At 39.1% G+C, this 250,813-nt stretch overlaps 1 protein-coding gene across 3 annotated transcripts; it reads left to right on the forward strand.

The window, feature by feature from the left end:
• The first annotated feature begins 1,605 nt into the window (after positions 1-1,605).
• LMBRD1 (LMBR1 domain containing 1) lies at positions 1,606-123,741 on the forward strand. Of its 3 annotated transcripts, XM_004270130.4 has the most exons (16): positions 1,608-1,867; positions 9,177-9,353; positions 17,167-17,227; positions 40,729-40,826; positions 42,873-42,940; positions 52,820-52,908; positions 55,351-55,424; positions 64,574-64,699; positions 69,450-69,602; positions 85,134-85,198; positions 85,555-85,657; positions 86,429-86,533; positions 88,183-88,332; positions 89,687-89,765; positions 117,383-117,474; positions 117,613-123,741. In XM_004270130.4, exons 1-16 carry the CDS (start codon positions 1,796-1,798, stop codon positions 117,718-117,720), a joined length of 1,620 nt encoding a protein of 539 aa, XP_004270178.1. In that variant the 5' UTR covers positions 1,608-1,795; the 3' UTR covers positions 117,721-123,741. The 3 variants fall into 3 exon arrangements, with proteins under 3 accessions (XP_033284610.1, XP_033284609.1, XP_004270178.1); XM_033428719.2 differs by lacking the exon at positions 117,383-117,474 and having other exon boundaries at positions 1,606-1,867; XM_033428718.2 differs by lacking the exons at positions 117,383-117,474; positions 117,613-123,741 and adding an exon at positions 113,238-117,376 and having other exon boundaries at positions 1,606-1,867.
• The last annotated feature ends 127,072 nt before the right edge of the window (positions 123,742-250,813 follow it).

Raw genomic sequence — 250,813 nt, forward strand, 5'->3', positions numbered from 1 at the left:
TTCACATAAAATTTAAAGTGGTAGGGAGATTATGATCTTTAATTCTTGAACTCCCCTCCTAACCATAAATTCTCCTTCACATACAGAGTTAAAAAGGGATGTAAGAGGAGTTTAAATTCTTGGCCCTTCAGCCAAATAAAATAGTAATAAATGGACTGGAGGGGGAGAAGAGAAATTGAAGAGATTTCTCCTCTGAGAATTGGTGCTGGTCTATGAATTCCCACTTCTAACTCCAAGAAGTGATATGTGTGTGGAAGGCTGAGGTGACATGTTGCCATTTAATCCCTAGCCTAGTAAGGGAGGCCTCGAGGGAGCTACTTGGGAAATCTGACATATGGTCCTTGCATCTGAGAGAGGGCTGGTACCCAACTTAGGCATGGGAGAACTTCAGCCGACTCTGGAGTTCAGCTGACTCCCTTTGGGATATCCAAGAAGGGCTGATAGCTTTAATATTAGAACTAGGACAAGGCAGCTACATTGGGAACGGCCTGCGCTCTCAAAGGTTATTGGTGCAAGCCATACGGATCATGTGGTGTACAGGGGATTTGGGCAGTGTGTGAGAAGGGGCAAAACTGGCCTGCCGTTGTCTTAAATTTCTCCTCCAAGCCAGCGGGCCTTCAGGAGAGGATTAGGAGACCTTAGCAGGAAGAGGCAGAAGTTTAAGTGACCACAGTATGCCCTGCAGCAGGTGCGGGAATTTTAAGTGGCTAGCTGGAGTAGAGATGTCTCTATTCACTTTGAGGAAACTATAGGAGAGAGGCCTCCCCAGAAGTGAATGGCCCACAGGAGGAAAAGTCACATTCAAACACTCGCAAGTTCAGAGAGCAGGAAACCACCTTGGATGGTACAATTCACAGTAAAACTCTTCTCGATTTTCTTCTTCCCTCCTCATTTTGCCCTTCCCTTCAGCAGGATTCCAGCCTGAAACAGGTCGGGGGTAACATAACCACATAATGCATTGTCAAGAGATGTGGGCTTCATCCATAAAGTTGTGTTGTGACTACAAATACGTTTGCTCAATTCAGTGGTTAACGATGTACCCACGCTCCATGGACCCAGGCAAGCCACCCCGGAACCATTCCGTGGGCTTCACTATGGGCCTATGGCGGTACCTTGCTCACTTATTTATGAACATCACGAGTAGCTGCGATTTCATTCTGATATGTTCACAGAGTCAAGTACGTTTAGGGTATAAAGTCATCATGGAAATTTACAGGAATGTAGAGATCTAAATATAAAGGCCATAACATCACATGATAAGGCAGCGTCCAGCCCAGCAGCTACTCAGGCTGGGCCCCGGTGCCAGCAAATCAGAAGGTCATTTGGGCAGCTGGGAAACGTTCCCTTCATAGTCCGCCATGCCTGCAACCTGGGGAGGACTTCTGCCTTGGACACTAGGGAGCTTCCTCCTTTACAGCGGCAGGGGAAGCCCCCAAGGCGGCCAGGCTCTGCAGAAACAACACCTGCGCCGCGCGTGGGCTCCTCGCTTTTCCGGTTCAGCAGCCAGGACCTAATTAAGTATTCCACAGAGGTGACGTGGCCGGGAGACCACGCCTCCTCAGAAACCCCGCCCCGCCCCGCAGCCGGCAGCGCGTGATGTCACGGCGTCCCGGGCGCGCCCCGCCCCCGGCCGCTTGTCGCCAGGGGCCGCTCGCGGGTCCGGTCTCCTAGGCAACCAGGCGCTCCGCCCCTCCGCCCCTTTAACCTTTAGGGTCTGCTGGGCCGAGTCCTGCGCTCGCTCCCTTCTCCCCTCCGTTTCCACTCTTCGCCGGGGCTGTCCCGGCCGGAAGCGAAGATGGCGGCGGCGGCGGGTGCGGCGTCAGCCGAGCTGGTGATCGGCTGGTGCATCTTCGGCCTCCTGCTCCTGGTAGGGGAGACGCTTGGAGTTCCCCAGGGCCTGGACGGGGGAGGGGCAGCCCCGCCGTTGGTCTCCGGGGCCGGGACCCTCCTTGCCCCGCCCCGCCCGCTCCTGCGGGGTCTGCGGGGGCCCCCGGGCTGGGCCGCGGTGAGGGGCGCGCCGGCCCCTCGTTGCCCGCGCGGGGTGGTCCCCCCGGCTGGTGGCTGCGTCCTGACCCGGACTCCGCGCTGGCGCACCTGGGTATGGGGTCCCGGGGAGAGGAGGGGCCCTGGGAGCCGGGAGCGCCCGCCTGCTCGAGTCCCGTGGGCGCCGCGTCGTCGCCCCGGGAGGAGGGTGTCTCTGCCCCTCTGAGTGGTCCACCTTGTCCCTTCTCTTAGGATGGGGGGTCTTCGGCCTTCTCTCCCCATTGTGAGACCCTGCCTTGGTGACGTGCGGTGTTCGTTCTGACGCTGGGTTTCGCGTTCCTTCCTGGTTTCTGATGGGCGAAAACCTGTGCAGGGCGGAGCTGGGCCCCTGGTCACTGCCAGTGTCAGGGTCTGTGTACCCACCTGTCTGACTGCAGGTGCCTCCTTCCCAGCCCCCTGGTTCCTGCTTCTCCAGTGAGCAAAACGTGGGCCTTAATGGGCCAAATGGCCTAGGCTGTACTTCCCTAACCTATATCAAAAGCCTTTTATTTGGGAATTCAGTTTATTTCTCTTCGTACCCTTCCCCAGTCTCACTCTTCCCTCGTGGTCTCCAGCCCATCCTGTTGTTGCTTCAACAGGACAACTATCTGCCCCAAAGTATTTTGCCACTTTGCATTAGGAAAACAACAAAATCGAACCAAAAAACTGTTTACTTCACTTGTTGAAATCAAGACTTGTCTTATTTTACTTCACTTTCTTGATTCCACTACCGTGTCTGCAACCTCTGTGTTTTTCCAGTGTGTCTGTTTTTCCAGTAGGTGTTGCAGCGGAAACTACTGTCCCCTCCAAAGTGCGAAAACTTGAAAAGGCTTCTCTTGTTGCTTTTACCCCTCGCCCGGAAAGTAATAATGCCTTTACCCCGGAGCACACTTTATTCTGCTTGGAGAAAAGTGGAAACCGTGAAGGTTGGCTGTGGTTTCCAAAGCCTGTACTTGGAGAGTTCGCTGGCTTTTCCATACCCTCGTATTCACTTGACTTTGTAGGGGAGCAAAATTTGGCGCCCCAGAATGGCTCTCTGGCTTGATGGTTAGTTCAGGCTGATTATATGTAAGAAACAGAAGACTCGGGAAATCTGTCTTTTTTATCTCTGTCTTAGCTGCTGGGAGAATTTTAGGTAAGGGGCTTGTTCCCAAAATAGAGTCGTCACCTGAGATATCTGCAGAGGATGTGGGCTAGGCGTGATGGTGGTGGTTCTCCGCTGGGCCTAGAGATCCGAGTCCCTCTGTCCTCTTGTGTCTGCCTGGCCCAGCAAATGTGTATTTGCCAACCTTTTGCTTTCTGTCTGCCTGTGAATTGCCTTCCTCCCTGTTGAAGTCCCAAACCACCCCCCGCCAGGATCCTCTGTCTATAGCTGAAAGTGGTATTTAAGGTGAGGGCTTTGGCCATTTTGGCGAGTTTTCTTGGGTCTCTCCCCTGTATACATGTTCTCAAGCGTTTGTTTGATTTTCTCCTGTTGATCTATCTCATGTCAATTTAGTTGTTAGACCAGTCAGAAGAACTGAAGAATGAAAGGTACATTTCCTCCTCCCTGACAGAGGAAAACAAAGGAGCAGGTAACCTGTATCAAAGTTCAGGGGGGAGTCTCTTGGCAGTTATCAGTCAAAAACATGTAAGGTACAGCAGTTGTGCTGTAAATTGTAGGAGGATGCAAACAAAGCAAAATGTGGCCTTTAGGAGGGCCTGAAGATAGGTGGGAAAACAAAAATTCTTGTAACAGGTTATTTTAAGTACTGAAAACCAAAGTATGGTTTTATGAATTAAATAGGACTTCAGAGAATAGAGAACAATATTGGGAGAAAGTGGAATTGAGGCAAACTTTGGGTAGATAATGAAGGGAAGCCATTTAAGTTGGTGATATTACAGTGGGAACAAGATAAAATGAGAAGGGAATTAAAGGTCTGAAATTAGATGTTGGAGTAGAAAGAAATTAGTAATGAGGGCCATTGTTTAATTTTCTGCAAGTCTCTTTAGTTCCTGGATTATTAGAAGAGAGCTGAATTCTCATGTCTGCTTCTGCATTCAGCCTTTTCAGAGATTATTTTGGTTGAAGTATATGAAGTTTTAGTGATATGCAGTTGGAAGCAGAGTATCTTTTAGGTCATTGTGGACCTTGTTCTATAATACGACACCAAAACTCAGTAAGTAGAAGCTTCTTAATATGAAATATGGTTTCTGAAACCCTATCAATGAACTTTTGTTCAGTTGTATTAAAGTCCACGTTGTACTTTGAATGGCTCTTTCCCCGTGTGTGGTTTTATAATGTGATGCATTTGATCATTTAGAAAATACTGGTTCACTGAGTTATGCAGATCTTCCAAATATGGATACCTTTCATTATATAAATCAAAACATCACATTCATCAGTATCACTACTGATCTTGTCAGAAGAAATGTCTCAGAAATGAATTGTCAAGCGCACAGTCGTGGATACAGGTTTTCCAAAAGTCTGGTTTTCATTTGAAAGCTTGAATTTTATCACCTGTAACAAATACTGTCAGTTGTTTTTCTTGAACTGATCGGCTTCCTTTGTTCATTTAGACAAAATCTGCCAAATATCCAAGTCTGAATAACCATAGTTAGTCACCTGTGCTTTCAAGTGAAAATGATGTTTCTTGGAAATAGTGCCTAGTTTGGCTTTTGACTCTTAAATACTGAGGTGCTTTTCCTGGGGGCAGCCAGCCATCGCAGGTTGAGTACATACTTCCAGTATGCATTTCCCCACAGAGTATTAAAAGAGTCAAGTGTTGAAGTTTAATAAAGGTAACATTTACTGCTTTGTCAATTATAGTTTTAAGTTAAATAGTCTTTAAAAAAATTTTTTTTTCCCCCTTATGTGAGTGTGGTGTGATGGTAAAGAGTAAGATTACTACCGGCACGTTTGGTGCCACTGTCTGGATTCCTGCTTCAATCGCCAGCAGTTTTCCCCACCGAGGCTTTTGCACCATCATGTATCAACATAGTGACAGAGGCGGATGACGTCTTAGTATTATTATGGGGTTAGTTTCAATTTGCAAATCCCCAGAAAGGGTTGTGGGACTGCCAGGGGTCTGGGGACTTAACACTTTGAGAACTGCTGCCAGTCATCTTCTAAAGAATCAGAACACTGAGACTGACTACTTTTGTAACCTTGGGCAAACAGGATGGACTTCATTTTCTTCTGCTGCATAAGGCAAGGTGAGACTTGGCCCCTTCAAAGCCTATAGTCTAACTGTCCGTGTTTACTCTGTCAATCTGAGCTCCTCTACCTAAGCCTCCCCCTGCAGGATGCTCAGTAATTTGGTTTACACCATCTCTCCAGTTGCACTTCCCGTTACTGTACAAGATTGAGTCTCCGTTTCTGTAAAGCAAGTTTACTCTTGTTACTCAAAGTGAGGGCATCATCTGGGAACTTGTGAGAAATACAAAATGTAAGACCCCAGCCCCACCGAATCAGAATCTGCAGTTCGACAGGATCCCAGGCAGTAGGTGTGTGCGTTCATTTAACAAAAGTTTATCTGTTCTCATGTCTGCCTCTGCCCAGGTGCTTCTCCACCTTGACTGCTCATTAAAGCCACCTGGGGAGTGTTAAAAGCCCTAATGCCCAGACAGGTGAAATCACAATCTCTTGGGAGGCGTTGGGGACTGCTCTAAACATTTCCTTTTAGTTGTTAGCAAAATTATGCATTGGTTTCTTTTATGAAATCCTCTAAGATGTTATTTCATATGACATTTAATAATAATTGCTGCTGTTTGTGGCGCTGTGCTAAACCCTTTATTCAGTTTTTATAACCTGCTATGAAAGAAGTATTCTTATTTCTATCTTACAGTTGAGGACATCTGGTTTATTTTATAACGTAGTAACTATTGATAGATTTGTTACCGAGTCCAAGCTCGCTCTGCTCGCAGCATGACAGGCCAATGAACCCGAGACGAGGTGTCGGGGCAAGGAATACGACTTTACTCGCAGACCGAGAAGATGGTGGACTAGTGTCTCTGAAAAACCATCTTATGGGGTCTGGATGCCAGTTTCTTTTGCAGAATCAGAGAGGGAGAGGCCTTGAGGAAGTAAAGTAAAAGGGCCATCAGTCTTGCAAAACACTTCCTGGAATGACCAGCCTGGGAGAGGGGATGTGTTAGTTTCTTTTTCCTTGCAGCCATTCACAGGCAGGCGGGTTCCCTGAGGCAGGCCATTAGGTATGGTTATAATAACAAAAGCAACGAAAAGCAAAGGTTAAAGTCAAAGAAACAGATCCAACTTGGAGTCCGATTTAGCTCTTCCCTGTTACAGATTTAACCTGTAAACAACTGTTTGGGGTTCTGTTTTAAGACTGTAAAGGGACCTTGAGACCAAAAAGTTTGGGAACCTCTGGCTTAACTATTTTGCCTGCATTGCCCTTTCCCTGCCTGTTATTGGCAAACTCCTTCCTTTGCAGTAATACCTGTCACTCTGAACTTTGTAAAAGTGCAGATCTCCTTGAAGTCGAACAAAAAATTTATTGAGCACGTTGTGTCAGGATAGAAAGAAAAGGTTCATCTTCCAGTGGCTTCCAAAATAATTGGGGAATATTTTAAATATCTGTCAATTAATTTAGAAACAAACCCATTAAATATTAATATAAGTAACATTTTATGAAGGAATATTTTCCAGAACAAAAAGAAATTAGTAAGTTGTTAAGCCGGAATTTGAATGAAGGTCTTCTTTCTCTCTCCCCCTCCTTCCCTTCCTTCCTTTCTTTCTTTTTCTTTCTTTCTCTCTCTCTCTCTTCCCCCTTTCTTCCTCCCTCCCTCCCTCTCTCTCCTTTCTTTCTTTCTCCCTTCGAAGCTTTCTTTCTCTCTCCCTCCCTTCCTTCCTTCCATTTCTTTTTCTTTCTTTCTCTCTCTCTCCCCCTCCCTCTCTCCCTTCCTCCCTCCCTCCCTCCCTCTCTGTCTTTCTTTCTCTCCCTTCCTTCCTTCTTCCTCCCTCCCTCCCTTCCTTCCTCGCTCCCTCCCTCCCTCCCTCCCCTCCTTTGTTTCTTTCTCTCCAACAACCAGGTTCCCAGGAGCACATTTTCCTTTTCACCTTATTTTTTCCTGCTATTCTGACACCAACTGAAATGTTAATAATGTAAAGGAATTACATGCAACAACTTGGATGGATTTCAGATTCATTATGCTAAGTGAAAGAAGCCAGACTCAAAAGACATGCTATATAAGGACATGATGACATTCTAGAAACAGCAGAAGGTATGGGGACAGATAACAGATAGTGGTTGTCGAGGGCTGGGGAGTAGAGAGACGGGTTAACTCTGGAGGGGCAAAGGGGATTTTTCTGCAGTGATGGAACTGTCCTTATATCTTGACTGTGGTTGAAGAATTTGGAAACTGAAACTAGTTAGGTGGTGCTTAGGTTAGTTAGGCGGTGCTTAGTTCAGTTCTGGCTCCTGAACTAGAAGGGAAGTAACGTTACATGAAAAACTGGGTTTGCCTGTTGATGGGTGTTGAACCAAAAGACACAACCAAGCCGAAGAGCAGGAGTAGGGAGAACACTGGGGATCCTTCCCAAAGCAGTGTCTCCTCAACAGCAAGATTGGGGGAGTTTTAAGCTAAGGGTGTATGCATATTATTAAGGGGCTTGAGCAGAGGAATAGAATTGGGCAGAGGTCCACAGAGTCCAAGCTTTAATTGATTCAAGTCACTAGGGTCAGAAAAGGTCAACATCATCACCCCTTAGGTTCCAGTTGATCTAGTGGTTGAGCACCCCAGGCGGGGTGAAATTCTGCAAAACAGCTCAAGAAAGTGCTTCAGGCTAATCTTTACCACCTGTTGAAACAGAATTGGGAGTTTACAACTGATTTATTATCTTTACTGTTGTTACTTCTCTCACCTGATAAGTCTTTTGTTCCTTTAAGATCTTTAGTTACCGAGACCCATTCAAGCAAGTGCGCTGTAGCCAGGCTTAGATGGCTTGGGCCAAAAGGGGCTTCTCTTAAGTCAAGAAGGCCATGCCTGGTTCTCCTTCTCTAGGGAATCCCTGCCCTGTCTGCTTACAGTGAAAGTTAAATCTGTTGAAAAGCATGAAATGCCAAAACTAAGCTTGTGTCCCAGGGCTTTGATAGAGCTTGGATAAAACCCTGGTTCGCCTCAGATTGGAATCCTCAGGCATTTGAAGTGCTGCCTGGAGGAGCCTCACTCTCTGATTGAAGTGGTTTGCGGGTGGGTGTACAGGTAGGAATTTAAGTTTTTACCCAGGGGATTCTAACCCAGCCAAGGTTGAGAATCACTGATTCAGGATCTGTCTGCTTCCCCTAGGATTAGGGCGGAGGTTCTCGAAGTGTAGTCCTTGGACCAGCATCAGCCTCACCTGGGAACTTGTGACAAATGCAGGTTTTCTGGACCTTCTCCAGACCTGTTGGATCTGGAACTCTGTGCTTTAGCAGCCCTCCAGGGGATTCTGATGCTGGAATCTGAAGTTAGAGGATTGCGAGAGTACAGTCCTATACCCTCTGTTAGTTTCTAGGAAGATGGAGATGAGACGTCAACCTCAGTACCTCTGAGTGTACTTTTTCCCTGAAAAGTTCCTTGCAGTGCACGTGCATCCATTTTCAGTGTTCACTTTTCTTCGTTTAATGCCCTTTGAAATATGAATTATAATATAATGTGTCAGTTGCATGGTGATTATTGGCAGTTAATCTTTAGTTGAATGGTACTCTTGAACTGTCATAATGGGACAGAAGTTAATTTTAATTCAAGTGGTATTCTGTGATGCTTCAGCAGTAAGAATACGATAGAATAACTACTTGTTATGTCTTCTTTAGGTTGGGGAGATCTATAGGGAAAAGTATTCAGAGCTAGTTAGAACTGTAATGTGTGAAACCATGAATGGTTATACTGTGTTCAGTGAGGAAATATGTAACGGAGCACTGTTATTGATAACTTTTGCTTGTTTTTTTTTGGTGTCTTGGCACCCAAGTGAAGTTGTACTGCTTTCATGAACTCGGCTTTGAAAGTTATAAATCTTGAATAAATTTATAAGGGGTAGTGGATGTTGCTTGCACATCTGGAAGAATCGCTACTTGACATAATGTTTCCCATTGGGAACTTACAAACACAGACTAAAATCAGTTTTAGAGAATACATAGGGCAGTAACAAAACATTTCTTTCTGTTCTATTTCAGGCTATTTTGGCATTCTGCTGGGTTTATGTTCGTAAATATCAAAGTCAGCGGGAAAGTGAAGTTGTCTCCACCATAACAGCGATCTTTTCTCTGGCGATTGCTCTCATCACATCAGCACTTCTACCAGTGGATATATTTTTGGTTTCCTACATGAAAAACCAAAATGGTACATTTAAGGTAATTATCATCATACTATGGGAATTTTTCCCTTTCATATTCTTGGCAATTAAGTATTTACTGAAATGTTTAGCAGTGCAGTGTATGTTGTGTTTTATTGTCGTCTCTGGGAATAAGCGAGAATGGAAATGCACATAGAGGCCGAGCATGTGACAACTACGTGGAACAGACTGCTCGCTGACTTACACCCATCCAAGTGTGAAGAATACCTTTGTTAATTGGAAAATGTGCTAAGTAATCATAATAGGGTTATTTTTGTGCCTCTTGCAGCTCCCTTGAAGCCTGTTTGACTTGATCTGCATCCATGCAGTACGTAGATAATTCAGAAGGGATTTTGTTAGTGGCAGATAAGGGTCTTCATCTCTATGTCACATTGAGTACTCTGAGTCACTGTGATGTGGGCTGCGGGTTATCAGACCTGAGTTCTAATCGTGATTCGCACTAACTTGTGTCTTTGGCCAAACTGAACTTTTCTGGACTTCAAGTTCCTCATTTTTAAAATGCATGGTGTTGGACTGGAAAATTTCTGAGTTCCTTTTCAATTATGCAGGTTACTTTTACATTTCTTATTAGTGTAGCCTTCTGTGAGGCAGGAACTGTATCTTGTTTGTTTCTGTATGCCCAGTGTCTGACAAGCAGTAGGTACTTAAATATTTGAATGAAATATTATTTCAGTTATCTCAATAATGCATGGTTCCAAAATAAGTTCCTGAATTGGGCCAACTGGGCTGAAATGATTTGGTAATTTTTGGTAGTTAGGTTTGGATAGATTCTGATTGCTGTGAAAACTACGGTTATTTTCTGTAGGTCAGTCATTCATTTAGCGAGTATCAGTTGACCACTTCGTGTGTGCCAAACACTGTACAGAGATAGTAACTAACATTTGTTGAGTATTTACTATGTGTCAGACCCTTTCCTAAATGGTTTACATGTCTTCACGCCATTAATGTCCCAACAGCCCTAGGAGGTAGATAGTGTTATCCGTTGTTATGGGCAGGAAGCCAGGGTTCAGAGAGGTGACGTGACCCATCTCAGGTCTTGGGGTTTGTAAGTGCTGTTGCTGGGATTTGAAGTTCTGCAGTCTGGCTCCAAGGCTCTTTGCTCACTGGGATCTGGATCTGTACCTCTATCTATATCTATCCATCTGATACAGTGGAAGTAGTGTTATCCCTTGTATAATTGTTGTTTGAGTAGGAGATTTTTTTAGTTTTAAATTTAGAATATTTGATTTGTTTAGATTTTGTGGGATTATGTTTTCATCTTGAAATTTCTAAAGTAAGTATTTTCATGAAATTATGAACTTGCCCTTAGAGTATGTAGTTGTTCTGGGACCATGCTTAATTTAGTAGTCACTTTCTGGGTACTCGTTTTTTGTTTTACTTTTGTTTTTTTTATCCCGTGAGATTGCATTTATACTTGTTTAAACAAGACTTAGGAATTCACCCACCTAAAGAAGCAAAAGTATTACCCATAAAAACTTGGGGCATTTATTTTATTAATAATATGCCCCAAAAGAGAAGAAAATATATAACTGTAGTTAATGTGCTTATTTTATGGTTGTTAAATCTGAATGTGCACCAATAATTAGAAGGGAAAAATTCCATGTTAGTGTTTTTTCCCCCAATTAAAAAAAAAATGTTTTCTTTCATTATTGAGGGATTATTTATTCAGCAATTGTATGTTTTTTTTTTCCTGCTGTTCATTTACTTAGTTGTCTCTGTTTAGTTCTGTTTGTTTTTAGATAACTCAGCTTAATGTACCAGTTGTTTTCCCAATACTTTGATGCCTTTCTTGATATTTTAAACATTCTTTGTTTCCCTTTCTGTCTTTTTCTGGGAGGGCTGGATGGGGGACTAGTGAAATTCATAAGAGTTGTCATTTGAAGCTGGCATGTGCTAACACTCAAAGGAGAACTGAAAAGACTTTCAAAGGACACTTCCCCAGTAAACCGTAGCCAGTATTTTCTCCAAAATGTTATTAATGAATTCCCTTGGGGTGCTTAGTGAAAGACAAGAGTAGGTATTTAAGAATTAGTTTTCAGACTTCATGCGGCAGCTGTAAATTTAGCTGTCTTCAGGTAGAAGTGCCCACAGTGTCTTTAATCTCTTCTGTCCTTATTAGTCAGGATGAATGTGCAAGTTGACGTTATTTTCCATGATGAATTATGTTGTACCCTAAGTATAACAGTGTGCATTTCTTATTCCTAAATGAATATAAGTATCGTCTAACTTTCTCCATTTCCACCTCAAATATTGAAGCCTCTAAACCGATTAGAGACCTGCTTATAAGGTATAATTGTTTGGAAACTCGAGATGTCGAGGACTGCTAACATTTGGCGTAGGAACTGAGGGTGCCAGGCAGGCAGTCTACATACTTTCCCTGTTTTGTCTTATTTGCCTTCCTAGCTGTTTCTGCCTTCTTTTGGCCAAGGGTATATTGTAATAACGTCTGAACTGTTTTCCATTCACCTTTTTTTTTTTTTTTTTGCGGTACGCCAGCCTCTCACTGCTGTGGCCTCTCCTGTTGCGGAGCACAGGCTCTGGACGCGCAGGCCCAGCGGCCATGGCTCACGGGCCCAGCCGCTCCACGGCATGTGGGATCTTCCCGGACCGGGGCATGAACCCGTGTCCCCTACATCGGCAGGCGGATTCTCAACCACTGCTCCACCAGGGAAGCCCCCATTCACCTTTTTTGAAACACATGGCACTATGAATAATTTCAGCCAGATAATTTCTTTGTTTCTAGTTTTTGTGAAATAATTAACTTTATAGATTAAAAAGGAAAAAAAAACCTTAAAGTATAGCCAGAAGTGTTCTATTATAGTGTCTAGTTGACCAATAACTTTAGCTAGTGATATACACAAAGTATACCAATCAAAAAAATCAGAAATGGCCACTAATGTGAACAAATATTCTTTATTTTATACAGTGTGTAAAATTAAAATAAAATCAGTAGTTAAGATACGGCATCACAACATTTGTTTTGGTAGCTAAAATGTTCACCTCCTCCTTCCCTCCATCAATGGTTAGTCTCTGTATGGCCCATAATTAGGAGATGTCTGGGTTGAACTCTACTGCTGCCTCATTCCTACTCTCAGATGCTGGTAATTTTATCTTAGAACTCTGTACTCTTTGCTACACCTTAGGTATATTCATGCACTTAATATTGACTAAGTATGAAATGTGTACCTGACAGAGGCGTGGATGCTAGAGATTAACGATTACAACCAACGAGGCCGCTGCTCTCAGGGAGCTCACATTCTGTGAGAGCAGACCAACAGTCAACAAACAAAACAAGCTAGCTTCCTAGCGCTCACTCCTGTGAGGATGCAGAACAGAGCGATGTGAGGCTCAGCTGGGTTGTGGGTGTTGAGGCAGGACAACGGGCTGAGGAGGGCCAGGCTGCCGGGTCCTGGAGGTGGGAACTGAGTGAAGGCCTGGAGGTGGGAACTGAGTGAAGGCTGCCTCAGGGAGAAGCAGCAGCAGGTACAGAGGCCCTCAGGCAGACGTGCTTTTGGCCGGTTGGCTGAGGTGTGGCATTGGGGGCCGAGCTTTGCTACGAGCTGAGATGAAGAAGAAGGTGGGGACAGATTGTGACTTAGGCCATGTTAATGGGTTTAGATTTTCTTCCAAGGGCAATGGGAAGTTAGTGAAGGTAAAAAATAAAGGTGATGTGGGTTAGAGGGGTACTAGTGGAGAAAAGCGATTAAAAGCGGTATGGATTTTGGAGCTGGAACTGTTTGGATTGGCTGATGGATTAGATATGGGGTTGGAAGGAAAATGAAAACTAGAGATTGACGAAGCACTAAAGCCTAGTACACCTTAGAGAAATAGGGCAGCCTGGGGGAGTAATTAGACCTGTGTGTGCACACGGGCACGTGAGGGATGTAGAAAAAAGAGCCGTATTTTATTTTGGACAAGTTACCTTCAAGGTGCCTATCGTACGTATTCAAGTGCGGCGTCGAGCAGGGAGTTGAAGCTCCAGGGAAACCTTAGGGTTGGAGAGAAGTATCTGGAAGTCATCAGCATGTGCGCGGTATTCAGAGCTATGCACTGTCCAGCAGCTGGGGAGACTGAGTGGTCAGACAAGGCTTGGCATGGGCCGTGGATTCGAGAGCCGCGCCAGTTACCTGGAGCTGGCCCAAGGGGAGGGGCTGCAGCCTGGGAGGTGGGAAGGAAAACGAAAGAGGGGCTTCTCAGGAGAAGAATGTGTTTCAGGAAGAGTGATGCTGAGAGGTGGAGGGAGAGAGGGAGGGGAGTGACTGCACTCCCCATGGAGCCGCGGGGCAGTTGGTGGGAGTGGCTGAGTGCAGGCGGAAGGTGAGGGAGCAGTGACAGGGGATGCTGACAGCTTTTCAGGAAGCTCTGTCCTCCAGGGGAGTAGGAGGTGGGGTGGGGTGTGTTTATCTATGGTGGTGGTATGTCCTTTCATGGAAACTACTAGAGCGTGTGTACTTCAGGGTTCAGTAGAGTGGGAGAGGTGTCTGGGAGGAGAGAAAGGGTATCGCTGCAGGTGCAGTGTCCCTGTGAAGGCAGAGGGGTGGGGACCCAAAGGGAAAGGGTTGGCTGTAAATAGCGCGGGTGCTCGGCGGAAGGAAGGGCTAGCATTCGAGTACAGATGGCGGTCGGTTCTAGACTGGGGAGTGAATTGAGTAGCTCTCTTTTGTCCTCAGATTTTTTGAGAGACCTTTAAGTCAGTGTTTGTCAACCATCGGCTTCTGTGCTGGGTGACCCTTGTGAGGGCTATCCTGTGCATTGCAGGTGTTTAGCAGGTCCTGGCCTCTGCCACTCGATGCCGGTAGCCTACAGAGCCTGCCGCCACCCTCCAGCATCTCCAGGACATTGCCAGGTGTCCATGGGGGATGGAGTCACCCCTGCATGAGAACCATTGGTCTAAGGTGAGGTTATCTGGTAAAATTAAGGAGAGTCAAGTGTGGTTTGGGGCTGGACGGAGCATTTCAGAAAGTCATCTTGAAGAATGGGAGAGGGAGTTTTACATACACGAACCGCTTACCTCTTTGTTCTGTGGACTCTATATCCTTTTCCTTTCTTCCAAAATGTTCTTCTTTCGTATTCTTTACTTAGTATTAGTTCTTGTTTGTCTCACATTCCTGTGGGGCTGCTGGAGTTCCTTTCGGTCTCTACTTTGGGAGGCAGTAGCTTGTGAAATGTATCAAGGGCACAGCATTTCTCAAAATGTAGAAGAAGGAAGTTTCAGAAACTGAGCTCTTTTGACAGTACATCAGATACCTTGGAGGCAAGACTGTATATAAAAGCCAAATACACAAATAGTACTTCAGTGATGTTGTATATTTTACACATATTTTTGCTTTAAAATAGTAACAGTAATGCTCTCTAACTGCCACAAGATTTGGTTAAACTGAAGAACGTTGGAGGGTAAAAGATACTAAATTGCAGTGAACCTTTGGCTTTAATTACCTTCAGACTTTCTACATTTAATCTTTCTGAGGTTGGGGTCTTCTTCAGTTTTGAAGTTTAACTGTTATGTGATTCTCAGTGGGTACGTTAATACCTCGTGGGGTTGTCTTGGAAATTGGTAGGGAGCTTGTGTGAGGATAGATGTAATTATCCTCTGTTTCAAAAACTCTTCAAGTTTGAAAAATCTTTTAAAATGTTTTGATGTATAAACAACAACTAAAGAAACAGAGCTTTTGGGAGTAGAAGCTTTGGTTGTGTGTATATTCATTTGGATACTTGCGTCGTTGATGAAGAAATTTCCAGTCATTGGCTAGAATTCTCCCCAGTGCTTTTCCAGTCCTGTGTGGTAAGCACTGCTTAACGTTCTTTCCATTTTTCTGTAGTATATGTACAGTGTTTCTTTCATTACGTTTTTTAGACAAAGATTGTGTATGTCGTTAAAACTGTTGGTTGCAACTTGTTCTGTTTACCCGCACTCAGAACACCTGTATGTTTTTCAGATGACTTTTAGAATCAGCATGACAAAACACTGTACCCACTATTGGGATTTTGATAGACAATATATAGTGTTTATAGATTAATTTGGGGGGGTTTGGTATTTACAGTCTTTTCATGTGGGAAAGTGTGACTTTTCATAATTTGGATCTTTTTTATATTCTGTAATTATTTGTTTCTTTAAATAGTTAACATAATTTTAAAATTTAGGCCATTAAGTTTTTCTTTTTTTTAAAAAATTATTTGGGGCTTCCCTGGTGGTGCAGTGGTTGAGAGTCCGCCTGCCGATGCAGGGGACACGGGTTCGTGCCCCGGTCCGGGAAGATCCCACATGCTGCGGAGCGGCTGGGCCCGTGAGCCATGGCCGCTGAGCCTGCGCGTCCGGAGCCTGTGCTCTGCAACGGGAGAGGCCACAACAGTGAGAGGCCCACGTACCGGAAAAAAAAACAATTTTTATTTGTTTTTTATTTATTTATTTTTGGCTGTGTTGGGTCTTTGTTGCTGCACGGGCTTTCTCTAGTTGTGGCGAGCGGGGGCCACTCTTCGTTGCGGTGTGTGGGCTTCTCATTGCGGTGGCTTCTCGTTGCGGAGCACAGGCTCTAGGCGCGTGGGCTTCAGTAGTTGTGGCGCGTGGGCTCAGTAGTTGTGGCTCACGGGCTCTAGAGTGCAGGCTCAGTAATTATGGTGCTCCACGGCATGTGGGATCTTCCTGGACCAGAGATCAAACCCTTGTCCCCTGCATTGGCAGGCGGACTCTTAACCACTGCACCACCAGGGAAGTCCTCTTAAGTTTTTCATAGTCTTAATTGCTATTGGAAAAATACTATTTTCATTGTGTGCTGTGTGTCAAGGTTTGCATTTGTAGTGCTAAATTTGGGGTTTCCACATTTTCGTTCTTTTAGGCATTTGTCAATTAGAAGTTCATAGATATTCATTGCTAGAGGTGTTTGTAGGTGAAAAAGGAAAAAAAAGAGAAACGAATTATTTTAGGAGAGTTAAATGTTTCTACTCTTCCTTAAGAGACCTTGTAAGTGGGATGTTGATACTGACTTGAGCTCTTAAAGTATTGATAGAACAAAATTGACCTGGATACTAATTTGAGCCTTGGTACTTAATCGCAGTGACCAGTCACATTGACGCTCCAGGCTTAATTTTTTATATGCATACAATTAGGATAGTCAAAAAGGCTTGCTATTATACCCCAGTTCTATTTCATTAATGTATAGTTTTTTTATTTGAAAAGATTAATTAGAATTAATTTTCTAAGTTAAAGTACTAAATTTGAATGACTAATTTAAAGAAAATGTGGGTTGAATGCTATGAAGTTTATATTGACTGTTCTTTTAGGTATTTTAAAATATCTTGTTTCTAAAATACAAATCATACCTGTCACTCTGCACAAAACTGCATCACTGTTTTCCATTGTCTTTAGGACAGAGGCCAGAATACTTGGCGTGATTCACAGTCCCTCAAACCTAATGCCTTTCCCTCCCTCACTCCACCTGCTTTCTCTTCCCTTTCCAAAAGCTCTAGTGAATCTATATTTTGCTTCCTGCAGGTTTTTCAAAGTCTCCATGTATGTTCCTTTATTCTCTTCCCTCCTTCCCACTGTGTTATTCCGGCCCCGGTTTAGTGGCCCTGGCCCGTAGCTGCCTCTCCTTCATGTGCTTCCCCAGAACCATGTCGTCACGTTAGCTCAGCATTCACCTGCTGAAATTGCCTGTTTACTTGTCTGTCTGTCACTTCTTGAGGGCACAGACCATACCTGTCAGAGTCGATGGTACATTTATAAGTGATATTCATTCATATTAAAATTTAAGTATAATTGTTAAGCAAATGGCTGTTTCATTAATATTTCTATTGTTTCCTTTTGATCCTAGGACTGGGCCAATGCTAATGTCAGCAGACGGATCGAGGACACCGTATTGTATGGTTACTACAGTAAGTATATTTCTATTTCATTGCCTGTCTGGGCTGCTCGCCAAAATATAGAATAAAGCTACATATAGACTTTTTTTTTTAAATTGGAGTATAGTTGCTTTACAATGTTGTGTTAGTTTCTGCTGTACAGCAAAGTGAATCAGCTATATGTATACATATGTCCCCTCTTTTTTGGATTTCCTTTCCATTTAGGTCACCACAGAGTACTGAGTAGAGTTCCCTGTGCTATACAGTAGGTTCTCATTAGTTATCTGTTTTATACATTTTATTGTATATGTGTCAATCCCATTCTCCCAATTCATCCCAAACCCCCTTTCCTGCCTTGGAGTCCATACGTTTGTTCTCTACTTCTGTGTCTCTATTTCTGCTTTGCAAATAGGTTCATCTGTACCATTTTTCTAGATTCCACATATATGCGTTAATATATGATATTTGTTTTTCTCTTTCTGACTTACTTCACTCTGTGTGACAGTCTCTAGGTCCATCCACGTCTCTACAAATGACCCAGTTTCGTTCCTTTTTATGGCTGAGTAATATTCCATTGTATATATGTACCACATCTTCTTTATCCATTCATCTGTCGATGGGCGTTTAGGTTGCTTCCATGGCTATTGTAAATAGTGCTGCAGTGAACATTGGGGTGCATGTATCTTTCGGAATTATGGCTTTCTCAGGGTATATGCCCAGTAGTGGGATTGCTGGGTCATAATATAGTTCTATTTTTAGTTTTTTAAGGAACCTCCATACTGTTCTCCATAGTGGCTGTACCAGTTTATGTTCCCACAGTGTAGGAGGGTTCCCTTTTCTCCACAACCTCTCCAGCATTTATTGTTTGTAGAGTTTTTGATGATGGCCATTCTGACTGGTGTGCAGTGGTATGTTGTTGTAGTTTTGATTTGCATTTCTCTAATAATTAGTGAAGTTGAGCATCTTTTCATGTGCCTCTTGGCCGTTTGTATGTCTTCTTTGGAGAAATGTCTATTTAGGTCTTCTGCCCATTTTTGGATTGGGTTGTTTTGTTTTTTGTTATTGAGCTGCATGAGCTGTCTGTATATTTGGGAGGTTAATCCCTTGTCAGTTGCTTCGTTTGCAAATATTTTCTCCCATTCTGAGGGTTGCCTTTTTGTCTTGTTTATGGTTTCCTTTTAATTCTGAAACCACATTTGAGATGACTGTTTCAACACCATGAATAAGTAGTATAGAACTCATCTGGTCGTCCTGAAACTTCTGTTACATACTTTGTTTTACTTAGGTTCACTTTCTGCCCTTCTTTGTGGAGGTTCAGTCAAGTTCCCTTAAATCTCTGCGCTCTTCCTCTGATACCATTGTTTGATAACTTTTGTTACCACTTTCCCATTTGCACTCTTGATTTTGAAAATCTCAGTTTTCTAGAAATTTCTTCTATGTATTGGCAGTAGTAGAGTGTACTGTCTGGGAGTTTGCAGCATCAGCCAGTTTAACCTGGGGGTCATGATGGATTGGTGTGTTTTGTACCGTACAGAACCGATTAATCTGGGGGTGGTGGTGGATTGGCCCCTCCTTCCCTCCTTTCCTCTCTCTTCCTTCCCTAGTGTTGGATTAGAGACGCTATTTATAATAACCACCTAAATGTTTTCGAAATTGTCTCTTTGAATAAATATGACTCGTGCTTTTATAAAAATGTGTAAGTGCTGAGTTAGGAAAGGGCTGTCTTTTTTTTTTTTTTTTCCAGCAATGAATCAAGAGGTTGAATAAAATTTCAGTAGGACACTGAAAAAAAAAATCTATAGAAGTTTCTGTTGATGGGGTAAGTTTTTCAGGGGTTTCATTGGATTTTTTTTTTAATTAATTAATTTATTTATTTTTGCTGTGTTGGGTCCTCGTTTCTGCACGAGGGCCTTCTGCAGTTGGGGCAAGCGGGGGCCACTCTAAATCGCGGTGCACGGGCCTCTCACTATCGCGACTTCTCTTGTTGCAGAGCACGGGCTGCAGATGCGCAGGCTCAGTAGTTGTGGATAACAGGCTTAGTTGCTCCGCGGCATGTGGGATCTTCCAAGACCAGGGCTTGAACCCGTGTCCCCTGCATTGGCAGGCAGATTCTCAACCACTGCGCCACTGGATTTTAACTTAGCTGCTTTGGCTCTAACTTTTGTCTCCTGATCTAAAATCTACAGGATCTATGAAATTCCATTTCTTTGGTATAGATTTCAGAAATTTTACGGTATTTTAATATAGAATTTATTATTTCTAATGAATAAATTAAATGTATATCGTAAAATCTAGATTTGACCTGTTAAGAGAAAACTTTTGAAATGGTGGTATATTAAGCAGAATACAAACTTATTGGCAGGATATAAATCACTTCTTCAAAAACAGTTTTGTGGGATTGGGCCTGTCTCCTGTGTAACACTACAGTGTATTTATGCTGTGGAACATGTGACAAGATAAGCCAGCTTTTATCTTAGTGCAGTCCAGGTTTATGAACCGTATCTTATCAGTGAACCTAGAGGCTAGTGGATTGATCCATTGTAACCAAGGTTACAGAGACTTCTGCGCTGGAATGTTAATTCAGCGTCTTTCCAGTTGGTTTCATAGAATTAAGCCTACAGGAAATGATCTGTGATTATTTTTCTTAATCCTCCCAAGGATAGTGTGTTTCTAGTATCATTTTAAATGCATGAGAGAAAATTAATCATTATAAACAAGATGACTTAGGGATTTAGGGTTTGATCCTCTGTATAACTTGGGTTGTAGTGAGAAATAATAACTGCCTTGGGATAGGATAGTTGAGTCACTGATCTAGGGAAGAAATCTGCATGAGAAGCCAAATTATGAATAGAAGATTTCTTGATGACTATGGAATTGAAGCAAGAAGATTTAATTCAATAATATTAATGGTTGTTGTCATAAAGTTAGTTATATCCATTTTAGCTATGGCTGGTAGGCCTTTGACTTTGGCTCAGATGATGCCCTACAGCTAGGAACCATAGCTTCTGAGATGGCTATTGTCCACAAGCCCAGCCCTTTCCCAGCAATGCTGGATATTATCTAATTACATACTACATCTCTGATTCTGCATGCTGAGGACTAAGCAGACTCCAGAGAATCCGAAGCACTATTTTTATCCATTCCCTTCTGTGAGATTCTGTAGTTCATCTAGTCTCCCCTAACATATCAACACATTTTCGTTGTCTGATCTTCCCAGGCACTGTGCAGGGCTTTCATATTCAACACTTTCTTTGATCTTCATGAACGTCATTTTGTGGAGGTATCTTCTACATTTTACAGGTGAAGAAAGTTTTACCCAGAGATGTTAAAGATCACCTTGTTAGTGAGTGATGGAGCCCAGGGTGGATATTATTTCCTAAGCTGGAGCTGCTTACTGTTAAGTGAGCTGCCTTTTAATAAATTGTTCTGGGGATGTTTGTTACCTCTGGGAATGTTTGTTACCTCTGGGAATGCTTAGCCAGCCCTGAACCCCTGGGGCCGCTTCAGACATCATCCGAGACCTTTTAAATAGTATGAAATGTAGATTACATCCGCAGAGATTCTGATTTACTTTGTCATTCAGTTAACATCACCACTATTCTTATCAGAGAAGTGTTTATGTATTGGAAGGATGTAAGACTTAAGGTGCTGGATTCAAGTTTTCCAAAAATTCTGGTTTTCTCTTGACACCTCAATTTTTATCATTAGTAACAAATACTGTTACTTATTTTCTTCAAAGTGACAGACTCACTTTATTCATTTTTGAGAGAATCTGCCTAATACTCCAGTCTGGATAGCTATAGTTTTTCTGTCCATTGTTCTTTCAAGTAAAAATGATATTCTTTGGAAAAAAGTGCCTAGTGTAGCTCACAACTGAAATAGCACAGGTGCTTCTCACAAGTACACTGTATGTGTACTTCCCCAAACACAGAACACTGAAAAGATGTGCACCCAAGGGTGGACATCTCAGAATTATTTCTGCTTAGAGGGACTTTGCTGAATAAAAGTGCCCCCCGCTGGTGAGCGCTTGGAGGGTGAAGAGTATAGTAACTACTAGTGGAAAGGGAAACAGCATCTTAACGTTGTCATGAAAATAATTTCACATTGCGGATACCCTGCAAGGACCTTGCTGATCCTAAGGTCTCAAAACGACATTTTTAAGAAACTTCTGTTACGTTAATGGAACTTTGGGTGTTTTTTCTGGAAAGTTTGTGGAAGTGAGGCCTGCTGCTTCTACCCACTGGATACCCCCAGCTGTTGATCGGTTATTACCAGTCTTCATTAACTGAAGCTGCCTGCAAAGGTACAGTTTCCTGGAGCTCGTGGAAGGCTGAGAGGGTAGAGTTTGTTTCTGCCCCTTTGCACTGTACTCATGGGGACCCTGCACACAGGAGGAGACTTCCTCATCTGAGGATGTTGTGCCCACCCCAGAAACATTAAGGACTTGTTTTTTTTTTCTCGTTCTGAAAGTTTTTGTTTATTTCTTCATCTGTGTCTTCAAATTTCTTTGATATTTTCTTTGAAAAAGCGTCTCTTGTCTGACGTCTTGGCTCTCAGTTGTGTTTTAATCTCATATTTGGACCTCTTATGAAATCTTTTATCTCTTCTGTATATGTTTAGCCTTTTATCTGAGCTCTATTTTTGGTTTCGAATTTATTTTTATCTTTAAATTCTTTCCTTTTATTTATTGTTATCTACTGTAAATGTTTATTCTGTTTTCTCTGACTATACTTGAAATTTTTAATTTTAATTCTTTCACCATCTACTTTCCTTTCATTTTCTTTTAAGTGAATTTTCCTTTTATTTAATCATTTTTCCTAACCCTTGTTTTGATTTTGTAGTGAGTGCAGGGGTTGTAGAGATGGGGAGAGCCCAAACCAAGAGCAGGGATTGTTCAAGGCTGTCGTGCTGGCTTGTCTGTAGTTGTCCTGTCACTTTCTTCAGAGACCCTTTCTCCTCTTGATGCTGATTTTTCAGGCTGTCATTTTTTTGTCTACATATAAATTGAGTCATATACTATGTATTGTTTTCTCTTTGGCCTCTTCAGTGCTCAGCATTACATTTGAGACTTATCTGTATTGTTCTGGGTAACAGTACTTTGTTGATTCTCATTACTGTATAATATTCCATTGTAACAGCATACCATAGTTTATCCATCCTCGTACTGATGATCAGTTGGGTTGTTCAGCTTTTGGCTATTTCAAATACTGCTGCTGTGAGGCTCTTGTATATATGTGTGTGGTGTGTGTATGTGTCTACGTATACATACAGACAGACACATATACGTATATATATAGATATATACACTGCATTGTTTTCCACTGTATGGATACTCCTTTTCAAATAATCCCAGATAATTATTTAGTACGTTCTTACTTTTTGCTGTTAAGCAATTCTATAGTGAAAATAGGAGACTTCGCCGAAGCGTGTGCATATTTAGATGAGTTACATTGTGGAACCGAGGAAGAATAAGCTGGACCAAGAAGGTGTCAAACTCCTGTTTCTATGCAGGCATTTCAGAGCACCTGAGAGTTTTTAGGAAGTTTCTCCTCACTCTCTATTGGTTAACTGCTGAAAGATTGTACAGTCATTTTGAAGTTAGTATCTAATTTGTGAAGAGGGCCATGGGACCTGGAGGTCAGCTTAACTTCTCTCTGACTTCTCCACCTGTGAGATGATGCTGGAGTAGTGCCTCTTCGTCGTAGCAGGAGTGTGAGAAGTGTTAGTGTTGAGTAGGTGTTAATGCCGGGCAGACTTCTCTCGAACTTCATATCCCTGTGTCCAGTGGTCCATCTGTCAGTTTCTACCAAGAAGTTAACATCTCTAACTTAACATTTCTAGAACAGCTGATCCTCAATCTGTTATACTCTATTCAGTGAACAGCAACTGCAAGAATAGAGTTGCTCAGGCCAGAAACCTTGGAGTCATCCTTGACGCTATTTTTTCACAGTGTATCACGTATGGCAGTACATTCTCTTGTGTTTGACTTTCAGAATTTATCCATAATCTGGGAGTTCTCTGGTGGTCTAGTGGTTAGGATTTTGGGCTTTCACTGCTGTGGCCCCGGGTTCAATCCCCGGTTGGGGAACTGAGATCCTGCAAGCCATGCAGCACGGCAAAACAAAAACAAAATTCATCCAGAATCTGACCACTTCTCACTGCTGTCTTAGTCAGTTGGGGCTGCTGTAACAAAAGCATTGTAGACTAGGTGGTTTAAGCAGCAAACATTTATTTCTCTGAGTTCTGGAGGCTGAGAAGTCCAAGATCAAGGTGCTGACGATCTGGTGTCTGGTGAGGACCTGCTTCCTGGTTTGCAGATGGCTGTCTTCTTGTTGTGTCCTGGCATGGCAGAGAGAGAGAGAGAACAAGCTCTCGTGTCCCTTCTTACAAGCACTAATCCTGTTCATGAGGGCTCCACTCTCATGACCTGATTACCTCCCACCTTGAAACCCCGGCTCATTGGAGATTAGACTTCAGTGTATGAATTTTGGGGAGACACAGTCCATAATGGTGTGTAAATGCGAAGGGATAATGGGTGCTTCCATGTTGTTAAGGTTACATGATCTGGGGTGTGACTTCACACATGGCCAGGTAAGAAGGTTGGCAGAGCCTCTCCCCAATAAGCAATACAGGACCGACAGAAGAATAACTTCAGTGCTTTGGAAATCAACCAAATACAAGACTCTTTATACTTGCAAACTGGTAAGGACAGTGGTCGTGTGTAATGTTTTAGACTGGGTCTGTTGCCTCGTTTCTAACCAGCTCTCCTCTCTTCAGCCTGGTTATGTTCTGAACTGAATGAAGATAAAAATACAACATATCAAAATTTATGAAGTATGGCTAAAGAAGTGCTCAGGGGATGACTTGCAGCTTTAAATTTCTCTTGAGAAAAGAAGTCTCAGTTGGGACTTCCCTGATGGCGCAGTGGATAAGACTTCACGCTCCCAATGCAGGGGGCCCAGGTTCGATCCCTGGTCAGGGAACTAGATCCTACATGCCGTGGAGCAGCTAAGAGTTTGCATGCTGCAACTAAGGATCCTGCCTGCCGCAACTAAGACCTGATGCAACCAAATAAAAAACAAAAAAAAAAGTCATCTCAGTTGCCTAAACTGCTGCCTTATGAACTAGAAAAAGAAAAGCCAACTGAACTTTAAGCGAGCACAAGAAAGGAAATAAAGGTTAGAGGGAAATCAGTGAAATAGAAATCACATATTATACACCATGACAAAGTGGGATTCATCCCAAGAATGCGAGCAGAGTTGGTTTAATATCCCAAAATCAAGTCATGTAACATACCATTATTAATGGAATAAAGGACAAAACCCACAATAGATACAAAATCTCAATAGATACGAAAAAAAGCATGAATTTTACAAAATCCAGTATCCATTGCTGATAGAAACTCTCCGCTGTCTGGTTACAGAAGGGAGCTTCCTCAACCTGGTAAAGGGCATCTATGGATAATCTACTCCTGACAGGTGAAAGACTGAATGCTTTTCCTCTAAGATTAGGGACAGGGCAAGAATGTGTGCTCTCACCAGTGCCGCTCATGGGGATTCTAGCTAGTGCAATAAGTCTGTATATAAATAGATAAGTAAAGGCATCCAAACTGGAGAGGAAGAATTAAGACTCTTATTTTCTCAGCTGACATGAGACCCGATAGGTACAAAATCTCAAGGAATTATATAAAGTCAAATAGAACCAATAAACAAGTTTAACAGGGCTACAGTATGCAAGATTAATATGAAAACTAGAAATCTACAATTCAGATGAAATGAAGAAAACGATTCCATTCACAAAGCATGAGAAGGAAAAAAAAAACAAACACCTGAGAACACATTTAACAAAAGAAGTGTAAGACTTACACACTGAAAACTACAAAAAATTGTTGATAGAAATTAAAGATCTAAATAGACATTTGCTATTAATGGATTTGAAAACATAATATTGTAAGGATGGCAGTTATAGCAATTTTCCCTCAAATTGACAATGTTTTTCTTTCTTTCTTTTTTTTTTTTTTAGAAATTGACAAATGGTTCCTGAAATTTATGTGGAAATGCAGAGGATCTAGAGCAGCCAAAAACAATTTTGAAAAAGAATAACGTTAGAGAATTATACTATTAGATTTCAAAGCTTACCGTAAAACACAATGAACAAGACAGTGTGATATTGAAGAGGGATAGGTACGTAGAGCCATAGAATTCAGAGACCAGAGAAAAACCCTTACATTCATGATCAATTGATTTTAAACAGCTGTGGCAATTCAGTTTAATTCTTTTCAGTTTCAATAATTGTCGGGTAAATCGGATAACCACATGCCACAATAACAACAACAACATTGAGCCTTACCTGACATATACAAAAATTAACTCAAAAGTCAGAGACCTAAACTATAAAAGTTTAAAATTTCTAGAAGAAATTCAAGGACATACGTTCATGATGGGTTAGAGAGTTCTTAGCTATGACACAAAAGCTTTATTCATAAGAGAAACCTTGATAAATTCTACTTTATCAAAATTAAAAACTTTGTCCTTCAAAAGACATAATTTAAAAAATGAAGGTAAGCCACAGACAAGGAGAAGATATTTGCAAATCATGTATCTCATAAAGGGCTTGTATTCAGAATGTATAAAGTTATTACCAGTCACTAAGTATACAGTTAAAAAATGAGCAAAATATTTGAGCATACCTTCATCAATAACAATCTCTAGGGACTTCCCTGGTGGCACGGTGGTTAAGAATCCGCCTGCCAATGCAGGGGACATGGGTTCGAGCCCTGGTCTGGGAAGATCCCACATGCCACGGAGCAACTAAGCCCGTGTGCTGCAACTACTGAGCCTGCACTCTAGAGCCCGCCAGTCACAACTACTGAGCCCATGTGCCACAACTACTGAAGCCTGCGAGCCTAGAGCCTGTGCTCTGCAGCAGGAGAAGCCACACAATGAGAAGCACGCGCACCGCAACTAGAGAAAGCCCACGTGCAGCAACAAAGACCCAGTGCAGCCAAAAATAAATAAATAAATTTATTTAAAAAAATCAGTGATCTCTAAATTGCTTGTAAGCACATAAAAAGATGTACAACATTGTTAATCATTAGGGAAATGTAGATTAAATCCCCAGTGAGATGCTGCTACACAGCCACCAGAATGTGTCAGCTTAGGCTGCTATTACAGAATACCGCAGGCTGGGTGACTTCAACAACAGACACGTATGTCTCATGGTTGTAGAGACTGGGAAGTGTAAGATCAAGGTGCCAGCAGATTCAGTTCCTCTCTTCGCTTGCAGAGGGCTGCCCTCTTGCTGTGTCCTCACGTGGCAGAGGGACGGGGAGAGAGAGAGATCTGGCTTCTCTTCCCTTTATCCTGAGGACCCGAATCATGTCATGGGGGTCCCACTCATGACTTCATCTAAACCTAATTACCTACCAGAGGTCCCACCTCCAAACACCATCACACTGGAGGTTAGGGCTCTAACCTGTACATTTTGGGGTGAACAAACATTCAGTCCATAATGACTGTAATAAAAACCAGACACTATCCAAGTATTGACAGATCGGAGAGACTGGAGAGTTCAAACGCTGCTGTTGGGAATGTAAGATGGTGCATTACGTTGGAAAGCAGTCTTCAGCTTTGCTAAAAAGTTAAACTTACTGTATGATCGGGCTGAACATAATGTCCACATGAAGATGTATGCAAATTCCGCAGCAGCTTTTTTCGTAATAGCACAGAACTGGAAAGAATCCACGTGTTTGACAGCTGATGAATATTTAAGTGAAATGTGTTCTGTCCATACAATGGGATGCGTGTTCAGCAATCTGAGTCAGAGATCAGCAACTTGTGGCTTGGCCCACGGGCCCCTAAATCTAGATGCCAATTTGTTTACCTGTTGTCTGTGGCTACTTTCATGCTCTAACATCAGAGTTGAGTGGTTGTGACAGGGATGTATAGGCTGCAAAGCTGAAAATATGATCTGACCGTTTACAGAAAAAAATCTCCCAACCCCTGTGCTTAGTGAAAGAAGCCGGAGACGAAAGACTGCATCTTGTGTAATTACATCTGTATGAAATGTCCAGAAAAGGCAGATCTCTAGAGACAGAAAGCAGATCAGGGGTTGCCTCAAACTGGGGGTTGGAGTGGGATTATTTGCAAACTGGCACAGAGCAGCCTGTCTGAGGTAATGGAAATGTTCTCAGAATGAATCGTGGTGATAGTTACCCAACAGTATACATTTACTAAAAATCATTGAATTGTAGACCTACAATTCGTGCATCTTGTGATATGTAAATTGTATTACAAAGTTGTTGGGGAAAATATTTAATGGGCAAACATAAGTCAAGAGTAGCACAGAGCTGGATATATGACAGGCTGTCAGCACAGGATAGCTGCTAGTATTATGACTTAAAACTTGAGGGGACTTGCATTATTATGATTTCTTTTTATTTTCTAGAGTTGGAATCTTATCTTAATTTATAGGTGGACAAAAATGAGGCTGAAAAGCTATGAAGTACTAAGGTTTATAAATTGGAATGTGATTCTTTGTATATCACACAGCATGGCTTTCAAGAATAGTCAGGTAGTAATGCTAATTTGCATTATGTCTTTTTTATGTACTGTTATTTCAGCTAGTATTTCTATGTATAGCTTTGGAGTCAACAGTTAATGATAACAGTCTAGTTATCATTAATTGCCACGCAACTGTGAGTTACACTATAAATTGCTCAGCCTTTCCTCTGACCATGTAGTTTAACAATTTCTTGTTATAAAACTGGCATTGCAGCGTAAACCTTGAAATAAATACCATAGAGAGAGGAAACAACCAACGAAAATAGTCCTTAAGGTAAAACGACTGTTCTTCAGATGACATATTCTAAATTAAAAGCTGTAAACGATTTTATCCTCCAAGTTCTGTACTGTCAGATCATGCACCAGAATGTTTTAATCACTTTGCTCTACTGTCAGCAGTGGTACTAGTTATCTATTGTCACGTAACAAATTACCCCCAAATTTAGCAGTTGAAAACAACAAACATTGTGTCACCATTTCTGTGGGTCAGGAGTCCAGAAGCAGTGTCTCAAGGCTCCGCTAGGGGGGACCTGGCTCCCGAGCTCCCCCTCGTGGGCATGGGCGGCCTCAGGTCTTGTCTGTGTGTCCTCAGCAGTGTCAGTTCCTGGCCACGTGCACCTTCCATAGAGCAGTTCACAACAGGCCTGCGAGCAAGCTGGAAACCAGTCTTTCAGTAACTTGTTGCCCCCTTTTGTCATACTATCTTATCAGCAGTGATTTACTGGTCCAGCCCACACTGAAAGGCAGGGCATGAATATTGGAAGTGCTGGCCTCATCAGGAGCATTTTAGAGGCTGCCCACCACAGCTGTCTTGTAAATGTTGACAGTCTTGATATTTACTCAACACAAAGTACTTTTATACTTGCAAAGTATTTATTAAGCATGCAAAGTTTGAGGTTTGAAGTCAGCATTTTGAAGTTCCCTGTGTGCCTTTCCCTGACACCATCTCCTCCCCAACCCCCTTAGAAATTACCACTACTTAAATTGTCTGTGTTAATTCCTTGCCTGCCTTATAGTGTTACCATCCTGTGTCCTTAGTTTTACATTTTTTGAACTTTATATGAAATTACTTGCTTGTTTTCAATTCAACCACATGTTCGGGGAATTCAAACATGTTATTGCATAAAGGGTAGTTTATTTTCATTGTGTATGACTGTATACTGCATGTTGGTCAGTCTGGACATTTGGATTTTTGCTATTAAAAATTGTGCAATGAACATGTTTGTACACATTTCTTATTGCATGTGTGCAAAATATATACATATAATGGAGTCGATGGGTCATAAGTTATGTTCATCTTCAACATTCTAAATAATGACAGATCATTTTTCTAAATGTACCAGTTTAAAGTCTTGTTAGGAGGATATAGCCTTCTAGTTGCTATACCCTGAACTTTGACATCACCATGTATTTTTAGTTTTTGCTAGTCTGGCGAGTGTGAAATGATCATTCACTAATTTGCATTTCACTTATTTGGAAATGAAGTTGCATGTCTTTTAAGATTTATTGGCTTTTTCAGTTTTCTGCTTCAAGTGCCTTTTTGCAGTTGGGTCGTATTTTTCTTACTGATACAAGAAATTTTTTAACATACTCTGAGTAGTTCATACAGTGATTCTAAATATTCTCTCTTTTTCCCAGTAGAATTAAGCGATGTGAGAGTAGGGAACTCTGAGTTTTGATTTAACCATGTCTGTGACCCCCTAGAATGATGCCTGGAAAGTACTCAGTAGATGTTTGTTGAATTGAATACATTTGTCAGGGGAGATAATCATATGAAGTTTTTTGGTTTTAGTTCCTCCAAGTGATGCGTTACATGGATAAATTGCTCTTAAACCAACTTTGCATTCCTAGGATAAACCCAGGTTGGTCATAATGGTGGCTTTTTGGGTTTGTTTTTAAATCTTCTGCTGGATTTGATTGCTGCTGTCTTGTTTAGGATTCTTTTAAAAATTGATTCAGAGGTGAATCTGGTCTGTAATTTTCCTTTATCTTATTCTCGTCAGGTTTGAGTATCAAGACTCTGCTAGCTTCCCAAAATGAATTGAGAAGTGCTCTTTCTGTGTGTTAGAGAATGCTGTGAACCACTGAGCACTTACCATATGGTTCTTTTCTCCCATAATCTGTTTACATGTGACTGGTGACTAAGGGGTAGAAGTTAGCATGGCACTTTGTACTAATATTCCTAATGAACCATTCACAAAATTTTTGCTTTTCACCTTGCAGCTGAGCTCCTCTGATTTAGAATTCTTACCAGCCATATGGGAGTACATCCAGCAGGGATGAAACAATGATTTCATTGAATTAGGAGGTGTGATTTCTACCTGACCATTTTGGTCTCCTTATTCCACTGAGTGAACAGGCCGTAATAGTTACTGTATCAGCTGGAGGGACTGGAGTTGATTATTAGGGGAAGGAGGGAAGGAGAAATATATCTTGAACCCAGGGGACTCTGTGGCACCTCATGATGCTGCCATGTTCAGTGGCAAAAACAAATTGAGATCTATTCCATTCACCCCTCACAGCACCACCAGGGACTCAGGATGGCTCAGGAGTGAATGTTTGGGGTCCCCCATTTCTCCTACAAAATTCTCTCTCAGGAATTACGCCTGGCTGCTGTGAACAGATTGGAAATGCATAGCTTAAATAGTGTAGTGGTTTTTCGGTCTTACATACAATAAGTCTGGAGAGAGGCTATCCCAGGCTGGTAAGGCATCATCAGGAGGAGCCTAAGCTAGCTCCTTTCCTCTCTGCTCTCCATCCTTAGTACCTGATTTCTACTTTAAGTTCACCACAAAGTCCAAGAGAGTAGCTGGAGTTAAGCTGTGATGTGTCCATTTTAGGCAGAACGTCAAAGTAAGGGAGAAAGACAAAAAAGGCAAAGGGAAATGAGTATTGTGTATGCAGCTAGCGGCCTTGACCCCAGATTGTTTCAGCTGGGACAATGGGATAATTCTAGAAGGCTTTTAGAGTTCCCAGAATATCTTTATGCTTTGACCCTCTAGAACAAAATGCTTTGTAATGATTAACTATACTATTACAATATTGACTAAGTTATTCTTTGTTTTAGTGTTTTCACTGGTAGTTGGGAGGGATAAAGAATGTCTAAAAATTCAGAAGTCTAATTTATCCAAGTTAATTCTTATGTGAGTTATAATTATGCAGTTTTGAAAAGGTAGATTGTTTGCTTTGCATATATTTCAAAAATCATAAGAATTATCATGTATTCTTTGCTACAGTTTTTGTCTGTGGCATTTTGAGAGTTGTTGGCTTTCTGTGCACTTGTTTTTTTGTTAGTTTCGTTTTTAAAAAAACTTGTTTTATGAGTTTAATTTTTGCCAGTTTCTCTGGTCATGAGGTTTTTTTAAACTTATTTATTTTTCTTTGTTTTTTTTGTGTGTGTTTCTTTTTTCTTTTTTTTCCCTTTCTTTTGGACGTGAGGTTTAAAATTTTTTTCTTAGTCTGTTTTCTTGATGTTAGTGGGACTATTAAACGAAGTAGTCTGTTTATCTTTAACGTGCTGGTAGCAGTCTTTTAACAAAAACATTTACAAGTAAATATAAAGACATCAGGATATAAGAGTGTCATCCCTGTTGGAGTTAACGATAATTTTACTTTGAAAATAGCTATCAGTTTGAAGTAGAATTTTATTATTTGTATTTTTTTTTTGCATGGAACAGTGTTTTTCTTTTTTTAACATCTTTATTGGAGTATAATTGCTTTACGTTGTTGTGTTAGTTTCTGCTGTATAACAAAGTGAATCAGCTACCAGTATACATATATCTCCATATCCCCTCTCTCTTGTGTCTCCCTCCCACCATCCCTATCCCACCCCTCTAGGTGGTCACAAAGCACCAAGCTGATCTCCCTGTGCTATGTGGCTGCTTCCCACTAGCTACCTGTTTTACATTTCGTAGTGTATGTTAAGTCCATGCCACTCTCTCACTTTCTCCCAGCTTACCCTTCCCCCTCCCCATGTCCTCAAGTCCATTCTCTACTTGTGCGTCTTTATTTCTGTCCTGCCCCTAGGTTCTTCAGAGCCATTTTCCTTTTTTTAGATTCCATATGTATGTGTTAGCATATGGTATTCGTTTTTCTCTTTCTGACCTACTTCACTCTGTATGACGGACTCTAGGTCCATCCACCTCACTACAAATAACTCAATTTCATTTCTTTTTATGGCTGAGTAATATTCCATTGTATATATGTGCCACATCTTCTTTATCCATTCATCTGTCGATGGACATTTAGGTTGCTTCCATGTCCTGGCTATTGTAAATAGTGCTGCAGTGAACATTGTGATACATGTCTCTTTGTGAATTATGGTTTTCTCAGGGTATATGCCCAGTAATGGGATTGCTGGGTCATATGGTAGTTCTATTTTCAGTTTTTTAAGGAACCTCCATACTGTTCTCCATAGTGGCTGTATCAATTTACATTCCCACCAACAGTGCAAGAGGGTTCCCTTTTCTCCACACCCTCTCCAGTATTTATTTTTTGTGGTTTTTTTGATGATGGCCATTCTGACCGGTGTGAGGTGATACCTCATAGTTTTGATTTGCATTTCTCTAATAGTTAGCGATGTTGAGCAGATTTTTTTTTTTTTCTTTGCGGTACGCGGGCCTCTCACTGTTGTGGCCTCTCCCGTTGCGGAGCACAGGCTCCGGATGCGCAGGCTCAGCGGCCATGGCTCACGGGCCCAGCCACTCCGCGGCATGTGGGATCTTCCCGGACCGGGGCACAAACCCGCGTCCCCTGCATCGGCAGGTGGACCCTCAACCACTGTGCCACCAGGGAAGCCCTGTTGAGCAGCTTTTCATGTGCGTCTTGGCCATCTGTATGTCTTTGGTGAAATGTCTATTTAGGTCTTCCGCCCATTGTTTAATTGGGTTGTTTGTGTTTTTGTTATTGAGCTCTGTGAGCTCTTTGTATATTTTGGAGATTAATCCTTTGTCCGTTGCTTCGTTTGCAAATATCCTCTCCCATTCTGAGGGTTGTCTTTTGGTCTTGTTTATGGTTTCCTTTGCTTTGCAAAAGCTTTGAAGTTTCATTAGGTCCCATTTGTTTATTTTTGTTTTTATTTCCATTTCTCTAGAAGCTGGGTTAAAAAGGATCTTGCTGTGATTTATGTCATAGAGTGTTCTGCCTATGTTTTCCTCGAAGAGTTTTATAGTGTCTGGTCTTACATTTAGGTCTTTAATCCATTTTGTGTTTATTTTTGTGTATGGTGTTAGGGAGTGTTCTAATTTCATTCTTTCACATGTAGCTGTCTGGTTTTCCCAGCACCACTTATTGAAGAGGCTGTCTTTTCTCCATTGTATATTCTTGCCTCCTTTATCAAAGGTAAAGTGACCATATGTGCTTGGGTGTATCTCCAGGCTTTCTGTCCTGTTCCACTGATCTATATTTCTGTTTTTGTGCCAGTACCATACTCTCTTGCTTATTGTAGCTTTGTAGTATAGTCTGAAGTCAGGGAGCCTGATTCCTCCAGCTCTGCTTTTCTTTCTCAAGATGGCTTTGACTCTTCAGGGTCTTTTGTGTTTCCATACAAATTGTGAAATTTTTTGCTCTAGTTCTGTGAAAAATGCCATTGGTAGTTTGATAGGGATTGCATGGAATCTGTAGATTGTTTTGGGTAGTATAGTCATTTTCACAATGTTGATTCTTCCAATTCAAGAGCATGGTATATCTCTCCATCATGTTGGTATCATGTTTAATTTCTTTCATCAGTGTCTTATAGTTTTTTGCATACAGGTCTTTTGTCTCCTTAGGTAGGTTTATTCCTAGGTATTTTATTCTTTTTGTTGCAGTGGTAACTGGGAGTGTTTCCTTAATTTCTCTTTAAGATTTTTCATCATTAGTGTGTAGGAATGCCAGAGATTTCTGTGCATTAATTTTGTATCCTGCTACTTTACCTAATTCATTGATTAGTCCTAGTAGTTTTCTGGTAGCATCTTTAGGATTCTCTATGTATAGTATCATGTCATCTGCAAACAGTGACAGCTTTACTTCTTCTTTTCCCATGTGGATTCCTTTTATTTCTTTTTCTTCTCTGAGTGCTTTGGCTAAAACTTCCAAAACTGTGTTCAGTCATAATGGTGAGAGTGGGCAGCCTTGTCTTGTTCCTGATCTTAGTGGAAATGGTTTCAGTGTTTCACCATTGAAACGATGTTGGCTGTGGGTTTGTCATATGTGGCCTTCATTATGTTGAGGTAAGTTCCCTCTGTGCCTACTTTCTGGAGGATTTTTATCATCAGTGGGTGTTGAATTTTGTCGAAAGCTTTTTCTGCATCTATTGAGATTACCATATGGTTTTTATCCTTTATTTCGTTAATACGGTGTTTCACATTGATTGATTTGAGTATATTGAAGAATCTTTGCATTCCTGGGATAAACCCCACTTGATCATGGTGTATGATCCTTTAATGTGCTGTTGGATTCTGTTTGCTAGTATTTTGTTGAGGATTTTTGGCATCTATGTTCATCGGTGGTATTGGACTGGAGTTTTCTTTTTTTGTGACATATTTGTCTGGCTTTGGTATCAGTGTGATGGTGGCCTCATAGAATGAGCTTGGGAGTGTTCCTCCCTCTGCTATATTTTGGAAGAGTTTGAGAAGGATAAGTGTTAGCTCTCCTTTAAATGTTTGATAGAATTAGCCTGTGAAGCCATCTGGTCCTGGGCTTTTGTTTGCTGGAAGATTTTTAATCACAGTTTCAATTTCAGTGCTTGTGATTGGTCTGTTTATATTTTCTGTTTCTTCCTGGTTCAGTCTCAGAAGGTTGTGCTTTTCTGAGAATTTGTCCATTTCTTCCGGGTTGTCCATTGTATTGGCATATAGTTGCTTGTAATAATCTCTCATGATCTTTTGTATTTCTGCAGTGTCAGTTGTTACTTTTCCTTTTGCCTTTCTAATTCTGTTGATTTGAGTCTTCCTTTTTTTCTTGATGAGTCTGGCTAATGGTTTAGCAATTTTGTTTATCTTCTCAGAGAACCAGCTTTTAGTTTTATTGATCTTTGCTATTGTTTCCTTATTTCTTTTTCATTTATTTCTGATCTGATCTTTATGATTTCTTTCCTTCTGCTAACTTTGGGGTTTTTTTGTTCTTTCTCTAGTTGCTTTAGGTCTAAGGTTAGGTTGTTTATTTGAGATGTTTCTTGTTTCTTGAGGTAGGATTGTATTGCTATAAACTTCCCTCTTAGAACTGCTTTTGCTACATCCCATAGGTTTTTGGTTTTCGTGTTTTCATTGTCATTTGTTTCTCGGTAGTTTTTAATTTCCTCTTTGATTTCTTCAGTGATCTCTTGGTTATGTAGTAGAGTATTGTTTAGCCTCCATGTGTTTGTATTTTTTACAGATTTCCTATAATTGATATCTATTCTCAAAACGTTGTTGGTCAGAAAAGATACTTGATATGATTTGAATTTTGTTAAATTTTCCAAGGCTTGATCTATCCTGGAGAAATGTTCCATGAGCACCTGAGCAGAAAGTGTGTTTTGTTGTTTTTGGATGGAATGTCCTATAAATATCAACTATGTCCATCTTGTTTAATGTGTCATTTAAAGCTTGTGTTTCATTATTTATTTTCATTTTTGTTGATCTGTCCTTTGGTGAATGTGGGGTGTTAAAGTCCCCTACGATGAATGTGTTACTGTCGATTTCCCCTTTTATGGCTGTTAGCATTTGCCTTATGTATTGAGGTGCTCCTCTGTTGGGTTCAAGTATTTACAATTGTTATATCTTCTTCTTGGATTGATCCCTTGATCATTATGTAGTGTCCTTTTTTGTCTCTTGTAATAGTCTTTGTTTTAAAGTCTATTTTGTCTGATATGAGAATTGCTACTCCAGCTTTCTTTTGATTTCCATTTCCATGGAATATCTTTTTCTATCTCTTCACTTTCAGTCTCTGTGTGTCCCTAGGTCTGAAGTGGGTCTCTTGTAGACAGCATATATATGGGTCTTGTTTTTGTATCCATTTAGCCAGTCTGTGTCTTTTGGTTGGATCATTTTATCCACTTAAATTTAAGGTAATTATCGATATGTATGTTCCCATTACCATTTTCCTAATTGTTTTGGGTTTGTTTTTGTAGGTCTTTCCCTTCTCTTGTGTTTTTTGTCTAGAGAAGTTCCTTTAGCATTTGTTGTAAAGCTGGTTTGGTGGTGCTGAATTCTCTTAGCTTTTGCTTGTCTGTAAAGGTTTTAATTTTTCTGTCAAATCTGAATGAGATCATTGCTGGGTCGAGTAATCTTGGTTGTAGGTTTTTCCCTTTCATCACTTTAAATATGTCCTGCTAGTCCCTTCTGGCCTGCAGAGTTTCTGCTGAAAGATCAGCTGTTAAACTTATGGGTTATGTTATTCGGGTTTTTTCCCTTGCTGCTTTTAATATTTTTTCTTTGTATTTTATGCTTGATAGTTTGATTAATATGTCTTGGCGTGTTTTTCCTTGGATTTATCCTGTGTGGGACTCTGTGCGCTTCCTGGGCTTGATTGACTGTTTCCTTTCCCATATTAGGGAAGTCTTCCAGTATAATCTCTTCAAATATTTTCTCAGTCCCTTTCTTTTCCTCTTCTTGTTCTGGGACCCCTGTAATTCAAATGTTGGTGCGTTTAATGTTGTCCCGGAGGTCTCTGAGACTCTACTTAATTCTTTTCATTCTTTTTTCTTTATTCTCCTCTGCAGTAGTTATTTCCACCATTTTTTCTTCCAGGTCACTTATCCGCTGTTTTGCCTCAGTTATTTTGCTATTGATTTCTTTGTAGGGAATTTTAAATTTCATTTATTGTGCTGTTCATCATTGTTTGCTCTAGGTTTTCTAGGTCCTTGTTCAACGTTTCTTGTATTTTCTCCATTCTCTTTCCAAGATTTTGGATTATCCTTTTTTTTTTTTTTTTTTTTTTTTTGCGGTACACGAGCCTCTCACTGTTGTGGCCTCTCCCATTGCGGAGTACAGGCTCTGGACGCGCAGGCTCAGTGGCCATGGCTCACGGGCCCAGCCACTCCGCGGCATGTGGGATCCTCCTGGACCGGGGCACGAACCCGCGTCCCCTGCATCGGCAGGTGAACTCTCAACCACTGGGCCACCAGGGAAGCCCTGGATCATCTTTATTATCATTACTCTGAATTCTTTTTCAGGTAGGCTACCAATTTCCTCTTCATTGTTTGGTCTGGTGGGTTTTTACCTTGCTCCTTCATCTGCTGTGTGCTTCTCTGTGTTCTCATTTTGCTTAAGTTACTGTGTTTGGGGTCTCTTTTTCGCAGGCTGCAGGTTCGTAGTTCCTGTTTTTGGTGTCTGTCCCCAGTGGTTTAGGTTGGTTCAGTGGGTTGTGTAGGCTTCCTGGTGGAGGGGACTGGTGCCTGTGTTCTGATGGATGAGGCTGGATCTTGTCTTTCTGGTGGGCAGGACCGTGTCTGGTGGTGTGTTTGGGGTGTCTGTGAACTTAATATGATTTTAGGCAGCCTCTCTGCTAATGGGTGGGGTTGTGTTCCTGTCTTGCTAGCTGTTTGGCAGGGCGTATGCAGTACTGGAGCTTGCTGGTCGTTGAGTTGAGCTGGGTCTTAGCGTTGAGATGGAGATCTCTGGGAGAGCTCTCACCGATTGATATCACTTGGGGCTGGGAGGTCTCCAGTGGTCCAATATCCTGGACTCGCCTGTCCCACTTCGGAGGCTCGGACCTGACACCCAGCCGGAGCACCGAGGCCCTGTCAGCCACACAGTAGTTCTGTGATCTTGGACCAGGCAGTGTAGCTCTCTGTGCCTCAGATTTCCTTTCGTGTAGCACCTCCTTACCCCAGAGGCCCAGTCAGGTGCGAGGGGAGGGCTGTCGCTCCCAGGCTCTGCAGGGAGGAAGCCCGTGAGGCTGAAGTAGAGCTTTAAACGAAGCAATTTCTCTGTTTGATGATAGTGGTAGCAGCATTTTTTTTTCCCATTTACAGATATATTGATATAAGTCCAACTTGGCATTAGAACTGATCCGAAACACATAAAAATGTTAATTTAATTCCTTCTTTACAATTTAACATTTACAGGCTAAAGGAAGAAATCTTTCTGAAGGACACTGAGAAAGAACAGTCAGATAAGCAGAAGGTAGCTTAGAATGTGGTGTCAGGGAAACAGAGACTTAGAGCAGTGCCAGGCTGAGGGGATGTTAAGCGTCTCTTCAGAATTGTGTCTTCCCCACTTCCTTCCTCCAGGTGTTGGTTCCTAGGAATTGGCTTTTCTGGATTTTCCTACCAGCAACATAGGAGATTTTTGGTTGCTCTACATCCTCGTGTCTCTTTATAGTCAGGAGCTGCCCCAACCACTTTTTTGATTTTGCTAGTTCTCGAACTTCCGTAAGTTCAGCCGTAGAAGATGTATTCTTGTGTCTGTGCTGCTGTTATTCAGTTTAAGGTCTGAGGTTCATCCTTATCACATGCGTTCATAGCTTATTCTTTCTTATTGCCGTACAGTAGTCATTTGTGTGACTGTACCACTCAGTGTATCCGTTCACCTGTTGGTGGACATTTGGATCGATTCCAGTTTTTGATCACTGTTAGTAATGTTGCTGTCAACTTTCTTGTTGTGAATCAGACCCGATATTGTTTAATTCTCACATATCTTTAGGAGGACCTGCTTGTGTGGCTGACACTTGACCAATACCTGGCCCTTGGATGTTCCCTAATGTTACTAATTGCTAAATGGTTCTGTACAGCTGAATACGGCATGGAACCACACAGTCCAACTTGTTTAGCTTGTTTGTGTGCGTGATTTATGGTGAATACTTGCTTTCCTTCTCTGGGTCTGTATATGGTCATCATAGCTGGTCACTCAGGCAAATGTGCCTATATTCTAAGTCCCCAATAAGAGCCCTGGACTCTGCAACTCAGGCAGGCTTCTCTGGTCAGAAGGACTTTGCATATGTCGCTGCACTTCATTGCTGGGGGAATAGAATTGTTCAGTCATATGGTAGGTATATGTTTAACTTGGTAAGAAACTACTGAACAGTTTTCTACAGTGTTATGCTGTTTTACACTCCCTCTAGCAAAGTAAGGGAACGTCTGTTGTTCTGCATTCTTGGCAACACTTGGTATTGTCAGTTTAATTTTAGCCATCCTAGTGGGTCTGTAGTATCTCATTACAGGTTTAATTTGCATCTTCCTGATGACTAATGATGATGAGCACCTGTTAAAAGTGCTTATTGGCCATTTTGTATATCTTCTGTGATGAAGTATTTGTCTTTTGTCTACTTTTAAAAGTGGGTTATTTGTATTTTATTTATAGGAGTTAATTTTATACCTTGTTCTGCTAAATGAGTATCATGGTAATTTAGGCATTTACAAGGTCATTGATCACACAAGTTCAGGAATACCAGGAATGCTTATGAAATAGTCATTAGGCTCTTTGGCTGTGTGAAGGCCTAGGCCACCAAGTAGTAGACACAAATGATGTACTGAGGCTGAAGCCAAACCTTACTGCATCTGTCAGTTTATCAAAGTTTTTGGCATGTGGTTGTCAGCCCACTGTACTCTGTTGTCCTAATTTAGGGTTTTTCCTCTTCTGTACAGATTATTTGATTATTTCAATCATAATATTGGTACAGTGTTTAGGGTGATTTATAGTACTTTCCCTTTATGTTTAATTTTTTGAAGCTTTTAGAATACTTACTTTGGTTACTTCTTTCAGTACTTGTTTATTTCCACCAGCTCTTTGATTTGTAATAGAAATGTTAATACTGACTACTCTCTGGTTTGTAGTAGAAACACCAATATTCATTACCCTTAAAGATTTACTGTCATTATTAATTTTTTATAATATTAAAAGATTGCATAAATTTCACTGAATATCTGTAGTGCCAAAATTCAGTATGCTGACAGTCATTTTGTGATTGGTCAGTATAAATTAACTCTGATTTTCCTGTCAGTTATTTAGGGCCCTGTTCTGAGGGTTTTTTTTTAACTGTGTTGCAGCTAGTGGGGGCTGTTTCGTAAGTGGCCTCCAGATAGATGGTGCTAGCAAGTATTTAGATCATGTTTAAAAACAATGTAACTCATACAGTCGTTCCTTCCAAGAGAGTAAGTAATTTGGGGTTTATTATACATTACTAACAAATACTTTTTTTTAAATAAAGGAGTATAATGATTATCATCCTGTGGTTGCTTTATATAATTATGTTGTCACTATTTCCCTTGAACTTATGTATATGCAAATAAATGTAAATACACAGAAGGTTTTAAGGCCAGGTTTCTTAGGTAGGTTTCTTAAGTCTCAAAAAGTTGTTTATGTTGTTTTTATTTTAAATACTGTATCGTTTGCTGTTCAAATTTTAAGTTCTGTATTGAATTAAAAGAAATATTTTGATTGACTACTGGTTGAAAGTATCTCAAATCTAACGTTATTTTAAAGCAGATAAATAGAAATTCATTTTAGTTAACTTTGAATCTGGTTTTACTGTTCTTACTTTTTCTCTATCTTGATTTCTTATAAGATCAGTTTCATAACACTGCATATTTTAAACTTAGATTAGGGAAATTATTTGTGTCAAAAATTTAGCATCAATTATAGTTGTTTCTTTAACTTGAGTGACTGGCAAATGTGTCAGCTGTACTCAGTATTAAGGTGGAAGGAAGACAAAAGTTAAAGTTTATTTAAATGAGATGGTTCACAGAAAGTTCTTAGCACTGGTGAGTACATAGTGAGACCTGAGATGTTAGCTGCCACAATTTATCGGCACAATTACCATCATGATTATTGCTAAAAATTGCCCCATAGTTAACTTGAATTATGATTTGTTATGTTAATAGTGGTGTTGATTTCTTGGAATGGGGGTCAGAAAAGGCTGATTTTGGATATTACATATACGTATAGAGTTACGGTTCTAGGGATCAGATGGGGGGAGTGTGTGTGTGTGTGTGTGTGTGTGTGTGTGTGTGTACATGTATGAAACAGTTATTAAGCTCACGTGTTTTATTTTAACTCAGCTTCTTTCTTTCCACAGCCTTATATTCTGTTATATTATTCTGTGTGTTCTTCTGGATCCCTTTTGTCTACTTCTACTATGAAGAAAAGGATGATGATGATACTGGTAAATGCACTGTGAGTAGCTTTAATTTAGAGATCTCAGTTTAGGGGGGAAAGATTATTTCCTTCTTTTTCAGAGAGTGATGTGACTTTGAATTTATTCTAGAGCAGTGTTGTCTAATAGAAATATAATGTAATCCACGTGTGAAATTTTAAATTTTCTGGTAGCCACATGAAAATAAGTAGAAAGAGCAGTTGAAATTATTTCTCATGACACATTGTATTTAATGTAATATGTTGCAAGCATTATTATTGCAAATAGTCAAAAACTTGTTAGTAATGAGACATTACATTTTGTCACACTGTCTTTGAAATTTAGAGTGCATTTTACACTTACAGCACATGCCAGTTCCAGCCAGCCATATTCCAGGTGCTCAGGAACCACATGGGACTTGTGACTGTTGTTTTAGAGCAGTTCTAGAGCAGGGTTCAGCAGGCTTGTTTCTGTAAAAGGTCAGGTTGTAAATATCTTAGGCTTTGTAGGCCGTACAGACTCTATCTCAGCCACTCAGCTCTGTGGTCATAGTGTGAAAGTAGCCAGAGGCAGGACTCAGCGAATGTGATGTGAAGTAGGAGGGGGCTGCGTGTGACCCACAGGATGTAGTGTGCTGACCCCAGTTCTAGGGCATAAAGGAGGAACATTTGCAGACTGGTCTTACCAGTCCATGGTAACACCGATACAGGAACCTGATTAGTAGAGCACACGTGCACGCCCAAAACTGCAGATCAAGGTCACTTAAGTCTTGGTAGAAAAATCTTCACTAAAACATTAGCAGATAGAATTCAGGAGCATCTTAAAAGTACATTAATGCAGTATAACTGAGTTGGGCCTATCTCTAGATTGCAGTGGTGGTTTAGAATCGGCACATCTGTTAGTAAACAGTAATTTAATAGGTCCTCGAAGAAATTGTATGTTGAAGCGTATTTGCGAAAATCGAACACTTTATTTCTGATTTCAGGGGAAGAAAGCAGCAGAAAAGGAATAAATTTCTTTTGTCTTTTTATTGAGTTATAGGAGTTTGTTTTATACCTTGTTTTTTTTTTTTGTATTTAAATACACAAATATATTCACTCAAAAGCCAGCATTATGCATAGCCCTGTTTATTAAAACCTTAAAGCATTTGCATTAAGATCATGAGCAAAGTACTTCAACAGTATTTTAAATGATTCCCAGAGTGGTAATCAGTGCAATTTGTTAGAGTGAAAAAATACTATGCTGAAATATTTATAAAGAAAGTCGAATTATTGTTTGCAGATACTATGTAACTCTACATTTGAAAACCCAAGGTATGTAAGGTAAAGTGGCTGGTCACCAGTTTACTGTTGAAAACTGAATGAGATAAATGCTTTCTCTTCTCTTCTCTTCACTTCTTCTAAAGCACATCTTCCCCATCCCTTTTGGTTGACCCTCCTTACCTTTACTTTAGGTATTTGTGAATAAGAATTCATCATTTAAGCATAAAGTTAATTTCCTTTTTTTTTTTAATGATACCATCATCCCTCTCGTGACATTTATTTGTTTATTTATTTATTTATTATTTTTTGGCCATGCCTTGTGGCATGTGGGATCTTATATAATAAGTATACATAAGTATATGTTTGTTTTATATATGATATATACATACAAACATATGTAAATTAAATATGTATTGTAATTATTACTTAACCCATTTTGGTGAATTGGGGTAGGGGCATTGTGGATTCTGAATGCTCCCTGTTTTGAGAAATATTTTATTAAATATTGTGGTAATTTTACTAAAGTAAATTAATTACTATTAATTCTCCCACTGGAGAGTTAATTATGCTTTAGGTGTTCTGCTTTTCACAAGGTCTAACCATTGAAAAGATTTAAAAAATCTAGTGTAGTTTGATAGATACTTAAGATGTGGTATATACATTGTTTTTCTTTAAATTTTAAGATTTATTTTTCAACAAGGGGAGCTTTACACAGTTGAATATAAATGTGCATAGGATATGAAAGTGCTGTTACACTATAGCCGAGAATATTTTATATTTTAAAAGTCTTACTAAATGGAATATTTTTTCTCCCTTGACATCTAGCAAATTAAAACGGCATTCAAGTATACTTTTGGATTTGCTGTGATTTGTGCACTACTTCTTTTAGTTGGGTAAGTCTTGATTTTTGTTTTCCTGAAAATGGAAATAGCATTATTTTAACAATAATAATAATAATAGGGACTCATTCATAAAAGTCTAGGAAAGAAGATTAAGAGAATTTAAAAAAAAACAAACTACCTTTTATATCACCAACAAACAGTAACCATAATTAACCCTTTTTTCTACAATGTTCTGTCTAGACATTTTTTATGTGCTCAAATATGTGCGGAAAGCCCCTTCTCCCACATAACCTTCCATGTTGTAATTTTACACAAATGTGATTATATTTTATGGGATTCTTGGTAATCCACTGGTTGACATCTCTTCAATATAGTGAATGTATATCCATCAGTGTTGTCTGTATTGTACTTCCTTCTTAGGATACAACAATTTATTTGATCTTCTAGTGATGACTACTTTGATTCTTATGATGTTAGCAGTTTTTCCATTTTTATAAACAACACTTTGATGAAAAATCCTTGTCTGGATATCTTTTCAGGTTTGATGCATCCGTCTTTAAATCTTTGAATTAAACTTTGTCAATGAGTTCGTTCTTAATTCTTCTTCCTTAAGTTTTTATAAAGTAATGGCAATAAAATTTTGCACATTTTTTATACATTTAAAGTTTTCTTTTTGGAAAACATTTGTCCCTGTTAATGGAAGACATTTATCTTTGTTAAAATAGATCTTGATAATTTTATTTTTTATGTTAGGAAATATATGAGGTGCTAATAAGTTTTTTAAAGTTTCTGCTTGTAATTTGGTCTCAGAATTTTCAATAAGTAAAAAAAAATTGTCAAATAAAATTGGTCAGTAACTTTTTGTAGTTCCAGGAGTTCTTAGAATGCACATGTTCTATAGTCAAAGTATATTTTTAGGTCCCTTTCTTGCCTTGATATGTCATGAAAAAGCGTACTTGCTGAAAGGACACATTTTAGTGGTTTTGCTATTTATTTTAGCTCTTAAATATATTTTTTAAAGTCTTTTTTGGCTTTTTAAATTAAGCCAGATATAGTTAGGTGAATTTGCTTTGTCAGTGTTCAGTTCCCTTATCTGTAAATCTAAATAGAGATCAGCAAACTTTTCTTAAAGGGTAGATAGTAAATATTTCAGGTTAGGGGTCCATGTGGCACTGCGCAACTCTCTTCCTGTAGCTCTCTAATCACAGACAATACATAAACCAAAGGACGTGACTGAGTGCCAGTAAAACTTTACAAACACAGTTAGTCAATAGTTGGCCAGCTCCTGACTTGGAACATGACTGAGAACCGCCAGTAAAACCACAGATCTTTACAACAGCCAGAATATCTTTCCCAGACAAAAGGGTACCTGAAGTTTCTTCTGAAATTTTTTGGTTCTTTGCGTGGAAAATCATCTTCAGTCCTAGAGAGTTTACATTTTGTATGATTTTAATAAGCTTTAACTGATTGTCTACATGATATTTATTTATTTAGAAGCAGTATATTAAAAGTGAAGCAAACAGCTCCTTGCGAATCCACTAATAACGAGAAGTGACGGTTTGACCAGATATTTTGAACAATAAAATATTCACTTATTTTCCAAATACTTACTGTGTCCCAGATACTGTACAAGGCGCTGGGGAAACAGCGATTAATAGAAAAGACAGTTCCTTCTTCTCACGGGCCGTGCGCTCAGTAGGGGTTAGGGGAGCGGACGAAGGAAATAGCCTGTGTTGGGGGCGTGACATTTTCGGGGAAGGCGCTGCTGAGAAGGTGGGGCGAGAAGACGCTTGAAGGAGGTGCAGGAGCCGTGAACACATGTGGAGGGAAGAGCGTTGCAGTCAGAGCAAAAGCAGCTAGAAAGCCCCGAGGCAGGAGAGCGTCTGGCACGTTCGAGACAAAGTGAGGAAAGCAGGGTGGATGGAGTGGAGGGGCGGAGGTGGGAGTAGCTGAAGGTGCGGGTAGAGGGGCCGGAGCTGCTGAGCTGAGCGGGGCATCAGGGGCCGTTGCCGGGACTCTGGCCTTGCTTCTCGAGGAGTGGGAAGCTGTTCTGGGGCTCTGGTCGTGGAGTGACATGATCGACATTTTGCAGAGATCTCCGGGTGGTGTTTTGAGGGTTGACTTTGTGGGGGGTAAGGCAGGAGACATGAGGTCTGCTCAGTAACCCAGGCAAGACAGGATGGCAGCAGCAGTGATTGGCTCCTGCCTGTCTTCTGGAGAGAGAGCGGGCAGGATCTTCTGGTAGGTCAGGTACGGGGCGGGGGTACGAGAGAGAAGGGGATGGAGGATGCACCTGGAGTTAGCCCAGCTGCAGAGTCCGAGAGGCACTTCTCTCACTTTTGAAACCACCCACAAGCTTTGGGGAGTTCCTAAAACCACCCTCAGCTTTGATAATTCTCTGGAAGGACTCACAGAACTCACCAAAAGCAGTTATATTCATGGTTACCATCTATTACAGGTAAAGAATACAGACTAAAATCAACCTTTTAAGACATGCATAGGACAGAGTCTGGGAAGATTCCAGATGTGAAGCGTGTGTTGTCCTCGGGACACATTCCCCTTCTGGCTTCCATGTATGACGACGTGCGTGGAGTACAGGTTTCCCCTGCCATCCAAAAGTAGACGGTTCCTTTGAAACCTTTCCTGACCTGAGAAGGCGTAAAGGGAAGAAGCAATTACCTTAGGACACATCTGGCTCACGGACACACAAGATAAATCGGGTAAAGCACAGATGCCCACAGACAAAGGTCAGAGCTGTGGTGGCCGATGCTGAGATGCTGAGTGTGGCCCCCGGGAAGGAGCTTGGCGGGGCCGCGCTCTCTGCTCTGGGCGCACTGCACACCGCGTCTGGAGCAGCTCACTCCAGAACCAGCACTGACGTTGTCTTTGCTTTTGGCCTTTTTCAAAAAAGTGACGATCCTTCGGATTTCTTTTGGTTAGTGAAAATAGGTGCTAATGTAGGTCTTTAGTAAAAGTGAAGTGGTATAAAGTGGACTTTCAAAAAGCTGGAGGAATACTTGTATTGACAGCCAGGGAGGCTCACGTGAGCCTTGGTGCTTGGCGTTTTTACTGAGACCCTCTCACGCAGGTGACAGGTTTTTACTGAGTGACTGATCGCCCGCCTGGTTATATCAGCCCCCACTGATGCCACTGACCCAAAGCCCCACCCTAAACCACATGTTGGTCTTTCTGGCCACCACCTAAGGTTGAGTGTGGCCATCCCCTGTCCTAAACATAGACACTCCCATCACGTATGACACGGATGACATCCCAGAATCATGGGCAAAAGTCAGACCTCGTTTTGGGGCAAGGCCGAATTCTTGACTACACAGGAAGGGTGACGTTATCATCACAGGCAAATCTGAAGGAGGAGCCGGTTGGGAGAGGGAACATCAGCTTGGTTCGTGGCTGAGTCTTAGGCATGTTCAGGAGGAGATTCGGAGTCAGCCGCCGGGTCAGGCATTAGGAAACTCAAGTTTTAGTCTCTGCTCTTTTCCAGTAGCAACATCCAATGAAGAAAATGAGCTTTGTCCTGTGGCAGTAAGCTAAATGACTGCTGTGCGGTGCTCCCTGTGTCGCCTCCTGCCTTTCTTAGTACCGGGACCCTGTTTTGGTGGAGTTGATGGCGTTGGCTGTCAGGGGGTAACGAGAGCAGGAAGGGCGTCCAAAGCGCTCAGGCAGTGGGAGGCTCCGGTCAGGGGGGAAGGACGTTTCCTCTGTGGTTCTGAGAGTGATAAGAATGGAAAGAGTTCCAGGCAGGTGCAGAGGTTTGGCGGGCAAATGAAGGACTTCTTCTCTGATCGCCTTTATTTTCTTCTCCGTATTTGAGGTGAAGGCATCTGCCCAGGACACTGACGTAGGGGAGAGTGTGTGGACTCCTCTATTTCACAAGCCAGAAGTTTGCGACTAAAAGACAAGTAGTGTTTGGTTACCGTGTGTGAGTATTTGAATGAGATGCAGTTAGGTTAACTGATTGACTGCATTTCCTGAAACTTTCTTGAAGGTGACACACTTCTAGTTTTTGTTAAGTGATGTATTTTTTTCTGATAAAACAGATAATTTTATGGCAAAAACGTGGTCTAGGTTTAACTAATTCATGCAGCTAACACCTGGAACTCCTGTGGGTTGGGTAGTCTTGGGAATAAGGTTGGAGGGTCGTGATGTTTGTCCTCAAGGTTCACATGGGGAGAGATGCAAATAGATAACCTGAGTTACAATATTTAAGGGCTCTAATAAGAGATAGACGCCAGGTGTTGATGGTGGAGTAGCAGGTTCTGCCTTGCAGAATCAGGTAAGACATAAGAGGAAGTAATCTTGGAATCAAAATTTGATGGCGTGGAAGTTGGTCAGCACACTAGAATAAAGATGCACGGCAGGTGTAATGTATGCTTCACCCCTGAACAGCATGGGTTTGAACTGTGCAGGCCCACTTATACGTGGGTGTTTTTCAGCAGTGAACACTACAGTACGACATGATTGGTGGGGTGTGTGGGTGCTGAGGAACTGTGGACGTGGTGGGACCATGTCTGGGGGGCCGAGTATAAGTCCATGCTCAGAGTTATGACTGCGTGGAGGGTTGTTGCCACTAACCCCCGTATTATTCAAGGGAGGGTTGGTGCCACTAACCCCCGTATTGTTCACGGGTCACCTGTATTAGTCTGCTCACACTGCTGTGAACAGCAGGTGTTTATCTTCTCACAGTTGTAGAGGCTTGAAGTCCTGATTAGGGTGTGGGCAAGTTTGCTTTCTGGTGAGGACTCCCCTCCTGGCTCAGGGACGGTGTCATTCTCACTGTGTCCTCACCTGGTCTTTCCTCTGTGCTTCACGGTGGAGAGAGTATCTCCAGGGTCTCCTCTTCTTCTTGTAGGGTCACCAATCCTGTTGGGCTAGGGTCCCACCGTTATGACCTCATTTAACTTTAATTACCTCCCTGAAGGCCCTGTATCCAAATACCATCCCGTTGGGGGTTCAGGCTTCAGCATTAATTTTGTGAGGGCAAGTTCAGTCTACACTCTGTTCTCTGGCCCCCCAGAATTCATGTTCTTCTCACAGAAAAAATGCATTTACTTCATCCCAGCAAGCCCCCAAAGTCTTAACCCAGCATCCAGTCGGAGTCCTAAGTCTCATCTAAACATCATCTAGATCAGGTATGGGTGAGACTGATTCCTCCTGAGTCAGAATTCTTCCCCAGCAGTGACCCTGTGCAACTGGACAAGTTATGTGCTTCCAAGATACAAGGTGGGACAGGCATAGGATAGGCATTTCCATTCTAAAAGGGAGAAATCGGAAAGAAAAAGCGATGGGAGCCAAGCAGGTTCAAAACCTAGCAAGGCAAATTCCCTCCGACCTTAAGGCTCAAGACTAAGCATCTTGGATGGGTGCTCTGCCCTGCAGGCCCCTGAGGGGCAGGTCACTGCCATGGCCCTAGGCAGCAGCCCCGCCCGCCCCCTTGATTCTGGGTGTGGGTCCTGCCCTCTTGACTCTGCAGCAGCTCCCTGGCAGCTAAAGCTGAGTGGAGGGCGGGGGTACCCTGTCCTCTGAAGTTGAGGAGGAAACAGCCTTGCCCCCTTGGGGCAGTAGAAGTGGCAGCCCTGGTGATAACTGAATTGCCTTTGGGGTCATTCTTGGGTTTTCTTGAAGGATAAAGCACGTTCTCAGCTAAATAACTATCACCCTGTCCTGTCGAATCCCCAGAGTCTCATAGCCTTCCTTTATTTTGTCTCATCTCTGTTCCCTTAGTTTAAGTTGGCCATGTCTCTGCTAGTGTCACCCTGTCTGTCTTCCTGTCTTCTGCTGAGATAGCTGATTAAATCCCTGGTTTCCACCTGTACTAATCTCCTTGTCAAATGGTTGTTTAGCCACACTCTTAGAACATCCTTTCTCATTGTTTGCAATATGGATAGGCTGCTTCCTTTTTGCTCAACCTACCTCTGTGCTCTCTCTCTTCACTATAAATGGTAAGGAGAAACCAATCAGCTTCTTCCAGCACTTTGCTTAGAATTCTCCTCAGCTAAATATCCCATTTTATCTCTTACAGGTTCTGCCTTCCACAAAACACTACAAAACAATTCAACCAAGCTCTCAGTCGCTTTCTAATAAGGATCTCCTTTCTTTCAGTTTCCATGAACATGTTCCTCATTTCCAGCTGAGAGCTCCCCAGAATGACCGTTAGTGTCCATATTTCTACCAGCATTGCATTCGTGGTGATGTACGTCTTCTCCAAGATGCTAGACGTGTTCTCTGTAGCGCTCCTCTTTTCCTTCTGAGTCCTCAGCAGAATTGCCTTTAACATTCACGTTTTTATCAAGAGCCCCTTCAGGGCAGCTTAGGCTTTTTCTGGCACGCAACCTCAAAACTCTTTAGGCCTCTCCCTATCGCTGAGTACCGAAGTCACATGCACATTTTTTAGGTATTTGTTACAAAGTAGCAACCCGCTTCATGGTACCAAAATCTGTATTAGTCTACTTGTGCTACCTTAACAAAATACCACAGGCTGGCTAGCTTAAACAGTGGACCCTAGTTTTCTTAGAGTTCTGGAGGCTAGAAGTCTACCATCAAGGTGTCAGTGAGTTTGGTTTCTGGTGGGAGCTCTCTCCTTGGCTTGTGGATGGCCACCTTCTCACCGTGTCCTCACACGGTCTTTCCTCTCTGCTGGCAGCAGGGAGAGAGAGCCCTGGTGTCTCTTCCTCTTTTTACAAGGACACCAATCTTATCGGATCAGAGCCTCACCCTTAGGGCCTTATTTAACCTTAATTACCTTACGAAAGGCCCTGTATCCAAGTACCGTTCCCATTGGGGGTTAGCGCTTCAACATAGCAGTTTTGGGGGAAGGGGACACAGTTGAGTCTGTAACATATGGTAACTGAGAGACTGAAGTTAGCATGGAATAGTTAAAGAATGATATGAAAAGTACAATGTAAATTTAAATCCTCCCTCCCTCGGTACAAAAAAAAAAATGTTAAGATGTGACATTTCAGGTGTTTGCGGTGGCAAGTGACAGACCGTGACCTTAGCCACATAGGTGGACTCTGGGTCTTACAGTGTTTAAGACGTTGCGTTTTATCCTGCTGAGCAACTGAAAGGCAGGGCAGAGGTGTATGTGTTGGTGTGTGAACGCGGGAAAGCAAATACGTGTGAATTGGTTCTAACACTGAAGGACGCGTCAAAAGGGGCATTTGGGAGTTGGTCAGGGAGTGAAATATAAATGGTAGCTGGGAAGGCCACTTAGTGACCACTGTCATAGTTCAGGTGAGAGGTGAGGGCCTGAACCAGAGTAGTCACGGAGAGCAGAGGGGAAGAAACAGGCTATTTGGAAGATAAATAGGACTTGGCATTTGAGTGTAGGAGGTGAAAATCTTATTTTCAGTTCTGCTGAATTCATCATTTCAGTTCCATATCCACTGAAATTCATTAGCCTTTCCTTTGTCTCTTCCTGAAGAGATAATCTGTATTAAGCTAATTCACTCAGTCAGATGGGATGTAAAATATTTTTTCTAAGCAGTTTTACTATTGTTAAGAGCCTAAGGGAAATTTATAATCTCACGAGATTCTGGTTCTTATCTTGGTCTAGCATTGTGTGTCTTTGAAAGCTGAGGTTCTCTGTATCCAGTTTTTTGAGAGGGACTGAGATGAAGAAAGTATCTGTACCTTTCTACCACACAAATCGCATTACACTCTCGGTTACTTGAGGACCGTCACCATTTGGTAAAGGCCTGAGAATCTTACAACTGCTGCCTCCCCTTCAAAATGACTCTGGCTGTGGTCCGTCTGGCTGAAGCGGCCTCCGCATCTGTTAGGAGGTGCTCCCGGCAGGTCTTTGTGGGGCTGGTATTTGGCCGTGAACACTGCTTGGGCCCTTCTGGTTGTTAAAAGGTTGAAATGCTCCGCCTTCCTGAGTCTCTTACCTCACCCTCAGCCCAGTCAAAGGGTAAAGCCCGGTTTCGCAGGGTCTTCAGGACCAAGGCCAGTGTTGGTTGATTGGTTAGTGCCTTTGCCATATTGGTTGTTAAATGTTTTGAGTATTATTGCCCAGGACATGTAGACATATTTAGTTGTGACTCATTTGAATTCTGCTGCTGGATGTTACTCTTAGCTTATGAGAAGATACTTTATGTCTGTTTCTTGGATTACACAGCACTGGTGGCCAGGTGGCTGAGGAGCCTGCTCTGGGTTTGTGCTTTTGCTCCTCCCTGTAGTTGTACCTAAAATAGTAGTGCTGAGATGTCAGTGCTCTGGTGGATTGCTTCAGAATAAGTATTTTCCTGAAGTCGTTCTGACCGTCGTTTGGGCCATTTAACATTTTATTATTCTTATTTTTAATTTTTTGGTCATGTCAAGTTTCCTCTGGTGTTATTCTTCATTAAATATTTGAACTGCTCAGGAGCCCTGCTCAGCCGCTAGAACATGAAGGTGTCAAGATGGAGAGAGCTAATTGCTTTTCTTCTACCACTGGACAGAACGTGTGATTACCTAAAACTGACATAGCTACTGAATGTTCTAAGTAGGAATGCTATTTTTAGGTATTTGTGACATGTATTTCTATTTCAATAGACTTTAGGTGATATTTTATACAACATAGAAGTTTTTCCCCATATTCACAGAAGTGGTTATTCCAACTAACAAGTTCAAAATATACTTTTCAAAAAAACAAAAATATATATATATATATGTCTCTGGAAAAAACTGTTCAAATAAAATAGAGGGATATTACATAGGTAGTTTTTTCTTGCTTGATTTATATTTTTGTTTAAATGCTGATATATAAGTCAATATCCTTGTAGAAGTATAATATGCAAAAGTTTGTTTTTTGATTCCACCCTCTGCTTTTATTTAATTGTTTTTGATTTTATAACCAGGGCAGCAAATAATGAGCTCTTTACATTTATTGCTCTATCCCTGTGAGTAATCACTTTTCTTTCTAAAAGTAGTGAGAAGTAAATCTCCAAGATTGAGAAGAGTGTAGTAAACTGATGTCAGTGCAAATAGTTAGAAATTTAAATAACCTCATGACATGTCTGATGATTCATCTTTTTATAAGAATAAAAAGTATCGGTAGTACCAAGGAGTAAAGGTTTTTGAAATTTTTAAAAATTAGAATACTTTGTTTTACTTGCTTACATTATCAGGGCAGGTACTTAACTATATTGGTGAACTCATGCAGTATTTCTTCATCGCAAAAAAGGATAGATGTTACTGCTTTGCTTACAATGAAAATTAGGTTGGAAAGGAGGCAGTATTAGAGTTACTTCTTACATTCCTGTTTGATTCTCCATATATACAATCTAAGGGATACTGAGCCCTCTACTTTAGTCTCTTGCTTCTGAGCTAGATAATAAAGCACCTGTCTGTCTGTCTGTCTCTCTCTTTCTCTCAGCTGTCGATTGAAAAATAAATAGACTTTCATTATGTATATTAGGTAGAATCTTGAAGGATACAGAAAAATACTAAGAAGAAAGTAAAAAGCACCCCTGATTCTACAATGAGATATTTACTGCTAATTCTGGTGTGTTTCCCTTCTGTTCTTTTTTATGCATATAAATATACTGAAATCATTACTTAATATTTACATTCTGTGCTCCTGATTTAACAAAGGAATTCTTAACCTGTTTTGTGCTGTGGACCTTTTTGACCATCTTGAGCCTATGGCTCCTTCTCAAAATAGTTTTAAATGCAAAAGATAAAATAAGCAGGATTACAAAGGAAACTATGCTGAATACAGTAATCAAGCCATTAAAACAAATTTGTGATATGGTAAACACATAGATAAGCAACTTCTCAACACCTCTCTGTACTTGGTGCCGATTTGATTTGCTAATTCTTTTGGGGGGAAAGTTGATCTTGGTTTAAAAACTTACTAAAAATTGAGTTTCAGGTCATTTTATTTGACCTTTTGTCCTTAAGACCATTAAAGAGTTATTTTCTCCTTCATAGTGCTTTTGTTCCATTGAATCTTCCCGATAACAAAAATTCTACAGAGTGGGAGAAGGTGAAGTTCCTGTTTGAAGAACTTGGAAGTAGTCGTAAGTATTCTTTTAAAAAATAAAATCCATAATAATTCATATTTCATGACTCTTTAAACTTTTTTCATAGTCTATTTTTACACTGTTAAAAATTTAACTTCATGATTCTTTTAACCTGTGGTTAAAAGGATGTTAAACAAATTAGGAACTTTGTGTTGCTGAGACTTCTAGCCATCTAGCTAGAAGTCTCTTGACTTCTTCATAAAATTACCATGTTGAAAATACAATGTAATCTTCAAAGTATTTTAGCGGTAAAGGTCTTATAATTTCTATGTGGTCTTTAATTCACTTAGGATAGTATAGAATAATATGTTAAAGAAATATGCTAGATATACTGGTGTTTATTTTTAATTTTTAACTGAGAGAACCCTATATTGCTATTTGATCGTGATTAAGTAATCTTTTTGTGGAATATAAATTACAGAGGTTTTATGTGGATGAAATAATAGTTTATTATAAATTTACCTCACCAAAAGATCTAAGTTTTCCTTCTCTTAATCAACATGACCTTGGTTTTTAGAGAGAAACAAAAAAGCAGGTTTAGGAAGTTAGCTTAAGAAAGTTGCTTAATCATTGAAAAATATAGTTGGTGTTAGAAACTAATATCAAATAAGAGTGTGTATTTTATTACTGAGAATTTCATGTGCCTTTGAACTATTTTCAAAGAAAGCTAGAGAACTTATTTTGTAAACATTATGCTGAAAATTCGTATTGCTTTTGTATTTATTTTTATTAGGTACTCTACGTTCTTTGATCAGCACTTTGTCTTTACCCAGATACAATATTAAATGATGGTTAAATTAGGTCTTGGAGTCTTTGCTGTACAACTTCTTAATTTTCTTGCCTTCCACTTAAGATTTCATCTTGTAAATTGTGGTCCATTAATATCTTGCTGATACCAGCAAGAATACGGATAGCGGGTCTGGCATATACTGATACTGCATGTCAGGATTTATGTACCTGAGCCTGTTGCTGAGAAATAAATTGCTTCTTTTCCTGCAGTTAACTCCTTCAGGTCTCTTTAGTAGCTACTCTTCTGCCCTAAACATTATCCTATAAGTTTTGCTAGTCTTTGAGTGTTAGCATAACTTGAATCAATGATTATAATAGGTAGCATTACTGTACTTGCTGTAATCTCCTTAGTCTTAACATTTAAAAAACCTCACATCTTAAACACCATATTTTATAGTACATTTTGCTTATCACTTTTAGTAACAGCAACTTTTAGATTAGCCAGATATCTTAGCAGAACACTCCACTTTATCAGTTCTAAGATGCATATTTGTATACATTTTCATATCTCTGATTCTGTGATGTATTTTATAAGTGGAGGTACCTTAAAATGGCTATCAGCCAAGTGCCAGACCTCTCCTAGTTGTATGAATACTTTCTGTTGATACTTCTAGTAAGATCAAGAAAGTAACAGCACCAATGGTCTTTGATTTAATAAAATGTATTACAGTTAAAAAAATTAAGGCTTAAAAATTTGTCTCTGACAAAAAAATTTGTCTCAAGTTTCTGAACTTGTTAATAATATGCTCTCTCTAAGTGTTATATTTTAAAACTGAGACGTGAGTTTTAATAGGATGGGTCATTCTATTATTATTTAGTATTGATATATTAAATTAATTAAAAAATTATGTTTGGTTCCACAGTACCTGCATTTAAACTAGATCAATACAGGTCCAATAGAACCTGTATTAAAACTAGAACAATTAGTATTACTCCAATTTAAGAATATTCAAATTTGCATATGTCATTGTATTATCTGGTATGTTTATTTGGAAGTGTCACTCTCACTACTCACTCATTGGCCTTCCTTTAAAAAGTTTCCTAAATCTAACTTGTTAGCATAGTATTCCTGTTTTGGTATTATGTTTGAATTTATTTTCTGTTTGTTTGCCTCTCCCCCCCTCACTAAGGGAGCATGCTAGCTCCTTTCAAGTTAAAGAGGGAAGTAAACTCTTTACGATTTTAGTTCTAGGCTAAGTTTTAAAAACTTACTTGAAATTTAAGAACAGAGGAACTAGGAGTTTGAGTGGAGAGGGAAGATAGGGCCAAGGTCAGTGGCATCCCTATCATGTTATTTCTCGAGAGCTGCCTTTGAGAAAGGCCAGGGCATTTTTTTGGCCAACTTTTGAGCATCTAGTATTTTGCTGATTTCTTTCTAGGCTCAATAATTAGGCAGTAGTTTCCCTCTTTAATTTTAAGAGGTGAAAGAAAGAAAGTCTTAGTCTGAAAGATCTTTAACAAATCCATTTATGAAGAGCTATTTAAAAGCTCCTTTCCACTTGGAGTTAGCACTTCAAGAATGGGGTAATGCATATTGGGTTTATTCCTTTGGAATGTGTAAGAAACCCAATTTTTATATTTCTGTTGATTTGTTGAATATAAACATTAGAATAGCTGTACATTTTTAACAATGTTTTTCCTCTTTTGCAGATGGTTTAGCTGCCTTGTCATTTTCCATTAGTTCTCTGACCCTGATTGGAATGTTGGCAGCTATAATCTACACAGTAAGTATAATGGTAATAATTGAGTTAAAATTAAAGAACCACTTTATGATGCAGTTTTTGTTACCTTATTGGTATGTTCAATTTAGCTCTGTTTTCCTGTTTAATATCTAGTACTTTCTTCATTTTTCTTGAGAGGAGGGTAGATTTTTAACTACTTGGTCATAATCATTTTATCTGTATTTGTGAAATTTAACATTCAGAACCAAACTTTATAACTTGTGAACCTTGAAGTGGTTATGTACTATGCAATAATAGATTTAGTGATTTATAAGCATATTAGAACTCTGAACCATAGATCAGTACCTGTTATGGATTCAGTAGATTTATCCTATATGGGGATATAGGGCTTTTAAAATCAGATATTTTACATCACTTGATATTTCTCTAGTATAAAGAACCTAATCTTATACTCTCAGAGACTTTGATTTTTTTTGTTCCGGTCTCTCTGGGAATGGTACGATATGACTTATAATAGCCTGACAAACTTGCGTGCAGAGTGCTTTTTGAGTTTTTTGCTCAAATTATAGAGGAAAAGCAAGTAAAAATGCTTCTTACTTGCCTCCCAAAAGAGAGTTGTGCAGGAAGCTTTAAATTATATGGAACCTTTTTCAGATTAATGGAGTTTATGTTTAGAGCATTCTTGATTGATACAAAGATGAAAAGTGCTGGTTATAAAGAAAACATTTTGGGTATTGTTCCAGTGTCTCCCTTTAAACATAAAAGAAATGGGCTGTTAGTGTGATAGCAGAATCTGGTTTTGTTGCATAATCATTCAAGTGTCATAATGTATAATAAAAGAAGTCTAAACTCATGCATTTTAGTATCTTTCAGGTGCTTGAGTATTCAGTTTTATTATTCATTGCCATTTTTGCTTTTTTCATGTAACTATCTTCCAATCTCAAAGAATATATATACTACCTGTGAACGGTCTTTTAGGAAACATTCACGGGTTAATAACACACGAGGAGTTAGACCTGGACTCTAATTGCTATTCTGTGACTGATATGTATGCTGATCTTGGGTTTGTCTTTTACCCTTCGTGGGTCAGTGTTTTCCCCATTAGATGGGAATAAAAAAATGCCTCTTAGGGATTTTTGAAGGTCAAACGATACTTTTTGTAAAAGTGCTTCGAGAAGTATAGGGAGATGAGGATATAACAGTCAGTGAAAGATGAGTCAGGAGAAAGGAACAGAAAAAGAGGAAACCAACATGTAAGGTCATCCTCAGGAACCATAAAGGGTCTGCGATTTTGCCCTGCTTGTAGCTTGTAGTCTGCTGCAGTGCCCTGGATGTTGATCAGAGACTTCTGGTCAGAGAAGAACTTTCTGTTGTACAGCAATGGCAGCAGCCACGGGAGCGCGTTGTCTTGCGCCCGTCTCCTGAGTCCCGACTCCCATGGGGCGACATGAAGAGCGCCCATCGAGACTGTCACCAAGCTGAGGACCGTTGAGTGCAGGGAGGCCGAGTCTTCATTGACGGACAGGAAGCGTGCCTGCTCTCGCTCCAGAGGAGCGCTGTCTTGGTCTTCCCAGGCTGTTTGCTGCACAAGCATTCTTGGAAAGACAGCCCAGAAGAGAAAAGGGCAGTTAGTGCCTGGCTTGCAAGATGCGCAGAAATGAGAGGCCCGTGGAGCATTGTCTTCGGACGGCCGAGGGGTGGGCGCTGTGAGCATGCTCACACAGCGCAGTGTAGGGCACAGGCAGTAGTCACAGGTCGGGAGTAGTTCCTCTGACCTTTGAGCAGAGACCTGAGTGAGGGGGAAGGACAGCCACCCACGAGGGGAGGTGAGTGCAGAAGTCCTGGGGTGAGCACCCTGTGCTGTGCTCAGTTAGCAGGAGGCAAAGCTGGCGTGTGGGAGCTCAGGTAACTGGGGAGGGTGGTGAGCGTGGATGAGGGCATGTTTTGTAGCGCCTCGTGGACCGTGGTTAGGGTTTTGGATTTCATTCCAACTGAGATTAGAAGCTACTGGAAGGTTCTAAATGGAAGGTAATAGGATCTGACTAACATTTTAACAGTATTACTCCAGTGGGTCTGAATTCAGTAAGCTCTGGGGCCGATGAGTGGGAGTGGGGAAAATGTGTGAAATTATTAAAACTCTTTGAAAGAGAGCTTCCCTGTAGGAACGATATTGTAAAGATAAATATTTCAAGCTAATATAGTTTATATTCAAATGGAAACTGTGAAAATTATCATTTATGCAATGAAACCAAATATAATAATCATACTGACTTAGTTAAGATAGCCTTAGAAGAGCTTTACTTTTTCTGGAATGCAGAGGGCTGGGCTGAAGGCCATTGATAAAACAATCAGAGGACCTGATGGCGGGAACCAGAAAGACACGATGCTGAGTAGGTAGGAGGGGTCACCAAAGGCCTGAGCCCAAGGGGGAGGGTCCAGTGTTATAGGCACCAGGTGAGACTGCCTAGGGGTTACCTACCTAGGAGTTACCGTGTGTGTTTTCTTTAAGTAGCATAAGCAGTACCGTTATGATCCTTGGGGGAGAGGCTTAAATGTGGGTCCCTTTTAAGTCAATGGGTCTCTTGAACTACTTTCCCATCTTAAGTGGGAGTAATATTTAATAAGGTTGTGAGGACTTAATTAAACAATTCATCAAGTCTTGGAATCTGTTGGCCACTCAATCAGTAATCACTAGGAGCTCAAACTGTTGAATATTCAGTTTCATGTGGTTCAAGCTACAGATTCCACCGCTTTCCTCTCACAGTGAAAGTAAGCCAGGTGTTAACAGCAGTTGTGTCATGGTCAGTGAGAATGTGGATTATGAAAAGGTGAGTAAGTCAAAGAGTTACTCTTGGGTGTGTGGATAGACAGATAAACATCATTTAAATAGCACTGCAGAATGTGCTCAGAACTGGGTGGAAGAATGGTTTGCTACCAAACCACAATCTCTCCAGTTTTACTACCTATGTGGGGTAGAGAAGACCCTGGTTAAGGGGGAGCGTGGTATGCATAGCTGAAGACGAGCCGTGAGTGTGAGTCTTCATGTAAAATGTAATTTCTGAGTCCTAGCTTCCCCATCTGAAAAATGGGCCAATAATACTTATTCAGACTTTATTAAAAACTAATTGAGGGCTTCCCTGGTGGCACAGCGGTTGAGAGTCCGCCTGCCGATGCGGGGGACGTGGGTTCATGCCCCGGTCTGGGAAGATCCCACATGCCGCGGAGCGGCTGGGCCCGTGAGCCATGGCCGCTGAGCCTGCGCGTCCGGAGCCTGTGCTCCGCAACGGGAGAGGCCACAGCAGTGAGAGGCCCGCGTACCGCAAAAGACAAACAAACAAAACAACAAAAATACTAGTTGAAAACTGTTTATTGATAAGTGGTTTTATTATTGGTAGGTGGCTAATGGTTCTAATTATCATATTTGCTTGTGAAAGCAAAGTTTTCTCCTAAGTAGTTAGGGAAAACTCAAGAATTGGAGCAGAACGTGAATGAGGGTATAATAGATATGCATGGGGAATAGAAGAGGTTTAGTTTTAATATGTACCGAAAGTGGGAAGTTAATGCTTAGAGAACTTTGACCCTGAGTACAAGGAATTAATTACTAAAGGTAAGATTATGTTTGTTATTGAATCTGTAGCTATCAGTATTGAGACTACAGAAGTTTTTGTAATGTATGTGTCAGTTGAATGTGAATTTCTTAGGTATGCGTTGTTTAGTTTAGAAACTAGTTGATAATTTAAATTTTACCAAGATTATATCCACTGTACCACATCTCAAGGAATAGCCAAATAATTGGGCACTCAATTTTAGGAGAAGAATGTCAAATGACATGTTATCTTGCCTGTTGTTTTCAGCTTAATTGAAAGGGAATCTGCTACTTTTTAAATTAAAAACAAACAAACAAACAAAAACCTCTAGACACAAATATTTATGCAGATATTTTAATTTTTTGGTGCCACCAAGTGGGGAAGTGTTGAATGGTGCTATTTTCATACAAAATGTGTCATGTGGACCACTGAAGTGCCTATAAAGACAGCGGCTACTGAACTTTTTATTATGTACACTTACCAGTAAAAAAAATTGAACGTGTCTTCCAGGAGTTTATGAATTATATATATATATTTATGCTAATAAATATATTTACTATAAATGTAGACTAATGTATTAAAGAAAACTAGAGTGCTAAATTAAGGATTTGAAAATAGAAATAAATAGAGCAGTGGTTCTCAATACTCTTTGAAGACAGAACTCCACTTTAAAAATTAAATTTCTCAGCCTTCTATGTGATAGTATGCTTCGTTGAGTCTGTGACCTGATTTGTAAGATGCACCTTATGTACCACTGTAAGGAAAAGGCCCTGCCCATGCTCTCTAGTCATTTATAGTTTTTGTTTTATATTAATGAGAGAAGTGTTTTAGCCTTACCTACGTAAAAAAAAAAAAAAAAAAAAAGTCATATCAATCTTCTGCATACAAGATAAGGAAAATATAAGTGAAATAAGTTGTAAAGGTATTTCTAAAACTTCGCATTTGGAATGTGAGTCTTCTGAATCACTTTTTTGAATTGGCTGTTCATGTCCATGTTTCACTCCACAGGGTTGTTTTAGGCTATCAAGAGAATTGATGCTAACAGCTTTTCTTGGGTGCTCCATTCTTGTCTCTGGGATGTTCTTTGAAGCTACTAACACACCTGTTTAAGCTGTTTTTGTTGTTGTTTCTTCTTTTGCTACCTAAGTAGCAAAGTACAAAATGTCTTCTGCTTTGGTCATCTTCCTTTCTTAAGCTTATAAAGCCTTTGATTATTGCTTTGCAAAAAAATATAGAATCATGCTCATTGTTCCAGTTAATTTTTGCTTCACTGCTTGCTCCTTTGTTCTGTCTTTCCTTACACATTAACTTTTTGCTTCGATGTCAAATCGTAGCACTATCTTATAAGACGTGGTAAGTGGCAGTTAAACTCAAGAGTTGTACTAAGAATGCAGGTAACTCCACTGGAGAAGTAACTATAATGTAACCAGCTATGACCAAATTTGTGAATGTGCAGGTAATGACAACTACGTCATGACTTCTGCCTAGCCAGTGTTTGTAAGATGCATCCAAATTTCACTGATGATAAATGTGAAAAAATACATGTATATTTTAGAATCAATGAATATTTAAAAGGGAAATCTTCATTGAATACACATTAAGTGAGTTGTTTCCTTAGTCATGACAGCATCCGTGTCCTTGAATAATAGGTGTTATAAGTATATGCAGGACATATATTCAGTTTACAGGCAGTGCTTGGCGCTGACCTTTCTAATCCAAGGCTAATAGGTTGGAAACTCATCCTTCACAGAAGAGAGAGGTGCAGGGAAAAGTGCTGTTCTTATAGGGGCAAGAAGGTATTAGAAATGTTTGTAGTTTGTATATATTCTTTCAAAACATTTGGCTTTTAAAATACAGGTGGTGATTTATTCTTGGAAGTTGAAACAAATAAAATTGGAAGCAATTATGGCTGACCTGGAAGCATTTTAAATGATATGATCTCTTTAGCCTTGTTGATTTTCTGGTAATTCACTAGAGGGCAGTAGTAAGCAATAAAAGTTTTGTGTTTCTGAAAAATGATAGCCTTCATACGTTTTTTTCAAAGAAATCTGAGGTTAAATTCAAAAGATTCTTGTTTAAAGATCTTAAAGTTGTAATGATTAAATATTTTGTGTACTGTGTTATGTCAAGTTTATATTAATCTAAATACTATACTTAAAATTCCTGATAATCATTGAAATTTAAGCATGTAATCCAAAAATAAGCTAAAAGCTAGGTAACCAAAACAATGATTACTTTCTTGTTCTCTTCAGACAATTAATAATTCACAAAAAGATGTTGTATTCTGGTCCCATGTTACCACAAGGTGTTACCAAGGACGTGTTTTTATTTTCTAAAATTTTTACTTTAAACTGTTTATTTAAGCTATAGGAATGCAGTTTAACTCTTCGAATAAATGTGTAAATTCCATGTAAGGAAATAAGTTCATGTGAATAAAGGGCACTGAAAAAATTTTTTTTGTTTGAATATTATTTTCTTAGAGAAGTTATTTTATTAATTGAACACGTTTGTTCTTAGAATAAAGGTAGGTAAAAGAAGAATTGAGACCTAGTCCTTACATACAAAACAGTCTACTGCAGTTATTACTAGTCTGGCTGAGAAATCTATATTGTTAACGAACTTTCCACATGGTTCTGATTAGCTAAGTTTGGCAGATCTAGTGATAAAACAGACATGCAGACAAATAATGTCCAGTGTTCTGTACTGTAATTGAGTTATAAGCAAGGCACATTTACAAATCAAGGAAGGTTTCTCAGATGCGGTGTAATTAAGCTGAGACCTGAAGGGCACTGGGCTGGGCTAATGAGGTAGGGTGAGATGGGTGTTCCAGATGAGGCACTGCATGTACACAGGTGTGGATGCGGAAACTGCAGTGACTGAGGAGCAGTGAACCATTTAGAGGCATGAGGTTGGGTGGTAGGGATCAGGTCACGAAGGGCTTCGTAGGCCAGGATTAGATAGTGGCGTCTATTCACAGGACTAGTAATTGTACCTCTCATTGGAAAAAAAAAAATTGTAAAGTGACATTTTCAAACAGTCGTTCATGAAATTCTGATACATACAGAAGGAGGTGAACAGAGTAGTGTGGCTCTGGCTGAAGCAGCAGCAGCAGACCGACGCTCCCTGCTTCTTGTCTCCTGTGTGGTCTTGATGGCCCCGATGCAGAATCCTGGGGACTGCCGCCAGAGCACGTGGTCCTGGGGAATCGCAGTGGATGCTAATCAGAGGAATGACATAATCTGACATGAGGGTTAGAGCAAGATCACTTTGGAAACAGTGTAAAGGATGGATTTGTAGGAAGTGAGACCAGCAGACCAGTGAGGAGAATTTAGATGACCTTGTCTTTGACAGTAACCTCTTAAGTAGTGGCCACGTTTTTCGTGCTGACTGGAGTACAGATTCCTTGGGAAATAATTGGGCTGTCCAAAAAGTTTGTTCAGGTTTTCCCATAACATCGTATGGAAAAACCCAAACGAACTTTTTGGCCAACCCAATAGTATTGAGTTCTGAGGTTAGTATATTTAGAGACCCAGATCCATCAAGCAGAATAGCAAGATTTGGGATAAAATAAGCCTAGTTCGGAGGTGGTTGGAAGGACAGGAAAATATACTTGGGCGTAAACTGGGTTTAGCAAAATCATGTTGCCCTGGCAGTTGGTTGTAAAAAGCAACGTGGACTTGTGGCAAAATGATATGTGCGTGTGGAGAGTCGGTGAATAATCATCATGTAATACTGTATGCTCGTCAGCGTCTTAAAGTGCTATGTTACTTTTTTTCATTACCATTTAAAAGGTGTGGAACTACTAGAACAACAGATAGGTCAGAGTGGTAATAGGGTTAGGACACTCCTACAAGGGAAGGGTAACCACCTCTGGGACACCTTGGCTTCCATACGCTTTTTTCTTTACATTTTCAGTAGTTTGAGGATATAAAATTTACTGTTAAAAAAATAAAACTGATTATGTTTTTCCTTTTTATATTTTACCAAGGTCATTAGGAGTATAAGTTAGATAAGAATTTAGTTAGAAGAAAATTATTCTACTCTGTCCAAATTATATTTTCTTCTAATACAAATGGAACCTTTCCCCAACCTCTCCTTGTTGTATTTGTTTTCGGATGATGGGGAAATCATGAGAACATTAACTTATGTTTTAACAATATTTAAAATGCAAGATTTTAAGTATCTCTCCTTTAGAAAATGCAAGGATTTGCATATTAGGTAATAATTTCAGCTAGTTAATTATCTAAATACAACATGCTGTATAGAGTTGATACTACCTGATAGAACTGGTTGATTTCTGGGATTTCCTTTTAATCATGTTCTTTGTTCCTATTCTCCCTTAATTTAAAAACAACCCTGATGTGTCAGAATTTATGCTTCCCTATATGAATTGTGGTTTAATCAATGTCTAAAGGAGACTCAGTGAGAATATTGAAGTGATTAAAATCGACACTAAACATATTTGAGATCATCCTGGGAGTTGACAGCCAGGTAGCAGAGAGCATGAGAGAAAATATGCAGGATTACTCAGGATACTTTAGAGTTCAGGGTTAAGCCTAAGAGGTAGCGTTTATCACTTCTGCCCACGTTCATTGCTTGAGCTCAGTCTCATGGCCCCGCCTAACTTCAGGGAGGCTGGCTGAAGTGGTTTGGCTGTGTTCTCAGGAAGAAAGTGGAAGGATCTAAATACATGGTGTGTCTACTTTAGAGCCCGTTGCTGCAACCAAGAGGTGGTAGTTGTCAGTTTTGCTTCTAAGGATTTAAGGTCAGTAACGATTTTGAATAATGGCCACATGGCAGTTGCCATTGAGTGTTTTTAATAGTTACAATAAAATTTCACATTTGGGACTGGCTAATATAGAATTGGGTAATAGAAAATAATATGTTTATTTTTAATGCCCATTAATATTTTAGAATTTCTTGTAAGAATTATATTTAAAATACTTAGTGAAAAGACTGTAAATATTTAGAACTTACAAATAAACTACATACAGATCATTGGTATGCTAATCAAATAACATGTATGTTAAAATACTTACATTTTACTACGGGTTTACTATATACACTTGGATAAAATTGGGTTTTTCCATAGAAAATAATTTTATAAATTGTTTCTACTGATTCATACTATCTTAACCCCTGATTAGCCTGAAATTGTGAGTTATTACTTTGATAAAGTATTATATTTCCATTAATTTTATAACTTGTCCTTTGAAAAATAGATATTACCTATTCTAGGAATAGTATTACAGACGTAACTCTATGTAACTAAATATGAAATAAACAAAATTATGAGGCAATATAATCATGATTCACTCCCATATCCTCTGTTCTTCAATGACTGTCCCCTTCACAACTGCTTACTCATTTTGTTATTACTTAAAAGGACATTTTTTACCTGAAAATTCTGTATAATATGTTTAAAATAGTATGACTAGGGAATTCCGTGGTGGTTCAGTGGATAGGACTTGGCGCTCTCACTGCCAGGGGACCAGGTTTGATCCCTGGTTGGGGAACTAAGACCCCGCAAGCCTCGTGGCGCAGCCAAAAAATATATGAAATAAAACAGTATTACCAGAACGTGTTTTCCTTTTGTTCTTTCAGGCCTATGGCATGTCGGCTTTGCCTCTAAATCTGATCAAAGGCACTAGAAGCGCTGCTTACGAACGTCTAGAAAACACTGAAGACATTGAGGAAGTGGAGCAGCACATCCAAACGATTAAATCGAAGGTGACTTGATGTTTTATCGTAACCGGGGAGCGTAAAAGTACTTTGTCTTCGAGCTGCTCTGTGTTGTGACTTAGACATTGCTAAGCCCATATTTTGACATTGTTTGAGTTTTTGTTCAACGTATCCTTGAAGAACCCTATTTTTAAAAAATTGTCTTCTGCGAAATGTAGGACACTGACAGTGTGAGAATTTCTATCAGTGTTCTAACAACTGAAACACAAAAGTTCTACTTGCATATGATGAAGACCTTGCTAGTTCCCAGGTATGCTGATTCCATGTGTAATATCAGATTTCACTGTATCACTTACGTTAAAGTTTTATGTACTGGTTGAATAAGATAAGATTACGTGTAACCACTTGCCAATTAAATGTACTTCTAAAAACACAATCAAGTTTTTCTTCCTCTGTCACCTTCAAGTAACAGATAAATCTTATTTATAGAACATAGGAAAAAATGGAAAGTTTTCTTAATTATTCTATTAAACTATTTTAATCCTGAGACAGAAACCAGATGGTAATAGCACACCAAAAAGAAAACTGTTTACTGAGCTCTCTTACGAAAGTACAGGCAAATAATTTAATATAAATAAAAATGTTAGCAATTCAAAAACTATGCTGTAATAAGAGAATATTTCATAATTATAAGATTAGGTTTACCCCAGGATGGCGAGGATGATATGTTAGAAAATAAAGTAGTTTAATATATTGAGAATAGATGAGAAACATAAACATCTTAATAGATGCCAAAGAGTATTTGGTAAGAGTCAATTTGTAGTTAACGATGTTTAGAGAAAATTCTTACCAAATTGGAAGAAAAGAAGTTGTTTAGCAAAGGAAGCCTACCATGAGCATCGTACCTAAAGAAAGAAACATTCTCACTAAAGGCACGTATACGACAGGGATGTTCGTATCCTATTCCTAGTCAGATAGAAAAGAACGTAGGGGTAACTGTGGAAGGGAGAGGAGAGAAGAGGGGAAGTAACTTCTGTTATTTGCAGATAGCCTCTACCAAGAAAATCTAAAAGAACCAACTGGCAAATTAATAGACCTAACAAGAGTTCATCAAGGTGTCCAGATACAAATGTACAGGATCATTCACCAGGTGGAGGATGTAATAGAAAATGACCTCATTTCCAATACCTGTGAACTATAGAATAATAAGAAATGTCAGAATCTTCCTGGTGGAAATTACAAACTTTATTGAAATACATAATAGAAGACTGAAATAAATGGAGAACTTCATCTGTTCCTACTTGGGAAGATTCAATATTGTAGAGACGACAGTTTTTATACGTTTAGGTGGAAATTCAATACAGTCTATAAAAGATAAAAAATGAAATCTTTATAAACCTCCTACCATATACTAAACAAACTCAGAATTTAAATCCAGTATAACATTTACAAGACATTAGGAGAAAGTGAAAATCAAATTTTATTTTGGTATGTAGAAGACCTTTCTAAATAAGACTCAGAACTCGAGTGCAAATTGAGCAACTGGTGAGCTTTAAATTTTTATGTTTTTAAATTTATGTACCAAAAAAAGTGGCACCAAAAAGGAATTTAAAGAACCAACAATAATTTGAGAGGAAATAATCTGCAATATAGCTGATATATGCTGAGCATCTTTAAGTCAAGAAGAAAAAAAGACAAGAAATACATAGAAATAATGAACAAAAGACCTAAATAGACAGTTTACTGAAGGAGAAATTAAACTCTTCAGTGAAAATACGAAGTGATACTTCAGCTCATTAGTAATGAGTAGGTTGAGTAAGATCCCAGTTTGTGTGGGACCTGAGGAGTTTTCCAGAACATGAGGGGACTTTTATTGCTAAAACCAGGATGGCTGGTAATTTGAGCAACTCAGTATTTTTTTATCCTGTAGAAGTCTTTAAATTTTTTACCTTCGTCAGGGGTTGATAAGAATTTGGGGATAGGAATACTGTTTGAGGGAATATAAAATATACAGCTTTTAAAAGAACACTGAATGTTGTCACATGCGCCTGTACACATAAATGCACAAACAACGTACCTTTTAATAATTAAATTTTAATCCAGCAGATGTCTAGGAGCCTATCTCACTGGATTGTATGTATGCGCTTGTACCCAGGTGAATAAGGATATTCATGTCCCTGCCCCCTCAAAAAAGAAAGTAATCTAAATGTTCAAAAATAAGGTATTTGTTAAATTAAAATATCATGGTATAATGTGCTGTGCAATGATGAAAAGGAATGAGGTAGATTTATATAGCTTAGAGAATGTATCTTATGAAATTAAGTTACACTTTCTCAGTTTAAATTCTGGCTCTCCTGATTATGTAGGTAATATCTGTGGGCCTTATTTTCCTCATCTAATAAATGAATAAAATGCTGTTATCGGGCTTTCCCTGGTGGCGCAGTGGTTGGGAGTCCACCTGCCGATGCAGGGGACGCGGGTTCGTGCCCCGGGCCGGGAGGATCCCACATGCCGCAGAGCGGCTGGGTCCGAGCCATGGCCGCTGAGCCTGTGCGTCTGGAGCCTGTGCTCCGCAAGGGGAGAGGCCACAGCAATGAGAGGCCCGCGTACCGCAAAAAAAAAAAAAAAAAAAAAAAGCTGTTATCAACCTCAGAGTTTTATTTGGAAGATTTAAGGAGAATAAGGCACAGGAAATGTTACCTATTATGTAAAACAAAAAACATAAGTATGTTTACACAGAGGGACACATGTAGACACATAGATATGCATGGTCTCTGCGACAGCGATAACCACAGAAGAGGGGGTGGTCATTGGGGACCGTGGGATGGGCAGCTTTCACGTTTTACTGTTTTTCCAACAAAGGATATTGTTTATATGCTGTGTAACTTCCTTTTTTTTTTTTCAAATGAAATAATTGGTTGATTGCTGGGTGTCTCTCCTGGTGTCTGTCTGACCACAGTTCTTCTTACTTTGGTTTAGACAGTTGGTACAGCAGAGCGGGCCTCCATTCATCCCACTGATGCTTCGGCAAATGGGCAGATAATTTGAGTGTGTTTTCAGTGGACCCTTAAATCAGCTTACTAAAAAATTATTTTCCTGAAATAGGGAACGCCAGCAGTGAAATAAATCTACCTTGTTGGTATCCTTTTGATATTAGAATGGCAGTTTTGAGAAAAATTGTGTAGTTAAGATACAAAGTACCACACGCTTGAAGTATCGTGGCCTGGATCTGTCTTCTGGAGGGAGATGTCTTATTCCTCTGGTCTTCAGAAAATACCCTTCTGTAAGGGATACAATTTGATAATAACCAGTGTACCTAAAGCAGTGAAGATAGTTAAATAATAATAATAGCCCCATGTATGCAAAGTATGGTCTCTGGACCAGTAGCATCAGCATCTCCTGGGAATTTGGCAGAAATGCAAATTCCGGGCCCCACCCGGGACCTAACTAAGTCGTGTTCTCTCGGGGTAGGGTCTAGAAACCTGCGTTGAATGGACCCTCCTGTTGATTGTTATGCATGTGACGTTTGGGAAGCAACACGATCAGGAACAGAGCATTGCAGTGCCCTCTTGTGGAGAGGTCGCTGTGACCCTGACATCCCCTTATGAAAGGGTATCTGGGCTGTCTGCCCGGACAAGAAATACATAGAAATAATGAACAATGCGTGTGTCCCTTATTCCACATTGATGCTGCTCTGGACTGTGCTGCAGAGCACTGGCCGGCGTGTCCCCCAGCATCCTATTTAAACCTTGATAGGGATTTTAACACTCTAATTATTAACGCTTTTGCAGTTTAAAAACGTCCCGGGAATTTCCTGGCAGTCCAGTAGTTAGGACTCAACTCTGTCACTGCTGAGGGCCTGGGGGTTCAATCCCTGGTTGGGAAACTAAGATCCCACAAGCCGCATGGCCTGGCCAAAAACTTAAAAAAAAAAAGAAAGAAAGAAAAATGTTGTCCCCTGTAAATATTTTCTTGGTCCTTCAATAAAAGCAAACAAATTTATATTTCACCTTTTTAGTATTTAGCAGTTGTCTTGTTATTGTGGTTTATTATTGTACCGAGTTGAAGACACTTATGGGCAGACACTTATGGGAGTTCGAGTGGGAAAGTGTCACTTGGACGCCACAGAAAGGTACTGCTCATGGTTACGGTAAATATCATATGAAAATAGATGAGAATTATCTGTCAGGTAGGCCAGCCAAAGAAAACATAACTCATTTGCAAATGTAAATAGAGAATAAGAAAGCGCTAGCTCTTAGCGATTGTTATAAAAACCTGTGCACACCGCATACGAGTACTGCATCACTCTGCTGGTGTTTGAGTCAGGGGCTGAGAAGCCTCAGCTCAGATACACTGTAACACAGTCGCTCGACCAAAAGGAGAGAGAACGTAGGACCGGATATGTTAAGACAAGGGATAGGATGAGGAATTTGGAGATGAAGGAGAATAACTGAGCAAAGAACATAAAGTGCCTCATAAAAAGGATGTTTTTAAAAATATTTATCTGTCTCCACATGACTTTACCATATACGGTATTTGGAAAAAGGGGATCAAGAGGACGTTCAGCATTAAATGTACACACATTCACATCGCATTCTGACACTGATCTGGGTTCAGAGATGTGTATTGTCACATAGAAGTTGTTGGGTTCTTTTTTTTTTTTTCCAATTTGTAAATTTGCCACAGGAGTCAAATCGAGCCAAAAAAATTTGTGTTACCTGATCTGCTAAATCTGGTGGGTACTTTATAAAGACCTTAATGGTAAAAAAAAACTTTTATTTTGTTCTGTTATTTGCAGAGCAAAGATGGTCGACCTTTGCCAGCAAGGGATAAACGCGCCTTAAAACAACTTGAAGAAAGGTTACGAACACTTAGGAAAAGAGAGAGGCACTTAGAATTCATAGAAAATAGCTGGTGGACTAAATTCTGTGGTGCCCTGCGTCCCCTGAAGGTAAGTGGGGTTTTACAAAATTATGCTGTCACTCTTCCAAGTTTCTGTAGTACCTCTCAGAGAGGCTGAGTTCTCCTTGTGAGGCATTGCAGCGTGGAACTTAAGAGCGTGGGTTTCGCAGTTGAAATAATCTGGTTTTAAATCACAGCTCTGATATTTGGTAGTTTGGGCAAGGTACGTAACCTCTCTGAGCTTCATTTACTCGTGTGTCATGTAAGTATTATAACAGAGGTTTGGGGGGATTTAAATTAAAATGTAGGTAAGTAATGTGGTATTCTCCTGGTTTTACAAGGTTGTACTTTTCTGTAGGAGATCTGGGACCCATATTAGACCTTTCTCAGATAAGCAGATTTCAATATTCAGATTGAAAATTTCAGTAGAATTTGCTTCACTGTGAGGTGGCATGTTTCTGAAAGTATGTAAAAGTATTATTTAAGATGGAAAACCATTAATTTCCCTTTTTTTTTTAAACCATCATTAGCTAGCCTTGAATTCTTCAGACTGTGGTCTTCCTCTTATAATTCAAAAGGAAATGAGGAAATGCACTGACTGCTTACCCTAAAAAGCTTCTCTTTTGAAAGACTTCTTCAAAAACATACCATAATCAGTTAGATCTACTGTGTATCACTTTTAAACCTTTCTTAAGACTCACCTCGGTCCCTTTTGCCAAGGTGATTGTCTTCATAGCACCAAAGGTATGAAGAAACCCTGCTCACCCCTTAACTTAATTCTAAATTGTTTATATAGATTCTTTATAAATATTTATAACTTGGTCACTAACATTAGCTGCCTTGTTTCAAAAGTGCTTTGTGCCATTTCACTGTACCTGTGTTTAGAGGGACTTTCAAATCAACTTTATTAAGTGTGCAGATTGATTTCGCCAAATGTAGGCATGCAGGTATAGAAGATCTACATCACTACAGAAAGCTACTTTATGTCTTCCCCTGTGCCACTGAGCTCAGACTCCAGCCACCCACTGATGGCCTTCTGTCATTGAGGTTTACTTCTATGTGTTCTGGGGAGTCATGGCATATATAGGCTTTTGTCTGGCTTCTTTGCTCAGCACAGTGCTTTTGAGATACCATGCATGTTACTGCATTTCTTTTCAGTGGTTCATTTTGTTTTCTTGCTGAGTAGTATTCCAGTGTGTCTGTATCACAATTTGTTTATCCACTCACCTGTTAGTGGGGATTCGAGTTGTTTCCAGTTTGAGGCTATTATGATTAATGCTGATGTGAACATTGTGTACAAATCTTTGTGTAGACATCTACACATTCATTCATTTTTCTTGAGTAAATGCCTAGGAGTAGAATTGCTGGGTCTAATGTTTAATATACATTTCACTTTATAATAAGTGAAATATTTTTCAAAGTGGTTGCACCATTCTGCATTCCCACAGCAGCATGAGATTTCCAGTTGCTTCACATCCTTGTCAACTCATATTATAACTGTGTTGTGATAGTTGTTCTAATGGGTGTATGATCTTACCTCATGGTTTTGATTTGCATTTCCCTGGTGACTAATGATATTAAGCATCTTTTTGTATTCTTATTGGCCATTTGTTTATCTTTTCTCAAAGGCCTGTTTAAATCTTTGGCCACTTTGAAAGTTAGGTTTTTGTTTTATGAGCGAGTAATGAGACTTCTTTGTATATTCTGAATCAAGTACTTTGTCAAATTTGTGTATTCTTAATGTTGACCCCTAGTTTATGCCTTGCTTTTATGTTGTCTCAACACTGTCATTCAAAGAGATGTTTCTTAAGTTTTTATAGAGAGCATTTTCTCCTGAGTTTCTTCTAGATGATAGTTTTAGTTCTTATATTTTAGGTTTGTGGTCCATTTTAAGTTAATTTTGTGGAATGATGTGACTTAGGGGTCAAAGTTTATTTTATTTTCCATATGGATAGCTAGTTGTTTCAGCACCTTTTTTTTTTCTTTTGACAAGACTATCCTTCGCTCATTGAATTTCCTTGGTACTTTTGTCAAATCGATTGTATATATGTGTGGCTCTGTTTGTGGACTCTCTTCTGTTCCGTTGATCTACATGTTCTTATGCTAAAACTTGATTACTAGAGCTTTATAATCAGTCATGAAATCAAGCATGTCAGTTCTTCAGTTTCGTTTTCCTTTTTCAATATTGTTTCGGCTCTGCTAGATCCTTTGCATTTCCATATAAATTTAGAATTGACTCGTAACTCCGCAAAACACCCAGTGGAATTTCTATTGGGATTACTTTGAATCAGTAGGTGAATTTGGGGAGAATTGTTACCTTAATATTGACTCTTCTAATCCATGAACGTGATATCTTTCCGTTTATTTATGTTATCGTAATTTTCTCTCAGCAGTGTTTTGTAGTTCTCAGTATAGAGGTCTTGCAGGTATTTTGATAAATTTATCTATATCTTCATTTATAATATTACACATTATTTTGTTTAATTTCAATTCTCAATTACTTGTTGCTAGTATGTAGAAATTCGTTTCTGTACATTGGCCTTGTATCATGCAGCCTGGCTAAATTATTAGTTCTAGTAGCTTTATTATAGATTCCCAAGGAATTTTTATATACATGATTATGTCAGTGCTAGAAGACAGTTTTACTTCTTCCTTTCAAATATAAGATTTCCGATTTTTTTTCTCCTTACTGCACGGGCTAAAACTTCCAGTACCGTCAGTTTACCATTTATTCCTTCTGTTATATAAATAAATCAGTATTCTCGAATACTGATTGGAATTCTTACCTATTATCTGGTTTTAAGTTAGGAATAATAGGAAACACTTAGGATTAGTTAGTAGTAGTCATGCCTGATGGAAAAATCTGAGGATGCAAACTTACTGTTATGTAATTGAGGCTTTAACATGAGTTTTTCTCACATGAAGTATGAAAATGATTTATTATACAGATGTAACTCAGAAAATGGGAAGCTGTGCTGTTCGTGCTTCTCATACATTAGCATCCCGGTGGTCCCAGTGGGAGCAGGCAGACAGGGCCGCTCCCCGCTCTGCACTGCTCAGCCATGCTGGAGGTCGTTTGACACCTCTGAGAAGCTCCTGGTGCAGAATTTCTTTAAAGTTATGTCTGTCTCAAAATTTGGTGGTAGTGTTCGGTGCTGTATGTAATCCATGTTTGCTTTATTATAAAGTGTATTAAATTACACCACAATTTGCCATTTTTTATAAGAAAATGTTATAATTATTTTTCATAAGAGTAGCTCCCCCCTCCCCAAGATGCAACTGATCTTGTGATTTCACACTTCCATGATTGCCTAGCATATGTGTGTCTCATGTCAGAGGCACAGGGGTTCAGAGCATGGCTTTTCTGTCACATACATGTAGTGCTGAGTCCTTGCTCTGCTCCTCACCAGCCGTATAAATTCTTGTTACTTCACCTTGCTACACGTCATCTTTCTCATTCATGTAATGGAGTTATGTACTTACTTTTGTTATGGGAATTAAATGAAATAATGTATGCTGTGCCTTTTGATGTAAGCAGCTCAGAAAATTGCAGCTGCTATTGTTACAGTTCTATATATAGATTTTTCAACTTCTTGAATACTGCCATGGAACTCGAGGAAGAAAATTAGTTTTGAGTTGAAGGCACTTATAAAAATAAGCATCTAATTAGAATAAGTTAATGGGTCCTTAAAAGAGCATTTATATATAATACCGAGCACACTTCTAAGCATACAGTCTAATCTTCATTAGACACTTGATTAAACTTGCCCCTGACAGATGGGCATTCTTCGAGTGTGTACAGCTAAATTGGCCTGGGTAACCTACAGATCCATTAGGTTTTAAATAAAACTTGAGATTTTACTATATGTACACCTATTATTGTATATTTATACCTCTTATATTTGTAAGGAGATATTATAAATTCATGTCCATAATTTTATCACTTATTTTTTCAGACTTTTTTTTTATTGTGGTAAAACATACATAACATACAATTTACCATTTAAACTATTTGTTGGTGTGGCATTACTTACATTCACAGTCTTGTGCAACTGTCACCACTCTCTATTTCCAGAACCTTTCATCGTCCCAAACAGAACATTCAAAAAGAACTCTCCATTCTGCACCTCCACCCCCCATACCCGTGAAACCACCTGACTCAGACTGGGACTTGAACTCACTGTCTTTTAGTTGAGATCACATACCTGGTCTCAGGACTTAATGAAGCTCAGGTTCTTGATGTCTCGTCGCAGAAAGAATTCAGTGAGCGACAAAGTGATAGGTAAGAAGTGCATTTATTTAGAGAGATACACGGTCCATAGACAGAATGCAGTCCATCTTAAAAGGCAAGCATGGTCCTGGGAGAAACACACTCCACAGACAGAGTGTGGGCCATCTCAGAAGGTGAGAGGCCCTGAAATATGGCATGGTTAGTTTTTATGGGCTGGGTAATTTCATAAGGAAAGGAGTGGGGGTATTATTCCAACTATCTTGGAGGAGGGGCGGAGTTTCCAGGAATTGGGCCCCGCCCACTTGTTGACATTTTTTTGGTCAGCCTCAGAACCATCATGGCACCTGTGGATATGTCATTTAGCTAATGTATTATGTTGAGCGTATAATGAGGCTCAGTGTCACTGGAATTTGAATCTTCCGCCATCTTGAACCTAGTTGGTTCTAACCAGGTTATGTCATATCCAACAGCTCTGTCATTCTTTTAAAGGTTGTGCCCTGCCCCGTTCCCTCCTGTTTCACCCCTGCCCAGCTTATATTCCCTAATGACCTTTATTCTCTTTTCCGTCTCTCTGAATTTTCCTATTCTAGTTACCTCATATAAGTGAATTATATGTCCTTTTGTGTCTGGCTTATTTGACTTCACATAATGTCTTCAAAGATCATCCGTTGTTTTTTTTTTGCGGTACTCGGGCCTCTCACTGTTGTGGCCTCTCCCGTTGTGGAACACAGGCTCCGGACGCACAGGCTCAGCGGCCATGGCTCATGGGCCCAGCTGCTCCACGGCATGTGGGATCTTCCCGGACCGGGGCACGAACCCGCGTCCCCTGCATCGGCAGGCGGACTCTCAACCACTGCACCACCAGGGAAGCCCCATCCATATTTTTGATGTATCAAAATTTCATTCCTTTTTAAGGCTGAATAATATCAATTTTGTTTTTCCATTCATCTTTTTGTTTATTCATCCATCTGTTGGTGGACATTTGGGTTATTTCCAACTTTTGGCTATTGTGAATAATGCTTCCAAGGTAATTGGTATACAAGTATCTGTTTGAGTCCCTGCTTTCAGTTCTTTTGATATATACCTAGAAATGGAATTGAGAGATCTTGTGTCAGTCCTGGTATAACTTTTTGAAGAACGTACAAATTGTTTTCCACAGTGGCTGCACCATTTTACACGCCCACCAGTAAGGCACAGGGTTCCAGTTTATCCATATCATTGTCAACACTTATTTTCCTTTGTTTTGATAATAGCCAACCTTATTGTTGTGAAGTGATATCTCATTGTGGTTTTCATTTTCATTTCCTTAACGATTAGTGACATTGAGCATCTTTTTCACTTGATTGTTGGCTTTGTATCTTTACTTTGGAGAAATGTTTATTTGGGTTTTTTTGTTTGTTTGTTTTTAATATTCTTGTTGCCAAAATATTGGCCCTCTGTGCTCTGGTGCTGACTAGAAATTCAGAGACAGAGTTTTGGAGGAAAGAGAAAGAGTAGCTTTATCTCTTTGACAGGCAAAGAGGGAATACAGCAGCCTAGCGCTAGTGCCCCCCTCCCTGGGGAATAGGGAGAGGTCTTATAGTCAGGGCTCCTGCTTTCGGGTAGGTGATAAGGATCAAGGCAGTGATGGGCTTGCATTCTTCTGATGGGTTGGCGGTGAGGTAAGCCCGAGTCAGCATCATCAGCCTTCAGGTTCCAACTGGTCTGGGGTCTGCATGCTTGTGGGCAGCATACCATCATTAATCATTAACTTCTCCAACTTGGAGGGGGTTTCAGTATCTACAGAACAGCTCAAAGATACGTTTGTGTGTATGCATTGATTGGGACACCAGGACCTTGCCCCAAGGCTGCACTATTGTTTCTCTTGACTGTTTGTTTCTCCCTTGTCTCCCATCCCCTCCCTTCCCTAATTACCAACTGCTTGAATCTGCCCATTGGAAGTCGGGGAAGGTCATGGAGGCTGAATGAAGCCTATTTCCTATAATCAGAGAAATGGGGGGCACAGAAAGGCTTTGTTCCCTGGAGACCCACAGGGCCTTGCTCAGTATCATTCTGAATGTTACTCCTTATCAGATACATGATTTGTAAATAATCTCCTATTCTTGGCTTGCCTTTTCATTCTGTTGATAATGTCCTTTGATACACAAAGTTTTTTTAATTTTGATGATGTCCAGTTCATTTTTGCTTTTGTTACCTATGTTTTTGTGTCATATACAAAAAATAATTGCCAAATACAATGCCATGAAGGTTTTTTCCCTAGGAGTTTAATAGTTTTAGCCCTTACATTTAGATCTTTGATCTATTTTGAGTTAATTTTTATATATAGTGAAGGACAAGGGTCTGTTTTCATTCTTTATGTCTGTCTTTAGGCCAGTACCATACTGTTTTTTTTATATATATATATTTATTTATTTATTTATTTATTTATTTATTAATTTTTGGCTGCGTTGGATCTTTGTTGCTGCGCGTGGGCTTTCTCTAGTTGCAGCGAGCGGGGGCTACTCTTCGTTGCAGTGTGAGGGCTTCTTGTTGCGGTGGCTTCTCTTGTTGCAGAGCATGGGCTCTAGGTGCGTGGGCTTCAGTAGTTGTGGCACACAGGCTTAGTTGCTCTGTGGCGTGTGGGATCTTCCTGGACCAGGGCTCAAACCCGTGTCCCCTGCATTGACAGGTGGATTCTTAACCACTGTGCCACCAGGGAAGCCCACCATACTGTTTTGATCGCTGTGGCTTTGTAGTAAATTTTGAAATAAGGGAGTGTGGGTCCTGTAACTTTGTTCTTCTTTTTCAATATTGTTTTGGCTATTCAGGGTTCCTTGAAATTCCACATGAATTTCATGATGGATTTTCTTGTTTCTGCAAAGAACATCATTGTGATTTTCATAGGGATTGCGTTGAATCTGTAGATCATTTTCAGTAGTATTGTCATTTTTAACGTATTAAGTCTTTCAAACCGTATTAAGTATTAATGTATTAAGTCTTTCAAAAATATGGGATGTCTTTCCATTTATTTATGTCTCCTTTAATTTCTGTCAGCAGTGTCTTATAGTTTTCAGCTGTAGGGGAGGAAGAAATTTTCTTCTTCCCTTCTGGGTTCTTCTGTCTCCTCTAAGAATTAAATTGACATGAGACAGATGAACAGGAGAAATTCAAACAAAAGTTTGATAACATGTACACATGGGAGAGACCCAGGAGAACTGAATAACTCACCAAAACAGCCGAAACCGTCTCCTTAAATACCACCTTCGGTGAAAGACAAAGGAGGATGTTGGGGGTAGTGGTTTGAGACTTCAACGGGGAGGAAGGCAACTCACATGGAGATGGAAAAGCCAATGTTTGGTAGACAAGTGTTTGCTAGACCAGGAGAGACAAAGGAACAGAGTGGACTCAGAGCTCCGGGCCCTGCCAAGTTTCCTGCCACGCCTGGCCCTTATTCCTTGCAGACACGTCTGGTGACAACTCTATTCTGGGAACAGGCCCTTTATCTAAATTCTTTAGGCAGCTGCGGGGTGGGGTGGGCGTGGTGGTAATAAGAAAGACTCTGAGTCTTCTGTTTCCTAAAAATAATCAGCCGAGATTAATTCTCATGCCAGAGGGACACATTTTCTGGTGGCAAAATCCACCCCCCCCCCCCCCCCCCCCCCCCGCCCCAGTACTGTATGTAAGTAGAGTATATCAGTCATTTGCCTCCTTGTTTAAATTTCTCCCTAGGTGTTTTATTCTTCTAGATACTTGTTTACAGGACGAGCTTTAAGTAGTTGCCTTCTGCATTGATAAGAGTTTCTGAAAATTTGGTCATCACCCTCTTCCACCTTTACAAATGGAGATTTCCCTTATAAATGTAAATATCTCTTAAAAAGGGTAACTGTCAGTGTCAGTTTTCAGAGCTTCTGTTTCTACTGTTTCTTAAAAATAGCTTAAAATAATCTTTATGCCAAAGAGGCATATTTTAGGGTGGAGCATTCTGCTCCTCTTTACCAGTAACATTATGGTATGGATACTGAAGGGTAATGACCTATCCCATCTTTACACTGGCGTAGCAGTAAGCCTCAAGTGCGTAGAAACGCTTGGACTGGGTCTTGGATATCAGTGACTGATCAATACATAACCTTGTTTGTTATGTGTTTGTGTTTAAGAACAACTGACATAATGTCGATTCATTAACATTGAACTTAGGACCAACAGCAGTATAACTCATGCCTGAACAAAACTAACACATGTGTTTTCTCAGTAAGCATAGCCTTCTTAGTCTTAGGAACCAAAGGGCACTTCAGCACTATGCTTGGGGGCCATTTTAAACAACAAAGTTACCAACAAAGAGCACACAAAATGCAAAGAATGTAGCACTCAGTAGACCACCTACAGGGTGCTTGTTTACGGTGTGAGAGCTGAAACAAGAAAGCAGAGCGTGGCCTGGTGCAGCCTCAGCTAGGAACTTGAGCATCCGGTGACTTAGAATTTTTACCTCTCTGCATGTATCTGCAAAAGACTGCCAAGAGCCACATGTATTGATTTAAGGTCATAAATAAATTTTAGTGAGCAGTGGGCTTGCAAATGGCAAATCTGCAAACGAGAATCAACTGTACTTATAAGTAAAAACAACAACAAAAATCCCCAAGTCCAGCAAGTTTTCTCTCCAGCTCTTACTGCAAAACTTTGTGTTAAGCAAAGACAATCTGGGAAAAATTGCATGGTAGAGAGAAGATTTGGAGGTGGGCCTAAGATTGATCTTAAACCCCCCAAAATTAGGTGAGATAAGCCAGTCACAAAAAGACAAATACTGTATATGAGGTACCTAGAGCAATCAGATTCATAGAGACAGGAAGTAGAGTGGTTGTCTCCAGGGGTTGGGGGCAGGAGGTACGGGGAGTTGTTGTTTAATGGGTACAGAGTTTCAGTTTTGCAAGATGAAAATAATTCTGGAGATTGGTTGCACAACAGCATGAATGTATTTAACACAGCTAAACTGTACACTTAAAAATGGTTAAGATGGTAATTTTATGTTATTTGTATTTTACCACTATTTAAAAAACCAAAAACAGAAGTGGCCAAAAAGCAGGTAGAAATGAAGAGAGTTGAACTCAGAGGGGAAAATAGGAGGAAAATACACTTAATTTCAAAAATGAAAACAAAATTCCAAGGTGTCCAAAGGAGAATAGAATCAAATAAAATTTAGTAAGGGGAGGCTTTGAAGAAAGCCAGAAAGATAACCAAGAGAAGGAAAACAAGATGAAGTAAAAAGGATCAGAAAAGGAGTGTTGAAATGAAAGAGAAAGAAAAACTACCTGTGTGTAGTGGTTTCCATGCAGTAGCAAAACAAAACAAATTAGCAGAATATTGAAATGCATAATCTCCTGCAAAACACTGAAAAATAAATAGACCTGAATCCACGTGTCATGAATATTCTGTTGTGGTCCGAACGCTGGTTGGAAAAGAATTTCCAGACACAAGGCAGAATGTAAAGGCAGGATTTAGTAGACGGAAGGGTCGTGCCAGAACAGCGAGCCAAATTCCTAGTAGTCTGGGAGAGTCGAGCCCGAACTTGTGCTGTTGATCAGTTTTTATAGCCAGAAAACAAAGGGATGGTCCGAGGTAAAAATTTCATTTACTGATTGGTCAAGGCACATATACCTTCCTTCTGTAGGGTGGGAGTGGGGCAGGGCAGATGCCTTTCCTTATTTGGGACAGGTCCCGTTGCTCAGGTGGGTGTCACCCAGGTGGGCTCAGGAATTTCATAACCATGGCAACATGGGGGGGAGGGCGAGTAAGAGTCCGGTAGGGGGTATAACACTGACACTTTTTCAAGCAGTGTCGTCCTTTGTCCTTGAGGCACCATTGTCCTTGGAGCACCACATATTCTATTTCATGAATAGACATGAAATAGACACTTTGTACCTGGGAAAGTTTATGTGCAATTTTCCTAGTAAAATTAAAGAAAAATCCTCAGGATTTCTAAGAAAAAAAAATCAACTCACAAGGGCAACATTGTTAGACTTTTTAAAAAACATACAAAGCAAGGCAGGAATGGAGGAACATTAAAAACAAACAAACAAACAAACTCAATGAAAATGTATGAACTGTCCACTGAAAAAAAAAAACACACACACAACGTGAGAGTTGTGAGTTAAGTTTTATTTGGGGCAAAATGCGGACTATAGCCCTGGAGACAGCCTCTCGGGTAGCTCTGAGGAACCGCTCGCAGGAGCTGGGGGGAAGGGCGGTATTCTATACGATGTCAGTGAAGGGGGCACGTGCAGTCAAGCACACGTTGAGGCAGAGGCTGGCTGCTGGTCCTGAGGAGCAGACGTCACCAGTGATGATGTTAGTGCTTTTCTAGATACGAGGAGATGCAGGAATCGGGCTCATCACATTGTCTCCTGAAAACATCTGAAGACCTGTTCTGCCCGTTTTTCCCAGGGCACAGAGGGCCTCACTCCTGATCTCCACCCTGAGCTCCTTTCAGGGGGTTGAAGGTCAGCGGCTGCAGCGGTTTGTGACCTAGTCCTTATAGAGGCAGGTGGCAAGTGCCAGTTTGTAGTTGGCAGAACCAAGGAATTTATATTTAGCCAAAATAGCCTTTAGAAAAACAGTTACAGAATCTGTACCCTGAGCTCTTTTGAGAAATCCACTCGTTGCCAAGCTTTGACCAATTAAGAGGTGAGAACGTAAACATCAGTGAAGGGAAAAATGGTGAACATGTAATATTGTAGGTCTGTGGAGAGAAAGTGTGGGCTAGGGCAGAGAATAAGGCACAAACGTGCTGATGAATAGAAATAATGTAATTAAGAAGGGAGAGAAAGAAAAGTAGAATTTCTCATAGATTACTGCGTAGGCAATAGGTTGGACACGTAAAAACTAATAAATTGTTTAGTAAAGGAATGAATAAGGAAATGGGGGCTAAGGGCACTTGAAAATTTAAGTACACTAGAACAAAAATATAAACCCTCCTAACAAAAGAACTAAAAATCAAAGAGCAAGGAATTCACATTAACTGGAGAAAGAAACACGGGAAATATACACACAGTTATCAAACAACAAGATATTTTTGAGACAAAACGTGTTAATCATATCAATAAATGTGAATGGATCTAACTCACTATTAAAAGGAAAAATTTTAATTTTCCTCAGAAAGCAGGATATAACTATATCCTAAAACAGTGATTCACAAAGGCTAACAATGTGTATTGAAAGATATACTGAGCAAATGGAAACAATAAAAAAGTAGATAATGATCGTGCTATTAGACAAAGTAGGATTCGTGCCAGAAAACATTAAATCCAACAAAGAATCACTATCACTTTTTGTGATAGACAGAATGCCTCTGTCTTCCCCCAGTGATGTCCACGCCCTAATCCCTGGAACCTGTGAGTGTAATATACACGAAATGTCAAAAGGGACTTTGCAGATGCAATTAATGTTACAGACTTTAAAATATGGAGCTGACCCTGGATTATCTTGATGGGCCCAATCTAGTAGCACAAGTCCTTAAAAGCAGAGAACTTCCATGGCTAGAGTCAGAGAGATGTGCTAAAGTAAAGTGTAAGAAAGAGACATTCAGAATGTAAGACTTGAGCTGCCATTACTGATTTGAGGATGGAGGGGATGTGAAAAGGAATGCAGGAAAGGAATGCCCTCAAGGAACTGAGAGGCTCCCAGCTGATAGCCAGCAAAGAGATGAAGGCCTCAGTCCTGTGACCTCAAGGAGCCGTATTCTGTTCTCAGCCTTGATCATCTCAATCGATTTATCTTCAGGTTTAATGATTCTTTTCTCCTGACTGATCAAATCCGCTGAACTTTTCACTTTGTTTTCTAGTGAGCTTTTTGTTTCAGTTTTTATATTTTTCATCTTGAGAATTTCAATTCACTTCCTTTTTTAAAATTTCCATTTCTTTGTTGATATTCTGTATTTGGTGAGAAATTGTTCTCATAATTTGTTTTAGTTCTTAAGACATGCTTTTCATTAGCTCCTTGAACATATTTAAAATAGTGGCTTTAAAGTTTTTGTCGAGTAAGTTCAGCGTCCTCAAGGACTTCCTCAAGGACAGTGCCTATTGATTTTTTTCTTCTATTAGTCATACTTTCTTGCTGCTTTGCATGTCTCTTTAATTTTTTTTTTTTTTTTTTTGCTTAAAACCTGGGAAGTTTTAAATAATATAATGTGGTAACTCTGGAGATCAGAGTCTCCCCTGGATTTGCTGTTATTACTCTTTGTTGTTGTTTATTTAGTGACTTTTGTGAATTATTCTATGGAGTCTGTATTCTTTGTTGTGTGTAGTCACCCAAGTTTCTGCTTGGTTACTTTAGTTAATAACTGGACGACGATTTTCTTAAACACCTAGAACCAGCAAGTCTCCCAGTCTTTGCTGAGGGGCTGTGTGTGAGTGGAGACATGAGTTCAGCACCCAGGCTGGCACTGCAGTGCTGCCTTCTCCTGCACTTACTGCTCATGCAGACAGAGCTTCAGGGTCAACCACAAGTGGACATTTAGGCCTCTCCTGTCTTTCCTGAGCATGCACAGGGCCTTCTTCATTCCCAGGAATATGTGGGAACTTTTCAGAGCACCTGTGGACATCTCATTCCCTAGGTTTCCGTTTTAATCTTTTTAGTTAGTTTATTTCTTGCCTGATATTGACTAGCTCTTGTGGCCATGAAGTTCATTGGTTGCCTGTAATTTTTTGACAGACACTCCTGTGGAAAAGGTATTTTTGCACTGTGTGAACTCCAGTTCAGGCCGAACACAGACAGTCTTGCAAATGGGCTCTTCCATGCCATTACCAGGCGGGTCAAGTAATGGCAGTTCTCTGGGAAGGAGACTCTGAAAGAACTTCAGCCCCTTTCTGCTTTCGCAGGTGCTACCAGGCTTATGACTTTTACAGGCCATCTACCATGCACGAGAGAGGAGGGATTGGTACTAGAGCAAGTCGGAATGCCACAGTGCTCTGTGCTCTTACTGAGATTCAGCCGTTTTTCCTGAATAAATGCTCCTAGATTGTTGCATGCCTCTGGTTAATTTCCAGAGTGTTGAAAAAGTTGATTCTGACCATTTATGCCAGTTTTCTCGTTGCTTTTAGGGGGGAAAGGATTTTCAGAGGTTCTTATTCTGTTACCTTTACTGATGTCATCTCTTTGGCTTAATTTTTATTTTAAAACTGACACTATAGCTAGTGTGGAATATGTAGCATTTAGGTCAGCCCAGGGTGGTCACCACTGACATGATTCTGGAAGTACTAACTTAAGTTCTTATATATAAATATATACAGTTTCCTTGGTCTTTATAAACCATTTATCTTTTTAATATTTTTTCTTTGTTTTGTAAGTAGCTGTGATTAAATAGTCTAACTCTGGGTCATGCATCTCAACGGAGTGGGAAAGTGGTTAAGGATTTTCTTTTCTTTTCCTCCCCCAAAATGGGGATCAGGGGAGGGGAATGTTAATTTCTCCTGCTGTCTCTGGGTCATGTTCCTCTACTGCTCATTGGTAGTTGGCAGCTGTACTACCTCATGCTACAAGCTATTTCTTATCAACAGGCTACTGGGAAGTAATATGTTTCCTCAGTGTAAGGATATTGTCTCCAGTTCACTTAGGCATCAAGTACCATGCTCAAACCTAGTAGAAAAAGATTGTGTACGCTCCTTTACCTGCTACTAATAAACTTCTGTTACTATGAAGGAGTCACTTCAAACTTATTTAGCAATGAAACTTTTTTTAAATAAATGAATGCTCATGTGAAACCCCGTATGTAAAATGGATACATGCAGGGGTTTTTATTTCAAATGATGCCTATAGTCGTTTTTTGTGTTTTTTTAAAAATAAGTTTATTTATTTATTTGTTTGTTTTTGGCTGCATTGGGTCTTTGTTGCTGCATCCAGGCTTTCTCTAGTTGCAGCGAGCAGGGGCTACTCTTTGTTGCGGCTTGCGGTCTCTAGAAAACAGGTTCAGTAGTTGTGGTGCACGGGCTTAGTTGCTCCGCGGCATGTGGGATCTTCCTGGACCAGGGCTCGAGCCCGTGTCCCCTGCATTGGCCGGCGGATTCTTAACCACTGCGCCACCAGGAAGCCTATAGTCTTTTTGGTCCTCTCTTGCCAAGCTGCTTCTTCCAGTGAGCTCTAAAGGCACTCTTTCAGAACTGAAGAGTTCCCTAGAACACAGTCCTAAAGTTTATTTCCAGATTCATCTTTATATGCTGGGTAGGATAATGGGTTGTTATTCTACTTTTTTTATCCTGTCAGAATTCTAAAATATACTCAACGATCATGTGAAATAAGATGAAAAATCTCCTTAACATTCATGATGTTTCCCATCTATTCCTATCAATTCCAGGCAAAGGACAAACTGAAACACTTAACTGTACTTAATAGGAATCTTCCTTTTGGCTCTCGCCAAACATAGATTTCATCCCTTTTTTTATTCTGAAATTTTATTCCTTAGAGACCCAGTTCCAATCATTGTTTTCCTTGTTTTCTGTGGTCCTACTATAAAGTTCATATGCTATCCTTTCATATTTCACACATATCCTTTCATACTATAAAGTTCATACTTGAGTACAAGGAAGTGTACGATGTTTATTACCACATCCTTCCACAGAGAGAGTTCTATATGACAGTTTCTTCAGTGCTGTTAGTACTCTATTTCAAGAATATTATCAGTTATATAGACTTTTCTAGGCTGTGGTATAATCTATTTATAAGATATACACAGCTGACCTGTGAACAGTATGGTGTGAACTGCTCAGGTCCACCTACACATGGCTAATTTTCAGTAGCACATATTACAGCACCATGCCATCCGCAGTAGGTTGAATCTGGATATCGCAATGGGCCGACTGTAAGTTCTATGCAGATTTTTGGCTGGGCAGAGGGTCAGTGCCTCTAACCCCTGCGTTGTCCAAGGGTCAGCTATATAGTATCTCATTACTTCTGTGAGAAAATGTTCCAAGTTCTCTGTTTTAACAACAGGTTAACATAACCTGATGAGTTTCTTGGTTTTGGTTTTTGTGTATGTATATTAGTCTTAATGTAGTTTTCAGTTAACTTTTTATATTTGAGTATAACTGAATATAAACCTTTTATTGGACCTAGCAAAGAGTCTCATTTGTTTACTTACCAATGAAAACTTTCAAATGCATTGTCTATTTTGTGTTTTTGTTCTCAAATAGTCTCATAATGAAAATTTAGATGATGTGTGCCTAGGATTATATACTGTATGATTACATATTAAATTAAAATTTATTTTAGGTCATTTTTTTTAGATCATTGTCATACACTAGTAACCCATTGAGCATAATGGTTCTGTGCTTTTAATATCAACTTCAGAAGTATATTTTAACGATTTATTTTTATTTTTGCTTTTAGATCATTTGGGGAATATTTTTCATCGTAGTTGCATTGCTGTTTATAATTTCTCTCTTCCTGTCCAAGTAAGTACAGTAGACACATTTTCTAAAGCACTAACACACATCCTATGATCTTATACATTTTCCACGCTGAATTCCATTAGTGTAGCCTATTCATCTTAAGTAGCTATTTTACTTGAAGTGTTCTATAGCATTAACTCAAAGAATGACTAAAAAGCCCCAATAATAGACAGTATTTCTTTATTCTGTATCAATTGAACAATATCTGTAAGATATTTAAGTGAGGTTTAATTTGTTATCTGTGGTTTTCTTTGACTCCATTGAGTCTGCATGCTTAAGTTATGATGATATTCTTTCTAAAGTAACTGAAAATGTGGTGCAATATATAAATTCACTCTTTATACATTTTTTTGTTATAGTTTGGATAAAGCTCTTCATTCAGCTGGAATAGATTCTGGTTTCATAATTTTTGGAGCTAACCTGAGTAATCCACTGAATATGCTTTTGCCTTTACTACAAACAGTAAGTAAAAAAATCATCCATTTTATACTCTAGCAAACATTGTCACACTCTGTCAGATTATTATGTTGACAAACCTACTAGTACTTGGAAGTATATGCTTGTGCCCTCTGCTGATTTGGCTTTTTATTTACATATAAATTCTATGTTGATATGTTGCTTTAAAAATTATTGTGTTGATGTATTACTGAACTCTCATGTTATACATAACTTGATTTGGGGATACGTGATAAGACTTAGGGGTGAACTTTTCCAAGCACTTCCCGTTTTTACTTTTTAACGAAGTCTTTTATTCCATATATAAATGTAATTTTTTTTTTTTTTTTGCGGTACATGGGCATCTCACTGTTGTGGCCTCTCCCGTTGCGGAGCACAGGCTCCGGATGCGCAGGCTCAGCGGCCATGGCTCACGGGCCCAGCCGCTCCACGGCACGTGGGATCTTCCTGGACTGGGGCATGAACCCGTGTCCCCTGCATTGGCAGGCGGACTCTCAACCACTGCGCCACCAGGGAAGCCCTAAATGTAATTTTTAGTTTAATTTGTTATAGGATTTTTCTTAGGATAATGATACTGAGCAATTTGGTAATAGTTTGGTAGTTTGGTAATTGTTTCTTGGAGGTTTTTTTTTTTTTTTTTTTGCATTATCATAGTAACCTGATCAGGGTTGATATTTTAAACATTGCCAAATATGAACAATGAATTTTCAGTTAATTTTACATGACTTCTAAAGCCCTTATTGTTTGTGTATTAAGTTTAATTTTATCTTTTTTCAGGTGTTTCCTCTTGATTATATTCTTATAACAACTATTATTATGTACTTTATTTTTACTTCAATGGCGGGGATTCGAAATATTGGCATATGGTTCTTTTGGATTAGAGTGAGTATATGTTACAATATCATTTTGATTTTTTTCATCATTTTGTGCATAATCTCCATTATTGCAAATTACCTTAGATTTATAATGTAGAAGTTGTAAATATCTTGATACCAAAAATGGAAATACTAGCTTTTTCACTTCAGGTTAACATAAAAGTGCTCTTCGTCTACAGGGACGATTTTGCCCTCCCGGATACATTTGGCAAAGTCTGGAGATGTTTTCAGTTGTTATAACTAGGAGGCGCTACTGGCATCTGTTGGTTAGAGTACAGGGATTCAGTTAAACATCTTGCATTGCACAGGGCAGCCTCCCACAGCAAAGACTTATCCAGCCGAAAACATCAGTAGTACCGAGGTGGAGAAGTCCTGGGCTAGAAGTTCTATTATTTTCCTTAGTGTTCGGCTGCATGGGAACACACTGAAGCACAACTGGACTCATGGTTGCTCAAAAGATGGCCCTTACTACTGGGAGTGAAAGATTACTGTATGTTTGGAGAAAGGGTCATTTTCCTCTTAGAGTCATCTTGATATAAATTAAGAATTTTAAAACGAGATACATCATCATACTTCCAGCTGTGGGTAAAATTCAGTTAAATAGTGGCTTGAACTAATGGAAGACTTCTTGCTGTGGAACATTTTTAAAATCTAGCATTGCTTCATTAGCTCAAAAATCAAGTCTAATATCTCTGGATTCCTCTTGGCTTCTCCCTCATGATTGTGATATGGCTGCTTCAACCCCATTTATTCTGTCCGTGTTCCGTAAGGAAAAGGTAGCTGGGAGAAGTGGTGATACCTATATCAAAAAGCAAGACTTTCCCAGAAGTCCCCAACAGACTGCTTTCCTTTTGACATTTAATGTTTTATCACTACCAGCCACTACTAGGAGTAGGGAAGCTGGGAAACGTACATTTTTACGTGATCATATCCCGTCCAATATTGGAGTCCTATTACTCTATACTGTACTACAATCTAGTAATAAAACAGGGAGGTGCTATTTTAGTTGCTAGAATAAAAGTGTGCTCTGCCGTTGAAATGAAGCCCGTCACCAGGCTCCTTCTATCTGTTACCACATGTTTTAGTTTCCCTCCTGTATGGATACATGTGAAAATAGCTGTAGTCAGATGAACATAAATTACCATAAACTGTATTATAGTTTTATAGTAGAGTATAATATGAGGATATCATATTTCATAGAAATGAGTATTTAAAACATGTGGCATGTCTATCCTTGGGGAGTAATATTATATAAAACTCAAATATATTACTAATACTTACAGTTGAAGCTCCTCTAATCTTTAGATAGAAGTAGTTCTCAGTTCCTCTTAGCTCTAGGAACTTCTAACAGATGCTATTGCATAATAAGTTTAGAAGATTTTTCTGAAACAGACCGTGTGAGTACAAATATATTCTCTAGGTCTTGAGTTTTTAAAATAAACATGAATCTAAACCTAAAAGCTTTTCAGGGAAAGCGTTGTTATTCTTTGTTATTCTTATAATTATCTGGAAAGATTAAGAATTCTTAGCATTTATTTTGGGAAAAAGAAACGGTGGATTGAACTGTGTTCATTACCCCCTAACAAAGGAGTGGGACTCAGTCCCTTCACATGAAACGTGTTGCTGGAATATCATCCCTGTGTTCTTTCGTTCCAGTTGTATAAAATCAGAAGGGGGAGAACCAGGCCCCAGGCGCTCTTATTTCTCTGCATGATACTTCTGCTTATTGTGCTTCACACTAGCTACATGATTTACAGCCTCGCCCCCCAGTATGTTATGTACGGAAGCCAAAACTACCTGATAGAGGTAAGTGCAAACTTTAAAAAGTCAGTATTTTGATATTTTAAACATAGTGAAATCTAAAATCAAATTCTCATTTGTGAAAGCTAACACAAAATATTAGCTCATCAGTTTAAACTTAATATTGCTAAAACTAGTTTTTCATTCCATTTTTCAGCATGTTTATATTTGTTTCAAACAAGTTCTTTTTAAAAATAACACTGAATTTCGTTACAGTAGTTCCTTAAATGGATCCCATGGTGCCAAGCTACTGAGCTGTGTCTCAGCACTTTGCTAAAACTCATAATATTTACTCTAAAATAATATTTTAAGTAAGTTTATTAATATGGCTCCCCAAAAAGTTTTGGTGTGCAGAAAGTTATGTCTGCTCATTGGTACCATGAATCCCAGAGGAGAGACTTTATTTTATTTGTACGTAACTATGCTTTCTCTTAACATGACAGGGATCCTCTTACCTGTTACAGTGATTCCTTGGTGTTGATCTTTCAAAAGCCAGCTGTGATTCCTAGTTGTACCTGGAGAGCTAGTTTGAATATTTTGACAGCTTAACATATTTTGACCATATCTAATTCAGCCTTTGTTTAGTTTCCTTTTCCTAAAATATCTCTTGCTCTACCTTCTAACAAGTCAAATCAAATCCATGTTTCAGGGCCCAGTTCAAGCCTTACTTTAATGGAGTTTTTCATTATTAATCCAGTCTCCCCGGGTCACTCCTTTATCCTGTACTTCTTCCTCCATTCTTTCTTTAATATGTAATTAGGAACAAACAAACAAGATCTAGTAAGCACATCAGACCTTTAATACCATCCATAATATTGCTAAGGATTGAAAAGTTAGTTCATTGAAAAATATTAAGTAACAATGCCATTGGATCAAAGATAAGGCAGGATCATAATGGAGGTAACGAATGACACAAGTTTGGGAAACAATGCTAGAAGGTCACCTTAGTCACTTTTTTCATTTCTTATACCTTTTATTCTCTTCTTGCCTTATCTCCTGCACCTGGTTCACTAGGTCATGCTTATAAAACATTCTTCTATGAATGAATGAAATAACGTCATGCTTTTGCATGGATGAATGATATTCTTTTCTTGTTCCACAGTGGAAAAATAAGTAGGCCATTTCTCTGGGCAGAAGCTCTGTTGTTCAACACAGGGCCTAATGATTGTTATAGGAAAGCCCTAATGTTAAATTTACCCTAAATCTTTTTCTTCTAGTTGCAATTTTATGTAATTTACCTTTTAGAATATTAGCTAGATGTAGTTTAATAGAAAACAGTATAAAGTTCATAAAGTGATTACTTTTTAATCGAAATATATTAATATACTATTTATATTTTAATTATATTTTCATCTTTCAGAGCAATATAACTTATGATGCCCATAAAGGCAATTCGACCCTTTCTGTGCCAAAGAGATGTGATGCAGATGCCCCTGAAGGTAAAGTAGCTTTTATCACCCATCGTAGAATTTATAGCTCTGTAAGAAAAGATGTGTCTTGCATTTTGGTGTCTTAATCATTTGATGCATTTGTTTTAATATGTGGTGACAAAGGAAATTCTAGCAAGAAGACCTTGGTGTCTTCAGTAGAATATCTTGGTAATTTACTGATTTCCATTAGGGAAAGTATCATTATAAAGTGTTTACTTTTGAAGAACAAAACGTAGTTATAATTTATCACGTGTACTAGTATAATGAGAAACATTCTAAATGTCTTTTTTCATTGTTCTTAAAAATTTCAGGAGAGTTTTGGTGGTATCTGCAATTTTTAGGACTGAGACCTAAAGTACCTATGACCTAGAACAACTTTTGAACCATCCAACTCTAGTTACTTTAGTTAATAATAATAATGTTAATGATGACAGCGATTAACTATTAAGAACATGTAATTGTGTTTCAGACACTGTGCTAAGTACTTTGTGTGTATTCTGACAAAAGCTCTGAGATCCTCTGCTCTTAACCTCTGTGAATTTTGAGACAATCTTTTTTTTTCTGTTTTCTGTGTGCTAAGATGAGGTTTTTTTCCCCTTTGAATATTATAGTATGCTTTTATTTCAGGGTAAAATAATATGTCAAATATAGTATATTTCTTGATAAATCATTCAGGGGTACCGTTATGGAAAAGATAAATTTGGAGTTTTTTACCAGGGTCAACTCTGGAATGTGGTAGAGTAACAGGAATAGGTACAGAGTCCAGGGTAGCCCAGTGGAAGAAGTACAGAGCTCTACGTGGAGAGCACTGTGCGGTGGTGGTCTTCAGAAAGCAGGGCTTCAGAAAAGGGAGGGCAGAGCTGCCTCTCAAGGTGAATGAAGAATTTACCTGGTATGTGCATCAAGGGGAGGCTGTTCTAGGCAGAGGAACAAAATTCTCAAACGTAATTCGCTTAAACTGTAGTTTTATGTTCCAGCGAATGTAAAGCACTGTTACTGTTTTGTTTTAATTCTGGAGGGGTGTGGGTTAGAGGGAGGGAGAAAGTGGGATTGCAGAGTTAGGAGTCAAGCCCCGGAAGGCCTTGGAAGAGTTCTAAGCAAGGAAGTTGAAACTGTGGTCTGCTTTGTTTTCAGTAACTTTATTATAACAGAGAGAACGGGTTGGAGAAGTTGAGAGCTGAGCGTAGAAATCGGCTGGGAGAGGCTGCCGGCAGGGGCTGTGTGCAGTCATGCAGGAGAGATGGTGAGAGCCTGGAGTAAACAGTGGTCTGGAGGGTGTGAGATGAAGAGAGAAGCAAGAGGATTTCTGCTTGCTTGGGTCTGAAGCAGTGGCAAGGCAACAGAATATTCTAGAATGGCCCTCCAGTTACTGAGTAATGGGGTAAATTCTGGTATCAGCAAGCTGAGTTAAAAATGGATACTAAGATTAGAGAAGAAATGTAAGAAATGCTTAGTTGACTTGAGATGTCTCACAGACCTTGAGGCGGAGATTTCGTGGGCACTTGGATATTTGCATAATGAACTCAGAAGGTGGAGAGAGAGGAGCGTGGAGACCAGGGCTCGGAGGAGGACGGCTACCCAGGGGCAGGCAGGTGAAGCAGGTGTGGGGAAGGGGACTGCACAGAGGCGGTGGAGGCGAAAGCTAAGTGCAGTGACTAAAAAGCGATATGAAGCTGTGACTGAGTTTATATTCTTCACAGAAATTGTTTGTGGAGATTGAGAGGGATTGGATGGAAACTAGAGCAGGCGTGCAGGGTCGGGGGGAATCTTTGTTTTTTTCTTTTTAAATGAGGAGAGACTTCAGGGAAGATGGAATGGAATTAATGGAGCAGGAAAAGTTGAAGAAAAATATCACAAAGGTTAAATGATGGGCCAGTACCATCCAGTTCTGGAGGAGATGGTATTTAGAACATCAAAGACTGAATGCTTTAGCTAGAAGGAGGGATGCCTCTTTCTCTAGAGCAAGGAAGGAAGCAACAATATGGACTCAGATAGTAATTTCTTAGGGTGAACAGGAAGTTCTGTATGATTGTCTCATTTTGCTGTGAAGTTTAAGTTCAGTCATCTGCTGAGAATTGTGTGGGCCATTGGGCACAGAACCTAAGAAAGTGGCAAAAGTTTTGATCGGTGAACAGAAGAAGGATCTGACTGAAGATAAGTTAGTGATAGATAAATATGTCAAGGACCAGAGATGGAATTATCTATCTGTATTTTTGCTGAACAAATCTGTATAGCTGGTACCATTCTCCATCATTGCCTAGGCTGTCTGGGAAGGTGGGTTGAAGGACTGAAGTAGAATGGTAAGCCAAGGACAAGCTAAGAGTGAGAGAATGAGACCTACCGCAGAGTCCAGGGTGTAAGGGAAAGAAGGGAAGCGACTAAAGCTGGGAGAAAAGAATAAATCAAGAGAGGAGATGGGGAAACAGACATGAAGAAGAAATAATAGTAAAAGGTTTCTTTTTGTTTTTTTAACATCTTTATTGGAGTATAATTGCTTTACAATTGTTTGTTAGTTTCCGCTCTACAACAAAGTGAATCAGCTGTACATATACATACATCCCCATATCTATCTCCTCCCTCTTGCGTCTCCCTCCCACCCTCCCTATCCCACCCCTCTAGGTGGTCACAAAGCACTGAGTTGATCTCCCTGTGCTATGCGGCTGCTTCCCACTAGCTATCTATTCTACATTTGGTAGTGTATATATGTCCATGCCACTCTCTCGCTTTGTCCCAGCTTACCCTTCCCCCTCCCCATGTCCTCAAGTCCATTCTCTATGTCTGCATCTTTCTTCCTGTCCTGCCCCTAGGTTCATCAGAACCATTTTTTCTTTAGATTCTATTATAGGTTTCTATTATAAATAAGTGTGACTTGATTTTCCAGCTCTACTTTTGTAATGAGTTTAGTCCCAGGTTTTTTACTTTGAAATGTACATACACATGTCACACTAGGGTTGATAGTTGAAATGCTTTGGGTTGTCATTTTTAGCTCAGTGAAAGTAGAATGAAAAATTACTGTTGAGTTGATTTTAATTTTTTTTTAAGAGGGCACTGATCTTGAAGATCTAAAATAGGTTCTGTTTCTTAAATTCTTATAGTAGTATTGAAACCTTAGCAGAAAAACATCAAAATTTCAAAATTAAGTTGCACTGGTAAAGGTGTTTAAAATGCCCTTATATTGCTGAACTGAGTGAATTTTTATGTTATAGATCAGTAAGTTTAGTTAAATCATACCCTTGGCCATAACTCTTTTATGAATCACATTCAGTATTTTTGTTTATCAGTCTAATCTAATTTATAGTGGCTTAAATCAGGGGTCCGTAGCCCCCAGGCCACGGACTGGTATCGGTTCGTAGCCTGTTAGTAACCAGGCACACATCAGGAGGTGAGCGGCAGGCAAGCAGAGCGAAGCTTCGTCTGTATTTACAGCTGCTCCCCATGGCTTGCATTACCACCTGAGCTCCGCCTCCTATCAGACCGGCGGTGGCATTAGATTCTCATAGGAGCGCGAACCCTACTGTGAACTGCACATTCGGGCGATCTAGGTCGCACGCTCCTTGTGAGAATCTAATGCCTGATGATCTGAGGTGGAGCTGAGGCGGTGATGCTAGCACTGGGGAGCGGCTGCAAATACAGATTATCATGAGCAGAGAGGTTTGACTGCACAGAGACCCTAATAAATCAACTGCTTGCAGACTCATATCAAAACCTTACCAGTGAGTGGCAAGTGACAATTAAGCTGCATCTGGTGGCAGGCTTTAAGTTGGAATCCAACACTTACTTTAGTCTGTGCCTGGCCTGCCCATTATTTTATTTACCACTTCCATCCATGCCTCTTTCCTGCACTGTGTCCTTGTCTCATTCACAGTTTTTGGTAAGCCCACAAGATAACCCTAGGCAAAATGAGTAAAAAACAAACGTCGCTGGGGAGCTTCTTTGAAAAGGGAGAAAGAAAGACCCAATGATGAGACAGAAGACTCTTAAGACTGCCAACAAAAAGAAAGTTGCATTTAAAAGAAAATACCAAGAGTCCTACTTAAGTTACCGGTTCATTGCAGCAGGTGATTCATATTCTCCAAGCCCACTTTGTATAATATGTGGTGACTGGCTATCCAACAAAGCCATGAAACTTTCAAAACTGCTTTGCCACATGGAGACCAAGCACCCTGCATTGAAAGACAAGGCTTTGGAGTTTTTCAAAAGGAAATATCATGAACATGAAGAAAAGCAATTATTGAAGGCCACCACTTCATCAAACGTGTCTGCACTGAGAGCATCCTTCTTAGTGGCTAACCGCATTGCTAAAGCTAAGAAGCCCTTTATATTGGGTGAAGATTCGATCCTGCCAGCTGCTAAGGACATTTGTCATGAACTTTTAGGAGAAGCTGCAGTTCAAAAGGTGGCACGTGTTCCTCTTTCGGCTAGCACCATAACTAGACGAATTGATGAAATAGCAGAGGCTATTGAGGCGCAATTGCCAGGATTAATGAGTCACTGTGGTACGCAGTCCAGGTTGACGAGTCTACTGCTGTTGACAACAAGGCAACAATGCTTATTTTTGTGTGATATATTTTTCAGTAGGGTGTGCATGAGAATATGTTATGGCACTTTTGTTACCAACCAACACCACAGCTGCAGAGCTCTTCAAGTCTTTGAATGATTACATATCAGGAAAACTGAATTGGTCATTTTGTATCGGTATATGCACAGACAGCGGCTGCCATGACTGGACGGCTTTCTGGTTTCGCTACTCGGGTCAAAGAGGTCGCTTCTGAATGTGAGTCCACACACTGTGTCATCCATAGAGAAGTGCTGGCTAGCCGAAAAATGTCACCTGAACTTAACGTTTTGCAGGATGTGATTAAAATTATCAACCACATTAAAGTACATGCCCTTAACTCACGTCTGTTTGTGCAGCTCTGTGAGGAGACGGACCCAGAGCACACACGTCTTCTCTTATACACAGAAGTGAGATGGCTTTCCAAAGGGAGATCACTGGCCAGAGTTCATAAGTTACAAGAGCCTCTCCAGAGATTTCTTTTAGAAAAACAGTCACCAGTGGCAGCACATTTCAGTGACACAGAATGGGTCGCAAAACTTGCTTACTTGTGTGACATATTCAACCTGCTCAACGAACTCAATATGTCACTTCAGGGGAGAACAACATCTGTGTTCAAGTCTGCAAGTAAAGTGGCTGCATTCAAAGCCAAACTGGAATTATGGGGGCGACGAGCGAACATTGGGATTTTTGACATGTTTCAAACATTAGCAGAGATTTTGAAAGACTGAGCCAGGGCCTTCTTTCTCCCAGCTGGTGCATGGTCACCTAACTCAGCTTTCAGAAGAGTTTGAGCATTACTTCCCAACCACAAAAGACCCCTGAACTGGGAAGGAATGGATCCACGACCACCCATTTGTGAATAAGCCAGGTGAACTGACTTTGTACTGGAAGAGGATCAACTGCTCGAGATCGCAAGTGACGGTGCCCTCAAAAGTGTGTTTGAGACAACTTCAGATCTCCATACACTCTGGAGTAAAGCCAGGGCGCAATATCCTGAGATCGCCACGAAAGCACTGAGAAGCCTGCCTCCATTTCCAACATCCCATCTTTGTGAAGCAGGGTTTTCTGCAGTGACAGCAACCAAAACGAGATCACAGACTAGACTGGACCTAGCTACACATGTCGGGGGTCACTGTCTCCCATCAGTCCCAGATGGGACCATCTAGTTGCAGGAAAACAAGCTCAGGGCTCCCACTGATTCTGCATTATGGTGTGTTGTATAATTATTTCATTATATATTACAATGTAATAATAATAGAAACAAAGTGCACAACAAATGTAATGCGCTTGAATCATCCCCAAACCATCCCCTCTCCCCCACTAGTCCATGGAAAAATTGTCTTCCACGAAACCGGTCCTTGGTGCCAAAAAGGTTGGGGACCACTGGTTAAAATGACCTCCTTTGAACTGCCGAATAGTTTTGTAAAACATTTTAGTTGACTTATTCTTTGAAATGTTGCTTTGCAGTACAAAAACATACCCTTTAGGTTTATGGCTTTATTTTTCCCAGTATTTTTTTGGTTCTCCAGCTAATCTCTGAATGTCAAATTTGCCTGTGCATACTTGGAAGAGGATGGTAGAAATATGACCATTGAATTTGGGGTGGCAGGGTAGATTTTTTTAAGAGAATACTTTAAATAAAAATGATGAGGGGCTCTAAGAGAACTCTTCTCCGCCAGATTCAAAATTAAGATGGCTTTGGGGACTGCTGCTCATAAAGAAAATATTAATCCTTCTAATTCATATATAAGGAGATGAAAATTATTGAGTTTTAAATGTTAAAAATTTTTTGAAATGATGGAGAAAGATGAAGGAGCAGGTTAGAACGTGAGATTTGATGCATACGGGTGGGGATGGGGTGTTAAGTGTGGTGACAGAGTCCAGTTACTGCACACTAGGAAATGTCAGCATGAAGAGGAGAAACGCAACACTATTACTTGTGACATTTTAGTGGGCACTTTGACTAGAGTAGATAATACTGTAATATAAATACCCCATAAGGTACTTGATGTCACCTTCGTTATGTACCTTTTGCAAGTAACAGAATTTTGGAGAATGATTTTTAGATTATGAAACAAAAATTATAATTTAGAGTGTTATACTTAAAATTATTTTTGAGGAAAGGTAATCTCCCTAGAAAGATGTTAAAGCAGTGATTTCTAAAAATACATATATTGACCTCTTACCATTATTAAGTGCATTTCATAGACTTGTTTTTCTTAAGTAATATTGCATTCATACATGAGGTGGTCTGGCATTTATTAAATGTTATAATGTTTGAGAGTCATCTAAAAATAGTTAAGGTTTTTTTGTGTTTAAAATGATCCCTTAAAGAATAGGGTGATTTAACAGATTTATAAAGAATGCCTATCATACTATGTTCACAAAGTTACCTTAAAACAACAGTATTACTTAATTTACCCTTACAGGTAATGCATTGTTTATCAGTTCAAAATGAGTCAGCTGAGCAAATTAGAAATCAAGTTTTAAATTTTATATGCTAATATGACAAAAGGACTTTTATTTACATTCTTAGTTTCACGTTCCTTTGCTGCTTAATCTAATAAGCATTAATACACAGACAACGTATATGTTAGTGTGAATAAAATAGTTAAAATGGACACAGAATTATGAAGAGTAACATAAATATACAGAAATATTTGAGCCCAAAGAGGAAGGTGGGTGATCAGTTTCCCTTTGTGGACAAACAGAATAGAGTACTGGGGTAGATTCTGGGAAGGAGAGAAAGCATCAGAGGAGACACATATACCACAGTCCCTGCCTTTGGAAAGCAAACAGCCTAATGGATTTGGATATGAAAATGAATAATTGTAATAGAAAAGTAAATGGCAAGCTATAATGAAGTTACAGGCAAAATACTATGGGAAGGCAAAAGGGGCTAATGGTTTTCTCTGCAGTGTAACTTTTGAACTGGGCCCCAAAGCATAAGTTAAATCCAAATGAACAAACCAAAAAAAAACTGGAGGCTATTCCAAGCAGAGAAGGAACCTGCATTAACAAGGCATAAAAACAAATCTACTTGGCATCTTACAGAAAAAATAGATTGTGGCAGGAGCATTGAATATTTGGGGAGTACAGTGAGGGATGAAGCAAGAAAATATATTTCCAAATGATCATTTTTAAAAATCTATGAACCCAAAGTCTTATTTCTGTCATCCTATTTAATTACTTTATCTTTCCTTGGAGTAAACTTGTGTTGTCTTATTTGGACATTAAAGCAACTGGAAATGCGATGATCTGTATAAATCAAACTGGATTTTTGTGAATTATTCTGGTTAAGTATATTTGTTAATATATATAGCCAGCCTTAAAAAAATCATCGAACGATCTATGGCTTTAGATTTTAGCTTTAGGATATAATTTTACTAGGACAAATGGTTAAGATGACTCAAGTTAGCTGATGATGCTAAAATAGAAACTGATGTGTTAAACTTTAAACTACATGAATTAAAAAAACTGACTTGAACTTAAAGAGCTAAAGCAGGGTTAAAATTATATATATTAAGTACAGAGGGAAAAGTAAGAATTATTTTGAATAACTAAAGATAATGTTAGAGGAAAATTAATAAAGTAAAATGTGCATTGATATCTTACTTTAGAAAGTAGTTGAACACTAAGTTCTGGAGTAAACAAGCCCATTATCAAGGAGTGGCTCAAAATACATTCTCTATAAATAAAATGTGTTTACCAAGCTGTTTTGCTTTTGTCAGTGATAAAAGCAGGTTGACTTGTTTTCTCAGAACCTCAAGTACCTATCCTTCTGCAAACTTTTATCTAAGATATTATGTCAGAGATAGAGAATCTTTTCCCCCTCATTTTCTGTATAACAAGTATAGAAATGGAAATACAGGCTACAAAGAGACACTTAAGTTGTAAACAATTTTTAAAATATAAACTAGAATGTTAAAGCAAAAAAAGGGGACTTCAATGAGGCCATCCATCTAACTGGTTTAATACCCCTTTTTTGCAGATACAGATACTAAGGCCCTAAGAGATAAGTTAAAAGTTGATAGTATGAGACTTGGGACTATACTGCAAGTGTCTGGATTACAAGTCTCTTTTTTTTCTACATTTCACATTTTTGTGTTTTGTTTGCATCATCTGCCCTTTAATTTTAAAAACAAAAGCGTGTTACTGCTTTTTTAGTATAATGGAGACAGTCATTTGAAGTCACGAGGAAATCAAAGTCACAGACGATATAAAAGAAAATCAGAGGTCAAAGAGCTTAAACCTAGGTTATGTGAGAAGGAAACATGAGTCTGGACGGTGAGAGATGAACAGAATACTAAAGCATTACAGGATCCAAGGTACCGCTGTGTGCAGAGATCATTCGTGTGGATGCTTCAGAGAGATATTTACCAACTAGCCAATCTTAAACCTTTGAGAGTGCAATTTCAGTTAGGGTAGTATGGGCTGAAGTATTAGAGAATTAAGTGAAAAGATTTAACTATGAAGAAAATTCCTTTCTGCATTTGTTTTTGGTTTGGGATTTTTACCATGCTTTCTAAACAGCCTTAAAAATCCCACATATAAGTGGCACGTGGACTGAAAGCATGAGGATATTGCTGAAAGTTGTATATGAATCTAATTCTTAGTATGATACCATACAGAAGTGCATTCAGGAGCTTGCTGTTTGGCTAATGCCTCTTGACTCTTTTTGCAAAGTGAGTATATTCTTAATTCCACAGATCTGTTTCCCTCATTCATGCAGTGAGGGAGAACATGGGGTTCTGGTTTGATTATTTTGGGTTGAGTCCTTTGTTGAACATCCAAGTACAGATCTTGAGTTGGCAGTTGAGTTGGGTCTGGAGATCTGGAGAAGTTTGTGCCGGGTTGGCTGGGGCAGGTGGGAAGGAAAGCTGTGAGGTTGGATGTGAGATCACCTAGAGGGTGAACTCAAACAGAGAAGAGGTGCGAGGGTGGAGCTCTGTGGCCGTCCCGTTGCAAGAAGGGCAACCAGCAACGGAGAACTAAGAAGGAAGATTAGGTGACGGTAGTTTCCTGTAAGCCAAGGGAAGAGTGGTCCACCATTTCAAGCAGTCAAAAGGAGAGACATATTTAAACAGATTATTACAGTAGGAAGAGGGGGTGCCACAAAAAGAGGAGCTGACCGTGAGCTATTTGCAGGTGTTTCAGACGCCAGCCAGGAGAGGGCTTTTCTTTTCTAGGGAGGAGTAAGCAAGGCTAGAAGGAACCAGCTGTAAGAGTGGGATGATCATGGGATGTTTTTCCTGAGGTCAGCCAGGAGGGCTTGCTTAGGAAGGGCTGTCTGCTGGCTCAGGCTGAGGGTAGGGCAGAAGGAGCCCCTTTGAGGGCCTGGAGAAGGAGGGAAATCTAACTAAAGGTTACTCAGGTCAAATCAACAAGCCTCTTGTTCTGATTGATCAGTGGGGACAAACAGCTTAGCAGATCTTTCATGAAGGAGAGACAGAGTATAGAGGGCTGCTGTCTGGCTTCGTCCCAGGTAAACAAGGGAGGTGTCCAAGAGCCTTCTCTGTGTCACACATTATATCCTTTTTCATACTAAGTTCTCAAAACCTGGTGTGTATTTTATACTTAAGGAACATCTTAATTCAAACACTAAATTTTCATTATCTAAATGAGAACATTTATTGGTTAAAGTGAAGTATAGTTCTACCAAAGCACTAAAGTTGTTTAATGAAAAAATATTTTACACTGCTTCAGTTTTTAGTTTAAGTTAATTAAAATTAAATACAATTAGAAATTCAGTTCCCTAGTTTCAGTCTCGGCCACGTTACCAGTGGCTGTTATATTCGACAACGCAGGTCTAGAGGCCACATGAGTGGTTGGCATCTCATAGGAAATGCAGCCTCTTACAAAGCTAAGCCCCTCCATCTCCCAAGGATGGCACCATCGTGTGAGGGCGAACCACAAGTAAAGTTAAACATATTACTTGCAGAAAATCGAAAGCAAAGTTGGCCTTAGTGTCAAGAACAGGAAGGAAGGAATCACATTCCTAAGAAATTGTAGCCGCAGACTAGCTCTTTGCAGATTTGCAGGCCAAATGCACATCGCCAGAGTGAATTTGTTTCATTGAAATTTCTGGCAGTGTGGTAGGCACATGGTGCAAGTAAATTTAATCCTCCCTAGAGGAAAGTACCATAATTCTTGGCTTCACGGAATTCCCACAGAGGAGTGCAAGTGAAGACATCGGAGTCAAATATACAAGCACACAAGGAATCAAAACAGCATGTAAGAGAGCTAGAAGAAATAGCAGACAGCAGAAAGAGACTTGCAAAGCCCTGATATTGGAATTACCAACGCGGATTATGGAACAGCTAACTGTGATGAAAGGAATAAGACCAGATCAAAATATCGGCAAGGAACAACAAAGTATTAAAAAAAGAAAGAATGAAACCCTAGCAGATTTGTAAATGAACCAAATACAATGTTTAAAAATGAAGATACAGTAATTGAAATTAAACTCAGTTTAGAAAACTGCAGATTAAAACCACAATGAGGCGTCTCCACTTACCGTTTGTTAGCTGTAAGAGGAAAGGTAGTAGATGTCATAGCACATCTCAGAGGAAAATGGGCACACGCCGTACCGGGTGAACAAAATTAACATCATCCAGGGGCAGCGTGGCCTGTGCCTCAGGATGTGACACCCTGGGAAGAACGGGGAACAAGAATCAGATCCCGAGGAAACAGGAGACAAACCCAGACTGACGACTGACAAACACGGTATAAAGGAACTGGCTGTGTGCTTCAGAACTGTCATTGTCGTCAAAGACCAGAGGCTCAGGAGCTCACAGATTCAGGGTAGTCAAGGAACAGCAGAACACAATGTAATACGTGGTCCTGGATTGGATTTTGCGCTAGAGGGTAAATGCACTGTGAAAACTACACTGGGATAAATGACATGTTAAAGAATGGACTGTAGAGCACATTTAAAAAAATAGAATCATTATTAAAATTCCTAAATTGAATAGCTGTTCTCTGGTTATGTAAGAGAACATCCAGCTATTAAAAGGTGCTCTGTTGTTAAGAGGTTAAATCACATGATATGTGGTTCAGAAAACATAAGTGTATATATTTTGAGAAAATGATAAAAGGGAGGGAAAAAGAACACATGAGAACTACTGTACACCACCAGATGGCTACTATTTTAATAACTGACAGTACCAAGTGCAGGCCACGATATGGAATTACTAAAGATAACCACTTCTAATTACCATTTTGGGGGTATTATAATTACATTATTTATATAATTATACATTATTTATATCCTTTTAAAAATTTACACTTCTATGTATTATTTTTCTTAAATTCCAAAAAATTTAAATTGATCTGCCCAGTGGTTCAACATGATAAATTTTGCCCCACAAAATGACAGAACATATTTTGAACATAAGAATTAGTAAATACAGTGTATGCTATGCTAATTCCCTAAGCAATTTAGATTAAAAAGTATACCTTCTTGTGCAAGTGAGTTGATCTTTTGTGTTTACTTTTAGTTTTGAATCTGCTACAAAATAAGTTGTCTCTCACATTTTCCTGTCATTTCTGGTATAAATTTCTAGCATCAAATATACCTTGGTTTAATTATAGGAATATTAAGCTGTGGAAAATGAGTCATTCTTTGACTAGGTTTACAGAATGTATTCCTTTTGAGGCTCTGCAAAAGGACAGTTTAAATCCACAAAGAGGGTAAATGCACTGTGAAAAATACACTGGGATAAATGGCATTTTGAAGAATGAGGCTTTAGAGGCTCTGCAAAAGGACAGTTTAAATCCACAAAGAACATAATGAAAACTCTTCAGAAATTAAACCTCTGAGGACACATAATACTTGAAAACTTGTTGAAGAATTTTTTCATATATTTAAATAACCCACCAATTTAAATGCAAAGATGGTATTCTATGTTTGGTTATGTAATCCAACTTACTTAAACAATTTAAGATATTTCTATAAATTTCTCACCTATTTTTAAAGATAGAGCAATTTTTACACTTTCTTATGTTAAGCATTTGCTCAGAAAGCTGTGAGTGAAACAGGAGGATTTTCTATTCAAAGTCACTTCTTAGGATAGTGTCAGAAACCTAGTGCCTTCTTTCTGGATTTTTTCCATACGTACTCCAACTCTAGCATCTTATCCATTCCAGGGCACTCTCTTGTTAACAATTCATAGTAGACTAAAGTCTAAACCATTCCCAAATGCTGCTCTGTAAGTTTTAAAAGCATCTTAATCCCATAAGATGTGGGGAACTGACACCAACATTGTGTTGCTAATGATCAACAGTTCTGGGCACTGACGCATTTCCCTGCCCCTGCGTTAAGTACCGCCGAGAACAAACACAAACGGTTGACAACTCCTACTGTGAAACAACTCCAATAGCTTACTTACCAAGATGAATTGCCCAAGAAGACTTGCTTCGGGATTTCTCATTTCACTGCATCCACCAACCCAAAACCTATGTCATAAACGTAGCCCAATTCTAGCCTGTTCCCCACAGTGTCTAAGACCTTGATAAAAGTGGTCCAACCCAGCCCCTTAAACCTTATAAATACCCTTTGCCTTTGCCCTCCTTGATCTCCCTCACTGCAGTTAGTCCAATAAATGTAGCTTTACTAGATCAATGAGGTTTTCTAAGTCATGTTTTGGAGACTTGACAGTTGACAATAAATAAACCTAGTTATTCTGGATAATTTAAGGGGTATTAATAATTTAATCAATAAATTCAGAATCTTAGATTTCCATTCCTATCTTCTAACCACTATCTGGTTTATCTATACCAAAATGCATGTCCTGCCAACCCCTCAAACCTCAATTCCAAGGTTGAACTCCTTTCCTTCCCTCTTCCACTTAGTTTCCACCTGTCACCCTCATCTCATAGGGTAGCAGGAGTTGTCCTCTGCCTTTTGTGTGCCCTAAGCTGTTTACTCAGAGGGAAATCTTGAAATCATGTTTGCATTTTCTTGCTCCTCCAATACTAACCAGTTTCCACTTCCCACCGAGGTTAGATAAGAAATAGCAAACAAAAAGAAACAACTTGGGTATTTACCCATCAATGAGGATACTTGAAATAACGTTACATACAATGTAATGATACAGCTTTATATGTTTTGACAGAAAAATATTCACCGTATTTTTGATGATAGATGGAAGAATGTATATATTATCTCATGCTTTATGCTTTTGTGCATAAACAGTGTAGAAGTCAGGCTGCAAGTTCACAAGGATAGTTCAGCATACTTACATCAATCAATGTGATACACCACATAAACAAAAGATGAAACTACATGAACATCTCAGTAGATGCCGGAAAAGAAATTCAACGTCCATTCATGATAAAAACTCTTACCAAAGTGGGTATAGAGGGAACATATCTCAACCTAATAAAAACCATTTATGACAAACTCACAGCCAAAATAATGCTCAACAGTGAAAAGCTGGAAGCCTTCCCACTAAAATCTGGCACAAGACCGGTATGCCCACTCTCACCTCTTCTGTTCAACATAGTATTGGAAATCCTAGCCACAGCAATCAGACAAGAAAAAGAAATAAAAGTTATCCACATTGGTAGGTAAGAGGTAAAGTTGTCATTATATGCAGATGACGCGATACTATATTTAGAAAACCTAGAGACTCCACACAAAAACAACTAGAACTGACAAATGAATTTAGCAAGGTAGCAGGATACAATATTAACATACAGAAATAGGTTGCATTTCTTTACACTAACAATGAAATATCAGAAAGGGAATGTAAAAAAACAATACCTTAAAAATCACATCCAAAAAAATAAAATACTTAGGAAGACCTGACCAAGGAGGTGAAAGACTTATGTGCTGAAAACCATAAAACATTAATAAAGGAAACTGAAGATGATTCAAAGAAATGGAAAAATACCCCATGCTCTTCGATTGGCAGAATTAATAATGTTAAAATGGGCATACTACCCAAAGAAATCTACAGATTTAATGCAATCCCTATCAAATTACCCATGACATTTTTCACATAACTAAAACAAATAATCCTAAAATTTACATGGAACCATAAAAGACCCAGAATTGCCAAAGCAATCCTGAAGAGAAAGAACAAAGCAGGAGGTGTAACCCTCCCAGACTTCAGACAGTACTACAAAGTTACAATAATCAAAATGGCGTGGTATTGGCACAAAAACAGAATAGAGATCAATGGAGCAGAATAGAGAGCCCAGAAATAAACCCACCACACCTACAATCAGTTAATCTTCATCAGGAACATAGAGTGGAGAAAAGACGGTCTGTTCAGCAAGTGGTGTTGGGAAAGCTGGACAGCTGCATGTAAATCAGTGAAGTTAGAACATTCCCTCACATCACACAAAAACTCAAAATGGCTTAAACACTTGAACGAAAGACGTGACACCATATAACTCCTAAAAGAGATCATAGGCAAAACATCCTCTGGCATAAATTGTACCAGTGTTTTCTTAGGTCAGTCTCCTAAGGCAGTAGAAGTAAAAATAAACAAATGGGGCCTAATCAAACTTACAAGCTTTTGCTCAGCAAAGGAAACTGTAGACAAAACGAAAAGACAGCCTACAGAATGGGAGAAAATATTTGCAAATGATGCGACCAACAAGGGATTATTTTCCAACATATACAAACAGCTCATACAATTCAACAACAACAAAAAACAACCCAATTGAAAAATGGGCAGAAGACCTTAACAGACATTTCTCCAAAGAAGACATACAGACCATAAAAAGATGCTCAATGTTGCTAATTACTAGAGAAATGCAAGTCAAAACTACAAGGAAGTTCCACCTCACACAGGTCAGAATGACCATCATTAAAAAGTCTACGAATAACAAATGTTGGAGGGCATGTGGAGGAAAGGGAACCCTCCTACACTGTTGGTGGAAATGTAAACTGGTACAGCCACTATGGAGAACAGTATGGAGGTTCCTCAGAAAACTAAAAATAGAATTACCATATGATCTAGCAATCCCACTCCTGGGCATATATTCAGATAAAACTATAATTTAGAAAGATACATGCACCCCTATGTTCATAGCAGCACTGTACAATAGCCAAGACATGGGAACAATCTAAATGTCCATCGACAGATGAATGGATAAAGATATGGTACATATATACAATGGAATACTACTCAGCCATAAAGGAGAATGAAATAATGCCATTTGCACCAGCATGGATGGACCTAGAGATTATCACGCTATGTGAAGATAAGTCAGAAATAGCAAGACAAATACCATATGATATCACTTACATGTGGAATCTAAAATATGACACAAGTGAACTTATCTATGAAACAGAAACAGACTCACAGACTAGAGAACAGACCTGTGGTTGCCAAGGGGAGGGGGATGGGGGAGGGATGGAGTGGGAGTTTGGGATGAGCAGATGTAAACTATTAGACACAGGATGGCTAAACAACAAGGTCCTACTGTACAGCACAGGGAACTACATTCAATATCCTGTGATAAACCATAATGGAAAAGAATGTAAGAAAAGAATGTTTATATATGCATAACTGAATTACTTTGCTGTACAGCAGTAATTAACACAACTTTGTAAATCAACTCTACTTCAATAAGAAAAAAATGTGTGGGGCTTCCCTGGTGGTGCAGTGGTTGAGAGTCCGCCTGCCAATGCAGGGGACACGGGTTCGTTCCCCGGTCCGGGAAGATCCCACATGCCGCCGAGCGGCTAGGCTCGTGAGCCATGGCCGCTGAGCCTGTGCGTCCGGAGCCTGTGCTCCGCAACGGGAGAGGCCACAACAGTGAGAGGCCCGCGTACAGCAAAAAGAAAAAAAAAAAAAAAATGTGTGTGTGTGTGTGTGTATATATATATATATATATATATATATATATATATATATAAAATATACATATGTATATAATATATATATAATATATATTTAAAAAGTCGGGCTGTATCTCCAGGAAACAAGATGTGGAATAAGGAAATAAATATTCATTGTTTTTTGTTGTTGATAAATAGCTTTTATTCTGTAACTAAAGAAAAAGCACCGTTAAGCCTTTTAAAGGATGAAAACAGTGAGAGACCAGATAGTGGCATGCGTCTGCCCAGTAGCTATTGATTATAGAGAAGACTTTTTTCCTTCCAGTTTGTTGAAAGGTAGCAGTGGGGGGAGGGTAGTTACTGAGACTTTGAAAAAATGTATTTCCTTTTTTTTTTCTTTCGGCCATGCCGCATGGCTTTGTGGGATCTTAGTTCCCCAACCAGGGAGTGAACCCACACTCTCAGCAGCGAAAGCGCGGCGTCCTAACCACTAGACCGCCAAGGAATTCCCTGAGAAAATGTAATTCTCGAATTCTTGGTAACATCTTTTTCCCAGAATATGAAATATTTCTTTCTACTTGAACTTCTGAGTTTCCAGGAGATTTTATAAGTCAAGGTAACTAAGCAGTAGTGCTCAAGTACTTACATAATCACTAACAATGGATTCAGGTGATTTTTTTTTTTTACCTACCAATACTTTCGCCTGTAAGCAAAATTAAAAAATAAAAATAAAAAAAAATTTTTTTAATTGAAAAATGTATTTTGCAGGAGAGACTACTGTTTAAAACTAGTTTTATTAAAGGCTACTCCACTAGTTTACATTTGATGTTTGGTATACAGTTATAAATAAAAAGCTCATTTTAAGGAAAGCCAATTTTAAGAGGCTGAAAATGAAGCTGGTCAAGGGATTTCATTAGAAACTTAGCTGTATGGCCTGAGGTTAAAAAGGAACACTGATGCTTTGTGATGACAGTATTTGTTAATGTCTCCTGTGGTGCTGTGTGCCCAAGTGGGTGGTCCATAAATGTAATTTGAAATGAAAATGGTACCAGACTTTTTCTGTGTGGATTTAAAAGACAGGTTTGAATATGGACTTCAAATTTAATACTTCCTACCCCATGTTAAGTGAAGCTAATTAATTTTAGCTTTCTGGAATTTTGTAGCAAGAAGATCCACTTCAGGAGAATATATGTAATCCTTTCCCTCAGACTCAAGCACATGGGGCCTTTAAAAAAAACACTATATGGTCTTTTTGTCTTATAGTCTGTAAATTTGGAGGTGGGGATGGGAAAGTTAAGGACAGTTAGATTTAGTCTAAAGATGAGGAGAAGTCAGGTCACCTAGAATTGTGATAATTTTGATAGCCTTATTTAGAAAGTTATCCTGTTTATTTGAGGGATACAACAATAATAACAGCCTTTGCAATTTGAACACCTTTGGAAGATATTGACATAATCATTTTTTCTAATACTGAGAATCAAAGCCTGTGTGTCTTGAAATTCTAAAATAAATTTATAAACGTCTTAATTTCCAGGATTCCATATGATCATTTAGTTTTTCTTATCTATTCTTCCTTGCTTTTTCATGTAATAAATGTTTATATTGATATCTAGTATGTGCCAGGCACTCTTCCAGGTACTACACTAGTGACACAACAGTGAACAAACCTCAAATATTCCTGTCCCCATGGAGCTTACTTAGTAGAAGGAGACAAATAAGTATGTCAGGCGGTAAGCATTATGGAGAAAAATAAAGTGCCAAGGGAAAAGCCCTGCAGACCAAGGTGACAGCAGGTGCAGAGTGGGCTGGGGGAGGGGGACTGGAAGTGGAAGAGGAAGGGCACGTCATCAAGGTTAAGGACTTCAGGTTTTATGCTCAGATGCAAAGTCTAGAAGGTTGCGAGCAGATGACTTGATGTGATATGTAGACCAGGGCCTGGCAACCTTTTTCTCTAAAGGACTGGATAGTCAGTATTTTAGGCTCCGTGAGACCTACAGTAGGGTCCACACTGCTCAGCTCTGCCTCTGCAGCACAGAAGCTGCAGTACACGGTACGTTACAGATGCCGTGGCCGTGTTCCAGCAAAACTTACAAAAACAAGGAACGGTCTAAATGTATCCTTTTGGGGTAAAGTTTACCAGCCCCTGAGATAGACCATAATAAACCAAGGGCAAAGGCAAGTTGAGAGAACTTTTGCAGGAATCCAAGGCAGAGCTTATGGTGGTGGTGGAAATGGCAGGAAGTGGTCAGATTCTGGATAGATTTTGAAGGTAGAGCCAGTGGGATTTGCTGAGGAGTCGAGTATAGCATATGAGAAAGGGGTTATGTGTGTGTTTTTAGAGTTTTAATTAGAAAACAGTGCTTAATATTTCATATTCTATATTTGATAATATCTAGAATAATTGTCTTTTAAAATATATTTGCAACTTTCAAGGCTGTCCTTTTTTTTCCTTTGAACCTGTTTGACTTTGTTCTTGGTATTCCATCATAAACTGAGAACTAATAAGAAACCTAATAACTTCTCAGTCTACCGTTGTTTACCGCACATTTTTTCATTAGGTTTCCCTTATGGCTGAAAGCACGTGTGTATTTGTGGTGTGGTGTGCAGGGTCAAGGGAGAAAGCGAAATTAAGATGTTAGCATTTTAGCTTAATCTATTTGTAGTCCTAAGTGAGACTTACCAACCATATGAAAATAATATACAGAGCCTTCTTATTTTGGTAATGTGCTTTTATAAAAATGTTTAAAATGAATAATTATTGGGGAAGTACAAACTATTAGATAAGGACTTGGACCGTATGTCCTGACTTCACTATTTCTTTTACTACCATCATTCTTCAATGATGGCACAGTTATCTTCTCTCACTTTCTCTTCAGCTAATCAGTTGCTAAGGGATGCAGAGTCTGTTGCCATAGTGACCCTCACGTCTCACCTAAATGACATGTCAGATGAATTGCTGAGCCTTTTATTTAACTAGTGGTCCACTCTGATCCACACTACACAGTGCTGTTAGCCTAATTGTTCTGAAGCAGTGGTTATCGAAGTTTCGTGTGCATCAGAATCACTTGGAACGCTTGCGAAATACATCGCAAAATTTTTGATTCAGTGGATCTGAGGAGGGGCCCTAGAATTTTCTGACGGTTTTGGTCTGCAAACCACACTGTGGAAACCGCTGTTCTCAAGTCCTCTGACAATGGCATTCCTCCACCAGGAACCTTAAGTGCTGCCCTGTACCATCTGATAACTTCAGCCGAGGACTGAAGGATTCCACCCTCTAACCCGTCCTGCATGTTTCCAGCCTTTTTTCATACACTTCCTGAACGTGGCCATCTTTTCCGTCTTTGCTTTTCAACTGTTTGTTCTTGGAATGTCACAGCCAATTTCTACCCATCTCCTCCCATCTTTGTCAGTCAGAATCCTGGCCATTTTACAAGGCTTCTTTCAAACCTGACTTTCTTTTTTGAATCTCCAAACATGTGTGCCGTTTCTCTTTTTTTCATTTGAATCCCCATAGCATTTATACTTCTGATGACATGACCTTACTCTGTCTTAATCTATCTTCATCTATGTATCTTATTTCTGTCCTACCCTTTTATAGGAACGTGTAAGCTCCTTGAGGATAAGAAAACATATAGATATATATGAGTATATTTTTCTGCCTTGTTCAACCAGCATTTGTAGAATTGAACCACCTTTAAAATTTGTTCCTTTTTTTCTTTCTCTTGTTAAAAAATGTTCTTAAAGTAACATAAGATTGATATCTACCTAGTGTCTTGTCGCTTCCTGCTCACTTTATCTGTTGGAGGAAACCCATCATATTTACTTCCTTCTAAGTACATACTGACCCCTTTTCTTTGGATTAATTGCTTTCTAATTGTGCTGTTCAGCTCTAATGTTATAATTTCTGTTCATTGGACTTCTGATGCATTAGAAACCATATCTTCTTTCTTGATTTCCTTCCCAAAGCTCTTAGTTTACCTAGAGTTAAAGAAAAGAAATGCTCTGCGTAAAATGTATATCTGAAAAGTATTATATCCTCCCAATTGATAGAATTGATGGGTTTGTGCTTAGAATTCTACGGAAGGCTTCATTTCTTTTAGAACTTTAAAGGCATTACACCATCTGTGTTTCATTTTTGACTGGTGAGAAATCCAGCGCCAGTCTATTTCTTCTCTTGAAGTTAACTTGATAGTTTCTGTTTTCCCCATGTTCCCCTTGGGGAGCTCTTGTTCACTAGTTGCTGGATATCTTCAGTTCGTCATCTGTCTCCTCTCATATCTGGTATTTTCAGCCTACCATTTTGCTCTAGATTCTTGGATATGTATTCAGCTTTATCTTCAAATTATACCCTGAATTCTTTATTTCATGTAACAGATTTGTACTTTCCTTGAGGTACTTTATGTGTCTCATTTTTCTTTTTCAAGCATCTTTGTTTTATGGATGTAATATCCTCGTCAGTATGTGAAGATACTAAACATTTTTCTTAATCGTTTCCTTGTTTCCTTTAAGTAAATTACATTTCAGTTCATCGTGGAGCATTTCTGTTTATCTTGTTCTTTCCCCTCATGCTGATCGTTTTCTGTATATATCTGATGATTCATTCATATTTATGCTAGTTTGTATTTAAGTATCAGGAACCTGGGAACCCTCATCACTGGGGACTTTATGACTGGGGTTTCTTGATCTTTAAGTTATATTTTAAAGTAAATGAGAAGGAAACCAGCTGTTTTACTGGAGACCTTTTAAATGTGGCGTTCCATCATCCAGAATATTGCTGAGGTCTCCCATCACTGGGTGGCCTTCCTCCCATTCTCTTTGCTGTTAAAAGTTTGCTCCTGGGGCTCCCCTGGTGGCGCAGTGGTTGAGAATCTGCCTGCCAATGCAGGGGACACGGGTTCGAGCCCTAGTCTGGGAGGATCCCACATGCCGCGGAGCAACTAAGCCCGTGTGCCACAACTAGTGAGCCTGCGTGTCTGGAGCGTGTGCTCCGCAACAAGAGAGGCCGCGATGGTGAGAGGCCTGCGCACCACGGTGAAGAGTGGCCCCCGCTCGCCACAACTAGAGAAAGCCCTCGCACAGAAACGAAGACGCAACACACCAAAAATAAATAAATTTAAAAAAAAAAAAGTTTGCTCCTGGCTTTATTCCTGCTCCGTAAATTTAATGAGGTCCTGGGAAACAGGACAGGAAACAAATGACTGTGCTCAGTCTACTCTCTTGAACCAGAAGGCTTTGTGTTCAACAAGTTAAAGTAGTCCTTCATGGTTAAGTACTGTGAACTTACAATCTTTCACTTGACAAATAATAACTGTGTTGATAGCCTCATTCCACTTAATTCTACCCGTCAAATGGGCAGAACAATATTGAAGTTAGAGTGATGAGATAGAATTATTATTTAAGAATCCTGCTTGATCTCCAGCATGTGTATTTGACTCCAGATACGTGGAGAGGAAACTAAACTTTTAGCCAGATGGAAGTTTATTAATTTACCGTAGGAAGTATAACCATTAAAGAAACTAGAGGCTCGGGGCTAGTGAATTCTCCATGGAGGAAGGAATCTGGAAAACCAGATTTATAGTCACGTAGTTTCTAGGTGGGCCTGGAGTCAGAAGAGGGCCTCACTGACATTGGCTGGTATCATCCAGCTGAGAAAGCCTTATGTATTGTGTCCGTTGTCAAGTGAGGTTGCCGTGCAGACCAGAAAATTAAGTATTGATCAGAGCATATTTTTCTTGGGTTTTGCTTGAGATCCAGAAAGTCTCTTACTGTCGAAGTTCTTTTTCTAGGTGACATTTTGATTGTGTTGATGACAGTTCATCTAGGACAGTACACTGAAGTGAACTAGGTGTAAGGTTTCTCAGTTCTTCGGAGACCACTCTGAAGACAGCCCAGGTGATTTTGTAAAACTTCTCAGCCACTTTTTATAGATCCTTGCTTAAGGATGCTGTCTCCTAAAACATCAAACTTTTTTTTTTTAAGCACATGTAGAATTCTCTCTAATTTAATTCTCAGAAGTTCAGTTTATCTTATCACTATCCATCAGAAGTAGATATTATCTCAATGACACTTAGAAAGAAACTGATACTTAGAAGTTAAATGATTCTAGAATCTCACAGTAAATATAAGTGCCAGACTCAAGAACCAAATCTCAATTTTCTATCTCTAATATTTTCTGCTATACCCCTTAAATTACTATCATTTTATGAAAAAGATAAAGTAATAGAAAGCAGTTGTTTTATATTTTACTATCTTGGACAATTAAGAGTGATAGTAGGGCTTCCCTGGTGGCACAGTGGTTGAGAGTCCGCCTGCCGATGCAGGGGACACGGGTTCGTGCCCCGGTCTGGGAAGATCCAACATGCTGCCGAGCGGCTGGGCCCGTGAGCCATGGCCGCTGAGCCTGCGCGTCCGGAGCCTGTGCTCCGCAACGGGAGAGGCCACAACAGTGAGAGGCCCGCGTACCGGAAAACAAAAACAAACAAAAACTAAAAAAAAAAGAGTAATAGTAAATGTAATTAATTTAGAGTTTACTAATACAGTTTTAAGATTGTGTCTACGTGTTATGCTAATGCTTACCTTTGTAACTCTCTTTTATAAGTTGGGTATAGCCAATTATTTTTATATGTTCAAGACAAATGAAATTAGGTGCATTCTTTCTTAAAGGAGCAGTACATATTTTAGCATCTTTGAAATACATTAAACTTACTTAAATGTAATCAGAGCTCAACACAGATGATACTGGTTCTTAAAATAGTCACTATAAAACGTTACTCTTTAGTACAAAACATGTGGCAAGTGCTATCTTTATTAGCCCAGTGCAATTTATATATCCATAAAATATAATAAATCAATTTCATTAGAATTTCTGTGATTTTTGATGTTCACCAATTCTTTCTTTCCCTTTTACCCAGCTCCTGCAGTGAGATTTAACAAAACATTATTAAACTGTATGCCATTTGTTAAGTTTCAGATGAGGATACAATTTTGGTTTTTATTACATATTTAAATTTTTTCTGCCCTCCCTTATTTGGGTATATGTTGCTGGTTGCTCAGATCTTTTTGTGCGTATATATTTCACATGCTGTAAATCCATTTGACAGTAATTCACTGGCATTTTACTCCCCAGAAGCTCAGATCCAGCCTTCCTTTCATCCCGACAGCTCGTGTTTTCACTTGGATTGTTTCCTGGTTTGATGAACCTCTTCCTAAGCTCAGTTCCCTCTGCCAGCCTGCAGTGCACTCATGTTATCCCCTTTGTTAAAACCATTTGGTAAATAATTCCTAATCATATCACAATAAAGCCTGAGATCCTTAGCCTGTTTCCAGTTAAGATTTGTATGTCTATTGTATTCAATAGTAGCAAGACCCTAATCAGAAACCAAAGTTAGCACGATCACGGGCAACCATGAGAAAGGAAGTGGTGTTCCAAGTAGTCCAATCTTCTCTGAGTTTTTTTGTCACTAGTCAAACAAAGAAATTGCTTTAAAATTCTCTGTGGTACATGAATTTTCCCAAATGCCCTCTCTCTGTATGCACATGTAACATAAGGATTTGTTTTATAAGTAAAGAACAAATATGGAGTTAATTAATTCTAAGCTGATTTCAAGTGAAGGTGTAACATGGTGATGACACAATGGTGGCTTAAATCAGCGCTAAGTATTGTTTTTCAAAATATATTTAAAGTAGAAGGTGCTATTTATTATAGTTAATGAGCAAAGTTATGTTAGTGGCAGTCAGCATACATTAACAATGACATAACCAGTGGTCTAAAAAGAAACAAGAAATAAGTAGTATAAAATCTATCAGGTATATTTATAAAGGCGGCTGTTACATGAGAAACAAGTTTAATTGCACTTTCTGTTAGTTACGCATCTAGTTTGATGATGCGTGAGAACAGATGGGGGGAGGATGGTAGAAGCGGGATTTTGATTCTATTCATACGCTCCAGGTGCTTTCTTGGCTCTTTTAATCCTGATCTTTACTGTATGGCCACTTTGTCTGAAGAAAAAATTTTGTCTGAACCCCTATTTTTAGCTTTTCATTGTAAGCATGCACTCTTTGGTGTAATTGGAAGTTTATGTGTCCCTGTGAGGAATAACAGCCAGCAGTCTCCTGAACAATTCCGGATTTAGAATGTACTCCCTAAATTGAGGAATTCACATTTACTCTGAAGACTGAACCAAGTTCGAAATACTTACTGTAGTTTTTTAGATAGTAGTAGAAACACCTCTCTAGATCTCCTAGATATCTATGATTCAGGTGGGCAGCTGGGAGGTGGCAGATGGTGTATTCAGTGTGGCGTTAACACTCAAACATAAAATATATGCATGGGGATTATTAACTAAAATTCCTCTGTGGACATATGCCCCTTTATACACATATAAATATAATGACACATATACATATAAAGATAACTATAAAAGCTGTTACATAGTTTTTCAACAACAAAGCAGAACACTAACGATGTACATTTTTTTCTTATTTTAGAAGGCTTGCATCAAATCTCCAGCCTTTGAAAGTGGTAAACATGTAAAATAACGTGATAGGAAAAACATTTAAGATATGTTTTTTTGTGGTGGGGAAAATAATCAGCAGGTATAGCCAATTTGAAATGTCACTGAGTGGATTATTAGACCCCCTGGGAAAAGTGATTTGATTCTACCTGCTTTTGCCAGCTCAGCCTTTGTCTTGTAATCCCTGTTCTGGCCTTGAAATTTCTGGTTCGCTCAAGTTCTGACCCCCCAAATACCTTTAGGTATGGAAATGGGTAATAGAACTTTTTATTTTTTAAGTTTAGAGCATTAGCAATGTTGAGAAGGTTGAATAACTTTTTAAAAACAGGTTTGTGGGCTTCCCTGGTGGCGCAGTGGTTAAGAATCCGCCTGCCAATGCAGGGGACGCGGGTTCAAGCCCTGGTCTGGGAAGATCCTACGTGCCGCGGAGCAGCTAAGCCCGTGCGCCACAACTACTGAGCCTGTGCTCTAGAGCCCGCGAGCCACAACTACTGAGCCCACACACGCCACAACTACTGAAGCCCACGCGCCTAGAGGCCGTGGTCCGCATCAAGAGAAGCCACTGCAATGAGAAGCCCGCACATCGCAACAAAGAGTACCCCCCTCTCGCTGCAACTAGAGAAAGCCCTTGGTGCAGCAACAAAGACCCAACTCAGCCAAAAAAAATAAATAAATGAATAAGTAAATTTATTTTAAAAAAACAGGTTTGTACTTGTACAGTAGAGCTCATGTAATGCTTAAGCCGTGAAAGATACTGTTGATGTTTTTAAAATAACTGTGAACAGGCATTTTTTATAGCCCATTCCGTTCTTCATTTCAAATTGGTTATTTTTATTTAAAGGTATATGGCTGTGCAGCAGGTATCCTTTTACTGAATTATACACATTTAAATTTCACCAGATTCATTTGTATCTGTTTTGACTGTAGAGACAGAAGAATAATGAACACGTACAGAGTGGTTGTGATGCTAATACCTAAGCGAGTATTTTCCTCACTACTGGTGTGCACATAATCTTCTAAAATCTTAGGATGAGTTTTTATTGGCACCATTTGAGCAGGCCTTGAAAGTTTTATTCTTTATCGTGGTCTTAGTATATCTTGAAGAAGAAAATGGACATTAACTGCCACTCTGCAACCCTCGCTTGGTCTTCAGGATGAGCCTATCAGGAAGTGTGATGACAAGCAGAGTCTCGTGGTTCAGACTTGCCCGTTCACATGGCAGAGAAGTGACCAAATGATACCTGACGTCAAGTCTGTCAGGACCAGGGCCTGGACTTGCTTTGTCTTGCTGGACGTTTAAGTTATACTTTAAATTTCGAGGCATATTCAGAGCATCTTGTTTTGACATCCTTGGAATCGTCTCAGATTTTAGTCAAACGAAATTAGAAACTGTATTATTTAGCAATATGATTTTAAAGTAAAATATCCCCTTTTTAGAAAGCTTAGTTTTTCAGCAGTCACACTGAATATGAATGCCAGGTATTCTGATGGGTACTGTGGAATATTCAGGCCAATCCAGTGGAAAAAGTGGCAAATTGAGTGCGTTGTATTACTGTGAAGCACCTTCTGTGATCGAGGGGAGAATTTGCTCTGGGGCAGAGTGGCTGACCAGTGGCTTTCCTGCAGGGAGGCGTCTCTGCTGCCTGAGCTCTGGCGCCTGGTGTGAGGCCATGATCTGGGGGGCAGGGACTGTAGGACAGGAGAGAAACATTTGTCCCTCCCCTGCTGCTTGATACCTTTTTGGTTTTTCTTAGGAAGCTTGGAATATTCCTCTTAGACTTTTGTGTTGAGAAAGAGAACGAGGAATACGAAGGGGGCCCTTGGGGATCAGAGGATCCACATTAAATTGCTGTCCTGCTCGTGAGAGGAAGGTGCTTCTCTGTTAAATGGCATGTTTTCCTGCCAGAAGCAGAGGCTGTCTGTCCAGCTGGGCATTGAGCCATCCGGAGGGACATGCTGAACTGTAGGGGAAGGGAGGGGAGGGTTGGGATAAAATAGAACCTAATGCTACTTTTCAGAAATCCATGGGACAAGTGGTTTTCATAAAAAAGTATTTCCTTAGACTTCCTTTACTAGATATATGTATAAAGGACTTCGTAAACTAATGGAAACAATGTATTTGGATAAAATAGTATGGAGTCTCACACAAGTAACCAGTCTGCTGATTTCTCTTTAAAAGTTACTTTTTTTGTTTTTTTGAAGGAGAAAAGTAAGTGATTTCTTTTTAAATTCAAGCTATAATGCTGTCTAAAATTCAGACAGTAAGCAAATCAGTAAATAATGATTTTTCTGTATTTCTTTATAAGCAGCGGCCATTTTTTCAATAGCATTCTTAAAAAGAAAAAAAAGCTCAAAAAAATCTCTCAGTTGGATTCTTAGAAAAGAATGCTAACCACACCTGATTACTTTCTTCATTCTTCATCATGAAAACTTTGTCTGTTTTGTTTTAGGCTGTGTCTGGCATTCCAGGTTAGAATGCTTTTTCTATTTCAATTAAACTGAACTAGACAATATAATTTTTTACACCCAAGAGCTGGGGTTACATTGGTGGCATTCACTTTTAAAAATATGTCATATTAGTTGATAATTTAAACTATATTAAGGTGATTGCAAGAGTGGGCTTTGGAGATAGGCCTAGATTTCAATCTTGTCTCTAACACTGATAATTAGTCTTGGTTAATAACCTTTTAGGTCAAGTATTAATAGTCTATTTCAAGAGAGAAACTACCTCACCCTAGTCCTTTATTTGCTTTTATAGATCAATGTACTGTCACCCGGACCTACCTGTTCCTTCACAAGTTCTGGTTCTTTAGTGCCGCCTACTACTTTGGTAACTGGGCCTTTCTTGGGGTAAGTACAGGTGTCCCAGGGATGCTGTGACCATTAGTGGCCTGTTTTGGTCACAGCAATGCTATTGGGTTTTAAATTTGGTGCTTTCTGGATGACTTCAGGTTTGAGAAATAACATACAGCTCGTTTACATTTGCAGGTGTTCGTGATTGGGTTGATTGTCTCCTGCTGTAAAGGGAAGAAGTCGGTCATTGAGGGGGTAGATGAGGCTGACTCAGACCTGAGTGATGAGGAACCCTCTGTCTGACGGCTTCTGTTGCACAGGTTTACTAAGCTGACTCTGCATCTCTTGTGCATTTGTAAAGTGTCAAGCTAATCTTAGGATGTGAACTGACTAGCTTTCATCAAAAATGGGAGCATGGCTATTAAAAAACAAACTATATTTTTTATGTTTTCTGAAGTAACATTATTGTATCATAGATTAACATTTTAAATTGCTATAATAATACTATGTAAACATAAAAGTACCAGCCTTGTGAGGGAATGTTTGTGGAAATTTTTTTTTCCTCTAGTGTATGATAGTGTTGAATTGATTAAAAATCTTCCAGAATTAATATTCCCTTTGGTCACTTTTTTAAAACATAATAAATCACTTGTATCTGTGCCTTTGGGTCTCTAGAGTACTGTGGAATTTTCAAGTGTCTATATCTGATTGTTGAAAAATAATATTCACAGTATAGCTGATAAATAAATGTTATTCCACTATGCAGCTTGTTTTCTATTTTCTACATTAAATCACTAGCGCCATTGAAGTAGATTTCATGAACAGATTTCAGGCTGCTTGGTGTGCCAAGGTGTATTATATTGTTCAGACATTAGTCCATTAGATATCTTATCACCTCTACAGTATTTAAGGCATATACATTGTTATAGATAACCTCAAAAGTTGTATTCCAACATAAATGGGAATATTGTCAAGAATAAGTAATCCTGAAAAAAATCAGTGTACTGATCAGTTTAAGATATATGACATCATATTTTAGCTTTAAAGATACTTTCTCATTCTAAAGATTTAGAATTTGCAAAAGATATAGGGAAAGCTATGTACTATCAATAGGGTATTTTGAAGGCGTTCTGGATACTGAGATCCTAGTTTACTAACACAGGCAAATTAGAACTCATGAAAAGCATATATTTTGATCCTTGAAGTAGAATACCATTAAGTTTCTGAAAAAGACTTAGGAGTTAACAACCATCTCCCATTCAGTTCATCTCTCTCTTAATTTTTGTGTCACTTTGCTCTCATTCTTTGTCTCTGGATAGACCTCCACACCCTTCATGTTTGGCACCTTTGATGTTATTCACCAAGATTCCATTCCCTTCTGTTCTTATTTCACATTTTCTTTTCGGACAATCTCATACACCCTCAGTTTCCAAACTTTTACTTACCTGTTAACTAGAAATTACTACTTCAATTACAGCATGTTGATAATTGAACTCCTCGTTTTTCTGGTCATACCAAACCTCCTTCTTTATTCATTTTTTTGACAGATGGCACTGGCACATACCTGGTTGCCAAAACCAAAACTCAAGCAGACCTCCTTATCTCCTGTGTGTACCTGGCCCATCACTAATCAGGCCATGTTGATCTCTGCTTAACTGTCCTTCCATTTTCCCTCTTCTCCATTCTTACTGTGTTACAGACTGAGTTGTGTTCCCCTCTGCCGCCACAGAAAAACTTCCCTATTGAAGTCCTAACCCCTAGTAACTGAGACTCTGACTGTATCTGGAGATTGGGTCTTTAAAGAGGTAATTAGGTGGCGCCCTGATCCAGTATGACGGGTGCCCTTATAAGAAGAGGAGGAGACATCGGGGATGTGTGTGCATAGAGAAAAGGCCACGTGAGGACCTGCAGGCCAAGGGGAGAGGCCTCTGGAGAACGCGACCCTGCCGGCACCTTGATCGTGGACTTCCAGCCACCAGAACTGTGAGAAAATAGGTTTCAGTTGTTTATGCCCCCCAGTCTGTGGTATTTTGTTATAGCAGCCCAAGCCTTCTAACGCACACTGCTTCTTAATTTCCTCACTGGGCTTTCTGCTGAGTCCCAACTCCTTTCAGTCTTTCCTCGACAGTGAAAACACAAATCAGATGATGATATTTCTTTGCTGTGAAAAGCTTTCCGTTATTTCAGAATGAAATTCATAGCTTTCATGTGACATCTAAGGCTGTTCTGGTGTGTGTCCTACCTACCTATCCAGTTTTCACTGCCATCCCCACAGATGTCTCACCATTATCCAAACGGCTCTGATTTCTCACATCCCCACTCTGCTGAACTGTCCCTTCTGCCTATGACACACTTCCCCTCCTCTTGTCTCCTAAGAGAATCCTTACTCTTCAGATCTCAGCCGTGACGTTATCTGGTCAGTTACCCGCCCTAGTCTCCTAGGCACAGTTAGGTGCTGTCTTTTCCCTGCTCACAGGGCTCCCTGTACAGTGTGTTGTGACTGTTACCTTCAGGGCTGCTTCCTCTGGGCTGCAAGTCCTTGAACACATATCTCATCGTTCAACTTTGACCCTGGTGTCAGAGCAGCTCCCTGCACTTGGAAAGCACTCCGTTGGCAGGCGAATTTGCTAATTCAAAGCTTTATGGGAAAAGAATCAAGATGCCGGAATAGAAGGACGTGGAGTTCACCTCCTCCCACAAACACATCAAAAATACTCATACATGTGGACAGTTCTCACAGAATACCTACTGAACGGTGGCAGAATATCAGGCACCCAAAATTGCAAGAAAGATCTCCACATAACTGGGTAGGACGAAAAACAAAAGAAATTGGGATGGGACCTGCGCCCCTAGGTGGGAGCTGTGAAAGAGCAGAAGTTCCCACATCCTGGGAAGCCCCTTCACTGGCAGAGAGATCAGCCAGGACAGAAAGGGAGCTTCAGAGGCGTGGAGGAGAGCGCAACAGCAAGTTGACAGCAGGCAGAACAGAAAGAGAGCTGCATAGATGGTCCATGCCATTGCCCTGCACATTCCAGCCTGAGACTTGTTAGCTGTTGCGTGTGGGTCCGAGTGCTAAACTCGGACTTTAGAGGACAGAGCCAGGGAGAGGGCTGGTGTTGGCTGTGCAGAGACAGCTTGAAGGGGCTGGCGTGTGGTATGGCTGCAACCAGGGGTGTACATGGAAGAAGCTTGGGCCTGCCATAGAAGTGAAGTGCTTTCATTAAGTGGTGCATGAAGGGAGGGGCCATACAGGCTACAAAGGGATGTTCCCTCATAAAAACAACCCTCCAAGAACACAGTTTTTCCTAAACTCATAGAATCAGAAATATAAGTAAAATGAAGAAGCAGAGGAACCACTTCCAATTAAAAGATCAGGAGAATTCCCCTGAAAGAACAATGAAACAGACCTCTCCAGACACCAAGTTTAAAAAAGATAACAAAAATACAGAAGGAATTAAAGTTTATTGAGGGAATTCCCTGGCGGTCCAGTGGTTAGGACTCTGCATGCTTTCACTGCTGAGGGCCCACGTTCAATGCAGGGATCTAAGATCCCACAAGCTACGTGGTGCAGCCAAAAAAAAAAAAAAAGATTATATCGATAGAAATGCAAATTACTGTAAAAAGGAACTAGAAACCATAAAGAGGAGCCTAGAAAAATTAGAAAACTCATTGCCGACACAAAAGCTGAGCTAAAGGCAATGAATAGCAGATTGAATAATGCAGAAGAACGAATAAGTGATCTGGAAGATAGAATAATGGAAATCACCCAATCAAAATAACAGAAAGAGGGCTTCCCTGGTGGCACAGTGGTTGAGAGTCCGCCTGCCGATGCAGGGGACACGGGTTCGTGCCCTGGTCCGGGAAGATCCCATGTGCCATGGAGCGGCTGGGCCCATGAGCCATGGCTGCTGATCCTGTGCGTCCAGAGCCTGTGCTCCGCAATGGGAGAGGCCACAACAGTAAGAGGCCCACGTATCGCAAAACAAACAAACAAACAAAAAAACAGAAAGACAAATGGAAAAAAAAAATGAAAGCAATATAAGAGACCTATGGAATAATATAAAGTGAACCAATCTATGCATAATAGGGATCCCAGGAGAAGAAAGAGAAAAGGGGTTCAAAGATGTATTTGAAGACATGGCTGAAAACTTCCTAAACCTAAAGAAGGAAATATGTCCAAGTACAAGGCGTACAGAGGGTCCCAAACACCAAGACATACTGTGATCAAAATGGCAAAAGTTTAAAGATGAAGAGAGGATTCTAAAGGCAGAAAGAGAAAAACAGAGTTAATTGCGAGGGAACCCCTATAAGGCTACCAGCTGATTTCTCTACAGAAACTTTGCAGGCCAGAAGGGAGTGGCATGATATAGGGAAAAATCTGCAACCTAGGATACTCTACCCAGCAAGATTATCATTTAGAATAGAAAAAGAGACAAAGAATTTCTCAGACGAGCAAAAGCTAAAAGAATACAGCAATACTAAACCTATCCTAAAATAAATCTTGAAAGGTCTTTTCTAAATAAAAAGGAGCAAGAATCTATAGCAAAGAGAAAAATCACAATTGGAAAGTAAATCACTTAAATAAGCCAGTACACCGACTAAAAAGTAAAAACTCAAAACATTTTTGCTAAAGTGATGATAACCGCAATGAAGAAGGATAAACATGAAGATGTAAAAGAGGACGTCTAAATCATAAAATGTGGGAGAGGAGAGTAAGAACCTGTAGATTTTTTTTTTAGAATGTGTTTGAGCCTATATGACTACCAGTCTAAAGCAAGTAGATATAAGAAGGGCTTGACATACTTGAAAAACAGTAATCAGAAATCAAAGGCATACAATAGAATCATAAAAATCAAAAAGAAGAAAACAAGCATAATACAAAAGAAAATCATCAAACCACAATAGGAATAACAAAAAGAAAAAGGAAGAAGAAATACAAAATCAACTGGTAAACAAGGTTTAAAATGACAATAAATACATATAGAATAAGTACAATAATTACTTTAAATGTCAGTGGACTAAATGTTCCAATCAAAAGTCATAGAGTGACAGATAAAAAAACTAGAGCCTACATTATGCTACCTACATGAGACCCACTTTAGGGCAAAGCACACACATAGGTTGAAAGTATCAGAATAGAAAAAGATCTTTCATGGAAATGGAAATGACAAGAAAACGGGGATCGCAATACTCATATAAGACAAAAGAGACTTTAAAACAAAGGCCATAAAGATAAAGAAGGACAGTATATAATGATAACAGGATCAATAGAAGAAGAGGATATTACACTCATTAATATATATGCACCCAAATACATAAAACAAACACTAACAGACATAAAGAAATGGACAGAATACAATAATAGTAGGAGACTTTAACACCCCACTCACATCAATTGACAGATCTTCTACACAGAAAATCAATAAAGCAACAGAGATCCTAAATTATCTAATAGAACAGCTAGACTTAATTGATATTTTCAGCACATTACATCCCCCCAAAACAGAATACACATTCTCTTCAAGTGTACATGGAACATTCTCTAAGATTGACCACATAACAGAGCACAAAACAAGCCTCAACAAATTTAAGAGGATAGAAATTATTTCAAGCATCTTTTCTGACCACAATTGCATGAAACTAGAAATCAATGACAGAGAAAGAAATGAGAAAAAAACAATTACAAAGAGTCTAAACAATATGCTACTAAAAAACCAATGGGTAAACGATGAAATCAAAGAGGAAATTTAAAAATACCTTGAGACTAATGGCAATGAAAACAACCATACAAAAATCTATGGGATGCAGCAAAAGCAGTTCTTAGAGGGAAGTTCATAGCCATACAGGCCTTTTTCAAGAAACAAGAAAAACCTCAAATAAACAAACTAACCTACCACCTAAAAGAATTAGAAAAAGAAGAACAAACAAAACCTAAAATCAGAAGGAAGGAAATAATAATCAGAGAAGAAATAAATAAATAGAGATTTTTTTTTAAATAGAAAAAAATCAGTAAAATCCGGATCTGGTTCTTTGAAAGGGTAAACAAGATCGACAACTTCTGGCCAGGCTCACCAAGAGAAAAGAGACAAGACCCAAATAAACAAAATAAGAATGAAAGAAGAGAAATAACAACTGATACCACAAAAAAACCAAAAGAGAATACTATGAACAATTACATGCTAACAAATTAGACAACCTAGAAGAAATGGACAAGTTTCTAGAAACATATGCTCCACCAAAACTGAATAAAGAAAAAAAAAAGTAGTTTGAACAGATCGATAACTAGAAGTGAAATAGAATCTGTAAAAAAAAAACAAAAAACCCAAAGCAAGCAAACAAAAAATCAAATGCCTACAAACAAAAGTCCAGGACCAGATGGCTTCACAGACCAATCCTACCAAAAATACAAAGAAGAACTTATATCAATCCTTCTCAAACTCTTCCAAAAGATTGAGGAGGAGGGAACACTCCCAAAGACATTCTATGAAGCCACCACCACCCTGATACCAAAACCAGACAAAAACACTACCAAAAAAGAAAATTACAGGCCAATATCTTTGATGAATGTAGATGCAAAAATTCTCAAAATATTAGTAAACTGAATCCAACAACACATAAAAGAGATCATATACCACGAGCAAGTTAGATTCATCCCAGGGTCACAGGATGGTTCAACATATGCAATTCAATCAGTGTGATACACCACATCAACAAAAGAAAAGACAAAAACCACATGATCATCTCAATAGATTCAGAAAAAGTATTTGATAAAATTCAACATCCATTCATGATAGAAACTCTTACCAAAGTAGGCATAGAGGGAACATATCTCAACATAATAAAAGCTATTTATGACAAACCCACTGCCAACATAATACTCAGTGGTGAAAAGCTGAAAGCCTTCTTGCTAAAATCTGGAAAAAGACAGGATGCCCACACTCACCACTTTTATTCAACATAGTTTTGGAAGTCCTAGCCACAGCAATCAGACAAGAAAAAGAAACAAAAGGAATCCAAATTGGAAAAGAAGAAGTAAAACTGTCACTGTTTGCAGATGATGTGATGCAATACATAGGAAATCCTAAAGACACGACCAGATAAATACTAGAGCTCATCAATGAACTTGTTAAAGTTACTGGATACAAAATTAATATACAGAAGTCTGTGGCATTTGTATAAACTGCCAATTTCTGTTATCAGAAAGAGAAATTAAGGAAAAAATCCCATTTACCATTTCATGAAAAAGAATAAAATAACTAGTAATAAACCTACCTAATGAGGCAAAAGACCTGTACTCCAAAAACTATAAGTCACTTATGAAAGAATTTGAAGATGACACAAACAGATGGTTTGATATACCATGTTCCTGGATTAGAAGAATCAATATTATTAAGATGACTATAATACCCAAGGCAGTCTACAGATTCAGTGCAATCCCCATCAAATTACCAATGGCATTTTTCACAGAACTAGAACAAAAAATTTTTTCATTTTTATGGAAACACAAAAGACCCCAAATCACCAAAACAATCTTGAGAAAGAAGAACAGAGCTGGAGGAATCATGCTTGCTGACTTCAGACTACCGTATAAAGCTACAGTCATCAAAACTGTATGGTACTGGCACAAACAGACACATAGATAATGGAACAGGATAGGAAGCCCAGAAATAAACCCACACACTTATGGTCAATTAATCTATGACAAAGGAGGCAAAAATATACAATGGAGAAAAGACAGTCTCTTCAGTAATGGTGCTGGGAAAACTGGACAGCTTCATGTAAAAACATGAAATTACAACATTCTCTAACACCATACAGAAAAATAAACACAACGTGGATTAAAGACTTACGTTTGTAAGACTGGGTACTGTAAAACTGCTAGAGGCAGAACACTCTTTGACATAAATTGCAACAATTTTTTTTCTGGATCCGTCTCCTAGAGTAATGAAAATAAAAGCAAAAATAAAGAAATGGGACCTAATTAAACCTAAAAGCTTTTGCACACAAAGGAAACCATAAACAAAACAAAAAGACAACCCACAGAATGGGAGAAAATATTTGCAAATCATGCTACAAACAAGAGATTAATTTCCAATATATATAAATAGCTCATACAGCTTAATGTCAAAAAAACAACCCAATCAAAAAATGGACAGAAGGGCTAAATATACATTTCTCCAAAGAATACACACTGATGGCCAACAGGCACATGAAAAGATGCTCAATATCGCTTACTATTAGAGAAATGGAAATCAAAACTACCATGAGGTACCACCTCACAGCAGTCAGAATGGCCATCATTAAAAAATATAGAAATAATAAATGCTGCGGAGGATGTGGAGAAAAAGGAACTCTACCACACTGTTGGTGGGAATGTAAATTGGTGCAGCCACTATGGAGAACGGTATGGAAGTTACTTTAAAAAAACCTAAAAGTAGAGTTACCCTATGATCCAGCACTCCCACTCCTGGGCATATTCTGGAGAAAACTCTAATTTGAAAAGATACAGGCACCCCAGTGTTCATAGCAGCATTATTTACAATAGCCAAGACATGGAAGCAACCCAAGTGTCCATAGACAGATGAATGGATTAAGATGTGGTACGTATATACAATGGAATATTATTCAGCCCTAAAAAAGAATAAAATAATGCAATTTACAGGAACATGGATGGACTTAGAGATTATCATATTAAGTGAAGTAAATCGGGCAAAGACAAATATCATATGATATAACATATGTGGAATCTAAAAAAAATGATATAAATGAACAAATTTATAAAACAAATATTATCACAGACATAGAAAGCAAACTTATGGTTACCAAACAGGATAGTGAGAGGGGGAGGAGATAAATTAGGAGGTTTGTGATTAACAGATACACACTACTATATATAATATAGGTAAACAACAAGGTCCTTCTATATAGCACAGGGAGCCATATTCAGTATCTTGTAATAACCTATAATGGAAAAGGATCCGGAAAAAAATATGCATATGTTTAACTGAATTACTTTGCTGTACACCTGAAACTAACACAACATTGTAAGTCAACTGTATACTTCAATAAAAAAAAAATCATTTTGCTAAAGGTGGTTTTACTAAACGAAAGGTTGGCTAATGACATAAAATTTATAAAACTACAGAAGGGGGACTGGTAAACTATGTGAAAAAGAATTTTCTTCAAATGCTTTTAGCATGTTGTTTCATAGTTTTTTCATGATTAAACATAACTTTTTCAGTTTAAAGGTGATATGAACTTGTAAAAGAATTCAGAGGTTTTAACTGACCTAGAGAAATAATAAATACAATATGCAGTGATCTCTGAATTTATTTGATCAAGGATTTGTTTGTCCTGTATCTTCTCATATGGAGCCCAGTGGGAGAAATTATGGACAATATTATGTCTACATTACCTTCCACTTCCAATGTTTGTGTCCTATTTCTCTCTTTTGGTCAAAGAGAATTATAAATGTGACTCCAGAGTTGAAAATTGTGAATACAGTTGTCGCTTGGTATCTGCAGGGGATTGGATCCAGGACATCCCCAGTGGATACCAAAATTTATGGATGTTCAAGTCCCATGTGTAAAATGGTGGAATGTTTGAATATAACCTACCCACATCCTTCCATTTCTTTTAAATCTTCTCTGGATTACTTATAATACGTAATACAATGTAAATGTTATGTAAACAGTTGCTAGTGCACTGGAAGTTCAAGTTTTGCTTTTTTGGAACTTTCTGGAATATTTTCTTTCTGAACATTTTTAACCCCTGGTTAGTTGAATCTGTGGATGTGAGACCCTTGGATATGGAGGACCAACTCTACTAGTGATTATTCCTCTCTGTGTCACAGTTTCTTCATTTGTAAAATTGGAATAATAATATTATCCCCTTCATGGGATTACTGGAGACACAAAATCAGTATAAAATTCTTAGTTTAGTGTCTGTTAGGTGATAAATTCTCAATATTTATTAGCTATTTTTGTTTTTATTTCTAAGGTGCTTTCCTTTATTTAATAATGCTCTTTAATAATCAGGGCTCCAAAAACTTTATATTTAAGAAATATTCCTGTAATCCCACCTCTAGTTTAAGTACCTAGTAGATTCAAAAACAAACATTTAATCATATTATGAGAGCTCAGAGTGTAAGAAACCCTAAAGAGGAAATATCCTTGAGATGTAAACTTTTGTAATGTAAATCATGGCTATTAATATCTTTGTTTTTTCTGCTGAGAGACCTCACTTTCTCAAATTGTATTTCAAGACTCCAAATAATGAAATGCAAGAGTGAAACATCCCAATTACTTCAAGCAAAGGAGCAGTGAGTTATAGTCAGAGCACTAATTATGAAGCACAGCCATTGTGTTTCTCCTTCCTTACAGGCTCCCTTGCTGAGTGGCTAGGAAAAGACTACAGTACACTCTTTGTCTTCTAGGTTTTTGTGTTTCTGTTTACTTAAAGGTACAGAGTGGAGAATTTCTCTTCAGTTCCTCCTGGGAACATTGTGAATTCAAAAAATAACATTTGTAAAGCTTTTTTCTCTTTCAGAGTGAATAAAAATTGTACAGGTACCATCATTGTGGAGTTCAAAAACAAAGTAAAATTAAGTGAAACATTTGTCACTTTAGAGGCTAGAATTTGCAATTCATTACCTAAGCTTCTGTTTCCTCATACACCTCCACCAAGCTTGCTTCCATCAGCAGTGTGATAAAAGTACAAAGAGAAGAAAGACCTAGATCAAAATCTGACCTGAGGTGCTTAGTAGCTGGGTGAATTTAGGCAAGTTAATTTTACTTCTGTAAGCCTATTTCTTCATCTGTAAAATGGGCTCGCATTGCCTACCCTGTTATCAAAGCACTCAGAACATAGCAGGCACTCAGCCAATAATCACCAAGGACCAATCTACATACGTACAAGCCTTAGGAAGGCACATGGTTTCAAACAAAATGGATTTGAGTGCTTTGGGTGGGGTGTATATTCTCCAGGTGGCTGCATTTCCAATCCAATAGCGTCACGCATTTGCAAATACGTGCTCCAAGAAGGCTTCTGAGTTTGGCCCTCGGCAGTGGATTCTGTCCCTAGAGTTCAAATGGATAAGCTTCCCAAAGGAGTAAACTGAAAACACAGGTTCCTCTTCCCATTCATTTCACAACTATTCCTGTGGGCTGACTGAGCAAAAGTGGAGACCTACAAAGATGTATAAAGCTTAGCCCCTGTTGGGGCCCAGGGCAGGCTGCCCTAAAATGTGCCTCAATGGTATATTGATTCTTTTGAATGAAATTTACTTAAGAAATGGCCAGTGCAAAAAAGGACACTGACTCTCCTGTTTGTCTCCCTGAAAACAGGAAATAAATCTCTCATGTGAAAAGTATGCTTCCTGCATCTGGAAGTAGAGGGACACTCGTCACCAGGGACAGGGAATTTGGGCTGAGAAGCCTGTATAAAGAAAGCTTGCTGCTTCCATTTAGTACCCCAAGCCCACACTCTTGTTTAGATTCTTCGCTAATTAAGCACCCAAAGCCTTAAGTTTCTTTATCCTGTCAATTCCTCCCAAGTTTATTGTTTCTTTGTCTAAAAAGTATAAAAGCTGCCTGCTTTTGGTCAGTCTCTGAGTGTCATTTTATGATCTCCTGTGCACACAAAATTAAATTGTTTTTTCTCCTGTTAATCTGTGTCAATTTTATTCTTAGTCCAGCCATAAGCATTTAAGAGAGGTAGAGGGGGAAATTTCCCCCTCCTGACACTCGTATCCAAGGAACTTTTCCATTCGATGATTTTTTTTAAATAGTTGGAATTAAAATTATGTAGTATATTATGATCAGGGCAAATAAGTGTGACAAAATTGAAAGGCATATAAATATCAGAATTTAATGAATTAATTTTCTGTTTTACCTTTAACTCGTCTCAGCCTTACACCTTTCTCCTAAAGCTTTAAAAATGGAACCTCTAATTTTTCATCTACGCTACTTCAGGTGCCAATTTTCAGTGTAAAATACAGTTTCACACTGTCGAAGACAAATGACCCCCAGGAGCCCTTCTGGACGTGGTAGCTGTCTGTTACCTCAGCCTCTCCCTATTTAGTTGTTGAAGTAATTTCCTCAGAGAATTGTGCGTTTCTCTCTTTCAAAACTATCTTTCTCTTCCCTTTGGTTTGACAGATAAAGAAGAAATTTTAACCATGGAGACTCCACATTTCCCAGCATGACTCCACTTTTCTACTCAGTAAAAGCAATTTCTCACTTTTTTCTAAGTCCTGGTCAATCCTCTCCTTCTCCTGAATTTCTTTGTAGCTGTTGCTCATTCTTCCCTGATCCAAGTTGTTCACATATATTAAACAACATATATTAAAACAATATTGAAAAACGCATCTCAACAATTCAGCACGTTTTAAACCTAGATGTGAACGTGTCTCCCTACCATACATTTTTTAAATGAAGTAATCAAAAACCAAACAAAAGCCAAGCTTTGATCTCACTCCATAAAAATCACAGCAACTTCAAAGTTACAGTTTTGTCCTCACCTTTTGAAATAGAGATATAAATATCATATATTTATAAGATTAAGCACTTTTAGAATCATTAGAGAAAAGAAAAATAAATTAAACTCTATAGAAATTTCCAGAAGACCCCATAAAAGAAAGAGTGGCGTCAAGGGGTCATGCCCTGGCTGTAGCCTCAGTACCTCCCCCTCCAGGACTCCCCAGGTGTGTGTGGCCATTTACACAACAACCCAAAGAGCTCAACTAAGTGCCGAGGGTGACACCTGGCTTGTAGTAGACATTTAGTGAAAGGTAGTTGCTGCTACTTTGTACACTGGTGTTCCTACCAACAGAACTAAGTCTTCCAACCATCTCTCTGTCTTCGGAGTTGGGATAATGGCTTGCTACTTGATTTCATCCAACCATGTTCCCTCACCTCCCTGGATAAAATCATCACTGTTGGGAATGTCTAGGCATTAAGGCACAGCAGATGTTTTCTGTGAAAAGGAACTTTTGCAATTGTCTTAAGTGTTATATAATTTCTGAGAGTGTAGGGACCTTTTACTTGGGCAGTCTCTCACTCAACCTGCAATTAAGAGATACTGAAGAAGTAATCTAGCTGTGACTACGTTAACATTTCAAGATAAATCTCTCGTTACATTGATAGCAGCATTCCTTTGACATTATTTGCCTGAGAGCAGCAATAATTATGAGTCATGGTGACTTAACAAACACAGCGTGCTTTCAATCAGAAACATGTTGTGAACGTTTACCACGTGCCAGACTCCAGGATATGCTGAGATTACAAAGACAAATACAGCCTGCAAGACAGAATCCTCTCACACCTTCGAGAAAGTCTCATTTCATAAATGGGCTTACTCAAGAACTTTCAGCAAAGCAGATTGTATGACTCTGACAGAGTGTGTGAGGCTAATAATATCAACAGCCCTCATCACCGAGGCTCCCGTCCACCTTGGGTTGGTGACTGTAAATATTGTTTCCAAAATCCTTGGGCAATTCTCCATACATAATTTATGACCTTTGCTCCAATAAATTTCTTTATCTGCTTGTGAGTCACTGGATGGCATTTTCTAGCAATCAACAGGCATTCTAGAACCCACCTTGGGAAACACATGTGTAGACCTCTGTTTATACTCCCAGCTGTACCCAACAAGCTGGTAATTGGTACTTCTGATCTTTTTTTTTTTTTTTCTGGGCAGAATATCAACTGTAGCTCTTCCACTTCACTGATAATGAAGCATGGAAGAAGACAGGATTTTTACAAATAAATTGAAGGTGTGAGGACCCTTTTAAGTACAAAAGCTTTAGGTAAACACCCTGTCAAAAGTAAAGGGTTAGGAAATATTAACGCTGGGCTTTGATTTATGATGTTAGGATTTTGAAAATAAATATTTACAGACAACAAATGGATTGTTTCATACCAGAGAGGAGTAAGAGGCTCTGTCCTTTACCTGTAGAACTTACAAACAGTGCTGGGACCTCTGTGTTTCTCTCTCTCTTGTTCGTCAAGCCCCAAGTCTTTGTGATTTGGGTTCAGTGTCATTTGTGCTTTATTATAAATAATGCCCAAAGTATTACTCAAATCCACTTTTCAAAAACATACTTTTTACTTAAATGTTCAATCTTATATTTTCATTCTTATTAAGACTTGGAAACAACAGTTTTGAAAGGAAAGCATCTCCAGTTAAAAGTGAAAATGGTCATTGGGGAAAATATACCTTAGTTTTCAGAAATTCACTATAGACACGAGTCTTTGAAAGTTTGTTTTAAGCTGTTCAGGGAGATATGCCTGGAGGACATATCGGCGTCAGGTTGTGTGTTTGACTTAAAAAGTAATAGAATCTTGCCCGCTTGGATAATAGTCTTTCATGTCAAGTTTCTTGTACTGTGTTCTCCCTCTTGGAAAAAGTGTAAAGTTTGGTTGGTATGGTGTAGTTATGATTTTACTCGATTTAAAAATCTTTAAACGTTTACTTTTTACATATGGATTTTTTGTGAAGTTTCTGTTATGAAGAACTGAGTTAGGGTGACAGCGCAGAAGAGCAGCTTTGTGGCAGCTTTTGGGGACTCTGGCTCCTCCAGCTTCATGCCCCTTAATGTTTGGCTCCCAGACCAGAAAAGCAGCATCACAGGAGAAGTGATGGAGAAGGGAACTCCGGTGGGCGTGGTTTACCCACATGGCGCCTGAGCCGTCTTCCCCTTTGTCCCTCTGTCCCTTCCAGCTCTCTGTGTTTTTTCCTCTGTGTTCTGGACCATTTTGTATTTTCCTGATTGGTAACCCTATTCTCAGCTGTGACCATGTTTTAGTTTGTCCACTGAAATTTAACTACTTATTATACATACGTGTTACATAATAATTATATGATTTTAATTAAATGATCATATGGCAAATATATTAAAATCATTTAATTAAATTATGTACACGTATTTTTTCCAGAAAGTCTATCTTTTGTGCTCTAATGTCATGTCTTTAAGATTTATTTTGAATTCTTTTGTGTCTTCCCTCTTTTTCCTCAAAGGGAACGTTCTGCTCCGCAGGATCCATTTGGTCTTCTTTTCTCGGGTTACGTGCCCCCTTAAGTGTATTCTGATTTTGTTTTGCTTGCTTGCTCGTGTTACGTCCCCTCGACATTCAGGTTGTTTTGGACTCTCCATCCTTGTCAGCAGTGTCTGTCCTTGTGGGTCAGTGGTGAATGAGCTGACCAATCACACTGCCAGTTCTGGGAGAGAGGGACTCTCGACCAGCAGGGGAGGAAAGGGGGCAGTTAAGCCCACCATGCAGTTCCTGCCCTTAGCTCCCCATCACCCGAGGCTGTTATGATCCAACGAGCCCTCATAAGACCAGAGGTAGCAAGCGAGCAAATTCGGCCCCGCACTGCATCCCGTGCCGCTCTGAGAACCACAGGGACTCTGACCTGCCCGAGTCCTGGAGAAATGTATGGAACAGGGTCCTTCAGGCCTCCCAGGACAAACCCTCCCCCAGATCCTCTGCTGTAGCTCCTCCCTGAAGTACCTAGATAATAGTGTCTGATACACACTCCTGAGCTGTTTTACAGACCCCCACTAAACAGAAGAAATGAACTACTCGATGACCATGAGCACGTAGCCCCCAGACCTACTGGAGCCTGAGGATTGGTAACGTTAAGCCCTGTGACACTGCCCTGTTACCACCATCAACCAGCCAGAGGACTGCACAAACTGATCACACACCCTGGCACTCGCTCCCTCACCTGGCCTTTAAAAAGCCTTCCCTGAAACCCATCGGGGAGTTCAGACTTTTTGAGCATTAGCTTCCCTGGACTCCTTGTCTGGTGCCGTACAAGAAACGCTGCACTTTCCTTCACCACACCCGGGGTCAGCAGATTGGCTTTACTGCATGTGGGTCAGTGGACCCAAGTTTTGGTTTCATAACAGGAAGACAAGGCCTCAAACCACCTCTTGTACATCAACTGTGTTAAGCATCAAGATAACAATTCCTTATTAGAGCAATGTGAATCAAAACTACAATGAGGTGTCACCTCGTTCCAGTCAGAGTGGCCATCGTCAAAAAGTCTCGAAATAACAAATGCTGGAGAGGGTGTGGAGAAAAAGAAACCCTTGTAAAAAATCCCATTCTGTTCAGGGGCTCTATTTTTTGCAGTTGGATAGATAGCCACGAATATGACGGCTCTGTCCTTATTCCAATTGTATTGTTTGCCTATTTACTATCTTTATGATCTCTTTGCCATCCAAAGCATTTAAGGTTTATGTAGTCAATGAAATCTATCTGTGCCAGTTATTAAACATTTTGTTTTTAAGCTCCAAAGTCATTCCAAATGCCAGAGCTGAGACTCTGTAAATTACTTTTCTCCTTGCAGCTAGCTTCATGTAGGGTCTGTGACCCAGGCTCGTAGGCCCCCTGAGCTCCTAGGCTTTATAACCCCAAAATTTTCTCTCTGTTCTCCCAGCCTTGGAGTAGCGGGGTGTGTGTGTGTGTGTGTGTGTGTGTGTTCGTGCTGCTTCTGTAGTTACTATCTCTGGGTAATCTCAGTGTCTTCTTGCCACTAAGCTCTCCAACAACGTGTACCAAATTTTTATACTAAATTCCCTCTGCTGAAACAATTAGTGTATTTCTTGCTTTCCTAAATTATACACAATTTCATAAAACTTATTCACAATTTCATTATCCTGACTTATACACAATTTCATAAAAACTTCTAGACCTTGATTTTAAAATATATTCCCTAAACACTAGTTTGTACATATCTTATGTTTTATGTTGATAATTAATTTTCTGTACATTGAAATCTTTAATATATTTGAAATTTAGTTTTGGGTTCTTGTATAAGAGAAAGATTAAATTTTAATTTTATTCCAAATGAATACTCAGCATAGCAGCAGCTTATTAACTAATTCATTGTTTTCCCACTAAGTTATAATCTAAAATTATCATGTTAATTATCATATACACTAAGATATATTTCTAGAACCCAATCAATTTTAGATTACCTCTACTCATTCCATATTGCAATATTATAGTAGATTTATAGCTTGATATATTTAAAAATTTCCTGTTTCTATTTCTAGACACTTGTGTCTAGAAATTTTAAAAAGTTATTGATCTTTTTAATGTTTATCTAGCATTCAGCTTTTAAAATTAAATTCTTATTAATTCTAGAATATTTTTTCTAGAATCTATTTAGTTGATGGGCTTATGATATATAAAGTTTAATTTGTATGAAAATAACACATGTTAGCATTGTTAAAACAAACATTTTTTGAACTTTATCTAATATTAATTAATTTGGATTTATAAACTTTTTTATTGGTAATTTTCTAGTATGTCTAGAAAATAATTTTTTAGTATGTCTTTTTTATTCATTTACTTCAAACTTTCTCTATCCTTTATAATCTGCATGTGGCTAGATTTTTAGCTTATTTCTTAATATTGTCTGACAATATATCTCTTTTAATTAAAATTTCAGTTCATTTAAATATAGCCAATTATTCATAATATGGATTTTTCCTGCATATTTTATAGAGATTTTTATTTAACCTGATTTTTTGTTGTTATTTCTTTCTTCTTCATCCCTCCCTTCACTCTTTCTCTCCTTTCTTTCTTTCTTTTGACTTAGGCTCTATTGCATTGGGAATTATAATCTCTATTTCAGTGATTTTAGTTCATATTCTGGGAATTTAAAGTCTAAATATAGTCAATATCCTTATGCTTCCCTTCAACCAGGGATTGGTAAACTTTTTTTTTAATAAGGAATCAGACAGTAAATATTTTAACCTTCGGGGTTTTCTGCAAATACAACTCTGTCATTGTAGCATAAAACAGCCATAGACAATACATAAAGAAATAGATGTAGCAGTGTTCCAAGAAAACTTTGTAAAAATTGATGCTGAGTTGTCACCAAGGGTCCAGAGTGGGGGGATGGGGCTCCTCCAATGCCAAGGGCTCAAAGGGTGGAATATTAAGCCATAGACTGTTGTGAGTTGAACTTTGTCCCACAAAAAGGTATGATGAAGTCCTAACTCCTGGTATCTGTGAATATGGCTTTATTTGGAAATAGTCTTTGCAGATGTAATCAAGTTAAGATGAAGTCATACTGGACTTCATCCTGGGGCTGGTGCCAGACTGCAGTCAGGCAGAGCTGGTTCCTGAATGTATACATATAACCAAATCACTTTGCTGTACACCTGAAACTAACACAAGAATCTAATGACTGTTGTCCCTGTAAGCAGGCCAAGAAGACACAAGCAGGTCCACAGAGGGAAGATGACCACATGAAGACAGAGGCAGAAATTGGACTGATGCAGCTACAAACCAAGGAACACCAAGAATTGCTGGCAATCGTCAGAATCTAAGAAAAGGCAAGAAAGAATACTTCCCTAGAAACTTCAGAGGAAATGGGGCCCTGCTAACTCCTTGATTTTGGATTTCTAGTTTCCAAAATGGAGAGAATACATTTCTATTTTCCAAAATAAAAGAAAATAGGAGGCAAATGAGTTTTCAGCCAAAGGACGTAGTTTGTCAACCTCTGTCATAAACATCAAGTACCTTAGAATGCTTCAGCTCTAGTTGCCCCATCTGTTTGTAGGTTACATTCAAATGGTGACAGGCACTCTAGCTATATCCTTTTAAAAAAATTCTACAAAGTAGAAATTTTTTATTGTTTTTTTATTATTATTATTTACTATTTACTGTTTTATATTAATATGTATTTACTGTTTTATATTAATATGTATTTAGATTTATCCATATGTTTATCATTTTTCTTTACCCACTTTTTTTCTGTCTCTGATCTCTTTGTAAAAAAAATTTTTTAAATTGAAGTATAGATGATTTACAATGTTGTGTTAGTTTCAGGTGTACAGCAAAGCGATTTGGTTATATGTATACATTTAGGAACCAGCTCTGCCTGACTGCAGTCTGACATTAACCCCAGGATCTAGCTGCACATGCCAGTGGTGGGCAACAGCCCCAGAGTCTTCAGGACCATGACTCTGCCCTCTAGTGAACCAGCAGTAGCCACAGGGATCCCCTAGGGTTCCACAACCAGCTACCTTGTGACCAGTCCCCACTAAACAGCAGCATCTGCACAAGGCAGGGCCTGGCAACCAACTGGGCTAGGGACAAACCAAGCTGACAAGACTGCCCACGTAGCCCGCCACAATAGAAGGACACATGTAGCCCTCTTAGGGGGAACCCCTAGAGCCCTAGAGCCTCGGGTGATGAGAGGGGAGTGCACTGCCAGGACAACAGGATGCCTCCTACAGACAGTCACTTCTCCAAAGGTCAGGAACACAACTAACCTACCACATACATAAAAGTACAAAAAAAAAAAAACCCCAAAACCAAAAAAAACCCAACCCTCCAAAACTTAGACTAAATGAGGCAGCAGAGGAATATGTTACAGAAAAAGGAACCAGATAAAACCTGAGAAACAAACTAAGTGATATGGAGATACTCCAGCCATCTAACTGCGAAAGAGTTTGGGGCAATTTTTGTAAAGATGTTCAAAGGTGGAGGATGGATGCACAGAGCAAGAAGTTAGATGTTTTAAATAAAGAGTTAGAAAATATAAAGAACAAACAAATAGAAATGAAGAATGTAATAACCAAAAAGAAAAATACACTAGAAGGAATCAATAGTAGAAAAATTGAGGCAGAAGAACAGATCAGTGAGCTGGAAGACAGAGTAGTGGAAATCACTCCTGCTAAACAGAAAAAATAAATAAATAAAAAGAAATGAGGACAGTTTAAGAGACCTCTGGGACAACATCTATGGCACTAATATTTGCATTATAGGGGTCCCAAAAGGAGAAAAGAAAGAGAAAGGGCCTGAGAAAATATTTGCAGGGTTAATAGCTGAAAACTCCCAAAGCCTGGGAAAGAAAACCATCACACAAGTCCAGGAAAGGCAGAGTCCCATACAGGATTAGCCCAAAGAAGAACACACCAGGATACATTGTAATCAAAATGACAAAATTTAAATACAAGAGAATACTAAAAGCAGCTAGTGAAGAGCAAAAAATAATGTACAAAGGAACTCCCATAAGGCTGGCTATTTTCTGGAACTACCATAAGGCTACCAACTATTTTTTCAGCAGAAACTCTGTAGGCCAGAAGGGAGTGGCATGATATATTTAAAGTGCTGAAAGAGAAAAAACTACAACCAAGAATACTCTACCCAGCAAGGCTCTTGTTCAGATTTAATGGAGAAATCAAAAGCTTTAGAGACAAACAAGAGCTAAAAGAATTCAGCACCACCAACCAGCTTTACAACAAGTGCTAAAGGAATATCTCTGGACAAAAAAGAAAAGGCCACAACTAGAAATTTAAAAATTATGAAATGGAAAAGCTCACCAGTAAAGGCAAACACACAAAAAGGTAGGAAATCATCCATACACAAAACTAGTAGAGAGGATAAAAGATGAAAGTAGTAAAATCATCTGTATCTACAATAAGCAATTAAGCGATACACAAAACAATAAGATGTAAAATAGGATATCACAAGGGGAAGAGAGTACAAATGCAGGATATCTAAAATGCATTTAAAATTAAGAGATCAGGGTAATTCCCTGGCAGTCCAGTGCTTAGGACTCTGCGCTTTCATTGCTGAGGACCCAGGTTCAATCCCTGGTCAGGAAAATAAGATCCCACAGGCCACATGGCACAGCCATAAATAAATAAATAAATAAATAAAATTAAGAATTAATATATCAGCCTCTTAAAATAATTATGTATATGTATAGACTGCTATACAAAAAACTCATAGTCAACTGAAACCAAAAATCTATATTAGGTATATACACAAAAAGAAAAAGGAATCCAAACATAACACTACAGATAGTCACAAGAGAAGAGAACAAAAGAAGAAAAGGAAAAAAAAGACCTACAAAAACGAATCCAAAACAATTAACGAAATGGCAATAAGAACAGACATGTGGATAATTACCTTAAACGTAAATGGACTAAATTCTCCAAGCAAAAGACACAGACCAGTTGAATGGATTAAAAAACAAGACCTGTATACATGCTGCCTACAAGAGACCCACTTCAGATCTAGAGACACATACAGACTGATGTGAGAGGATGGAAAAAGATATTCCATGCAAATGGAAATCAAAAGAAAACCGGAGTAGCAATACTCATATCAGAAAAAATAGACTTTAAAATAAAGACTGTTACAAAAGACAAAGAAGGAAGCTACATATTGATCATGGGATCATTCCAAGAAGATACAACAATTGTAAATATATATGCATCCAACATAGGAGCACCTCAATACATAAGGCAAATGCTAACATCCATAAAAGGAGAAATCGACAGTAACACAATTATAGTGGGGGACTTTAACACCCCACTTACGTCAATGGACAGATCATCCATTCAGAAAATAAATAAGGAAACACAGGTCTTAAGTGACACATTAGACCAAATGGACTTAATTAATATATAGAGAGAGCATTCCATCTGAAAACAGCAGAATACACATTCTTTTCAAGTGCACATGGAACATTCTCCAGGATAGATCATATGCTGGGCTACAAAGTGAGCCTCAGTAAATTCAAGAAAACTGAAATCATATCAAGCATCTTTTCTGACCGTAACACTATGAGACTAAAAATCAAGTATAAGAAAAAAAACTGCAAAAAACACAAACATGTGGAGGCTAAACAGTATGCTACTAAGCAACCAATGGATCTCTGAAATAATCAAAGAGGAAATCAAAAAATACCTAGCAATAAATGAAAATGGAAACAGGACAATCCAAAACCTACGGGATGCAGCAAAAGCAGTTCTAAGAAGGAATTTTATAGCCATACAATCTTACCTCAGGAAACAAGAAAAATCTCAAACAACCTAGCTTTACACCTAAAGCAACTAGAGAAAGAAGAATAAATGAAACCCAAAGTTAATAGAAGGAAAGAAATCATAAAGATCAGAGCAGAAATAAATGAAACAGAGACAAAGAAAAGATCAATGAAACTAAAGGAACTTTTTTTTTTAAAAGATAAAAGAAGAAAATAAAAAGAATGAAATAATGCAATTTGTAGCAACATGGATGGACCTAGAGATTATCAGACTAAGTGAAGTAAGTAAGGAAGAGAAAGACAAATACCATATGACATTGCTTATATGTGGAATCTAAAATATGACACAAATGAACTTATTTACAAAACAGAAAGAGACTCACAGACATAGAAAATAACTTTATGGTTACCAAAGGGGAAAGGATGGGGGTGTAAATTAGAAGTTTGGGTTAGCAGATACAAACTACTATATATAAAATAAACAGCAAGGACCTACAATATAGCACAGAGAACTATCTTCAATATCTTGTAATAACCTATAATGGAAAAGAATCTGAAAAAGCATATATATAAATGTGTGTATATATATAATATATATATCATATATATATATATATATATATATCTGAATCACTTTGCTGTACACCTGCAACATTGTAAATCAAATATACTTGAATAAAAATTTTTTAAAAAGATGTTCTATTTTCCCACCCATTTGTTCTATCTCTCCCTGCTCCCAACTCTTATTATATGAGACCTTTACAACATCTTAACTTTCCTCCTCTCTTGTCTGTCTATCTCACTCCCAACTACATGAGACATCTAGAAAATTTTTACTTTCCTGTGTCCTTTCCACTGTATGAATTCTTAGGTTTTGCTGAACTAATTTAGTATTTTAGTTCTACATCATAATTAAAATTTCCATTGAATTCCCTTTTCAGAAATGACTTTGTTTTAACATGACATATTTAAAAGCATTTTTAGGCTTCCCTGGTGGCACAGTGGTTAAAAACCTGCCTGCCAACACAAGGGACACGGGTTCGAGCCCTGGTCTGGGAAGATCCTACATGCCACGGAGTAACTAAGCCCGTGCACCACAACTACTGAGTCTGTGCCCTAGAGCCTGCAAGCCACAACTACTGAGCCCCTGTGCTACAATTACTGAAGCCCATGTGCCTAGAGCCTGTGCTCCACAACAAGGGAAGCCACTGCAATGAGAAGCCTGCACACTGCAATGAAGAGTAGCCTCTGCTCGCCGCAACTAGAGAAAGCCCACGTGCAGCAACAAAGACCCAACACAGCCAAAAATAATAAATTTAAAAAAAAGTGCTGTTCAAATTTTAATAAATAAATAAATAAAAATAAAAGCATTTTTTCAGAAGGTCTAAGAGATAAAGCCATTCAGACTTATCCATGTTCTCCGTTATTTCTTTCTCCCTCAGGGACACCCATTTTGAGGGCTCTGATTTTCTCCATTTTTTAGTTTGAATAAAGCCCTTTCTAGAGTATTTCTCTCAGTTGGGGTATGTGATATGCTCTCTAAATTTTTGCATATATATAAGTATCTTTCTGGCTTGCTGGTGAATAATTTTTGGCTGGGTATAGGATTCTTGGATTGCAATACTTTTCTCCCATTAGTCTCCCATAGTTTATCTGGGAAAAATAAGTCTCAGTTTATCATTAGATTTTCATCAGCAACATTGGTGACAGGAAAGGTGTGGACTCTCAGAGTTTAGATTTATTCCACTGCGTTCTTCTACTACCAGTGTTATATATATGAGAAGTCCAATATTAACATGAGTCTTCTTTTATCTAAATAACTTGCTATTATATTTAAAGGTTTGATTTTTTTCCCTTTGTCCTAAGAGCTTGAAAATTATACCAGAGAATGCCTAGACGTCTCTTTTCCCACGAATCCTGCCTGAACTCATGAAGCCATTTAAAGCTCCAGGTTCAAGATTTCTTCCCTTTAGGTAATTCTTTTCCTAGTACATGTTTAAGCAAATGTTTATGCGCCATGTGTTGTTTTTTCTCTTACTGAAAATGACTGTGATTTTCATGTTACGTATCCCGGCTCTATGATCCAACTCTTATTTTTTCCTTCATTCTACTTGGGGTAATCTGGACAATGCCTCCCCTCAAAGATGTCCACCTCTTAATCCCTGGAACCTGTGGATATGTTACCTTGCAGATATAATGAAGGATCTCAACATCAGGAGATTGTCCTGGATGTTCCTGGTGGGCCAAGGTAACCACAAGGGTCCTTTTATAGGGCTTTTCCTTTTTACATGGAAGCAGGATGTCAGAGCAGAGAGAGGATGCTCGGCCACTGACTTTGAAGAGAGAGCAAGGGACCATAAGCCAAGGAGTGCACGTGACTCTAGAATCTGGAAAAGGAAGGAAACCCACCCCCCAGAGCCTCCTGAAGAAAAGCAACGCCAAAGACCTAGTGTAGTCTTGTGATGTCTGGAACCGCAAGATAATGAATCTGTTGTTTTAAGCCACTGGGTAAGTGGTAATTTGTTAGAGCAGCAATAGGAAATCAATACACCATCTTCTTATATTTTAAACTGTGGCTTGAGATATTTCTTGCATTGATTGTCCATGCCTGTAATTCAAGTATCACAACTATTAGCCTCTCTTTCAGTTCTCCTACGAAAATATTTAGTTGAAAAACATGTGGTTTTTCGGTAACTCCAGAAACTATTCCTTGCACTCTCAAGTATCCTTACGTGTGCCTATTATTGTTTTATTCATTTTGTCATGTGCCTCCTTTGCTGTTGAGCATTCTGTCCTGACTGATATATTTCTCCTTCTAGTTGCTGGGCCCTGTGTGATGTTATTTTTCTTTGCCAGCTCTCTGGGAATTCCTCCCGTGGTGGGGCATACATCTGTCTCCACCTGGTCCAACTGTGCAGAAGCAGACAGGCTGCCAGTCTTTTAACCAAGACACCTGGAGGAAGCCTCCCTGCTTTCTGGTCTCTTTCTTCCCTCCCAGGCTCCAGGCCAAGGAGCTCCCGACCATTATTCCAGCTGCTTCTTGGTATCCTCAGGGACTGGAAGTCTCCACAGGCCCACTCCTTTCCACCTGAGATTCCTAACAGCCTGGCTGTGATCCTCAGCCTGGGCTTCCCGGTGCTGGTCTCCCGGTGCTGACCCAGTCCCAGGGGGTTAACCTCACCTTATGTCTTTCACGGAGCCCACGGCTCTACTTGGATTTGGTTTCCTGTCAGCACCAACAGCGATTTGGCTCAAATGGGGCAGAATGATTGAAATTGATGCTGGAAAAGAAGGTCGTTATCTTCCTGGAATCCCAGGGTCCTGGATATTTTTTAATCCTTTGGAATATTCTTCATATACCCCATTTTTCCATTAAATTTAACATATATCAGCACTAATTTTAAGTTTTTTAATGGTATCATCTCTATTCAAAAATTTATCTTCGTATCTAGTGTTCTGGAGTATGTCTTCACCTGACTCCTCTAAAAAGGTTAATATATTTGCATACCTGGGAATGTCATTTTGGTGACTTTCCACACAAGCAACACCTTGATTCATTCTTTTTGACTCTTTATAAGCGAGATTTCTTCAGATGTAACTCTTTTGTCCTGGCCTGGGTTCATCCAGAGGGGAAAAATATTTCTCTGAATTTTTATTTTCTATCCCTTTAGTATAACACTTTTCAAACTGCATGTTTGCAAAATTACTATTATTTTTTTACAGTTATTTTTCTTTTTCTTTTGGCTGCACTGTGTGGCATGTGGGATCTTAGTTCCCCAACCAGGGATCGAACCTGTGCCCCCTGCAGTGGAAGCACGGATTCTTAACTGCTGGACTGCCAGGGAAGTCCCTGAAAAATTATTTTTACATGTAGCCAATTATTTTTTAAAACCTGAGGCACGGTGATGCCTATTTCTAAGCTTAATTACTATTTTACTTATGTTTGGAACTTCTTAATTTACATGTTTTAAATACCAATGTCCACATGCATTCATCTTGTGTTCTTCTTTGGAAAATGCTGTCATTTGTAGGTTAGATCTATTATCCCTGATTTTCATCTTTTTGCAGATGTTTTAATATTAACATTTATACCTTTGGTGACCGGGATATAGTTGTCACTTTCATTGTCTACCTTGCTGATTCAGCATTTTGTCATGAGGTCTGCTTTGCTATGATTTTAGGTAAAATTAACAAGTATGAACTACCTACCATGTGCTAGGAATAGATGCAGTGACATTATTTTATTGCAGACATTTAGCATGCTGTGATATGTAACTCCAGGGGCACCGTTTACATTATATTCCCCAGGGTTGTAAATGGGATGTTTCTGACTAGCCTAGAATGTACCATTAACCTCATTTTACATATGAAGAAACTTTTGCTCAGAGAGGGTGAGTGATTTTCTCATGATCACATAGTGTGTAAATAACCAAAGCAGTTTTAATCCCAGATCCTCAGACTCCAAATCTCACACTCTCTCCACTTCATCACATAGCAGCTTCCCATAATAACGAGCTCTTGTCTGCTTCCAACAGTGATTTTATTTGGTTTATTGCAGATTTCATTTTGTTTTGTATTTTATTCTGGACTGTCCTTCTTTAATAGATGTCCTGTCCTTTTTTATCTCTTTGAGAATAGATTTTATCTCTTTTTTTAAAATCTTCTTGCAGCAAATCTAATTTGGGGTTATGTTTATCTCGGAGCTCTCACAGTTTTGTTCCATTTTAGTGCTACAAAATTTTTCAGTGATCCCAGATTAGTTTTCTTCTGTTTACTCACTCTATCTTGAATTTAACCTGTGGGGCTTTGTGTTTCTGCTGAAAATGATCTATGTGTGAACTATTTCATAAACAAACAAACAGAAACCTCATGAAATAGAGTCTGGAGACCAGCAGGGGGCGCTCTCACACCCTGTGAAGATGGCAGAGCCCAAAAGGAAGGAGAAAGACTCTTCTTCTTTCCTGGCAAGGACTCAGCCAGTGAAAAGCCATGGACTCTTTGTTTATTCCAGCCCTCCCACCTTCCTTTCCCTCTATAAAGGTCTTCTTTTTCCCTTGCCATGAGGGGACTTGCAAGTGGCTCACCATGGTTGCAGACCCTGAATTGCAATTCTTGCTGATCCCAAATAAACCCATCTTTGCTGGAGAAATATCTGTCAGTTTATTTGTTTTATATATATATACACATACATATGAATTGAGGTGTAGCTATCTATAGTTTTTGCTTGTTTGCTTGCTTATTTGCCTTTGAGAAATACACATCGGCATAACATGGCAAATCTGTGAGCTTACATTAACAGTCCAATGTGTTTGAAAGGGATATCTCCTCCTTGAAGAAACAATACTGTATTCTTTTTGTTGCCTATCCCTCAAATTGCCCAACTTCTCGTAAGGTACGGCCAGTTTCCCACATCACAATTAGCATCCTGTGATTTCCAACAAGTTCTTTCTATTTTTATTGTTATTACTTTAATTCTACATTCTAAAACTCCTCTTCAAAATACGAGGATTAACTTATTTTGGAAACCAGATTCTCTCAGTAGATGTTCTCAAGTTACCATGAATAGAAACTGCTCAGAACCTGCAAAATATCCACTTACCTGACATCTCTTCAAAGCAGATATGGGTTTATTTTATTAGATTTCCTGCTTGTCTGATAACACTTGAGGAATATTCCATTTTTTCATTAAAACTACGCTGTTTTGAAGTGTTTAGCTTGGAGCTAAAAAGAAACTAAATTAATCAGGGTTGCATGTTCCTGTCCAGTGACTTATGTGAAATGAGATTAATGACCTGGTCTTTGTTCTTGCTATGTAAATAAACTCCACACGTGAAAATTCACTTTGGCTGAATATATAAAGAAAAGAAAATATTTATCTACTGTTCCCAATCATGGTTGGTTTATAACGTAGCTTAGGCCCCAGTTTCTGCTGTCAAACCATTCTGATAAAAATAGTTCCGAATAGTTCAAAATGACATCTTTGCTGTTTGCATTTATAATCTCTTAGGTATACTTCAACGATGAATAAAGGGATCAAACCTTCAGAGTGAGCAATTTTCAACAAAGTAATTCAAAGGTTATCAAGCCCTTTTCAGTTATGTTTGTACTTATAAACAACATTCCAAAAATTCATTTAAATAAGTTTTTAACCAAGATCCAATTATGGTATTTAGATTTCTCTCTCCTTCCTTCCAGAAAGATTATATAAGCAGTGAAATACAGGTTCACCAAATCTACTAAGCTCCACTACCTGCTAAGAACAAAAAGCAGATCACCTAGTTGGGCAGGCATGACAGGCATGTGATGTGATGAAAAGCAAGGGAAAAAGAGCGAGAAAGGTCTGAAGAGCTGAGTGATGAAGAGTGACAAACCTCTGAATGGGAAGGAAGTGATTGATAGCCTGTTCATTAATAACAATGTCTAGAGAGGCTCTCCTGCCTCAACCCCAGGGGAGCTTGCCTTGCGAGTCACTGCATTAGGCCCAAGCAAATGGCCCCATTGAATTTGATGTGCACAATATCACAGACATCAAGTGTCAACAAGTTATTAAGAAACCTCTGGCACTTAAGTACACTGAAGAGGGCAACTTAGATGGGACGGCAAGACTACACAAAACTGAGGAATCCTTAAACACGGAATTAATGCGGAAGAAGGTCTGTTAGAGGAAGTTTGACCTTATAATTTATAAGGAGCTAAAAATTACCTTCCTCACAGGAGTGGGTTTTCCTATACAAAATTCCAGTGTGTGCATCTTCCTTAAATTATGCCCTTTCTTTAACAGTATTGGCCGTTGTTCATCACACTTTGGGGATGAATTGAAAAAGAGGAATGAAAATTTGTGAATAGGAAATGGAAGTGAAGCAAAGGGCAGAGAGGAAAAAAGATTTCTCGAAGAAAGTCTTGGCAAAAGAAAGGAAACTGGAGGTCCTATTAGGACCGAGTTGAGATTTAACAGCACTGGTAGGTCATCATACTGGAGACAGCTAAGATACCTACCTATGTGGTTTGGAGAGGACCCTTGAGAAATAACTCTCAAAATATCCCAAACATCTAAAAAGTTACCCCAATCATCTGCGGTTTGTCCATTGCCCAGAGGTACCATACATGTGACCACTAGAACAAGCCCTCTCCACCCCCTAAAGATGTCAGTAAATGAATAAAAATCAGTGCCTGTAACAGAAATCTCACAGGCCCTTTTAGCCCTTGACCACTTGCTTTTTCTTTCAAATCACTGTGTCCAGTTTCTGAGCTCATTAAGATTTGGTCAACCATTTTCAGTTTTTGCAACATCTTTATTTCTCTTGACCAGAGTTATAGCCTAAAATCTCCCCTCTTCCTGGTCAGTTGGAAGTCACTGCATTTCCGCATCTCTGCATCTCGGATACTGAGTCTGGGGACAGGAGAAGTGAATTCACAGCTGAGACATCCAATCAGAAAGGCGTTGCAGATTTGGATATAGCACTAGACACAGAAAAAATCTCTCTCAGGATGCATCTTCTCTCAAATTTGGATTCCAACTTTTCTTAGATCCAAATTTTTTTTAAAAAGATGAGAAACATATGAGTTGTAGGGTTTTCTCTGCCTCCCAAATGCCCAAAGCCCTATATTAAACTCTCAGGACCATAGAGTGATACTCTTGGGGGAAACCATTGCTCTTGTCCTCCAAATCTGCATCATCAGTCTGGTCTATAAGAAGCTAGAAACAATATCTTTGCTGCCTTTGAAAAAACACTGATTCTTCCTGCCCTTGGATCACTCCTCTTAGCTGGGTTCTTCCGAGGGGGATTTCTTCCACTAACCTCCTGTGTAAAATTGATGGCAGGACTTCACTGGTGGCACAGCAGTTAAGAATCCACCTGCCAATGCAGGGGACATGGGCTCAATCCCTGGTCTGGGAAGATCTCACATGCCACAGAGCAACTAAGCCCGTGCACCACAACTACTGAGCCTGCGCTCTAGAGGCTGTGAGCGACAATTACTGACCCCGCGTGCCACAACTACTGAGCCTGCGTGCCACAACTTCTGAGCCTACATATCACAACTACTGAAGCCCGCGCGCCTAGACCCTGTGCTCTGCAACAAGAGAAGCCACCGCAATGAGAAGCCTGCGCACCACAACTAGAGAAAGCCTGCGCGCAGCAACAAAGACCCAACGCAGCCAGAAAGAAACAAAACAAAACAAAAACCTGGTGGCAGGAGAACCTCAGACTTTTCTTATAGACTCGATAGTTACTATAGAATTAGAAAACCCTGGGTGAGTTTGCTCTGCTCCACTTCTCCCACTTCATTCCTTACCATCGCTTTCTTTCCTTTCCTTGAAAACGTCATTCCTTCCTGGTCTTTGTACTTGCAAACCCTTTTGCTTGAAATGCTCTCTCTCCAGTTCTTCTCACATCTAGGTCCCTCCCATCAGGTAGGATTCAAAGAGGCTTCTCTAACCAGCCTATTGAAAGTAGCATTCCTTCACCCAGCAGGTGTTCTCTCTACCACTATACTGATTTATTGTCTTCAGAGCAGGTATCACTGTTATTAGGTGGGCTTGATTATTTTTTGTTTCTTCCTGCTAAATTGTAAGCTTCATGAGAGTAGGGCCCCAGTCTATCTTGTTTACGGCTGCATCTCCAGCACCTCTCACAATGCCTAGCACATAGTAAGTGCTCAGTGAATATTTTTGAATGAATAAATGAATAAGTGAACAAATGGAAACACCTTATACAGGGCAAGGCATTATGCCTCCGGGGACCCAAATGACTCTGACAGTCCAGCGACCCTTTGGTGAACACAAGTTTGACTCTTCGGTGCGATGCCTCCATATCATGCCCCATAAATGATAAGTAGAAAGGGAAATCAGCAGCTGGCATGCTGACTGAAAGGCACCTGTAACTGTCCAGGTTTCTGCAGGAACCTGATGAGAATGGTTTGCTAAAGGGACTCTTTACAAAGTGGGGGCAGAAGAGAAGGGAAGAAACAAGGGGTGGAGGTTTATCAGGCTTGGGGACTGATAAACACGTGAAGCATTACCACCCTTAGACATGAAGACACAGAGGAAGATGCAGCCAGTGGGCAGTGACCTGGCAAGGAGGTTGGCTGTGGGACGGTTCCTTACCTTCTTCTACTGCCCTTGGGTCACCTGCTGGTACCTCTCCTGGTGAGCCCAGGCTGGACCAGGGCAGCAGGGGAGTCTGCGGAGGCGTAAAGCAAGGTGAGGTGGATCTGGAGGAAATAAGAGAGATCTAGCACAGCACCACTTACTCAAATTACCAGTGAAAGCCAGGAAGTCTCAGATGACCGGTATCTGGCAAGAGCTAGAGAAGTGAAGTATCCTGATTAAAAGCCTGGGCACTGGAGCTGGACAACCGGGGCTGAATGCTGGTTCCTTCACATACTATTTGTGTAATTGGATGTAGCAATGGCCTTACAGGTAAAATGGGATCAGAGAGATTTGTCATGAGGATTAAATAACTTAAATAAGCTAATGTGTAAAATGCTCAGAAGAATGCCTGACATTCAGTAAGTGTTGGGTTTTATGATAAGCTTCCTCTTTATTTCAGTGTCCTGATATGATATAGACTCTAAGCTCTCAGAACTAGCCTAAAATGATATAAAATATTGGTTGGCTGGGTCAGTGACTACAGTTATAGGACTTTAAGCTGAACATATCCTAAGTCTTTGATTCTGAGGTCCTGGTTTGAGGTTTCTTTTTTCTTATTAATGTCCTTGCTGGCTGCAAGACCACCTGTAATTATCATTAATGGATTGGGCTCCATCTTTTCAGAATCGAAGCTCATTTCTTGTCGTTAACTTTCTAATGCCCTGCAAATTTTGCTTGAGGCCCAACAGAATGGACATGTGTCATGGGACAAATCCAAGCAAGTCCAGTGTCTTGAGGAGAGAATTTTTTTTTTTTTTTTTTTTTGCGGTACGCAGGCCTCTCACTGCTGTGGCCTCTCCCGCTGCAGAGCACAGGCTCCGGACGCGCAGGCTCAGCGGCCATGGCTCACGGGCCCAGCCGCTCCGCGGCATGTGGGATCTTCCCGGACCGGGGCACGAACCTGCGTCCCCTGCATCGGCAGGCGGACTCCCAACCACTGCGCCACAAGGGAAGCCCTGTTTTGCCTTTTTAGTTGACATAAGTGTTTAGAGGGTTTTCCTGAATTCACTTCCAACATCAGTCTCCTGAACTCCAATGTCTTAAACTTCCCTATCCTCTAAGTTTGGGTTTTTCAGGAATCTATTGAGGGACTAGAGTATTGTACTTTCACTGGATAAACCCAAGAAACCACCCGGCATAAATTGATGGCAATAGGTAAAATGGTCAACAAGTACTATAACCACCAAGGCCAAGAAACATGTGTGTTCACCTGGGTGAGGAAAGAGGATTAAACAAGGCTTGAAGTCAGAGAATGAAAGGAAGAACCAAAATAAATTAATGACCTACAAATGGAATTAATTCTATCAATATTTAAAACACCTGAACTTCCAAACCAGGACCAAATGTTGATTTAGTCAAGGTGTCAAATATAAAGTGGGTAAATTGAGAAATTTTAGGAAACCAAAAAATGTGAAATACAAATGAAACTTTGGTGTAAACATGCTCAGTATTTATTATATCTACAGAGCTGACAATGTGCGTGGCACTTTTTTTTTTTTGACACACAAATACATTTCCTGCCCCCAATACAAAAGACCATAGCTCAATAAAAACAAAAGTACCTGTTACTCCACTTGCAATTTGTGTATAATACATATTTCAAGATGTCAGCCTACAGTTTGACTCAATTTTTTTGGGTAAAATTCACAATTACGCAAACAGTAAGTACTTCTAATTCTGTATAATTACAGTGAAAAAACTACTTCCAGAAAAATACAAAATTCTTTTTTATTATATAGGACACATTTTTTTACTTTAGATTGAAAATGTAAGACCATGGTTCCTTAATAAAAATAACAGGTTCCAATTTGAAAAGTTTTTCTGTTGTCTAGAGGTACGAGTTTCCCATTTAATGAGCTGTGTGACAGTCAAGTTTTAATACTTTTCCGAAAGCTTCGAAAAGCTACTCTCCTATAATCTAAGACAAAGTCTTATTTTGATATACTCTGAACAAAAAAGAGGATAGAGATTAAAAGCTTAGTATCACATCGTTTTCTCTATACCCAAGTTTTACCATTTGCCGAGCAGCTGCTGTCTGATTTTGACAACAATTTAGAGAAAACTACATTTTTCCTTATGTCTCTTTTCATCATAAGGCTCTTATCTGCTTTTCTGAGTCATTAGCATTTTTCATTTTCCATTGGGGTTTTATTTTCTATTGTGTATTAGTACATGCACACACATCCACCCTTTCCTCTAGAATAGACTCATTTGCCGGCTGGTAGCTTCAGCTGGGCTTTAGAGTGGTGACTTAGGACAGAGTTTATTGTTATCTAATTACTCAGCTGCAGATGAAAGTGTAAATTTGGGTAGTCTTGCTTGGCCTTACTATACTTTGCCTATAAAGAAAGAATTCATTAATTTTCCTCTTTGAACACAGGGTCTGGTCATTTCCAGCAGGGGCAATTCTTTTTAATGTGTGTAGTTTGCTAAAAAAAAATGCAAGTGTAGGCCAGTTTAATGTATCTTTTATTCTAATTGCTAAACATGGGTGCATCCAAAGTGGTGAGCCTCTATAAAATTAGTCAGAAAGAGTCTGAGCCTAGAGGTGTTACTAGAGAGCGGGAAAAGCAAGCTGACATTTATATCACTTTTTGAGGGGTTAGGGGTTTAATGTTTGAGTTGGTCGTTAGTGCATGCCCGCATCATGCTGCCACCAAAACAAAGAAGCAAAAACAGAAGCACTGCCACCTATTTGGAGTTAGGAGTCAGCACAGAGAAAGAGAAGTGAGTGGCTTTGGGTGTAGAAAACCAATCTGTTCTGGGCAACATTTTCCAAAGTGTGCTTGCTTTTCAGTTAATTGGGGTTCAGAGGGAAAGATGATTTCACGTCAATATAATGACCTTGGGACCTGGGCAACTTGCTTGACTTCTCTAAGCCTCAATTTCCTGATCTCTAACTGGAGGTAATCATCACCTGTGGCACTGGCTTGTTCTGAGAATCATGTAAGACCATTTAAGAGCTCAGCATGGGCCTCACACAGTGTTAGCTGGATCAATGGGAGGAATTTCAGGACCCTTTGTATTCCCATGTGTACTGTGATCTTTCAGTAGAGTGGTGTAAAATTTTCAACCTTTCTTGACGGCAGTTGACAACAGCTTCACTTCTTTTTCTTTTTTTTAACTTTTTTATTTTATACTGGAGTATAGTTGATTAACAATGTTGTATTTGTTTCAGGTGAAGAGCAAAGTGATTCAGGTATACATATACATGTATCTATTCTTTTTCAAATTCTTTTCCCATTTAGGTTGTTACAGAATACTGGGCAGAGTTCCCTGTGCTCTACAGTAGATCCTTGTTGGTTATCCATTTTAAATACAGTAGTGGGTACATGTCAATCCCAAACTCCCAATCTATCCCTTCTCCCCACCCTTCCCCCCGGTAACCATAAGTTTGTTTTCTAAGTCTGTAGCACCACTTATTTTTCATTATGTAGCCATGGGATTATCATTTTGAGGAAACATCTTTAGAAGACCTCTCAAGGGACAGTGTTTTATGTAATTTTGAGAGAGCAGCTAAGATGGCGGAGTAGAAAGACGCTGAGCTCACCTCCTCTCATGAACACACGAAAATCACTACTATTTGCAGAAAACCATCAATGAAAAAAACTGGAACCTACCAGAAAAGGTCTTCTACAACTAAAGACATAAAAAAAGGAGCCAAAATGAGACAGGTAGGAGGAACAGACTCACAATATAATCAAATCCCAAATCCCCCAGTGGGCAACCCACTAACTGGAGAATAATTATATTGCAAAGGTTCTCTGATAGGAGTGAGAATTCTGAGCCCCATATGAGGCTCCCCAGCCTGGGGGTCTGGCACTGGGAAGACAAGACCCCAGAACATCTGGTTTTGAAGGCCAGCAGAGCTTAATTGCAGGAGCCCTACAGGACTGGGGGAAATAGACTTCACTCTTAAAGGGCACATACAAAAATCTCATGCACACCAAGACCCAGGGCAAAAGCGATAATTTGATAGGAGCCTGGACCAGACCTACTTGCTCATCTTGGAGAGTCTCCTGGAGAAATGGGGGCAGCTGTGGCTCACCCTTGGGACACAGACACTGGTGACAGCAAGATTTGGGAACATTCAAACACATGAACACTGCTGCTGGTGGCTGCCATCTTGGCTCATTAATGCCAAGACCTGGCCTCACCCAAAAGTCTGAAACTCCACGGCTGGGATGCCTCAGGCCAACAACTAACTGGATGGGACACATTTCAACCCATCAGCAGATAAGCTGCCTAAAGACTTCATGAGTCCACAGGCAACTCTAGACACATCCCTACACATGGCCCTGCCCCCAGAGGGACAAGACCCAGCTTCATCCACCAGGAGCAGAAACCAAAAGCCAGAAAACTATGATCCCACATCCTGTGGACAGAGTCCACCAACAGCCAACCAGACCTTACCCTGGGACTAGCTAGGTCCAGGCCCTAGCACTAGCAGGCAAATGTAAGGTCTGGGACACTGCAGACCTCTTACCTAATTGTGTCAGGAATCGACTCCTCCCACCAATGATCTGAAATGAGCTCTGGGATCCCTGGTCCCTGAAGCTAGACTCCAGGAATGAGCTCTTCCTGTGAGGATCTGGCTTCACCTGCCAGTGGGCAGGCAAGAACTCTGGAGTCTTTGGGACCCTGACTCCACCCACTAGTGAGCCAGCACTAGACCCAGGACCTCATAGGATTCTGCAACCAGCTGCCTTGTGATCAGGCCCCATTAAAAAGCAGCCAGCAGCATCTGCACAAGTTAGGGTCTGGCAACCAACCAGATTAGGGGCCAACCAAGCCTACCAAACCCTCTACATAGTCATCCCACCAAAATAGAAGGACCCACACAGCCCTCTTAGGGGGAACCCCTAGAGCGTATAGCTTGGGTGACAATGGGGTGGGGGGGTACACTGCTGGGATGCATAGGATGCCTCCTACAGAGAGCCACTTCTCCAAGCTTGAGAAATGTAACTAACCTACAACATATATAAAAATACAGGTCTTCCCCAGTGGCACAGTGGTTAAGAATCCACCTGTCAATGCAGGGGACACAGGTTCGAGACCTGATCCAGGAAGATCCCACATGTCATGGAGCAACTAAGTCTGTGCACCACAACTACTGAGCCTGCTCTCTAGAGCCCACGAGCCACATCTACTGAGGCCGCACACCACAACTACTGAAGCCCGCATGCCTAGAGCCCACACTCCGCAACAAGAGAAACCACCGCAGTGAGAAGCCCATGCACAGCAACGAAGAGGAGCCCCCACTTGCCACAACTAGGGAAAGCCCACATGCACCAATGAAGATCCAATGCAGCCAAAATAAACAAATAAAAATAAATTGAAAAAAAATACAAATAGCAACTTAGACAAAATGAGGCAACAGAACAATATATTTCCACAAAGGAACAAGATAAAACCCCAGAAGAAGAACTAAGTGATGTGGAGAGAGGCAATCTACCCAAGAAAGACTTCAGAGTAATGTTTGTAAAGATGATAAAAGAACTTGGGAGCAGAATGGATGCACAGAGTGAGAAATTAGAAGTTTTTAGCAAAGAGTTAGAAAACATAAAGAACAAACAAACAGAAATGAAGAATATAATAGCTGAAACAAAAAATACACTATAAGGAATCAAAGTAGTCTAAACAATACAGAAAAAAGGATCAGTGAGCTGGAAGACAGAGTAGTTCATACTGCCACTTAACACAAAAAAAGTAAAAAGAGTAAAAAGAAATGAAGACAATTTAAGAAACCTCTGGGACAACATCAAACACATGGATAATTGCATTATAAGAGTCCCAGAAGGAGAGGAAAGAGAGAAAAGGCCTGAGAAAATACTTAAACAGATAATAGCTGAAAACTTCTCAAATCTGGGAAAGGAAACAGTCACCCAAGTTCAAGAAGCACAGGGTCCCAAACAGGATTAACCTAAAGAGGAACACAACAAGACACATTATAATCAAAATGACAAATTAAAGATAAAGAGAGAACACTAGAAGCAGCAGGGAAAAGCAACAAATAACATACAAGGGAATCCCATAAGGCTATCAGCTTGTTTTTCAGCAGAAACTCTGTAGGCCAGAAGGGAGTGGCATGATATATTTAAAGTGAAGCAAAGGGAAAACCTGCAAACAAGAATACTCTACCCAGCAAGGCTTTCTTTCAGATTTGATAGAGAAATCAAAAGCTTTACAGACAAGCAAAAGCTTAAAGAATTGAGCACCACCAAACCAGATTTACAACACAGGATAAAGGAACTGTTCTAGGCAAAAAAGAAAAGGCCACATTTAGGTGAACTAGAGAAGACCACAACTGGAAACAAGAAAATTATGAAATGAAAAATGACCAGCAAAGGCAAACATACAGAAAGGTAGGAAATCATCCACACACAAAGATAAGAGGGAGGCTAAAATACAAAAGTAGTAAAATCATCTGTATCCACAATAAGCAGTTAAGGGATATACAAAATAATTAGATGCAAAATATGATATCATAAACAGTAATCATGAGGGGAGGAGGGTACAGATGCAGGGTATTTAAAATGCACATGAAATTAAGAGATCAGCAACTTAAAGCAGACATGTGTATATATAGAATGTTATACAAAAACCTCATGATAACCACAAACGAAAAAATCTAAAAGAGATAAACACACAAAAAAGAAAAAGAATCCAAACATAACACTATAGATATTCATCAAATCACAGAGAAGAGAACAAAAGAATAAGGGGGGAAAAGGACAAAAAACAAATAACAAAATGGCAATAAGAGCACACACCTATAATTACCTTAAATGTAAATGGATTAAATGTACCAGCCAAAAGACACAGAGTGACTGAATGGATAAAAAAACAAGACCTGTATACACGTTGCCTACAAGAAACTCACTTCAGATCTAGAGACACATACAGACTGAAAGTGAGGGGATGGAAAAATGTATTCCATGCAAATGGAAATCAAAAGAAGCTGGAGTAACAATACGTATATCAGATGAAATAGACTTTAAAATAAAGACTGTTACAAGGGACAAAGAAGGACACTACATAATGATCAAGGGATCAATCCAAGAAGAAGATATAAAAATTGTAAATATATATGCACCTAGCATAGGAGTGTCTCGATATATAAGGCAAATATGAACCTATATAAAAGGAGAAATCAACAGTAACACAGTAATAGTGGGGGACTTTAACACCACGCTTACATCAAAGGGCAGACAATCCAGACAGAAAATCAATAAGAAAACACAGGTCTTAAGTGACACATTAGACCAAGTGGACTTAACTGATATTTATAGAGCATTCCATCCAAAAGCAGCAGAATACACATTATTTTAAAGTGCACATGGAACATTCTCCAGGACTGATCACATGCTGGGCCACAAAGCAAGCCTTAGAAAATTTAAGAAAACTGAAATCATACTAAGAATCTTTAATGAAAATTATGCCATGAGAGTAGAAATTAACTACAAGAAATTAACTGTGAAAAACACAAATATGGGAGGAGCTTCAAGATGACGGAAGAGTAAGAAGTGGAGATCACCTTCCTCCCCACAAATACATCAGAAATACATCTACATGTGGAATAACTCCTACAGAACACTGACTGAACACTGGAAGAAGACCTCAGACCTCCCAAAAGGCAAGAAACTCCCCACGTACCTGGGTAGGGCAAAAGAAGAAAGAATAAACAGAGACAAAAGAATACGGACGGGACCTGCACCAGTGGGAGGGAGCCGTAAAGGAGGAAAGGTTTCTACACACTAGGAGCCCCTTCATGGGCGGAGGCTGCGGGGGGCGGAGGGGGAAGCTTTGGAGCCACGGAGGAGAGTGCAGCCACAGGGGTGCGGAGGGCAAAGTTGAGAGATTCCCGCACAGAGGATCGGTGCCGACCAGCACTCACCAGCCCGAGAGGCTTGTTTGCTCACCCGCCGGGGTGGGCGGGGCTGGGAGCTGAGATTTGGGCTTCAGTCGGAGCGCAGGGAGAGGACTGGGGTTGGTGGCGTGAACACAGCCTGCAGGGGGTTAGTGCACCACGGCTAGTTGGGAGAGAGTCCGGGGAAATGTCTGGACCTGCCGAAGAGGCAAGAGACTTTTTCTTCCCTCTTTGTTTCCTGGTGCGCGAGGAGAGGGGATTAAGAGCACCACTTAAAGGAGCTCCAGAGATGGGCATGAGCTGCGGCTAAAAGCGCAGACCCCAGAGACGGGCATGAGACGCTAAGGCTGCTGCTGCTGCCCCCAAGAAGCCTGTGTGTGACTACAGGTCACTATCCACACCTCCCCTCCCGGGGGCCTGTGCAGCCCGCCACTGCCAGGGTCCTGTGATCCAGGGGCAACCTCCCCGGGAGGACGCACAGCGCGCCTCAGGCTGTTGCATTGTCACGCCGGCCTCTGCCACCGCAGGCTCACCCTGCACTCCATACCCTTCCCTCAACCAGCCTGAGTGAGCCAGAGCCCCCGAATCAGCTGCTCCTTTAACCCTGTCCTGTCTGGGTGAAGAACAGATGCCCTCAGGTGACCTACATGCAGAAGTGGGGCCAAATCCAAAGCTGAAACCCAGGAGCTGTGTGAACAAAGAAGAGAAAGGGAAATCTCTCCCAGCAGCCTCAGGAGCAGAGGATTAAATCTCCACAATCAACTTGATGTACCTGCATCTGTGGAATACCTGAATAGACAACGAATCATCCCAAATTGAGGAGGTGCACTTTGGGAGCAATGGTATATATATTTTTCTCCCTTTTTCTCTTTTTGTGAGTGTGTATGTGTATGCTTCTGTGTGTGATTTTTGTCTGTATAGCTTTGCTTTTACGATTTGTCCTAGGGTTTTGTCTGTCCATCTTTTTTTTTTTTTTTAAAGTATAGTTTTTAGTGCTTGTTATCATTGGTGGATTTGTTTTTTGCTTTGGTTGCCTCTCTTCTTTCTTTCTTTCTATTACTTAAAATTTTTTTAATAATAATTTTTAATTTTAATAACTTTTATTTTATTTTATCTTCTTTCTTTCTTTCTTTCTTTCTTTCTTTCTTTCTTTCTTTCTCTCTCTCTCTCTCTTTATTTATTTATTTATTTTCTCCCTTATATTCTGAGCTATGTGGATGACAGGCTCTTGGTGCCTGAGCCAGGCATCAGGGATGTTCTTCTGAGGTGGGAGAGACAAGTTTAGGACACTCGTCCACAAGAGACCTCCCAGCTCCACATAATATCAAATGGTAAAAATCTCCCAGAGATCTCCATCTCAATGCCAAGACCCAGCTCCACTCAATGACCAGCAAGCTACAGTGCTAGACACCCTAAGCCAGACAACTAGCAAGACAGGAACACACCCCACCCATTAGCAGAGAGGCTGCCTAAAATCATAATAAGGCCACAGACACTCCAAAACACACCACTAGATGTGGACCTACCCACCAGAAAGACAAGATCCAGCCTCATCCACCAGAACACAGGCACAAGTCCCCTCCACCAGGAAGCTTACACAACCCACTGAACCAACCTTAGTCACTGGGGACAGACACCAACAACAACAGGAACTACGAACATGCAGCCTGTGAAAAGGAGAATCCAAACACAGTAAGTTAAGCAAAATGAGAAGCCAGAGAAACAGACAGCAGATGAAGGAGCAAGGTAAAAACCCACCAGACCTAACAAATGAAAAGGAAATAGGCAGTTTACCTGAAAAAGAATTCAGAATAATGACAGTAAAGAGGATCCATAATCTTGGAAATAGAATAGAGAAAGTGCAAGAAACATTTAACAAGGACCTAGAAGAGCTAAAGAGCAAACAAACAGTGATGAACAACACAATAAATGAAATTAAAAATTCTCTAGAAGGGATCAATAGCAGAATAACTGAGGCAGAAGAATGGATAAGTGACCTGGAAGATAAAATAGTAGAAATAACACTGCAGAGAAGAATAAAGAAAAAAGAATGAAAAGAATTGAGGACAGTCTCAGAGACCTCTGGGAAAACATTAAATGCACAACATTCAAATGATAGAGGTCTCAGAAGAAGAAGAGAAAAAGAAAGGGACTGAGAAAATATTTGAAGAGATTATAGTTGAAAACTTCCCTAATATGGGAAAGGAAATAGTTAATCAAGTCCAGGAAGCACAGAGAGCCCCATACAAGATAAATCCAAGGAGAAACACAACAAGACACATATTAATCAAACTATCAAAAATTAAATACAAAGAAAAAATATTAAAAGCAGCAAGGGAAAAACAAGAAATAACATACAAGGGAATCCCCATAAGGTTAACAGCTGATCTTTCAGCAGAAACTCTGCAAGCCAGAAGGGAGTGACTGGACATACTTAAAGTGATGAAGGGGAAAAACCTACAACCAAGATTACTCTACCCAGCAAGGCCCTCATTCAAATTTGATGGAGAAATTAAAAATTTATAGAGAAGCAAAAGCTAAGAGAATTCAGCACCACCAAACCAGCTTTAAAAGAAATGCTAAAGGAACTTCTCTAGGCAGGAAACACAAGAGAAGGAAAAGACCTACAATAACGAACCCAAAACAATTAAGAAAATGGTAATAGGAACATACATATTGATAATTACCTTAAATGTAAATGGATTAAATGCTCCAACCAAAAGACATAGACTGGCTGAAGGGATACAAAAACAAGACCTGGGTATATGCTATCTACAACAGACCCACTTCAGACCTAGACACACATACAGAGTGAAAGTGAGGGGATGGAAAAAGATATTCCATGCAAATGGGAATCAAAATAAAACTGGAGTAGCAATACTCATATGAGATAAATTAGACTTTTAAATAAAGAATGTTAGAAGAGTCAAGGAAGGACTCTACATAATGATCAAGGGATCAATCCAAGAAGAATATATAACAATTATAAATATATATGCACCCAACATCTGAGCACCACAATACATAAAACAAATGCTAACAGCTATAAGAGAGGAAATCGACAGTAACACAAAAATAGTGGGGAACTTTAACACCACACTTACACCAATGGACAGATATCCAGAGAGAAAATTAATAAAGAAACATAAGCTTTAAATGACACAATAGACCAGATAGATTTAATTGATATTTATAGGACATTCCATCCGGAAAAAGCAGATTACACTTTCTTCTCGTATGCACATGGAACATTCTCCAGGATAGGTCACATCTTGGGTCACAAATCAAGCCTTGGTAAATTTAAGGAAATTGAAATCATATCAAGCATCTTTTCCGACCACAATGCTGAGATTAGAAATCAATTACAGGGGAAGAAATGTAAAAATCACAAACACATGGAGACTAAACAATACGGTCCTAAGTAATCCCGATATCACTGAGGAAATCACGGAGGAAATCAAAAATTACCTAGAGACAAATGATAATGAAAACATGACGGGGCTTCCCTGGTGGCACAGTGGTTGGGAGTCTGCCTGCCGATGCAGGGGACACGGGTTCGTGCCCTGGTCCGGGAGGGTCCCACATGCCGCGGAGCGGCTGGGTCCGTGAGCCATGGCCACTGAGCCTGGGCGTCCGGCGCGTGTGCTCTGCAATGGGAGAGGCCACAACAGTGAGAGGCCCGCGTACCGGAAAACAAAACAAAACAAAACAAAACATGACGACCCAAAACCTATGGGATGCAGCAAAATCAGTTCTAAGAGGGAAGTTTATAGCAATACAATCCTACCTTAAGAAATAAGAAACATCTCAAATAAACAACCTAAACTTACACCTAAAGCAATTAGAGAAAGAAGAACAAAAAAACCCCAAATTTAGCAGAAGGAAAGAAATCATAAAGATCAGATCAGAAGCAGCTCATGCAGCTCAATATCAAAACAACAAACAACCCCATATAAAAAATGGGCAGGAGACCTAAAAAGACATTTCTCCAAAGAAGATATACAGATTGTCAACAAACACATGAAAGAATGCTCAACATCATTAATCATTAGAGAAATGGAAATCAAAACTGCAATGAGGGCTTCCCTGGTGGCGCAGTGATTCAGAGTCCGCCTGCCGATGTAGGGGACATGGATTCATGCCCGGTCTGGGAAGATCCCACATGCCACGGAGCAGCTAGGCCTGTGAGCCATGGCCGCTGAGCCTGGGCGTCTGGAGTCTGTGTTCCACAATGGGAGAGGCCACAACAGTGAGAGGCCCGCATACCACCAAAAAAAAAAAAAACTACAATGAGATATCATCTAACACTGGTTAGAATGGCCATCATCAAAAAATCTATAAACAATAAATGCTGGAGAGGGTGTGGAGAAAAGGGAACCTTCCTGCACTCTTGGTGGGAATGTAAATTGATACAGGCACTATGGAGAACACTATGGAGGTTCCTTAAAAAACCAAAAGTAGAACTACCATATGACCCAGCAATCCCACTACTGGACATATACCCTGAGAAAAAAATATCAAAAAGAGTCATGTACCACAATGTTCACTGCAACACTATTTACAATAGCCAGGACATGGAAGCAACCTAAATGTCCATCGACAGAAGAATGGATAAAGAAGATGTGGCACATATATACAATGGAATATTACTCAGCTATAAAAAGAAACAAAACTGAGTTATTTGTAGTGAGGTGGATGGACCTAGAGTCTGTCATACAGAGTGAAGTAAGTCAGAAAGAGAGAAACAAATACTGTATGCTAACACATATATATGGAATCTAAAAAAAAACTGGTCAGGAAAAACCTAGGGGCAAGATGGGAATAAAGATGCAGATCTACTAGAAAATGGATTTGAGGACATGGGGAGGGGGAAGGGCAAGCTGGGACAAAGTGAGAGACTGGCATGGACATATACACTACCAAATGTAAAATAGATAGCTAGTGGGAAGCAGCCACATAGCACAGGGAGGTCATCTCGGTGCTTTGTGACCACCTAGAGGGGTGGGATAGGGAGGGTTGGAGGGAGGGAGATGCAAGAAGGAAGAGATATAGGGACATAAGTGTATGTATAACTGATTCACTTTGTTGTAAAGCAGAAACTAACACACTATTGTAAAGCAAGTATACTCCAATAAAGACGTTTAAAAAAAGGAAATAAATGAAAAAGAAATGAAGCAAAGGATAGCAAAGATCAATAAAACTAAAACTTGGTTCTTGGAGAAGATAAACAAAATTGATAAACCATTAGCCAGACTCATCAAGAAAATAAGGGAGAAGACTCAAATCAATAGAATTAGAAATGAAAAAGGAGAAGTAACAACTGACACTGCAGAAATACAAAAGATCATGAGAGATTACCTCAAGTGACTATATGCCAATAAAGTGGACAACCTGGAAGAAATGGACAAATTCTTAGAAATGCACAACGTTCCAAGACTGAACCAGGAAGAAATAGAAAATATGAACAGATCAATCACAAGCACTGAAATTGAGACTGTTTAAAAATCTTCCCACAAACAAAAGCCCAGGACCAGATGGCTTCACAGGCAAATTCTTTCAAACATTTAGAGAAGAGCTAACACCTATCCTTATCAAACTCTTCCAAAATATAGCAGAGGGAGGGACACTCCCAAACTCATTCTACGAGGCCACCATCACCCTGATACCAAAAACAGACAAAGATGTCACAAAGAAAGAAAACTACAGGCCAATGTCACTGATGAACATAGATACAAAATTCCTCAACAAAATAATAGCAAACAGAATCCAACAGCACATTAAAAGGATCATACACCATGATCAAGTGGGGTTTATCCCAGGAATGCAAGGATTCTTCAATATATGCAAATCAATCAATGTGATACACCATATTAACAAACTGAAGGAGAAAAAATATATGATCATCTCAATACATGCAGAAAAAGCTTTTGACAAAATTAAACACTCATTTAGAATAAAAACCCTCCAGAAAGTAGGCATAGAGGGAACTTACCTCAACATAATAAAAGCCATATATGAAAAACCCACAGCCAATATCATTCTCAATGGTGAAACACTGAAACCATATCCACTAGGATCAGGAACAAGACAAGGTTGCCCACTCTCACCACTCTTATTCAACATAGTCTTGGAAGCTTTATCCACAGCAATCAGAGAAGAAAAAGAAATAAAAGGAATCCAAATTGGAAAAGAAGAAGTAAAGCTGTCACTGTTTGCAGATGACATGATACTATACATAGAGAATCCTAAAGATGCTACCAGAAAACTACTAGAGGTAATCAATGAACTTGGTAAAGTAGCAGGATACAAAGTTAATGCACAGAAATCTCTTGCATTCCTACACACTAATGATGAAAAATCTGAAAGAGAAATTAGGGAAACACTCCCATTTACCACTGCAACAAAAAGAATATAATACCTAGGAATAAACCTACATAAGGAGACAAAAACCTGTATACACAAAATTATAAGACACTGATGAAAGAAATTAAAGATGATACAAATAGATGGAGAGATATACCATGTTCTTGGATTGGAAGAATCAACATTGTGAAAATGACTATAGTACCCAAAGCAATCTACACTTTCAATGCAATCCCTAAAAACTATCACTGGCATTTTTCACAGAACTAGAACAAAAAATTTCACAATTTGTATGGAAACACAAAAGACCCTGAAGAGCCAAAGCAATCCTGAGAAGGAAAAACTGAGCTGGAGGAATCAGGCTCCTGGACTTCAGACTGTATTACAAAGCTACAGTAATGAAGACAGTATGGTGCTGGCACAAAAACAGAAATATAGATCAATGGAACAGGATAGAAAGCCCAGAGATAAACCCATGCACATATGGTCACCTTATCTTTGATAAAGGAGGCAGGAATATACAATGGAGAAAAGACAGCCTCTCCAATAAGTGGTGCTGGGAAAACTGGACAGGTACATGTAAAAGAATGAAATTAGAACACTCCTTAACACCATACACAAAAATAAACTCAAAATGGATTAAAGACCTAAATGTAAGTCCACACACTATAAAACTCTTAGAGGGAAACATAGGCAGAACACTCTATGACATAAATCACAGCAAGATCCTTTTTGACCCACCTCCTAGAGAAATGGAAATAAAAAAAAATAAACAAATGGCACCTAATGAAACTTCAAAGCTTTTGCACAGCAAAGGAAACCATAAATAAGATGAAAAGACAACCCTCAGAATGGGAGAAAATATTTGCAAATGAAGCAACTGACAAAGGATTAATCTCCAAAATTTACAATCAGCTCATGCAGCTCAATATCATAAAAAGAAACAACCCATTCCAAAATGGTCAGAAGAGCTAAATAGACATATCTCCAAAGAATATATTCAGATTGCCAGCAAACACATGAAAGAATGCTCAACATCGTTAATCATTATAGAAATGCAAATCAAAATTACAATGAGATATCATCTCACACTGGTCAGAATGGCCATCATCAAAAAATCTAGAAACCATAAATGCTGGAGAGGGTGTGGAGAAAAGGGAACCCTCTTGCCCTGTTGATGGGAATGTAAATTGATACAGCCACTATGGAGAACAGTATGGAGGTTCCTTAGAAAACTAAAAGTAGAACTACTATATGACCCAGCAATCCCACTACTGGGCATATACCCTGAGAAAACCATAATTCAAAAAGAGTCATGTACCACAATGTTCATTGCAGCTCTATTTACAATAGCCAGGACATGCAAGCAACCTAAGTGTCCATCGACAGATGAATGGATAAAGAAGATGTGGCACATATACACAATGGAATATTACTCAGCCATAAAAAGAAACGAAATTGAGTTATTTGTAGAAAAGTGGATGGACCTAGAGTCTGTCATACAGGGTGAAGTAAGTCAGAAATAGAAAAACAAATACTGTATGCTAACACATATATATGGAATCTAAAAAACAAACAAGAAATGGTCATGAAGAACCTAGGGGCAAGATGGGAATAAAGACTCAGACCTACTAGAGAATGGACTTGAGGATATGGGGAGAGGGAAGGGTAAGATGGGACAAAGTGAGAGAGAGGCATGGACATATGTACACTACCAAATGTAAAATAGATAGCTAGTGGGAAGCAGCCACATAGCACAGGGAGATCAGCTCGGTGCTTTGTGACCACCTAGAGAGGTGGGATAGGGAGGGTGGGAGGGAGATACAAGAGGGAGGGGATATGGGGATATAAGTATATGTACAACTGATTCACTTTGTTATAAAGCAGAAACTAACACACCTTGTAAAGCAGTTATAGTCCAATAAAGATGTTAAGAAAAACACACACACACAAATATGTGGAGGCAAAAATAATTTGTTACTAAACAGCCAATGGATCACTGAAGAAATCAAAGAGGAAATAAAAAATACTAAAGACAAATGAAAGCAAAAACACAATAAGCCAAAACCTACGAGATGTGGCAAAATCAGTTCTGACAGGGAAGTTTATAGTGATACAATTTACTTCAGGAAACAAGAAAAATCTCAAATAGACAATGTAAGGTTATGCCTAAAGAAACTAAAGAAAGAAGAACAAACAAAATCCAAAGTTAGCAGCAGGAAAGAAATCATAAAGATCAGAGCAGAAATAAATGAAATAGCGAGTTAAAAAAACAATAGAGGGCTTCCCTGGTGGCGCAGTTGTTGAGAGTCTGCCTGCCAATGCAGGGGACATGGGTTTGTGCCCTGGTTCTGGAAGATCCCACATGCCACAGAGCAGCTGGCCCCGTGAGCCATGGCCACTGAGCCTGTGCATCCGGAGCCTGTGCTCCACAACAGGAAAGGCCACAACAGTGAGAGGCCCGCGTACTGCAAAAAAAAATTAAAAAATAAAAAAAGAAAGAAACAATAGAAAAGATCAACAAAGCTAAAAGCTTGTTCTTTGAAAAGATAAACAAAAGTGATAAACTTTTAGCCAGACTCATGAAGAAAAAAAAAGGGAGAGGGCCCAAATCAATAAATTAGAAATGAAAAAGCAGTTACAACCAACACCACAGAAATATAAAGGATCATAAAAGACTACTATGAGCAAGTATATGCCAATAAAATGGACAAACTAGAAGATATGGACAAATTCTTAGAAAGGTATAACCTTCCAAGACTGAACCAGAAAGAAAGAAAATATGAACAGACCAATTATCAATATTGAAATTGAATCAGTAATAAAAAAACTTCCACCAATCAAAGGTCCAGGATCAGATGCTTCACAGGTGAATTCTACCAAACATTTAGAGAAGAGTTAACACCTATCCTTCTGAAACTATTCTAAAAATTTGTGGAGGACAAAACACTTCTGAACTCATTTCTATGAAGCCAGCATCACACTGATACCAAAACCAGGAAAAGATATCACAAGAAAAGAAAATTACAGGCCAAATATCACTGATGAATATTGATACAAAAATCTTCAACCAAATACTAGCAAACTGAATCCAACAATATATTAAAAGTATCATAGACCATGATCAAGTGGGATTTATCCCAGGGATGCAAGGATTTTTTGATATCTGCAAATCAATCAATGTGACACATCACATTAGCAAACTGAAGAATTAAAACCATATGATCACCTCAATAGATGCAGAAAAAGCTTTTGGCAATATCCAACATCCATTTATGAAAAGAACTCTCTAAAAAGTGGGCATAGAGGAAACATACCTCAACAAAATTAAGGCCATATATGAAAAACCCATAGCTAACATCATACTCAACAGTGAAAAGCTGAAAACATTTCCTCTAAGATCAGGAATAAGACAAGGAGGCCCACTCACGCACTTTTATTCAACATAGATTTGGAAGTCCTAGCCACAATAATCAGAGAAGAAAATGAAATGAAAGGAATCCATATTGGAAAGGAAGAAGTAAAACTGTCACTCTTTGCAGATGACATGATACTATACATAGAAAATCCTAAACACACCACCAAAAAACTGTTAGAGCTCAATGAATTTGGTAAAATTGCAGGATACAAAATTAATATACAGAAAGCTGTTGCATTTGTATAAACTAACAATGAACTATCAGAGAGAGAAATTTACTATTTCATTTACTATTCATTTACTATTCATTTACATTCATTTACTATTCATTTACTATTACGACCCATTTACTATTGCATCAAGAAGAATAAAATCCCTAGGAATAAACCTACCTAAGGAGGCAAAAAATCTGTAATCCAAAAACTGTAAGATGCTGATGAACAAAATTGAAGACAACATGAAGAGATGGAAAGATATACATTTTCTTGGACTGGAAGAATCAATATTATTAAAACGAACATACTACCCAAGGCAATCTACATATTCAATGCAATCCCTATCAAATTACCAATGGTATTCTTCACTAGAACAAATAATTTTAAAATTTGTATGGAAACCCAAAAGACTCCAAATCACCAAAACAATCTTGAGAAAGAAGAATGGAGCTGGAGGAATCAGGTTCCCTGATTTCAGACTATACTGCAAAGCTACAGTAATAAAGAGAGTATGGTAGTGGCACGAAAACAGACACATACATCAATGGAACAGGATAGAAAGTCCAGAAATATACCCATGCACTTATGGTCAAATAATCTATGACAAAGGAGGCAAGATTATACAATGGAGAAAAGAAAATCTCTTCAGTAAGTGGTGCTGGGGAAACTGGACACCTACATATAAAGGAATAAACTAAGGCATTCTCTAACACCATATACAAAAGTAAACTCAAATGGATTAAAGACCTAAATGTAAGACAAGATACTGTAAAATTCCTAGAGGAAAACCTAGGTAGAACACTCTTTGACATAAATCACAGCAATATCTTTTTGGATCCACCTCCTATAGTAATGGAAACAAAAGCAAAAATAAACAAATGGGGCCTAATTAAACTTAAAAACTTTGCAAAGCAAAGGAAACCATCAACAAAATGAAAAGGCAACCTACAGAATGGGAGAAAATATTTGCAAATAGAGTCAGACCTCATACCTGCTGACCCATCCCCGCTACTACAGTCATCAGGCTAAGTTAGGATCATTTTCATCCCTTACCTGGAAATAACTTCCTCTTTTCTCTCTCTCTCTCTCTTTTATATATTTGCTCATATAAGATGCTTATAGTTGAGAAGATTTATACACACACACACACACACATCAGGTAACTATATCAAATATATATATATATAAAATGCCAAGTAAAAATATATTTACGTATATAAGTGGACAATGTATACACACACACACACATAAACCTTCTCAGCTATAAGCATCTGAAAGGTGAGTCTTTGTCTAAATCATTTTTTGTCTCATCCACAGTGCATAATAGGGAGAATAATGATTTATATTAAGGAGGAAGACAGGATGGACAGGCAAGGGAGAAAGCTAACTAGAGTGCTATATGACATAACATACGTTACACATGAACATATTAACATTATGTTCACAGAAACGTATTTAACATGACCTTTCCAATGCTGTCAATTTAGACAGTCACAAAGCAGAGAAAACGCACATGTTTTGCCTCTTTCATTATATGGTTTTTCACAAATCTCTTTTTTTTTTTTTGCGGTACGCGGTCCTCTCACTGTTGTGGCCTCTCCCGTTGCGGAGCACAGGCTCCGGACGCGCAGGCTCAGCGGCCATGGCTCACAGGCCCAGCTGCTCTGCAGCATGTGGGATCCTCCCGGACCGGGGCACGAACCCGTGTCCCCTGCATCGGCAGGCGGACTCCCAACCACTGCGCGTGGTTGTGAGTATCTTGTGCAAACAAATGAAATGCTTCCTATGTCAAACCTGGAAACAATATTTCTGTTTTAGGCAAAGATTCCGAAGGTACAAACTGGGTTGAGTCAACTCCTTCACTGGAGGGGACTTGGAACCTTTCAAAACTTCTCATTTTATAGGTGAGGAAATGACGTGCTGAGAGCTAACTAACCCAGAGCCATGCAGCTATTTAATTATCATTAGATTTAGGATTAGTATTCAAGGCCGATACGTCATACTTCCATGGTTCTTCTCGATGTGTTACGATAGAAGCCATCTGCTTTGGTTTTGCCAAGGCTTGTCCTTGGTCTGCAATACTTATTCTGGTACTAGTGTATCTGCTGTGGTGTAATATTGACCATGGACTGGAATGTTGTGTTATTTATTTAAAGTAAGTCTCCTCTGCCTCTTGACTGGGTAAAGTTGTATTTCTTCTTCTTTTAGATTGAAATGGGTTTATATTTCAATATAAGGGGTTGAGGCAAGGTAAGAAACTCTAACAAAGCAGAAGAACAGAAGAAATAATAGTAGATTCCAATCAAAGCACCAAAGAAAAACGGCAGAAACTAGACCAAAAGGGTTTTATTTTAGCTCCATGAGGAAAGGAAGATTATTCAGTCTATGTGATAACTGGCCAAATCTGCTTGAATTATGAATTTTGAATCACCTTCTATGCCAGTCCAGCCTCTGATTTATGAACAAAATTATACTAAAATGAATTTGCCCATATCAAACATTGTTAATGAGATTTCTTGATATAAAAAGATATCATTGGTATCACCTTCCGAAAAGTTTAAAGAATATCTTGAAGTCATAGGAGAAGTAGCAATTTTCCATTTTTTGTTTGTTAAAAAAAATTGCTTTGTTTTCTTTTTGATATTCCTTTATTTACAATGTATTAAGCACATACTATGTGTCGGCTACTCTTTAAAAAAGAACCCATCACCTTTATTCTCAAAATTATTACTGAGGGCTTCCCTGGTGGCGCAGTGGTTGAGAGTCCGCCTGCCGTTGCAGGGGACACGGGTTCGTGCCCCGGTCCGGGAAGATCCCGCATGCCGCTGAGCGGCTGGGCCGTGAGCCATGGCTGCTGGGTCTGCGCGTCCGGAGCCTGTGCTCCGCAGCGGGAGAGGCCGCAGAGGTGAGAGGCCCGCGTACCGCTAAAAACAAAAAACAAAAAACTATTACTGAAAAACTGCATTTCACCTGACATTTGTCATCTACACACGCACAACTAAAAACAGTCATGTCATATCAAAGCTGATTTCTCTCCTGTGTCTCCAGCAGTGACAAAAGTAAGACTGCATCTTCTTTTTTCATCCTGGCTTCTCTTCATGGTCTGCTGTGTTTCCTCTGTCTCCCTTGTCCCTTTTTGTTCCAGACCCTTCTTTCTTAAGACAGAGTTCCTGAATCACTCCTAACGGCAGGGAACCAGGCTCACGCGGCATAGTCAGAGGCAGAGTAACAGCAACTCAGTCTTTCTAATTTAAAGGTTGACTAGCTTCCCCTGTAGCAGAGAGGTGTGGTTTTTGTTTTGGTTTGTTTTGTGGTTTTCTTTTCATAGGTTCACAATAGGAGGTCGACAAGGTGGTTCCGGCAAAGAAAAAGAAGAGGAAATCGCAGCCGTCATACGCCCACGGCCCAGATAATAACAACCCTGCCTGAAGAAGTGCACCCCACCTGAGCCCAGGGGTTAGGCTTCTCTTTCTTGGATGTCTGGCAAGCCTCTGCCTGCAGGCATGAACTGCGGCCACAAAGGTGTGCAGAATTGCCTGCAGCCCTCAGGGCCTGTGTACGACCCAGGGCTCCACCCTTCCCATTTCCCCCCTATTTTCTGTTCCCAGGAGCTCAGGCTGGGCTTGAATTCTTCCTCAGCAAGGACTCAATCAACCCTCTTCCTTCCAAAGATGCCTCATGTGCAACGTTGGAAAAGGAGAGCTCTCTGGGGCCTGAAGGGGCATTGCCCTCAAGCCCGCCCAGGCCCAGGAGCTGGAGACTGGGTGTTGGACCTGTGTTGGAATAAGGGAAAGAAGGAGGGTGTTGAAGAGGGGAAACATGAACAAAGTGGGGGATGGAGGGCTTCCCTGGTGGCGCAGTGGTTGAGAGTCCCCACGGGTTCACGCCCCGGTCCGGGAGGACCCCACGTGCGGCGGAGTGGCTGGGCTCGTGAGTCATGGCCGCTGTGCCTGCGCGTCCGGAGGCTGTGCTCCGCAATGGGAGAGGCCACAATAGTGCGCGGCCCGCGTACCGCAAAAAAAAAAAAAAAAAAAAAAAAAAAATTGGGGGATGGGTAGGGGGGCAGGTAGGGAAGGTAAAACCTTCTGCGTTATTTAGCGTAGTGGTAACTGCTATAACAGATAAACCCACAAATTTCAGTCGCTAAATCCAAGAGAAATTTATTTCTTGTTCATAGGAAGTCTAAAACAAGTGTTTCTGATTGGCAAGCAGCTGTTTTCCTAAGCTACGATTCCAGGATCCAGATTCCTTCCATTCTGCTGCTCTACCATCTTTCATGTGTGGCTTCTTAGCGACTGTACATGAAGCTAGAGGAGACAATAACCTAAGGGGTCAAGGGGTAAACTGGTCCAGGCTTAGGGGTGGCCCACAGCTCTTTCTTCCAATTCCATTGGCTAGAACTCAGTCACATGACATGCCTAAGGGCAAGGGAGTCTGGAAATTGTAGTCCAGCTGAGTGCCCAGGAAGAAGAATGGCTGAACAGCTAGCCAGTTTAACCCATTTAATTTTGCAAAAGGGAAACCCTGACAATAAGCCAGAAGGATAGGTCTGTAGATTGGAGTTATCATATTCCTGCAGTTAGAGGACTTCTCAGAGGTTGAATAAAACCTGGAGAACATTTAGATTGTGAATGCTGTCATCTGTGTCTTTTGATCATCTTGATGAAGTATGCCAAAATATTTTGGCTTCAACATCTGGTCATTAAATCATTGAAGAATCAAAGGCCTGAACCTATTATACTAACTGAAAATTGACTCTTCCTTGCTAAGAGGGCCAAAAACTATGTTTAATTACGAGCAACAATGCTTTTTAAATATTTCCCCTCTACAACAAACCATCACATATCTCTACAAGATTTTTACCTATACCATATCATTCCACCTCCAGAGAGTCATATATATATGTTACCAATAGGTTAACAAATGAAAAAATCTTAGTGAAATCATTTTAAAGAGGATAAAAAATTTTAATGGCTAGGAAAACTAATTTAGCATCAGATTTAAAGATGTGCCCCATTATGTATCAGAAACTGGAACCTACAAGAAAAGATCTTACCCTTGTTTTATATATGACATACGGCGGTTTTTGATTATACTTAGAGGGGGAATAGGGAAAAGTTTATTTACTCCTTCTTCCCAGAAGTAGAAGTCCAATCTTCATGCAGTTATTTATTTATTTATTTTTAGTAATTTTTTTAAACATCTTTATTGGAGTATAATTGCTTTACAAAGGTGTGTTAGTTTCTGCTGTATGACAAAGTGATCAGCTATACATATACATATATCCCCATATGCCCTCCCTGTTATTTCTCCCTCCCACCCTCCCTATCTCACCCCTCTAGGGGGTCACAAAGCACCGAGCTGATCTCCCTGTGCTATGCGCCTGTGTCCCACTAGCTATCTATTTTGCATTTGGTAGTGTATATATGTCCATGCCACTCTCTCACATCGTCCCAGCTTACCCTTCCCCCTCCCTGTGTCCTCAAGTCCATTCTCTACGTCTGCATCTTTATTCCCATCTTGCCACTAGGTTCTTCATGACCATTTTTTTTTCACATTCCATATATATGTATTAGCATACGGTATTTGTTTTTCTCTTTCTGACTTCACTCTGTATGATAGACTCTAGGTCCATCCATCTCACTACAAATAACTCAATTTCGTTTCTTTTTATGGCTGAGTAATATTCCATTGTATATATGTGCCACGTCTTCTTTACTCATTCCTCTGATGATGGACACTTAGGTTGCTTCCATGTCCTGGCTATTGTAAATAGTGCTGCAATGAACATTGTGGTACATGACTCTTTTTGAATTATGGTTTCCTCAGGGTATATGCCCAGTAGTGGGATTGCTGGGTCGTATGGTAGTTCTATTTTTAGTTTTTTAAGGAACCTCCATACTGTTCTCCATACTGGCTATATCAATTTACATTCCCACCAACAGTGTATGAGGGTTCCCTTTTCTCCACACCCTCTGCAGCATTTGTTGTTTGTAGATTTTCTGATGATGGCCATTCTGACTGGTGTGAGGTGATACCTCATTGTTTTGATTTGCATTTCTCTAATGATTAGTGATGTTGAGCATTATTTCATGTGTTTGTTGTCAATCTGTGTACCTTCTTTGGAGAAATGTCTATTTAGGTCTTCTGTCCATTTTTGGATTGGGCTGTTTGTTTTTTTGATATTGAGCTGCATGTGCTGCTTGTATATTTTGGAGATTAATCCCTTGTCAGTTGTTTCATTTGCAAATATTCTCTCCCATTCTGAGGGTTGTCTTTTGGTCTAGTTTATGGTTTCCTTTGCTGTGCAAAAGCTTTGAAGTTTCATTAGGTCTCATTTGTTTATTTCTGTTTTTATCTCCATGTCTCTAGGAGGTGGGTCAAAAAGGATCTTGCTGTGATCTATGTCATAGAGTGTTCTGCCTATGTTTCCCTCTAAGAGTTTTATAGTGTCTGGCCTTACATTTAGGTCTTTAATCCATTTTGAGTTTATTTTTGTGTATGGTGTTAGGGAGTGTTCTAATTTCATTCTTTTACATGTAGCTGTCCAGTTTTCCCAGCACCACTTATTGAAGAGGCTGTATATTCTTGCCTCCTTTATCAAAGATAAGGTGACCATATGTGCATAGGTTTATCTTTGGACTTTCTATCCTGTTCCATTGATCTATATTTCTGTTTTTGTGCCAGTACCATACTGTTTGGTGTCTATTCATGTATTCCAGAGATGCAGGGTACATCAAGCTGACTGTGGAGATTTAATCCGCTGCTCCTGAGGCTGCTGGGAGAGATTTCCCTTTCTCTTCTTTGTTCTCACAGCTCCCAGGGGCTCAGCTTTGGATTTGGACCCCGCCTCTGTGTGTAGGTCACCGGAGGGCGTCTGTTCTTCGCTCAGACAGGACGGGGTTAAAGGAGCCGCTGATTCGGGGTGTCTGCCTCACTCAGGCCGGGGGGAGGGAGGGGTATGGAATGTGGGGCGAGCCTGCGGTGGCAGAGGCCGCCGTGACGTTGCACCAGCCTGAGGCGCCGTGCGTTCTCCCGGGGGAGTTGTCCCTGGATCCCGGGACCCTGGCAGTGGCGGGCTGCACAGGCTCCCGGAAGGGGGGTGTGGATAGTGACCTGTGCTCGCACACAGGCTTCCTGGTGGCGACAGCAGCAGCCTTAGCGTCTCATGCCCGTCTCTGTGGTCCGCGCTTTTAGCTGCGCCTCGCGCCCGTCTCTGGAGCTCCTTTAAACAGCGCTCTTAATCCCCTCTCCTCACGCACCAGGAAACAAAGAGGGAAGAAAAGGTCTCTTGCCTCTTCGGCAGGTGCAGACTTTCACCCGGACTCCCTTCCGGCTAGCCGTGGCGCACTAACCCCCTTCAGGCTGTGTTCACGCCGCCAACCCCAGTCCTCTCCCTGCGCTCCGAACAAAGCCCGATCCTCAACTCCAGGCCCCGCCCGCCCTGGCGGGTGAGCAGACAAGCCTCTCGGGCTGGTTAGTGCCGGTCGGCCCCGATCCTCTATGCGGGAATCTCTCCGCTTTGCCTTCCGCACCCCTGTGGCTGTGCTCTCCTCCGCCGCGCCGAAGCTCTCCCCCTCTGCCACCTGCAGTCCCCGCCCGCGAAGGGGCTTCCTAGTGTGTGGAAACCTTTCCTCCTTCACAGCTCCCTCCCACTGGTGCAGGTCCCGTCCCTATTCTTTTGTCTCTGTTTATTCTTTTTTCTTTTGCCCTACCCAGGTACGTGGGGGGTTTCTTGCCTTTTGGGAGGTCTGAGGTTTTCTGCCAGCGTTCAGTAGGTGTTCTGTAGGAGTTGTTCCACGTGTAGATGTATTTCTGGTGTATCTGTCGGGAGGAAGGTGATCTCCGCGTCTTACTCTTCCACCATCTTGAAGGCCCCTCCTCTTCATGCAGTTTTTAAACATGATAATATTTATGTTAAAAAGGAACAGTGTGGGTCTGGAACACAGTGAAACCTGGTAGATACTTATCAAGACTCAGAGCTACACGTTATTATATAAAAAAATAGATAACTAATAAGGACCTACTATATAGCACAGGGAACTCTTCTCGATACTCTGTAATGTCCTGTATGAAAAAGAATCTAAAAAAAGAGTGGATCTATTTATATGTATAACTTTGCTGTACACCTGAAACTAACAGCATTGTAAATCAACTATACTTCAATAAAAATTAATTAAAAAAAAGACTCAGAGCTAGGTTGTGAGGGTAGGAAAGAGAAAAGAGGGACAGAAAAGATGGGAGTAAGAGAAAAATCAAATGGAAGACCAGAGCCACATGTATTCGAGGCATGCTCTGGGTAGATGCCTAGAACTCGAGTGTCTCTTCTCTTTGACTCTCCAACCCTCTACAACAGTGGGGAGCTAGGGTGAAGACAACTGAAAAAGTCCTTATAATGATGTTGTAAAAACAAAAAGAGTACTAGTTAATAAAAATGCAACAGTTAAAAAAAAGCAACCTTGTAGACTTCTCCGAGTTGACTTTCAGTGAATTAATTTACAACTGTTTCATGTGAGCCAGACAGTGAGATGTAATAGCTACGGACTTTAGGAAAACCCAGCAAATGATTCATGAGAGTCTTTCTTATGTCATTCCTAAGTAAAAGCTGACAATTTAACTCTAAAATCTGACTCAGTGAAAGCGATTTAGAAATTATACTGAGATGGTAGTTCTATTTTTAGTTTTTTAAGGAACCTCCATACTGTTCTCCATAGTGGCTGTATCAATTTACCTTCCCACCATCAGTGCAAGAGTGTTCCCTTTTCTCCACACCCTCTCCAGCATTTATTGTTTGTAGATTTTTTGATGATGGCCATTCTGACTGGTGTGAGGTGATACCTCATTGTAGTTTTGATTTGCATTTCTCTAATGATTAATGATGTTGAGCATTCTTTCATGTGTTTGTTGGCAATCTGTATATCTTCTTTGGAGAAATATCTATTTAGGTGTTCTGCCCTTTTTTGGATTGGGTTGTTTGTTTTTTTGATATTGAGCTGCATGAGCTGCTTGTATATTTTGGAGATTAATCCCTTGTCATTTGCTTCATTTGCAAATATTTTCTCCCATTCTGAGGGTTGTCTTTTTGTCTTGTTTATTGTTTCCTGCTGTGCAAAAGCTTTTAAGTTTCATTACGTCCCCTTTGTTTATTTTTGTTTTTCTTTCCATTTCTCTAGGAGGTGGGTCAAAAAAGATCTTGCTGTGATTTATGTCAAAGAGTGTTCTTCCTACATTTCCTTTAAGAGTTTTATAGTGTCTGGTCTCACATTTAGGTCTTTAATCCATTTTGCATTTATTTTTATGTATGGTGTTACGGAGTGTTCTAATTTCATTCTTTTACATGTAGCTGTCCAGTTTTCCCAGCCCCATTTATTGAAGAGACTTTTCTCCATTTAGTGCATGTATGTGGAATCTAGAAAAATGTTACAGATGAACCTACTTGCAAAGCAGAAATAGAGGCACAGACCTAGAGAACAAACGTATGGACATCAAAGAGGGGAAAAGGGGTGTGGGATGAATTGGGAGATTAGGATTGACATACACACACTACTATATATAAAATAGATAACTAATGAGAACCTGCTGTATAGCACAGGGAACTCTACTCAGTGCTCTGTGATGACCTACATTGGAAGGAAATCCAAAACAGAGGGGATATATGTATACATATAGCTGATTCACTTTGCTGTACAGCAGAAATTAACACAACGTTGTAAAGCAACTATACCTCAATAAAAAAATAAAAATTATACTGATAAATAACCATATACTAACATTCATCAATCACTTACTATGTTCAGTTACTGATGTGTATTCCTTTCCATTACTGGATACAATTCATTGACAGCAGTGGTTTAGGACCTTTTCTGGATCACTGACTCCTTTGAGAATCTGAGGAAAGTTATGGAAACAATCAATATAAAAACAGAAAAGCATGTAAACAGAGAAAACATATAAACAGAGTGGCTATTCAGATGGGCTGCACTGTGACCACATGCTGGCTGGCAACTACTTGGTCAAGGATGTACTCCTATCAGTGGTGCCTGAACCACACTGGTTCTTAAATCATTTAAATGTCAGCCCTGCATTATTAGCACCCAATTTTGTATAACAAGTCAGGAGGTTCCTAAGGTCTCCCCAGATATATTCCTGAACCACTCAGATACCATGGACCTCAAGGTAAGAACCCCTGATCCGGATAAGTGTGGACTGCTTATCTTTCAAAACATTTTCCATTAGTATCAGTTCTCTGACCCAGATTTCTATTACTTATTTCTGTTACTTATCTCAAGAAAGGGTTATATATAATTAGAGATGACTTCAGTACATTCTCCATCACTATTTAATTAAATTTTGGCTATATTCCCAGCTTTAGGCATGATTCACTTACCCTGATTCTCAAGATCCTTCTGAGAGCTGAGTCACTGACGTTTAGCAGCTTCTGTTGGTATCAAGCCTTGCACAACATCTCTTACATGGATTGCTTTACTCTAGTCCCTTGCTTCTTAAATAGTGGTATATGGACCAGCAATACTGGATCTGTTAGAACTGCAGAATTCATCCCTATTGAACCAGAATCTGCATTTTAACAAGATTCCCAGGTGATCTGTGTACTCAGCATTTGAGAAGCAACTCTCTTTCTCTGGAGAAAGATTCATTTCTTTATCAAGATTGTTTGTTCATTTGTTTTCGTCCTTTTTGTTTGTTTGTTAGTTTTGGCTGCTTGGCTTGTGGGATCTTAGTTCCCTGACCAGGGATTGATCCCGGACCCTCAGCCATGACAGCATGGAGTCCTAACCACTGGACCGCCAGGGAATTCCCTAGGAAGATTGTGGTTGCCCCAAGATACACAGGAACGTTAGTAACACACTTTGTATAGGACGGCAAGTTACCCAACAATGGATTTAACTCTTTCCAAGTGAATCTACTATGAAACCAAGAGAGCTGCTCTGAGGATTTTGCTTCTCAGGTGAAAATTCGTTCTTGAGATTGAGTTCGAAAAAATGTATGCAGTTGGCTATCTCTTAACAATGATTCCCTTGAGGCCTTGCACCAGACTCTTGCAATTTTCCATTCAGCAAGAATAGGACCAACCAAAATAATGTAGAAATTCTCATCTCCTTTGAAAGTTTCAGAAACTTTATTGCTGATGATGGGGAGAGCCAGGGTTGCCAGATGAAATACAGGACACCCAGTTAAATTTGAAAATCAGATGAACGAGAAATGCCTTTTCAACATAAGTGTGTCCCAAATATTGCATGAGACATACTTATATTAAATATTCATGGGACATGATTATACTAAAAAAAAGTTGTTTATCCAAACTTCATTTTTATTTGCTAAGTCTGGCAGCCATAGGGAGGGCAAAACTTGAAAGAGACAAATTAATGGGAAATCAGAAGACAGTATTTGAATATCAGTGTTTATATTTTGATATAAAACATAAAGACACCCTTTGAGCCTCCAGAGATCACTCTCTTGGTATTGGGACAGCCAAATTTATTCCTACCAAATTGGTGAAGAAAGCAAATGGAAAAGACTTTGATTTTGCATTAATCTGGGTCTTGCTTTTAAGAATGAGTTTACCCTTGATGTAACACATCAAGCACCAGTCCAAATCTCAAATCAATTGCTATGATGTGAGAAAACCAGGTATGCTACCAGGCAATTAGCTCTTGACAGCTGCTAAGTTCAGTAGAGATTTCTGAAGCTGTATCCTTTGAGATGTTAAATTCTGGTAGCCTTGACTGCACAGCTGCAGAGAGTAGGATTCCTCCAACATATTACAATCAACTGTCCTGTAGAAGACACACCTGTGGCTCTTTAGGCACAAGAAATAGGAAAATGCTTGTTAATTCTGCCTTACAACTCAACCTAAATTAAATATGACAAGTATTCCAAAATTACATAATTTTCCAGGTAACCAGTTTCTTCAGCATCTTAGACGATATGAAGAAGTCATAAATTGGTTGGTAATTAATTCCTTGGGTAACTTATTCCTATGAAATTAGCTTAGGCTATGAAGTGCTCCTGGGTAATTGTAAAGTGAATTATGCCAGAGCAGTGTTTCACATCAGCAGTTTATATATATATATATATATATATATATATATATATATAATTAAATGCTGCAAGCAAACTCTTAAAGAGTCTAATTCATTTCAGAGTACCATATTTTGCATCATCTAAAGATGGGAAAGTTTTGTCTGTGGTAAATGAGAGAGTTGAACATTCAGTTTAGAAATCCATACTTTAGGATGGATTTCCCCTTATGAATTCTTTTGTTTGTTATTTCACCATCATTATTTTTACTGAAAAAACTTTACTCCTGTTTATAACAACTCCTTAGTATGAAAAATATCAAACAATCACAAAAGCAGAGAATATTATAATAAACTCTCTGGTGCCCAGAGCCCATCAGCACAATGTTTGCTCTTTCTCTTCATTTCTTCTCTCCACGTGGGATTTCTTGGAAGTAAATCCCAGACATCATCTCTCACCTGTGTATATTTCAGAATGTATCTGAAAGGCAAGGACTTCCCTTTTAAAATAGAGCCACTGTAGGGCTTCCCTGGTGGCTCAGTGGTTGAGAGTCTGCCTATCGATGCAGGGGATGCAGGTTCGTGTCCCGGTCTGGGAAGACCCCACATGCCACGGAGCGGCTGGGCCCGTGAGCCATGGCTGCTGAGCCTGCGCGTCCGGAGCCTGTGCTCCGCAACAGGAGAGGTCACAACAGTGAGAGGCCCACGTACCATAAATATATATATATATATAGCCACTGTATTATCATTACACGTTCCCCCCAAATAAACAATAATTCTTGAATGTCACCTATCTAGTGGTCGTTCTCCACCTATTGTTATGTAAATAATAATTTTCTTTTTGTTTCTTTGTTTGACTTGGTATCAAAACAAGGTCTTGTTTCATTTATAGGTGTTTCATCCTTTTTTTTTTTCTTGCTTATTTTCTGTTGTTAATAAACTAGGTATTTGTGTAAAAGTTGCTGATTGCATTCCTTTACCATGTTCTTCTGTCCCTTATTTACTATAAATTGGTATTTAGATCTAGAGGTTTCATTGGCATTCTATTTCATTTTTTTGGCAAAATTACGTCATAGGTGGTGGTGTGCACTTCCATCAGGAGGTACATAAAGTCTGGTTGTTTATCTGCCCTGATATCTGTAAAACAGTGCTGTGAAAATTCATTGAATAGCTGGAATAGGTATATACGGCGATACTCCCCCTCATTAGGTATTTGCCTATGCTGAAGCATAGTACATATAGAGGGAGCAGGAAAATGCTAAATTCTTTCACTTTGTTTACCAGTTTTCAAAATTCTGTTTTAGTTTCTTGTATACTACGAAGGTGATCAATGGGATTTAAAAAAATATTTATCATTATGTACTCATAGACTTAAACATATTTTATGTTTTAATCTACTGCCATTAGTATCCTTTTTGATGCTCAAATTGTTCCGTAGTAGCCTATTCAAATTGAATCCTGAGTACTTTTGACAGGACCCTAGTAGTCTTTGGTCACCTCATTTTGTCTTGTTTTGTTTTCTGGAATACCAAGATGCTCCAGGATCATTCTAACACATTTCTTGCCCAGACCTGGAATAAGCCACTTCTCCAAGGAGCCCTGGTTCCTTTTAGTGGGAAATGGTATTTAGACACAACAATCCAGGTGTTAGTGTTATTCTTTGCTGCCAGGCAGGATCCTGTTTCTAGGCATTTTAAGAACTATGAAGGTTTTGAGATTTTACCTATTTGTAATTTACGAAATTTGCCTTCCAAAGTTTCACGAATATTGGTGGAAGACAAGAGATTCCTGGGTCAAAGATGAAGAAAAGATTATTACTCAATTCGGTAGAAGTAGCTAGAGTATCAGCATTTTTACTTCAGTATCTCCCATTTCCCCATTTCCCACACAGTGGGCCAGGTGATACTGCACAGGAGCTGAGTGTGTTGTGCTGAGCTTAGGAAACCTGGATATTTTCTGAAGGGCAATAAGAATTTTTGCCCTGTGCTCTGGAGGAAAACTCTGTTTCCATCTTCCAAGGCTGTTCTCTATAGAAACATCCTTGAAATGATAGTTGGAAACAAACGGCAGTCAGTAGCTCTGCTTATAAGATGTGCAGAACTGTGAGACATCCATGGATTATTGTATCCCAACAGGTGTTTTCAGTGGAAATTTGAAATGAAACAATGAATCCATTTCCAATTCAAATTTGGGACAATAAGGTTTTTTACTTCATCTGTTGATGTTACATTTGTATTTTCTTTACCACATGCCCCATATCCCAGTTCTCATGAACAACAACATAATTATCCATTTTCCTTGTCTAACTCAAGGAAATAATACTCAGAATAAAAATACCAGTAAAAGCACTGAAAATATAAATAACATGATTCCTATAACAGTTAATTTTTTTTTTTGCATTTTGTTCTTATGGGTATATATACAAGAATATACAGTCAATTTATAGAACAGAAACAGACTCATAGACATGGAAAACAATCTTATGGTTACCAAAGAGGAAAGGAGGGGAGGGATAAATTAGGAGTTTGGGATCAACAGATACGTACTACTATATATAAAATAGATAAACACAAAGACCTACTGGGAACTATATTCACAAGGAGCTATATTCAATATCTTGTAATAACCTATAATGGAAAAGAATCTGAAAAAGAATATATATATTTAACTGAATCATTTTGCTGTACACCTGACAACAAAACATTGTAAAATTAACTATATTTCAATTTAAAAAAATTAAAAAAAGAAAATACAGTCAAATTTCTATGCTTTAAAGTCATTTGAATTAGTTGCCTTTGTATGGTTATTACATCAACTGGTTATTACATCAATTGTATCCACACAATATATTTTTTATGTTACTTTCAGCTTTTAGGAATTGTTGTTTTAAATTTAATTTGAGCTTCTAAATATGTAAAGTATTTGCAAGGCTTCAAAATAAAATATATGAAACAAGATAAATTCAGAGATGTCTAGCTTCTATTCCTGGTTCCTCCATGACAAATAGTACTAAAATATAAAGCCCTGTGGATTTATCTTTACATATTTTGGCCAGTCTAACTGTGGGACAGACAGAAGTGGGAACCCTGGATCAAAGGGTAGATGCATACACAAAGTGTTCCACAAGCTCAGTGTGTTTTAAGGTTTAACAATGTCAGAAATATAAATGTTAAAAACTTACAAAAACTTATCACTTCATGGCTTATTTAAATTTCATTTACATACTTAATCTTGTCAGTTGGAAAAATAATTTCCTAATTTTAATTTTTCAATCAATGTTTGCATCATCTATGAGAGAGCCTAAAAAGTAAATAAAAATTATTACTTAAAATTCACAACAGTAAGTGAGTATATAAGAATATAAAAAACATTCAAATTATATTTTGTAGGCTTATAGCATTTATTGTTCTGAAGTTAATAAAGCTTAAAAATGCTCTAAGACTTTTGGGATACGCTAGGTTGCTAGGTTTGGTTGGTTTAAACAATAGAAATTTATTTTCTCACAGTTTGGAGGCTGAAACTCCAAGATCAAGGTGTTTGCAGGTTTGGTTTCTCCTGAGGCCTCTCTCCTTGGCTTGCAGGTGGCCGCCTTCCAGCTGTGTTCTCACACGGTCTCTCCTCTGTGCAGCTACATTTCTGTGTCCAAATTTCCTCTTCTTTTAAGGGCATCAGTCGGATTAGATTAGGGTACACTGTAATGGCCTCATTTTAACTTAGTCATCCATTTGAAGGCTCTATTTCTAAACACAGTTATGTTCTGAGGTACTGCGGCTTGGAGCTCCAGCATGTGAATTTTGAGAGGCTACAGTTCAGCCCATAACAACATCAAAGTCTCCTCCATGGGGTGGTGACATGTAGCATTCCCACGAGCACTGCCTGGAGGGCCCCTTCCTTCACAGCCTCACCATCAGAGTACGTTGTGCATCTTTTGAATTTCTAACAACCTGGTGGGTGAGATATGATGTCTCAGTGTAGTTGTTTCTGTAACTTATCTTGTTGAAGTAAGATATGCATGCAGTAAAGCACACAGATGTAATGTAAGGGCTCCATTAACTTCTTCAGAGGGAATATGCACGTATATTCCCTGCCCAAACCAAGACAGAAAACTGCCGTTATCCCAGAAACCTGTCTCAAGCCCCCTTCAGTCATTCTCCCCCTAAGGTGACACTCATCTGACTTTTATCACCCCAGATTCTGTGTGCCTAATTTTTGAACTTTATATAAATGATATCTTAGTTTTCTGTGTCTGGCTCATTTTGTTCATTTCTGTGATATTCATCCATATGCTTATACAGCAATAAAATACCCTCTTTCGTTGTATAACATCCCATTATGTGAACATACCAACATTTATTTATTCATTCTATTTATTGATGGCATTTGGGTTGTTTCTAGTTTGGTGCTACAGAATAACTATATTCAGCTTTAATAGACAGCAATTAATTTTCCAAAGTAGCTGTGCCAGTAACCTCCCCAGCAGCTGTGATTACAATTTCTTTGGTACACGTCCCACCAACACTTAGTGCTGTTAGTTTTTAAAATTATAACCATGCAGATGTGTGTGAGGTGTTTTCTTATTATAGTCTTAATTTACCTTCTCTTGATGACTAATGATGTTGAGCACATTTTTACATACTTGCTGGCAATTTGCGTCTTCTGTTTTGTGAAATACCTACTCAATTCACTCGACCATTTTTATTTTTCCTCATCAATTTGCCTTTTTCTTTATGTATTCTATATACAAGTCTGTTCTTTATGTTTTCTATATGTAAGTCCTTTCCTGGATATAAGCATTACAAATATTTGTCTCATTCTATGGTGCAGATTACTTTAAAGGTGAATTTTATTTTAGAACAGTTGTAGAGTGACAGAAAAATCGCAAAGATAGTGCACAGAATTCCTGTATATCCCATACCCAGTTCTCTCTATTATTAAATCCTACATTAGTATGTTTCATTTGTTAAAATTAATGAACCAATACCGATACATAAACATTAACTAAATTCATATTTTATTCAGATTTACTTAGTTTTTTAACTAACGTCCTTTTTCTGTTCCAGGATCCCATCTGGGTTATCACATTACATTTAGTTGTCATGTCTCCTTAGGTTCCTCTTGGTTGTGACAGTTTATTAGACTTTTCCTTGTTTTTGATGACCTTGAGAGTCCTGAAAAGTACTGGTCAGATATATTGTATAATACCCCTCTAATGGAATGTGTCTGATGTTTTTCTTTTTTTGCATTTTATACTTAAGGGTACACAAATAGAAGATACAGTCAATTTACAAAAGAGAAACAGATTCACAGACATGGAAAACAATCTTGTGTTTACAAAAGGGGAAGGCTGGGAAGGGATAAATTAGGAGTTTGGGATTCACAGAGTAAACTGGCATCATGGGCTTTGTGGAGGAAGATCACAGAGATAAAGTGGTCTTTTCATCACATCCTATCAAGAATGCATACTACAAGCATGACTTATTGCTGGCAGTGATAGCCTGATCAGCTGGCTGAGTTGGTGTTTTCTAGGTTCCTCCTCAGTTAAGTGTTTTCTCCTTTTGGGGGGAAGTCACTGTGTGCAGCCCACCCTTCAGGATTGGGAAGTTAAGTTGCTATGCCCCCCATCCTTGAGGGTGGAGTAGCTACAGAAATTATCTAGGAATCTTCTGCATGGGAGATTTGTCTCTTCTCCTTCGTTATTAACTTACTTCATTTATATCAATATGAACTCACAGATATTTGTTTTATTTTTTGGGTTATAATCTAAGACCATTTTATTTTGTTGCTCAAATTGTTCCAGCTCTGGCCATTGGGGGCTCTTTCAATTGGTTCCTGTGTCCCTTTGATGTCCCCCCAATATTGTGGGCTATTTTTTTGGGAGCACTTCCTTATTTTCTGGCTCTACAGAGATGCTCAGGTGTCATCTTATGTATTTTCTGTTCAAGTTCTAGAATCAGCCATTTCTTCAAGGATCCCTGATTCCTTTTATTAGAGGGAGGGCACTAGGTGGGATCATTGCTACTGGAGAGTCACTGCTTCTATGCCCTTTCAGCTGATAGAGCAAGGCTGTATATGTGCATATACTAACCTGTGTATATGCACACATTTATAAATGTTTCTGTGTGTAAACATTGATATCTGCATTAGCTAAATGAGTTCATTACTGATGAGTTCATGCTCAGCTAAATGAACTTATACACAGTGTCTAATCCATCACCACATGGATCATTCCAGCCTCTTCCACTTGCTTCTCAATAACCTCTGACTCCAACAGTAAGAAACCTGGATCCCACCTCCCACCATCCATCCATTTAATTGTTCAATTCTGGTACACATGGATAGTGGTATCAGAATTGTTCATCCATGACTCAACTTTATATAGAGTACAGTTTCTTTTGCCTTTAGTCTTATAAAGATGAAACTCATTTGCAAAGTTGTTTAGTTTAAAACACCCACCTCCTTCAGTGAGGTTGTGTCATAAATGTGTAATACAGTTAGATTGCTTTGTCACACTCTACATTCCGTCAATTTGCTAAAATTACCATTTAAGTGTTGCTACAAGTTTATGGCTCCAGTGACTTCTGCTCAGGGTAAGCTGATCTCAGTCGCTATATTGTTCAGCATGTGCCTGTTTCTTCACATTATGGTTTTTTTTGAATTTTATTTTTATACAGCAGGTTCTTATTAGTTATCCATTTTATATGTATTAGTGTATGTATTCATCCCAATTCATCACACACATTCTTCACATTTTGAAGTCACTGTTTGCCTTGCAATCCCATTCCTCTGATGGATTAAGCAAATTTGTTTATGTTCAGTTTGTTTATGTTTTTCTTGTTTAAGGGTGGAGATGATGACTTCCAAGCCCTTTATATGTTGGAGTTTTGGTTTGATTTTTTACACTCTTTTTTTTTTTGTGATACGTGGGCCTCTCACTGTTGTGGCCTCTCCCGTTGCGGAGCACAGGCTCCATACGCGCAGGCTCAGTGGCCATGGCTCACGGGCCCAGCCGCTCCGCGGCATGTGGGATCTTCCCAGACCAGGGCACAAACCTGTGTCCCCTGCATCGGCAGGCAGACTCTCAACAACTGCGCCACCAGGGAAGCCTGATTTTTTACACTCTTAATGATGTCTTTTGATGAATTGAGATGCTTTTTAATGAAGTCTGAATTTTTACCCTTTTTGGGTATTACTTTTTCCTTCTCACTTAAGAAATCTTTGTTTTTCCAAGTTTGTGAAGCCATTTTCTATGTTCTTATCTAACAACTTTGTTGTTTTATCATTCACATTTTGATCTATGATCCATCTGAGATTGATTTTTATGTGTTGTGGAGGTGGAATTAAGATTCAATTTTTTTCCCCTTGTGGATTTCCAACTGATTTAGCACCTCTTGGTAAAAAGTCCTTCCTTTCCCTACTGCATTGCATTGGCACCTTTATTGAAAATTAGGTGATGATTTATTTAGACTCTTTCTAGACTCTTAATTTTGTTCCAATGGTCTATTTGTTTATCCTTGTATGAACATCACAGTGTTTAATTACTAAATCTTTACAATAAGTCTTGATATTTGGTAGTGTAATGTCTTAATATTTAGTAGTAGAAGTCTTTTAATTTTATTTTTCATCAAGATGGTCTTCTCTATCCTTGCTCCTTTCAATTTCTGTAAAAAATTTAGAATCAGTTCAACAATTTTCACAAAAATGTCTGCTGAAATTTTGAATGGGATTGCATTGAATCTTAGAGAAAATTGAGAAAAATTAATGTCTTAAAAATATTGACTCTTCCTATCCATGAATATGGTATATCCCTCCATTTATTTTGGTCTTCTTAAATTTGTTTTTAGTTTTTTTCTGTAGTGGTTTCACATCTCTCTCAGTAAATTAATTCCCAGGTAGTTGATATTTTTGACTTACTATAAATTATTTTTAAAGTTCATTTTCTATTTGTTTTTGTCTAGTACATAGAATAACAATTTTTATATTGTCCTTATAGCTAGTTACCTTGTTAATTTAACTTAAGTCTAATAGTTTTTCATAGATCCTTTAAATTTTTCCATGTACATAATCTTATTATCTATCAATAATGACGGTCATATTTCTTCCTTTCCAGTCCTTGTAACTTTTCTTTGTTTTTCTTTTTGCAGTAATGAGGACTTCTCTTACGTTGTTGAATAAAGTCATGATAGCAGGCTTTCTTATTTTATTCTGTATGTCAGAGGGTAAAACTTACACTCTTTCAACTTTAAGTAAGACATTTGCTGTGTAGTCTTTTTTTAGGTAATATCATTGATTACATTATACTAATCAATGATAAGTAATAAGTAACAAGAAGTTTCCTTTTCATTCCTAATTTAATAAAATTATATATATGTGTATCTATACTTATAATGAGTTTTATATTTTTATCAAATGTTTTTATTTTGGCTTTTCTCCTTATTTTGTTAATATGGTTAATTAGGTTAATTGATTTTATATTTAAAAAATTTACATTTGTGGATTAAATCCAACTTGATCACAATGTTTATATTTTACAGAGTTGATTTACTAACTTTTGTAGGTGTTTCACATCTGTGTTGTAGGAGAAATCTCACTGCAATATTCCTTTCTTGTAATATTCTTGCCAAGTATTGATATCAAGGCTATGCCAACCTCACAAAATACTTAGAAAGTGTACACTCTTCTATAAATCTCTGCAAGAGTTTGCAAAAGCTTGGTGTTAAATATTTGTAAGAATTCACTAATGAAGTCATCTGGTTCTGGTGATTTCTTTGTGAAAAACTTTTAAATTATAGATTCTAGTAGACTATAGCTGTAGGAGCATTTAGATTTTGTTTTTTATTGTGCCAGTTTTGGCAAATTGGATTTTTAAAGGATTTTGCTCATTCAATATTATTATCTTTTTAATATCTGTAGGATCTCTAGTGAAGTCCTTTGTTTACTTCTTAAAATTGGCAATTTATGTCTTCTCTCTTTTTTTTTTTTTTTTTTTTGCAGTACGTGGGCCTCTCACTGTTGTGGCCTCTCCTGCTGCGGAGCACAGGCTCTGGACGTGCAGGCCCAGTGGCTGTGGCCCACAGGCCCGGCCGCTCTGCGACACGCAGGATCCTCCTGGACCGGGGCACAAACCTGCGTCCCCTGCATCGGCAGGCGGACTCCCAACCACTGCGCCACCACGGAAGCCCTGTCTTCTCTCTTTTTCATCTTGATCAATTTTTCCAGAGATTTACTGATTTGATTAGCTTTTCCAAAAAACCAATTTTTGGCTTTTAAAAATTCCTAATTTTTTCTTTTATATTTTATTTATTTCTGCCTTTTTTTCTTTCTCAAGTCCTCCCTTCTACCTTTTTGAATTTTAACTTTTTCTTCTTCCTTTCCTTCTTCCCTCCCTCCCTCCCTCTCCTTTCTTTCTCCCCTTCCTTCCTTCTTTCTTTCTTCCTCTTTTTTCTTCTGTTTAACTTCCTGATTTATGTTGACAAACAACCTTTTGTACCTTATCAGGGACCTAGTTGGTAATGGCCCAGTGAATCACTTTTGAAATCAGGCATTAAGCCCAATTGTCTTAGGATCATAGTGGTGGTTACCTATAAAATATTGTCATTAAAACAACCTCAAAAATATTAGGATTCATAATCAATCAAATGAATTATTTATCAGAATTCACAAGTGTTCATTTTATTTTGCTTAATAATATGCTGTGAATATTTTTTCACAACACACTAATTTTTATAACACAATTTTTAATGGCTACATAATGTTCTAGTGTAAGAACAAAGCATACTTTATTGTTACATTTAATAAACAATTTTATATTGTTGGATACGTAAGATGTTTCTAATTTTTACGACTGATTTACTTATTGTGCTCTAACTTAGTTAGTAGATATGCTCCTGAAAATTATGTAGAATCTAATTTTTTGTGAATTAATGGTTATTGTGGAGAGAACAAGCATGGTAATTCATTGTGTTAAAAGGAGTAATTTGTTTTCTACAATATTTCTTCCAGGGCTTCCCTGGTGGCGCAGTGGTTGAGAGTCCGCCTGCCGATGCAGGGGACACGGGTTCGTGCCCCGGTCTGGGAGGATTCCGCATGCCGCGGAGCGGCTGGGCCCGTGAGCCATGGCCGCTGGGCCTGCGCATCCGGACCCTGTGCTCCGCGGCGGGAGAAGCCGCGGCAGTGAGAAGCCTGCATACCGCAAAAAGAAAAAAAAAAATTTGTTCCAAACGTCTAAATGTTTACATAAAGTTTGACTTAAAATTGGCTGACAGCTGTGATATCATGCTCTTCACTGAATGTAATAATTTTTTTCCTCTCTCTCTCTAACGCAACCATACACACTAATTTATATTTTCGGATTTGGCCCATTGGCTTTGTACAACAATAAATTGTTAGACTAAAGAGAACTTGAATTATTTTCTAGAATTTATAAAAATGAGCACTTAGACATAGGAAGATGATGTCATCTATAGTAAGAAGGAAGAAAGGGAAACAGAAGAGGAAGCTTTGCCTTTCATTGTGCTTATTGCCACCACCTGTGGCACCTGTGTGGTGACTGACAGTTATTTCATGTGGAACCTGCTGGCTTCTTGCTTCCCTGTGCTGTGGAAATCACCTGACTTCACCCTCTGTGGGACGTCTTCCCAGCATTATCCCAAGGGGTATGAGATCGTCACCCTATTACATGATACACCAAGGCCGGGACCACTGAAGGGTTAAGTAGAGATTTTTTTATAAAGCACTTCAGAAATGAAAAATGTTCTACAAATGCCAAGATTATTAAGGTACTTGGCAGCATTTCAGAAAGTGGAACTTTTTCTGCTGACTTAGGTTTTGCTTAATCTTTAAAATGAAGGTGTCAAACCCTCAAATTTCAATTTAATTCAACAAACATTTATTGAGTATATATGATTTTCAAAGTTTGTACACTAAAATGAATAAAACTTGTTCGTCCCCTTAAGAGGTTTACTGTTTAGTGCCTGGATAGACAGACACACAGCTCCTTATAATACAGGGAAAATCCCAAAAGTTCCTCAAAGAGGTGTACGGTGATCACTGTAGTTGTCAGAGCCAGAGGGCACTTCCAACTGGAGTTAACCAGAGATTGAGTTGTGGGGAAGGAGACGTCTGACCTTGGCCTTGAAGGGTGTTAACGTTTTAACAGAGCAGATCCTGGGAAAAGGGCATTTTAAGCAGAGGAAACTAGGCATTTAGAGGTGGAGAAGGCATTTCATGGAAAATGGAAGTGTCTCAACTTTGTGCATCCTGAGCAAAGATTGAGCTGAGGAAGTAGGGTGGGGTCAGATTATAGAAGACCTTTATTACCGGGCTAAGGAGGCAGCAGAGCACTGCTGAAGGCCTTTGAGAAGGGCAAGTGAGGATACAGGGCATGACTGGACACAAAAAGTAGACACTCAATTGTTTGCGGAGTCATCCAATGCATTACATTTTCTTAGGAACATTCTAATGCCAACAGCAGTTTTCTTAGATAAGTTCCCCTTTCTGTTCAAGGCAATGGGTCGAGTTTCTACGAAGATCCAGGTTGTGTTTTAAGTATATCTGACCTCTTGCTTTGGCAGAAGTGCTTCTCTTTACCTTGTCTTCACCGTTCCATCTTGGTCTCCTCCCAGCACCCCCATCCCCTTGAAGGCAAAGTCACTTCCCTGTTCACTCTCGTGCTGGCATCTCTGGTCGGGTTACTTTCCTTTTCTTACTGATTCTGAGTTCTATTGTTTCCCTTCAGAAAATGGAGAGCTAGGTGTACCCATGAACTTCTGTGATTCTCTTTTTTTTTCTTTTTTAAGTTTTCAGTGCTTAGCATGAATCACTGTAGAGAAAAGTGAAAAGTGCTAGTGAACAAAAACAAAGCCCTGAGGGAAGAGACAGCAGAAGAGAGATCTTTAAAGCATTTTTTAAAACTAGCTATTCAGCAAGAAAATATCTCTGCCTCAGCTTCTTCATGTATCACAAGGAGGATGATAATGCCTACTGCATGTGTTGTTAAAAGAACTAAATGAGTTCATATTTTGAGCAAAATGGTTAGCCAACCGACTTGTACATGGTTACCACGCAGTAAAATTTCCCTTAAACAGAAGGATGAACATTCAGTAGATATCCTAAAGTAATTTTATCATGGAAAAACAAGTTTGCTTTTTCTACTATCCGTATTCTACTTTTCCTCCATCTTGTTCCAGATTTCTTAAGTATTTGTAACCTTGAGAAAACATAACATAACCTCTGTGTAGAGATCCTCCTCTCTTCCAGAAACCAGCTAGTAGAAGAAAGGCCAAGTAGCAGCTGAAGAGACAACCACCTAAACTAAATTTGTATTGAAATCTTTCTTGCTTAACTCCAAATTTCATTGGTTACTTCTTATAAGTGAAGAATGGGATATCTCTTGTAAAAAATTAACTAGAGTCAGGCGGCCAGCAGGGGGCGCCCTCACACCCTGTGATGATGGCAGAGCCCAGTGGGGAGAAGAAAGACTCCTCTTCTTTCCTGGCAAGGACTCAGCCAATGAAAGCTGTGGACGCTTTGTTTACTCCAGCCGTCCCAGCTTCCTTTCCCCTCTGTGAAAGACTTCTCTATTTTTGCTGGGGACTCAGACGGTCACTCGCCATGGTTGCAGACACCAAACTGCAATTCTCTGCTGATCCTGAATAAAACCAGTTTTGCTAGAGAAATATCTGGCAGTATATTTGTTTTAGGTCAACACTCTGCACATACTTTATCTGATAAAGCTCACATATTTTACTCAGTCAATTTCAGTCATAATAGCCAGGATCAGTGATTCTCAATCAAGGACACTTTCTTCTCCCAGGGAATAGTCGGCAAAGTCTGGAGACACTTTTATCACATCTGGGGGTTGCTGCCCATGGGTAGAGGCCGGAGATGCAGCTAAACATCCTACAGTACACACGATGGCCCTCCACATACACACACGAACATTACTCAGGATCAGATGTTAATAGTGCCAAGGTTGAGAAACTCCGGGTCATTTTGAGAGGGTCTACGCTTTAGTGCCAGCTGAGAGTGAGGCTTTGAGGAGATGGTGCTAGAGAATGAGCAGGTGGAAAGTCAAGCTGACTACCTGGCATACCTGAGTGGAGGATTCTGGACCAGGGCAGGTAGGAGGAGGACCCTGTGATCCAGGGAGAATTTCTGGCAGTTGGGGTCTGAAACAAGTTTTGCTTATTTGTCAACTTGGTCAAGGCAATAGGAACAGGATATTCAGGGAATCACATGGCTGTAGGGAAGGGCTTGCTGTCATGTTTCTTCTGATGGAGACCCTCCCAAAAGGTATGAATGGTGACCTGGGCCAGGTTGAGGGGAGAATCCAGTGCTGATTAGCTCAGCGTTTGTGGGCACATTGCAATAAAGTCAAGAAAGCAGGAAGGAAACATGACCCGGAGCCAGAATCATTTAGAATATTTGCAATGAGATAGATATAAGTGGTGGGTTTAAAATATGTGCAAAATTCCTCGATATTCCCTTCAAAGGGGGAGCCTAATTCTCTTCCGTTTGAGTTTGGGTTGGGCTTAGTGATTTAGGTCTAATGATGGGCTAAAAAAGAAATAATGGAACATGACCTCCGTGGCTAGGTTACAAGATTCACGGCCTCCGCCTTCTTCTCTCTTTTTGGATCACTCTCTCTGGGGGAAGCCAGCTGTAGTGTCATGAGGACACTCAGGTAGACTCATGAAGACATATGAGGTAAGAAACTGAGGCCAACAGCCATGTGAGTGAACCACCGTGAAGCAGGTCCTCAGCCCTAGTGGAATGCTCAGATGACTGCTTGAGGACACATGGAGACTCTGAGCCAGAACTCCCAGCTGAGCCGCTCTCGTATTCCTGACCCTCAGAAACCGTGTGATAATACATTCTTGGTGTTTTAAGGTGGCAAATTTTGAGGTAGTTTGTTAAACAGCAATATATAACTAACATAAATATTCAGGAGTAAGTTTTTTCATTAAGGATTGTTCTAGATAGTATGCAGGAGGTTTAGGTGTAACTTTTAAGGAGTAGAGGTGTCATTGCCTCTTCATTGTAAGAGATAGAATTTTGATTCAGAATTGTGTGGTTAGGAATATGGACTTGTGAACAGACTGCCAGGATTCCAGTGCTGATTCCCACTTACTAGCTTTGTGACCCTGGGCAACTTAACCTCTCAGGATTCAGTTTGCTCATTTTTAAAACAAAGATAAGGATTAATAGTTGTAAAGTGTTTATGAGAGTGTCTGGAACATAGTAAGCATGAAATAAACATTAGCTGTTATTATTATTTCTGTAGTTGTATCACCTTACACTCAGAAGGTGATTCACATTTATAAAATACTCTGCATATGTTATTGGAAAGCTTGGAGCCTGGGTCAGAATGGGCCCAATGAATGAATTCTCAAATTTAGCATAAAGGGCTATCTATGTGGGACCCTGTCCCACACAGTTTTCAGGCTGGCCTGGAGGCTGCAGCACTTAATGCCAACTGTGTGGTGGTTGCTTGTTAACTATTGTCATAAGAACAACCTCAAATACATTTGTGTGAGAGGCAAATAAAATGGTCATAAAATGTTCATATTTTTTGACAGCTTGGCTCTTAATAAATACTCTTTCCCCTGAACTCTTAAAGAAAATTTATCTAATTTTAGTGCCAGGTACATTAACTTTTCAAAGAAGGAGATGTGATCTCAAATGTCATGTGCCCTTACATACAATACATTTTTACCCACTGGTTAAGGTTGATAATGATGTTATATGGATTTCAAGTAATTGGCACAAATCTGGAACTTGAAATATAAAATTTCAAAATAGAATTTAAATTTACCAAAACTCTTCTCAAAACTACCTTTCTGTTTAAATGAGTATCAGTCCTGCGCCTGGCCATTTGCTATCTCTGTTACTTGCACCTGTGAGCTTTCAGAATAAACCCATTGTCATGCACTGAATGCTTGTGTCCCCTCCAAGATTCATAGTTGAAAACCTACCCCCCACAATTAACGGTATAAAGAGGCGGAGTCTTTGGAGGCAATTAGTATTAGGTGGGCTTGCTTCTGAGGACACAATGAGAAGTCAGCCATCTGCAGCTCACAAGAGGGTCCTCACCAGAACCTGACCGTGGGGCACTCTGACCTGGGATTTCCAGCAGCCAGAATATTGAGAAATGAATTTCTGTTGTCGATAAGCCATTCAGTTTATGGTATTTGTTATGCAGCCTCAGCTGACACCAGGCATATTTACTAGACAGCATCACACTCAAGCCAATTGTGTGTCTAAGGGGAGAGTAGGGCAGAGCAATGTATCACTTTGGATTTTTTTCTTTTTTTTCCTCATCTTGAAATAGCACAATAAGTGGAGAGGAATTTTAGAAAATTTTGCTGGAAAAATAAAATATGAGAAAATATACCAAAAGCATGTCTTTCTTGCTTAGAAATGGAAATGGCAGATTTCCATCATGTTTATCAGAACGAAGGAAGAATAAAATCAAAGAATTTGAACTGCATGTGCTTTTAAAATGTAGAAAGAGCTGTACTGTTCAAGAGCCATAGTAAATCATAAAAAGACAGCTTGGCACATTTTATTGTGTGGGAAGGAAACTTAACTTCGCTAAAACTGACACTATTTAGAAAATCACAATACCACCTCTAATCACGGTGTATCTTGTATGGGTCTAACCCGTTTGCTTCACAGATTTTACTGAAATCAGTCTGACTTTGTTTTGTCATTTTTACTAGGATAAATCCTTAAGCAACTGCATTTCAAATTCCTTCTTGATATAAACTGTAGAAGTGATAGAAAGAAGAGAGGAAACTATTTGGGGAAAAATGCTCTCCTTTTTGTATGAAGAAAAGAATTTTGAAATAAATAACTATATTTTGTTTTTCTATAAATAGGGATAATAATATTTTCAAATTTATAGGGTTGTTATCAAAATGAGTTATCATTATGAGTTAATATTAATAAAGAATTTAGAACAGTGCCTTGTTCATAATGCATGTTATATCAGAGCTAGTTAAGGATGCAATTGTTTAGGGTAGAAATAAGTGTTAGTGATAACGTGGCATGAGGTAGGTCACCGGAGGTGTAATAGGAGGGTGACAGGCACCTAAACGTTCATTTGTGTGATGACTTCTGTTTGTTTCTTAGCAAACGAAGTTGACCCAAACCATTCAGACAGGTCTGCAGAGGTCTTCTGAGCAGACGAGGACAGAAGATGGGTTGCTTGAGTGCTGAAAATTCTTTGCTCTTCTTTCCTTTGTTAGGGCTTCACCCCTCCTTGCCTGATTCTAGGAGAGGCTTTCGGATTTTTCTTTAAGGCTTTTTTTTTTTTTTTTTACATTTTTAAAAAAATTTATTTGTGGTATGTGGGTCTCTCACTGTTGTGGCCTCTCCCGTTGCGGAGCACAGGCTCCGGACGCACAGGCTCAGCGGCCATGGCTCACGGGCCCAGCCGCTCCGCGGCATGTGGGATCTTCCCGGACCGGGACACGAACCCGTGTCCCCTGCATCGGCAGGCGGACTCTCGACCACTGCGCCACCGGGGAAGCCCTAAGGCTTTTTTGTTAAATTTCTTCCATCAGAATGTTCCCTAACCTTATTATCTTGCTTACTGAATTAGAAGAGTACAGTTTTAACATGGTGTATCGCCCCGAAATATGTGCTCACCCACTCATGCACTCACAGGAATATCCCCTGGCATGAATGCTGGATAAGTTTCAACTAAAGTTTGGATTTCTTTTTTGTCAGAATTCACCTCCAGGGCGATTATTCAGTTAAGGGAAGGAGGGGCTGGGTACTCTGATTCTCTCTGAAGTAGGCTTAAACTTTCTGCGATAATATCAACAACTCACATTTGCTTCTGGCTTTACAATTAAAAAATACTTTCTGGAAATTATCCCTTTTGATTCTTGTAACAATCCTATAAAGTATTAATATTGTTCACTTTTATCTGAAGGGAAAACTGAGTCTCAGAGATTTAATTAACTACCCCAATACCACCACTATACGTAGAGTTAAGAGTTTCCAGACCTAAACTTTCTTCCCAACTTGCTTTCAGGCTACCACTCAGGGTTTTATTTTTAAAACCAAAATCAAGGCAAAAAATTCAATATGTTTAGCAGTTTTGTTTGTCTGTTAGTTTACTTTCCCCCCTCTCTCTCTCTTTTTATGTTTCACCCTCTCTCCATAGTTGCTTAAAAGAACAAGTTTGAATATCAATTAGCCACACATTAATGCCTTTAGCTTGAGTTTTTTAGACCTTGTGGGAGGAAAAATTCCAGAGTTGTCTCCTATGATTCCCATTCCCTAGTTATCCCATCAGATTGTTGTCTACGTACTGGTGGACAGGGACTCTGCAGTTGTAATTAAGGTTACTAATCAGTTGACTTTAAAATAGGGAGATTATCTTGGATTTTCCGAGTGCACCCATTGTGACACACAAGCCCTTTGAAAGCTGGAGAGGAAATAGAAGAGAAAAAGCCAGAGGAATTCAAAGTGTGTTGACTCCATATTTTGTTGCTGGCTTGAAGGAGGAGGAGGCCAGAGAGGAATTCTGCCAACCACTAGTGAGCTTGGGTTAGGATGCTGAGCCCAGGTGAGAACTGCAGCCCTGCCTGGTGCCTTGGTTCCAGCCTGGTGAGACGCTGGACAGAGAATCCAGCCACGCTGTGCTGGACTTTTGGCCTACAGATCTGTGAGATAATAAATGAGTACTGTTTTTTTTTTTTTTTTTTTTTTTTTTGCGGTATGTGGGTCTCTCATTGTTGTGGCCTCTCCCGTTGCAGAGCACAGGTTTTGGACGCACAGGCCCAGCAGCTATGGCTCACGGGGCCCAGCCGCTCCACAGCATGTGGGATCTTCCCGGACCGGGGCACGAAGCCGTGTCCCCTGCATCGGCAGGCGGACTCTCAACCACTGCGCCGCCAGGGAAGCCCAATGAGTACTGTTTTAATATGCTAACTATGTGATAATTTGTTATGCAGCATTAGAAAACTAACACAGATCTGTACATTTAAGTCTATGTAATTAGAAAGAGATTATGTGAAATTTTAATTTACCACATTCTCGGCCTCACTGGACACTGAGATGAGAGAATGATAGCAATCTCCATTCATCATTGTCAGAAAGCACATGGCTCCAGGGGATTCTAAATAGCTTCTAAATTTAAGGGAATTCTACTACTCCCTAAGCAGCAGTAACATTGCTCTACCTGGTAATAAAAGGAGTCTGAGTCACTTCAAGAGGTTGTGCATTTGGGTGATTCCAGTAGTGATGATGTTGTCTTGCTAAGACGCCTACATGCTATTTCACCTACCTACACTGGCCAGGGCCACACACTTCACACCATAGGGAGTCTGTGGTCTTTTTTTTTTTTTTCTTTTGTGTGACTCTAATTGACCCCATGGCAATGAACCAAAGATCCCAGCCTCCTTTGTAAGAGTAGGAAAAAACACAGCCAGCACCTAAGTGCCATCCATTGGGCATTTTGTTTGGACCATGAGTTCTATTCCCAGAGATTGTAGGCTGAATTGTGTCCCTCAAAAATTCATATGCTGAAGCCCTAAACCCCTATTACCTTTTCTGGAGTAGGGTCATGGCAGTGGTAATAAATTAAAATGAGATCATGCTGGAGTAGGGTAGAACACCCCAGTCCAATTTTACTGGTATCCTTATATCAATAAAAAGGGAAAATTTTGACACAGATATACACACACAGGGAGAATGCCATGTGGAAATAAAGGCAGATATTGGGGTGATGCAGCAAAAGCCAAAGAACACCAAACATGCCAGAAAACCACCAAAAGCTAGGAGAGAGGCCGGAACAGATCTCTCCTCACTGCCCTTAGAAGGAACCAACACTTCCAACACCTTGACCTTGGACTCCTAGCCTCCAGAACTGTAAGACTATACATTTCTGCTCTGTAAGCTACTCAGTTTGCGGTACTTTGTTATGGCAGCCCTAGCAAACCAATATACTGCGTGATATAGAAACTATTCCCAGAGCAACCTTCATTACAACTAAAGAATGATGGGGTAACCTGTTCCACAGGCTTGTGTCAATCTAGTTGTAATTTTGACCTTGATGTCAAAAATTTTCTGGCACAACCAAGGTGTTCAGCAATCTGGTGTCATCTCTAAACCTTTTCCAGATCAAGTCTGCCTGTATGATCCTATGTTCATCAGTTACCCTGAAGCCCCACATGGAGGTGACAGCACCTAAGATAAGCACGTGACTCATTGATTTGAGATGGGCCAGATTCTGAGAAATATTTTATTGCTTGTCATAAAAATGTGTTAAGTAAGACCACAAAAAGTATTTTCAAAGAACTACCATAGTTTCATGAACAATCAAGGCAATGGGTTTTCTGAAGTTAACAAAATCGACTTATTGGTCCTTTACATCAATATAAAAGTTTAGAATAGGGAAAATACTCAGCACTAAGCTTTTACTAATTCTAATAGCTTCTTGTATCAAATGCAAAAAATGCCAAGTATGTTTTTGTTTCTTTGTTTTTTTGTGTTTTTTTTGCGGTACGCGGGCCTCTCACTGTTGTGGCCTCTCCCGTTGCGGAGCACAGGCTCCGGACACACAGGCTCTGCAGCCATGGCTCACGGACCCAGCCGCTCCATGGCACGTGGAATCTTCCCGGACCGGGGCACGAACCCGTGTCCCCTGCAACGGCAGGCAGACCCTCAACCACTGCGCCACCAGGGAAGCCCGACAAGTATGTTTGACAACATTTGTCTGTAAAATAGAACATACATTTAAGAACAAAATGTTGTTTTTCTTATCTATGTATTTAGCAACCTTGAAAGTTAAAGTTAGATGACAGAGAGAAAAAGGAAAAATCTAAGATTTGGGAAACAACTGTTCCACGTTCTGTTTCTGATATTAGGCACAGTTTTGGGCCATCGTTGTGACCTTCCTCTGTCTGGTTCTTCATCTGTGAAATGGAAGTGAGTGGGCTGCCACGATATTCTTCCCCGGAATGTTATGATGAGATAACTGTGGAAGTTCTTTAAGTTCTTTGAAAAATATATCCAGTATGTATTTTCCCAAGGAAATATGAAAACTATTTCTGTACATGTGTGTGTGAAAACTCATCTGGTACTGTGGCTTCTAAGTCATCAACTTATTGGAATCGTTTTCTATAAAGATTTGGTTGTAAAGAGAGGAAAGTGAGCAGGGCATGGAGGCTACAAGGGAGCAGTGGATGCCCTGTGTCAGGGCACCAAGTTGGGAAGGAGACCAGGAGGGGCGGCTTCACTGTTACGAGGGTCTACATTTAGTACTAATACTGATATTATCAATGCCTATGACATTTTGCAAAAATGCTGAGGTTGGGTTGATTGGTAAGCTGGGACGAAGTGAGAGAGGGGCATGGACATACATACACTACCAAATGTAAAATCGATAGCTAGTGGGAAGCAGCCGCATAGCACAGGGAGATCAGCTCAGTGCTTTGTGACCACCTAGAGGGGTGGAATAAGGAGGGTGGGAGGGAGACGCAAGAGGGAGGAGATATGGGGATATATGTATATGTATAGCTGATTCACTTTGTTATACAGCAGAAACTAAGACACCATTGTAAAGTAATTATACTCCAATAAAGATGTTTAATAAAATAATAATAATAAATAAAAACCATTTCCAGGGTTACCTCCACCCACTGTGTGACCCTTGCAAAAAAGCTTTAGTCTGCTGTAAGCTGGTAATCCGTTAATACATGGATACCCTGGTGGGGAAAATAAAATTGGATTGTATACCTTAAAAAAAAAATGCTGAGGTTGGGATGATTTTATATATGTACGTATATGCACACACACACTCTGAAGCTTCATATAATGAGGCCATGTATAACAAGCACTTTATATAAAGTCTAAAACAATATGGAAAGACACACATAAGGCTTTCTAGTTTTGAAAGGTTTATCTTGCAGCCTTCACCCTGACATCGATTCACCTGCATTCACAGATTCAGAGCGGTAAGAAATCCCTGAATTACAGGGATTTCTTGTGTGTACAAGAAATTCAAGCGGGGTAACTGGGGCAGATTGATCCAAAACAGCTCCTTATAAAACCTTACTCATTCTTCCAGGCTCAGTCACTTTTTTCCATGGAGTGTTTCTGACCTCCCACTTCCCATTCTGATGCCCCCTGCACACAACTGATTCATTTCACGCCCGTAAACTTATCACGTGGTATTAGCTCAGAAATCGCTTTCCCTTCCTCTCGCACAAGCTTTTGGTGCTGAGGTCACAGCAGCGAGTGGTAGGGCAGACCCTGGCAGGGACTGGATCTCCGCCCCTCCTCGACGCCACGCAGAATGCCTGCAGCTCAGGCACAGGCGATGGACCTATTTGAGTCCATGAATGCCGTGTGTTTATTCAGGACATAGACCTGTGCCTGTCTTCAGTCGAGTTCTCGCTTCTGCCTCTAATCTTTTCTGTAATGGGCCTGATAGTAAATATTTCCAGCTTTGTGGGTCATGTGGTCTCTGTTTGCTCTGCTATCAAAAGCGCAACCATAGACAAATGGACATGGATGTGTTCTGATAAAACCTTATTTGCAGATACAGGCGTTGGGCCAGATCTAATCACTCGTCCTGCCTTTTTTTCTCTCCCTTCCTATTTTTCTGAGTTAAACTATTATCAAGATCCCTACCTAAGGCCTGGCAGTCGTGTCTATAACTGTACGCTGAATGAGCGAACGGACTTCTACACAATTTGATGCTGTGCAGTGTCTAGGAGCTCGGGCTCTGTGATCAGATTTGTACTGAAACCCTATCTTGGCCACTAATTAGCTTTGCGATTGCAGGCAAGTCCCTCAACTTCTGTAAGGCTCATCTGTAATACGCAGGTGACAGTATTTACCTTACAGGGTTATTTGAAGACAGAATCTCATATATAATTAATTATCCTTATGATTTTTTTATGTCTTTTTTTGTTTATGCCCGCTATTTACAGGGACCATCTTTATTCACATTTATATCTTCAGAACCTAGTGCAAGGCACCCTGATCTGGCAGTGGGTAACTTAGTGTTGGATAAATGGTAGGATCATGGCAGGTCACTGGAATTTTTGCAGAGACTTTTGTAGAGCAGTTTTAGGTTCACAGCAAAATGGAGAGGAAGGCATACAGATTTGTGATATGCCCGCACCCCAAAATGCATAGCTTCCCCCATTATCAACATCTTCCCCATTGATGAACCCATATTGATGAACATCACAATATGATTTTACATAAAAATATAGTTGGGGATAGAGGAAGAGTCTGCCATGCAGGAAGGCCACTTTTGGACTCATATTCTAGAGAAAACATGTTTTGGTTCTACTGATTTATTCAAATAAGAAGCAAGGGTCACAGAGATCTGCTCTCGGGGGTGTTTCCTGCCAGGACATGAGCTCTTGACACTGAGTGAATATTTCACATCCCTGCCTTAGGTCAGGCCACGCTGACTGTTAGCTACCAGTGAGACGTGTGTTACCAGCCTAAGGTCCACATCTGCCTCACCTGAGATAAAAGCGTCTTTAACTTTCTTCCTCTCAGGGAAAAAGGCATCAGCAGCCTGTGAAATTGCTTCTTGAAAATCAGATATAGGTTTTGCTCTTTGGGCAAACTCAGTGCTCCTCAAAATTTACTGAATTCTTGAAAAGAATATTTCTTAATGGACAATTTCACTTTGCTATGATATTGAAAGTAGCTTATGAAATTCTCACATGCAAAAATTTAACATTTTCGTATAATTACAAAATAATATATACATATTGTATGAAAGTCAGAAAATACATCAAAGAGCTGAGAGAATAACAAGAATCAAGATAAATATTCTGGATTTCTGGATATACATATACACACGTATCTATGTGCATATATACATATATTGAGTTATTCTAAGTGTTCAAATGTATTGTGTCATTTAATTTTCATGATACCTCAGTGAGTTAAGTACAATTACTCTTTCCATTTCACAGATGAGGAAAATGAGGCTTAAAGAGACTAAATGACTTGACTGAATTCATACAGATAATTGTGGAACCTGAATTTTAACTCAGATGCTGTGATTTGCATTTCTGTTCTTCAGTCTCTACGGTGTGTGTGTGTGTGCGTGTGCGCGCACACACACATATGTACAAAACATTTATGGTCATATTGTATATATTCTGTGGAAACCTGTTTTTCAATTGGTTATAAATATTTCCGATGTCATTAATATTTTTCTATGACATAATTTTGGGTTATGGCATAGTTATCCATTGTAAAGCAGGATTTGTTTATTTAAAAACACATCGTTAGACATTAAAGACATTCTCTGACGAATATCAATACTCATAAGTATAATGGTGTCTACAGAATGCATTCCTAGAAGGAAATTGCTGGGTCAAATGATATGCAAATTTTAAGGCTTTCAATATATATTGAACAAAGTGTTCTAAGAATTGTTGCAACTTCTTCCTCTAAAACAGAGGTCTGTCTTACCAGATCTGGCCCAATGCCCGTATTTGCAAATAGAGTTTTATCAGAACACATCCATGTCCATTTGTCTATGGTTGCACTTGTGATAGCAGAGCAAACAGAGACCACATGACCCACAAAGCTGGAAATATTTACTATTTGGCTCGTTACAGAAAAGATTTACAATCCCCTTTCTACATAGTAGGTTATAAAAAGTATAAGTTTCCTTGCATTCCTGCCCATCTTGGATATAAGCAGGTAGATGGACAGGTGTATATATACAGTCACAAATTTTGTAGGCTAGATTAGTGTTTCAATGTAGAAAAGAAAATTTCTTACATTTACTGTCCAGTTGCCTTTCTTCTTTTGTGTCCATTATCCTTTTTTTAGTGTTTTTACTCTCTTTATTTGCCATTTTGTTTGTTGAGTTCTTTATAAATTAAAGATGTCTACAAATTTCCCAATAGATGTATTTCCCTTTGAGTCATCTGTCTTTCATGTTATTTACAGTGGCTTTTGTTATATAGGAGATTTGGATTGTTTTGTAGTGAAATCTGCCACTACAGTGAAATTTTTATTTAGGATTCCTTCCTTCAATTAAATTTTACTTAGGAAACCCTGTTTTCCCTTGTGCTTTGTGCAATTCACACGTATTTTCACTTGGCTCTTTTATAATACACTTATTTATTTTTGTATTCATTTATTACTGTTATTTCTTTAATTTATCTGGACTATATTTTGAATGAGACTTTCAAGTGAGGAACTAGTTTAAAATATCTAGACAGGCAATTATCCAGCCTTACTGATGGGACAATCTTTCACTACTGATTCACAATTCCACTGTTATCACCTGCTAAATTCTGGTTCACATGAGTGTCTGCTTCTGACTTCTGTGACAGTTCACTCATGTCTGTTCTCAGGTTATCCACTAAATTCGTACTCAGTTTTAATCGTTGAACAAAATCCCCTCATTACATTTTTATAATTTTTTTGCATCTTCTATCCTGTTTATTCTTTCAACTGAATGAACTTTTGAATCACTTTTTCATTTTTAAAAAAATCAGGATTTAAGTTGAAATTCATTAGAACAATTATCTGAAAGGGATTGAAATCTACCATGTTAAGTCTTTCCATTGAGTCAGATTCTGTTATGTTTCTGAGAAATATTCAGTAGTTTATGCAGTATAAATCCTGCACACATTTTCAAATGTTTATTCCTACGTAAATCAAATTCTCTTGTGCTAATAAACTTTCATCCATTACGTTTTCTAAATGGATGTTCTTGGTATTTGAAAAAGGCTATTATTTTTCTAACAGGTTACTTTTGTGTCTTCTCTTAATACCTTAGTTATTCCTCAGTTGATTCATTTGGGTTTTCTAGGTAGAGACTCTTTTAAAATATTATACTTCTGATTTAAGGTTTTTATTGTGTCGGTCAGAAATTTTAGATAGTGTCAAGCCTTAGGAGCAGCTGTGTGCATCTTGCCTGTGCATTGCTCCTCATTTAAAAGTAATTCCTTGAATGTTTCTCAGTTATACCTGAGGTTGGCTACTGGGTTAATATACACTTTCTATGTCATGTTAAGGGAGTATTCTGCTATTCCTATCATATTAGGGAGTTAGTTGTTTAAAGATAAGTGTTTGCTGAAATTTAGCAAGTGGGTTTAGATATCTGTCAACACAATTTGTTAGTCTCTGCTTTTCTTTTTGATCTATGCATAGGAAATGTTATATGAATAAGTCCCTAATGTTAAACCATCTTCGTTCTCATGGAATAAGTCCTACTTGCCATGGGGTATCATTTTTAATACAGTGTTGAGTTTGATATCATAGCATTTTTAAAATTATTTTTAAAACTATAGTTATGATGAAAATGAACTGTAGTTTTAGTTTTATCTTTTTTTTAGGTGTTGTTTTTACCAGTTTGGTAACATAAACTCAGGTGACTGCATGCTTTCTGTTGCGGTGGTAAGAACATTTAACACTAGATCTAACTTCATAATAAAATTTGAAGTGAACAATACAATATTTTTAACTATAGGGGTGACGTCATACAGCAGATCTCTAGAACTTCGTCTTGCACAACTGAAACTTTATACCCATTGGATAGCAACCCCAACTTCTCCCTGCCCCCACCCCCTGGCAAATACCGTTCTCTGCTTCTCTGAGTTTGCCTATTTTAGAGAGTTCATATAAGTGGAATCATGCAGCGTTTGTCCACTTGTCCTTCTGTGACTGGCTCATTTCATTTAGCATAGTGTCCAGTATCATCCATCTTGTCGTATATGACAGGATTTTCTTTTTTCTAAAGGCTAAATAGTATTCCATTGTGTGTATATACCACATTTGATTCATTCATTCATCCACCAGTGGACACTTTGGTTGTTTCCATGTCTTGGCTGTTGTGAATAGAGCTGCAGTGAACGTGGGGGTGCAAATCTCTCTTCAAGATCCTCATTTCAATTCTTTGGGATAAATACCCAGAAAAGGGATTGCTGTATCATGTGGTGGCTCTATTTTTAGTTTTCTGGGAAACCTTCATATCAGCTGTGCCATTTTACGTTCTCACAAACAGTGTACGAGGGTTCTCCATAACCTCCCCAACACTTACCTTTTTTATTTTTTTAGGACAGTCATCCTGACAGGTGTAGCTGCTATCTCGCTGTGGTTTTGATTTGCATTTCCTTGATGATTAGTAAAGTTGAGCATCTTTTTATCTACCTCTTGGCCATTTGTATGTCTTGTTCGGAGAAATTTTTATTCAAGGTCTTTGCTCATTTGTTAATAAACATTCTGGAAAAGCTTATGTAGCATGACAGTTATTAAAATTTAACAGAACTTCCTAGTAAATTCTGTGGACCTAGTGACTTTTATAAGGTTGCCTGTAATGTTTTAAAATGGCTTCTCTCTGGCTAGTGATTTCTTCCAATATTTTAAAAGTTTTGGATGAATTTAAGAAGTATGCCCAATCAGAATATGATGAACTGTCCTGGGTACACAGCTTGAAGATGACAGGACCTGTATGCAAGTAAGCTTTTCTAAATCACTTGTTTTCAGTAACATCTTCCTGCTCTCAAAATTCCTGGAGTCTGCCAGCCCAGACACACTCTGCATTACCATCTCTAGGGGGATAAATCTCTGGTCTTCTGCGAGGTGGGAGAGAAGCAGTTGCTGGGCTGCAATTGGGGAAGGGATTCTTTTGTTTTTAATCTCATCCTCAGAGGCAGCTGGTACTGCCAATGGCTGAGTGTTTGGTGGGATTCTGTAGGGTAAACTGGCTGGCTGTATCCACCACTGGCTTCAGATTCAGCTCTTTGGATCTGTTAAGTCAATTACTACTCATTCATCTGTTTCCCTGTTTCCCAAGTTCTGTTACACCTGCTCATCTCTTTGTCCTTGTGGATTTATACTGTTTAAAAGTCACTTCTAGTGGAATTTTGCGGCAGCTGATGAAGCTACCTGCATTATTTACTTCCATATGTTTGGTTGTCTTCTCTTTTTGTTTTTTTAACTTTTTACATTAAAAAAATCTCAAGTCTATGGAAAGTTTCAAGAACATTTTCCTTAGATGTATCAATTGTTAACATTTTATCACGCTTGCTTTATCTCTTTACATATCTTTGATGTATTATTAGTATTTTGATAAACAATTGGAGAGTAGATTGCAGATGTCATGATCCTTTATTCCTAAAAGCTACAGCAACTATTTCCTAAAAGCAGGATGTTTTCTTACCTAGTCATAACACAATGAAAGTATTCAGGAAATTTGGCACTGTTGCAACACTGATGCAATATTGTATCTAAAAGACAGCCTGCATTCAAACTTTGCCAGTGTTCCCAGCAGTGTCTCTACAGCAATTTGGTTCTTACACCGCATCTAGCTGTCCTGTTGCTTTGGTCTCCTGGATGAGGAACAGTTCCTTTCATTTGAAAAGCTTCCTCAGCCTTTCTTCAATTTTCAGGACACTGACACTTTTGAAGAGCACCAGTCAGTTGTTTGGACAGCGTTCCTCGTTTTTATCTATCTGACTGACTCCCCATGATGAATTCCCCGTTAGCATTTCTGGTGAGAATGCTACTAAGTGATGCTGTGTCCTTCTAGTTGTCACATCAGGAGTCACCTGTTGTCAATGTCTCCCATTAGTGGTGATGTTAAATTTCACCACATTTACAGACTGAATTGTGTCCCTCCCCAACTCATATGTTGAGCCTTTAACCCCCAATAAGACTGTATTGGAAGACTGGGCCTTTATGGAGGTAACTAAGGTTAAATGAAGTCAGAAGAGTGGGGCCCTGACTCTATAGGACTGATGTCCTTATAAGAGGAGGAAGGGACACCAGGAGCATGTGTGCACAGAGGGAAGGCCACGTGAGGACACAGCAAGAAGGTGGTTGTCTGCAAGCCAAGAAGAGAGACCTCACTATAAACCAACCCTGCTGACACTTTGATCTGGGACCTCCAGCCTCCAGAAATGTGAGAAGACAAATGCCTGTTTCTCAAGCCATGCAGTCTGTGGTATTCCGTTATAGCAACACGAGCAAGTTAATAAAACTACTTAGTTAAGGTTCTGTCTGCAAGAGTTCTCCATTTTATTTTAAAGGAAGTTTTATCTCCCTTTGTAATCAACAGAATATTTCAGGAGATACTTTGAGGTTGTGTGGATATCTTATTATCTAATGTGTAGTACTTTTTACTGCCATTATTCTTCTGGATGATCAAAAGTCCCAGATCCAGCCAGTGTCACCTCCTTCAGGCCGACTTCTTATTCTCTGGCACAAGGTGTTCTTTCCTACTCCACCTCCTATTTCCTTCCTACTTCACACCTGGAACTGGCCATTTCTCCAAGGAACCCACGTTCCTCTTACTGGGCCACATGGGTGCACATTGCTGCTGAGGTGTCATTGTTTCTATACCCTTTCGGAAAACAGAGCCAGGAAAAACAATTTTTTAAGGAATGACTTCATACCAATACCTGAAATTCCATACAGTTTTTTCTCATCTTCCTTTATTTTGATTCATATTTTACTTCCCTTTTGATGGCTTTTATTTGCTAATAAACTGACAAATGATGTCAAGTTCAGCTGAGACCATGGAAGTGAAAGAAATAGTTGGAGTTTTGAGGAAAAAGGAGATGCATTATCAGAGAGTAAACTGATTACAAGAATATAGTAGGATTATGAGGTATGCTTGAGGGCCCACTTAAGGTTTGGAGGAATAAAGTGGATCTAATCTGTACACATGTGTGTTTTTTTGTAAGCCAATGTCTACAGCTCAAGAACCAGCCTGGAGTAAAGAGAGAACTGAGTTTAATCGAGTTCAGATTTTGCCGACCTACATGAAGTCAAGGAATTTTCGAGTAAATGCAAGAGAGGGATTAAAATGATCATGGAGTCTAACTAGATAAGCAGGTGAGGGGGGAGATGAACAGTGGAAAAGCGGTAGGATAAATGGACAGCACAGAGGGAGAGAGTCCAAGGAAGTTGGCTGGAAAGATGAATGGTGGTGATCGGAAAGGCAGATCCCTGCGATGGGCAGTCAGGAACTGCTGCTGCTGTTGTCAGTGTTGACGTTTGACCACGGGATGCGTGCGACAAGACCACTGGAGGAGAAAAAATAAAGAAATTGAGAGGCTAGTGTTTGGATGGGATCATTCCTGTTGATATTGAAATAATGAAGAGTCACCATAGGAGTAGTGGTAATAGTAAAATGGAGCACGACTCTACGGTCATTCCTCCCCCAGGTCCTCTGCCTGCCTTTTTTTTTTTTTTTTTTTTTTTTGCGGGGAGCAGGCCTCTCACTGCTGTGGTCTCTCCTGTTGCGGAGCACAGGCTCTGGACGCGCAGGCTCAGTGGCCATGGCTCACGGGCCCAGGCGCTGCGCGGCATGTGGGATCTTCCCGGACCGGGGCACGAACCCGCGTCCCCTGCATCGGCAGGCGGACTCTCCACCACTGCGCTACCAGGGAAGCCCTCTGCCTGCCTTTTGTCTGCAGAAAAACTTTAGCCAAAGAATAAGTTTAATCAGAGAAATGAGAAAATGCAGAAGCAAAGGAAAGCAGTCAAATAAAACCAAATAATAATATAGTCATTAATCAAAGTCAAGGACATTTAATTCCTCCTCAAGGGTTATAGACAATATTCTGAGCCATGTCTTTTGAGCTCTTTTGTAGATACTGAAAACTTCCCCAGGTGGTAGAAGTTAAGTGCATGATGACCAGACTATAACCATGACATAAGCTGCCACAGTTCGGAGAACTGGCCTCAAAGAAATGGGAACAAATCGACCCTGGAACTGAAAACAAACTGTATTTAAAACGATCAAGATGACATTGATCTGACCAGGGCATGACCAATATCAAGATGACTGTCAGAGCTGCCTGTGTTCTTTCTGCGTGTAGCCCCCTCCCTCTGCCTGTGCACCCCTGAAACTCCCCTTTAAAAGCTCTTGTCCATTTGCAGCGACATGGATGGATCTAGAGGTTGCAGTACTGAGTGGAGTAAGTCAGACAGAGAAACACAAACATATTACATCACTTACATGTGGGATCTAAAAAAATGGTACGAATGAACTTATTTACAAAACAAAAAATGGAGTCACAGATGTAGAAAACAGACTTATACTTACCAAAGGGGGAAAGGGGAGGGGGGAGGGATAAACTGGGAGATTGGGACTGACATATACACACTACTATATATAAGATCACTAATAAGGACCTACTGTAGAGCACAGAAAACTCTACTCAGTACTCTGTAATGACCTATATGGGAGAAGAATCTAAAAAAAGTCGATATATGTAAAGCAGATTTGCTTTGCTTCACAGCAGAAAATAACACAACATTGTAAATCAACTATACTCCAATAAAAATTAATTTAAATAAAAATTTTTTTAAAATAATAAAATAAAATCTCTTGCCCACCGACTGGCAGGGGGAAGTCGGCCTTTGGATATAAGTCCACGCTCTCCCCTGGTTGCCAGCCTCTGAAATAAAACAAGCTTTCTTTTCCACTAACCTTTCCTCTTGAGTATTGGCCTTCAAGCAGCAAGCAACTGACCCGACTTTCAGTAACAACTAGGAAAGTCACAAACAAGGTGCTAACACCGGGAAGAGGGTTGACTAGAGACTCAGTAGACAGCTCCCACAGGTGACATGTGCTTCAAAGGGGGTAGAGATTTATGAGAAAAGAGGCAAGAAAATTGTCTGAAGGTGTCCACAGGGATCAAGGAGGACCCACCCTACCTCCAGACCCTGAAGTATATGCAACGTTGGAGGAAAAGGTCCTACTGGAGCAGCTACTGGCATAGTCCTCAGGGTGGGATCAGATTTCTCCAGCAGAGAGTAGAGCAAAGGCTCTGTTGTGAGTTTGAGGATGAAGGATATTTTGCTGATATTAAGCTGCAAGTTACAGAATTCCCAGCTTAGAAGGTCTCGGGGGGTTAGAGCATGGATAGGATTAGGGGATCTACAGAGCTGTGTATGATGATTCCAGGTTATAAAAGATAACCCGAGGGCTTCCCTGGTGGCGCAGTGGTTGAGAGTCTGCCTGCTGATGCAGGCGACACGGGTTTGTGCCCCAGTCCGGGAAGATCCCACATGCCGCGGAGCGGCTGGGCCCGTGAGCCATGGCCACTGAGCCTGCATGTCCGGAGCCTGTGCTCCGCAACGGGAGAGGCCACAACAGTGAGAGGCCCGCGTACCAAGATAACCCGAAAGTCTGGGACTGAGGCCAAACATGGACATAAAGCAGAGGATTAATTCCAATTTTTTTTTTTTGGAGGTGGGGAAACTGAACGAAGCTTATCTTTGCGTCTGAATGTCTTTAAAATGAGAAAATCCTGTATTTAACTTACTGGGCGTAAAGAAAGATAGTGATAAATGAGGTCGAAAACTTGAAAATGGAACTGACTTTTGATAACACGGGACAAATGTCGACCTCACACATTTGTGAACAAAATCATACAAGTATCATACCTTACATACTCTCAAACATTGAGCACTAAGCAGGTACAATAGAAGTAATTTGAAATCATCTTTACAACATACATATTCTCTGACATGAAATGGAAGTCTTTGTTATCAGCCATTAATTATTATTTGAAAATGCTGCCCATTGAATCCTTTCCTTCAGAATAATTTGCTGAAGTACAATAGGAGAGCTGATCTTTTGTAAAATCAGGTTATCAAGACAAAAGGAAAGAATAATAGGAAAAATAAAATCAAATCAGGAAACCATAGGTTTAACATTTTAGTTATGCATTTGAAGAAGAATCAGAATTAACATTGTGAAGCAATTTGCATTTATTCACTTTGTTTGTTTGTTTGTTTTTCTGTTAAGAAAACACACTTTTTCTACGTCTCATGCTTTCTTTCTGACCCCAAAGTCTGATATTTTTTGTGTTTGGTAACATACTGTCCCTCCAGCCTGCACTGTGGGCTGAGGTTATGTCATTGGGGCTGAGGACAAGTGAGAGTGAAGTGACACGGTGAAGATGCAGCCTCACCACCTGTGACATTTAGGAACCCAGCCCTTCGCTGATAATCCTTTATGCTATAATCAGACTTACAGGAATCTGGTTGTCACCTGTGAATGCCAAGTATGCTTCCACGTCGTGTTTCACGTTTTATCTGCAGAGACAGTACACCCAGGAAATAACCGGCTTAAAGAATGTGCAAATTCACACCCCTGAACTGCTGAGAAATTCTTTAGTCTGACTTAGTAGCTGTCAGAGGGAGCTATATTTGCTCTCCCTGACTGACGTGTAACAGGAGTTCAAAAAGTCACTTATTTTTCCTTCCATTATTACAAATGTGACTGAACATAGAAGTAGAGTGCAAGGGTTTTGCTCCAAAGTTGAAAAAAATCACCGTTTGAGCAGCATCTGCTACACAGAGCACGGTGACCAGCGTGGAGGTTCCAGCCAGCCCTTCCTGGACCACTGAGGGCACCCGACAGACTGGAGGCTGTGATCTCCTCTAAGCGGGAAGGCCGGTGATGCAGTGCTTTCCTTGAGCGAAGAGAACTCACGACCTGTGTGGGTGTCCTGGCTAATTTCATTAGGACAGGCCACTCTTCTGCACAATCTTAATATGCAGTCACAGTCTCCAAAATATTTCTCCTGGTATTGACATTTCCTGGGAGTAATTTGAAAAAGTGAAGGCATAATCAAGACAATGAAATATTTCTATTTCTCCACTAACTTTAGAACTGTGGAGGGGATAAATGCCAAGGCTGAAACCTTGCAGGAAGGCTGACTGTTCCCAGAAGAGAGGTGTTTGCCGCTGGATGAGAACAAGAGGGAGAGACTGAGGAAAATGTCATCTACCAGAGACAGAGCACGAACTTGAGCCCGAGGTTAGGTACATCGTGGGCCTCAGCACATGACGTCTACCTTGAGTTTAGATTTATTTCTTGGCATGCGGTGTGGCAAGAAGTTAGTCTAGGATCTAGGTGGATGTGTTTGGAAACAGCTGGATCCTACAAGAATACTCTTTTTAATTTTATGACTGAGTATGTTGACAGCTCATGTCAGACAAGGAGACTCCAGCCTAAGCAATGGTGGGTGAGAGTTTGCAAACGGGAGGTGAAAAGGGCATGAGAAAAACCAGTGTTACCTCTGAAATAAATGAGGACTTTTCAGGGCAGTTATATGGAATTTCAGCTGCTGGATTACTCCTACAAAGAACACTTAAAACATTGCTCTCCCTCCCTCCCTTCCTCCCTTCTTTTCTTCCTTTCTTCCTTCCTTCCTTGTCAGACAAGCCATGATTTTTACTGCTTCAGTGCTATGCAGTGATGGGTGTGGGTTTATCTTCGGTATGGTATTAAATTAGAGTCGGGTTAGTTTCATTTTGCTGATGAAGGATGCGAGTGTAAGATCATTTTCCATTCTTTCTACCCTGTCCCCTTCCAGAGGCAAAATGGTCTTTGACTTTCTTTACTTTTCACCTCATCCACAGGCTTGTTCATTTTATTATCCATGGTGATGCTGTTATCTCAATCAATTCTCTCTAGAGCAGTACTTTTCAAACTGACCTATACAGGGTCTTGAAATTAATTTAGTGGGTTGTAACCAGTGTTTAAAACATGAAGTAGAGGGGAATATATGATATTGGAATGTCTTGCACATTGGAAGAGTCTTGTTTTAATGAAATAGGTTTAATTTATATGTATGGCTGTACTAGAACACTATAAGAAATCTATCCCTTCCTGTGGACACAGATAAGAAAGATTGAAAACCACTGCGGAGGGACGGTGGGGATTCACTGGTGGCTGCTGAGGGGCCCCAGAGGGCAGTGACCACAGTGGCCCACAGACATGCCATCTGGATTACTTGAGGTGCCGTCTTGTGCAGATACTGTTCTTCTGTTTTCTGAGCTCTTGGAGTTGCATTAGTTTCCGTTGTCCAAGCCTTGTCTTTTAGACAGTTCTATGAACTCTCACTATCCTTCCGGTAAAATATTTTGCTGCCTAAGTGAACCAGAGTTGAACCATAGTAGCTTGAAAAGGTCTCTGAATTATGCCCTATGTAGAAGAGTTAAACGTTAACCCACCTGATACTGACGCTGCTAGAGTTCTCACATGGGGGAGGTCAGCTGTAACTCGAGTCACAAATCCAAAATGTGTGTGGTTTACTCCCTGTCCCTTTTTTTCTGCCAGGACATACAAAGAAAGGCAAGTTGATTTCACTAATTAGGGTCAAACAGATCCTCCAATGAAGCAGTATTCTGAGTATTGGTGATGTCATTTAGAGTTTTAATGAGATTTAATATGCCACATCACTCTTTTTTTTTCCTTGAACACCTCTTTATTTAATTGAATGAAAGATTCTTTAAATTTTATAGTTCTTTACAATTTTCAAAAGTTTCACACAAAGGATTTCATATAATCCCATAATATTTGAAATCTCCCACTCCTGTCTTCCCCCTGCCCCCTTCCCTCTCCCCACTGGTAACCACTAGTTTGTTCTCTATATCTGTTTAGTCTGCTTCTTTTTTGTTTTATTCACTAGTTTGTAGTATTTTTTATATTCCACATATAAGTGACATTATACAGTATTTGTCTTTCTCTGTCTGACTTACTTCACTTAGCATAATACCTTCCAAATCCATCCATGTTGCTGCAGATGGCAAAATTTCATTCTTTTTATGACTGAGTAGTATTCCATTATATATATATATATATATATATATATATATATATATATATCTTCTTTATCCATTCATCTGTTGATGGACACTTAGGTTGTTTCCATACCTTGGCAATTGTAAATAACACTGCTATGAACATTGGGGTGCATGTATCTTTTCGAATTAGAGTTTTCATCTTTTCCGGATATATGCCCAGGAGTGGGATTCCTGGGTCATATGGTAATTCTATTTTTAGTTTTTTGAAAAATCTCCATAATGTTTTCCTCAGTGGCTGCACCAATTTACATTCCCACCAACAGTGCACGAGGGTCCCTTTTCTCCACACCCTCTCCAGCATTTGTTATTTGTGTTCTTTTTGATGATGGCCATTTTGAAGGTGTAAGGTTGATATCTCATTGTGGGTTTTTTTTTTTTTTTTAATTTATGGCTGTGTTGGGTCTTCGTTTCTATGCGAGGGCTTTCTCTAGTTGCGGCTAGCGGGGGCCACTCTTCATTCTGGTGTGCAGGCCTCTCACTGCTGTGGCCTCTCCTGGTGCGGAGCACAGGTTCCGGACGCGCAGGCTCAGTAGTTGTGGCTCACGGGCCCAGCCGCTCCACGGCACGTGGGATCTTCCTGGACCGGGGCCCGAACCCGCGTCCCCTGCATTGGCAGGCGGACTCTCAACCACTGCGCCACCAGGGAAGCCCTCATTGTGCTTTTGATTTGCATTTCCTTGATGATTAGCAACGTGGAGCATCTTTTCATGTGCCTGTTGGCCATGTGCATTTCCTCTTTGGAAAGATGTCTATTCAGTTCTGCCCATTTTTAAATCAGGTTGTTTGTTTTTTTGATGTTGAGTTGTATGAGCTGTTTATATATGCTGGATATTAACCCCTTACCAGTCATGTCGTTTACAAACATCTTCTCCCATTCATTGTTGTCTTTTCATTTTGCTTAGCCACTTTTAAAAAATATCTTTATTCGAACATAATTGCTTTACAATGTGTGTCAGTGTCTGCTGTATAACAAAGTAAATCAGCTATATGTATACATATATCCCCATATCCCCTCCCTCTTGAGCCTCCCTCCCAACCTCCCTATCCCACCCCTCTATGTGGTCACAAAGCACCGAGCTGATCTCCCTGTGCTATGCGGCTGCTTCCCACTAGCTATTTATTTTATGTTTGGTAGTGTATATATGTCCATGCCACTCTCTCACTTTGTTCCAGCTTCCCCTTCCCCCACTGTTTTCTCAAGTCCATTCTCTACAACTGCATCCTTATTCCTGCCCTGCCACTAGGTTCAACCTCACATCTATTTGTTTTTCTCTTTCTGACTTACTTCATTATGTATGACAGAATCTAGATCCATCCACCTCATTACAAATAACTCAATTTCATTTCTTTTATGGCTGAGTAATATTCCATTGTATATATGTGCCACATCTTCTTTATCCATTCATCTGTCGATGGACATTTAGGTTGCTTCCATGTCCTGGCTATTGTGTATAGTGCTGCAGTGAACATTGGGGTACATGTATCTTTCGGAATTACGGTTTTCTCAGGGTATATGCCCAGTAGTGGGATTGCTGGGTCATATGGTAGTTCATTTTTAGTTTTTTAAGGAACCTCCATACTGTTCTCCATAGTGACTGTACCATTTACCTTCCCACCGGCAGTGCAAGAGGGTTCCCTTTTCTCCACACCCTCTCCAGCATTTATTGTTTGTAGATTTTCCGATGATGCCCATTCTAACAGGTGTGAGGTGATACCTCATTGTTGTCTTGATTTGCATTTCTCTAATGATTAGTGATGCTGAGCATCCTTTCATGTGTTTCTTGGCCATCTGGATGTCTTTTCTGGAGAAATGTCTATTTAGGTCTTCTGCCCATTTTTGGATTGACCACATCACTCTTAAGTAATGTTCACTGAGAGCCTATTGTTATACTTGGCAGTTAGAGTTGGAAAGGATTGTAAAGGGTAAAATCACCAGATGAAATTGTTTGAAGTAGGAAATTTTGTGTCTGTGCTAATAATTCAACCAAATATTAAACACTTATAGGGTTTAGGATCTAGGCAGAGTCCTAAGCTATAAGTAATATATATATAGAGAGAGCACTTCCTTTGTTCATAGTTGTACAAGATGAGACATAATCTAAACATTCATCAATAGGGAATTTTAACAATTAATTTAATTGCTAATTAATTAATTAATTAATCCATTAATTTAATGGATATTTATATAATTGACTATGATGTAATGAAAAAAGAAAGTTTTCTTTATGTACTGGCATGAAACAATCTCTGAAAAAAATTAATTTAAAAAAGCAAGGTGGAGGGTGATGCATATAGTAAACCCCATTTGGTTAAAAGTAAAGAGAATATTACATGTTTGCTTAGGCATAGAAATACCTGTGGAAAGAGCCACAAGAAACTGATGCCTTTGGCAAAAGAACCTGGAGGACAGGGAAGGCTACTTTCCTATTATCTTCTGGAAATTTTGAATCTTGCATTAAAAAAAAATCAGTAAATTAAAAATGAAAAATATCTTCTACATGCTGATCTTTGATCTGTTTTTTGAGTTTATTTAAGCTTCGTTTGCTGTTTTTACCCTAGCCTTGGCGTGATGAAAATAATAGACTCTCAGAATTCCCCATTTGGGAGAATGTGGAATTGAGATGAATAATTAGCCTTGATGAATCCTGAAATACTGGGGACCCAGCAGCACATGACTTTCCAACGGTGAAATTTGGCCCTTGTCACTTGGACCAAGTGTGTTTTGGCGTGTTCGAGAGAGCAGCAGCATCTGTTTGTTTATTTTATTATTATTTTGTATTGAATATGATCACTTGTAAGTGTTTCTACGAACGGCAGGTATTTAAAGCATAACACCAGATGTGCACAAATAAAAATATCCCCAGTGACGAGGACTTGATTGCTGTCATAACTCATCAGTGCTTCTGAAATTGTCTATTTTGTGACACCCAGGATTATCATTTGCTGCAACTAAACCCTTGGTACTGTCCACTTCTTATCAAGGTATTTCTATGATGTATTTGATGAACATAACTGCATTTTATATTTATGAAACAGATGAAAAAGTCTGATGCAATATACTGGTATTTAAAAAGGCACCGTGGCCTACAGCAGCAAGAACAGCACTTGGACCATAATCCTCTAAAGAACCCAAGAGAAAGGAAAATAATTAGATAACTTTTAATAGAATGCTTATCTGTGTATTTGTTTAATAATTTAAACATCTATGCTTCCTATCTATATCTTTCCATGTTCTTTGAATTTTTCTAGTACCCAGAATGAAATAAACCCAACATCCCTCTCTATTTTTCCCTTTGAGCCCTCATTTAGATATTAGCATATTCGATCAATAAAAAATATATGTTGTCATATCCATAGTATATTTCAAGAACTTGACCTAAAATTCTTGATGCATATTGGCTAAGTGGGCGCACTAATAATATTCAATATTCTATGAAGTTTTCTTAGTAGAGGTATAATAATAAGGTAAAAACAGTTTAAACTTTCAGGTTCAACTCCATAATATCTAATTCATTGTATGCATTTTAAAAGGTGTCATTTTCCACGGGTACAGCTTGCATACCATCTGTTCGGTGAGGGGATATTTGGAGTCACGCCAGTTGGCAGCAAAAGCTATTGTTGAAGCTTAAATTTGGCACTTAATACCCTCCTTCTTATCCCTACCATTTATCCATTCATCCACCAATAAATTTACCTGAGCTAAGTGGATAGGTTTAAACAATTCAACCATCCACAGAGTTTTTCTTTCTCTCAGACACAAAGTGACCCTGGAAGAATCTGCAGTAAAGATGTTTATCCCTCCCAATGCTGCCTGTGAATTTTGGAATAGAAAATGTTTTATCTGTCTATCTGGCTGGCTATCTCTATGGGTATATCTATATACAGATTTAAGATTTCCCCCTATGGAGTGAAGCTCCACAACATAAAGCAGCAGTATCAGGAATGATGAGGCTTCTTGGTTGAAGGAAACTGATGATTTTGGAAAACATGAGGGGGAAGGAGGAGACAGTCCATTTGCAGAGTAACAGATGTCTTAGAATGGAAATAGATCTTGGGTTTGGCAAGAATTCGTCAAAGCTTCAGAGGTAACTTCTGCTACCAAAGTTGACATTACCTTTCTTTGTCCAGCAATCAGTTAACTTCAGTAACACCAGAACTTTGGGCCAACAATCTGGCAGGGAAGCTGATTTAACTCAGAATAAAGATATTAACGTTTAGACAGAAACACCCTTAGGTTTTATGTGGTTATAAAATTGTTTTAAGTAATGCAAACAAATGAAAAATTCAAATTAGGTATTGCAAATGTTATTATAATTTCAGTTTCTTCTTGGTAATAATACATGCCTAGCAGTGCCTTTGCTACTTGGCTTCTGACTTCCTAAAAAACTGTGCTACATAGGACAGAGCAATAATCAACCAGAAACGCATTTAGTCCTTTCCCACGGATATATCTACATTTGTTTTTCCATTTGTGCTTCCAAAACATAAACTCTCACATGGATTTTGTTGAATTATTTCACTAGGAAACTGGTAAGTATATGTCCTTGTACTGATTAGGTATAAGGACCTTATTTTGAGACTAGACACGGAGAAACACTGTATCAATTTGTTAAGTACATGCATGAAACCATCTTTTTCAGCTTTGCTTTTGATAGTGACACACTCTGACTGCTATACTGTGTATCTATATAGTGAAACACATCGATGTCCAGAGAGTGGGGCTTTAGGATTAAAAGCATGGGCTTTGGAGTAAAGTAAGTTTTGACAGATCTCAGCTCACCAGTTATTGGCTATAGGACTTTGGCAGAACTACTTAATCTGAGTGTCAGTTTTCATTTGTAAAATGGGGAAAGTAATTATACCTACATCAAAGATAGAATTAAATGAATTGTGTGTGATGAGTATTTTTCTTCTGTGGTCAGTTAGTTTTCTTCCTTGGCTTTTTGTCTAACATCTTATTGTTTTACTTATTGATAATCATGTTTTGTATATAATGCCAATAACTTATTATTATATTTGTGGTGAACAATCATTCCCAATTCATAGCCTTGCATTTTGTTTATGATATTTTAAATGTGCAGTTTTAGAATTTTGATGTTGGCAAAATTGCCTTATCCTCTCTAGATTATTTCTTCCATTGTGCTTTATAGTAAGAAAGTCTTTCCTTACCTAGAGATCAGGTCCTCCTAGATATACAAACAGTTGATCTTTGAACAACAGCATAAGGGACATCGATCAAACTCAGAACATGTAGTACTATCGTACGTATTTATCAGAGAAATCTGTGTATAAGTGGACCCGTGGAGTTCATACACACACACACACACACACACACACACACACACACACACACACACGGTCATTCCTCAGTATTCACAGGGGATGTCAGGACCCACCCATGGGTACCAAAATCCATGGATGCTCCAGTCCCATAGTTACCTTATCTGCTGATTCTGCATCCACAGATAAGGAGGGCCGACTGTATATGTATTTCTCGTTTTTATGCTTCAGTTTAACATTTATTTCTTCAATTTATTTATAATTAGCATATGATGCCAGATGACACCTTGAATGAATGTTCTTCCAAACAATTAGTCAATTTACCCAAAGGCAAAAATCTTCCCATATCTTCATGTATTTAAAATAATACAGTAAGTTCTTATTTTGCTAGGATTGACTTCTAAGTTTTTTTTTTTTTTTTTTTTGTCTGTTACACTGGTCTCTCTCTTAATTCTTCACTGCTTAAATTTTTGTGTATATAGCATCTGGTATGGTCAGTCTTCCTTCATTAGACATTATCAGAACTTTGAGCTTTTTTTCTACTGTTTTTCCAGGTGTGTTTTAGACTTTGTGTAATGTTTTTATAATTTTAATTTTTATGTTTTGAAAATGTAGTAGCTGCACAAGCAATAGAGCAGAGAGTAGATATTCCTACCAACGTTGACTCCTACGTTTTCTTCCCCTTGCAGTTGCTGTGCGTAAGAAGTTAGGCATGTTACTTAATCTCTCTACCTCAGTTTCCTCACCTGGAAAATGGGGATAATAATTGTACCTAACACACTGAACTTCTTTGATGATTAAATTATATAACTAAATTGTTTAGAACAATGCCTGGCCTATTGTAAGTGCTCTGTAAAACTTAGCTGTTTTTTTTTGTTGTTTGTTTGTTTTTTTGCAGTACGTGGGCCTCTCACTGCTGTGGCCTCTCCCTCTGCGGAGCACAGGCTCCGGACGCGCAGGCTCAGCGCCCATGGCTCACGGGCCCAGCCGCTCCGCGGCATGTGGGATCTTCCCGGACCGGGGCACGAACCCGTGTCCCCTGCATCGGCAGGCGGACTCTCAACCACTGCACCACCAGGGAAGCCCAAAACTTACCTGTTTTTATCAGTAGCAAAGTTTCTTGTAAATCCTTCTAGAGATAGTCTATGCTGATGAAACGTGCTTTATTGCTTTATACAAACAAATGGAAGCAAAATGTGTACATTCTTCTGCACTTTAAAAAAATAAATTAAATAGATCATGGAGCTCATTCTCTATCAGTATATATGTATTATATATATATATATAAAATACATATATACCTATCTTTTCTTTTTAATTACTTCATAATATATTATTGTATAAATATATTTCTTATTTAAAAATCTATTGCTAATGAATATTTAGATTGCTTGCAGTCTTTTGCTACTGTAAACCATGTGGCAATGAATGATTTCATCTTAAGCACATGTGTAAGTATATTTGTTGATCAATTCCTAGAGGTACAATTGTGGATCAAAGTGTATGTTCATATTAAATAGTAATAAATCTTTTTGATTTGACCTCCATAGATATTATATTAACTTGTACAGACATCAGTGATGTGTGATAGATTCTGTGTCAATACTGTATTATTAACACAAGAGATTATCAGCCTTGGTCTTTGTTAGTATGAGAGGTGAAAAATGTCTGATGGTTTTAATTTGCAGTTGTTTAACTATGATTAAGGCGATTTCCTCTGATATGCTTTAAAAATCATATTTATTTTTATTTGAGCAGTCAATGAATGTATTTTGTCCATTTTTAAAATTATAGTTTTGCTCTTTTTTATATTGACCTATAAGAACTTTTGGAATATTAAGAATATTTGGTCTTTGACATGTATGTTGCAAATGTATTTTTTCCATCTCTTCACTTGTCTCCCATAGTTCATGAATTTTTTTGAGGTGTAGAAATCTAAGGTTGCTCTCTGTGTCAAGTTAATCCATATTTCTTTCTGTGACTTCTGGGTTTTGACTTCTCTTTTGTGTCAAGGTCTTGGTAGTAGGTCACATCTGCTGTTCCCTACATTTTCTGGGTGTTATTCAGGAGTGAACTCAGGAGAATTAAGGGTTAGGAATAAGAGGTTCACGCTCTGATGGTGATCCAGCCCAATTTAATGGGTTTTAAGGCGTGCCACCAGAAGATTAAAGTAATGGAGTCAGAGCAAGGCAATCATCGTCATGTCCATCTGTCATGAGAATGAGCTTAGTGTCTTCCTCTCTAGATAAGGACTGCTTGCTGGTGAACTGCCAACCCACAGGCCATAAGATATAAGCTATCATTTTCTCCCATTTGGTGACTTCTTTTCTTTGGGCAAATTACTAAAAGTGGAATTTTAGACCCAAGAATAGGGATATTCCTAAGGCCTTTGACATCTATTCATATACTATCCTCCATAATTTGTAGAAATTGGTACCAACAATGGGTGTGAGTTCCCTTTCCTAGAACCCTTGTTAAATTTTTAAAATCTCTCCCAATTTGTAGGTAAAATATAAAATTCCATTAATTGTGTAATTTGTATTTTTTTTAATTGCTAGTGAGGCTAAAATGTTTTTGCTTATTGTTTTTATGTTTTTAGAAATGATTATGTACTTAAATAATTTCAAAATTTTATGGTGTTTGACTTTTTATTATTGATTTATAAGTGCTCATTATATATTAAGTTTATTAATCCTTTAACTGTCATCTAGTGTACTGATTATTCAACAATCCAAATGTTCTCCTGGGTTCTGTTAGAATATGTGTATATCACATATTTATACTTAATTTTTACATATCATTTTACCATTTTTCTCTTACATATAAATGCCTATAAAAGATAACTGTTTATATAAATATAAATAAATGCCTATAAATATGCATTATTTCTTTTTAGATTTTAGATAACAATATGACTATAAAGGACATTCATTTACTGTGGCATATTGTTTTGAAATTTGTTTTAAAAATAGTATAATTATAAGTCTCTTTCTTAAAATTTTAGTGTAAGTTTTAGAAGTTCTACCCTTATAACCTTGTATTGAGTGTTAAGGACATTTTGCCTCTGTAATGTTGCTCCAGATGCTTTCTTTCATTAAGAACTCTCAGGAGGAGTGACATCAGCATCATGGTGGTGTGAGATGCTGTCTTTTTCCCTTCAATTTACAAACAGTAAAACATCCATAACTCAACAAATGTTCCTCTGTCCAACACACTAGGACACCAGAGAATTCCACACATTCATACTTCTGAAGGTGGGTGTATTGGAATATATGGAGGAGGAAAAGCTGAGGAGAGCCCACAACTCAAGTAACCCTAGACACAGCAGAGGCACCCACTGTCCTGGTGCCCCAGGTGGTGACACTAGTGACAGCAGTGATACTGGCAGCAACAAGGCACCAGCAACCGTGGAAGCTCAGGTACAACAAGGGCACCAGGTGACATTTCTGGCAGAGGCAATGGAGGGTAGAAAGTGCAGATGAGGAAACCTAAGTAAGAGAAACCAAAAACTTGTGCTATAGCGCCACCTACTGAAAAATAAAGATATCTAATTATCAAGCTGTTGAATTGTTAGAATCAAGTGAAAAAAACAAAAAAAAACCAAAACAAAATAAACCCCTCTGCCTAAGGAAGAAAGGTGTTCACTACTTCAAATGCACTAAAAGAGGAACAACTTATCAAGCACACGATAAAATATGGTATCACAGTATTACAAAAAGAAAATGATAATTCTCCAGAAGCCAAACTTAAATTTACAGAATATTGTGATCTAACTGATAGAGAATTCAAAATAGCTGTCATGAAGAGACTCAATGAGCTACAAGAAAAGTCAGAAAGAAAGTTCAGTGAGCTCAGGAATAAAGTTAATGAACAGAAGGAGTACTTACCAAAGAGATGGAAACAATAACAAGAACCAAACAAAAATTCTGGAGGTGAAGAGCTCAATAAATGAGATATAGAGTGCATTAGAAAGCACTGGAAACAGAGAAGATCAGATGAAAGAGAGACTTAGTGAACTCAGTGGCAGAAATGATACAGGAGAAAAGGAGAGAGAACTCAGATCTTAAAAAATTAAGAAATTCTACAAGAACTATCCAACTTCATTGGGAAGTTCAGCATAAAGATAATGGGTATCCCAGAGGGAGAAAGAAGCAGAGACTTTATTTAAAGAAATAATACCTGAGAACTTCCCAAACCTGGGAAGGAACTGGGTATGCCAATCCAGGAAGCTAAGAAAACACCTAATTACCACAATGCACAAAGACCATTTCTAAGACACATTATATTAAAACTGTCAAAAGTCAATGACAAAGAAAGAATTTTAAAGTGGCCAGGGAACAAAGGATGGCTTTCTCAGCAGAAACTCTATAGACCAGGAGAGAGTGGAATGACGTACTCAAAATATTGAAAGTAAAAACAGTCAACAAAGAATATTCTATACAGGAAAGTTATCCTTTAGATATGAAGGAGAAATAAAGGCTTTCCCAGGCAAACAAAAGCTGAGGGAGTTCATCACCACCAGACCTGCCTTACAGGGTATTTTGAAAGGAGCTCTTCTCCCTTAAATGAAAGGGCAAAAGTACAGAAAAGTTTAAGTAAGGTGATAAATAGAGAGATAGAATCAGAAAATCGCAACTCTATATCAGAAGAGGTTGTTAAACACTTAATTATAGCATAAAGATTAAAGGGAGAAAAAGCAGTAAAAATAACAGTAGTTATTTCAATTTGATAACAAACTCCCAACATAAAAAGAGATTATTTGAGACAATAAAAACATAAAAGAGGAAGAGAAAATGGATGGAACTTGTATAGGCAAACAAAGATAAATTTTTATCAGCAGAAAAGGACTATTTTTATCTATGATGTTTTTTTTTGCATAAAAGGACTATTTTTTATATAAAAGGACTATTTTATACAAACCTCATGGTAACCACAAAACATAAATCTAGAGCAGAGACAGGAAACATAGAAAAGAGGGGAACCTGAAAAAAATTATAGAAAATCACCAAACTAAAATGGCAAACAGGAACACAAGGACAAAGAAAAAATGGAGATACAGAGCAACCAGAACACAAAAGACAAAATGGCACAACTAAGTCCTCATCATCAATAATCATCCGAATTGTACATGGATTTCATTCACCAGTCAGAAGACACAGAGTGGCTGGGTGGATTAAAAAACAAGATCCAAGTATATACCTCCTCCAGGAAACACACCTCAGCTCTAAAGACAAACAGAGGCTCAAAAAAGAAGGGATGGAAGATGATACTTGAAGCAGATGGCAGCCAAAAGAAACCAGGTATAGCCATTCTCATATCAGACAAAATAGACTTCCAGCCAAAAGAAGTAACAAGAGACAAAGATGGACACTTTATGATAAAAGGGATAATGCATCAAGAAAGTATATTTTTTATTTATTTATTTTTAATTAATTTATTTATTTAATTAATTTATTTAATTTATTTATTTTTATTTATTTTATTATTTATTTATTTATTTATTTTAAAGTTTTTTAGGCTTATAGGGAGCTTTGGTTTTTTTTTTTCAACCAATTTTTTTTGTTGTTGTTTTAGATGTTGGGAGTAGGAGTTTATTAATTAATTTATTTATTTTTGCTGTGTTGCATCTTCGTTTCTGTGTGAGGGCTTTCTCTAGTTGTGGCAAGCGGGAGCCATTCTTCATCGCGGTGCACGGGCCTCTCACTATCGCGGCCTGTCTTATTGTGGAGCACAGGCTCCAGACGCGCAGCCTCCAGACGTGCAGGCTCAGTAGTTGTGGCTCACGGACCTAGTTGCTCCGCGGCATGTGGGATCCTCCCAGACCAGGGCTCGAACCCGTGTCCTCTGCATTAGCAGGCAGATTCTCAACCACTGCACCACCAGGGAAGCCCCAGTATAACAGTTATTAATATATATTCACCTAACATAGGAACATTAAAATATATAAAGCAATTATTGCCAGACCTAATGGAGGAAATGGACACTACACAATAACACTGGGGAACTTTAACACCCCACTTACATCAATGGATAGATCATCTGCACAGAAAGTCAACAAGGAAACAGCAGCCTTAAATGAAAGATTAGACTAGATAGACTTAATAGACTTATATACAACATTCCATCCAAATGGAATGTGCGTGGAACATTCTCAAGGATAGAACATATGTTGGGACACAAAACAAGTCTCAATAAATTTAAGAAGATTGAAAGCATATCCAACATCCTTTCTGTCTTCAGTGGTATAAAACTAGAAATCAACTGCAAGAAGAAAGCTGGAAAAATCACAAATATGTGGAGACCGAGCAACATGTTGCAGAAAAACTATTGGGTTAATGAGGAATGAAAAGAGAAGTAAAAAAATGACTGAAGAAAAATGAAAATACAACATATCAAATTCTATAGAATGCAGCAAAAGTGGTAATGAGAGGGAATTTTATAGCAGTTCAGGCCTATGAAACTCAAATAAACAATCTACCATTACACCTAAAGGAAGTAGGTAAAGAATTAAAAAACAGAGCCCAAAGTCAGTATAAGGAAGGAAATAATAAAGATCAGAGCAGAAATAAATAAAATGGAGACCAAAAAAAACCCAAAAACACACACATGAAAGATCAATGAAACTATGAGCTGGTTCTTTGGAAAGATAAACAAAATTGACAAACCTTTAGCTAGACTCACAAAGATAAAAAGAGAGAAAACTCAGATAAATAAAATCAGAAATGAAAGAGGAGAAATTACAGCAGATACCACAGAAATACAAAGGATTAGAAGAGAATACTATGAATAGCTATCCACCAACAAATTGGTCATCATAGAAGAAATCAATAAATCCTTAGACTCGTACAACCTTTCAAGACTGAATCATAAAGAAATAGAAAATCTAAGTAGACCAATCACTAGTAAGGAGATTGAGATGGTAATTTTAAAAGCCTCTCAAAAAACAAATATCCAGGACCGGATACCTTCCAGGTGAATTCTACTAAACATTCAAAGAAGATTTAATACCTATTCTTTTCAAATTCTTCCAAAAAAATTGAAGAGGAGGTAATGTTTCCTAACTCACTTTGCATGGTTAACAACACCCTGATACCAATACCCGACAAGGACACCACACACACACAAAATTACAGGTCAATATCTCTGATGAGCATAGATGCAGATATCTCAACATAATATTAGCAAACCAAATACAATACATTATAGAATCATACACCATGATCAAGAGGGATTTATTCCAGGGATGTAGGATGGTTCAAATCTGCAAATTAATTAACATGACACATCACATTAACAAAATGAAGTATAAAAATCAAATGATCATCTCAATAGATGCAGAAAAAGTATTTGATGAGCTTCAATACCCATTTATGACAAAAACTCTCAACAAGGTGAGCATATAAGGAAAGTACCCCAACATAAAAAAGGCCATATACAAGAAACCCACATTTAACATCATAATCAATGGTGAAAAACTGAAAGGTATCTCTCTAAGATCTGGAACAAGGCAAGGACGCTCACTCTTGCCACTCTTGTTCAACATAGTTCTAGCCACAGCAATTAGGCAAGGGAAAAGAAAGGCATCCAAACTGGGAAGGAAGAAAAACTGTCATCATTTGCAGATTACATATGTATAAAACCCTAAAGACTCCACCAAAAGAACTATTAGAAATGTTAAATGAATACTGTAAAGTTGTAGGGTAGAAAATCAATATGAAAGTCTGTTGAATTTCTAGGCACTAATAACAAACTAGCAGAATGAAAAATTAAGAAAAGAATCTCTATGTCTTCTTTGTAGAAATGTCTATTTTGGTCTTCTGCCCAGTTTTTGATTGGGTTGTTTGTTTGCTTTTTGATATTGAGCTGTATGAGCTGTTGTATATTTTGGAAATTAAGCCCTTGTTGGTTGCAACATTTGCAAATATTTTCTCCCATTCTGTAGGTTGTCTTTTCATTTTCTTTATGGTTTCCTTTTCTGTGCAAAAGCCTGTAAGTTTGACTAGGTTACACTTGTTTATTTTTGCTTTTATTTCCTTTGCCTTAGGAGACTAATCTAAGAAAGTATTGCTAGGATTTATGTCAGAGAATGTTTTGTCTATGTTATCTTTTAGGAGTTTTATGTGTCATGTTTATATTTAAGTCTTTAAGCTATTTTGAGTTTATTTTTGTGTATGGTGTGAGGGTGTGTTCTAACTTCACTGATTTACACGAGGCCATCCGGCTTTCCCAACACCTCTTGCTGAAGAGATTATCTTTTCCCCATTGTATACTCTTATTTTTTTAACTTTTTAGTTTATATTGGAGTATAGCTGGTTAACAATGTTGTGATAGTTTCAGGTGCACAGCAAAGTGACTCAGCCATACATATACATGTATCCATTCTCCACAAACTTCTCTCCCTTCCAGGCTGCCACATAGCATTGAGAGAGTTCCTTGTGCTATGCAGTAGGTCCATGTTTGTTACCTCCTTTGTTGAAGATTAATTGACCGTAAGTGTGTGGGTTTACTTCTGGGCTCTTTATTCTGTTCCATTGATCTGTATGTCTGTTTTGTGCCAATACCATGCTGTTTTGATTACTGTAACTTTGTAGTAGTGTCTAAAGTCTGGGAAGGTTGTGCCTTCAGCTTTGTTCTTTTTCTTCAGGATTTCTTTGGCATACAGATGACCAACAGACACATTAAAAGATTCTCAACATCATTAATTATTAAAGAAATGCAAATCAAAACTACAATGAGGTACCACCTCATACCACTCAGAATGGCCATCATCAAGAAGTCTACAAATAATAAATGCTGGAGAAGGTGTGGAGAAAAGGAACCCTCCTACACAGTTGGTGGGAATGTAAATTGGTGCAGCCACTATGGAGAACAGTATGGAGGTTCCATAAAAGACTAAAAATAGAACTACCATATGATCCAGCAATCCCACTCCTGGGCATATACTCAGACAAAACTATAATTCTAAAAGATACATGCACCCCAATGTTCATTGCAACACTATTTACAATAGCCAAGACATGGAAACAACCTAAGTGTTCATCAACAGAGGAATGGTTAAAGAAGATGTGGTCTATATATACAATAGAATATTACTTAGCCATAAAAAAAGAATGAAATATTGCTATTTGAAGCAACCTAGAGATAATGATACTAAGTGAAGTAAGTCAGACAGAGAAATACAAATATCACATGGTATCACTTATATGTGGAATCTAAAAAAAATGATACAAGTGAACTTATTTACAAAACAGAAACAGATTCACAGACATAGAAACAAACATATGGTTACCAAAGAAGAAAGGGGTGGGGAGAATAAATTAGGAGTTGGGGATTAACAGATACACATTACTATATATAAAATAAATAAACAACAAGGACCTACTGTGTAGCACAGGGAACTATATTCAATATCTTGTAATAACCTATAGTGAAAAAGAATCTGAAGAAGAATATATATATTCTTTATACATATATATATAAATCTGAATACAGATAATATACAAACATGTATATATATGTATATCTGAATCACTGTGTCATACAGCTGAAACTAGCACAACATTGTAAATCAGCTATACATCAATAAAAAAAATCTCATTTACAAACTCAAAAAAATAATAAAATACCAGGAATAAATTTAAACACTGAAAATAGTACACTAAGAATGATAAGATATTGTTGAAAGAAATTGAAGAAGACAGAAAGAAATGGAAAAATATTCTGTGCTCATGGATTGGAAGGATTAAATTGTCAAAATGTCCATATTACTTACAGCAATCTACAGATCAATGCAATCCCTATTAAAATCCCAAGGACATTTTTCACAGAAATAGAACAGAAAACTTAAAATTTGTGTAGAATCACAAAAGATGGCAAATAGCCAAAGCAATCCTGAGGAAAAAGAACAAAGCTAGAGGTATCACACGCTCTGATTTTAAATTACATTACAAAGCTGTATTAACCAAAACAGCATGGTATTGGCAGAAAACAGACACACAGATCAATGGAAAAGAATAGAGAGCTCAGAAATAAACCCATATAGATACCGACAACTAATTTACAACAAAGGAGCAAAGAATATACAATGGAGAAAGATAGTCTCTTCAGTAAACGATGTTGGGAAAACAGAACTGCCACACACCAAAAGAAAGAAACTAAATTACTACCTTACACCACACACAAAAATTAACTCAAAATACATTAAAGACTTGAATGTAAGACGTGAAACCATAACACTCTTAGAAGAAAACATAGGCAATACACTCTTTGTAATTGGTCTTAGCAATATCTTTCTGGATTTGTCTTTTCAGGCAAGGGAAACAAACAAAAATAAACAAAAGGGACTGCATCAACCTAAAAAACTTCTGCACAGAAAAAGACGACATCATCAACAACATGAAAAGACGCCTACCAAATGGGAGAAGATTATTTGTAAATCATATATCCAATGAGGGAGTAATATCCAAAATATGCAAAGAACTTACACAACTGAAGAACACCAACAACAGAAAAACCCAAGCTGATTAATAAATGGGCAGAGGATCTGAACAGGCAGTTTTCCAAGAAGAAAAATGGCTCATAGGCACATGACAAGATGCTCAACATTACTAATTATAAGGGAAATGCAAGTCAAAACCACTATGAGATATCACCTCACATCCATCAGAATGGCTATTATCAAAAAGGCCAGAAATAACAAGTGCTGGAGAGGGTGGGGAGGAAAGAGAACCCTCATAAACTGTTGGTGGGAATGTAATTTGATACAGCCATTGTGGAGAGCAGTATGGAGTTTCCTCAAAAAATTATGAGTAGAACTACCATATTATCCAGCTAATTCACTTCTGAGTATTTATTTGAAGAATATGAAAACACTAATTAGAAAAAATACATGCACCCCTATGTTTATTGCAACATTATTTACAGTAACTTAGATATGGATAAAACCTAAGTGTCCATCTATGGAAGAAAGGATAAAGAAGATGTGGGGTGTGTGTGTGTATATATATATATATATATATATATATATATATATATATATGCCACCTGAATACTATTCAGCCATAAAAAAGATGAAATCTTGCCATTTGTGACAACACAGATGGACCTTGAGGGCTTTATGTTAAGTGAAATAAGTCAGACAGGGGAAGACAAAGACTGTATGATCTCACTCCTATATAGAATTAAAAAAATAAATAAAATGAACAAACCAAACAAAAACAAACATATAGACACACAGAGAGAATAGTGATTGCCAAAGGGGATAGGGGTGGGAAGAGGGTGTAATGGGTAAAGGGGGTTAACTGTATGGTAATGGTTGGAAACCAAACTTTAGGTGGTGAGCATCCTGTCGTGTATATAGAAGCAGAAATGTAATGTTGTACATGTGAAACTTATATACTGTTATAAGTCAGTGTTACCTCAATTCCAAAAAAAAAAAAATGTTCACTTGAGTAAGACTGACATATTTTGAAGTATGCTTCTTTAGTTACTTTCAAGATGAAATTTCTGCTTCCTTATGCTGTTATTTCAACGTGCATAGAATTTTGAAACTGAAGATGCTTCAAAAGGGATTCTTCATTTCCTTGAGCACATGCAATTCATTCTTAAAGCAAATCATTGGGTTGGAAGCCTGTATAACTCAGTTGTTTATCTAGTTCACAAAATATTTCTTGCTGATCAATTTGTCATTTTCCTGTGTCCTTTTTAATGCTCATCTCAGGATTCCAAGCCTCACTTTGTCAAATATAAAGCAAGTACTATCACTACACTGTGCTAAATACTGTTCCAAGTACTTTCTGTTCATTGTCATTTAATCTTCACAAAAATTCTATGAAGTGAGGTATATTATTACCCCCAATTTGCAGATGAAGAAATTCAGGCACGGAGAGGGTGACTTTGCACAGATCATTCAGTCAGGGCAGCCAGGATTAGACCTACAGAGCCCCAGGTGCATCAGAAAGTTGTATTTTTATGTAAAATCTCTAGATCTGTTAATGGTGGTACCTAACTCATATAAATTTTAAATATCGTGTGAGTCAACAAAATGCAGGCAAAAGACAAAATATCTGCACACTGAACACAGCAGTGCACATTCAGTTTTTGACTTCAGGCTTTTAGGATTCCTTCCTCGTTTACATCTACCAGGTACTCCTGGCTTTGCTCACCACTGCTGTCTCTTCTGAATCTTTCTATGGGCCATTTACCACACTCTGATTTCCACATTATTAAGTTAGGCTTGTTCACCCTCTTCTTCTCACTTTCTTGCAAGTAATTTAAGAGGACAAATAGGCACAATTGAAGGAGGTGGACTGTGGGTAATGGAAGGACATATATTTATTGAAAAAAAATCCACGTATAAGTACACCCATGCAGTTCGAACAAGTGTTGTTCAGGGGTCAACTCTACACTGAAATAGGCTTTTGAAGATGACTTCAGGAAAATGAAAATGTTATATTCTGAGATGAATCAGGCAATCTTATAAAGAAGCTGTTCCTTGCCTCTTATCCTCTTTAAGAGGTTCTTTGGGCTGAAACACTGCAGTGCTCTGATTCATTAGTGGAGTGCATTAAGTCTACTGTAGGATTATGTTCTCTCTCATCTCCATTCTGTTGTCTATAACCTCCTTTTAGAGTTTGAAAACTCCTCAAAGTTTGAGTTTGAAAACTCCTTGAAGTTTCTTCCCCATGCTCTTTCTTGTGTTACATTGGTCACACTTATGCTCTTTGCTTCCTTTCTTTTTTTTGCATATATATTGCTAGTGGTACTAGTCTTCACATTTCAGCTGCACTTTCATTGGGATATTTCATTTGAATCCTTAAGCCTGTCAGTTTTACACTGTCTTGCTGACAACATCCAGCAGAGAAATCAGTCCCATCAGTTTTCTCTTCTCTGGGTTGACATCATTGAAGTGCTCTACAGGAAAAGGAGGCCTTGATTCCAGACATAGAGAGAAACTTCATGAACTGAAGGGCTGGTGTGTGACCTGCAAAACCAAAAACAGGATTGACTAAACTGGGACATCTCTGCATTTTCCTGCTGCACTAAAATAGAGAATATATTCGGGTGACCCCATTTGTAGTCTGCTGTTTGAGGGCTCTGTGATAAGGGCTAAATGATGACAGGGAATAAAATCTAAATGAATGCCAGGATTTAAAAAAATATATATATATTTACAAATTCCTTTAAAGATGTAACTGATGCTACATTATAATTTTTTAAAAGAGATCATGATTGACAATTTTTTATTTTGTAGTTGAAACATTTCCCCTCAATTTTTGTGAAAGGACCCTTTTGACTCATCCAATAATACTAAGCAACCAGATATATAATACTAAATGATATTTTATCTGAATTTTCTCAACATTCTATGTACAATGGAAATTTGGATGTAACTCGTCTTCCTTCCTTAGTGAAAACATGCAAACATCTCACAGAAAAGAAATGGGTACAGTAATCTTTGACATGCCCTGTTTCAGAACAGTGGCCATATACTTATTAATATTATTTATTGTAATAAGAAGAAAATAATTATATAGCAGGGTGATAGGAGGTTTGGGATTTTCTTTAAAATATCCCATAGAAATCTGACAAGTTCTACTTATATTTTAAGTTCAGCATTTATTATACTTCCTAACTCTGCCAGGCAGAATTAATTATTTACCTTTTCTGCTTCATAGAATTTTGTTCAGTCATAGTACTTGGTGTGTTGTATTGTAATTTATATTTCTCTCTCCTCAGAAGGACTGTGGAAGACAGAAGAATTCTTCTGGAAGAATATATGGTATATATCTGCAAAGAAAAGGATCTCACTCAAGTGTTAACAATTATTAGCTTTGGATAGAGAGGTTATTTGTGATCTTTGCAAATAAATTATTTTTGTTTCTGTTTACTTAAATTTTCTATTTTTTCTAGTATGTTGTCATTTTTTCCCAGCAAGTACGTATTGGCTTTTTGTCAGGTATTGTTCTAGGAATTAGGTAGTATGTTGAGAACAAAACAGAGCAAAATCCCTGTCCTCATGGAGCTTATATTCTCATGGGAGGAATCACACAAAAAATGTAAAGAAGGAAAAGAAGGAAGAAGAGGGAAAAAGGAGGAGGAAGAGAGAAGATGGAGAAGAAAGAAAAATAACACTAGTAGTAGAGATCAATGATGGCTGGAGATCATTTGGAGGTGAAAGCAAGTGAAAGGGTGGTTTCTAAGCCCATGCACCACAGCTACTGAGCCTGCGTTCTAGAGCCCACGAGCCACAACTACTGAGCCCGCATGCCACAACTACTGAAGCCCATGCGCCTAGAGCCCATGCTCTGCAACAAGAGAAGCCACCGCAATGAGAAGCCTGTGCACCACAATGAAGAGAAGCCCCTGCTCGCTGCAACTAGAGAAAGCCTGCGTGCAGCAACGAAGACCCAATGCAGCCAAAAAAAAATAAAAATTGAAGACATTTTTCAGAAAGTAGGAACAGAGGATAAGTAGGAACACAAGTGATGGAAAATAGGAGAATATATATTTAAAAAGCAGAGGATCCATTCAGGAGGCCTAATATTTGACAGGTAAAGCTCTAGTCAGGGAAACCAAAGTAATGAGACAGAAGAGATCATCGATGGACCTGCCATACAGCTTTCCAATTGAAGGGTCCGCCTAATTCACACTCACTCAAACCCACCAGTCAAATGTGAGGGCAGAACAAAGGCTCTTTATACATGTGGGGTCTCACAAAGTTATCTTCTATGTATTTTCTGGAAGTCGGTAGAGGAAGCGCTCCACCAAAACCAGAGGGTAAACAATACGGGAGAGACGTGAGGTCGAAGGACAGAGGGTTCTAACAAAGGGAGTGGGCGAAGGGAATTCCAAGCACGTGGGTGGAGGGAAGTACCAGGGCTTCCGCTGGACAAGCGTGGGCTACAGCAGGAGGACAAGGGGCCACCACATGGAAGTCCCCTCCCAAAGACCCCCATGAACTGGTGACATACCTGATGGGTTTGTACTGAGATGAATCTGAGAGTTTGTTAGGAGATTTTTAAAATATATAACTTTGTGACGAATGCACAGAAGACTAAGCAAGCAAAGAAAATCAAGCAAACGAATAAGCAACACTAACAAACAGACTAAAACACCCCAGTCAAATAGAAACACTAGAAAGAAGTAAATGAGGAGCAAATGTTAGAAAGAAAGAAAATACAATCCTATATGTACTATGTGAATGAGCTGTAACTACGTATACGTAATCACAATTTTGTTAAAAATGAATAGTGACTTAATAAAAATTATGATATAACCACATTGGGAGAATGGGGTAAGATGTATATGTATTTGCTCATATAAGAGATTTTTAAAAATGTACTTCTGTGTGGGGTGCCAATTGTCAATATCTAAAAAATAAAGATATACTATTTATAAGCCTGCTGTTTAGAAATGGGAAGTAAAACAATAGAATAAAAAGATAATATAGTGTAAAATGATGATCTTTTGGTGGTGGAAGTAAATGGTGAGGAAGGATAGGGCAGGACGCCGGTGTTTTTTGCTGTAAGCCTTACAATAATAGTATTTGACTTCTAAAATATATATGCCCGTTATTTTGAGGAGTTATTTTGAGGAAGGAAGGAAAAAAGGGAACAAAGCAGGAAAGGAAGGAGGGATGGAGGAAAAGAGGGAGGGATGAAAGGAGGAGGGCAGGAGGGAGAAAAGGAGAGAGAGAAAGAAAGGAAGAAAGAAGAGTTAAGAGGAGGCAGAGAGACTACAGGCAAATAATAGAATAATAAGTACTTTAGCCCTGCAGAATACATCAGCTATTTTTGTGTGTTATGAGGGCACTGGGGGTGGAGAGGGAGGGATGATCTATCCTCTACCTTTTTCCTCTTTGGAGCGAAAATCCCCAAATTCTTGTCATTATAGTGAGAATTCAACACCCAGCCTCACTTTCATTGACATGGAAGCATACAACCCCAGGCTGATCAGTGTTCTCTCATAATTCCGGACAAAGTGATTGGCTCAGGGATGGACACATCACTGGTACAGATTGACATGGATACTGGGGGATAGAGTACGTCTTTCTTTTTCCTGGATTTCTTAGCTCTAACCCTGGAGCTGCTGGGGATCATCTTTGCTACCACATGATTGAATCTTTCTGGAATAAAGCAAACACAGAGGAAATCAGAGGGTAAAAAGACACAGCCTCAGATATGGGATGATATCATGCTCGAAATAGGTCAAGGATTTCTTAGTTATTCATGCCAATATATCTCTCTTGTGCTTCGGCTAGTTTGATCTGGCTTCTGCCATCTGCCGCCAGGAGTCTGAGTCACTGAGCCTTATCTCCATTCTCCATCCACTTTCTTCTTTGTCCCTGACTTGTTTATACCACCAACTTCAGGAATCCATAGCTCTCTTTTACAAAAATCCACATTCAAAAAATCTGTATAAACAGTTTTGGAAACAAATTAATATGTTATCTTATTTGGGAGTATTTGAGTGTTGATATGGCATGAAATAGAGGTGAATATTAGGATGTTCTTTTGAATTTTGTTTTTTTTAGGATATTACTTAATTTATTATTTATGTTATTTATGTTGACTGATTGAAGTATAGTTGATTTACAATGTTGTGTTAGTTTCAGGTGTAGAGCAAAGTGATTCAGCTCTCTCTCTCTCTTTTTATGTGTATATATATATATATATACGTTCTTTTTCATACTTTTCCCTTATAGGTTATTACAAAGTATGAAGTATAGTTCCCTGTGCTATACAGTAGGTCCTTGTTGGTTATCTATTTTATATATGGTAGTGTGTAAATGTTAATCCCAAACTCCTAATTCATCCCTCACCTGCTCTGTTATTTATTTATATATGTATATTTTAAAATTGTATATGTTTAAGGTGACGATTTGATATACATACACATAGTGAAATGATTGCCACAGTCAAGTTAATTAGCATATCTTCCCCCACAGTTACCATTTTCATGTGTGTAGTGAGAGCACCTGAAATCTATCCTCTTAGCAAATTTCCATATTCAGTGCAGTCTTCCTACCTACAGTCATCATGCTGTACACTAGATCTCTAGACTCATTCATCCTACATCAATGCAACTGTGCCCTTTGACCAACCTTGCCCCATTTTTCCCACCTCCCTGCATCTGGTAATCACTGTTCTATTCTCTGCTTCTATGTACTTGACATTTTCAGATTCCACGTATAACGGGATCATGCAGTTTTCTTCTTTCTATGTCTGGCTTATTTCTCTTAGCATAGCTCCAAGGATGGAGAGAATGGAGCGTGCCCACCAAATGGAGAAGGTATCTTGAAACTGAAAAATGAAGGAGCCAGCCCCCTATAATCAATGGGTCAGTTTATTATTGAGTAACTTACATACAGTGTGGAATCAGGCAGACAGTGATCCCTCTGCTATTCAGCAATTCTCTGCACCACCAAGGGGCCACTGAGACAACTTTATAGTCAAACTCAGGCGTGAGGGTACGTGCTCAGAGACAGGGCGTGCATTCCTAAGTCAAGACTGTATCTGATCTATAATGGGTAACTAGACTCATGAGTGCCGGGAACATGTCAGTGAAAAATCTTATTGTTCAAAGACTAACAGAGCATATGGGCTACCTAATGAACATTAAACAGTATTTATTAACTACAAAGCCTTTGACAACAGAGAAGAGATTTACTACACAGTAAAGTCCCAGGTAGGGTCAGAGGAAGAACAGGAGGAGCTGAAGGGGCCCAAGATGGTGTTAGTTATGCTAAGAGCTGTACAACATGACAGCCTCCAGGTTCATCCATATTGTTGCAAATGGCAGAATCTCCTTCTTTAAGGCTGTGGCTATATACATACATTATATATATATATATATATATATATATATATATATATATAAAATGTATGTATATAGACACAATTTCTTCTTCATCCATCCATTGATGGACACTTAGGTCTTATTCATATCTTGGCTATAATGAAAAATGCTACAAAGAACCTGGGAGTGCAGATATATTTTCAAGATACTGATTTCATTTTCTTTGGCTATATTGCCAGAAGACGCATTGCTGGATCACAGTATAGCTTTATTTTTAATTTTTTAAGGAACGCCCATACTGTTCTCCATAGTGGCTGCACCAATTTACATTCCCACCAACTGTATACAAGGGTTCCCTTTTCTCCACCCCATCATCAATACTTATCTTTTCTCTATCCTTAGGATATTTTAACTGTCTGGAAATCTAGGTGATAATTAGTCAAGCTTCATAAAACAGAAAAGAAGTATATTTTAATTCTTGCAAACAACTTGAAATGTTAGCAAAAGCTGAGGTTACCTTTAAGTCATTGACCTCGTGGATGCATTTAAAGGACAACTTAATTCAGTCAATTATTTGTATCTCTTTAGAAATAAAATCATATTTCTAGAATGTGTAAATAGTCAAATAATTGATTTTTTTTCTTTTTCAAAAGTTAGCTATATGTCACATAATGTGTGTGACTGTATTTTTCCAACATTTCCCTTCTCAATTATTCTTTCATTTCTCCTATCATTGCTAGAAATTTTAAGCCCACTAGAGAAATCCTTTTGTTGCTTCACGTTTTTTTCTCCCCCTCCTCTTTCTCCAGGGTGAGTACCTTGATTCTGAGAGCTGGCCATGGTGATGAGGCCTGTGTGGGATGTTTTCCTTGGATTGTCACAATGTTTGTACACATCAGTTTCCTGAATGAACTTTCTGGCTAAGAGCAAACAGAAACTGTACTTAAAGGAGCTAACATAGAAGGCATTTTGTGGTTTCTGGATTCACCATATTAATCAAAAGGAAGTCACTGAACTGACCCTTTTTAAATTTTTTAATTGGAAAGTTCTCAGAAATCAGCTGTAATATAAATTCCCAAATGGAAAAACTGAAGATCAGCAAACTTGAAAAACTTAACTAGATAAATGCATGTGTGTTTATTTCACCCACTCTGATTATAATTGTAAAATACCTGCCATAAATAGGGTGAAATTTTTGGTAACTTGGTGTAAGTGTACATGTTTACTGCTGACAGTCTTCATTTAGATTTTAAGAGCTCTTTATAATTCTTAATGACTTAGCCTGAAACATTGTCTTTGTGAATGAGTAGTTCATCTCGTTACAAGTGTAACATCTGTACAGAGCACTGTTGTAACACCACGTCCTTCCTGTGCCAGGTAAAGGTCAAGCTCAGGAACTTCCTGTTGCTGTTGCAGATATGACTGGGGAGTTTTTATTACAGGGAAAGCTAAAGGTCAGACTGGAACTGAACCAGCACACACTTTATGTGGAAGGAAATGTCAGAACCAGATGGAGGACAGTGGAATTTCTATCCATGATATAGGGGTGACCCCATCTTTCTTGAATGGTGCTACAGATTGGGAATGAGGACACCTCTGTGTCTAGTTAATGCCAGTTCTTCAAAGTACCATATTTGTGACAAGTTCAATTATGAAGTTTTCCATTTGTAAACTTTTCCAGAGATTAAATTTAGTGACAACTGTTCCTACCTTCTCCCTCTCAGGATTCATACTGCATCAGGATTGACATTCAGAATTACAGGGGAAAGAAGAATGAGAAAGAGATGTGCTTTGTTTATAATTAACCTGTAATCATAGAAAAGTTCCTGCCCCTTCTTCATTGCCTCATTTTCACATCTTGTTCTTTCTTCACATCATAAAGATTTCTAATAATAAGTATTAGTGTTTTAAAATAGTCAGTAGTCCATATACTATTTAAATAAAAAGTTGTTATTTTTAAGGAAAAAGTTTCCCAGAGTCACTGAAAGTAGAATCAAAGAATACCAATTCTTAAGTGCAAACTGCAGGACAGTTTTCTCCGATATCAAAGCAACCTGAGATAGATGACCATACATCCTGCTCCAAGGCTTTCTGAGGATGGAGATTGTACTAATGTCTGCAGAAGCTTCTTTTTGAATGTTAAAATCTCTATCAAAAAAACTCTCTTATCTCTAGTGTAAATCTCTTCTCAATCACAATTTAAATCCACTTCCCAGCTTATATAGCCCTCATAGTATGGAAATACTAGGAAGTACCCTTTATATAAAATTTTTCTACTTTTTAAAGTAGCCATCATCCCCATTACCTTCTTTTTTGAAGATTAAACAACCCAAATGCTTTATTCTGTCTTAATAGGCTTTAATCATCCCACCCATAATTTTGGTCTGCCAAACGGGAATCAGTTCCTACACTCATCTGGCCAACTCCTCCAAGCATGAATTTTTAAAGAACTCAGTGCTGACTCATAATAAACTCATGGTCTGTTATCAGTTCCCATATTTAAAAAATGTGGTCCTGATGTCTAGCCAGTGATTTCCACAATTAGGATAGTGTTTGGTTTGGGACTTAAAGGACTGGGAGATAAATGGTGAAATCTTCCCCTTTTTCTAGTCTGACATTAATGATGTATGGTACCCCCATTGTGGAACTGTCAAAATTCTTTATCCTACTTTGGTGAATATAGTCTCATTAAGAACATGAAATATTTTAAGTACTTCAGGAGGAGAGCTACTTGTCAGCCAACTTGACATTGTTGTGTAGAGATACCTTCTCAATCAGTAGAAATAAGCCAGTGGTTATATTTGAGAAAAATCGCCAATCTGAAACTCTTCTCAAACTTCATATGCATTTATCTGCAATTTGTACATTAGCATATTTATAACACACACGTATGTTTATTGTGTATCCTCAGTGTGCTAGGGCAGTGTGCAGAAGGGAAACATAGTTCTAGTCTTTGCAAAATTTTGGAAAAAATAACTTTGCAAAACTGCAGCAGGTCACAAACAGAATATGCATCTGTATAAATATGGTCACATGTATTTAAAATATATACATGCTATAATTCTGCTTTTCTATTTGGGAATTTATTTTTTATTTTTTTCCTATTAAGTAGACCCAGGTAGATAATACAGAACAGTGTCAGACATATGAATCTAAATGTGAGACTCACTCCTTCTTAGACTCATACTTTTTCTGAAATGTGCTTGAATTTAAGAAAGATTTTTAATGAAGGAGAAATGATGGTTTAACAGATGGCAGATGGGAGGTTGTTCTAGGTTTTCGAAATAGCATAAACTGTCCTATAAAGCATCTATAGAAAGAGACAGACAGAAGGGGAAGTGAGTGGTATTTCTTGATTACTGTGTTGGAAACAGGTGGGGGAAATGATGGAGGTGTTTACAGGTAGGCGGGCTGGGGAGAGTGACACGGACATCCTGACTGATTGGCAATGCAGGATAAAGCACCATAATCTTCCTCTGAGGATGAAGATCATTTTTGCAGCAGCAAAGGCAGAAGAACCAGCTACTTGCTAAGTGAGAAGAGATAGGATACGGAAAGTAAAAAGAGGAGACTTAGCATATGGTGAACATCCAACCCCTAGAGAGAGTTCCAGCTGCCCTCTCTAACTTCCCACCATCAACTTCCCTTCCTGAGGGTCGGCCTCTGAACTGAGTGCAGTGAGAAGCAGGTTTAACTGAAGAGTCTCTATCTTCCATAAACACACATCCTTCAGCACACCCACACAGGCATGTCTCCAGTCCACAGCACTGTGATCACAAAGGTGGGCAAAAGAGTGCTCCTAGGGCTGCCCTGGTGGCGCAGTGGTCGAGAGTCCGCCTGCTGATGCAGGGGACACGAGTTCATGCCCCGGTCCGGGAAGATCCCACATGCCGCGGAGCGGCTGGGCCCGTGAGCCATGGCCGCTGAGCCTGCGCGTCTGGAGCCTGTGCTCCGCAACGGGAGACGCCACAGCAGTGAGAAAAAAAAAAAAAAAAGAGCGTTTCTCCCAATCCTCATGGAACTTGTTTTTTTGGGAAGGGATAAGAAAATAAGTAAGCAAACAAGTAAATACCTTACAAATTGTACTAGATGCTGTGAAGAGGAAATAAGAACGTGCAATAAGAGGGACTACTGGGAAATGTCATGGGGGGTGAGAAAACTATTTTAGACAGCATAGAGTTAATAGAAGCTTCCCTGAGGAGGTGATATTTGAGATTAGTCATAAGATCACAGAAGTCAGCGCTCAGAGGAAAGAGTGTTTCAGGTAGAAGGAACAGCCTTTGTGAAGACCTTGAGGAAGGAAAGAGCTTAATGTGTTTGAGACTCTAAAGAAGACCAGTGTGGCTGGAACAGGAGTTCAAGAATAGAAGCAGGAGAGGTGGGGCTGGGCCCAATCACAGTCTTGTAGGCCATGTTAAATGATTTGATTTTGTTCAAAGTGAAATGGGAATAATGGGAATGCTTTTAACAGGAGTGTGACATGGTCAGATTTATTTTTTTGAAAGATTGCTCTGGCTATTGTATTGAAAATAGCTGTAGCAAAGTTGGCAGAATTATACGCAGATATTGTAATAACTTGAACAAGGGTCATTAAAGCAGTGGCAGCTGAGAGGAAGAGACTCAAGATATTTTTGTCGTTGAGTTGATAGGGCTTGGAGGTAGATTAGACACTAGTGATGAGAAGGAAAGAGGGATCAAAAACAGCCCTCGGGTTTGAGCACCTGGTGAATGGTGGTACCATCTTTGGGAATATCAAGGACACACAGGAGAAAAACTGGGAGGTTGAGTATTGTAGGCACTGTGTTTGAGATACATGAAATTTGAGATGTCTGTAAGACATTCAGTTGGAGATATCAACAGCTCTCTGTTTGATATCACAATAAACAGGTGAGTCTGGAGCTCAGAGGAGATGTCTGAGTTGCAGATACACATTTGGAAGTTATCACCTTGTAGATGGTAGAGGAAACATTCATATGGACATACACCTATTCTGTGGATGGGAAATATCCAGGGTACATAAACAGGTATATTCTACCACAAAGTTACATTTGCCATCTTTGATATCTCAGGTCCTATAAACTTTGGACTTTAGGATGGGCTTTAGAGCCTAATCGAATTTTGTGGAAACTTCAGGATACATTTGAAGATGGAAGGCTTAATTTGTTTTAAAGACTATGCTCTGCCAGACAATTGGTGAAGAATCGAATTAGGATTCTCTAATGCAAAACTCTAGTCCCCCTCAGTTTTGCAACTGTTACCTTGCTTTTGCTATTCGGCCCAATAGATTTTTTTCCTTTATCCCTTTCACAGATTGTTGAGGACATCTGTATTAAGCCAACAATGAGGATCACTGCATTGTATTCTTCTTCTTGCCTTTTAGCTGTTATGATAATAATCAAAATTAGCATTTTGGAGTAATCTTTCATACCTTCAAGTTGTTTTTAAAAACACTTACTAATTATTCCTCAGTACACTCTTGTGTAAAAGGAAATGCTTTTATGGATGTAAGGATGGGAGAGCAGGTAAATTGATACCATTTTGACAGCTCAAATTATTTAAACCATCACTGAAATTGCTAGGTGAAATTTCTTAGCTAGTGAGTACAAGGCATTTACTTTTAAAAGAACAGAGTGACAAAGAATGAGTTCATGTCCATAAGAAAGATAAATTTCAGTTATTCAAAAAACTGAGACTGAATCCTAAATAGCTGAACTATAGTCTATAAAATTATGTAAGTAAATAACTATACATATAAACATCTACATATATAAAAGTTTATATAACTATATATTAACTTAAACCTTTATAACATTATTTATATTATACATAACTATATATACCTTTATATATGATATATAAAGATATAATTTTATAAATAACTATATATAACTATATATATATATATGAAAAGTTCGCCTCTTTTTCAGACTTGGAATGTCAACCATTTCGCATAAAATATTTGGAAGAAAACTTTACATCTTCTTTTTTTTTTTTTTTTTGCGGTACGCGGGCCTCTCACTGCTGTGGCCTCTCCCATTGTGGAGCACAGGCTCCGGACGCGCAGGCCCAGCAGCCATGGCTCACGAGCCCAGCCGCTCTGCGGCATGTGGGATCTTCCCGGACCGGGGCACGAACCCGTGTCCCCTGCATCGGCAGGCAGACTGTCAACCACTGCACCACCAGCGAAGCCCCTACATCTTCTTAATCAGAACAAACTAAACGTAATTTAATATTTTCTAGATTACTTATAGGATTATCTCTATAAACATACACTCTTGCACTGTCCTACAGTAATATGAGGCCCACTTCCCAGGAGCTGTGGAAGGTTTTCTTCTGGTTTCTCCATGAGATGGCAAAAGATGGCAGTACTCTTGCCCTTATCTGCTTTCAGTACTTTGCTTCCTGCTCATGCCTGTAACTCTTTTCCTAAATTCTCCTTCATTTACTTACCTCTCATCAATCTCATGCCCAAGGAACCCTATTGGGTAAAAATCAACAGATTTTTAAAAAATGTAAATTTTTTTCTACTTTTTAAAGTTTGTTTTTTATTAAGCTCCTTTAAGCTCTGTTTAGAGAAGTGAGTTATAATCAGAATAATAGAAATCCATCATATTTATCATGCATACATACATGAGTACGTATCATATTATACATACTCATGTATCCACATACAAAATGATTATAGTATAGATTGTCATTTGGATTACCCTCATGGTACCACAAACCCAAACTTAGACAGTAATATAAAAAGTTGCCTGGAAATAGTGAACTCCATAGAGCCATGAACGTGGTTAATTTAGAAATTTGCAATATGGATTTATTCCAGAAATATGATTTAATAATTAAAAAAAATAATTAATAGAATTCACCACATCAGTAGATTAAAGGATAAAAATAATTTTATTATCTCAATAAATGTAGATAAATATTTGCTAAAATTCAACATATGTCCAGAAAACTAGGAATTGCTGAATCTTACAAGGGCTATCTATTAAAAAACCTACAGAAAACAACATACTTAATAGTGAAATATTGGAAGCTTCCTCCTGAGATTGGGAATAAGAAAAAGATGTCCATTCTCACCACTTCTATTTAACATTTGTATTAGAAGTGCAGTAAAGCAAGAAAAGAAAAAGGTAGAACGGCTAGAAAGGAAGAAGAAAAACTGCTATTATTCACAATGACATGATTACATTCACAGAAATTTTAAAAACCCTGTAAACAAAATATCAATATTAGAAATAAGGAAGTTAGGTTGCAAGGTATAGCTCAGTCTATCGTGTTAACAACCAACAAACAATTAAAATCAAATTAAAAGCAATATCATTTACAATAGCACCAAAAATCGTATAGATAGAAATAAATCTAGTAAAAGGGCACGAAAAACTATATGATATTGCTGAAAGAAATTAAGGAAAATCAAATAAACAGAATGATTTACCATGTTCATGGATTAGAAAATTTAATATTGATTATATGTCAATTCTCCATAAACTGATCTGTATATTCAATTCAATCACAGTCACAATTCTAACAAGGTTTTTTGATGGAAATTGACAAGCTGATTCTAAATAGGTAGAAATTCCAGGGAGTGGCATGGACATATATACACTACCAAGCATAAGATAGATAGCTAGTGGGAGGCAGCCACATAGAACAGGGAGATCAGCTCGGTGCTTTGTGATCACCTGGAGGGGTGGGATAGGGAGGGTGGGAGGGAGGGAGATGCAAGAGGGAGGAGATATGGGAACATATGTATATGTATAACTGATTCACTTTGTTATAAAGCAGAAACTAACACACCATTGTAAAGCAATTATACTCCAATAAAGATGTAAAAAAATAAAATAAAATAAATAAATAGGTAGAAATTCAAAGGACCTAGAATAAGGAAAGAAGCTATAAAAAGAAGAATAAAACTGTACACCTATAACATACTTCTTTCCTAAGAAGAAATACTTATACTAGCATATTAGTTACCTATATCATGTATAGCTAACTATCATATCAAGACTTATAGTAGTTACCTTTCAGGTGATATTGATGGATAGGAACCACAAGGATACAGGAAACATTCTATGTCTTTACTTGTGTAATAGTTTAGGTATATATTACATATGCAAAAACTAAGCTGAACACTCAAGATTTGTGTATTTTAATATATATAAATTGTACCTCAACTTAAAAATAAAATTGGTCTTTGGGAAGCCTTATAATCTGGAAAGTGCTTTCTGTCAAAGAGGAGCTCACAGAAAAATATTACAAAGTACACAACAAAGTCCATCACTAGGAGAGAAAGAATTTGCTCCCAAGAACAGGGAACAATAGAGCAACATGAAAAACTGTTAAAATAACTGTGTTTAAAACCAGAAGGATAAATAGAAGTTTTATCAAAGAGCTAAATGAATTAGAATCCATAAAACCAAGACAAAATATTTTATGTATGTATGATATATGTATGTATGTACTCTGTATGTATGTATGTATGTATCTTTCTCCCTCGCTTCCTCAAGGTCTGTTTAAAACTAAAATCCATGTCTTGTTTCTTTGTTCCAATAAATTGCCTCCATAAACCATTAAAAAATTAAAGAAATTATTTCAATTCTCATACTGTTGGCACTGAAGTATTTAGAATTAGGTTTTAGTGAAAGAATTAGTAAATATACATGAGGAAGTTGAATATTTATTATTAAGTCTAAGAAAAGTAAATTTACTTTATATTCATACTTAAAGTTCTTTCTGTATATTAATGAGACAATAGCCATTAAATATATATATATATATTTACATCTTTTTAGAGTATAATTGCTTTACAATGGTGTGTTAGTTTCTGCTTTATAACAAAGTGAATCAGTTATACATATATATATGTTCCCATATCTCTTCCCACTTGCGTCTCCCTCCCTCCCACCCTCCCTATCCCACCCCTCCAGGCGGTCACAAAGCACCGAGCTGATCTCCCTGTGCTATGCGGCTGCTTCCCACTAGCTATCTACCTTACATCTGGTAGTGTACATATGTCCAAGCCTCTCTCTCGCTTTGTCACAGCTTACCATTCCCCCTCCCCATATCCTCAAGTCCATTCTCTAGTAGGTCTGTATCTTTATTCCTGTCTTACCCCTAGGTTCTTCACGACATTTTTTCCCCTTAAATTCCATATATATATATATATATATATATATATATATATATGTTAGCATAAGGTATTTGTCTTTCACTTTCTGACTTACTTCACTCTGTATGACAGACTCTAGGTCTATCCACCTCATTACAAGTAGCTCAATTTCGTTTCTTTTTATGGCTGAGTAATATTCCATTGTATATATGTGCCACATCTTCTTTATCCATTCATCTGATCATGGACACTTAGGTTGTTTCCATCTCTGGGCTATTGTAAATAGAGCTGCAATGAACATTTTGGTACATGACTTTTTTGAATTATGGTTTTCTCAGCACATATGTCCAGTAGTGGGATTGCTGGGTCATATGGTAGTTCTATTTGTAGATTTTTAAGGAACCTCCATAGCATTCTCCATAGGGGCTGTACCAACTCACATTCCCACCAGCAGTGCAAGAGTGTTCCCTTTTCTCCACACCTCATTGTAGTTTTGATTTGCATTTCTCTAATGATTAATGATGTTGACCATTCTTTCATGTGTTTGTTGGCAGTCTGTATATCTTCTTTGGAGAAATGTCTATTTAGATCTTCTGCACATTTTTGGATTGGGTTGTTTGTTTTTTTGTTATTGAGCTGCATGAGCTGCTTATAAATGTTGGAGATTAATCCTTTGTCAGTTGTTTCATTTGCAAATATTTTCTCCCATCCTGAGGGTTGTCTTTTCGTCTTGTTTATGGTTTCCTTTGCTGTGCAAAATCTTTGAAGTTTCATTAGGTCCCATTTGTTTATTTTTGTTTTTATTTCCATTGCTCTAGGAGGTGGGTCAAAAAGGATCTTGCTGTGATTTATGTCATACAGTGTTCTGCCTATGTTTTCCTCTAAGGGTTTGATAGTTTCTGGCCTTACATTTAGGTCTTTAATATATTTTGAGCTTATTTTTGTGTATGGTGTTAGGGAGTGATCTAATCTCATACTTTTACATGTAGCTGTCCAGTTTTCCCAGCACCACTTATTGAAGAGGCTGTCCTTCCTCCACTGTACATTCCTGCCTCCTTTATCAAAGATAAGGTGACCATATGTGCGTGGGTTTAACTCTGGGCTTTCTATCCTCTTTCACTGATCTATCTTTCTGTTTTTGTGCCAGTACCATACTGTCTTGATTACTGTAGCTTTGTAGTATAGTCTAAAGTCAGGGAGCCTGATTTCTTCAGCTCCGTTTTTCGTTCTCAAGATCGCTTTGGCTATTTGGGGTCTTTTGTGTTTCCATACAAATTGTGAAATTTTTTGTTCTAGTTCTGTGAAAACTGCCAGTGGTAGTGTGATAGGGATTGCATTGAATCTGTAGATTGCTTTGGGTAGTACAGTCATTTTCATAATGTTGATTCTTCCAATCCAAGAACATGGTATATCTCTCCATCTATTTGTATCATCTTTAATTTCTTTCATCAGTGTCTTATAATTTTCTGCATACAGGTCTTTTGTCTCCTTAGGTAGGTTTATTCCAAGATATTTTATTTTTTGTTGCAATGTTAAATGGGAGGGTTTTCTTGATTTCACTTTCAGACTTTTCATCATTAGTGTATAGGAATGCCAGAGATTACTGTGCATTAATTTTGTATCCTGCTACTTTACCAAATTCATTGATTAGCTCTAGTAGTTTTCTGGTAGCATCTTTAGGATTCTCTATGTATAGTATCATGTCATCTGCAAACAGTGACAGCTTTACTTCTTCTTTCCCAATTTGGATGCCTTTTATTTCCTTTTTTCTCTGATTGCTGTGGCTAAAACTTCCAAAACTATGTTGAATAATAGTGGTGAGAGTGGGCAACCTTGTCTTATTCCTGATCTTAGCGGAAATGCTTTCAGTATTTCACCATTGAGGATGATGTTGGCTGTGGGTTTGTCATATATGGCCTTTATTATGTTGAGGAAAGTTCCCTCTATGCCTACTTTCTGCAGGGTTTTTATCATAAATGGGTGTTGAATTTTGTCGAAAGCTTCATCTGTATCTATTGAGATGATCATATGGTTTTTCTCCTTCAATTTGTTAATATGGTATATCACGTTGATTGATTTGCATATATTGAAGAATTCTTGCATTCCTGGAATAAACCCCACTTGATCATGGTGTATGATCCTTTTAATGTGCTGTTGGATTCTGTTTGCTAGTATTTTGTTGAGGAGTTTTGCATCTATGTTCATCAGTGATATTGGCCTGTAGTTTTCTTTCTTTGTGACATCCTTGTCTGGTTTTGGTATCAAGGTGATGGTGGCCTTGTAGAATGAGTTTGGGAGTGTTCCTCCCTCTGCTATATTTTGGAAGAGTTTGAGAAGGGTAGGTGTTAGCTCTCCTGTAAATGTTTGATAGAATCACCTGTGAGGCCATCTGGTCCTGGGCTTTTGTTTGTTGGAAGATTTTTATGCGCAGTTTCAATATCAGTGATTGTGATTGGTCTGTTCATATTTTCTATTTCTTCCTGATTCAGTCTTGGCAGGTTGTGCATTTCTAAGAATTTGTCCATTTCTTCCAAATTGTCCATTTTATTGGCATAGAGTTGCTTGTAGTAATCTCTCATGATCTTTTGTATTTCTGCAGTGTCAGTTGTTACTTCTCCTTTTTCATTTCTAATTCTATTGATTTGAGTCTTCTCCCTTTTTTTCTTGATGAGTCTGGCTAATGGTTTATCAATTTTGTTTATCTTCTCAAAGAACCAGTTTTTGTTTTATTGATCTTTGCTATCGTGTAAAGTCCCGTACTATGAATGTGTTACTGTCGATTTCCCCTTTTATGGCTGTTAGTATTTGCCTTATGTATTGAGGTGCTCCTATGTTGGGTGCATAAATACTTACAATTGTTATATCTTCTTCTTGGATTGTACCCTTGATCATTATGTAGTGTCCTTTTTTGTCTCTTCTAATAGTCTTTATTTTAAAGTCTATTTTTTCTGATATGAGAATTGCTACTCCAGCTTTCTTTTGGTTTCCATTTGCATGTAATATCTTTTTCCATCCCCTTACTTTCAGTCTGTATGTGTCTCTAGGTCTGAAGTGGGTCTCTTGTAGACAGCATATATATGGGTCTTGTTTTTGTATCCATTCAGCCAATCTGTGTCTTTTGGTGGGAGCATTTAGTCCATTTACATTTAAGGTAATTATCGATATGTATGTTCCTATTCCCATTTTCTTAATTGTTTTGGGTTCGTTATTGTAGGTCATTTCCTTCTCTTGTGTTTCTTGCCTAGAGAAGTTCCTTTAGCATTTGTTGTAAAGCTGGTTGGGTGGTGCTGAACTCTCTCAGCTTTTGCTTGTCTGTAAAGGTTTTAATTTCTCCAACAAATCTGAATGAGATCCTTGCTGGGTAGAGTAATCTTGGTTGCAGGTTTTTCTCCTTCATCACTGTAAATATGTCCTGCCAGTCTCTTCTGGCTTGCAGAGTTTCTGCTGAAAGATCAGCTGTTAACCTTATGAGGATTCCCTTGTGTGTTATTTGTTGTTTTTCCCTTGCTGCTTTTAATATGTTTTCTTTGTATTTAATTTTTGACAGTTTGATTAATATGTGTCTTGGCATATTTCTCCTTGGATTTATCCTGTATGGGACTCTCTGTGCTTCCTGGACTTGATTAACTATTTCCTTTCCCATAGTAGGGAAGTTTTCAACTATAATCTCTTCAAATATTTTTCTCAGTCCCTTTCTTTTTCTCTTCTTCTTCTGGAACCCCGATAATTTGAATGTTGTTGCATTTAATGTTGTCCCAGTGGTCTCTGAGACTGTCCTCAGTTCTTTTCATTCTTTTTTGTTTATTCTGCTCTGCAGTTGTTATTTCCACTATTTTATCTTCCAGGTCACTTATCCGTTCTTCTGCCTCAATTATTCTGCTATTGATCCCATCTAGAGTATTTTTAACTTCATTTATTGTGTTGTTCATTGTTGTTTGTTTCATCTTTAGTTCTTCTAGGTCCTTGTTAAATGTTTCTTGCATTTTGTCTATTCTATTTCCAAGATTTTGGATCATCTTTACTATCATTATTCTGAATTCTTTTTCAGGTAAACTGCCTATTTCCTCTTCATTTGTTAGGTCTGGTGGGTTTTTATCTTGCTCCTTCATCTGCTGTGTGTTTTTCTGTCTTCTCATTTTGCTTATCTTACTGTGTTTGGGATCTCCTTTTTGCAGGCTGCACGTTCGTAGTTCCCATTGTTTTTGGTGTCTGTCCCCAGTGTGGCTAAGGTTGGTTCAGTGGGTTGTGTAGGCTTCCTGGTGGAGGGACTAGTGCCTGTGTTCTGGTGGATGAGGCTGGATCTTGTCTTTCTGGGGGGCAGGTCCACGTCTGGTGGTGTGTTTTGAGGTGTCTGTGGACTTCTTATGATTTTAGGCAGCCTCTCTGCTAATGGGTGGGGTTGTGTTCCTGTCTCGCTAGTTGTTTGGCATAGGATGTCCAGCACTGTAGCTTGCTGGTCGTTGAGTGAAGGTGGGTGCTGGTGTTGAGATGGAGATCGCTGGGAGATTTTTGCCGTTTGATATTATGTGGAGCTGGGAGGTCTCTTGTGGACCAGTGTCCTGAAGTTGGCTCTCCCACCTCAGAGGCACAGCACTGACTCCTGGCTGCAGCACCAAGAGCGTTTCATCCATACGGCTCAGAATAAAAGGGAGAAAAAGTAGAAAGAAAGAATTAGTAGAAGTAGAAAGAAAGAAAGAAAGAAAGGAAAGAAAGAAAGGAGGGAGGGAGGGAGGGAGGAAGGAAGCAAGGGAGGAGGGAAGGAAGAAAAAAAGAAAGAAAGAAAGAAGATAAAGTAAAATAAAGTAAGATAAAATATAATAAAGTTATTAAAATAAAAAATAATTACTAAGAAATAAAATTAAAAACAAACAAAAAAACCACGAATGGATAGAACCCTAGGACAAATGGTGGAAGCAAAGCTATACAGACAAAATCTCACACAGAAGCATACACATACACACTCACAAAAAGAGGAAAAGGGGAAAAAATCATAAATCTTACTCTCAAAGTCTACCTCCTCAATTTGGGATGATCCGTTGTCTATTCAGGTATTCCACAGATGCAGGTACATCAAGTTGATTGTGGAGATTTAATCCACTGCTCCTGAGGCTGCTGGGAGATATTTCCCTTTCTCTCCTTTGTTTGCACAGCTCCCAGGGGCTCAGCTTTGGATTTGACCCCGCCTCTGCATGTAGGTCACCGGAGGGCGTCTGTTCTTCGCTCAGACAGGACGGGGTTAAAGGAGCCGCTGATTCGGGGGCTCTGGCTCACTCAGGCTGGGGGGAGGGAGGGGCACGGAACGCGGGGCGGGCCTGCGGCCCCAGAGGCCAGCGTGATGTTGCGCCAGCCTGAGGCGCGCCATGCGTTCTCCCGGGGAAGTTGTCCCTGGATCCTGGGACCCTGGCAGTGGCGGGCTGCACAGGCTCCCGGGAGGGGGGTGTGGATAGTGACCTGTGCTCGCACACAAGCTTCTGCCCGTCTCTGGAGCTCCTTTAAGCGGCGCTCTTAATCCTCTCTCCTCACGCACCAGGAAACAAAGAGGGAAGAAAAAGTCTCTTGCCTCTTTGGCAGGTCCAGACATTTTCCCCGGACTCCCTCCCGGCCAGCTGTGGCGCACTAACCCCCTGCAGGTTGTGTTCACGCCGCCAACCCCTGTCCTCTCCCTGCGCTCCAACAGGCTTGAGCCTCAGCTCCCAGCCCCGCCCGCCCCGGCGGGGAAGCAG

The sequence above is a fragment of the Orcinus orca genome, chromosome 12 (assembly GCF_937001465.1).
Source record: "Orcinus orca chromosome 12, mOrcOrc1.1, whole genome shotgun sequence".
Classification (NCBI taxonomy): Eukaryota; Metazoa; Chordata; class Mammalia; order Artiodactyla; family Delphinidae; genus Orcinus; species Orcinus orca.

What these genes read in the sequence shown, in the direction of transcription:
- LMBRD1 (XM_004270130.4), top strand. Translation starts at nt 1,796, where the DNA reads ATGGCGGCGGCGGCGGGTGCGGCGTCAGCCGAGCTGGTGATCGGCTGG. An exon ending in TCTTCGGCCTCCTGCTCCTG is followed by an intron (nt 1,868 to 9,176) that starts GTAGGGGAGACG and finishes GTTCTATTTCAG; the next exon opens with GCTATTTTGGCATTCTGCTG. An exon ending in TGGCAGCTATAATCTACACA is followed by an intron (nt 55,425 to 64,573) that starts GTAAGTATAATG and finishes TTGTTCTTTCAG; the next exon opens with GCCTATGGCATGTCGGCTTT.